Genomic DNA, 288358 nt, shown 5'->3' on the forward strand with positions numbered 1-288358 from the left:
GTAGTTTTTTATCCAGTCTGAATTCACTGTGATCACCCCCAAATTTGACTTCAGAGTTCTAAGTGTAAGGAGCTAATTTCACCGTGCATTCCTTGCCTATTTTAAATTTATATTTTTATATAAATTGGCAATATTTTAAATTTTTTTTAATTGGGAATTTTTCCTGGAACGCGTAGCCTTACGACCTATTTTTTTTTATTTTTTTATTTTATTTTTTTCTGCATGACGGAGCCTGGCAAGCTACTCATGACATATTTAATGTGCCAAAAACAGTAACAACAACATGCTCTTTGAGTTCCTGGAGCGAGCAGACACCATCGGGCTACACTAGCATGCAACAGGGACAAATGAAGACATTACTGGCGTCCGCTTGAGGAAATCGATGAACAACAGGATGACAGTGATACAGTAATAGTGATATAATTCTTAGGGAAGGATTATAAGAGAGGGTAAAGTGGAGGGTTATAGGGGAAGGGTTGTGGGGGATTATAGGAGTAGGTTTGTGGGGGAGGTCTATAGGGGAAAAGTTTGGGGGGAAGGTTACAGAGGAGGGTTATGGGGGAAGTAAAGGGGAGGGCTATAGGGGAGGGGCTGGAGTGATAGCACAGCAGGTAGGGTATTTGCCTTGCACGTGGCTGACCTGGGTTTGATTCCTTCTTCCCTCTCAGAGAGCCCCACAAGCTACTGAGAGTATCCTGCCTGCAAGGCAGACTGGCAAGCTCCCCATGGTGTTTTTAATATGCCAAAAAACAGTAACAAGTCTCACAATGGAGACGTTACTGGTGCCTGCTCAAGCAAATCGATGAACAATGGGACGACAGTGCTATAATTCTTAACTTTATTGACCATTTTATCCTCAATCTCTTGCGAAGACAACTTACTTCTCATCATACTTTGACCATCCTTCTATTTTTTTTTCTTTACTTAATGTAATTTGTAATAGGTAACTTTAAACATAAATACACATATACTCAGCTCAAAATGATTGCTCTGATTTCAAACAATTTTGTCTCACAAAATCTTTTTTTTTTTTTTAAAGTTACAAAGTTCTCAGGTTTATATGTCAGTTATACAATATTCAAACACCCATCCCTTCACCAGTGCCCAAATTCCACCACCAGAAACCCCAGTTTACCCCCCGCCCCCACCCCTTACCCCCTACTGTATAACTAATGAATTTCACTTCATTTTTTCTTTACCTTGATTACATTCCATAATTCAACACAAAACTCACTATAGTTGACATAACTCTCTCTCTCTCTTTTTTTTTTTCTCTTTTTCCTTTTCCATTTTTTTTTTTTTTAATTTTTCCCCCTCATCCCCCTTCCTGCGCCTCATAGTATGGTGTACTCCACGCCACGTTGGCCAGCGTGGGGCTTTTGCTTAGCTCATAGTCCAGAGGTGGCTGTTACATTAAGAACCTTCAATATTTCAACAAAAACTTACTGTTATTATTTGGAGTTTCCCCCCCAAGTCTGACCTGTTTAAATGGAACCCTTTCACATTGATGACAATTATAAATGTTAAGTCGCGCGGAAGCGTCCGCGCGGTTTTGGATTTCTGTATAAAGTCCTGGGAAAATTCTGCCAGAAATTACATATTTCCTCCGTTAGCCGGCGTGGGGCAAAGGCTTAATTCACAGTCTCCATACATGGGTGCAGGCACTTGCTGGAACCCCAATTCCTAAAGCTGTCTCTGGTTCCCGCTTGTTCCACATCCACCGGCTCTGCAGGGGCATGGGCGCCCGGGCCGAAAACCCGGCCGGCCGGAGCCGAGCACGGGCCCGACTAGGGCTGGCTCTGTATCCTGCGGCTGTTTCAAGTTCAAAGCACACATTTTTTTTTTTTTTTTCTGCGCCACCAAGTTCGTACCTTCTCAACGGACCCACAAAATGTCGGACTCCACGCCTTCTCCCGGAGGGGAGAGAGACCAAGAAGGAAGGTTCTTTCTTCCGTTAGCCGGCGTGGGGCAAAGGCTTAATTCACAGTCTCCATACATGGGTGCAGGCACTTGCTGGAACCCCAATTCCTAAAGCTGTCTCTGGTTCCCGCTTGTTCCACATCCACTGGCTCTGCAGGGGCATGGGCGCCCGGGCCGAAAACCCGGCCGGCCGGAGCCGAGCACGGGCCCGACTAGCTTGACCATCCTTCTTGAAAAGAGCATGCTTATTGTCTCACATGGTATTGCCCTTGGATGTGAGAGAGCCCCTGCCATGGAGCTCCTATTTTAAAGGGCCCCACTTTGACCTTCATACTGTACCCTTTTATACAGATGAAGAGTCCCCAGAGTCCAAAATGCATGCAATTGAAGCCTTTACTATCTCACTTCTAAACCACCTTCTAAATTATCAGAAACTCCAAATTTTCAACAGTAATAGCTCCAAGTCTACTTTGAGGGCCTAACTTGACTTCTTTCTTGGATCTTTCCTCTAATAGTGCACTTCGCCAGAGTGCCCCCTCAAGAATGACTAAGAGATGGTGTACATGTGCAGCCAGCCCATGAATAGGGTACCCACATGCATTTCCCCTCTTAAGATGTGTGCTTTTATACCTTCATACTTTTATGCTGGGATGTGTACTGGGGATCTCTCTCCACTCTGGACAGGCCTGCATTTTTTTGTTTCTCTCTCTTTGTCTCCTCTCTCTCTCTCCCTCCCTCTCTCTCTCTCTCTCTCTCTCCCCCTCCCTCCCTTCCTCCCTTCCTCCCTCTCTCCCTCCCTTCCTTCCTTCCTCTTTCCTTTTGGGCATTATGGTTTGCAATAAAAATACTGAAAGGTTGTCATGTATATCCCTTTACCACTCTGTTCTTGTCCAGAGTAATAATTTCTAACGGTTATCATTGTCATAGTGGTCCCTTCTCTCTCCTGTGTTTGGGCATTTTAGACACTGAAAACCTATATGGTGTATTAAGAGATGTGCTGCTTTGTAAAGTGTTCCCTCTAACACATAGATAGAGTAAAGAGATTCTAAAGAGGCAAACTACTCCAGATTGGCACTTAGCAGGTTTAATAAACTAGAGAACTTAATTTACAAGGAGACTTGTCTTGGGGGGCGGAGAGAGAGTTCAATGGGGTGAGCACAAGATTTTCATGTGGGAGGCTCTAACTCGTCCCGCAGCACCATATGTGATGCCAAAACCACCATCATGATTAATCTATAGGTAGAGAATGGCTCCCAAGAAGTTCAAAGTGTGTGTCTCTCTCTCCCATCCCCAAAATGCCTGGCCAGCCACAAGATGAATGTTCTTTTTACCCACTGCCTAACTTTAATTTTGCTGTTTTAAGGCACGCTCCTGACTCTATGCTCAGGGATAAGTCCTGGTGGTGGTCTGGGAACCATATATGGTTCCAGGGATGGCACGAAGATTAGCTGCATGCAAGGCAAATGACTTATCCTCTGCAGTATTATTCTGATCCTGATATTAAATTTTAATTTATTTACTTTTTGGTTTGGGCATTACACCTGGTAGAGCTCAGGGATCATTTCTAGTGGTGCTCAGAGGACTGTATGTGGCGCCAGAGATCAAATCTGGTTGGACCTCATGCAAAGCAAGCACCTTACTGTACTACTCTTTGATTCTCCTTAAAATTGTACATAGAAACTTTAACTGGGTTGTTAGTTTTGGGGAAGAAGGTGGGCACACTGGTAATAGGTGTGGTGTTGGAATTATGTACATGAGAAACCATCATGAACAATACTGAAAATCACTGCACCACAATCAAATTTTAAAAAGTTAAAGTAACTGGGTTGTATAATCTCAGCGTAGCTAGGGAGAGCCCCAGCAGCGCTCCCTCTTGCTGCCCAGGTTTGGTGGTCCCATGCCGCTCCCCGACCCAGGGCAGCCAAGGCCATGAGGTGGACAAGGAGGAATGAGGGCCAAGCCAGTTGATGACCAGTTGCCATTTATTCCATTCTCTCCACGCACCTGTGCCAGTCTCACTAAGCTCCCCATTCTAGTCTCACACTGCCCCTCATTTCCGTCTCCTTCTGTCTCTCCCACTCTTCTCTCTGTGCTCCATCTCGCAGCCTGACCTCTCTCTTTCCATGTGCCTGCTCCTGTATTATTCTATTCTTCTACATTCTTCTTCCTTTTCCCCCCTTGCTAGTCTCTTTGCGCTCCATCTTGCTGCCCTACTCTCTCTCTCATCTCCCTCCAACTCTCTCATCTCTCCCCAACTCCCCAACACTGGGGGCAGACACTACACCCAGACCTGTAGCAAAATCAACATAAGAAAGCCCTTCCTGACCACCCACCATCAGGCTCAAGGCCAGAAATACCACCTAGGGGTGTTCCTCTTCTCCTTAGTCCAATAACTTAATTAACATCTTAATTCTACTTAATATTAGTTATTTTCTATGGATACAGTAAGAGATACATTGAACTTGTAGGGTGGCTCTCCTGGAAACATCTCATCACAGACTCAGACTACAGTGCTCAGATTGGATTAATCTCTCCTAACTCTAACAGGGTCCAAATCTAGTTATTCCTTTTTGGATCTGACAGCATTTGTCCATGACCAAGTTCTTAATTTAAAGGTAAGCATTATGGCACTTTGGCCAGGCCCATTTCGATGCCAGGGTAGCACATAGCTCACAGCTTACCTTGGGTCCATCCAGTCCCTCATCGGGACACTGCTTTTGGGGTGCTAGAAAGTAAGGGCAACTGAGGATAAGGTCGAGATAACAGATGCCCCGGAGGTAATATTACCTGGAATCAATAAACTCCCAAGTTACAAACGCATACCATTAACTGTCTTCTTGTGTCATACAAAAAGAACATTGCTCTGAATTAACTGTGCAAATGACTTAAGGAGAAGAAAAAACAATATTTACAAGTCAACAGCACAAAGAAAGAGGTTACAAATAAACACAGGGATGGGAGCACTGTGATGGGAGTAACCCAATAAACCTAAGCTCCCTGTGGCAAGGCGGAAAGGACAAACAAGTGTTATCCTATAGGTTGTTAGTATACATACCATCTGGATGGTCTCGGCAACACATTATGGTTTCAAGGATGTGTCTTTGGGGCAGCCTCTAATATGGAAAAGGCATATGGAATGTATAGGAGAGTGAAGAATTTCTTAATTTCAGACTATAGCTCATAAGTCAATTGACAATCATGCTTTCTCAATTATCTCCAATAAGGTGCAAAGAATCTCACTAACAGCTATTTACCAAAGTAAGTCTTCATCAAAACACATCAAACAAGTGAATAAACATTCGTTGTTTATTCACTTTTTGGTATAAATAAATTCCACCAGATTTCGCTGGCAAATAAAATTCTCAGTACTTTATGCTCAAATACTGTTGTTGACAGAGTAGTTTAAGGCCATTTACCTTGACCGCAGAAGTCAGTGCAATAAAATTGTTGAACAGAACTGCAACAGCATCAAAATTAATTGATTATTTTTTCTTTTTGGGACACACCTGGTGAAGCACGGGGGTTACTCCTGGCTCATGCACTCAGTAATCACTCCTGACTCATGCACTCAGGAATCACTCCTGGCAGTGCTCAGGGGACCATATGGGATGCTGGGAATCGAATCCAGGTCGGCCGCGTGTAAGGCAAACGCCCTACCTGCTGTGCTATCGCTCCAGCCCCTTAATTGTGATTTTGTGTGTAGGACTGGAGCGACAGCACAGCAGGTAACGTTTTCCTTGCACATGGCTGACCCAGGTTTGATTTCTCTGTCCCTCTTGGAGAGCCTGGCAAGATACCGAAAGTATCCTGACCGCACAGCAGAACCTGTCAAGCTACCCGTGGCTTATTCAATATGCCAAAAACAGTGACAATTCTCACAATGGAGACGTTACTGGTGCCCACTGGAGCAAACCAATAAACAATGGGACAACAATTCTACAGTGCTATGTAAAAAAAATGCCTTGGGGCTGGAGTGATAGCATAGCGGGTAGGGTGTTTGCCTTGCACGCGGCCGACCTGGGTTCTATTCCCAGCATCCCATATGGTCCCCTGAGCACCGCTAAGAGTGATTCCTGAGTGCAAAGCAAGGAGTAACCCCTGTGCATCGCCAGGTGTGACCCAAAAAGAAAAAAAAAAAGAAAAATGCGCTAAAGACCCCTGGCAGTCCATGGAGTTATTAATGAAAAAGGAAACAAAAAATAAATAGCCCACAACAGGGAACAAACAGAAATATATGGAATGCTGGGGACGGAACCTGGATGGACTGCATGCAAAGCAAGCACCTTACTAACTGTACTATCTCTCCAGGCCCCCATTGCTCTTTTTTAATTTTTTTTTCTGCTTCTTTAAGGTTTTTGTTTTTGTTTTTGTTTTCATTGAATCACCATGTGGAAAGTTACAAAGTACTCAGGCTTATGTCTCAGTTATACAACATTCAAACACCCATCCCTTCACCAGTGCTCATATTCCACCACCAAAAACCCCAGTATACCACCCGCACCTGCCCCCCCGCCCCCAACTGCATAACTGATGAATTTCACTTCATTTTCTCTTTACCTTGATTACATTCCATATTTAAACACAAAACTCACTATTGTTGTTGGAGTTTCCCCCCAAGAAGGACAGCCCTACTACCAAGGAAGCATTTGATAATTAGTTTTCCATTGCTTAGAATGAAGAGATATGTAGCCCCACTGCTCCAAGTACATGACTCTTTTTTCCCCCCTTTTTCCTTTTCCTTTTTTTCCCCCTCATCCCCCTTCCCGCCTCATAGTATGGTGGACACCATACCACGTTTCTCCCCAAAAATGGGAAACAACCGGGAAAGAGGGATATTTCCTCTTCTCGGCTGGTGTGGGGCTGTTGCTTAGTTCAGTCTAGAGAAATGGCTGCTAATTTGACTACCTTCAATATTTCAAAAAAAATTCACTGTTATTATTTGGAGTTTCCCCCCAAAGTCAGACCTGCTAAAAAGGAACCGTTTCACATTGCTGACAATTAAGAGATGTTAAGTCGTGCAGACGCGGCCACATCGGCGCGGTTTTGGATTTCTGTATAAAGTCCAGGGAAAATTCTGCCAGAAACTGCATAGCCCATCTCACAGTCCCAGTGCATTGCTGTAAGAAGCTGCGCTAGATGCCAAAATGTGTTAGAAGGTCTCTGGAATCAAAGTCTTTAGGCACAGAGGGTCCATTTTGCTCTCAGCAGCTCCGGATTTATCTGGGCTGAGGGCGTGCCGGTTACACCCACTTCCCATGATTCCCTAGGAGCTCCAAAGTGTAAAAACCGTATACTTCTGGGTTAGGAGTCTTAGAAGATGGCTCTCACCACGTGAATATTGCTGCTGCCGCCATTTTCCGTGCAGAAAAACAGGGTGAAAAGGAAAGATCCATCCCCGGGCAGCGCGGAGTTGTAACCCAGCTCACAGTCCCAGTGCATTGCTGTAAGAAGCTGCACTGGATGCCAAAATGTGTTAGAAGGTCTCTGGAATCCTGCTCTTTTTAAACTGATATAGTTAATATCTTGTTAATTAGTTTCCTTGCATTTACATTCTCTTGTTTTCAAAATAACTTCTTCATTTATTATGATAAATATATCACTACAACACCCTACTATACACACAACTTTATCATTATATCTGACTATTCCTACCCTTCCTTCTCTCTCTCAATATCTCCATAATTTATATGGATTGGTCTCCAGTCTTGGTACATTTACCCCCAAATTTTTACTTATTAAAGCACCATAGAGCAGTCTCGGGCCGGGCCAGAGCCGGCTCGAGCTCTGCTGAGATTCGACCTGGGTGGCCATGCCTTTGCACAGCCGCTTGGCTGCTGAACGAGCAGGATCCAGAGCCAGCTATATGACTTGAAGTTCCAGCGAGTGCTTGCAACCATGTATCCAGACTGTGAACTAAGCTTTTGCTCTATGCTGCTCCAGGAAGGGAAATGATTCAATTTCCAACTTAAATCTTCCTGGACTTAATTACTAAAATATAGAAATCCTAAACCTCGTGGACTTTTTATCTCTTCATTCTCATTAGTGGAAAACTAATTATCAAATATTTCCCTGTCAATAGGGCCGTATTCTTGGGGGATAAATTCCAACAAGAATAGTGAGTTCTGTGTTGAAACTTCAACAACAATAGTGAGTTTTGTGTTGAAATATGGAATGTAATCAAGGTAAAGAGAAAAGGAAGTGGAATTTATCCGTTATGCAGGTGGGGTGCTTGAGGGGTGGGGGGTGGGATGTATACTGGGTTTTTGTTTTTCTTTTGGTGGTGGAATATGGGCACTGGTGAGAGGACGGGTGTTTGAGCATTGTATAACTGAGACATAAGCCTGAGAACTTTGTAACTTTCCATATGGTGATTCAATAAAATAAATTTTAAAAAGAGAAAAAAAGAAAGCACCATAAATTACAACGTTATGCATGGTTGGGTTTTTGGCATACAAGTTTCATCACCAATCCTGCCACCAGTGTTTCCAGATTACCTCTCCTACCATCCCCACCCCCAACCCCAGTTCCAGTCTGCCATCTTGATAGATAGCTTTTAAATTTGGTTATTAAAGTTTGGGTCTTGCAATTTCAGCATTGTTGACTCCATAGCTTGGGTATTTAGTTCTGTCATTCCGTAATACCAACAATGGCGGTGGGGGTGCTGCCCGAGCCGTGCAACCAACTGGGCTCACACAGAGCCGGATTTTAAGCTTAGATCTTCTGGGGATGGGAACTCAGATGGACTGTGCCAATAGCAGCCAACATTCTGGGACCTGCCTATTCTCCCCCTATCCAGGTGCTGGACTGGTGGAACCTCAAGTTATTCTCCCCCTCCATCTCCCACAAGAGCCATAAATTATTCTCTTAGGTGGAACTTTCACTAGTGTAGCTTGATCACCAGAAACACACTAAGCCAGTAAGTCACTAGCCCCACCTCAATTAATATTATACCAAAAATACAGCAGTAACAGTGAGCATGAAAGTCTAAACAACACAGGTCACAATGGTAAAGCAACGCAGAAGCCCAACAAGCTTAGTCAAGAAACTAGCCCAGGAGACCCAACCAGTAATGAAGCACTAGACAACATCTCTGATAAGGAATTTAGAAGGGAGTTACTTAGGATGCATAGGGAGCTAAAAGAAACAATAGAATGCAGTGCCACAAGAGAAATGACATGTGCACCTGTATATGCAGCACTGTTCACAATAGCCAGAATCTGGAAACAACCCAAGTGCCCAAGAACAAATGACTAGTTAAAGAAACTTTAGTATATCTACATAATGGAATACTATGCAGCTGTTAGGAGAGATGAAGTCATGAAATTTGCTTATAAGTGGATGGTCATGGAGAGTATCATGCTACGTGAATAGAGTCAGAAAAAGAGGGAAAGACATAGAAACACTGCACTAATTTATGGAATATAGAACAACATAATATGAGATGGACACCCAAGGACAGGAGACACAAGGACCAGGAATACTGCTCCATAGTTGGAAGCCTGCCTCATGAGCTGGAGGAGAAGGCAGCTGAGACAGAGAAGGGATCCCTAAGTCAATGATGGTTGGAGGATTCGATCAGGATGAGAGATGTGTGCTGAAAGTAGATAAAGGACCAAACATGATAGCTTCTCAGTATCTGTATTGCAAGCCATAATTCCCAAAAAGAGAGAAATAATAAAAAGTAACTTGTCTGCCATAGAGGCTGGGGGTGCGGGGTGGGGGAGGGATACTGGGGACATTGGTGGTGGAAATTGTACACTGGTGGAGGATTGGGTGTTCAATTATTGTATGACTGAAACTCAAACATGAAACTTTGTAATTGTCTTTCATGGTGATTCAATTTAAAAAAAACAACAAAAATAAAACAAACAAAAAAAAAGAATGCAGTGCCAATATAAAATACAAGAGGATTTGAGAGTAGAAATGGGGAAAATGCAAACAAAATTACAAACGGAAATGACGGATCTGAAAAACCTGGTCCACTTCCAACTCTGTGGAAGTCCTCAGCAGCAGAGTAACAGCTTCTGAGGACAGAATCAGTGAGCTCCAAGATGAAAAGATGAAGTACAGAGACTCCAAAACAGAGCAGAAAATTGAAAAGAGACTCACAATGAACCAAAATATGTCAAGAGAAATCAGGATGAAGCCAAGAGGATTAACATAAGAATCACTGGAGTCCCAGAGGGACAGGAAGAAAACCCTGATGAAGAAGAAACTGTCAAAGACATCATTACTAAGACGTTCCCAGAGCTGAAGAGCACATGCGACCAGATTCATGAGCCTGAAGGGTACCAGCTAGGAGAAATTCAAATAAAAATACCCCAGTACACATCCTGATAAAAATGACGAAAACCTTAGACAGAGACAAAATTCTGAAAGCAGCAACATCAAAGAAAGAAATTGCCTATAAAGGATCATCCTTAAGTTTGATAGCCAACTTATCTGATGAAACTCTCAGGGCCCAAAGACAGTGGTGGGATATAGTGAAAAAACTCAGTGAAAAAAAATGCCTCACCAAAAATACTTTACCCAGTTAGATTCTCATTCATATATCAGAAGGAACAACACACAGTTTCAGAGACAACAACTAAGGAATTTTATAGACTCAAAACCATGGTTATAAGAACAACAAACAGACTACTTTAGGACAAGACAAGCCCCTCAAATATACCAAACTTCAGCAGGGATGGGAAAAACCCCATAACAATAATCTCTCTCAATGTCAATGGGCTAAACGCACACAACAATTAAAAGACACACTGGCAGGATGAATCAGAAAATTGAACCCAACATTCTGCTGCCTGAAAGAAACACATCTGAACAGTAAGAGCAAACAGATTCAAAGTCAAAGGTTGGAAAACTATTCTGCAAGCAAACAACTCCCTTAAAAAAGATTGGGTGGTTAGTGTGGTATCAGACCACGTTGATTTCAGACTGGTGAAGATCATTTCTTATTGATCAAGTGATCTGTACAGCAGGAAGAACTTACACTCCTAAATGTATATGCACTTAAGGAGAGACCAGAAAAGTATTTAAAAGAACTACTCATAGACATGAAGAAAGACATTGATAGCAACACAATACTATCATGGTGGGAGATTTAAACACTGCTTTATCACCTCTTGATAGATCAAACAGACTCGAGTTTAGCAAGGATATACTTTATCTGAGGGAAGAAATGGAATAAAGGGGCTTAGTAGATATATACAGGACACTTCATCCTCAAAGGTTGAATACACATTCCACTTAAGAGTGCAGGTGACATTCTTCAAGATAGACCACATACATGCTGGGCCACAAAACACACCTCCATAAAATGAAGAAGATAAAGATTGTATCAATAATCTTCTCAGACTATATGCACTGAAAATAGAAGTGAATCGCACACATAAACAGAAAAACAAGTCAAACACCTGGAAATTAAATAGCTCATTACTGAACAACGAATGGCTTAGAAAGCACATCAAAGAGGAAATCAAAAGATCCCTGGAAACAAATGAAAATGAGGACATGAGTTACCAGACCTTATGGAACACGGCAAAAGTTGGTTGTGTTAAGAGGAAAGTTTGTAGCTCTACAAGCATTCCTCAGGAAGGAAGAGTGAGCCCACATAAGAAACCTAGCCTCACAGCTTAAAAGCTTGAAGAATCACAACAGGAGGGCAGGAGGAAGGAAATAATAAAACCTAGAGCAGAAATTAACAAGATGGAAGCCCAAAAAACAATCCGAAAGATCAATGAAACCAAGAGCTGGTTCTTTAAGAAAATAAACAAGATCAATAAACTTCTAGCAAGACTCAGAAAGAAAGGGAGAGAAAACCCTAATAAACTGAATCAGAAATGAAAAGGGGGACATCACAACAGAAAGTACAGAAATTCAAAGGATCCTCAGAGATTACTTTGAGAAGTTTTGTGGCATGAAAGAAGAAAACCTAGAGGAAATGGATAAATGCCTGGATTCCTATAGTCTTCCGAAGCTGAACTAAGAAGACCTGGAATACCTGAACAGACCTATCAAATCAAGGAAATAAATAAAAAGTTTCCCAAAACATAAAAGTCCTGGCCCAAATGGATTCACTAGTGAATTCTTCCAAATCTTTAGAGAGGACTTACTCCCAATCCTCTTTAAGCTTTTCCAGGAAATTGAAGAATCAAACACTTCGGAATAGTTACTATGAAACAAATATTACCCTAATATCGAAAGCAGAGATACCACAAAGAAAGAGAATTACAGACTGATGCCCGTGATGAACACAGACACAAAGATCCTCAATAAAATCCTAGCAAATAGAATCCAACAAAAAGATCATACACCGTGACCAAGTAGGATTCATCCTGGAGGTGCAAGGATGGTTTAACATTCGCAAGTCAATCAACATAATTCATCATATCAATAAAAGATGATAAAAACCATATGATCATATCAATAGATGCAGAGAAAGCATTTCTTTTTTGCTTTTTTTGGGTCACACCCGGCGATGCACAAGGATTATTCCTGGCTCTGCACTCAGGAATCACTCCTGGCGGTGCTCAGGGGACCATATGGGATGCTGGGAATCGAACCCGGATTGGCCGAGTGCAAGGCAAACGCCCTACCCGCTGTGCTATCACTCCAGCTCCAGAGAAAGCATTTGACAAGATCCAGCACCCATTTATGATGAAAACTCTCAGCAAAATGGGCATTGAAGGAATTTTTCTGAATATAGTCAAAGTCATCTACCACAAGTCTATGGCAAGCATCATTCTCAATGGGTAGAAACTAAGCCTTCTCTCTAAGATCGGGCATAAGACAAGGTTGCCCGCTCTTACTACTCCTATTCAATATAGTACTGGAAGTTCTGGCCACAGCAGTTAGACAAGAAAAAGATATCAAGGACATACAGATAGGAAAGGAAGAGGTCAAGCTATCACTATTTGCAGACAATATGATAGTATACTTAGAAAATCCTAAAGACTCTACAGAAAAGCTCCTAGAAACAATGGGTTTGTCTAGTAAAGTGGCAAGCTACAAAATCAACACCCAAAAGTCCATGGCTTTCCTATATACAAATAATGAAAGAGAAGAAAGAGACATTAAAAAAAAGTGTTCACAATAGTACTTCAGAAAATTAAGTACCTCAGAATCAGTTTAACTAAAGAGGTGAAGGATCTATACAAGGAAAATTTAAAAACACTACTTCAATAAAAAAGGACACTAGGAAATGGAGACTACATCCCCTGCTAATGGATAGGGAGGATTAACATTATAAAAATGGCAATACTCCTCAAAGCACTACGTGGATTTAATGTGTTCCCTATCAGGATACCACAGGATACCAGACATTTTTCGAAGAAATAGACAAAACACTCCTGAAATTCATATGGAACAATAAATCCTCAAGAATAACAAAGGCAATCCTTGGAAAAAAGAAGATGGGTGGCATCACCTTCCCCAACTTTAAACCGTTCTACAAAGCAGTAGTACTTAAAACAGCATGGTATTGGGCTAGAAACAGACCTGCAATCCAGTGGAACAGAGTGAATATTCTGTCACAGACTTTCAAATATATGATCACTTCATCTTTGACAAAGGAGCAAGAAATGAGGTGGAACAAGGAAAGCCTCTTCAAAAAGTGGCTCTGATCTTGCCACATTAAACAGAGAAGAAGCCAGGTGTTCTGTAAGCAACGCGGCCGGAGAATGCTCCGGACCTGAGACCGGGCCAGAAACACCGGGAATCCAGACAGGGGAGGTATGGCCGGTACACCTTCTCCAGATGGAGCCCTGGCGACAATGAGCGGCAACTAGCACGGCTCCGGGATGTGGGACTGGGAAAGCTCCAAACCGTGCGGCCACTAACGTGGCCGCGCGACCTTTTCTGAAAAATTAAAACATACAATCTTTTGATGCCATCCAACATGTCTGACTGTTGGAGGAAAACCTCCAAATAATGATAGTGAGATCCCTGGTGAAAATTGAATGTAATCAAAGTAAGGAAAGAGTAAAGTGAAAAATGTCTGCCACACAGGAAGAGGGGGAGTGGGAGTGGGGGTATGTGGGGATTTGGTGGTGGATCAAATATGAAAACTTTGTAACTGTATCTCAGTGATTCAATAAAAAATAAAATTTAAAAAAAAAGTGGCTCTGGAAAACTCAACAGCTACCTGCAAAAAAAAAATGAACTCTGACCTCTGTCTAATGCCAGGCACAAAAGTCAGATCAAAGTGGATTGAAGACCTCAATATCAGACCTGACTCCATAAGGTTCATGGAAGAAAATAGAGTCTAAATCTATCTATTGTACTGAGTGCTTCAATGAATAACGGTGTGCATACATCCTTTTGAATAAATTTTTTTCTTCCTAAGGATATCCAAAAATGGAACTGCTGGATCACAGGGTGGCTCAATTTTAAGTTTACTGAGAACTCTCCATGCTGTTTTCCATAGGAGCTGAACCAGACAACATTACCACTAGCAGTGAATCAGAGTTTCTTTTTCACCATATCCCCACCAACATAAATTATTCCCATTATTTTTTATGTTTTTCATTCTCACTGCTTTGAGGTGACATCTCATTGTTGTCTTGATTTGGATCTCTAATAATAAATGATGGTGAACACTTTTTCATGTGCCAGTTGGCCATCTCTTGGTCTTTCTCAGAGAACTCCCTGTTCATTTCCTCTCCCTATGTTTTGGATGAGTTTTGTTGTTGCTGCTACTGATCTTTGTGAGTAATTAAATATAACCCGGATGTCAACCCTTTATCTGAATTATTGACTGCAAATATTTTTCCCAGTCAGTTATCTTTTAGTTTTAGCCTGTGTCTTTTTTACTGTGCAGAAACTCTTTAATTTGATGTAGTCCCATTTGTTTATTTTTGATTCTGTTGCCTTTGCCAGTGTCATTGTGTCATTGAAGACATCTTTGAGGTCCGAATCCTAAAGTGTTTAGTCTTTATTTTTCTTGATGTATTCTTTAGAATTGGTTTGATCTCAAGATCTATGATCCACTTTGAAGTCCTAGAAATAGCTATCAGACAAGAAAAGGAAGTCAAATGGGTCAAAATTTGGAAAGGAGTTGAATTATCTCTATTCACATTAGATGCATTATACACAGAAGACCCAAAAGATACCACGAGGAAAACTTGTAGAAGTAATAAACTAATACAGCTAAGTGGCCAACTACAAGCCAATACACAAAAATCAGTTATATTCCTATATACAAATAATGAATAAGAGGAGAAAGATATCAAAAAGTTTATCACATTCAAAATAGTGTCCAATGGGAACAGTATGACAATAATAGCTGGAAATGATCACGTTGGACAAGAACCGTGTTAACAGTAGTAAAGGGATATTCCTGAAAACCTTTATCTGTATTGCAACCACAAAGCCCAAAGGGGGGTAGAAGAGAGGGGGGAGGGAGAGAAAGGGGGGGACGGAGAGAGAGACAGAGAGAGACTGAGAGAGAGAGGGGGGAGGGAAATGCCTACCATAGAGGCAGGCTGGGAGTAGAGGGAAGGAAATGTACACTGGTAGGGATGGGTTAATGTTGGAAAATTGTATGACTGAAACCTAATAATGAACAGCTTTGTAAGGGTCTATCTCACTGTGATTAAAAAAAAAATAAAATACTCAATTTAACAAAAGAGGTGGGAGATCTATACCATGAAAACTTCAAAATGCTTAGAAAATAAAAGACCTTAGAAAATGAAGAAATGCTTTTTAAAAATTCTTACACATATATTGTAATAATCACTGTATCACTGTCATCCTGTTGTTCATCAATTTACTCAAGTGGGCACCAATAATGTCTCTATTCCTCTCACCCCTGAGATTTTAGCAGCCTATCCTTACCTGTATTTCCCAACGATTGGAGGCTCATTCAGGGTCAGGGGAATGAGACCTATCGTTACTGTTTTTGGTATATTAAATATGCCACGGGCAACTTCCCAGGCTCTTCCTGTGTGACTCGGGAGACTCTCGGTAGCTTGATGGGCTTTCCGAGAGGTATGCATATACCGTCATTCCGTTGATCAATGATTTGCTCGAGTGGGCCCAGTAATGTCTCCATTCATCCTAGCCCTGAGATTTTAGTACCTCTCTTTACTCGTCCTTTCCAATGGTGCCACATTAGAGGCTCTTCAGGGTCTGGGAAGTAAGACTCATCATTGTTACTGTATTTGGCATATGAATACACCATGGATAGCTTGCCAGGCTCTCCTGTGTAGGCAGTAAACTCCTGGTAGCTTGCCAGGTTCTCTGAGAGGGAGAACTAGGCTATCAGATGTTGCGCGTCCGCATTGCAGCCACATGCTTCCAAGAGCTTGGTTTTATAGTATCTGGATGTTGGCCATTCATGGGATTACTTGGCACCGGGGCAGTTTCTGGGTGTGACTGCCTAGGTACTGGAAAATGGGGAATCTGGGCGGAAGAGGACCAGTCCCGATCCCAGAGCTTGCCAGGCTCTGCCGTGCAATTAAAATATGTAATACTTAAAAAGTTAAATTATTTTAAAAAAGTTAAATACAGAGGATGATTGTACAAGTTTTACTTTTAACACATTATTTGCTTAATTAATCCATTTTTAGTATTAGTTGCTGCTTTTAACTAGTGTTTTTGTTTTGTTTTTGGGTTACACCTGGCAATATTGGAGCAGGTGACCTTCTGCGGTGCCTGAGGCAGCATGTGGTGTCATCAGTCAAATCTAGGTCTCTTCAAGTAATGCATGTGCTCAGATTGTTGAGCATTTCTCTTGCTCTAACTTATCTTCTTGACATTTTAAGAAATAACATTTGTGCAACATAAAAGAAATGGAAAAATATGGACAGAAAATTAGCATAGTGGATAAGCCCTTCTCTTGCAAGCAGCGAAGCTTAGTTTAATCCTGGCACCTACTCCCTCAAACTTCACTAGGATTGACTCCTGAGCCAGGAGTAATTCTTGAGCACAGCTGTATTTATCACCAAAACAATAAATAAATAAATAACCAGTGGAAGTGTGCCTGACAGGTCCAACTCACACTCCAGTGGTAGAACTTACACAGTATGGAGCAGGGCAAAGATCATAAAGGCCATCTTAGAATTCTGTGTTCTAAGATCTGTGGTTTTCCTATACTCATAGATATATATATATATGTACATATATATAAGAATGTTCATAGTAGCACTGTTTGTTATAACAGCAAAACTATCATTCTATAACTTTTAAATTATGCAGTATAGAAAAATATAATCAGATACATTAATAACATACATAAAAACACATATTTTATGTACTATGATAATGTTTTTGTAAAAGAAATATATATTCATATGTGTGTGTTCTGCTTCAGCAATGGTGTGGTCTGCTGTTGTCTTGAACAATCTTACCACTACCAAGAACTTCACAAAATATTACAAAAACAAAACAGAAAAACATTGATGCTCTACAGAGCAATCCTAGCAGTGAGAATTTGTGGCTCCAGGATCTGAAAGAAAAGGGACACCATGAGAAGTTAACCTGACATTTGACATCACTTGATGCTAAATCTGAAAGCAGTGTTGGAAAATCTGAGCAGAGCTTTTGGCTGTCTCATGGAACCAAGGAGGCTGGCCAATTTCTTAAGAAAGGCCCTAGTAAATATAAATACCAGTCTTTTTATTGAGACCTTTAAGGGATAACCTAGTTAAAAGCAAGGGTGAACTGGAAATAAACTTCATTCCACACAGACTGAAGCCCACTTTGAATAATTTTTGGTCCTAAATAGAAGAAAGAGATCTGACCTCAGTACAGCTGTGGTCAAGTATGTTTAAGTGTCACTCTTAGAACAGCTTTTCTTTCCCTAGACCCTTTGCTGGAATTCAATTCTAACTCTAGTACACATACCAGCAGTGGACAATAAATACACAGCTGAGAGATAGAGGAAAAAGAAAACATGCATGACCAGGATTTAGGTGGTATGGTTCTCTCTCCATTCTTTCCCTTTTCCTCTTCTTTCCACCATGCTTCTTGATGGGTGTTTTATTTTATTTATTCATCTATTTTGTCTTCTTGGGCCACACCTGGCAGTGCTCAGGGGTTATCTCTGGATCTATGCTCAGGGATCATTTCTGCTGAGCTTGAGGGACCACATGGAGTGCTGGGGATTAAATGCAGGCCAGTCGCATGCAAGTCAAATGCCCTACCTGCTGTACTATTTCTTGTGCTTTCATTGATGGTCTTTTAAATTGGTGTGATAAAACTATGCCAACAACATGTGATACTATCTTCAGTGACTTCTGCATGGCCAAGGTCTTTATTCTTTTGAAACCCCTGTTAAAAATGAATGCTCCAAAAAAGAATTTTCAGAAAATTGCCCCGAAAAATCTTCAAAGACAGGTTTGTAGACATAATTTTGCAAGTCAGGCTGAGAAGTATCATCTCGCCGTTCTTCAACCTTAGCCACAAACTGCAAATCATGCTCTCAGCTAGAAACTTCTTTCCATCTTTTTGTTTTTCTATGTGTTTTTTTTTTTTAACTGAATCACGGTGAAATAGTTACAAAGTTGTTCATGATTGTGTTTGTCATACAACTAGAACTTTCTTTCTTAAACAAAAATTCTTCTATTTAATTGAAAATCCCCTGGTTAAATAGTTGTTGACAGTTGGGTTTTAAGCATTCAACACTTCAACACTAATCCAACCACCAGTGTTTATTTCCCTCCACCAGCGTTTCCAGGTCCCTCCCTAGCCACCCCTCACCTGCCACCTTAGACAAGCACATCACAACTTTGGTGTTAGTAGTTTCCATCTCCTGTTGCACTTCTTTTGCGTTTCGGATATCCATGTCATTCTTCCGTATAATGGAGGATGTAATACTCTGCCTTGACCTCGGCATCTAGAGCCTTCTAGATCCTTCCACGCCTCCAGTGTTAGACAAGAGAAAGGGGGGGAGGGAGCGCGAGAAGACTTCATCTCCCGGCAGCCTTTGCAGCGCAGCGACGAAGGGCCGTGCGCATGCGCGCGGGCCGGCTCCCACGCGCAGGCGCGCTGCGCACGCCGGCTGTGCTGGGCTCGCTGCTGGCTGTGCTGTGGCGGAGCGCGAGGCCTGCGGAGCAGCGCTGCGGCGCGGGCCGGCTTCTGGAGCTCGTGCTCGGAAGGGGACTGCCGACGGGCGAGCGGAGAGGCGGCTCACGCCGACTGCGGCACCGGCCCCGGTCGCCTGGAGCCCGGTGAGCGCGCGCGCCGCGACCCCTCCCCCTCCCGCTGTTCGCGCCGGCCGCCCGCGGCGGCACCAGGGAGAGGCCCCGAGCGAGCGCCGGCTGCGGCGCCGGTTGAGCGGCGGGGTGGCTGGGCCCGGGCGGCCGCGGCGCGCGTGCGTGCGTCACAGGCCCGTCCGTCCTAACGGCCGCGAGGAGTGGGGGCGGGGAGGCCGGGGGCGGCGGGCGGGGCGGCGCGGCGTAGCGCGGCGGCGCGCGGGGGGCGGCTCGGCGGGGGCGGCTCGGCGGGGGCGGCGGCCGGTGCCGCGCGCAGGTGTCACAACGCCCGGGCCCCGAGCTCCCGACAGGGTGTGGCGACGCCGGGGTGACCACTCGGTCGGCAGGTGAGGAGCGTCGGCGGAGAGGACGCGGGGGGAGGCCGGCTCGGGCAGTCGTCGTCACGGTTGCGGCGGCCGCGTTGGTCGGCGACCTTTCCACGGAAGACTTGAACATCATCTCTCCTCGGGAAGGGGCGCTAGCCACGCCCGCCGTGCTGCGGGCTAGAGCCGCGAGCGGACCCCCGACGACGCCCCCCGCCCCCGATAATTTGTTTTTGAGGTTTAAACTCCAATAAATACTCTGTTCTCTTACATAGCACTGCCTAGTATGGGTAATTTTGCACCTTATTTTCCCTTAAGAAATAGTTCTCTGAGCCCCCATGTCTTCTCCCACGAGTAGGTTATTCATTCCCCCGCCCCCAAACTTTTTGATTCTGGACTGGATTTAAACATTTACACGGTAATTTTTATTTTTTTGGATTACTCCTAGCAGCCCCTCGGGGATCTTTCCTGGTCGGAAGGTGGTGCAGGGAGTTGAACCCTGTCAGCCACTGCGGGACAAGCGCCTTACCACTGCTTGCTCTCGTCCGTCCGTCCGTCTGTCTGTCTGTCTGTCTGTCTGTCTGTCTGTCTCTCTCTCCCCTCTCTCTCCTCTCTTTTTTAAAAAAATAGTTTTTTTTCTGCCTTATATTTTAAACATTGTTGAGGTGGAGTTTTGTTATTGCCACGGTTGGGGATTAGGGCCACGGCCGGCGATACTGCCTTAACCCCTTTACTGTCTCTAGGTGAGGAGATGGCATTTTTAGTTTTTTTTAAAGGAAAACGAGAATGGAAGCTACTTTATTTTTTACTGACACGATTTTTGGAAGACCCAGCCTCTGTGAAGTGCATGATTTTTAAGATGGAGAGAGGGTAACGTTGAGTTTCACAATTCCAGGTATTGTGCTAAAATGCTTATTCCATCTGTTAAAATATTTAATACTTACAGTAACTGAAGTGGATGTGAAGTTTTCCCATTCACTTATAAAATCACTGAAGATTATAGAGAAGTGAGTTATAACCTTTCAGTTTTTGTTGTAACTAGCCTTTAGAACCCCTAGTCACCGCTATTTTAAAATTTTCTTTCTGGGCTGGAGTTTATTTAGTGGGAGTGTGCATACTTTACATGTGTGAGACCCTGGGTTCCATTCTCAACACTGCAAAAAAATTTGTTTTTTCCCCCTCTCCCTTCATTTCATACTGTTTTTTTCTTGTTTTGCTCCATTAGTTTAGTGAATGAATACTTAGTAGTCTGTGCTCTGAAAGAAGGGATGTAAACATGATTAAGATACTCTGTCTCTGTCTTCATAGATTTTAATGCAGGACAGACTAACAATATAGATATTTATGGTATGGTATTTTATCAGTCCCTGAAGAGGAACTAGAAGTAATTTACCACGTAGTCAGATAAGTTCAAACAGGTATTTTCAGTCTAGTAAGGAAACTAAACATACATTTCTACTTGCATAATGCTGTTTTAGGTCCCTACGAAATTTCTTGAAGGTTAGTTAATATTATGTATCTTGACTTTTGTTTAGGCTGAGAACATAAAAAGACACTGAAAAAAAGATTCCATTGCTGTCTAGAAACAAAAACTTACCTTATTTTAGGATTTGGTTTTGGGTCACACCCATCTGTGTTCAGGGCATCCAGGCTCTGTGCTCAGGAATCACTTGAGGTGCCCTGGGAACCTTATGTGGTGCTGATGGATTGAACCCTTGATGGCAGTGTAACATAGTTGCAAGACATTACCCTTATACTTCCTTTCTGGCCCTTTTATGTTATTGGCCCTTACAGAGACCTTGGGTTCAGTGGCAGAGCATGTTCCTTACATGTGCAAAATCCTGGGTTTCACCCCCAGCACAGTAAGTTAGAGGCAAAATTTTTAATTCTTAGATCCCAGTGACAGACCGGAATATTTTGCTTTAAAGAAAGAACGATTAAATCCCAAATCACTGCTTTTTGTTAGATCACTGTGTTTTGTAAGCCACCCTATTTCATTTTATGCTCTGCCTGTCAAAGGGAGGCTTGGAGGTTCCAAGTTTTGTAATTTTCCTAAGCTTTAACTGTGTTATAAATTATACCAGGTTATATTTTCTTTGGCTGTTTATTTTTCTTGTACTTTTTCAGTTTGAGAGGGGGCTTGTATCTGATTCCTATGTCTTCAGTGTTTTAGCATGGTGCTTGTATAATGATAATGTCCTGATGTAATGTTGTGTGTCAAGTTATTTTTAGAGGTATGTAAAATGAATGCTTTGTCTAAAAGCAATGAAGTATTTTGGCTCTGTAAGATGACTGAGTGGTTATAATTATTTATTACTCTTAAGATTTCTGTACTTAGCAAAGTATTATAAATCAAGCCGTAATAATGAAAGAAAATATTAAAAATTGCAAGCAGTTCAGTTGTTGGGCTGATTTCATTCTATTCTTGCTATAGTAAGCAAGAGGTGACTTTAAACCAAAAGTTGGGAATAGCTATATCCACACTATAAAATTTTGAGGCCTTGCATTGAAGGAGTAGGGCTGAAGATTGAAATATTCAGGGTTATTTAAAATTTAATCTTTTTTCTTTGCTTTTTGGGTCACACCTCGCAATGCACAGGGGTTACTCCTGGCTTTGTACTCAGGAATTACTCCTGGTGGTGCTCAGGGAACCATATGGGATGCTAGGAATGGAACCCGGGTCAGCTGCATGCAAGGCAAACGCCCTACCCGCTGTGCTATTGCTCCAGCCCCTAAATTTTAATTTTTTAAAAATATTATGACCCTACAAAACCAACTTAAGTGATAATTGGAACAATTCTTGAAATCAATTAATGTAATCAATTAACTGGAACAATTCTTGATAGCAGACAATAATCTGGAATGTGGATAATGGGGATAATCTTTCTCACATAACAAGTCTGCTTGCTCACGATGACTGATTTTCTTTTCCATAAGTTCTCTCTACTGTATGACCAACAAGTTGGCTAGGGGGCAAGAATTGGAGGTTTGTAGCTAATGATCAGAAGGGCAGAAGGTATTACTATCTCTTGATGGGTCAAGTACTACATTAGGTGCTTTCACTAATTATTCTTACAAAACCACTTTGAGTAGGTCCTGATAACTATTACAGACAGGTTAGTTAGGTAACATGCTCTACTTCCCAGAGTAAGATTCATATTTGTACCATGTTCACAGCAATTATTAAAGCTTGATTTTAGTCTTCATATGTGATTCTGTCTCTTCAGAACAAATAGCTTAGCATCTTGAAATGATAGTGAAAGTCAAATATAGTATAGGCTAAAAAAGATGTTGGTATTCTTTTATTGCCATTAAACCCACAAAATTTTAGTTAAAGTAATACTTAGGGGAAAAAAGGTCCTTGCTCTTTAAGGCTATCATTTTCTAGCTGTTTCCTTTCATGCTTATAAATAACTTGCTTTTCATACCGTTTCTTGACAGAGCAATTTAGACATTATTGACTTTTCCTCCACATAAACACGCTGCCTCACCCATCCACCCAATATAATTATTACAGGTGTTTGCTAAGTCAGTATACTGTGTGATTGCAATATTATAGAACTATGTAAATATTCACATATGTAATATATTATGATATTATTACCTAGTCATGTTTTGTCTTTCTAAGGGTTAGTAAGTAACCTTTTTAAAAATTTCCTCTGTCATTTCATGAGACAGTTATTAGGGTACCCTCTTTGAATGTAACCCGGACTAGTTATTATCTAGGTTTATTTCATGACCCTGGAAATTATCTTTACACGTTAAAATTCTCTTTGCCCCACTTTTTATATTGAATCTTCTATTTTCTTAGCTTCTTGAAAAAGGATACCTGGACGTAAAAATGTGAGATCCTACATGATTGATCCTTCATTTTACTTTAAAACTTCATTTTGCTGGTTAGAAATCCTAGACTTAAGAAGTTTGTAAAAGTCACAGCTTTATTGTTTTCTGCACTCCACTTTTACTACTGAAGTCCGAAGCCATTTTGATTTTCTTATTTGTCTTTGACCTTCCTACTTTGTCTTTTAGCCTATGGAATCAGGATATTTTTAGCCTGTGGAATTTTATAATAATGTGCCTTGATGTGTGTTTTTAGTTTTTCTTTTTCTTACGCAAAGACACTTACTTGACCCTTCAAGGTGGGAAATTTATGTCCTTTGCTCCTGTAATTCTGGGAACTTATACTTGGACTTATGGTAAAGAGTTTTTAGAACTAATTAATGCTTCTCAGTTCATAATACACTATTTGACCATACAACAGCCTTAATATTTTTTTCATTTCTGAACCTAAATTCCTTTACTCTTTCTATTCCATTGTGGCTGATACCCATAAACCATTGTGAAATATTTAGCGGTCTGTATGTATTTAAATGTATTTAATTTACGTATTGGGTTTTATGTATTTTTATGTAAATTTACATATTTACCTTGTCCTTTTTCTTTCTCTTTTTCTCTTTGTGTTATTTGGAGACCTTTATGATTTATTGTGTAGATGTGTAGTTAACTGTGTATATATGTCAAATTCAAATTCCGTAATGTGCATATATCACATTTAATTTTTTATTCTCCAATAATTGACACCAAGTTGCCTTTCTGGTATCAGAAATACCTGTAGTGGTTACATTCTCACTTGTATATCCTTACATGTACTCTAGTCTGTGTGATACACGGTCGAGGATAAATACCCAGAAATGAGATTTCTGTGACATAGAAGTACTTCATGTGTCCTTGAGTCACTGTCACTGTCATCCCGTTGCTCGTCCATTTGCTCGAGTGGGCACAAGTAATGTCTCCATCCTGAGACTTGTTGTTATTGTGTGGCACATCGAATACGCCTTGGGTAGCTTGCTAGGCTCTGCCATGCCCATGGGTAGCTTGCCAGGCTCTGCCGTGCGGGCGAGATACTCTCAGTAGCTTGCTGGGCTCTCTGAGAGGGACGGAGGAATCAAACCTGGGTCGGCCGCTTACAAAGCAAACTCCCTACCTGTTGTGCTATCGCTCCAGCCCTCTATAGGAGGAAATCATGTTTGCCCATATTTTTACTAGTACTTGGTTTTTCCCTTTTTTTATTTTTTGCTATTCTGATATAAAGTGATACTGTGTTATAGGGTTAATGAATTTAAGCATCTTTTGATCAAAAATTCAGATTTTCTCTTTTGGTGATGTCTGTTTTGACCTCTATCTTTCCTTTGGATTTTCTCTTTGGTTTGCAGGTCTTACGGAGACTCAATTTGAATGCTCTATTGATTTAAATTTAAAAATATAGTCTAAAAATGTCACTTGTCTCATTTTTATCATGTTGTCTTTCAGAGGATGAATAAATAAATATTCTGCTTTTAAAGACTTAAAAATAGGGCTGGAGTGATGTGCACTGTGTAAGGCACATTCCTTGCTTGTGGCCAACCTGTGTTCGATCCCTGGCATTCCATGTGGTCTCTCCCCTGCACTGCCACAAGTAATTCTTGAGTGCAGAGGCGGGAGTAAGCCCTGCACATTGCCAGGAGTGGTCCAAAAATGAAACAAGAAAGTTTTTTAAACTTTTTTTTTTCTGATTGTCAGGGAGATCAAAGTGCATGTTTTGCATGCAATTCCTGGTTTGATCCACAGAGGAATTGATCCTTAAGCATCTCCTGTAGTTGTCCCCAAGCACTGCAGTTATAGCCATTCTCCCTTCTTAGGATCCACCCTCATCCCCACTCCTGTTGTGATAATTGAGGGTCACCCATTCAGTTGTGGTGTTTATATATAGTATTGCTGCTCTGGCACAGTTTGGTTGCAGTGCTCTGTGTAGCGTGAATGCATGGCTCTCCACTTGTGCTTGCACACTCTTGGGAGTGTGGTGTGCTGGAGATCACATACTTGTTACGATTGCACTCACCATGTGGGTCAATGGCAGGGATCAAGCCTCATCCGTCGTCTAGAGAAAGGCGCTCTACCATTGAACTGTCCTCAGGCTCTTAACCAAATAGTGAAAATTTGATGTGTTGTTTCTTTGATTTTATGTTGTCAAATTTTTGTCTTCTCTTTTGGACTTGTAATTTTTCTTAGGGTGTTTTTAAATTTTCTTTCCTTTCTGTAATTTACTATCATTCAGTCTTTTTCTTTCTTCCTCTTGAGAGAAAATCCCCCCCAGAGTAGGGTTATCTTTCTAAGTTTTATATTCAACCCTTAATTTTAAATGTCTGTGCATATTTTTAATTCTTAGGTTTCATTTTTCTGGTATAATTTAACGGAACACATCATTGGCTTTAAAAATACTATAATCCTTCTGAAGGTATTAATGATACTTTTAAAAAGTGTTTTTTTGTTTTAAATGCCCCTCTTTGCTTTGTTACTCCAAGATACTTTGTTTTATTGCTGACTTACTCAGAAGCTTTTCTCTGAAGCAGGGAAGTCTTATGATTTACCATTCATGTTAAAAGATTCTTAGCACCACTTGTTGAAGAGGCTTTCCTTGTTCCACTTTGCATTTCTTGCTCCTTTGTCAAAGATTAAGTGGCCATATATTTGGGGGTCTGTGACAGGATATATCAACTCTGTTCCATTGGTCTGCATGTCTGTTTTTATCCCAATACCATGCTGTTTTAATTACTACTGCTTTGTAGTAGAGTTTGAAGTTGGGGAAGGTGACGCCACCCATCTTCTTTTTCCCAAGGATTGCTTTAGCTATTCGTGGGGGTTTATTGTTCCATATAAATTTCGGGAGTGTTTTGTCTATTTCTTTGAAAAATGTCATCGGTATCTTGATAGGAACTGCATTAAATTTGTATAGTGCTTTGGGTAGTATTGCCATTTTGATAGTGTTAATTCTCCTTATCCATGAGCAGGGGATGTGTCTCTACTTCCTAGTGTCCTCCTTTACTTCTTGAAGTAGTGTTTTGTAATTTTCCTTGTATAGGTCCTTCACCTCTTTGGTTAAGCTGATTCCAAGGTACTTGATTTTCTGAGGTACTATTGTGAATGGGATTGTTTTTTTAATGTCTCTTTCTTCTCTTTCATTATTTGTATATAAGAAAGCCATGGACTTTTGGGTGTTGATTTTGTAGCCTGCCACTTTACTGTATCGACTTACTGTTTCTAGGAGCTTTTCTGTAGAGTCTTTAGGGTTTTCCAAGTATAGTATCATATCATCTGCAAATAGTGATAACTTGATCTCCTCCTTTCCTATCTGTATACCCTTGATATCTTTTTCTTGTCTAGCTATGGCCAGGACTTCCAGTACTCTATTGAATAGGAGTGGTGAAAGCGGGCAACCGTGCCTTGTACCCGATCTTAGAGGGAAGGCTTTCAGTTTTTCCCCATTGAGAATGATACTTGCCGTGGGCTTTTGGTAGATGGCTTTGACTATATTGAGGAAAGTTCCTTCGATGCCCATTCTGCTCAGAGTTTTCATCATAAACGGGTGCTGAATCTTGTCAAATGCTTTCTCTGCATCTATTGATATCATGGTTTTTATTATTTTATTAATATGATGAATTATGTTGGTTGACTTGCGAATGCTAAACCATCCTTGCATCCTTGGGATGAATCCTACTTGGTCATGGTGTATGATCTTTTTGATGAGTCATTGGATTCTGTTTGCTAGTATTTTGTTGAGGATCTTTGCATCTGTGTTCATCAGGGATATCGGTCTGTAATTCTCTTTCTTTGTGGTATCTTTTGCTCCACATCATTAGTCATCAGGGAGATGCAAATCAAAACAAAAACAAAACAACAATATCATCTCACACCACAGAGATGGGCACACATTCAAAAGAACAAAAGCAACCAATGCTGGCGTGGATGTGGGGGAAAAAGGGACGCTCCTTTACTGTTGGTGGGAATGCCGACTGGTCCAGCCTTTCTGGAAAACAATATGGACAGTCCTTCAAAAACTAGAAATTGAGGGGGCTGGAGTGATAGCGCAGAGGGTAGGGCATTTGCCTTGCATGCGGCCTACCTGGGTTCGATTCCCAGCATCCTATATGGTCCCCTGAGCACGGCCAGGGGTAATTCTTGAGTGCAGAGCCAGGAGTGACCCCTGAGCATTGCTGGGTGTGACCCAAAAATAAAAAAAAATACCTAGAAATTGAGCTTCCATATGACCCCGCAATACCACTACTGGGAATATATCCCAAGGATACAAAAGAGCACAGTAGAAATGACATCTGTACCTGTATATTCATTATTCATTGCAGCACTGTTCACAATACCCAAAATATGGAAACAACCCGAGTGCCCTAAAACAGATGACTGGTTAAAGAAACTTTGGTACATCTACACATTGGAATACTGTGCAGCTGTTCGAAGAGATGAAGTCATGAAATTTGCTTATAAATGGATAAGCATGGAGAGTATCATGCTAAGTGAAATGAGTCAGAAAGAGAGGGACAGACATAGAGGGACTGAACTCATTTGTGGAGTGTGGGGTAGCATCACATGAGGCTTACACCCAAGGACAACAATGGCCAGGGGGATTGCCATAGCTGTAAGTCTGCTTGATGAGTGGTGGGGAGAAGGCAGATGGAATAGAGAAGGGATCACTAAGAAAATGATGGCTAGAGGAACCAGTTGGGATGGGAGATGCATGCCGAAAGTAGATAATGGACCAAACATGATGACTTCTCAGTGTCTGTATTGCAACCTATAATGCCCAAAAGTAGAAAGAGAGTATGGGGAATATTGTCTGCCTTAGAGGCAAAGGGAGGGTTGGAAAGGGGGGGTATACCCAGGATATTGGTGGTGGGGAATGTGCACTGGTGGAGGGATGGGTGTTTGATCATTGTGAGATTGTAACCTAAACATGAAAGCTTGTAACTATCTCATGGTGATTCAATAAAATTAAAAAAAATTTTTTTTAAAAGTCAAATTCTTAAAACTGAATTAGAAAATGCCACGAATGTAGCTTGTTATGGTCAGTGGGGGTGGGGGTGGGGATGCTGAGGGTTTTTTCCCCTTGGATTTGTCATTTTCTTTGAGAAAGAATTTTTTGTTTGTTTGTTTGGTGGGGGATAGATGCTGTGTTTCGAGAATTTATCTTAGAAAAGGAGCCTTGGTTCTTAAGATTGTTGATTGTGTTTATGTAAACCTATTTTCTAGATTGTTCTTTGCGTATTCTGTATTTTTAAATTATGATTGATTCCCACTCGTCTGTTTTATTTTTAAATTGCTAATCACCATGAATTGCAAAGTTACAAAATGATTCATTATACAAAGGATATAATACTTGAGCATCAATCAATCCCTTTACTGTTGTCCACTTCCCTCCACCAGTGTCCCTTAGAGGCACTTTTTTTTTTCTCTCTTTTCCTTTTAGGCACTGTAGTTTACAATACTGTTACTGATAGGGTATCATGCATATCACTTTACCTCCTTATAGAACACAGTCCTTTTCCAGACTGACCCCTTCCTCTATCATAGTCTTAGTGGTCACTTTCATGATCTATTCCCCCTGCTCCCCTCCTCCTACACACACAGTGGCAAACTTCCTACTATGAACAGGTCACCTGCCCTTTCTTTTGATTATCTTTAGGCATTAGTTACTTCCCTACTGTGTTTCTTTATTTCTTGATTTTGAATGAGATCATTCTGTGTTTATTCCTCTTTGGCTCATTTCACTCAGCATGATCTATCCTGATCCATCCATGTAAATTTCATAACTTCATCTTATTGTATATATAGGTTCTTTATCCTCTTATTTTCTTGGGCACCTGGGTTGTTTCCAGATTTTGACTCTTGTGAATAGTGCTGCAGAGAACATAGAAGTGTCTTTTTCTGCATTTTTTTTTTTTTTTGTGTGTGTGTGTGTGTGTGTGTGTGTGTGTGTGTGTGTGCGCCCTAGAGTATATTCCCGCAGTGTAATTGCTGGATCATTTGTAAACTCAATTCCTAGTTTTTTGAGGAATGTCAGTTTTGTCTTCCCAAAAAGGCTGGATCAGTCAACATTCCCATCAGCAGTGAAGAAGTGTCCCTCCCCCACATCCCCCTCTTCAGCATCCATGCCTGCATTGGCTATTGTTCTTTGTGATAGGTGTCAGTCTCTGGTGTGAGGTGATATTACTGAGTTGTTTTTCCTTTTTCTATATTCCTTTTGGCCGTTAATTTTTCTTCCTTGAAGTTCCTATTAATCATTCACATGTATTTTTTTGTTCCACTCTAGTGGTTTATTGTTGCAGGAGCATATTATAATTCACCTGGGAGTCTTGAAAGAAAAAAACAGAATTCCAGATAGCTCACATATTCTTCAGATCTATTGATCAGACTCTTTGGGATGATAGTTGAGGCATCTGTTCAAAAAATCTCCTATGTGGGGCTGGAGCGATAGCACAGCGGGTAGGGCATTTGCCTTGCACGCGGCCGACCCGGGTTCTAATCCCAGCATCCCATATGGTCCCCTGAGCACCGCCAGGAGTAACCCCTGTGCATCGCCGGGTGTGACCCAAAAACCAAAAAAAAAAAAAAAATCATATGTAACAAGTATATCTTATTTTACCTCTTGCAGACAGGGGAAACCAACCCTATTTATGAATTCCAGTGAAGAAATTAAAAAGCAAAAAAAAAATTTTTTTGTATTTAAAAAAATGAGAAAAGAAAAATAAAAACACCATCATTGTAGATTGGAAGATTTGGTATTACTAAGATGACAGCATTTCCCCAAATTGACCCATAAATTCAGTATATAATCAATAACAGATTCTCAGCTAACTACATTGTAGAAATAGGCAAACTTATCTTATAGTTCCTTAGGAATTATACAGTATCTAGAAGAACCAAAACAATCTTGAAAAATAATACAAGGGGCTGGAGCAATAGTATAGCGGGTAGGGTGTGATGGGGTTCGATTCCCAGCATCCCATGTAGTCCCCCAAGCACTGCCAGGAGTAATTCCTGAGTGCAGAGCCAGGAGTAACCCCTGAGCATCACTGGGTGTGACCCAAAAAGAAAGGAAGGAAGAAAGAGAGAAAGAGAAAGAAAGAGAGAGAGAGAGAGAGAAATAATATAGGTAACCTTGAACTTCTTAATTTCAAAGCTGGGAGGGGGGCAGCAGGAGATAGTACAGTGTTTAGGGATGTTTAGCTAGCACTGTGTGGTTGCCCAAGCATTGCCTGATGTAACCCAGAGCCCCCAATCACAGATATGACTCTCCAGGCCTCCTAGTACTGTTCTGGTGACCTAGGTATCCCTGGCATCTTAAGACTGGAGCAGCATCATATCCTCTGGCCCTAACACTAAACCCATAACCTAGTTGATCAAGAATCGCCAGTTAAGGCCCTGGACCAACTGAGTATGTTTACCAAAAATGCTACCAAAACATGATAATCAGGGATCAAGTGATTGCTGAAAGGGTATAGAGGGCATGCTTTGGGTCCCCTAATGATCCTGAGTATGGAATCCTTCAATTTGGAAAAAGTAATTGATAGCTCTTCAGTTACATTTGAGTGAGCAATTCCATTTCTGTATGTATAGCCAAGAGAAAGGAAGACATCTTTGCAAAAACTTGTCTACAAATATTTATGAAAGTATTTAATATCTAAAAAGTGGAAAGAACCCAGATTTTTTTAGCGAATGAGTATTTAAATACAATGGAATATATTCATAGAATAGAATGTTAGCCTTCCTTAGGAATAAAGTACTGAGATGTTATGCTAGTATATGCTATGACATTGATGAACTCTGAAGATATTTTTAAGTTAAGTAAAAGAAGCTGTTCATAAGAGATCACACTAGCATAATACTCAGTGGAATGTCCAGAATAGCTAAATAGTATGAATTTTCTTTTTTGAAATCATGAATAGTATTTTGACTGCTGATGGTTACTTATAGCTGTGAATATATTACACTAAAATCTATTGAACTCTTCACTTCATTAAAACTGCTAAAGTAGCCATTTCCTTTGCGGGAGGGATTGATCTGGGTTTGTGTATGTTTAAAAGACTCAAGGTTTTACTCCGGGCCTTCTTGGAGTCAGGATGGACAGCCATACTTTGTAAGCCCTGGCAGCCATGCCCACTAACCACCTTCACCACCATGTAATCTCATCTACTTGCCTTGTTCCAGAGACTTACAAGTAAACTTACAAAGAGATCAACTAGCCACTAAAATTTCTCAGACACCCATTCCCAGCTGAGACCTCTGGGGCAATCTCAGGAGGGGAGGGCTAGCTCTTAAGCCCTGGCAGCTTCCACATCCCAGCCCACCACATATCTCCAGCCTGACTCCACTGCCTCAGGATTGAGCCTCAGAGACTGCCCAATAAAATATTCTGGATTTTTTTGAGCACCTAGCTACATCCAAACTCTACAACACTGACAAACTGTCATATAGCACACTAGATTGAATGGGATGTAACATAGAAGCCAACCAATCTTGACTAACAGAACAACAGCTTATCAAATCCTCAGACAGGGTATAGTGTCCCCATGGTGAGATACAGCTTTTGCAAGTTTTCTTCTATTGAAATTTTTTTAAATCATTCTGTTAACCAGGTAGTGGTAACGAGCAATATATAATTATTGTAGACCTGCTACTACAACAGGCTTGAAGGATGTTGGGAAAATGGAGACATCTAGTGATCAAGGGAAGGTGACAGTGGTGATGGATGATGGGACTGGTGTTGAAATATCATGTTACAAATCACCATGAACAACTTTGTAAACCACAGTATTTAAATAAGATGTGGGGGAGGGGAGAGAGGAAAAAAGACAAGTTTTTAAAAAAGTTTTTTATATTTAAATGCATCTGTTCTTCTCCTCTTTCCACCTCCTCTTAATTTTTGTAGAAATCATGACCACCCCAGGAAAAGAGAACTTCCGCCTGAAAAGTTACAAAAATAAGTCCCTAAATCCTGATGAGATGCGCAGAAGGAGGGAGGAAGAAGGATTACAGTTACGAAAGCAGAAGAGAGAAGAGCAGGTAAGTCCTTTACTTCTTTTTCAAGAACTGATTGTGCTGTCCTAAGCTTAAAGTTACATTCCTTTATTTTAACTTTACAGTGCTTAATGTATTTGTGCATATACTCTCCTCCACTATAAAAAAAAGAACAGGTTTTGGCAACAGAAAATGGAAAGTAGACTATAACAATGAAGAAATAGGTTTCTGTGTTCCCTTTATAACCATTGTTTAATGTTTTTACCTCTGTTAGTGTATCTTTTCTAAAGTTGCAACTTCCTTAAGATTCTGTGTCATGTTAATGAATTCCTAAATAACCACTGATTGTAAAATTTGAAGATTATTATATAAAAATAAAAATTATAATTCATCTTTTTCGTTTAGCAGTTGTCAACAATTTGCTGTACTGGCTTCAGATGCTGCAGATATTTTCTTTCCCTCTTTTTTGGCGGGGTGGCACATCTGGTGGTACTTGGGGCTTACTCCTGGCTCTACACTCAGGAATTACTCTTGGCGGTGATCAGGGTACCATCTGGGGTGCCGGAGATCAAACTCGTTCGACCACATGCAAGGCAAACACTCTACCTGCTGTACTATCACTCCAACCCTAGATAAATATTTTTTTGTTATTATGTGGTAATTTAAAGTAAAATCTCAAGTCTTTTCATCTGTAAGTGTTTTAAGCTTTTTATTTAGACTCCATGATTTACATAGTTATTTACAATGGATTTTCTGGCATCCAGTGTTCTTACTAAGAACTCCACTCCCTCTGTGTCCCTATCCCTTGACTGCTTATCCCAGATTCCCTTTCATTCACACCCCTCCCCACCTGATTCTATGACAGTTAGATTTTTAGGTCTACTTTCTGTAGTTTGGGTCCCATGCTTCTGAGAGTATTGAATCTAGAAGATTACATGTATATAGGTATTTTACCTCTCTACACTGCAGAGAGACCCAAGGCTCCTCACCCTTACTACTATGTTACTTACGGTTCTTCTTTTCTTGCTTTTCCCCATTTCTCTCTTGGCATTATCAGTTCTTTAATTTAGAGCTGTTATCATGTTCACCTCTATTATTTACCATTCAGTAAACATTTTATTGAGTTTGAACACCCTGTTTGGCTAGGGCTTCGATGACTGCTTCAGTCTCAACAGAATCGAAGGCCTTCTTTAAGTCGATGAACGTCAGACAGAGCGGCATCTTGAACTCTCGCGAAACTTCAGTGAGTTTGGTCACTGTGTGGATATGGTCTATCGTGCTGAATTCCCTTCAGAACCCGGCTTGCTTGCATGGTTGTCCTTTGTCTAGTATTCTGCCTGTTCTATTCAGGATGACACGAGTGAACAACTTGTAGATGACAGACAGCAGGCAGAGACAGCAGGCAGATTGGGTGATAGTTGCCGATGTCGTGGATATCTCCCTTCTTGTATAACAGAACGGTCCTATGGTTTTCCACTGAGACAGAACCTTGCATTCAGACAGGTAGCGTGTGAAGAGTCGAGCCAGTGTATTGATGAGTACTGGCAGCAGATTCTTCAGGTGTTCAGGTCTGACCTTGTCCGGACCAGGTGCTGTACGAGTCTTTACCAACGAAATGGTGTGTTGGATTTCAGAAGGGAGGACATTGGGCACGATATATCCATCCTGTGGAATTTGGTGTGTGGGCAGGTGGACATGGCTGTCAAAGAGATCCGAGTAGAAGTCATGAATAATCCTCTCCATGGCCTTTCTAGAAGATGTAATAGATCCATCGGGACGTTGGAGAGCCGTCATCCTGGTCTTGTAGTTGGCGAAGGACTGGCAAACGTTGCGAATACTTTTCCCAGCTTCTGCTGCACTGGTCAACACTGCTGCTCTTCTCTCTGAGGTCTTCCTTTATCGCATCTCTGCACAACTTTGTGAGCTCAAACATTAGCTTATGGTTGCTTGAGGCTCGCGCCAAACCACGTTGACAAATGAGCTCGAGAGTTTTCGAAGACAGGTGTCTGTTTGTGGCTTTCTCACTCTCGGCATTCTTTGCACAGTCATGGAGGTGCTAAACCAGTCGATCGTATTCCTTGTTGATGTTGTCAAGGATGGCATCTTCCCATGTTGCTGCAGTAGTGGCAAAGAGCTCCCAGTTGGTGGTTATTCTGGGAGTTGCCTTCTTAGACTTAAATTTTGCAGACTTTTCTCCCCGCTTCGTGAAGTAGAATTTCGCATGAAGGAGACGGTGGTCGGATCCCGTTTGGAATTTTGGGACAGCAGCGACATTGGTCAGACAAAACCTTCGATTGAATATGATGTGGTCAATTTCATTGTGGAACTGTCCACCGGGAGACTCCCATGTCCAGTGTTTAGATTCAGCCTTCTGGAACTGTGAGTTACAGTATATCAAAATCCTCCGCGAGCTGTATTGTGGATTCACCGCCAGGATCTCATCATTCTACAAGGAAGTGATCATTGTTGTAAAGAGAGGGGTGTGGCAGAGTGATACTATTTCACCGAAACTTCTTCAGTGCCACCCTCGAGAACGTCATGCGACGACTGAAATGGGAAGGAATGGGAGTGAAGATAGACGGTCGGCAATTACACCACTTCCGCTTCGCTGATGACATTGTTCTCATAACACCAAACATTAGCTAAGCGGCACAAATGCTGGCTAACTTCGACCACAAGTGTGGAAAGGTCGGATTGCAGCTGAATCTCAACAAGATGATGTTCATGAAAAACGAACTGGTTCCTAAAGCTCCATTTGCTCTCAATGGAACGAACATCTCCAAATGTAGGAGCTATGTGTACCTGGGTCGAGAAATCAACATGAGGAACAACTTGATGCTTGAACTGCGCAGGAGGAAGAGAGCAGCATGGAATGCCTTCAAGAGTGTCGAAGAAGTGGTTAAGAGAACAAAGAACCTTCGACTCTGGGCACATCTTTTCGATTCCACCATTCTTCCTGCACTAACATATGCCTCAGAGACCTGGGCCCTACGCAGACAGGATGAGAACGCTATTTGGGTATCCCAGCTATTTGGGTATCCCAAAGAGGAATTGAAAAAGAGCTATGCTAGGAGTATCACGTCTCACTCAAGTGAGAGAAGGAATCCAGAGTTCTGACCTCCATCGACGGTCAAGAATCAGGGACACTGTCTCATTTGCCAACAGATGGGCTGGTCATGTAATGCAATTCAGAGACGACCGCTGGACTAGAACTGTTACCGACTTGGATTTCACGGGACGTCAGAAGACTGCGTGGCCGCCCACCAGCTAGATGGTCAGATTTCTTCGTCAAATTCCTGAATGAACAATTTGAGGCTCTTCCTGTTCCTGGAGCAAGCAAATATCATTGGGCTGCACTAGCACGTGACAGGGACAAATGGAGACATTACTGGCACCTGCTTGAGCAAATCAAAGATCAAGGGGATGACAAGTGATAGAAGACATTTTATGTACCACAGATTAGTGAGAACATCTAGTGAGGACTGGTGTTGAAATACTGTAACCCTGAAACTCAATCATGGGTAATTTTGTAACTTTATAATTCACAGTGATTCAATTTTCTTTTAAGTTTGTGATTTTAGTTGAATCTAGCAAGATCAATGCTACCAACTTATTTTTTTTAATTTATTTTTTGTCTTTTTGAGTAACACCTGGTGATACACACCTGGTTACTCTTGACTCTGCACTCAGGAATTACTCCTGGTGATACTCAATGCTTGGAGCACCATATGGGATGCTGGGGATCAAACTCTTAGATTAAATTACATTTGGCATAATCTAATTCATTTGTCATTTGTATAGGCTGTATTTTCTTAACACGTGCATATGCTTGTGCCTCTGTCCAGAACAGACTTAGAAATAGTGAAATACCATATGGTACTGAGGACTCCTAGAAACCTGAATTATTAACAAAAACAATTTTTTTTTCTCATAGGAATAAGCCTTCTTAGACAAATAGTTGGTTTCCCAGTAAAGATAGAAAATACAGGTTCAAGATGAGTTGGTCTGTTTTTATTAACATGAAACTAAGAATTTAACTAAGACCACTGAAGATAAGAGTACTGGAGATAGCTTAAACAGGCTGCCATCACCCAGATATGAGTTATTTGAGCATCACAAAAGGTCGTATGAGGATTGCTGGTTCTAGCCAAAGTAGAGTAACATGTTCAGATTTACCCTTATACCCAAAACAACCACAGATAAAGAGGAAAAAATTACAAGAAGCAGTTCAGGATATCAGGCAATGATCTCTGGAGATGGGAAATAAATGAGGTAAGCCCCTCTTATTGCCTCAATTTATTACTAACTCAGAAGGATACAAGTTGTGACATAGGAGGTGGGATTAGTGCAGACCTTACAGTCTCCTGGAGGCAGGTTAAGAGTCTTACTCAAGAGAATAAGGTCAATAGAGTTTATTGTATGTAATCTCAGAATGAAAAAAAATCTCTATATATTGATGGAGGCCTGGAAATCTTCTGTTTGAATATTCATCAGAAGACTTATCTGCACTTGTATATGAGAAACTGTCTAAGGCTAGAAGAAAACTATCCAAAAGGATTAGAGGGAGTAATGTCTTGCACTTTACACAAGGCTGACAATAGTGTCTTTCCTCCTAGTCATACTAGAAGAACAATTTTATAAAGCATAGGTACAATTTTCAGAAGTTTTGCTTCAGTAGTTTACATTAATTAGCTATAGTATATATATATATATATATATATATATATATGCACACTGCCCCATGCTACCTAACAAATTATCAGACTAAGTCCAACATTAGTTTCTATCTTGTAATTTAAGCCTTTTAACAAAAGCTCAAGATGATTATAGGAATACAGAAATAGCCAGGACCCAAGTCAAATTGATGTCTGACATCAAGACTTAAAATTTTTAGTGGATGAACAAAGAAGCTGAAAATTTTTAACTTTTAATAAGGAGAACTGTGAGTTTCAAAGAAAGGGCGGGGGTGTGTGGGGATGAGAGCATTTATTGGATGGCCCATGCCGATGGACTGAAGGATAGGTCCCAGGCCTCCCCTGTGTAGTCCGATCTCTCCCTTTACAGCACAATTGTTTTCGTTTTGGTCATAATCCCAGTCATCAGAGTTCCATCATCCTAGTCTCCTCATAGACCTCAAAGTCCTCTCTCTTCTAGTCATCATAGTCCCCTCCTACCCCTTATAGCATAGTTATATAGAAAACAGGAATAGTGAGGATACACAAAGGTGGGTTTGAACATTGTCATAACAAAGGTAAAGCCACTCCTTCAGGGGAAGTTCTAGGAGATTAACTCAAGGACAAAATCTCATCTGAGGGTTCAGCACTCCAGATTACTAGGAGATCTGCTCAAAGGTGGGATTCCATCAGGGTGTATTGCTTTCTCCTTTCCTCAAGCTAGTATCTATTTAAACAATCAAGTAAATTTATTTCTTATAATATTTATAGTCATTATGTATGAACACAGTAAGAGAAATATTAAGTCTAAAGGTTGGCTCTTATCTCACTATATATTCCAGTAGTCCTCAGGCCAGGTTAGTCATTCCTAACCCCAGCAGGGTCCTTATTCAGTTGCTTCTTCTTGGATCATGACAGGGTTTGTCCCATGACCATGCTCTTAACTTACTATACATAAGGTGCTTAGCTTGTCTCCTTTCGATGCCATGGTAGCTTACAGCTTGCCCTGGGTTCATCCAATCACTTCGTCTGGACCCTCTTGGGGGTGTTAGGAAGTAAAGACTGAGACTTAAGTCAAGTAAATATGATGGTTGCCAAGGAGTCAGTATTACTTGGAGTCAGTTAACTCCCATGTTATAAAAGCATAGCAGTAAAGGCAGTTGTCTTCCTGTGTCTATACAGAAAGGACATTGCTAAACCATGCAAATGACATATAGGAAAGAGAAAAGCAATATAGGATTATTAGTGCTTAGCTGGAATTGGGTGTGTCTCAGGGGCACTTTTGTGGGAGTAACTCAATAAACCTAAGCTCCCTGCAGAAGGAGCAAGGGCAACCCAGTATTATCCAACAGAAAATAACTGAAACTGACCAGAATTAGCAAATAATGAATTTGAAATAGCATTAAGTATTTTCTGTTCTTAAAGTTGAGGCATAGGAAACAGAGTCAAACTTTTTAGAGATGAAAGCAGAAAAAAAATACATAATAATAAATTAGAAGTAACAATAGTGAATTTCATGATAAGTGAGTACAGTTGATCCAAAATGAAAAAGAGAGATAAAAGAAAGCCCATATGCATGCATGAAGCTGAGAAAAAGAAGAGGAGAAGAAGGAGAGAGAACAAGGAAATGGGGAGTGGGACATCATGAACTATGAGACAACTTCAAGAAACTAAATTCATCAGTAATTTGAATCCCTGGGGTAAAAGTTATTAAATATTGGCTTGAATGTTTTCATAATCATTGAAAGCTGTAAACATATTGATCTAAAAAAGTCTGTGAATTCCACTCTTAAAATACAAATACACAAAGGTGTGCTCCAGTTCGGAGAGATAGTGTAGGAGGTAAGGTGCTTTGCCTTACATATAGCTGACTCTGGTTTGATCCCAGACACCACATATGGCTCCCAGAGCACTTCCAGGACTGACTACTAGCACTGAGCCAGGAATAACTCCTGAATACAGCCAGGTGTGAATCAAATAACTCCACCCCAAAACAGAACTGGTCTGGAAAGAGATGATAGTTCACTAGACTTCAGTGTATGTTTTGCACACAGGAGGACTGGGATCAGTTTCAGATACCTTATGGTTCCCCCAAGCATAGAGCTGTAAGTAGCCCCTAAGTGTGGCCTACTGTGACGCCCAAACAAATAAAAATAACTCACAAAAATCTACCATGGGATGTCATAACCAAACCATTCGAGATCATCATCGAAGAGAATTAAAAAAAAAAAAATGCCAGAGAGAGAACACATTATGTACAGAGGGACAAAGGTAAAGGTGATGACAAATTTCTTATTCGTGAATAATAATGAGCCAGAAAACAGTAGGAAATCATTTTCAAAGAACTCAAATAGTCAGCTTCTAACTAATGTACATGGCAAAGGTGCTTGTCAAAAAATACTGGTAAGGGGGCCTGGAGTGATAGCACAGCGGGTAGAATGTTTTTGCCTTGCACGAGGCCAACCCAGGTTCAATTCCGAGCATCCTGTATGTTCCTCCGAGCACCAACAGGAGTAATTCCTGAGTGCAGAGCCAAGAGTAACCCCTGAGCATCGCCGATGTGACCCAAAAGGAAAAAAAAATACTGGGGAGTTAAAGATATATTTAGGCGTATAAGAAAAAATTACCACCAGACACTACATTACAAGTTAAAGGGTGTCCTTTAGAAATAAAGTAACACATCTCAGACATCCAATTATTTCAATTGTAAATATGTCCATATATATGTTTAAAGAATAGAGACCTAATTATACCTAGTCTTTTATTTTGTCTTGGTACCGCACCCAGCTGTACTCAGGCTTATTCCTGGCTCTGCATTTAGGGATTATGCCTGGCAGGGTTTGGGGAACCATACAGGATGCCAGGCATCAAACTGGGTTGACCCATGTGCAAGGCAAGCTCTGCTGTGCTATTGCTCTGACCCCCAATTTTTTTTTTAACTTGTAACAGGATACCAGATTTACCCCACTATCCATTTTTATGTTTACAGTTCATTCTGTTAATTACATTCCATTTGTTAAGAGTAACAGAGCTCTAGAATTTTTTTTGTTTGTTTTTTGGGTCACACCCGGCGATGCACAGGGGTTACTCCTGGCTCATGCACTCAGGAATTACTCTTGGCGGTTCTTGGGGGACCATATGGGATGCTGGGATTCGAACCTGGGTCTGCCGAGTACAAGGCAAATGCCCTACCCGCTGTGCCCCCTAGAACTTTTTCATCTTGCAAAACTGAAACCTTTTTTTTTCAAATCATTATTTGTTGATTTGCTGTATTGCTTTTATTAATTTGCTTATTTTGATCCATCCCTAGATATTTGCCATTCAGTTTTGATTTGTTGTTGGGTTTTATTAGCCAAAAATTTGTTGAGATTTTTTAAAAATCTATTTTCATCAAGATATTAGTCTATAGATTTATAGTTTTTGTGCTGTACTTTTCTGATTTAAGAGTGAGAGTTATAGAATATGTTTAAGAGTTCCATCCTATCCAATTTTTTTTAAAAGCTTATACTTTCATGTTTATTATTGTAGTTTGGGCAATGTATTTATAAAATGCTAATAGTTATAGTTTTAATGTGCGTTTACCCCAACTTACCACTACCAAAGTGTCCAATATCCTCAACCAAGGTTCTTATGTTACTTTCAGTTTGCATATTCATTACTTCTACCCTCATCCCCCTGCCCATTTGGTCACCTGTTTTGCAATCCAGAGCATAGAGTTTGAAATAATTTGATATTGTCCATTCCCTTCTTTTGTTTCTCTATGTTTCACCATGAGTGAAATTATTTGGTATTGTCATTCTCTTGACATATTTTACTTAACATAATCTATTCCTTTAAAGTTGCAGCAACTATAAAATCTCATCGTTTCTCACAGCTGCATAGAGCAAAACAGTATGAAGAATTCTCAAAAAAAGCCAAAAAGTCTGTCTAGGGGGCTGGAGCGATAGCACAGCGGGTTGGGCATTTGCCTTTACGTAGCCGACACGGGTTCAATTTCCAGTATCCCATATGGTCCCCTGAACACCGCCAGGGGTAATTCCTCAGTGCATGAGCCAGGAGTAACCCCTTTGCATAGCTGGATGTGACCCAAAAAGCAAAAAAAAAAAAATCTGTCTAATGTATTCCATATGACTCAGCTATTCCACTTCTTTGCACCTGCCCACAAACACAAAAATATTATTATAAAATATATTTGCACATCTGTGCTCATTTGATTGCTTAGTATAGTCAGGATATGGAAGCAAAGTAAATGCCCAATGTCAGATAAATGAATAAAGCACCTATTTCAAATATATATATATATATACATATATATATATATATTTCAAATACACTATAAGTTTTCTTTGAATCACCATAAGATAGAGCGTTACAAAATTGTTCATGATTGCATTTCAGTCATACAGTGTTCTAACACCCATCCCTCCACCAGAGTAATTTCCCAGCACCAGTGTCCCCAATTTCCCTTCCTTTAAGTCACCCCCCACCCCAGCCTGCCTCTATGGCACGCACCTCTCTTCTCTCTCTCTCTTTCTCTCTTATTTGGGGCATTATGGTTTGTGATATAGATGCCAAATGGTTATCATGTATATCCCTTTACCTGCTTTCAACATTCAGTTCTTGTCCAAAGTGATCATTTCCAGTTAGTATTGTCCTCTATCTTAACCACCCTCCATCCCCCACAGCCTTGTGGAGATTCACATCCATTGAACCAGTCCCCTTGGCCTATTTTTCCTGGCCTTAGATACTAGTTTCAGTCTATTTTTTTTAATTATCCCACAAATAAATGCAGTCATTCTATATCTGTCCGTCTCCTTCTGACTCAGTTCACTCAGCATGATACTCTCCAAGTCTTTCCATTTATAAGCAAATTTCATGACCTCATTTTTCCTAATAGCTGTGTAGTATTCTGTTTTGTAGATGTACCATAGTTTCTTTATCCATTCGTCTATTCTCAGGCACTCAGGTTGTTTACAGATTCTGGTTATTGTGAATAGCACTGCAATGACCTGAAGCCCCTTTTTTAAAAACTTTATATAAACACTATTGTTTACGAAGTTATTCATAATACAGTTGTTACGGGCTTTTAGTATTCTAATATCAATCCCACCACCAGTGTAACATTCTCCCACCATTATCCCATTCACCCCACAAGCCCGCCACTTTAGAAGGCACAAAATAGGTTATTTTATATTGCTTGTTACAATTAAATGGCTTATGGAATTATCAAAAAATATTTTAGTAAAGCAAATATGTGAAAATTGTTATATCTCACTATAGGTTCATTAAGTCTGAGTATTTACTAAGCTGTCTGTTGCTAGTTCAGCCTTCTATTTGACTATTTTTGTTTATTGAGCCTAGTTTGCTTCTATGTTACTTTCCCATCTAATTTGTTGTGCTCCAAGTACTGGAATGTCAGTATTAGGGAATTTGGAGGTGTCACGTGGCCAAGTGTTTGGAACTCCAGGGTCTGTAGATCTGGGCCGATGAGTGGCTGCAGTACAATGGGTATAATGATTACCTTGCATATGGCAGACTCAGCTTGGATCCCCAATATCCCACATGGTTCCCTGAGCTTCACCAGGAATAATTCCTGATTCCATAGCTAGAAGTAACCCCTGAGCATCTCCAGGTGTGGCCCAAATACCACCCCTTCCAAACAAACAAAAACTGGGCCGGTAGCTTTACATGGTGGCAGCAGTGGAATGTAGGTGTGAGTGCTGGGGGCTTCCAGAAATATGGATGGGGGTGGTGATGGCTTCCTATCTCTACTCCAAGGAGACTCCAGAGTTTTCGAAAAGCCTTGAAAACCAGTGTACCTGGAATTTTCATTGGTTTGGCATTTGTGTAGATCAGCATGAAGTAGTGAAGTTTGACCATTGGCATAGCAGCATCCGAGCGGTGTGAGTATCGCTGCCAGGGCTTTGGCAGGTTGAGTACTTGGACTCCCCTCTCCTGAAGGCACCCCCACAGTTTTCACAGGTAAGACTGGTGTACTTGTTAAAATTTTGGTTTGCATCTCTTCTGATAGTCATGAATCTGTAAAGCTCAGTCCATGAGTTTACATGGTGGTGGCTGTGGGATGTCGAAACTATTATTTTTATTTTTTGGGTCACACCTGACATTACCCAGTGCTTAATCCTGAATCAGTCCTGGTGCTGCTCAGGGAACTGTGGTGTCAGGGATTGAGTCAGGTCAGCTGTGGAAATCAAGTACCTTTTCTGTATCTCCAACCCGCAGAACTGAAGCCCTTATTTATGGGATAGAAACTCCCTCTTTCTCTCTCTCTTACCCTGACAACCTGCACTCTACTCTGATTTCATGATTTTGACTATCCTAAGATATGTGACATGCTGAACCCAATTAGTATTTGTCCTTTTGTGACTGACTTATGTTGTAGTATGTTAACAGTGTTCTGCCTCCTACTCTCTTTCGTTCAGAGGTTCAGTAGTTTCTGTGTGTGTGTGTAATAATAAAATACCATCTATTGACATTTGGGCTTTCATATCTTGGCTGTTACGAATAATGCTCCTAAGCCCATCCTTCTTTCAGTTACTCTACTCAGAAGTAGAGTAACTGGATAATATGGCAATTCTGTTAGTTGTGAGGAAATTCTACATTCTTTTCCATAACAGCTGCACAAACTTTACATTCCTGTCAGTGGTGCATAATTTTTTTATTCTTGCCACGTTTCTTTTTCAATAGATTTCTTTTTTTTTTTAAATATCACATCCTTGGTGTGATTTAATACCTCATTGTGTTTTTAATTTGTGCTTCTATTTCTCTGATAGAGGTGGTGTGCATATTTTTGCACTTGGCCATTTATTTTTCTACTTTATTTGAAATACTCTATTTTTTTTTTTCTTGCTTTTTGGGTCACACCCGGCAATGCACAGGGATTACTCCTGGCTCTGCACTCAGGAATTACCCCTGGCACTGACCATATGGGATACTGGGATTCGAACCCGGGTTGACCGTGTGCAAGGCAAACACCCTACCCGCTGTGCTATCACTCCAGCTCCTGAAATACTCTATTCTGAATTATTTTTTTTTAAGTAGTTCTTTAGTTTTTACCCTTTATATAGTACATGATTTGCAGTTGTTTTCTTCCTTTTTATCTGCTTCGGATATTTCTAATTCTGTGTAGTCCTTTTTGTTTATTTTTGCCTACTTACCTCTAATTTTGGTATCCTAGCCAATAAATCACTTCCAGACCCAATGTCATGAAACTGTTTCCTTCTAGAGTCTTAATGTTTAGATTTTTCATTTCTTTTAAGTGTATTCCGTGTATGGTGTAAGGTAAGGGCCCAGTTTCATTTTTATGCATTTGCTTATCCAACAACTGGCTTCCCTCAACACCATTTATTAAAGACCTTAGCACTGTAGCGCTGTCGTCCTGTTGTTATCGATTTTGCTCGAGCTGTCACCAGTAATGTCTCCATTGTGAGACTTGTTCATGTTTTGGCATATTGAATATGCCATGGGTTGCTTGTCAGGCTCTGCCGTGCAGGCGCGATACTCTCGGTAGCTTTCTGGGCTCTCTGAGCAGACGGAGGAATCGAACTCAGGTCAGCCACATGCAAGGCAAACACCCTACCCACTGTGCTATTGCTCCAGCCCATTACTCTTTTAATCAATTGTTTTTTCCATTTTTCCACTTCATAATTTATTTTCCTCAGAAAAGGTGATGACGAGAGGATTGTGGATGTGGCTCAGTGTTAGGACATGTTCTTTTTTTTTTTTGAATTTATTTTTTGAATTTATTTTTTGTAATGGAGCCCCATAAGGTGCAGTTACAGACTTATTAAATTTCGTGGTTACATTTCAGTCATACAGTGCTCAATACCTGTAAAAAACTAAAGCACGCCGAGGGGGCGAGTGCACTCCCGGGCTCTCTGGGCGGCTCTGTCTCACCGCCCGCGTCCGGTGCCCCAGAACTGCTGTGTGTGCTGTTAGTCGAGGGCAGGCGACGGAAGGAAGAAGGAAGAAGGCCAAACTGGTTGCTTGATCGTTTATTTCATTCTCTCCCTCTGCTTCTCTCCTGCTCTCCTGGATCTCTCCCCGTGGATCTGCCCCGTGGATCTGGCTCGTGGATCTGGCCCCCCAACCCACTCTTACAGCCTAGTTAAATCTCCACAGCATGAGGGGGTTGGGGCATACACATAGGTGTGGTCCCCATCAATAGGGTAAGGTTCCTTTCCCTTAGGGGATGCTTCTCCTAGGACTTAATTCTCTTTCAGCAGGAGGATCCACCCAAGGGCGGAGTCCCATGAATGTGTTTCTCTTCTCCTCAGCCAGCAAACATATAAGAATTCATAATATTAATTATTTTGTATGGACACAATAAGAGATGCATTAAAGCTTATAGAATTGCTCTCCTGGGGCCATCTCAATCTCAGACTACAGTGCTCAGGCCAGATCAGTCTTTCCTATCCCTGGCAGGGTCCCAGTCTCATAATTACTATTGGATCATGACAGCATTTGTCTATGATCAAGCCCTTAACTTATAGTTAAGAATTAGGCACTTTGGCCAGGCCCATCTCGATGCCAGGGTAGCACATAACTCACCGCTTGCCCTGGATCCTTCCTGTCCCACGTCGGGGACCCTACTTTGGGGTGCTAGGAACTGAGGGCAACTGAGGCTTAAGTGGAGAGAGCAGAGGCCCAGGAGGGAATAATATTCGAGGCCAATTAATTCCCAAGTTATAAAAACAGAATATTGTCTTCTTGTGTCTATACAAAACAGTCATAGCTTTAAAGTAAATAATTCAAAAGGCACAAGAAGAGGAGAAAGGCAATATTAACTTATATAATATAAATTCAGTATCCTAGGAAGCTCTGACCTTGCAAATTAGCAGAGTCGGATTAAGGGAAAGCCGAGGATTAACTCTTTTGGGGAAGAGAGCATGGAGAAGTGATTATAGCTAAACAAAGGGATGGGAGAGATTCGGGAACACCTTGATGGGTGTGACTGGGGTAAGCCTAAACTCTGGGTAAAACCGGGACAAGCTACTTGTGGCAAGGAGGGAAAGGGCAAAGTAATGTCATCCTACAAATACCCATCCCTCCATCAGTGCCCATTCTCCACCACCCGTGATCCCATTGTGCCTCCCCGCACCTCCCCTCGTTCCCCCATCCCGCTTCTGTGACAGGGCATTCCTTTTTGCACGCTCTCTCTCTCTCTCTCTCTCTCTCTCTCTCTCTCTCTCTCTCTCTCTCTCTCTCTCTCTCTCTCTCTCTCTCTCTCTCTCTCATTTTGGGTATTGTATTTGCAATAGAGGTATTGAGTGGCCATTGTGTTCAGTCTATAGTCTATTTTCAGGATGCATCTCTAATCCCGAGTGGGTCCTCCAAGCACCCTTTACTTGGTAGTCCCTTATCTATCTGAATTGCCTTTTCCCCCAGCTTGTGCAGCCAGCTTCCAAGCCATGGAGCAAACTTCCTGGTGCTTATCTCTTCTATTCTTGAGTGTTAGTCTCCCTTTCTGTTACTTTACATTCCACAAATGAGTGCGGTCTATGTGTGTCCCTCTCTTTCTGACCCATTTCACTTAACATGATACTCCATGTTGATCCACTTATATACAAATTTCATGACTTCATCTTTTCTAACAGATGCATAGTATTCCATTGTGGAGATATACCAAAGTTTCTTTATCCAGTCATCTGTTTTCAGGCACTTGGGTTTTTCCAGGTTCTAGCTATTGTAAACAGTGCTGCAATGAACATAAGAAGTGCAGATGTCATTTCGACCATACTTTTTTGCCTCTCCGGAATATATTCCCAGGAGTGGTATTGCTGGGTCAAATGAGAGTTCAATTTTTAATATTTTGAGAAGCGTAGGACATGCTCTTTGTATATGTCAGGCACCCGAAACAAAAATCAAAAAAGGTGATAATGAAACTTTCTTTTGAGTAGCCTACCAGTTTTCATTTTGCTAACAGTATCTCTGTGCTACCATTCAGTATGTTTCTCTTGCCCCATACTTTCTGCAGACTAGTTAAATACAAGTTAAGGCTTGATCAGATTCAGGTTTGATTTTTTTTCTAACTATAGTTAATACTTCATGCTTTTTGTATTATATCAGGAGGAACATGTAATTGTATTAATAATTCTTGGGTTCATCTAATTTTATCATCCATCCTTGTGTTCATCTGGTTATATCCAAATAGTCATTGTTAAAAAGCACTCTCGGGGTGGGGAGCTGGGGAGGTGGGGGGGAAGGGGAGAGGTATACTGTGATTCTTGGTGGTGGAATATGTGCACTGGTGAAGGGATGGGTATTCGAGCATTGTATAACTGAGACTTAAACCTGAAACCTTTGTAACTTTCCACATGGTGATTCAATAAAAGAATAAATTAATTTAAAAAAAAAAAGCACTCTCACCTTTTCAGTTTGGTTTGTAGCTGCCTTTGATGGTTATTACCTTGGTCCATTACTAGGAGTAGCAGTGATCATTCTGCTTTTATTAGCTGACAGATAAAGAGGGACTTTTCCATATCAAGTATTTGTTTGTCCTGATTAGAAATCATATAAGAAAGAAAAAATTCTTGTTTTCAAAATAATGAGTTGTTCTGTAGCATCCTGTAAAGCAGATGATCCTAACCTTATTTTGGCTTGCTGCCCTTTTTTTAAAAAAATAATGACTTTGTTTCCCTCCCTCTTGAAAATCTACCTTCTTTACTAAGAGAAAACTCTTCCCTCCTCCCCCTCCCACCCTGTTGCTTCCTGTGCTACTACTGCCCTCCATGGATCCCTGGTGGTCTGCACCTCATTTGGGGAATCACTGCTCTGAAGCATTGGTTTTCATCCTTTCTACTCCTGTAAACACCTGGTCTATAGACTGGTTCATAACAGTTATAACCAATGTGGTAAAATAGTGGTTTCTAACCTGCAGCTGAGGACTGATACCTGCCTACGGACCAGTGGTTGAAGAATGATGCTTTAAAGGAACCAATAAAGCGAGGATGTATCCTAAGATTTTTAGGAATGCAATAAGATTTAATGTGGCCAGTGTATTTCAGGAACTACTCTTACAAAAATTATAGTTTTTTTTTTTTTTTTGCTTTTTGGGTCACACCTGGCGATGCACAAGGGTTACTCCTGGCTTTGCACTCAGGAATTACCCCTGGTGGTGCTAGGGGACCATATGGGATGCTGGGATTCGAACCTGGGTTGGCCGCGTGCAAGGCAAACGCCCTACCTGCTGTGCTATTGCTCCAGCCCCCCCCAAAAAAAATTATAGAATTTTTAATAGCAGTTTATTGGAGTGAGAGATTGTACAGGAGGTAAGGCATTTCCTCGATTGAAGTGGACGCTAGTTTGCGTTTTGGCACCACATAATAACCTCCAAGCACAGCCAGGAGTAGCCCCTGAGCATTGCTGCCTATGATGCAGCAGCCTCCCCCCAAAACAAAACAGCAGAATAGTTGACACACAGTATAGTGTACAGTCTGGTAAATTTTGATGTTATATGTGTGAGATTATCAACTTAATGGAGATAGTAGTGATATTTAATCCCTTACAAGTTTTTTCTGGCCGTGCCTGGGAACCATATGGAATGATGGGGAATTGAACCTGGGTTGGCCACATACAAGTCAACCTCTGTACCCTCTACCCACTGTACTATCTCTCTGGACCTTACCTAGTAAATCTTTATACCTGTTCCCTACCCCTTTCCTCCTATTTCTAAGTAGCTTTCCTCCACTCCTTCATGCCAAGTTATTTGGGTCCTTTTTTTTTTTTTTTGCTTTTTTTGGGTCACACCAGGTGATACACAGGGGTCACTCTTGGCTCTGCACTCAGGAATTACCCCTGGTGGTGCTCAGGGGACCATATGGAATGCTGGGGATCGAACCCGGGTCGGCCGCATGCAAGGCAAATGCCCTACCCGCTGTACTATCTCTCCAGCCCCTGGGTCCGGTTTTTTTGTTCATCACTGATTTGCATAAATGGAATCATTTATGTTTAAAAAAAATTATTTTTTTGGGGGGGGACTAGCAAATCACTTGTGGCAGGATTTGGGGGAATCATATGGGGTGCTGGGAGTTGAACCCAGGTTGGCCGTATTCAAGGTAAGCACCCTACCTACTTTATTATCTCTTCAACCCCCATACAGGTTTTATTTTTAGTATGCCATCCTTTAACTAGCTTAATCATGTTAACATTCCTTTTTGTATTTTTCTGTATTTTGTTTTATTGTTGACTAATAAACAGCAGTTAGTTTGTCCACTCCTCAGTTGCTTATTTGGATTGTTTCCAATTCAGGGAAATAGCAAATAAAGCTGTAATAACATTCATGAGTAGCTCTTTCTGTGAATGCATATTTTCTTTACTCTGGATAGATATCTAGAAATAGAATGGCTGACTCAAAAAAAAATCTGTCCTTTTTAAAAATAGGTTGTGCTTTACTATCTTATCTTCCCACCAGTAGTTACTAGAATTTTACTTGCTTTACATCGTTGTTAACATTTGGTTGGTGAGAATAGAGAGAGTAAGAAGGAAGGTGCCTGCTACAGAGGTGGGGGGTGGGATGGTGGTGGTGGGAGGAATACTGGGGTCATTGACGGTGGAAAATGTGCACTAGTGGAAGGATGGGTGTTTGATCATTGTTTGACTGAAACTCAATCATGAAAGCTTTGTAACTCTCACAGTAATTCAATTTAAAAAAAAACCATTTGGTTTAACAGCCTTTTTTATTTTAGCTATTTGTTTGGCAATGTGCCATTACAGTTTTAATTTCCCCAATAACTTAAGAGATTTGTTTTGGTGCATTTTGTGTGTGTGTTTGGTTTCTGTATTTGGGGGCACAACCAGCTGTGCTCAGGACATAGTTCTTGCTCTTTGCTTAGGGGTCATTCCTGGCAGGCTTGGGGATTATATGGGAATGGCAGGGCTTATTTCTGGCTCCGTGGTCCTAGTGATTATTGGGGATAGTTCTTTATATGATGTATATGGTGCTGGGGATCGAACCCATGTTCCATTGCCCTACCTGCTGGACGACTGCTCTGGTCCACAACCACAACTTTATGTCATATGGTCTCTTAGCTTCTCAGTAACTTTCACTTCGTAAATTTTTTGGTAAAGCATGTAGCGAACTCAGAAATAATTTCTGAATAGTTGAAGGCTATACAAACTATAGAATTTCTTAGATGATTTTTAACAAGCTTCCTCCTAGGGCATATAAAACTCATTGACGAATACCTGCCTTTCAGATGAGACTGTGAATCTGATCTCTGACACAGCCTCTTACTAAATATGACCACTAGCACTACCATAGTGCCTTGCACAGGTATGCAAAAGCTTGGTAACCAAGTGTGGGACTCTCAGACATTGAGACAATGAAAGGAATGAGAAAAACAAAATTCATTGTTCCTTCAGTGTTTGCATGTTGACTTCCATTGTGTTAAAATAGTTTTAGTAATGGTTCGTTCTTTATTTTTTTTTCAGTTATTCAAGCGAAGAAATGTTGCAACAGCAGAAGAAGAAACAGAAGAAGAAGTTATGTCAGATGGAGGTTTCCATGAGGCTCAGATTAATAACATGGAGATGGCACCAGTAAGTAAAATAATGAAATAACACTTGTTTTTCTGATAAAGTTCAGTTCTGTTTAGGAGTTTTAAGACAAAGGTTAGATGATTGCAAAAATTATTTGGCATTTCTTTTTTTGGAGGTGTGAGGATGGGGAGTATCTTTTGAGTAGTGCTTGGTGGGACCCCCTTCACTCTCCTGTAACTCATTGAGTGATTCAGTGCAAGGACCCAAGGCTATGGAGCTTCTTGGGGCCTGTGATACCGAGGATTACCCAGGTTACCCTAGTAGTTCTTGTGGGACTGCACCAAGTAGGTGTTAAAACAATATAAAGCATTTTGTACTCTGTTAATAGCGTATTCCAGAGAAAACAAAATAAGTAGGAGAGAGTCAGATTTTAAGCTTGTGTAGTTGGAGCTGGTAAATTCAAAATCCATAGGGCTGGAAAATCAAGAGTTGATGTAGTATTGAGGCTGAACTTGTTTTAAAGACACTCATTTATTTCTCTTAGTACTGTCAGCTAGTTGGGTAAGGCCTACTACATTTTAGAGGATAATGATATAAATGTTAATTGAATCAAAAAAGAAATGTTGGCTTGTTCTTCAAGCCCATGTTCTCCCTTGAATATAGTTCTTGCTTGCTTGACTCTTTTTTTTGTTGTCTTTTCCACTCTGGAGAAGCCTGTGCTTTTTCTTGAACAAGTACTCTTTCTCTGCTCACATTTTTATAAGTAATTTTCAATAAAAACTATCTCGCTTCACAACGCACACACAAAGTTACATCAACATTTAGACTGATGTTTCTCCAGATGTAACTCGGTTCCATATCCTAAATTGATATATTTTTACCTTCCTAGTTCCTTATCAACTTAGCATCCATACGTAACTCTTTAATTATATTTATCTCACAGATAAAGACAATCACAAAGCATGGTATAATTATCCTTATGCAAATAAAAATAAACGTTCTTTATAGAGGATGCAAAGTTAATGGGTGATGTTTTCTTCTTGGTAACCTGCAAGTTTAAATACTGTGTCAAGCTAATAAGATTTACATATTGTGACTGTAATGTTAACATATTTTATAGTAATAAGGGGGTGAGGAAAGAAAATAGTCATCCTCTTCTCTAGCTTCAGTGCTACATCCATAGATTGAACCAACTCAATTGAAAATCTGTATACTTATATGTGCCCACAGTGGGTGATACTGTACTGCACATACAGTTTTTCTTGGCAAATTTGCTAATACAGTATAGCAGCTATCTACATAGCTTGGTATTAAATATTTTAAATAATCTGAAAATGATTTAAAGTATGCAAGAGGTTCTCATAACTTGCATGGAAACATACCATTATCGAGATTTAAGAAGTTTTAGTTTTTAGTATTTGTGGAAGAATTCTGGATTTAAGCAGATAGATATATTGAGAGTCAGTGAATGTGTGCATCATGCATATATAACAAAACCATAGTCATGCTGGTATGTTTTCTTAATTCAGAAATCAGTCTTGGGGCTGGGGAGATAGCTTAAGTGAGAGAGAATATGCTGAGGCTCTGAGTTCTATTCTTGGCACCTCGGCCTCCTGAGAGCAGTGAGAGTTGTGCTGCTGGACCCTGTACAATCCTTGTGGATGCCATAAAGTGGGGTTAAGTGTTGTAAGTTTCAAGGCAGTTAACCTTTCTGATTTTTAGCAGAGTGCTTTATTTCTGCCCTTACAGATTTGGTTAGGTGTTGCTTATCAAACATCTGTCATTTACAAGTTTTCAGCTTTACTCACAATTCTTTCTTTTTTGTTCACAATTTTATGTACCCCCATTCATGAAATGATTAACGATTGTGAGAAATAATACTGAGAAGAAAATTTGCTATTTATGGAGATGAATTGTATTGGGACATAGCAAAGTTTAAAGGAAATGTTAGGAAAACAGAAAGTGTTAGTAAAGCGAAAAACAAAATTGTAAGTAGACTGTTCAATTTGACATTGTGATTAGAATGTGTTATTTAGGTAAGACCACTCATTAAATAAAACTTGTTGAGCTTGTGCTTTATGCTACTCATCAGTGGTAGGGTAATTAGAAGATATACAGGGATTTGGGCACTCAAGAGCCCAAATAATACTGATAATACTGAAGAAAAATATCTGAAAATGTAAAGGAGTGGGCTTAAGATAAAAGTAGAGTAATATGTGATAGAGATGGAGTATCTGATGAGACTTTGGAGGTCATGAAAGATCTTTTTGACATTTGAAATTTATTATAAATGACAACTGCTAAGCAGTCTTGTGATGAGAAAACAAATAATTATATATGCCTATCTTTTTACTACTAATATTAACTCCGAAGATTACTTTCTTACTGCATAAGGTTTTTTTTTAAATTAAAATTTGTCTTCATTGCCAAATTTTAATTTATATTTATATTTCTTGCCCCCATTTATTTATTTATTCATTCATTCATTCATTCATTCATTGCTTTTTGGGTCACACCTGGCGATGCTCAGGGGTTACTCCTGGTTCTGCACTCAGGAATTACTCCCGGCGTTGCTCAGGGGACCATATGGGATGCTGGGAATCGAACCCGTGTTGGCCATGTGCAAGGCAAACGCCTTACCCACTGTGCTATCGCTCCAGCCCCACCCCCTCCTTATTTAAACACGATGGTTTACAGAGTTGTTCACGATGATTTCTTATAGGCATTCAATATTCAACACCAATCCCACCATCATGTCACCTTTCCTCCACTATTGTCTCCATTTTCTCAACCAGTCCACAAGTCTGCCCTCATAGCAGACCCACAGTAGTTTTATTTTATATTGCTTGTTGCCACTAACTGGCTTGTCACTTGTCACTTTTCATCTCCTTGAGCTTCAGTTTGTTCGAGCGGGCGCCAGTAACGTCTCCATTTGTCCCTGTCAAGTGCTAGTGTAGCCCAATGATACCTGCTCGCTCCTGGAACAGGAAGAACCTCAAATCGTTTATCAGCCTCTCCTTGCTCATCTTGTTAACGCTGCTGTATTGGGGCTCTTTCAGTGTCAGGAAAAGGAGGCCCATTGTTGTGGAAGAAAATTAGTGAAAATTTTTGTGTTTCACCATGGGGACAATTATGTCCTTGTCTGAGTATTTGCTAAACAAGTTAAGCCTTTTGTATTATGTTCTTGTTAGTTGAGATTGGTTTACTTCTGTGTTATATCCCATCCAATCTGGTGTACTACTACTGGGATGTCATTGTTAATAGAGCTTGGAGATGTTGCACCAGAAAATCCAGAATATTTTCCTGGACAGTCTGGCTAGAATGATGGTAGCAGCTTTGGGCGGTGGGAGCTGCTGCTGGGGCTTTGATAGTAAATTTACATTTCTGCATATAAAGAAAATTGTTTTAACTTTTGTGTAACTCTTCTAGAGAGACAAGTTACTTGGCCACGGCTGTTACCTCTGTTTTCTGTTGAATTAATTTAAATTTTTATAATAATTTGCTTTAAAAATATAACATTTGCTTGTTTTGTCATCTCAGGGTGGTGTCATTACTTCTGACATGATCGAAATGATATTTTCCAATAGTCCAGAGCAGCAGCTTTCAGCAACACAGAAATTTAGAAAACTTCTTTCAAAAGGTGAGTTCTGAATGTGCATGGTGTGTTTTAAATTTATTTTAACTTTACTAAAACATTGATTTTTGATCTGGAGAAATGGTAGGGAAGCTATCCAGTTTATCAGGACAGCTTATGTTAAAGCAGACAGAATACTCATATATAGGAAGAGGGGCTGTGTATGGTAAAATAATAACAGTAATTGTTTCTGGATGTTTTGACCTAATTTCTAAGTTTTCTAAAATAGTGCGAGCACTAACTTTAATTTCTGAGAATTTTGTCATCATTCCATATTAAGGTTTATCATTTGTATGAAACCTTGCAAGCTATATTACTAGTTGCTAACATAACTATGTTAGTAATTGCTCACAGTGGCTGAACTGAATTTTACTGTTTTTTTAGATTTTCAGTTTGGATGAGATGTTAAAATGAAGGAAGGGTGTTGTGAAATAATTTTGAACTTTGGAAACCTTACATTGAAATTTTTTTAAAAATTGTTTTTCCCTTTGTTTTTTGGGGAGACAGAACCGAATCCTCCTATTGATGAAGTTATCAATACACCAGGAGTAGTGGCCAGGTTTGTGGAGTTCCTGAAACGAAAAGAGAATTGTACATTGCAGGTGAGAACTATTTTTATTTCTTGCCTCACATTCATTTCTCCATACTTGCATTACTCTAATCTATATGGAGTTTGATTTTTTGATAATTAGGACAAACATATTGTCAGCTGTTTTGGTACCTTCATTAACAACATCCAGGTCTTTGGTTTTACTTTTCAAAATTGCCTTTTGCAGTCATGTAAAAAATATTTATTTTGTTGACAAGTGATAAAATTATCTGATTGGTAATTGTTTTCAGTAGAGAAGCTACTATAAGGCCTGAATATGTGCTACGTAAAATTTGGTTGTAAGGAATTTTTATGTTCTTTCTTAGATCTGTGTGACGCGAGCTAGATTTCAGAGATTCATTAATTTCTAAACCTGTTTCTACTCAGTTCTTCCTCTTTTTTTTTCTTTTTTTTCTTTTTGTGTCACACCCGGTGATGCACAAGGATCACTCCTTGGCTCTGCACTCAGGAATTACCCCTGGCAGTGCTCAGGGGACCATATGGGATGCTGGGAATCGAACCCAGGTTGGCCATGTGCAAGGCAAATGCCCTACCCGCTGTGCTATCTCTCCAGCCCCTCAGTTCTTCTTCTTATCCCAAGAAATTATTGACAATATTATGAGGATCTTATGTGCTTATATATATACTATTTTAGTCAAACAGTACTGATTTAGTCAATAGGTAAAAGTACAATAATGTAGTCTGTTGGACAAGCTAGGGATTCCAAGAGGAAATTGTGCAACTTCTGGGTTGGATACTATTTACAGTAAAGCAAGCAAGCTGTCAACCAACTTTCTAGGATTACCCACAAATGATTTAGGTTCTGTCCCATTTCCCCCCTCCCTCCCAGGTGTTCACCACCCAACTCAGGAAAAGTAGAATTTTGGTAAATGTGAATTTCCAGTAGCTAGTGTTTATTGGTTTTTGTTTTTCCTGTTTTGCTTTTTGGAAAGGAATGGGTGACCACTAAAATGACTTTCCGTAATATATTTTCAGAAAAGATCCATGATCTGTAAAGTCTTTACTTGTAGAATCTGTACTGAAGGAACTAAGACATGCCCCTAAAGTTAGGTGCCAGATAATTCACAGTGGTGTTTTTTTTCCCAAATAAGTATTTGCCAATAACAGTTAACCATAAAGATATGTCACTCCTTTGTTTTCCTTTCAACTAAGGCTGTAGGAACTGGCACGTTACCAGTCAGTGGCACCCTGTGCCCTCAGTTTTCCCTGGCCAGACCAGTATAGGTAATTTATAAAACTTGATGCTTTGTCTTGATATTTTCTCTCCTTTCTTCCCATCCTATCTTTCTCCTTTTATTCTCTTTGTTGCGGTGATGAGTTGCTTCCAGAGGAAAAACAAGAAATCCAGAAAAGGTAGAGTGCTTCAATGGTCCATCAGATTTTCTTCTCCAGTTTGACATTTACTAATTCCCAAGTTCATTTGAATTAAGGTTCTATTTGCTAGCTGCCTTCTGGATCATAATTCTGGTTCCCAGTTGAGACCAGGGTTATCATGCCTGAAAAAATAATCAGGTTTAAATAAGAGAGCAAGGAAAGAGTTTTCTCAGAAAAAAGGAAATCCAGACAAACCAACACTGCAGAAAATAGAGTCTGAGCCCCCAAGCAACCTACCAAGAACCAGAGGGACCAAATGAAGAGCTTACTGCAGTTTATCATTTGAAAAGAGCTTTGTGGAAGTGGGAGATAGGGAAAGTTAGCATTTTGTTTATGTGAAAAACATTTCTGTCCTGTCTCTGACAGTAAAAGCAATTTCGAAATTTTGAATTAACTTCTGGATCCTCTAATTCTAGTAGGCAATTTCAGAGATCCAGTTTCTTACTTAATGTGTTAAAGATGAAAAAGCAAAATTGAGTTTTTTCCCCATCTACTTTTTACAGTATACTTTCCTTTTTTTAAAAAAACTTGAATTATTTATTTATTTATTTATTTATTTTGCTTTGGATCACACCCAGCAATGCACAGGGGTTACTCCTGGCTCTGCACTAAGGAATTACTCCTGGCAGTGCTCGGGGGGACGATATGGGATGCTGGGAAGCGAACCCAGGTTGGCCTTGTGCAAGGCAAATATCATTCCAGCCCCTATAGTACACTTTCTATGTTATGTTCTTAGACAGTGCCCTCTCCTGGCTAACAAATGTAACCTCTACATAATTTTTGATTCTGTAATCCTAGAACATACCCTGAAGATTTAAAGCCTTCAGAGAACTTGTAATTTACTTCTGTCTTAAATCTCAGATTCTACCCTTATACAGACAAATAGTCTAAAACATTCAGAAATGATCTCTGGAAGTGACTACCTCACGATTTACACCTTAGCTGTCCAGAGACTCAGAAATAACTGACCTGTTATCTAAAGGTTCTCATCCCTAGCTAATTTCCCCCTCTGTATATTTAAGCACGGTATGGTATTCTTTCTGTTGTGACTGAATGGTACCCTCTGGTCACCTGGAAGCAGAGGGAAGACATTAAAGCCAGGAGGCTTCGTGTTCAAATAATTAGAGATGCTCCGAGAATACCTGGAAGGTATCCCTTCCTCTCTTTTCAGGGCAAGTACTAAAGTGCAAATTACCCCTCCTTTTTCTTGCTTACTAGAAATGTGAATAATGTATCTCTGCAATGATATTTTTGCCATTTCTCTTTAAGGAAGAGAATCATATAATAATGGCTAAACTCACTAGGAACTAATTCTGTAAGTTAAGAGTCTTGATCTCTTCCTTCCCAAATTAAAATCTGAATCCTAGTGAAGAATTTCTTCCTTTCCTTTCTGGCCTCCCTTATGCTCAAAACAATCAAAGTACCTGGAACCAGAAGGACAGAAGTGCCTCCTATGGCAGATATTCAGATGCTCTCGGAGGAGAGAAATATGTGTAGAATTTAGAGTTTTGGGAAGCAGAGAATGATATTTTGCTAAGTACATTCTCAAACTTAAATGTGATATGTAGACCTCAGACATAATCTTCTCTCTTATATAATATTTGTCTGCCTTATGGTATATTCTATGTGCCCACTTTTTTTTTTCTGAGTTTAGGCCTGACATTACTTTTACTCCTTTGCAGTTATAAGATGTTGTTTTCCCAAACCATCTTAGAAAAACTTATAAAAGGAACTAGAAATAGTCTTCTAGTTTCAAATCATTTGCATAGTACTACCCTTGAAATTGTAAATTTGAATAAAATTGGTTTAATTTCCATATTCTTGTCTTTCTTGTCCCTGATAAAAGCTTAATGTGATAAACTGCAGTAAGCCTTCATTCTCATATCTCTTCCCATCCTTATTGATCCCTCTACTTCTCTTGAAAGGTTGCTCAGATAATTCAGGCACTGTTCTCTACAGAGTTTGATATCTGGCTTTATTTTTTCTGATGTGAGCCTCTCTTTTCACTTGCTCTCCAGGTGAGCCTGGCATTTGCTAGGAAACAGAGTGGACCAGCAAAGTGGCCAGCAAGAGTCCTGATGCAAATGGAGAAAGGGAACCAGGCGTACTTCAACCTGGAGTGGGAAACTTGATAGGAGGTCAGAAGTACTTCAGCTTTGGATTCTCATTTTCCTTATTTAAGGAACTGAGCACCAGAAGGTAGAGACTGAGAAAGGGAAGAGAGAAAATATCAAACCTTTAGTGTTTCCTTCAGAGCTCAGTTATAGCCCTATTTTAGCAAGTTACGGACAGTGAAAAATAATAATGGAATCATAATTTACAAGCAGATAGAGTTGCATAGCAGGTTGATTTTCTTGGAACACCTAAGAATTTGGTGTTTAAAAACACAAAGGAACAGAACTGTAAATATTATAATTTTTTGCCATTTACTACTTCAGATGATCATTTCTTAGATTTTTAAAAAAATGCTACTTAAAATACTTTGACCCATTTAAATATTTATTGTTTTGACTCTGCTGAACCTCCCTCTACTGCCCTGCCAGTCCTGCTGCAGGAGACCACACCCCTAACCCCCCTTGGTCGGCAGCAGCCAACAGCCAGAACTTTCATGTTCAGTTCTAATCCAAAATCCAAGACCCACACCCTAAAAAGCAGACACAACAACCAAAGAAATCAAAACCAAAACGATCACAATATTAAGAGAAAAAGGAATTTTAAATAGTTCAGAGAACATGTAATTTTTAAAACAATATTTTAAAAACTTTTGAAAAATTCTTTTTCAACACTTTAGTAGACTTATACGTGAAAAAATTTCTTCTTCCCGCCCTTTTCATATACATGTAACATACATGGGTACAATAAGTTGCACAAATAGATGGGTTTATACATTACACTAATCACTTCTTCTGTGTTATGTATTATTACAATATTGAGTTTTCAGTGGTCCTTTGCTTATAATTACTTATCTTCTCAGTAATGGCAGTCTGCTACTCTATTTTCCAACCTTCCAAGAAACCAAGTTTCTCTCTTGAGTTTCCCTTGCTTTCAGAAGTTGTCATCATTGTGTTACTTTGGAGAGGGGGCGGGGAGCTATATCTGGCGGTGCTCAGAGGTTATTCCTGGCTCTGTGTTTAGGAATCATTACTACTAGCAGTCCTCAGAGGACCTTATGGAGTACTTAGGTTTTGAACCTGTGTCAGCAGCTTGCAAGACAAGTGCCCTGCCCACTGTTCTATCTCTCTGGCCCCTGTGTTACTCTTTAATCAAAAGCATAAATGTTTCTTGTTTTGCTGAGATGTCTTAATTTTCAGATTTCTTTCATCCTTGTTTAGGCCATTCATTTATTTTTTTCTTAATTCTTATCAATTTTGGTTTGCGTCTATTTTATTCACCTCACATATGGAATTCCCTTCCATTTCCCCTGAGATCTTTGGTGTTAAGAGTCACAGACAGACTAGTTTCAACTGGCAGCAGTTAGTATTCTAATTACTCCTTATTGCTACCTCTTTAATATATTCTTTGTTTCTGCAGAATATTTCTTTTTTATACTAGAATCTTAGCATGAGACCTGAGAGATCACATAGGGATTATGGTGCTTGCTTTTCATGCTTTGGGCCCCAGTTAGTTCCTGTTGCTCCACGAGCACCTGCAGAAATAGCCCTTGAATGTGTGCTGGTTTTACTTATTCTTTAGTACTATTTTTTCTTACAGTTTTCATTTCTTCAACTCAGCATTATGTGACAACATTTGGGGGCTGTTTTCTGATAGAAAAGTTTACTTTTATACCCACAGTATATCTCTTACCAGTTAATTTTCTTGGGAAATAGAAGAAATGACATTTTAGGGAAATAGTTTTCTTTTAACATCCACTAAATAATCTAGTAATTATTAAAAATGGCTTGCCCTTGATACCAAAACTATGAGCAATTAATTAAAAGAGTTTTGTCAGTATTACAGGTGTGTTTCTAAGGCTCAGCTTCAGTGTCATAATTTTACTTGATTAGGTGACTGTAATATGTAGTATTCAGCTGTATGACCATTCAAGTCTGTTAGATTATTGGATCTTTTTCTGCTAGCTTATAAATAATCTCGAAATGCTGTACTATTGCTTCTGGGTTGTTTTGAGGACTGCCTAAATGGTGCTTTAAAAAATAAAAAGTGCAGTATATATGTAAAGTTGTAATTCAGGCATAGTAAAATGAGGTTTTTTTAATCAGTGATTGGTTACTGCAGTGTTATGTGATAAGAATTTGCTTTGTGACATCCAGTGTTTAAGTCTTAAACTTCTCATCACAGAAAAGTATTACAGAAATTGTGTTCTTTCAACCAGGATTTTCCTCCCTACTGCTTAGATATCCACATCCAGTTAATGCACCAAACTGCTTTATCTGGCTTACATTTATCAATTGTTTATTGATGTTTCGTTGGTTAACAGTACTGAAGACCTTGAGGGGGGTATAACTTTTTGTGTGTAGATTTGTATACAAATCATCATACCCACCACCAGAGTCTCTAGGTGCCACTAGGAAAAGATCTGGCTACTTACTCCTCTCACCTCTCTTGCCGTCTCCCTTCAGTAGTCATCGTCATCTGATGAGTTAGTTTTCTTTATGGCAGCTGCCTTTCACAATACATCTTAAAGCTTAGAAGCTTTTCTCTTGGTGCTGGGGGTGGGCTGAAGGTCTGAACCATGTCGAGTGGTTGTGGAGTGCTTTTGGAGGTGCTTAGGTAATATATGCAATGCCAAGGATTGATTGAGCTGGGATCAGCCTCATGCATGTCCCGTGCCTTACCCCCTGGCCCCGTAGCTCCATATGTTGATGACTTTGTTGGGGAGAGAGGAGTGCTACCCCCAATGGCTTTCAAGAACCATGCTTGACTCTGCTCAATGGCCGCCTTGACTATATGTATAGGTTGTGGGTTTTGAACTAGGTTCCAGCTGGAGCCACAGCTTAGCAAGTGCTATAACCTTTGTAGTACTACTCGGCTTCCAGATGATTTTTTTTCCTTGATTTCTTATTAAAGTGGCATATCACTTTAATTTTGTTCTCTCTACATAGTATGCTTTATTAAAGGATAACAGAAAGGAGATGAAAGAAAAACCTAGATTTATTAAGAACTCAACTAGGGATGTAGCTCAGTGGTAGAGTACATGTTTTCCATGTATGAGGTCCTGTGATCAATCCCATATACCACTATGCCCCCCACCCCCATCCCCTAAAAAAAAACCCACTAAATTTAGGGGGAGAATGCTGGAGGTAGGAATTGGGCTACACCTAAGAGTGGTCAGCGGGTACTTTAGCAGTATTGAGGGGCCATATTCAGTGCCAGGGATTGCACCAGTGTTGCTTACATGCAAGGCAAGCATCCTAACTCCTGCCCAAAAAAACTCAACAAAATAAATTAAGAATTTATTCTTAAAATTAAAAAAAAAATTATGAATTCACTCTTGTATTTCTCACTATTAGGCTAAAAAGTCAGGTTTAGTCAAATCTACATTGAAGAGATGTATAGAATTGTTTAATTTTGTTGACAAAAATTTCTTTGTATATTTTGCTTAACAGTTGAACAGCCTTCTTACTGCATTTAAAAAAAAATTTAATGGACTCACTGTGAAATACAGTTACAAAGTTGTTCATGGTTCAGTTTCAGTCATGCTATGTTCCAACACCCATCCATTCACCAGTGCAAAATTCCCACTATCAACATCCCCAGTTTCCCTCCCACCCCTGCAACCTGCCTCTAAGACAGACACTTCTCTCCCACCCACCCCCCCCTTCCTTTTTTTCCTTTTAGGCACTGTAGTTTGCAATACTGCTCCTGAAAGGGTATCATCCATATTGCTTTACGGCCTTTCAGCACTCTGTTTTTGTCAGAGTGATCATTTCCAACTATCATTGTCATAGTGGTCCCTTCTCTCTCCTAGCTGCACTCCCTGCTCCCTTTTTGGCAAGCTTCCTAACAAGGACCAGTCCTCCGGGCCCTCGTTTCTACGATCTTTGGTATTATTCTCGTGTTTTAATTTTAGTCCCTGCAAATAAGTGTAATCATTCTGTTTGTCCCTCTCCCTCTTATTTCACTCAGCATAATGCTCTCCATTTCCATTATGTAGATGCCATAGTTTATTTATCCACTTATCTGTTCTCAGGCACTTAGGTTGGTTCCGTTATTGTGAATCGTACAGCAGAGAACATCAAGGTGCAGATAGCATTTCTGCATTGTGTTTTGGGCATCTAGGATATGTTCCCAAGAGTGATATTGCTGGTCATGTGGAAGCTCAATTTCTAGTTTAGTAAGAAATATTTATGCTATTTACCAGAAAGACTGAACCAGTAGGCATTCCCACCAGCAGTGCATGAGAGTCCCATTCTCTCCACATCTACATCAGCGTGGTTGTTCTTTCTGATGTGTACTAGTTTCTGTGGTGTGAGATGATACTTTGTCATTTTGATTTGTATCTCCCTAATGATTAATGATGTAGAGCAGTTTTTCATGTGCCATTTTTATTTCTTCTTTGAGTAAGTCATCTTTCTGTGCATCTCCTCTCCCCATTTTTTAATAGAGTTGTATGTTTATTGAAAACTTCCACTAGTGCTTTATATATCTTGGATATTAAACCCTAATTCGATGAATGTTGGGTAAATAATTTTTCCCATTCCACGGGCTGTCTTCCTGGTCATCGTTTCCTTTGAAGTGCAAAAGCTTTTTAGTTTAATGTAGTCCCATTTATTTTATCTTTGCTTTCACCTGCACCTGCTTAGTTCATGGTATTTTGTCCTTGAGGATACCTTTAGCTTTGGTGTCATGGAGATTTCTGCCTATGTTTTTTCTCTGTATGAATTCAGGTCTCTGTCAAGGTCTTTAATCCATGTTGTGGAAGGCATTTGTGCAAGTCATTAAAAAGAGGTTTTAACTTATTTTTTTGCAGTTTTCCCAAAACCACTTGTTGAAGAGGCTTTCTTTGAGCCATTTCATATATTTTTTTTTTGCTCCTTTATCTAAGATTAACATATACCTGAGGGTCTCGCTTCATTCCAGTATCCACTGTTTTAATTACTACTGCTTCGTAGTACAATTTGAAGTTGTGGAAAGTACTGCCTCCCATCTTCTTTTTCCCAAGAATTGTGTTAGCTATTTGCAAGAGGTGGGAGTTGGAACATAGATTCTTACATCTGAGTTTCTAGCAACTTTTTTCCCCTTGTTTTTGGGGAAGAGGGATGCCTATTTTTTTGGGGAAAGGGATGCCAAAAATTGAATCTAGGTCATCATATGTGCAGAGCAAATGCTCTTCCATTAAGCTTCAATCCCTGTTTATAATCACTGTCACTGTATCACTGTCATCCCATGTAGGTTGACATGGCTGTGTCCTTCCCCCCTTGACACAAGGAGTTTAGGCTTATCCCAGTCACACCCATCAAGGTGTTCCCAAGTCACTCCCATCCTTTGTTTAGCTGTAATCACTTCTCTATGCTCTCTTCCCCAAAACAGTTTATCACCTTTCCCCCTCTCATCTGACTCTGTTAATTTGTAAGGTCAGACCTTTCTAGGACACTGAACTTATAAGTTATTATTGCCTTTCTCCTCTCCTTGTGTCTTTTGAATAGTTTACTTTAAACCAATGTCCCTTTTGTATAGACACAAGAAGATAGTATTATTCTTTTGTAACTTGGGGTTTAATTGGCTTCGAATATTATTCATTCCCGGGCATCAGCTTTCTCCACTTAAGCCTCAGTTGCCCTCAGTTCCTAGCACCCCAAAAGCAGGGTCCCGACAAGGGACGGGATGGATCCAGGGCAAGTGGTGAGTTATGTGCTACCCTGGCATCGAGATGGGTCTGGCCAAAGTGCCTAATTCTTAACTATAAGTTAAGAGCTTGATCATGGACAAATGCTGTCATGATCCAAAAGTAAAGACGAGACTAGGACCCTGCTAGGGCTAGGAAAGACTAATGTGGCCTGAACACTGTAGTCTGAGATCAAGATGACCCCAGGAGAGCAATTCTATAAGCTTAATGCATTTGTATTGTGTCCATACAAAATGATTAATATTATGAATACTTATATGTTTGCTGGACGAGGAGAGGAGAAACACACTCATGGGACTGCGCCCTGTCCTAAAAGCAGCATCCCCTGAAGGGAAAGAACTTTACCCCTATTGATTGTGACCACACCTATATGTAAGCTCCAACCCCCTCATGCTGGGGTCATTTAACTAGGCTGTAAGAGTAGGTTGGGGGACGAGATCCAGGAGAGATCCAGAGCCGGGAGAGAAGCAGAGGGAGAGACAGGAGAGAATGAAATAAACGACAGCTGATCAAGCAGCCGGTTTGGCCTTAGTTACCTCCTCCGTCTCCCCCATGACCCAGGCCGCTCCGGCTGGGCGAGTGGCCTGGGAGCGACCCCCTCGAACCCGGGGGCGGCCCACGGGGAGAGCTGCCGAGGCTCTCCCCCGGTCATCCCCTGGCAGATGTTTTTTACAATCCCGTTGCTCATGGATTTGCTCGAGCGGGCACCAGTAACGTCTTCATTGTGAGACTTTGTGTTACTGTTTTTGGCATATTGAATACTGCCACAGGTTGCTTGCTAAGCTCTGCCGTGCGGGCCAGATACTCTGATGATAGCTTGCCGGGCTCTTTTCTTGTTAAGCAGCTAACCCCATTTCAATCCCCGATACTGAAGTATTTAATTTCTTTTTCCAGAAGTTTAAGTTTACAGTGGGAAATGTTTTTTCTTTCCTTTTCATACACTCTTGTCTTCAATATAGGTAACAATTTACAATTTATCATGACTCCTAAGGAAACTCCAGTCAATTATTACGTATGTTCTTTTCAAACCCTTTTAGAGAGTGATACCTTTGTGATACCTTATTTGTGTGTGGGGGGAGGGGGAGGTGATGGCCCACACTGGGTGCTCAGAACTTACTCCTGGCTCTGTGCTCAGGGATCACTCCTGGCGGGACTCAGGGACTATATAGGGTGCCTGGGATCAAATCTAGGTCAGCCGTGTGCAAGGCAAGCACCGTATCAGTCTGGCCTTATGTAGTATCTTCTTAATATAAAATTTAAATGTAAAAGTTTATTTCTTGGCTGATCATTGCATATCGGCATATATTCTTTTTCTCGTCTCATGTCAACTCTAATTGCATGTGAGGGTGTAGACATCCTGATTATTTCTGTAGGCGAAAGTAATGTAGCTGAGAATATTTCTTTGAAAAATCAGAGTGTTCAGCTGGTAAATTTTAAGCAAATAATGATAAACTCTTTTATTATGTACAGAAAATCTAATTTTTATAATTAACTAAGCCATTACATTCTAATAAGATAATGAAATTATTTTTATCTTTATAGTTTGAATCAGCTTGGGTACTGACAAATATTGCTTCAGGAAATTCTATTCAGACCCGGATTGTGATTCAGGCAGGAGCTGTGCCTATCTTCATAGAATTGCTCAGCTCAGAGTTTGAAGATGTCCAGGAGCAGGTAAATAAATAAAGAGAATTAAGTGAAAAAGTATAATTTTGACTTTGGGTCACACCCAGCAGTGTTCAAGGGTTACTCATGGTTTTGCATGCAGGAGTCACTCTTGGTAGTGATCAGGAGACCATATGAAGTGCTGGGGATCAAATCCTGGGTCACACATGTGCAAGGCAAAAATGTCCTACATGCTGTCCTATCGATCCAGCCCTGTTTTGGTTTTATATTCGATGTAGACCTAAGCTTTACACTTGGTCATTACAATTACATTGTATATCAGTAGGTATATCTAGGGGGTGTTCTAGAAATCTGGACTTAGCCAAAATAGAAAATTATTATAGAAAATTATATGGTGAATATTGGCAAAATGTCTTCTAAATACAAAACCTTACTTTCCTTGTAATTTGAAACTTTTAAGTTTTACTGATATATGTTTAGACTTATATGAGTAGTTAATGAGGTTTTTTAGTCAGAATATTTTATGTTGATTATAGTATAGCAGGTTTTTGCTAGATTGGAAAAGCAAGTTTTTAACTACTGCAGAGTGTAAATAAAAGTGTAAATAAAAATCACCACTAAATGAGTATCATTTCTTCTATTTTTGAGAAATCTGCCTACAATAATTGTCCTATAATTTCGTGCATATATTTGAAGCGTAAAATTTAAGTTTTAAGATGCATATATGTTAACCCATGTAACCATTATCACAGTCAAAACTTTTTTTATTTCCAAAAATTTAAAAACATTTTTCTACATTTGATTGCACTTAAATTCTTTTTTTTTTGTAAGCAACTTTAATATACATTTTAAATCAGCTGAGTTACTTAAATCTCTTCTCAAAGGACTAAAATAAGGACTTTATGGACTCTTACTTAGGGGTGGGGTTCCCTAAGGTAAAGAATGTTGTTAAAAATTAATTTTTCCCATTAATACAAATTATTACTACGAATGATCACATGTTGACTATACACTATCATCTTTCAAGCCCAGAACTATTTCATTTGCTCCCTAATAGGCTGTTTAAATAAAGGGCCATATTCAATATATTGATAGCTACTATATGATTTCCCGAATGATATCTCATGGAAGCATAAATTATGGGAGAATTAAATTATGTAGTCTGTCATTAATGAATAATTCTTTCACAGGCAGTTTGGGCACTTGGCAACATTGCTGGAGATAGTACCATGTGCAGGGACTATGTCTTAGACTGCAACATTCTTCCCCCTCTTCTGCAGTAAGTTTCTTATTTTGTTTGTTTTTTTAAGTGATACTAATATGGGAAGTTGTGTGAAGTTTTAAATGTTGGAAATAATTTTTAAATTTCTTTGTGGTTTTTGTTTTTAATTACAGATATTTTTACTAACTTTGGTTTTTTCTTCAGGCATCCTGTCTTATTTGTGAATTGTGAATTAGATTAAACTTTTATTGTTCTGGATAAAAAGTTATTTCAAGGCATCTATTTATCAATGGCATGAAAATAATTTAGCTTTTAGGGCTGGAGCAATAGCACAGCAAGTAGGGCGTTTGCCTTGCACGCGGCCGACCCGGGTTCGATTCCCAGCATCCCATATTGTCCCCTGAGCACCGCCAGGAGTGATTCCTGAGTGCAGAGCCAGGTGTGACCCAAAAAGAAAAAAAAGAATTTAGCTTTTATATTATTTCAGTAGGGATTTATTTATGTTTTCTGTAGTTTACCAGTATGTAATCATGCTTCTAGGTTATTTTCAAAGCAAAACCGCCTGACCATGACCCGGAATGCAGTATGGGCTTTGTCTAATCTCTGTAGAGGAAAAAGTCCACCTCCAGAGTTTGCAAAGGTAGGAATTATTCTTGTGGGAAATTGGCAAGAAAAGTACAATGAACTGATTAAACAGTATGGTTAAACAGTATGGGAAGGCACATCAACCAATATTAATGTGACGAGAACATTTTTTTGGTAACATTTAAAAGTTTTAACAACTTTGCTTCTAGGGATAATAAAACTTTTTACTTTAATTTTGTATAATTTTTATTGTCTTTAAAAAGTTGTGAATTATATCTTAAAACCTATCATATTTTATTCATAGTAAAATATCTAAAATACAGAATTTTCAACCGTTAGCCCCCGTGATTGTTCCTTTGGTCGACAAAGAATATTTTGACAAGGAATCTCACTCTGAGCTTTGGTCTCAGGAAGTATTAATTAAGCTTCGCTCTCAGGAACTATTTTCTTTGGCTCTGACTATATCATCAGAGTAATAGCAAGGCCATTGATAGTATATTTCAAAGATGGAAGTGCAGTTTTGGCTCTTATTACCCAACACTGCAAGTATTAATCACCAGATTACTTTCTGGGGTTCTTTGCCTCCCTTCTGGCTTTTATTCTGTAGAATTTCATAATCATATTATCTCCCCTTCATCATAGGTTTCTCCCTGCTTGAATGCGCTTTCCTGGTTGCTGTTCGTTAATGACACTGATGTACTGGCTGATGCATGCTGGGCCCTCTCATACCTGTCTGATGGACCCAATGATAAAATTCAAGCAGTCATTGACTCAGGAGTTTGTAGAAGACTTGTGGAGCTGCTGATGTAAGATACCTTTAAGGGCCTGTTTCTAATGTTTTGAATTGCTGAGAACCAAATACCGATGTACAATCAGTTTACTCTGCTTTACTCTGCTTTATTACTTGTTTATTTTGACCTTATAAATTCGTGTTTTTTGAGGTTCATAAAGGCCCTCTTCTCTATAACTATATTTTCACTGTCACTGTTATCCCGTTCGTTGCTCATCGATTTGTTCAAGCGGGCACCAGTAACGTCTCTCATTGAGAGACTTATTGTTACTGTTTCTGGCATATCCAATACGCACGGGTAGCTTGCCAGGCTCTGCCGCTCGGGCTCCTTACTCTCAGTAGCTTGCCTGTCCCTCCGAGAGGGGCGGAGGAATAAAACACGGGTTGGCCGCGTGAAAGGCGAAAGCCTAACCGCTGTGCTATCGCTCCAGCCCAACTATATATTTTAGTCATTTTAAAAGTCATCAAATCTTGAAGTAAATGTGAGAGGACAGGCAGTTTTTGAGAAGATTGGTTAGTCTCATTTAAGGAGAAAAGATTTTAAAGGAAAGTGAAAGAATATTGACTATTTAGACTGAAATAAAGACTTATTATCTCTTCAGATTTATAGAGTTTATGGAGGGTTGCTTTCTTTTGTTCGAATCTATAAACCAACTGTGGTTTAGTAGAGTTTATTATTTAAAATGTTTTCATTTTTAGGTTCAATTGTTGAGGTGTTTTCTTTTCAGTGTGCACCAGGCTGGTACCAGTAGTTCTTTTGACTGGCCTTAAACTCCATGAAAGAGGTAAAAAGAAATTCCACCATCCTGTTTCAAGAGCCACTGACAAAGTGGGAAGTTAATGGAACTGAAGACTGCTAGGATCTGAATTACCCCATTTATAACTAGCTGTTTGACCTTGGAAAATATTATTACTTTTGATTTCCTCATCTGAAATGAGGCAGATTGTTGAAGTAACCTATTTCAAAGTGCTGTATAAATTGGAAATAAAGGTATGATGTTAAAATGAAGGAGGTTCTTACCATCTTAGAATAGAGAAATTGATTATAAAACCAGCAACACAAGATTAAAAAGTGTTGAGGGCAAATACATATTAATAGCAGGACTGCTGTTAGCACATTTAAAATTAGTCTAACCTGTAATAATTTTTTATCTTGGGCTGGAAAAGTGGTACAGGGGTTAAGGCACTTACTTTGAATGCAGCTGTCTGTGATTCAATCCCTGGTCCTCTGAGTATAGCCAGAAATGGTCCAAAGCCAAGAGTAAGCCCTGCGTTACTGATGGTGGCCCCAAAATTAAAAACAAAGGTCAAGTTTACTATTCTTGTTTTTTAAAAAAATGTATCACAAGTCTAGCATAATTTTAGTAAGTAAGCAAACCGTAGTTCCTAAAAGGGAACAAAATTTGTTTGACATAGAGACACATTTAGGGGCAGGAGGGAAACTGGGACATGGCGGTGGGAAGTGTACACGTGGTGAAGTGATTGGTGCTTGGACATTGTAGAACTGAAACTGAATCCTGAACAAGTTTATAACTTTATATCTCAGTGATTTCGTAAATTAAAAAAAATTTTTAAAAAGGTTGCTAAGGAACATTTCCTAATGTGAAGCTTCTTTTGAAAAACAACCTTTATGTGGATGCATATCTCTGTTCCCCGCCCATTTTTTAGTTAGTCATAAGTCTTAAAATGAGTGAACCTAAAATAGTAAAAGTAGTATCCTCTTACTTTGACTTGCATTATCTCATTAGAAGTTTGGCATTTTTCAAGTATAAATTAAAACTTTATGAGAAGCTATTAAACAGTACCAAATAAAAATTCAAGGACACATATCTTTTTGACTTAGAAGTAATGCATACATATATGTGCATTGAAGCACTGCAGCATTGTTTGAAATAGCAGATGACTGCAAACAATGTAAATAACTATCAGCAGGAGGAGTGAGGAGTTTTCCAGCCATGGAAAGCAGTATAATCATTGACAAAGAATATAGTGGCTCTTTCACATTAAAAAATAAGATGCAAAGTTATGTATAAAGTATAATACCATTCAATTAAAAAATGCAATTAAATTCTGTGCATACAAATATACATACATGATAAGCAGTTATCTTGAGAGTTGTATAACAAAATAGAGAAAGGAAAACAAGTGAAAATGATCGGGATATACTTGTAATTTTGTTGTTAATTTGTTATTTTAATCAGTTTAACAATAATTCACATTTTTTTAACTGGATCGATAGCACAGCGGGTAGGGCATTTGCCTTGCATGCAGCCGACCCGGATTCGATTCCTCTGTCCCTTTCGGAAAGCCCGGCAAGCTACCAAGAGTATCTCGCCTGAATGGCAGAGCCTGGCAAGCTACCCATGGCGGTATTCGATAAGGCAAAAACAGTAACAACAAGTCTCACAGTGGAGACGTTACTGGTGCCTGCTCGAGCAAATCGATGAACAACAGACGACTGTGCTACAGTGCTACAATTAGTATTTTAAAAATCAAACTAGTGAATTTGTATATTAGCTAGTTGCTTAAGAAATGAAGTTAAAAATGATGCTAACTACTAAACTCAAAAAAATGAAAGTGCTTGTAAATGTTAGTTGAGAGTTGATATGGCTCTCCATATCAGCAGCTATAGAGGACCAAGTAACAGTCTTTATTAAAAATCTTTTCTAAATGATGTGAGGGAAACTTAGGCTCCAGGTGATGGAATTTCTGGGAAAGATTGTTACAAAAGAGGTATCTTTATTTTTAATTTTTTTGAATTAGTAGCTAATGGAATGATAGCTATTCTAGACAACACTAATTACTCTATCATTATCATCGTCATCATATGATCCCTGTAATAGCTAACCAACCACCTTAGTTACTTTTCTGTCACATTTTTTAGTGTGGATTTCAACCCTGAGAAAAGGAAAGAATACAGAGAGTAGAACTGTTGGCTATTATATTTCTTTTTTATGGTTACAGGCATAATGATTATAAAGTGGTCTCTCCTGCTTTGCGGGCTGTGGGAAACATTGTCACGGGAGATGATATCCAGACACAGGTACTGTAAATTTATTGGTAGCTGGTAACTTTTCTTTCAAAAACAGTATTTTGAACTTCATGATTATTTTTGTTACAGTACTTCATATTAATGGAAACATTTATATTTTGTTTCATCAATATTTGTGTAAAATGTCAGCTTGGGCAACTACTTTTTAATACCTTCACTGTCTAATATTGAGTCCCCAGTATATAATTGATCTTTTAGTCAGATGGATTTATTTCCCACTACTACATGAATTAATTGTGAGGATCCAAGTGACATTCTTTCTGTTTCTGTCATTTTCATCATATATCTAATAGTTTCCTCATTTTTGTATGGTTGAGTCTCCTCTATAAGGATTCTTACCTCCTCTTCCTATCACTCCATCCCGTTCCATTCACCATATATTTCAAAATACATCACTCACCATGGATTATTCTAATTAATTTCCTGGTTTTCAGGGATACTGGCAGTTGTATTTAAATTATCTTAGGTGTCTAAAGTACTGACATGCTTCTGATCTCTTGCATCAACCCTTAACTAGCTTTTTTTTCTCTACAGTTATTCTCCAAGTAATAATCCTTCAGTCTTATTTATTGTCTTTAGAAAGTTTTTTGTAGTTTAGATTATATAGTTAAAATAGTATTTTTGTTTATAATATTGATGTTCAAAGTTGACTGCACCACATGACCACTGGCCCTCCATTAACTGTCCTTTTTATCATTTCTAATTTGATCTTCATTCTGTTTGTTAATAAGTTACAAAATAAGTTTTGTAATTGGAGGCAAGGAGTTTGTCGTTGTTTGATACTGTTTGTCGTTGTTTGATACTGTTTACTCCCTATTTTTGTCTCTGTACTTCACAGATAACTTGATCTTACTAACTTCACCTGTCAGTTTTGTGCTGAATTAGATTTTTGCCTTAGCTCTGTTTTGTGCCCCATACTTACCTTCACCCACTTTGCCTTTCCCTTCCCCATGGTGTTTGTGATGACCAGGTGTGATTTGACACTCTTGTTTATGAAATTGCTGGGGATCAAACATCATGTTGCAGCAATAACATTCTCTGCCATAGTGCTTACCCAGACTTGCACAGTTCTGCTTTTGTACATTCTGTTGTAATGCCAGTGATTTTTGTGGTGCTTAGATTCCTAGTGGGGGTTCATACTTTAGTGTACATCTGTAATGGCAGTGTGCACTGGAGGTCAGGTACTTTAGTTACAGTCCTTTGAAACGCCTTGCTATAAGATGTGCCTGAAGGAGCTCACTCTATTGCGGCACCAGAGATCCAAACAACAGTACTGCTGAACCATACTCTGCACATGTTGGCAGCATTGGAGATTGAAATGACAAGGCAAGCATATTTTGATTGTCATGCCATCTGCTGGACCCCTTAAGCTCTTTCTGTTGTTGTTCTTCTTTTTAACTTTAGCCATCATGGTTTACTGCTAATAATAAGAGTTTTATGCATGAAACCACACCCTTTTTCAGAGTGTCCACTTGATCATAATTCCACTCCTTCCCACACTCCTAATGCTCCCCTAGAGAGATCTGAAGACCAAATCTCAGTTTCTGTTGCCCTTTGGGCATACTTTTTACTACAACTTTTATTTCTTTATATTTCATGTAAGAGATAATTGTTATAATTGTTGATAACTGTCCCTTTCCTGGTTGTCTTCACTCAGCATAATACTCTCCAGCTCCATTAACTTGACAACAAATTGTAGGATTTTAACTTAGAGTTGTATATTCCATTGTGTATGTGCACCATATTTTTTTTAATTTAGTTATCTGATGTTAGGTGCTTGGATTATTTCCAGATTTTGACTACTGTGATTTGAGCTGCAGTGAACATAGTGCGTATGTCTTTTCTAAATGGCTGTTTTATGATGCTTGGGGAAAATGCCAAGAGGTGGAATTGTTGGGTCACAGGGAGATTCAATTCCTACATTTTTTTGTTTGTTTTTGTTTTTGTCTTTGGGCTACACTTGGCTATTCTCAGGGCTTACTCCTGGTTCTGTGCTCAGGGATCATTCCTGGCAGTGCTTGGGGACCATACAGGGTGCTGGGGATCAAACCTGGGTTGCTGCATGCAAAACAGATATCCTGTTCTGTTCTATATCTCTGGCCCTTCAATTCCTAGATTTTTGAGGAGTGCATATTGTATTACAGAAAGGCTGGACCAGTCAACATTTCCACCAGTAGAGAATGAGGGTCCTTTATTTTCTCATGTCTTTACCAGCAAAAGTGATTTTTGTTCTTTGTCTTATGTTCTAGTTGCACTGGTGTTAAGATACTTCATTGTTGTTTTGATTGTTGTTTCCCTGATAAGTGATGATAGAGCATTTCACATACCTTTGGGCCTTTGTTACGTCTTTGAGGAAGTTTCTTTTGATCTCACACCACCCTCATTTTCAATATGTTGTGGAATTGCATTTTTTTTCTTTTTTGGGTCACACCCAGCGATGCTCAGCAGTTATCCTGGCTCTGCACTCAGGAATTACTCCTGGCGGTGCCTGGGGGACCGTATGGGGTGCTGGAGATCGAACTCGGGTCGGCCGTGTGCAAGGCAAATGCCTTATCCGCTCTGCTATTGCTCTGACCCTGGAATTGCATTTTTATTTTGGTTCTCATTTCTTTAGTGGTACAGAAGCTTCTTAGTTTGTTTGGTTAGTTTGGGGACCACACCTGGTGGGATCACTTCTGGTGGAACATAGCCTGCCAGGGTTCAAACCTGAGTTGACTGCATTCAAAAGAAGCTCCCTGACCACTGTACTAAGCTCTGGCTCCAGCTTTTTAGCTTTAGGTAGTCTCCTTTGTTTATCTTTGCTTCTATTTGCTTTGCCTATGACATTGAGACATTGAAGGTAGTTCTTGGTGGAATGTCTTGGAGTATTCTACCTGTTTTCCTTGATAGGAATTTATGAATTCACGTCTGATAGTAAGGCCTTTAATGCGCCTATTTTGACTTGACTTCTGCACATGGTGTTAGAAACGGGTCCAGACTCATTTCTTACCCCCATGCCATCAGCCAGTGATTACAGTATCATTTGTTGAAGAGGCTTTTCTTGCTCTACTTCATACTTCTTGTTCCTTTATTAGCGATTAGCTGTCCAATATCTGAGTATCTGTCCTTATTCCAGTACCATCCTGTTTCGATAATTACAGTTTTATAGTACTTTGAAGTTGGGGCTAGAGAATCCTCCCACCTTCTTGTTTTCTTGGGATTGCTTTAGCTCTATGAGCGGGGGCTTGAGGTTATGAATTTCAGGAGTGTTTGATCTATGTCTTTTAAAAATGTCATGGGTATTTTAATAAGGAGCATTGAATCTTTATAATGCTCTGGCTAAGATTGTAATGTTGACAGTATTGATCTATCCTATATATCCTATATATGAACAGGGTGTGCGTTTCCATTTCTTCATGTCCTCTTTTATTTCTTTTAGGAGTGATTTATAGTATTCTTTGTATAAGTCACCTCTTACTAAGAAAATTCCCAGGGACTTGATTTTCTGAGGCACATTGTGAATGGGATTGTTTCTTTAATTCCCTCTCTTCATTTCACTGTTTGCATATAGAAAAGCCATGGATTTCTACCCACTGATTTTGTAGCCTACTGCTTTATGTAAAGTCCATTGTTTTCTATTAGTTTCTTTGTAGAGTTATGAGGGTTTTATATGTTTAGTAAAATGTCATCTATAGATAGTGAAAGTTTAACTTCTTTTCAAATGTAAATATCTCTTTCTTCCCTAATTGCTATGTCTCCCAGTTCTGTACTAAATAATATTGTAAGAGTGGGCAGTCTTGTCTTAAGCTGATCTTAGAGAGAAAGCTTTTAGTTTTTCATCATGAGGTATAATGTTTGCTACAGTCTTGTGGTAAGTGGTTTTAACTATGTTGAGGAAAGTTTTTCAACTTGTGTGTTATTGAGAGTTTTATCATGATTAGGTGTTGGATTTTCTTAAAAGCTTTCTGTACATCTTACTGATAGAATCATACAATTTTTTTCTTTTTCCTTGTAATAAGGTGGTGTATTATGTTGATAGGGCTGGAGCGATAGCACAGCAGGTAGGGCATTTGCCTTGCACTCAGCCAACCCAGGTTCAATTCCTCCGCCCCTCTCAGAGAGCCTGGCAGGCTACCGAGTGTATATCGCCCACACGGCAGAGCCTGGCAAGCTACCCGTGGCTTATTCGATATGCCAAAAACAGCAACAAGTCTCACAATGGAGACGTTACTGGTGCCTGCTTGAGCAAATCGATGAGCAACGGGATGACAGTGACAGTGACACTTATGTTGATTGACTTGCCTATATTAAACTATCATTGGTATCCCTAAGATGACTTCTACTTGGCCATGGTGTATGAGCTTTTTGATGTATTGTTGGATTTGGTTTGTTAGTATTTTGTTGAGGATCTTGGCAATGTTTGTTTATCTTGAATATAGGTCTATAGTCTTACTCCCCCCATAATTTACCCCTCCCCTCCCTAAGTCTTAACCACATCTGATTTTCAGCAATACATAGTATATATCTTTTCTAATCTTTGAAATTAGCAGTTGGATTTATTTTCTAAAGTGTTCCAACTCTTAATATGTAAGTTTGTTCTAGCCATAAGGAACTCATTATTTTTCTTTATTTATTTGGATCTGTGGTTTTTCACACCTTTTATATCCCTAGAGCAATGTTAGTCCCTCCAGGGGGCCTGGGAGCCACTCTCAGCAATGCTTAGGTAATCTGTGACAAATTGTTCAATGCTCAGTCCTAGTGGTATGATACTGTTTGGTTTCAGCACTATGGAGAATTGTACTTGGGGCCTTCCACATGCAAAAAGTGCTGTCTAGCCCTTATAGCCAATCCCAGACCCTGGACTTTTGTTTATTTATGTTCCCTGTCTCAGTTTATACCAATAGTTAGTACCAACAGTAGCCCAAGCCAAAAACCTGGGTAATTAGTTTGCTGCTTCTTTCTCCTTAATTTTTCCATACACTGTCCCTACTCTTACAGTACTTATTTCAAACATTTCTGGTCCTGTCCCCATAATCACCAGGAGAAAGATATAAAGTGAAATTTTAATGTTTCTAATTCTTCTGCTTAAACTGTTTATGGCCCCTGTTCTTAAATAGTGTGGAGGATTCTTTAAAGTGTGACACTGTATATAATGAAATTCTATGCAACAGAATGAAGATGTCCTGTGTACTAGTAAGGAAAGATCTTGAGATTTTTCTGCATGATTAGAAAGACACACAGGGAACAGAATAGTGTGTAGAATATGTTGCCATTTGTGCAAAAGATGAGGGCAGATTGGAGGGGGGAAAAAACTATATGTTTTATTTCCTTCACATAAAATTTCTCTGAATAGGGCTGGAGTGATAGCACAGTGCGTAGTGCATTTGCCTTCCACGTGGCCAACCCGGGTTCGATTCCCAGCATCCCATGTGGTCCCCTGAGCACCACCAGGAGTAATTCCTGAGTGGAGTGTAGAGCCAGGAGTAATACCTATGCATCACAAGGCGTGACCAAAAAGCAAAAAATAAATAAATAAATAAAAGTAAAAATAAATTTTCTCTGAAAGAATTCATAGAAATTCATGGAAAACTAATAGCATTGGCTGATTGTGAAAACTAGTTGCTGAAATAAAATTAAAATGGACTTTTGAAATTTAAGAATTTTCAAATTTTAGCAATGTTTGCTATTCAAAAAATGTTTATCATCCTTGTATATCACTCATTTTGTTCTTGCCAATGTCTATTCATTTTTCAGGTTTGGGTATCCTTATTTGCTCCCAGATTCTTTTGGGGAGTGGGGGCAAGAAGGGAATTGGGCCACACCCAGTGGTACTTAGGATGCCATGTCATGCCACAGATTGAGCCCATACCTCCAGCATGCAGAGCATGTGCTGCAACCCTTTGGGATTTCTTTCCAACCTCTGAGCACAGTCTTTATGGGATGGAGGAGTGGGGCAGGGAGTGGTGGCAAAATGTGGACCACACCCAATGGTGCTCAGGGATAACTCTTGGCAGAGCTTGGGGGACCTTAATGCCATGCTGGAGGTCAAACCGGGTTCTGCAGTATGCAGAGCAAGCACCTGACCTCTCTTATTGCAGATTTTTAAGTTAGGTGCTCCTCCTCTTATTTTATCCAGCATAGTTCCTAAGGATACTGGTTACTGACTGGTTACTAAAACCTTTCCTTAATAGCTTCACTATTATATTCCTTTCTCATTTTTGACTTTATTTAACTTATCTCAACATTCTCTATCAATGGTGTGTTCTCTTTGATGTGAAATCCTGTAATTCAAAGTATTCCCACCCTGGGAATGCCGACTGCTCTAATCCCTTTGGAAAACAATATGGACACTTCTCAAAAAATTAGAAATTGAGCTTCCATTTGATCCAGCAATACCACTTCTGGGAATATATCCTGGAGAAACAAAAAGTATAGTCAAAATGACATCTGCACTTATATGTTCATCGCAGCACTGAATCTGGAAAAAATCCGAGTGCCCGAGAACAGATGACTGGTTAAAGAAACTCTGGTACATCTATACAATGGAATACTATGCAGCTGTTATAGAAAGGATGAAGTCATGAACTTTGCATATAAGTGGATCAACATGGAAAGTATCATGCGAAGTGAAATGAGCCAGAAAGAGAGGGACAGACATAGAAAGATTGCACTCATCTGTGGAATATAGAACAACAGAGTAGGAGACTAATACCCAAGAATAGTAGTATATAATACCAGGAGGTTGGCTCCATAGCTTGGAAGCTGGCCTCACACACGCTGGGGGAAAGTCATCCCAGATAGAGAAGGGAACACCAAGTAATGTGTGATTGGAGATCCTGCGCGGGAAGGGAGATGCGTGATGAAAGTAGACTAGAGACTGAACAGGATGACCACTCAATACCCCTATTTCAAACCACAACACCCAAAAGGAAAGAGATATCAAATTGTAATGGGGGGGGATGGGACTGGGGGAGTGGGAGGGATACTGGGTTCATTGGTGGTGGAGAATGGACACTAGTGGAGGGATGGGCTCTTAAACATTGCATGAGGGGAAAAGAAGCATGAAAATGTGTGAATCTGTAACTGTACCCTCACTGTGACTCATTAATTAAAAAATAAATAAATTAAAAAAAAAACAAAGTATTCCCACCCTACTGAGGATTTTTTATTTTTTGATTACTCCCAACTATCTTCTTTTAACTTTTTACATACTTTTCCAGACCATGTCTTTGAAGTTTGAAAGATTGTATAGTGGGCTAGAGATGTAGTACAAGGGTAAGGCACTTGCCTTTCACATGGACAACCCCAGTTTAATCTCTGGCATCACACGTAGTCCCCTAAGTATCACTAGGTGTTGCCAGCCCCTCCCCCAACCAAAAAAAGCATTTGGGTAGAGTGCTAGGCCAAGTGATAGAACACATGCCAAGCATGTATGTTATCCTGCATTTGATCCTGGCCCTTTATTTTATCTGCAAAAGGGTAATTTATTTACTTTATTTTTTGCATAGGGTGAATTTTATATGAAAAAGTATGACAGCCCCAGGGGCGGAGGAGGGGGGCTTACATCAGGCACGCAGGACCTCAGAGGAGAGGGTAAACTTGGAATATAAAGGCTGTATTTCTCAATATTTCTCAATCAAGTGCCATATGACCCCTAGTATACTTCAAGGAGACCAATCAGTGGCACAAGGCACCACAGGAAGAAGATAAAAATTCGAAGGCATTTTGATTGGAAAAGATTGAGAATCACTGCCATAAAGCATCATTTGTACTGTTACCAATGTGTACTGGTTCATTCATTGCCAGTTAGAGATTTATTGGAGGACATAAGAATATTGAAATGATTACAGAATTTCTTCCCAGTTGCTATACTTACCTGTCAAAATGTTTTAATAATTATACTATAAGGATGGAAAGGTGAAAATTTTGCTACAGTGATGAACAGTTTTAGTATTTGTGAATGTGTACAAGTGAAACTATTTTGATAATCTTAGATAATTCTTAAAAACTGAATCTTAAGATACTAAGTGTAAATAACTGTGAATATGGATTTTGCAATATATAGTTATTTGTAGAGGCTGTAGAGATAGGTATAGTAGCTAACGACTGTTGCCTTGCACATGACAGACAGGTTTGGTTTGATCCCAGACACCCAGGTACATGGTCCCCTGCGCCCTGCTAGAAGTCATCCCTGAGTGTAGAGCCAGCAGTAAGCCCTGAGCATTGCTGGGTATGACACCCCCCCAAAAAAAAAATAAAAATGGTTTTTGTAAATTTTAATGGGAGACATTTCTCCGCTTGTGTTTTTTCAATTTGTTTTTTGTTTAGGGGCCACACCTGCCACTGCTTAGCACTTTCTCCTTGTTCTGTGCTCCTGGTGGACTCGGGGACCATAAGGGATACTAGATATCAAATTCCTGTTTGCTGTGTGCAAGGGAAACACCCTCCCTCCCTGCTCTTGTACTATTGCTCCCACTCTTATCTATATCTTTTCTAAATATTTTGGGGTTTAGGTGTATTTTTTTTTAATCAGTACAATAAGTAAAAAAATTCAAACTTTTCCTTTTAGGTAATTTTGAATTGCTCAGCTCTGCAGAGTTTATTGCATTTGCTGAGTAGCCCAAAGGAATCTATCAAAAAGGAAGCATGTTGGACAATATCTAACATCACTGCTGGAAATAGGGCACAGATTCAGGTAATCTTGACATCTGTGTCTTTTCTGTGTTCTTATTGATGCTTTTGCCCTTTCTCCTTTCCTTTCTGCATATATTTTTTTATTACCACGGGGAATACAAACTTCTACCATTGTCACTAGTTGTCTTCTTTTGTCTGCTGCTTACTCTATCCTACTGTAGATAGAGTATAGAAGTCTTTGAAATTTATACCGAGGACTTGGTTTTGTCCGTTGGAAATCAGCAAATACATTATTTGTTGGTTTTCCAAGATCTGAACATTAGTGTTCTGTGGACCTTATGTTAAACAGATTGACTTTACTCTTGGTAAGTAAAATACTCATTTTCTAGTAGATACCCTTATATTGGTTTGCTTCAGTTTTTCTAAACTGTGGACACCTTTTTTTTTTTTGTCTGCACTATATTCTGAGATTGGTAACTTTAGCAAACTTTCTTTAAAATAAAAACCTTTTCAGTCTTCCCAAGTAGTGCTCAGCTTGCCTGTGGGTCATTTCTGATGCTACTCAGCCAATTGGATCAGGTGCTCTAATACTAGGAACTGAGAATGCGAGCTTCTGGCCATGCACTCAGGGTCACTCCAGCAATTTTCATTGATTACCTGATGGTTGACAATTCTAGAATATTGGGACTACAACCTCATACCTTGATGTATTTCTGTCCTACGTCAATTTAAACACTATAATTCTGTTACTATTTACCATAATCAAGCTCACTCCTTTCACACCTCTATTCCTTTTCCTTTGGTAGCTGACAGTTTTCGCTGAGTTCGGGAGTTATTTTTGTTTCATTTTACTGTTTTATCTTTATTATCCATATAAATGAAACCATCTGGTGGTGTTTATTTTCTGATTTAGTTCATTTAACATAATCACTCCAAGTTATTGATAGCATAGATAATTATTTTGAGTGTAGTAGATTTTTCTGCACTACCAAGCTCTTATAAACTTTTCAGCTTCTCAGTTTTGGAATATAAGAATGGGAGCGATAGCACAGCGGGTAGGGCATTTACTTTGCACGTGGCCGACCTGGGTTCGATTCCTCCGTCCCTCTTGGAGAGCCCGGCAAGCTACCTGTGGCATATGTGATATGCCAAAACCAGTAACAAGTCTCACAGTGGAGACGTTACTGGTGCCCACTCGAGCAAATCCATGAGCAACAGGATGACAGTGTTACAGTGATATGAATCCATTATAAGATTTTGGTGTCTGTTGGTGGTTTTTTTTTTTTTTGGTACATTTTTTAAGACTTCATGTCTTACAATGCTGTTAATGAAAGTTTCCACATTACACCCTCATATCCTCCTCAGTGTGTCCCCGCTCTTAAATCCCCACCCCAGCCCTACCCCTATCCATTTCCTCATATTCCTGACATCATAAAGTTCCGTTTTATAGACCAGTTCATTATTCTGCTACATTCTAAAATACAAAGAAAATATTGTAAGGGAATCTATTGTTAGTTATATGAAAAATATTTAGAAAAAGTACTTGTTTAACTGGGTGGGAGGTAGCAATTTGGGAATAAGATGGCAGCACTGTGAAAGGAAATGGGCAGAAAACTTTTTTTTAAAAAAATTTTTCAATTTTATTTTCATAAAGTTGTTTACAGTAATTGATTACATTCAGTATTTCAACATCAATCCCACTACCATTACATCTTCCCACTACCGTTATTTTACATTTTCCTGCCATCACTCAAGGTAGTCCCATAGGCAGATGCTAAATAATTTATTTTGTATTGATTGTTATGAATAGTATGAGATGTCATGCAGCCGCAAAAGCACCCACACCCTCCTGGAATTCTAAAATTTTAAATAATTGGGGTCCAGAAGCATCTCTGTGGCATACTTCTTTCTTCTGCCATTCATTTGTGAATCTCTGGATCATGGTGCCAAGAGGCAGTTCATGGGTGTGACTGCCAGGAAACCAGAAGGGTAGGGAGACCATTACCGACTCCAAGAAGTCTGGGGTTTTCTGTCACTAGTCCTGCATACCCAGGGTCTTTCAGTGAATTCATTCTCACGCTTCCGGGACTTGGGATAAGCCTGTGAAGTTTGACCATTAGCCTGGCAGTGGTTGGGTTCTGGAGGTTTGCGGCTGCCAGGGATCAGTTGGAGCAGGCAGACATACTCGCCTGCCTCTCCCCGCCCTTGAACCCCCCCTGAGCACCAGGCGCCCGGGTGAAATCAGCCTGGTGCCAGATAGAGAGGCATCTCTGCAGTGTGCTGCTCAGGCACAGAAAGAACATTTAAAGTTGGGAATATTTACAATGGGCCAGAGAGATTAATAGGCTTTTTATGTTTTGCATGTTGTAAGTCAAGGTTTTAATACCTGACACTGCATGGCTTTCTGAGCTTGGTGTGTTCCTCAAAGACAAAAAAATAAGTTGAAGACTTAGATATAAAGAAGTAAATTAATTTTGAATAAATACACAAAGAGCTTAGAAAGGAGACTTGATAAAGAAGGTCAGGTGATTTTTTTGTTTTGTTTTTGTGGTAATAAGTAATAGCTAGCCACCCCTGGGCTAGGGCTCTGCAGAAATAAGTTGCAACAGTGTTGCAGTTTTACTTGACAGTTGGGGCATTTCACTGAGGGAAGAAATACACATTTTTGGGGAGGATCACATGACTGTCTCCTAAGGTTTTTGTGCTGTGGCCTGCCGAAGAGCAGCCTGTTCAACCCCCTTTTATTAAGTAGGTTGATATACTAACCAATGATATTCAGCCACATAGGCAGAATATGCAAATTAACTTAGCCAACGGAAACAGTATCAAAGTCAGTTAAAGTAGCAGTAACAAGAAACTGTGTTTACATCCAGGCCTAGCTAGGTCTGAGATTATGGGATGTTGTATACCAACAGAAATAGAAACTGAAAAGTTAACAATAACAAAAATTAGAATGGATGAGGTGAGAGAAATGAGAAGACTGGATGTTAACCTTCATGATTTGTTACTGTGAGAAGAGAGGACTATAGAAGAGAACATTAGATTACAAAGTACTTGTGAGAGGTACTATATCACTAATACCAAATATCCACAAGTAGAGATATAATGAGAAGTTTATTCTAGTTTATGTTTAGTAGGGAGGGAGGGGTGTCATTAATAGAGATAACTTGAAAGTAAGGTATCATGAACATTACTACAAATCTTATAATTTCCTTTTCCATTTGATACTTTAATATCAGACTGTGATAGATGCCAGCATTTTTCCAGCCCTCATTAGTATATTACAAACTGCTGAGTTTCGGACAAGGAAAGAAGCAGCTTGGGCCATCACAAATGCAACTTCTGGAGGATCAGCTGAACAAATCAAGTAAGTATTAATATAAAATCTGGTGTCTAGCAATTAAGAATTCTCAGCTCTGGGTCTCTTTATTGTTCTCAGTTTTATAATTAGACTCAAGTACATATTTCTTTACATTTTTTTTTGTTTTTGTTTTTGCTAAAAATATTTGAGTCATGAGAAGGCACAGTTGAGCTTTGAATCAATCAAAATATGAGACAGTAGTTTTTACCTATTGTAGAGCTACTTGCCAGAAATAATCTTGTGTGGTTTAGAAGGTTACTTACCAGAGTCCAACTTTAATCACTAAACCTTTTTGTTTCTAGTTTAGATGTTTTAATAATAGAATTGAACCAGACTTGAAAGAGCAGTGTGTCTTACAGTAAAGGTATGGCTCAAAATAAAACCACCCCAAACAAAGCAAAACAACAACAAAATACCCCCATCTTCTATAATCTGAGCTGTCTACAAAGAAAGTTACGGCAAGGGCAGGTGATATGTTTCAGCAGCAAAGTATACCTAACATACCACTGACCTCAGTATAACCAGAAAAGAAAAAAAGAAAGCTAAGGCAGGTCAAGAGTCTAAAACCCTTTTCCTTTATCATTGTTCTGTTTTTTCCTATTTGAAATATAAAGTAACTAACTTAGCATTGAGTCTCATGTTCCTGTGAAGAACTGATTGAAGTTTCAAGTACATACAGATTTCTCCTTCACTACATATCATAGACATGTAAACTCTATTGTTTGCTCTTTATTGTAAGACCCAAAGCTCTTTCAAGTCTGAAGCCCTGCCGGGAGTGATTTCTGCGTTCAGTCAGGAGTTAGCCCTGAACACCACTGGGTATGGCCCCTCAAACCAGAAAATTATTAGAAAACTATTGGTTTATATTACTGAAAGTGTGCTATCATTGATAAAAGATGTAGCTTCTGCTCATTTTATTATTATTATTGTTATTGTTGTTGTTGTTATTATTATTGCTCGCATGGTTGTCCTTCATCTAGTGTTCTGCCAATACTATCCAGGATGACACGAGTGAACAACTTGTAGACAACAGACAGCAGGCAGATTGGGCAATAGTTGCCGATGTTGTGGATGTCTCACTTCTTGTACAACAGAATGGTCCTACTGGTTTTCCACTGAGACAGAACCTTGCATTCAGACAGGTAGCGTGTGAAGAGTCGAGCCAGTGTTTGATGAGTACTGGCAGCAGATTCTTCAGGTGTTCAGGTCTGACCTTGTCTGGACCAGGTGCTGTACGAGTCTTTACCAACGAAATGGTGTGTCGGATTTCAGAAGGGAGGACATTGGGCACGACATATCCATCCTGTGGAATTTGGTGTGTGGGCAGGTGGACATGGCTGTCAAAGAGATCCAAGTAGAAGTCATGAATAATCCTCTCCATGGCCTTTCTAGAAGATGTGATAGATCCATCGGGACGTCGGAGAGCCGTCATCCTGGTCTTGTAGTTGGCGAAGGACTGGCGAACGTTGCGAATACTTTTCCCAGCTTCTGCTGCACTGGTCAACACTGCTGCTCTTCTCTCTTTGAGGTCTTCCTTTATCGCATCTCTGCACAGCTTTGTGAGCTCGGACATTAGCTTGTGGTTGCCTGAGGCTCGCGCCACACTACGTTGATGAATGAGCTCGAGAGTTTCCGAAGACAGGTGTCTGTTTGTGACTTTCTCACTCTCAGCATTCTTCGCACAGTCATGGAGGTGCTGAACCAGTCGATCGTATTCCTTGTCGATGTTGTCAAGGACAGCATCTTCCCATGTTGCTGCAGTAGTGGCAAAGAGCTCCCAGTTGGTGGTCATTCTGGGAGTTGCCTTCTTAGACTTAAATTTTGCAGACTTTTCTCCCCGCTCCATAAAGTAGAATTTCACATGAAGGAGACGGTGGTCGGATCCCGTTTGGAATTTTGGGACAACAGCGACATCAGTCAGGCAAAACCTTCGATTGAGTATGATGTGGTCAATTTCATTGTGGAACTGTCCACCGGGAGACTCCCATGTCCAGCGTTTAGATTCGGCCTTCTGGAACTGTGAGTTACCATGGATGGTCTTGGTCGACATGATGAATTCAGACAGTCGCTCACCCTGATCATTCCATTCTAGGCCATGTGACCCAAAGTGGAGTTCTTTGGGCGACCTTCTCGGACCTATCTTGGCATTAAAATCACCAACAGTGATCTTGTAGAAGGTGTGATCTTCTTTATAAAATTTCTCCAGTTCCATGTAGAACCTCTCAATTTCTTCTTCATCATAGTTGGAAGTTGGTGCGTAGACGACAAAGATAGAAACTGCAGGCAGTGAGCCACATCTATTCAAGCGTAATCGTTCAATTTGGGTTGTTAGGCATTCGAATGAATCGATGCTCATGGCCAAGTTTGTGTTGACAAGGATACCAACGCCACCAGCACCTCTGTTGTCGCATGTTCCGAGGAACAATTCTTCTCCAGTGTCGAAATGGCGTGATGTGATTGATGTCTCCTCGTTTCAGTCAGACCAGTGATGTTGTACTAGATCTTCTGTGCTTGCACCATCAGGTCCTCGATGAATGCTTCTGATGCCAGTGTCTGTGCGATGAAAGTACAGACAATCGTTTTTGTCTTTCTTCGTTTTGGCACTCTAGTTTGTCCCTGAGATTTTTTCAGCCTTTCCTCGCTCATCTTTCTTAACACTGCCGTATTGGGGGCTCTTAAGGTAATAGGTGAATGAGACCAATTGTTTTTACTGTTGTTGGCATATCGAATATGCCATGGGTGGCTTGTTAGGCTCTGCCGTGCGGGCGGGATACTTTCGGTAGCTTGCTGGGCTCCCCGAGAGCAAGCTGGGTTTCAAAGGGGATTTAGCACCATCAACCATATCCACACAGTGACCAAACTCATTGAAGTTTCACAAGAGTTCAAGATGCTGCTCTGTCTAACGTTCATCGACTTAAAGAAGGCCTTCGATTCTGTTGAGACTGAGGCGGTCATCGAAGCCCTGGCCAAACAGGGCGTTCAAACTCAGTATATCAAAATCCTCCAAGAGCTGTATTGTGGATTCACCACCAGGATCTCACCATTCTACAAGGAAGTGATCATTGATATAAAGACAGGGGTGCGACAGGGTGATACCATTTCAACGAAACTCTTCAGTGCCGCCCTTGAGAACATCATGCGACAACTGGAATGGGAAGGAATGGGAGTGAAGATAGATGGTTAGCAATTACATCCCACTTCTGCTTCACTGATGACATCGTTCTCTTAACACCAAACATTAACCAAGCGGCACGAATGCTGGCCAACTTCTACCACGAGCGTGGGAAGGTCGGATTGCAGCTGAATCTCAACAAGATGATGTTCATGAAAAACGAAGCTCCATTTGCTCTCAATGGAACGAACATCTCCGAATGCAATAGCTATGTGTACCTGTGTTGAGAAATCAACATGAGGAACGACTTGGTGCCAGAACTGTGCAAGAGGAAGAGAGCAGCGTGGAATGCATTCAAGAGCGTCGAAGAAGTGGTTAAGAGTACGAAGAACCTCCGACTCTGGGCACATCTTTTCGATTCCACCATCTTCCTGCACTAACATATGCCTTAGAGACCTGGGCCCTACGCAAACAGGATGAGAATGCTATTAGGGTATCCCAAAGAGGAATCGAAAGAGCTATGCTAGGAATATCATGTCTCACTCAAGTGAGAGAAGGAATCCGGAGTTCTGACCTCCGTTGACGGTCAAAAATCAGGGACGCTGTCTCGTTTGCCAAGGCATCAAAAATCAGATGGGCTGGTCATGTAATGCGATTCGGAGATGATCACTGGACTAGAGGTGTTACCGACTGGATTCCACGGGATGTCAGAAGACCTCATGGCCACCCACCAACTAGATGGTCAGATTTCTTCGTCAAACCCCTGAGTGAACGATTTGAGGCTCTTCCTGTTCCGGGAGCAAGCAGATATCATTGGGCTGCACTAGCTCGCAACAGGGACAAATGTAGACGTTACTGGCGCCCACTCGAGCAAATCGAAGATCAACAGGACTACAAGTGAAGTGATTATTATTATTGTTGTTTTTGGACCACACCTAGCGATACTCGGGGGTTACTCCTAACTCTGTATTCAGGAATTATTCTTGGCAGACTCAGGGACTATATAGGATGTCAGGAGTCAAACCCAAGTTGCCTGCATATGATGCAAACACCCTACCTGCTGTGCTACCACTGCAGCCCCTGCTCATTATTTTTTAGGAGACAATATTTCGATTCAAAGCCTAATTAAAATACCTTTGGAAATGTCCATAATCCTAGAGATTGTGTGTTCAGTAAATATTATTGGATGATGCAGCTCATTCTAACAGATAATAACCTACTTTCACAAGAATGAGAAATACAGATAACTGATGGACTTCGAACATTGTTTAGAATATTATGAAGACTTGGAGTGTCCTTAATCTTGAAAGTGATGTAAATATAGTGTTGTGAGGAAAAGAGTAGATGAGATGCTGTTGGCAATAATTTCATCAGTATTGACCAGGATTAAGATAATAATAGTTTGGGACATGAGTATTTGGGAAAGTAGGATCTGCATAGGACTTGCTGAAAAGGTACAGATACCAGAGATAGCGAAGGAAATGAAAAAAGTCACTGAGGAAAATTAGGTACCAGTGATTAATAATCAGAAGGAACAAAATTATATTTGAGGGAAATGATTTTAGACTTGGTAATTTATCATCTAAAGAAATCTGACTTGAACAATTTTGTCTCAGAATTTACTTTTCCAAAATGTGATTTCTTGCCCTAAAATTTCTCTAATGAAACTTTTAATTGGGTTTGGTTTTTGGTTTAGAGGCCACAACCAGTGATGTTCAGGGCTTACTCCTGGCTCTGCACCTGTTATTACTACCACAGGACATGAGTTACCATATGAGATGTCGGGGATTGAACCCGGGTCAACTGCATGCAAGGCAGGCTCCATACCTGCTGTACTATCTTCTAGCCTTCCCCTAAAGAAACTCTTACATGTAAAACTACCGATAATTAGTTTTCCCAGATTTAAGATACTTAATTTAAGAAATATAAAATTTAAAAAGTACTCTTCAACCAGTAGTTTTGGGAAAACTTGATAATGATGTGTAAAAAATGAAAGTTTAATCTGTATATTACATCTTATAAAAATGATAGTTCAAAGTGAATTAAAGACCTTGAGATCAAGCCAGAATCTAAAAAGTACATTGAGTAAATAAAGGCTGAGTGTTTCAAGATTTGGACCTCAAAGATGTCTTCAGTAATACAGTGCTATTGGCCAACGAAACAGAATCAAAAGTAAACAAATGAGACTATATCAGAGTTCCTGCAAGGTATACAGCCGTATTACTCTGTACCTGATCTCATATGATCTCAGAAGACTTTCTGTATGGCTTAAAACATCGGCTTGGGGATGGAGCAATAGTACAGCGGGTAGGGCATTTGCCTTGCTCGAGGCTGACCTGGGTTCAATTCCTAGCATTCCATTTGGTCCTCTGAGCACCGCCAGGGGTGCAGAGCCAGGAGTAACCCCTGTGCATTGCCAGGTGTGATCCAAAAAGCAAAAAATAAGAGGGGGGGAGGTGGCTAAAACTAAAAGATGCTAACTGAATGGGATAAAATACTTGCTTTCAGCACATCAGATAGAGGATTGATACACATCAGATAGAGTGCTCACAATGATCAACAACGACAACAGCAACAAAAAACAACCCAAAACCCATCAAAAATGGGAAGTCGAAATGAACTGGACTTCTTTCTCTTTTTTTTTAATTTAAAAAAATTAATTTTAATTTTTAATTTAATTTTTAAATTTTTTATTTTTATAAAGTTGTTCACAATAATTTATTATATTCAGTATTCTGACACCAATCCAACCACGATTTAGAATTTTCCCAAGCATCACCCAAGCCTCCCCCAATAGCAGATCTCACATAATTAATTTCATATTGCTTTTTATGAATACTGCACTAAAAATGATCCAAAAAAGTTCCCTTAGAAAGTGTGTGAAGATTGTGGTATCTCTCCGTGGAGTCATTAAGCCCTTGTATAAGAGATTACTAACAGTTTGAGCCTTGTGTGCTAAAATATATTTTTTTAATCGAGATTGGTTGCCTTCTACATAACATCCCATCTAATGTGGTGTGCTACTCCTGGTACATTAGTGATATACAGTATGAGATGTCACTCCAGGAATTCTAAAATTTTGAATGGGGTGCTGCAGTTAAATTTTTTACTTGATGTTTGACTTTGGGGTCTGGAGGCATCTCTGCAGCTTGTTGATCTCCTCGAGATTTCTTTGTGAGTTTCTGGATCATGGTTGTTTAATGTGTTTATATGACTCCAGAGGCAGTTGTGGGCTACCAGGCTTCCAGAAGAACAGGGAAATGGGAGGAGGTTGCTCATCTCCAACTCCTTGAGACCCTGGAGATTTCGGTCACAAAATCTGCATACTTGAGTTTTTCAATAGATTGTTCATGGATGAGACTCCTTCAGAACTTGTGGAAATGGGCTGTGAGCATGGCAGTTATTTGGTTCTGGAAGTTTTCTACTGCTGGAGTTCCATTTGGGTAGGTGGTGGGCTTACACCCCCCACTCCAGGGTGCCCCAAATAAGACTTGGCCTCCATGGGGTGCACAGGGACTTCTGAGGAAGACCAGTAGGTTGTCAACAGGCACTTGAAAAACTCATCATCACTTATTAAGTCCAAAGTGACCATCTCTCACCATTGAGAATGGCACATATTAAAAATACAGGGAACAATCTGTTTGCAGGGTTGTGGTGAAAAAGGAACTCCCATCTACTGCTGGTGGGGATATTATCTAACGCAACTCCTGAGGAAAAGAGTATGGAGAGTAAACTTAGAATTGAGCTGCTATATGATGGAACAATTCTAGTTCTCATATCTACCCCCAAGACACAAAAACAATCATTCAAAAAGACATGCATGTCACTATTCATTGACGTACTTAGTGCAGTAGATAAATGCGTCATGAATATGTGATAAATATACACAGTGGGAGCTGGAGCAATAGCTCAGCGGCTAGGGTGTTTGCCTTGCACGCAGCTGATGCAGGTTCAATTTATCCATCCCTCGCAGAGAGCCCTGCAAGCTACCAAGAGTATCCCACCCACACAACACAGCCTGGCAAGCTACCCATCGCATATTTGATATGCCAAAAACAGTAACAACAACTGTTAACTGTTAATTGTTACAATTAACAACAACAACAAGCAAATTGATAAATAACAGGACAACAGTGCTACAGTGCAACTATATATGTGACTATAAGGAACAATGGAATCATTCAATTCATTGCAATATAAGTGAAACTAGAGAGAGAATTCTGTTAAATGAAGTAAGCCAAAACAAGGACAACAAATACAGGATGATCCTTATCTGTGGCATGTAGAATAACTGGATGAGGGAATGAAGTATTTGACACCTAACCCCATAGGGTATGGAGGAGAAAGAAAATGAAAGAAATTGAGAAGGCTAGAAGAGATGGATGGGGAGCAGGGATCAAGGAGATCTGAGTACATCAGTTGTGTCGAGAAGTGGAACAGCTAAATATCCAAACCACAGAATCAATAACACTGAAAACAAAGAGATCCAAACTTCAACAACCAAACATAAAAGTGTCCCTATGAAGGGGCAATCTGAGAACGGGGGTGTGGATGGGAGGGAATCTGGGAACCCTGGTGGAAGAAGATACTAGAGGTGGGATAGGTGCTGAGAGTATGTAGGTGCTAGAGTATGTGTCACTGTAGCACTGTCGTCCCGTTCATCAGGTTCATCGTTGTTCATCCAGTCCCTGGTGCTAGAGTATACTGTGTCTAAAATGCAACTATGAATAAATCATGGTGCTTTAATAAAAATTTTAAAAGAAAGATATAAAATCACTTTCCTAGACAAAATAGACAAAATTTCCTTAGGAAATCTTTCTAATCTTAATTTTAATTGAAAAGACTTATACTTGGTTTTTCATGCCTTTTCCAGTAAACTTCTAACTTCTCAAACATATGAGCAAATATGCCTTGTTGGACGCTTTTTCTCAAAATAATCTTTTCCAACTTCTTTAGGGCCTGGGTTCCCTGGTCATCTGTTTTGCAAATTGTTTTCTTTGGTGAAACTTGTATTAATAATAAAATATTGAGCTGGGGAATTGGCTTATTGGTAAAAGTATATGCCTTGTGTGTGTGATGTTGAAGGGAGAAGGGAAGGATAAGTTTATATTTAAATTATATAAACACAATTTCTAGAAGCTTTATAGCGATCTTAAAATTTTGTTAACACATTTTTATTATATAAGGCTCTATAACTAGTGATACAAAACTAAATGAATGTTTAAAAGACAGTGTAGTTTAAGGATTAGAGGTAACTGAACTCAGGTTTTCAGTGGGAAGAAATCCTGTCAAGAATTGACCAAGATCAGATTTGACAACAATATGGAGTCTGAACAAATGTCCTTGAAATACCAGTTGATACTGAATAAATTCACCATTGTATGCTAGTGAAGTTTAATTTTAAGCAAACTTTTAAGTCACCTATTTTGCTGGAATTCGGTAGTCTTATTAATCAGGCATATTAATATGCTGTTGCCGTTTTTCCAGTTGAGTAAAGTGAGGTACAGAAAATAGCTCTAATAGTAGAGAGCTGCAATGTAATAATACGTTATCTCTGGGTACTTGCTAATTTTGTTACTGCTTTCTGTGTTTTCCATATTTAACACAACTGATATAATCATAAAAGAGACATGGTTTTTATTTAAGAAAATGAGTTATATAAATATATTGAAGGATAGAATGGGGAATGGTACAAAGAGGCTTTATGCCTAAAGCATATGACATACTGAAGCCTAAGATTGATACATGATATATGGTCTTAATATTTTGAAATTGTTAAATATTATATTAAACTATTTTTTAAAACAGACATTTTAATAACACTTTTAGTCTTATTTGATATGTCAAAAACAGTAACAAGTCTCACAATGGAGACGTTACTGGTGCCCGCTTGAGCAAATTAGTCTTGTAAGAAAATTGGTATCATAGAACAGATTTCTTTATACTTTTCTTCCCAGCAGTAATTAGTAACATCTTGCTTTAGTCTGGTCATATGTTGTAATTAATTGACCAATATTGGTACATTATTAACTAAAGTCTTTTTTAAAATCCCTTTTGTCACTGTTTTGTTATTGCTTTTATAAAAGTGGCTTTTTTTTTTCAGAGTATAATATAGACTTCGTAAACTGGCTTCTTCCAATTAGTATATTTAAATATATATATATATGTGTATCGATAGCACAGCGGGTAGGGCATTTGCCTTGCACGAGGCCGACCCATGTTTGATTTCTTCCGTCCCTGTCAGAGAGCCTGGCAAGCTACCGATAGTATCCCGCCCGCACAGTAGAGCCTGGCAAGCTACCCGTGGAGTATTCGGTATGCCAAAAATAGGAACAATGGAGACAAATAAAACAAAGTCTCACAATGGAGACAGGACGACAGTGCTATAGTACTACATATAAACTACGTATTTGGTGTTGTCAGGCTTTTTTATGATTTATTATTAGCTTGTTTTCTTTCATCACCCTTGTCTTGATACACTGCAGTTTTCTTCTCCATTCACCTGTTGATGAACTCTTGTTTGCTTCCAGTTTGGGGTATTTATAAGTCAAACCAAATATTTATGTACAGGTTTGTATGTAACCATAACTTTTTATTTGGTTATGGATATCTAGGAGTTTGTGGGATGATACGGAAATCTTCGTTAAAAACTGGTCTATATAACATAACTTTGCTAAGGTAGTGAGACATGGAAAGTGGAGTAGAGATGGAACAGTGGGGGGCACAGGGATCTTGAGACAGTAGTGGAGAGAATTGGGGACTAAGGGAAGTGTCTGATGGAATAATGTATGCATAAAATACTATTTTAAAGCTGCACATCATGGTGGTTAAAATAATGTATATATTATAAAAAGAAAACTGCTAAGTTGTCTTTCAAAGTAGTTTCCCAGTTACACTGCCTCAGCAGCAAAAAATGAGTTTATATTACTCTGCATCCTTTTGTTTGTTTGGGCACCACACCTGGTGGTGCTCAGGGCTCACTCTTGTGCTCAAGGGTCACTCCTGGTGCATGCAGGACCATCTAGGGTGTGGGAGATCAAACCTGGGTCTGCCACATGCAAGGGAAGTGCCTTCCCTTCTGTACTATCTCTCTGGCCCTCTTATTCTTCATCTTTAACAGCTTTTGTATTGTGAGTTTTAGATTTTAGCCATTTTAATAAGTAGAGTGACGTTGTTTGTCAATTTTTTAATCTCCTGATGGAATCTTTTTGTATCCTCTGTGCCACCATAGAGTTTGTATTACCCCTGTCTTTTTTTGTCCATTTTTCAAATTGTCTAGTTTTTCTGTTTTAAAGCTTTAAGAGTTTTGTGTACAAAATAGAATTGGCCTCTTATTCCTGTTCTGGCTTTAGTTCAAGTATGTCTTGTTTCAAAAGTTTGGTTATCTGTAGAAGCAAAGATAAAATTAATTAATTTAAAACTATGCTTAAGGACTTATCCATATTCAAAGAAAAAAAGGATTAACAATTTCCTGGAGTCCAGTATAGTGGAGGGGAAAAAAAGAATGGAGACAATGCTAAACAACTGATTTTATTTGTGTGTACTAAGAGTGCCTATTTCTCAGTTCAGTACACTAGACTTTGACTCACCAATTTTATAATTCTTAAAAATTTAAAAGCTTTGTCTCACTAAATTTTTCTTTGTATTTAGGTACCTCGTAGAGCTCGGTTGTATTAAGCCACTGTGTGATCTACTCACAGTCATGGACTCTAAGATCGTACAGGTTGCCCTAAATGGCTTAGAAAATATTCTGAGGCTTGGGGAACAAGAAGCCAAAAGGAACGGCACTGGCATCAACCCCTACTGTGCTTTGATTGAAGAAGCTTATGGTAAAACAAAGTGTTTAATAGATGTCCTGAAATTATTTCATTTTTTTCTTTATTGGCTGCTCACATAGAAACATTGTGATGAACAATAGTATAGAGTGTAGAATTGGTAATGTAAAGAGAAAGGATTATTATTCAGTTTAGCAGTATTTAAATTGAACCCTAAGGTAGTCCTAGTTCCTGACTTTAACCTTTGTGGTGTTCTCTTCTATTAATAGTTGATTTGAGCCCCCCAGGAACATCTGTATTTGCTGTAGGCAGTGCCTGGCTAGAGTTCTCAGGGCATGGGGATAATTCAGTAGTACAAGTAGACATGTACTCAACTCGTCTGATTCCTGGCATTACATAGTCCCCTAAGCATAGCCAGGTATGGCTCTGAAGTCCCCCCAACACCTGGATAGTCTGAGTAATCCCTGGCACTGCATGGTCTAAATAGCATGGTATCCTTGGCTTTTTCATTGAATTGCCAATCTGGTTGGCTGAGAATCTCTCGTAGGGCTCCTGTCACACTCACAGTCCCTGAAAGGTTTGGAGTTCTCATTTTGAATTGATTCCTCTATTTTTTCTGTCCCTAAAATATTTCTGATCTAACATCTCAGTAATATTCACCTACCGTTTGGTTTCCTCTTTATTTTCAACTAAATTTTAACTGTACATATGGTCATTGGTTTGCTAATGGGTACTTTAAGTTTCATAAATGGTTGTAATACATAAGCAGAGTTAGAAACCACAGTTCTGTTCTAGGGCAACGTTTTTCAATCATACTTGTTGTCCTTCAGTTGAAAACTGCTGTTGTAGGGGCTGGAATAATAGTACAGTGGGTAGGGCATTTGCCTTGCATGTGACCAACCCGGGTTTGATCCCTGGTATCCCATATGGTCCCTTGAGCCCCGCCAGGAGTAATTTCTGAGCATTTCTACAAACAAGGGTAACCTCTGAGCACCACTGGGTGTGACCCAAAAAGCAAAAAATAAAAACAAAACTCCTGCTCTGGTGTTTATTCCTGAGAATGAAATTAAGGTTCTAGTAAGTTCATTTTCAGATTTATCAGATAAGTAAAACTGTTTTCAAAAATGATCTTAACAATTTACCATTTAAAAAAATTAAAGAGAACTAGAGAGAGTACAGCAGGGAAGATGCTGGCCTTGCATGCAGCAGACCTGGGTCCAATCCAGGTACCCCAAATAGTTCCCAAAGCACAGTCAGGAGTGATCCCTGAGTGCAGAGCCAAGATTGGTCCTGAGTACTACTGGGTGTGATCCAAAAACAAAACAAAAAAAAAATTTTTTAAAGATTATAAATGCACTTTCAAATTTTGACTGTTAAGGACATTTTTAAAAGAATGCTCATTGACTTAGCTTTCCAGGGATAAATACTGACCTTTTATTTATTTATTTATTTTTATTATTGAATCACCATGTGGAAAATTACAATGCTTTCAGGCTTAAGTCTCAATTATACAATGCTGAAACACATATTCCACCACCAAAAAAACCCCAGTATACCTTCCACCACTCCTCCCACCCACCTGTGTAACTGATAAATTTCACTTTACTTTCTCTTTACTTTGGTTACATTCAATATTTCAACAAAAAACTCACTGTTATTATTAGGAGTTCCCCACTAGAGACAGACCTGCTGTGGAAAGATATGAGGCCGCAATTGCGGCCACGCGTTTTTGGATTTCTGTATTTTAGCAACTAAGTCCAGGGAAATTTCTTCCAGAAATTGGATCATTGCGAGCTTGTATCTCTCATTAGTAGTCCTCATAATATGGTGGTCGCCACACCCTTCCCCCCCAGCAAGAAAAAGATGAGAGAGAAAAACCTTTCCCCTCCAGGGCAGGCATGGGTCCGTGGCTTAGTTCTCAGTCTGGAGACATTCTGCAAGGAGCTGCCGGTACCAAAAGGATTATAGTTGCCAGCAGCCACTGCGTTCTGAGATTGGTTTCTGTGCCTCTGGGATAATGGATGCCCAGGGGTGGCAGAGCCATTCCTGAGCACACGCGGTTGCGCGGTTTGGAGGTGTCCCATTCTCGCACACTGGAGCCGTGTTAGTAGCTGCTCAGTGTCGCCGTGGCTCCATCAGGAGAAGGCGTGCCAACTGTACCTTCTCCGTCTGGACCCCCAGTGTTGTTGGCCCGGTCTGGGGTCCAGAGCAGTCTCCAGCCCAATGCTGACCTTTTAAACATACATTTCAGTGAGGACATATATACCAGTATTTTTCCTTTGAGAAATATTAACATTCATGATTGTTGACTACAGCAGTTGGATTACTTACGGGCTTTAAGATTTTAAAGAACAAAAACCTTACTTAAATGAGCTTGAAGTTAATAAAGAGAATTTGCTTTCTAATTGTTTTGCCATAATCCTAGTTTTATGCAATAGAAATTGATTCTGGCTGGATTAAGGGTAGCCAGTTTGTTGAAATGATATTGCATGGGGCTAAAGCAATAGCACAGCGGGTAGGGCGTTTGCCTTACCCAGCCGACCCAGGTTCGATTTCCAGCATTCCCTACGGTCCCCTGACCACCGCCAGGGGTAATTCCTGAGTGCAGAGCCAGGAGTAACCCCTGCATTGCCAGGTGTGACACCCCCCCCAAAAAAATAAGTCGTCGAAATGATACTGCAGCTCAGGTAGATAGAAGTAGAGCCAAAAATTAATTAGGTCATAGTAGGAATAGTTGTACTGACACAAGGCACTGATGTGGCTACTTACAGAGTATGCCCCTTCTGTGGACTGGGAATTGCTTGCGTGTGTGTTTAGAATGTCACTGTAGTATAACGAACATGTAATATATTCTTAGTACTAATTTCAATGTTGCTACTAAATACATAATGAAGGAGATAAGTTGAATATAAAATTCAACTGGAAAAAGACACAATGGAAAAATAGTTTTCATTGCAGTTTCAAAGAGATACACAATAGATTTTCCTTTTTTTTCATCTTAGGTTTGGATAAAATTGAGTTCCTTCAGAGTCATGAAAACCAGGAGATCTACCAGAAGGCCTTTGATCTTATTGAGCATTACTTTGGGACCGAGGACGAGGACAGCAGCATCACACCCCAGGTTGACCTGAGCCAGCAGCAGTACATCTTCCAGCAGTGTGAGGCTCCTATGGAAGGGTTCCAGCTTTGAAGCACTGTCTTGCTTTCATGTTCCTGTGTCAAACCAGGCTACCCAGTCAAGTCCTCTTGTGGAGTCCACAGTTCTCATGGAGCTAACTTCTCAAATGTGTTCCATAATACTGTTTGCGCTCATTTGCTTGCCTTGCGCACCTGCTCTTAAACACATCTGGAAAACCTTCTGGCTCTCTGTGATGGAATACCCATCTAATAAATAGGGTAACCAGATCGGCCCACTCTCTTATGGAAAATCCCTAGGCTTTGGAGATTCGCACTTACATAAGTCCTGGGAATATACACATATTAATGTGGCTCCCATTTTTTTGTTGGGGAAGAAAGAGGACTCCTTATTCCCTTTAATGTGGGGAAAAAATACTGACATTTAGGATGAGACCTAACCTTTATCTTGAATTTCACACAACTACTTGCAACAAGAGAGATGTTTAGATGTGTTGTGTATACTTCAGAGTACTTTTCAGGAGTTCTTCCACAGTGAACCTTGGATTACCTGGTGGCTTTTTCTAGCCAGATTTGCATTAATCCTTACTGAGACTGGATGGTCTCTTTCTATTGGCGCAATTCTTCACAGATATTAAAATTAAACCATCCACTCCCTCACCTTCAGCCTTCAGTGAATGTGCTTTCTAGTTGTCAGGAATGCTGAAGAATTAACACTTTGACTCTTAAATGTGATTCTGTTGTGATGATTCCCTTAGAGCAGAAAAGTAAGGAGCGCATATTAATTTGTATGGCTCTTTTGCTTCTCTTTGATCTTATGTGTCTTAGGATTTGGAAGTGGTTCAATTCTAACACTGGTTTGAAGATTAGAATCCTTAGTAATTGAAACCATACCCTGTAATTGAAAAACAAAAACATACAACCAAATCAGGAAGAAAAAACAACCTCCAATTTTCTAAACTCAAATAGTGACTAGAGGCTGTGTTTCTGCACTAAATGTTTCAGGCTTTGTGGTCCTGATCAAGGTCCTCATTAAATTGAAGTTCACCTTAGGTGCTTTCAATCCTCTGGGACTGGCAGATAACACATAATTTTAAAGGTTACTTTGGGAACTATTTCTTAGCCAGGTGCAGCTTGATTCTTGATTTATGCTGCATATATAACCCCTTTAATGTAGCATCTTTATCATAACCTACTCAATATGGCCCACTTAATTCAGATAAGGGCAATAGATCTTTTTTGTCTTAGAACCTCGTTATTACCTATTCATTTCATTTCCTGCTAGTCCTGCCCAGTCAGGTTCCCTTCCCCACCCAAATAAAGTTTCTACCTTCTAGCTCATATAATGACTGCAATCTATACTGCAAATGGCGCTTCCAGTACTGTCTTCTGTGATCTACATTTGTGCTTGGACTGGAATGAAAAAATAAGCTTAATTGCCAAGAGAACTGCAACTGAGTTCAATACGACTTCTTGGTGCTAGTTGGCCATCTTGACTCAATGTTGGAACACTCATATCAGAGAAGATTTTTTGTTGATATGCTGTTTAAAATGAATTCTGAAGGAAAAAGTTGCTCATCTCTGTTTCAGAGAATACCCTTTTAAGCTTCTTTAATCTTGTCATCTTCCAGAATTCATTATAACCCCAAAGTGTAACTATTTGGAAGTTCCCCCTGTCAAGCTATTATACATCTCTGGTAAATCCTGCTGAACGTTAGGGATACTCAGAGCTTTCATACCTCATCATGTTGTTACTTAAGCAGCCAACTTATGTGACCTGATGTAAACTTTTAGAAATCCACTTCAAAGTAGGAAAGATACAAAGACAAAGGACATTTATCAGCCAAGTGTGAAGCATTCTTCGCATCTAGTCTGTAGTTGTGTCTGTGCTCTGGATGGATACCGTCTGATGTCTTTATTGATGGAGCAGCCACTACAAAACTAGTCAACTCCTATCTATAACTGTTACTTTTTCTAGTGCTGCTTTGTGCTGAAAGAACATTTTAGTTTACTGCACTTGACCTGTAAAAGACTGATTCTTTGTAATTATAGGGAAAAATTAGGTGGTTAATTTAAACAAAAACTTTCAATGTTGCCTTTACATCACATTAAAGTAACTTCTTCCAGAAGGGTAATTAGAAGCACTGATTCATAGTAAAAAATTTTGGTTTAACCTTTTTTGGGGGGTTGGGGAGGCAGCTAGTTTTTTTTTTTTTTTTCAATTGTAAATTACTGGTAATCCATGTCATTTCTATGGGCTGTTTAAATTATGTACCTTCTATTGGATAATTAAATTTTTTTCATTTTATTTTGATAAACCAATTTGAATGGAAAGAAGCACACAAAATTGTTTCCCCAAGTTAGGAATAGTGTACATTGGGAATTTTTGCTAGTGATTGTAGGTGTATCAAGAAAGTGATTAAAACAAAGTCCTTTGAACTGATGTGGTCTACTTTGTGTTTAAAACAGAGGAATTTATCTTGACTCTGTCCTAGAAACTTCTGAGCCATGAGAGCTGAACTAAATTTTTATTGTAATAAGTGTTTTTTTAATGTTAAAATTGGAATTGACTAGAAGTCCTAGCATAAATGTTGGAACTGCTAAAGTAGGCTTTTTGGTAATAAAAGTGATATTTTTAGAAGGTAAGTGTAAGTCCTATTTTTAGTTCCCTGGCAGACTTAATTTACATAAAATTGAGTATCACTGAGATGCTCAGTACAAGACAACGTTCTGCACTTTCATATACTGATGGGAGAAGAGGTACTTGATTTTCCTTCTCCCCCTCCTCTAAACTTTAAAAGTATATTCTTTGTAGTGAGAACTTTAATGGGGAAAAGTATATATTCAGAGCATTTGCAATGTAAAGGCACCTTCTCTATTAAATACCAGCAGGTAGATATGGTTATTTGAAGAAGAAAAACCAGGAAAGATAAAAATGATAGGAAGAAAAGTGAGAATTAGGAGACAGGGTTCTTTCTGGAACACTTAATGTTCCTGCCACAAAGTAATTAGGACCCTTTTAAACTTTAAGTTTGTCAACTGTACTGTTGTTAAGAATTATTGCTCTAGGATTATTTCTTCCATATGCCAGATAAGCTGATTGACTTTTGGGTGGTTTTCATTGTTATTGTCACAGATACAAATATTGACAATTATCCTGTAATAAATCTGAATTGTTTGAGATTGTTGCTGATTTTGCCTAAGAAAAAGTATGTAGTCTATTTTAAAAACCAAACTTTTTACATGACCACCTGTAAGGCAACTTTACATTAGTTCTCTACTGCTAAGTATTTCAGTTATTTAATCCCCCAATTGGGGTTCATATTATGAGTTTTTCTTGAATAGAAGAATTTTCTTCCTCTGTGCAGATTAGTTTGGATATTTATATTGATAGGTAAGTTATTTGTTGTAGCTGTTTCAGGGTTTGGGGCTATATTGGGAGTGTGCGTGTGTGTGTGTTTGTGTGTGTGTGTGTGTATTGAAATTGTATCTTAAGGGTCCACTTTTAGGAAAGGATATGGTTGCTTTTCATATATATATGTATATATACGTGTTATATATACATTATATATATGTACACTACCTCCTACATTCCAAAATTTATTTGCAGATAGGTTATACCCTTAAATGGAAACTTAGATCCAAATCTTTTTCCATCTGAAATGAGCAACTATTCCTCCTCTGTGGTGAGTGGATTGACTGCCAAGTTAGGACACAGTAGGGCTACATATTTCTGTCATTTTTAAAAAAGGTACCACAAGGCCAGGTGTGACACTAGTATGTCTGCTCTAATTATCATGAGTATCAGTAATAACAGGTAGCAGGAACATAATTGGGTTAACTATTAGCTAAATTTAAAATACCAAATAGTTACCAGATACTAAATGCATTTAGAAGATTGGTGTAAGAGTTGAGTGTTCAAAGAGAACAAGAGATAGGTACTCGGCTTGCACAGAACCAACCCCATTTTGAATGCTGGCACTCCATACAGACCCCAGAGCACTGCCAGGAGTGATTGAGCACCACCTGGATATTGTGCCCCAAAACTAAAAGAATTGGGTGTAAATTAATTCACAGCCCATTTTATATAGATCAAGCAGAAATTAATAGCCTTTACTCTTGTAGGAGCAATTTGCGGGGGAACTATATGTAGTGCTAGGGATTGAATCAGGATTGGCCACATGCAAGAAGACTACTGTATTGTCTCTCTGACTTCTAATTGTCTGTGTCTCTGTTATGCCAGATTCCTGGCTAAGGGCTTTCATTTTTTCTCACCAAATCCTCCAACTGCTCTTTGAATTGGATAATTGTCATTGTGGTACATATGATAAAGTAAAAAACCCAAAGGAGTTTGCCACTAGGGTCATGATGTTTAGATCTTATTTGCCCATCATGGTTTTGTTTCTTGAAGAAAGCAGCAGAGGAGGGTATCTGTACCAAGAACTCCCAAAACTAAACTTGCACCATTCACAGCCACACCAGCTCTTTGTTGACATTGTTCAGTCTTCCTCATGATCAGTACTTTTAGAAAATGAGATGTGAACTGCTTTTAAGTTACATATTCTGGTGTGTAGAACCTTTTAGACCAAACAGTATTTCCTTGCTCTTTGCTTAAATTCTCTATGGCATGACAAAACAAGTTTTTTAAATGTGAATGATTTTCAGTTTAGTAAAGGCTAAACCAGTATTTCTCCACTGGTGGCCATAAGGCCCCTGATGGCTCCCTGTATTCCAAGGAGGCTGCAGGTGAAAGAAAATCTTGTTAAATGTGTGGGCCATGAATCCTAAGTAGGGGGCTAACTGGTAGTACAGGGAGGCCACAGGAAAAAAAATAAGATGAGAAAAGGACCATGGTCAAAAGGTTGAGAAACACTGGACTAAACTCAGAAATGTTTAAACTCAAAATATATATATATGTATATATACATATAAATATACATATAAAGAGAGAAGGAAAAGCCTTGGAGTGAAGAATACTACACCTTAGAAAATGGTATTACAGATGTCAGTTTAATACAACTTACTTCCTAAAGAAGTATCTTCCCAAGGAGTGTCTAAAGTTAAAAAGATCCTTAATGTTATGTTCTGTTTACCTCATTTTGACCACTCTGGTGTCCTTTTTCAAAGTGTTCTGACACTTTGATTTGGAATGATTAATGGTTTTTTGTACCTGAATGTGCTCTGTCAGGCCATGGGTGACTGCCTTTCAATAAATATTAAATGACTAAAGAAAAATGCATCAATGTTAATTAGTAAAGGGTATGTGGTTACAAAAGAAAATCCAAAGGAATTCCTTTATGCTGCTATTCTGAAACCAGTTCAACAACTCCCAATCGGGGCTGGAGCAGTAGTACAGCGGATCGGGTGTTTGTCTTGCATGCAGCTGATCCAGGTTCGATCCCTGGCTTCCCATATTATCCCCCAAGTACCATCAAGAATAATTCATGAGTGCAAAGCCAGATTTGGGTGTGACCCAAAAAGAAAAAAAACAGCATGTATCCCATCACCTTTCAGGAGATGTAATTTTATGTGAATTTACAAAAGCAAAACACTGTCATAGAAAAGGTTTTTAAATTGTTGAGTTTACTTTGTAGTTCAACTATATAAGTAATATATAGTTGACTTGTGTTTATATATGCTTAAAATAGCTTATCAATCTTTGGTAGTTTCCGCACTCTATTAGAAAATTTTCATGTTTACAAACTCTTGGCTGTATGATGCTTCAGTATCCAGTCTGACATAGTAGAAATGGGCAGGTGGAATATTTTTTCTTTTTTTTTTTTTAACCTTTCTTGAAGTTCCACTGATCAGGTATCTTTTGTTTTGTTGCCACACTCAGTGGTTACTCTTGACTTTGTACTCAGGAATCACTCCTGGAGGACTTGGGACCATATGGGATGTTGGGGATTGAATTTGTGTTGGCTGCATGCCAGGCAAGCGCCTTACCCACTGTACTATCTCTCCTGCTTCCTAATCAGGTCATCTTTTTCTGAAAGCCAAAACTTAAAAGTAAAACATAGGCTTGGTTTCTACAGACTGGTCATATAGCAGTGTCAGTGTTCTTCAACCTTTTTATACCTGCAGACTGGCACCTGTCTTATGTCTGGTCTTATGCATGGTTATGACTGGCTGTAATAACCAGCCTGGTAGACGAGTGGTTTTAAACCTTTCTACACCTGTCAACTGGCATTTGAAGACCACTAATTTAGAATACAAAATTTTTCGTTTACAAGAACGAAAAAACTAGATTGTTTCCCCAGTTTGATTTTGTTGAAAAATTGATTTTTCTATAAGAATGTCATTTCTGTGACCTTTGTCATTGCCAAAAAGAAAATAAAATACTACTCTTTAACTTTATCTAACACACTTAACCTCAGGAATCCAATTGAGTTCAGTAGGTTACCACAATACAGATGACTGTCTTAAACACATAAACAACAATCATCTGAATAACTCTCAACAGCTTGAGCCCAACATTATTTGGTGACAGGCAAGGGAGAAATAGGAAGTCAGAAGACCTTTGGAGAGAGAACAGCGTTGAGTTTGAGATCCATCTGGGAAGACTGAGGTTTACACCACAGTCTGAGAATAGAATTTTTCCAGATTAAGTTGCAGTTACATGAAAAGTCCTGGGTAAACCAAGAGACTGCGCTTGTTTTGCTAGCGATAGCCTTTTTTAAAATTAGTACCTATGAATTAAAAAGCATCTTTATGTCAGAGGTTCCCAGACATAAAAATGTCTTTTATTCCCAGTCTTTTTAAAACCAAAATTACCCCCCTCCCCCAAATGTATGTTTTCTTAAAAGCAGAGAAAGTGCCTCCCAATTGTTCTTGAGGCATCTGTCCGGATTGGATAGTTCAGCACTCCCAAAAGGTGAGATCAAGGGGAGATAAGTATCATCCACTTTTGGAAACACAGGTTCAAATGTTTAGTTATACATCAATCCCATTTACAGCCTAACTAAATTTTCATAGACACTGGTGATCTTAACTCTGTGAACTTAGTTCTATTGTTTTTGTTGACTGATTTTGTTCATTGTTAGGAAATCAAAAACATTCCAAAAACATTGCAGGAGTAACTTCCAAGTCAGTGTCAGATTTGATATGCCCCCAAATTTTCTGACCTTTGGGCCACACCCAGCAGGATTCATGCAAATAATGCTCTAGCCTACTGAGTAATTTCCATGGCCTCTCAAGTTATTTTTAGTTTTTAAAAAACAGCAATTGTATTTCTGTTTTGAATATTTATAAACCTTACTACGAGGCATGAGGAGTAGCAAACAAGATATTTTCAATTCTGAAACAATAGGATGTTTAAGGGAAACAGTTTCTACAAGGAGGGAAATGAAATCATCTATGTGGTGAAGATTAAGGATTACATAGGTTAAGAGGGGGAAAAATCACCTTAGTTTTCTTGAGAAACCCAAGTGCAAATCTTTACGGTTTCTGCTACTATCAATTCTGCATTAGTATTCCCGGCTCCTACACACTACAATCACTGAAGGTCTTCCAAGACGGTAAACCCTAAAATTAGTCTTAAAACTTTAAGACTAGATTACTAGTAGTACATATGACTAATGAATAAGTATTTAACTTATTCATACTTTATATGAATTCCGTTATGTTTTTAAAAATTAGAAGTGGGCTTTAATAGTGGAAATTTCAGTTGAATCCTGGGATATAGTGATAGTGAAAAATTTTAGAAATTCCTATTGGTACGTTGTGTACCCTACTCTCCAGACTTGTATTTCTCATGAGTAAAGTATACTCTAGCAGTACGCCCCATTTGAACCTTCATTGTTAACTTCTTTCTTGCCTAGTACATAAACTGCTGGGAAAATACAGGCTTACAGGCTCTTGCCTTGATGTGGCTAACCTGGGTTCAACCTCTGGCACTGCATATTGTCCCCTAAGCATACATGGGGCATGATCCTTGAGTGCAGCTGGGTGTGGCCCCTTCCACCCCAACCCCATCCCCCAAAATAGTTTTAAATACTTTGAAAGCACATATTGCTCATATTGTGCTCTTTGAGTTAAATTTTTAAAAAAACAACTGGTGCAAAATTTAGAGGATTCTAAAGCCTCACAGTAAAAAATCCTGGGCAGAGTAGGAGACTGACACCCAAGAATAGTGGAAATAGGTACCAGGAGGTTGACTCCATGGCTTGGAGGCTGGCCTCACAGTCTGGGGGGAGAGAGGGCAGCTCAGATAGAGAAGGGAACACCAACTAAAATGTGGTCAGAGGCTATGCGGGGGGGAAGGGTGATGCGTGCAGAATGTAGACTAGAGACTGAACACAATGGCCACTCAACACCTTTATTGCAAACCACAACACCTAAATAGAACAAAAGGGAATACCCTGCCACAGTGGCAGGGTGGGGTGGGGGGAGATGGGATTGGGGAGGGTGGGAGGGATGCTGGGTTTGTTTGTGGAGAATGGGCACTGGTGAAAGGATGGGTTCTCAAACTGTATGAGAGAAACATGAGCACAAAAATGTATAAATTTGTAACTGTACCCTACCCCCACGGTGATTCACTAATTAAAAATAAATTATAAAAGAAATCTAATCCTGGCATTCAGAGGGAAAGGAGAGAGAGGAGGCAGCGTTTAATCATAACTGAGTTTTAAGCTAGAGGGACCAGAGAAGATGGTTTGGGCGCTTGCCTTACGCGGGGATTGATTCCCGGCACCCGCATGCCCCCGAACACCGCCACGGGCCACTTCTGAGCACTACCTCCAAAATATATACAATGTTAAGAGGTCCAGCATGGTCCAACCTTTTCATAAGATATATAAACTGGATGTTCCCAAACTTTTTTTGTTTCAGCTCTTCCTCGTGCTTATAAGTATACTATTAATAGTATACTATTAATTTAGGTTAAAACTAAAGCATTTGTGCAATTCCTTAATTCCAGTTAGCATGAAACCAGTGAGGATTTTACTATCTATATCTTTATGGGATCTAATCGTGCTTTCTAAAGTCTTTCAGTGAATCCTTAAGGCAATATATCAGAAAATGTCAAGAGATACTTCACTTCTGATAGAACTCCGGTCTGAAGATATACATATATTATATTTCTTTTTTAAACCCTTCATGCCAACGGGCGGTTTACCATGGCAATTTAGGCTTAACCCCGCGGCAAAACGTCGGGAAACTCGGTGCTTTCCAGCGGGAAGTATCTACCGGGCACTGTTCTGGCGCAGTCTCGGCGCTCCAGGGCGGAGACGTCCTCTTCAGTGATCCCTACGCCAGGCAGGCGCCAAGAGACCCGGAAGTTCCCGGACCGTGGATCGCGCAAGCGCAGGCGAACTTCTCCCATTGGTCAGTCCGGCCCGGAAGTTACGCGTTTCGCTCTGACACGTGCCGTTTCCCCGGTGGGGTTCGGGACTGGCGCCGAGTGAGTCCGTCGGAGGGGCGGCCGGGCTCGGGCTGCGCCTGCGCGACTGTTACTTCGCGCCCGGGATCCGCTCAGCGCGTCCGTGCCGCTGTGTTCGGGTGTGGGAACTCTCGCTAGGGCGGTCCAGTGCTCTCGGCACTCGGAGTTGGCGGGAAGGGACGGCGAAAAACAAGTCTCTGGAGAGCCGCCCCACTCTGTTTGGGGGAAGCTTTGAACTTTCGTAAAATAACCATTAAAAATATTTAATAGTATGGTAGATATATATTTTTAGCATGTTTTGAAAATCTTGCTGATAACGCTCTAAGACCTTTTAAGAAGTCGTTCTCGTGCTTGTGTCACAAGGAGGGAAAGGAAACATTGGCGTGGTGGAGCCGTGCTCCGAGTCAGTGTGTATTGCCAAGGACCGTGCGGAAATTAAAAGCTGTGGCAGCCAGCTTACGTTGGAGGCGGCTGTTTTTGTCTTGGTTCTGCTGGAGACTGCCCAGGCGCCGACGCCGCCTGACCGAGCGGAGCGCCAGGGCGATGGAGGAGCCGGGGGACGCCCGGGCAGCGCCCCCTCCCCGCGCCTCGGCCAGCCGGGGCCAGCCAGCGGCCGGGACGCCCAACTACGCGCTCAGACTTACTCTCGCGGGACACACGAAAGCCGTCTCCTCGGTGAAGTTTAGCCCTAACGGGGAATGGCTGGCAAGTTCTTCTGCAGATAAACTAATTATCATTTGGGGAGCCTATGATGGAAAACACGAGAAAACACTTTACGGCCACCACCTGGAAATATCAGATGTTGCCTGGTCGTCGGATTCTAGTCGGCTTGTTTCTGCCTCCGATGATACCACTCTAAAGATCTGGGACGTGAAATCTGGAAAGTGTTTGAAAACACTGAAGGGGCACCGTAATTATGTTTTTTGTTGTAACTTCAATCCACCGTCCAACCTCATCATTTCAGGATCTTTTGATGAGAGTGTGAAAATATGGGAGGTGAAAACAGGGAAGTGCCTCAAGACGTTGTCTGTTCATTCTGACCCAGTTTCGGCTGTTCATTTTAATTGTAGTGGGTCCCTGATAGTGTCAGGAAGTTATGATGGTGTCTGTAGAATCTGGGATGCTGCATCAGGTCAGTGTTTGAAAACACTTGCTGATGATGATAACCCTCCTATCTCCTTTGTAAAATTTTCTCCAAATGGTAAATATATCCTCATTGCTACTCTGGATAATAATCTTAAACTATGGGATTATAGCAGAGGCAGATGCCTGAAGACATACAGCGGTCATAAGAATGAGAAATACTGCATATTTGCCAGTTTTTCAGTTACCGGTGGAAAGTGGATTGTGTCTGGCTCAGAAGATAATCTGGTTTACATTTGGAACCTTCAGACTAAAGAGATTGTACAGAAATTGCAAGGTCATACAGATGTTGTAATCTCGGTAGCTTGTCATCCCACAGAAAATATCATTGCATCAGCAGCATTAGAAAGTGACAAAACTGTTAAACTCTGGATGAGTAGCTATTAAACTCTTATTCCAAAATCAAGTGGTAAAGAGCCAGGTTGGCACCAAAAGGAATGAAGTATTTCAAATGATGGTTTCATGTAATTTGGGAACTTTTTTAAATTTTGTAACTTCCTTGGATTATAAAATTTTAAGATATATAACCTATATTTAAGACTTGTCAGTTGGAAAAGCAAGTCTAGGGTTTCAACCTTAACTCTGTTCTTGTGTTTGAGCTATACCCAGTAGTGCTCAGTGGACCAGAGGGTGCCAGGGATCTTGCAGGTCTGCAACGTGCAAGGCAAGGGCCTTACCACTATTCTTTTCTCCCACCCCAAAAGCTTTCTGACTTATCTTTTCTTGGGAAGTAGTGGGGAGATGTGTGTGTGTGTGTGTGTTGGGAGGGGGGGCACAGGAGGATTTAAGGCCACAAGGCAGTGCTTAGGGCTTACTTCTGGTTCTGGGCTCAGGAATCACTTTTGGTTGTTTCTGGGGGCTGTATATGGTGCTTGGGATCAAACCCAGGTTCTGCCCACTGTATTAAGGCTCCAGCCCCTTAATCTTGAGGTCTGTTTGATCTCATGTCTTTCCCTGAACAGATTCCCATTCTGTTCTTCTAATGACTGCTGGAGGATTGACTTATTAGGGAAATATTTTTTAAGGTCTCCAAGACAATGAGAATGAGGATAGTGATGAAGTCTGGAACACCTCTAAGGTTTAAGGTGTTTGTTGTTTTTTGGTTTGAGCAATCAGATGAGTAAGAGCAGATGCCTGGGGTTGTGGGAGAGTTGGATGCCAGGTGATAGCTTACATCTGGAACATGAAATTGTTCATAAAATCAATTATAAATGGGGAATAACAAGTCACTTAAGATTCATTCAGAATAAGCATCTAAATTTTAAACCAAAACCAAAGCATTATAAGTGGCACATTTACTGAATGATCTTTCAGTTTCTTTTAAGGCTGGGATCTCGTTATTTTCAGGTAAATTTAATGTCTAAATGGTGAGGCTGCTGTCTTATGTGTCTGTTTGACTAATTGACCCAGGCCTCAGACACAGCTCAGAAATCACCATGAGGGAACTACAAAAAGAAACTACATTGTGTCAGGCCATGTGTGCCCACCTGACATGGCAAGAGTTGGATTAAGGTTTGTTGCATGGGCTCAGAGCCCATGCAATACCCAAGGCTGAAGATGGGCCTCCAACGTGCAAAGTATATACTCCACTCTTTGAGTTATTTCCTCAGTCTCTCCTGAAGTAGTTTTCTTCTTTCTAGAGTGTCAATTAGGACTTCAAAGTATATTCTTTACTAGTTTGTAATAATTTTATGGTCATTTTTTAAAATTAAATTATAAATTTTGTGGAAAAATATGTTGTATCCGTCTTTGTATTCTTGATTTTTGTCTATAGAAAGAACTCAATGTTTGTTGAATGACAATGAATGATAACATTGCCACTTCATACCTTACCTACTTTCAGTAAGCTTTGGTAACCAATTTCCCAAAAGTATTGGACCACAGTCTCACACATTAACATTATTTAAACTGAGATTACAAAGTGGAAACAAGTTTTTTCCCACTTTTACCTATGAGACATCATACACATGGAAGAAAATCTAGAAATTAAGTCCCAAAGGTACAATAGTCTGCCTTAGCTGAAAGCAAAAGCAAAATTTCTTGCTTCCTTTTTTTACTGTTGTACCTTATGACAGTGCTAATTAAATTTTTTATTTGCTTGACAAGTTCTAAGGAACATATTAGAGTTATTTCTGGTGTACTATGGCTGAGAAGTTGGAATGTAAGAATACTGAAAAATGTGATCAGATAAGAGTAAGTGTAATTCTAACAAATGTAAACAAATGTATATACCCCCGTTAAAAAAGTAGTTATGTTACTAAATAGGATGGCACAAAATAAACATAGATTCTTGGTACATGGTAACTTTTGTTAGCTTTGGTTTAATAAAACATTTTTATTGTAATCTCCAAAATACAAAACTTAAATGTTTCTTCAGTAGCTGAAAATGTGATTTTTCTAGGAAGAAATATTGCTGATCTTTAAAAGAAGTACACAAAAGTTTACTCATTATTAAAAACAGTGGTAGAGTTAAGTAAGTGTTCCAAAATATGACAATGAAACATTAAAAAAATTCTTTTGCTGATAAATTTGAAAGTGATATAATAATCTGATATATCAAAAGAAGTGAAGACCAAACTACTAAAAACTGAAATATACAGATAAGCTAGTAAAGGCTAAGGTGGAAAGATGCATTATATTTTGCCATCTTACTAAATCATATTCCCAAACAGCTATATATGTCACTTTTTAATGCTACAATCCTTTGAGAACTAGTAGGTTGGGATTCCTAAGAGGATTTGTTCATTCACTACTAAACAATGTGAGAGTAAATAAACATTTACAACAAAAATTAAGATGTTTAAATGAAATTTAAAATAAAAACGAACAGCCGGACTAAATATGAGTCAATTTGGCATCCTAAAGTGTAAACACAATACTTACTAGGTGAGAACACTCATCTTTCAACATTAAGAAGATTTTTATAATTGAGAAATTTAGTAGAAAGGCAGCAGGAAAAGCACCGGACAGAAATTCCAAAACATGGGACAGAAATGGTTGTGCAAGCCCACACTGCTGAGACCTCAATATCCTGAAAAACAGAGGGTCCACCACTTTTTCATTACCCAGTAGGAACTTTTTCAATGGCAGCCCAGGAGGGCAAGTGGGGATTGAGAGGGGGGTGGGGTGCTGCTTTCCAGAACTCCCAGAGCTCCAGGCCCTTGAGAAACTGACTTCACTGATGTAGCCGGGCAGTATAATCAGCTGGCTTTCCTTCTCTTAGAAATGAGTACACAGAAGGGGAAAATAAAAAGCTAAATGCTATTTGGCTTTTGGGAAGAAATCACTTTAATATTAAAGTTGAACTATCTCTTTTTCATTCTGATAGCCCAGAGGGTAGGGTGTTCGCCTTGCACGCAGCTGACCTGGGTTTGATTCCTCTGCCCCTTTCGGAGAACCTGGCAAGCTGCAAAGAGGATCTCGCCCGCACGGCAGAGCGTAGCAAGCTACCTGTGGCGTATTCGATATGCCAAAAACAGTAACAAGTCTCACAATGGAGAAGTTACTGGTGCCCGCTCGATCAAATCGATGAGCAATGAAATGACAGTGATAGTGATTCTCTCCAAAAACCTGAGAGATTGCATTGTTCTTGAAGCAAAGCCACAAAATACACACAAGCCCGTCTTTAAAGAACATTTATTTATACCTATAGAGCAGAAATGGAGTATTTGTGTAAGACTGTGAAAACCGTTATTTCCATAAAATGGATCTCGTACCACATTCTTTATAATACAGGCTTGACGCAGCAACGTTATCCTGAACTGTGAAAATCCAGTCGACATAGACACCTCTGCTTACTCGGTTTTGGCCTTCAAAGCTGCTTCCTCTCTCAGACGAGCTTTCTTTTCTAAGTTCAGACTTGTTAAAGTCTCATGTCTTTTGGCAGCCTATGAGAAACAAATTTGAACAGGTAATTCTAGAAGTTTGGGGAAGATGGTGTTTCCTTGGCCTAGGTCAGCAGATTAACTAGGCAATATACACACCCAACAGTCTGCGCTTGCACACTCCAGCTGTCTTTAATGCTTTGCAGTTTGGTGTCAGACCTATATTTCCTTCAAGAACAACAGAAAAATGCCTCTATTTTCTCTTCCTTTCTGGCCTCTAGGGAATGGGAGGAGATGCCAGGGGAGCAATTTATTCTTAGCTATTTAAATACTCAACTAGCAAACCAAGTATATACAAACAATGCATACTGGGCCAGAGAGAGAGCACAGCAGGTAAAGTGCTTGCCTTACATGTGGCTGACCTAAATCCAATCTTTGGAACCTCGTATGGTTCCCAGAGCACTGCTTGGAGTGATCCCTGTGTGCTGAGCAGGGAGTAAGCTCTGAGCCCATCCACATGTGGCCGCAAAACAAAACAACGCATATTTCATGAAATTCTAGAGATCTTTATGTTCTGTTCACAGCTGAATGTTTTACTCTGAAAATAAACTGCATAAGGTCAAAGGATGAGACAAAAGAGAAAATGAAGAGGGGCAGGAACAGAGCTGTTGGGTGACTCCATACATGCCATGGGTCTGCCCAAAGGGGCAGTTTTCCTCAGAGACTAAAGAAAGCTGGAAGCTCACTTGCTTTTTTTCCTGGACCCTCTGGGGAAAACAAATTAGGTCATGATATATTCTAAAAGCACTCAAACAACTCATCAGTAATAACAACAACAAAAGACATTAAAAATGGGCAGGTCAAAAAGAGAGGAGGGGGAGGTTGGAGGGGGAGAAGTGCCTGCCATAGAGACAGGTGTGTGTGTGCGGGGGGTGGACAGAAACTAGGGACATCAGCAATGGAAAATGTGCACTGGTGAAGGGATGAGTGTTGGAACATTGAAATCCAATCATGAACTACTTTGTAACTAAAACACTCATGATGATTCAATGGAAAAAAAAATTGGAGATTTGAATAGCCACTTCAGAGGTTATACAGATGGCCAATAGGCAAATGAAAAGATGTAGGGCTCATTATTACTGATAAGGAAATAAAAAGAAATAAAAAGTAAAACAAAAATGAGGGGGCCAGGGATATGGCTCGAAGAGGTGGAGCACATTCCTTGCATGTGAGACCACATTTAATTTCTAAGGCTGATTCAGGAACTACCGTCCTCCCTGGCCCAACACACACACACACACACACACACACACACACACACACACACACACGAAATAGGGCTGGAGAAATGGAACTACCTACCGTCCTCCCTGGCCCAGCAAAATACACACACACACACACCCGAAATAGGGCTGGAGAAATAGCACAGCGGGTAGGGCGTTTGCCTTGCATGCGGCCGACCCGGGTTCCATTCCCAGTATCCCACATGGTCCCCTGAGCATTGCCAGGGGGTAATTCTTGAGTGCAGAGCCAGGAGTAACCCCTGTGCATCGCCAGGTGTGACCCAAAAAACAAAAAACAAAAAAACAAAAAGAAATATTGAAATAAGTTTGACCACTGTTCCTACATATGAAAATATCTTAATCATAAGTTTGGCAGCTTGCAAACTTAGCTCTTAATTTTTATTTTGCCACTGATGAGGAGCTATGTGGCTTTGGGAAAATTAATTAACACTTCTGTTTTTTGGCAGGGCCATACCCTACAGTATTTAGGGATCATTTCTGAGAGTACTCTAGGGACCATATGTGGTGCTGGGGATCAAACCCAGGTTAGCCGCAAGGCAAGCACCCTACAGCTAGCTGTCCTATTGCGTCAACTCCCAAATTAGGTAATATTTCTAAGCTTTAGTTTCCACTCTGACAAAGGTTTCTAAGCTATATTTTCCTCATCTAAAAATAAATCCTCATGATCCTCTGTATCTTATAATGTTGTCTGAGGTTCAAATGAAATAAGAGTTTACATTCTAGGGGGACAGAGTATTCTGGTGATAAGGGTTAATAATGATCTAAGTTATTAATAATGAACTTATGCTCAAGAGATTGCAGGTCTAAAATTCCTATGTATCTCTTAGGAGGGATGATCCTCAGATATACTGCCAGTTTGGCAGTTTCCAGTAGAGAACAGGTGGTGATATGCAAGATCACCAGACAGAGTGAAGCTAACGAAGCACATGTATGAGTGCTTAGTAGACATGAAAATGGTTATCGTAGAACACTTCATGCCATTTTTGTTTCATGTTATTTATGACATCTTGATAATGCTCCCCCCTTCCATCTTACATAATGCGAATTTAGTTTTTCCCAACACCAAATAACATCCCTCGGCATGCTATTCCAGGTTTGATATCCCATAAGACCTATGCCTTATTTTGTTTCTCATCATTTGTCATGAAGAAAACAGCCTCTTTTTCTAATAAAATAAACACAGTGCACAGCGACTTCTTCTAAGTGCTTTTTGGAAAACAGAGACAGAGAGGAAGTTTGCTCTTACCTTCTTGCCCTCAATAACCATGAAGATGCATCCTACCACTGTCAGGGCTATCATTATATAGCTAATCTTCACTCGCATCCTGTTCTTCGCAGCATCAAGCATCTCAAACCTAATAATACAATGAGATCATGAGAGAAAGTTAACTTTTTCCTTAAGCTTCTGATCTGTGTATCACAAGCCAGAAGTGCAGTGGTGCCTATGAAAAAAAACCAAAAAAACACGTGGTGCCTGGAGGGGCACAACTATGTTTATACACAAAATATGGTAGGGTAACACACATTTAAAATAGGAAAAAGGATGACAAAAGTGTAAAGATAGGCTGCAGATATAGTACAGCAAAGATACAGTGTACATCCTGCACAAAACTGATCTGGGTTTGACTCCTGGCACTGCAAGTGGTCCCCAGGCACTGCTAGGAATGATCCCTGAGCACAGCACCAGAAGTTAAGCCCTGAGCATAGCCAGGTATGACTTAAAAATAAACAAGAAATAAGTGTGAAGTGTGAATATGTTTTATGGGAACTGATAGTGGTTAAGGCACTTGCTTTATAAACTGCCAAATCCAAACTGATCCATGGCACCACATGCTCCCCCAGGCATTGCTGGGGAATGACTCCTGAGTACAAGAGTAGCCCCTGAGTTCTGCCACTGTGGCTCAAACCTCCTCCTGCCGAGAGAAGATACTGTGTGATATAAAAATTGAGCCACATCCTAACAATGAGCTCCATCAATTTCAACACAAAGAACAAGTCAGAAATGAAAGCAGCTACGAGAGAGCTTAACAATCTCTTCTGTATACCTGGCTCATGCTCTTTGCCTTAAGCCAGGAAAAGACAAGCACGTCTGAAGTAGTGGAAAGACCCTTTAAATTATGCTCCCTTGATGTTTATATTTTCACTGATGTCTTGCAAAAACTAAATGACAATGAAACGGAGATTGTATTACTTGGCTAAGTGTCTTCTAACTTTTCTTCTGAATGCAGAACCACATACCTTAACTAAGACTGAATCATTACTGTTCTCTCTCTCTTGTGCCAGGCGGTAGGGGGGTGGAGGGTGGGATGGGATCTGAGGGTCACACCAATGGTACTCAGAGAACCATAGCAAGTATCCTCCCCACTGAACTATCACTCCAGCACAGGGGAAGATATTTTTAAATGCTTGGAAGGAGGCACATAGTTTGGGACAGAGAAAATATATAGGTACAGGACTTTGAAAGCATATAAGAGGCAATAGAAGGGTCTGAGGAGACAATACAGCAGGTAGGGTGCTTTGCCTTGCATCCAGCCAATCAGGGTTCAATGTTCAATATGGTCCCTAAAGCACTGCCAGGACTAATTCCTGAGTGCAGAGCCAGGAGTAACCCCTAAGCATCACCAGGTGTGGTACAAAAACAAAACCAATAAAAAGGCAATGTGAGAAGAAGGACTCTGTGGAGAAGCAGTCAGGCCGGAGATCCTCAGGTACTGATGCTGGGTCTACAGGCAGGGCAGGCCCTGGGACCACTGCTAAGATCAGTAACTTGCTCAGTTGAGATCTGCAATCCCACCCGTCACAAACTTACCACCCACATGGACAATATTTTAGGTAAATTGGTGTTTACATGAAACGTGGCGTTTTACATTTGAGGAAATGTTTTAAAAGAAAGAAAAAAAGTAAAATGCACTGAAATAAGGACATGAGGTTGTCCCACATTCTGCTGGGGATGAGAATGGACAAATGAAACAGAGCCTGGTCAGCTCCTTGGGCCCAGAGGCAAGCTCAGAATGGCCCTGCAGGCAGGACTTGGTGGGGTGAGGGCCTCTTAGAAGCACCTCCCATGCTGACTTGAGGAAAAATTCCCACGGCAAAGTCTACCTGGCATCTATCATGACCCCAGGCATCTACCAACTTGTTTTCTGCTGCAATAGTAAAGAAAACAGTAGGGTACAAGCAAAAACTTTCTGTCATTATTTTTCCAATATGCTCTTATTTTCTCTCTAGTACACTGTCACTTGAGCTATGAAGCAGGACAATCTGAGTGAAACTAATAAGTTATTTGGACGGCGAGAAGCTAAAGGGCTCTCTCTGTTGAATAAAAACAAATAGTTCCTGGGAAAAGAAACCCTGAATGAACCCAAATCTTTCCCAGTCATGACTGGGAACCAGAAGCCAGAAGATTTGCAGGGACAGTTTCTTGCTAGAAGGGAATGTCCAGGAGCGTTGTCCTGAGTTCCAGTCTCTGAGGAGGATGCCCCATGGGAGAGACAGCTTCCATTTCTCACTCTCTTTGGCCCAGATACAAGCCAATTCATCTTAGTATTATACCGAAGCAGGGGTTCTCAACTGGGGAAATTTTGTCCCAAGGGGACATTCGGCATCATCTGAAGACATGTGACAACTGAGCACTGCTGGCCTCTGGGAGGTGGGGACACTAGGGGTGCTACTAAGTATCTTTTTAAAAAAAATTTAAAAAATAATAATTTTCTTTAAGTTGAGGTACTGTGATTTACAATGATGTCCAAAGTAGTGAGGTTCTTCTCTTGCTGTTTTACGGAGGGGCCAGACCCACTGTGCTTGGGGCTTTCTCCTGGCTCTGAGCACAGGGATCACTCCTGGCAGGATCCAAGTGATCCTAGAACTTGGGAAACCATATGGGATGCTGGGGATCGAATCCAGGCTCTGATGCAAGACAAGTGCCTGACCGCTATACTATCTCTCTGGCCCCAAAACATCTTCTAAAGTCAGGGACAGCCACTGTGAACTTCCCACAATATTCATGTGGGGCTGAGATGCCTGGGACGATCATCCCCCACAGTGGCTGGGAAAGTCCTAAGATCCTGGCTGGTGCTGGGACCAAGAGGGGGCGGCGGCAGGATGCACTGTGCCAAACTCAGGCGCAGTCTGCTTTCAGATACTGATGCCTATGCTCGAGCAGTTGGCTAAATTTTTTTAAGGATACACTTATTATTACCAGTTCTGGCTGATTTACGCAGATTTAAAGCAAAGTCAGAACAGTTAGCATCACTATTTGGTGATACTTCTGGAGTTGAAGGAGGAAATCAAACTGCAGCTCCACACAGCACTAGGTAACACACCCAGGATGGGACATAGCGGCCCAGCCCTGTTCTCACTCCTGGTGTTTGCCAAAGAGGAGACAGCGAGAGAAGAGGACGTGGTGGAAAGGTGGTGGAAACAGAGTCAGAGGAGCTGCTTTTCCTTTGAAACAGCTCAGGGAGAAATAAAGCTGCTACAACATTAAGTTCAGCACTCACGAGATCGTCTCTGGGATCTCCTCTTCCTTTTTGAAGCGGCCTGACCAGATGAGGATCTTGCGCTCCCAGTCTGTGGGCTTGTGCAGCGGGACTCGGTGCCTGGGTGCGGCTGCGGGGAGAGGGGACAAGAGACCATATGTCACTCGCATCCTCACTCCTAAATTCCGAAATCAAAAGCTGTCAGTTGTGCTTTTTTCACACCAGAAAGGGAAAGTGGAGAATCAGAACTTCAAGCTAATTAGAATTAGAGCTGAATGGACTCTCTTTAAGATGCCTCATTCCTAAAAGGAAATTCCAATATTCTGTGAGACTGAGGTGAAATAAAAGCATATTTCCTAGTAGAGGACTGAGCTGTAGAAGCTGAAAGCACACCATGAACAAAAATAGGATGGTAAGGATAAATGATGAAGAGAACTGAGAGGAGATTGGTTTGACTTTAGTAGAGGAACAAAAGGACTGTAAAAGGAAAGTAAAATCAGATTATTATAGATCTTAAAGGCCAGGCTAAGGTATTCAGACCTGACTTGGGAACCATTATACAGTTTGAGGGAAGGAAGAAGCTAAAAAGAAAATTTATCTTTGCAACAGGTTGACGAGAAAAAGGAGAGATACCATGGCAAGAAATCAAACAGGGGACTATAATCTAAGGACAACTGGGGATGACACGAACAGCACCAAACTGTTAACACTGGGAAGACAGGTGAAAAATACCCCATCTCAGGGTGCCAAAGAATTTGACAATGATAAAATTAAAGGAGGCCCAGGGGGACAGAACATCGGGGACCCCCGGCAGCACATGCCCCACCAAGCACTGCTGGGGATGGCCCCGGTGGCTCACAGCACTGAGCCAAGTATTGTAGGGAGTGCCCCCCACCACACACCCCCTACTTCTGAATCAAGCATGAATCACAAAGGACCTCAAAAGCACACTGTGAAGCAAAATAAAGAGACTGTGCAAAGAACCAGCAAGAGAAAAAGTATGAAGGTCATTTTTGACTCAGCGGGTCTAACTGAATCCAGTAACATGCCAGGACAAAGGAAGAGCCAGGGAGAAATGAAGCACACAAAGGGATGCCCCCAGGAAGGAGAAGGGAGAAGCAGGCAGAGGGACAAGAATGGTGCAAAACCAGACTGAGAGGAAGGCTCCCCTGAAAAGGGGAATCACCAGAGGAAGAGGAAAAGAAATCCCTCAAGAATCCCATCCAATTCCCATGACCTGCCTTCCTCTCTCCTGCACACAGACCGGCTCTTTCACTGTCCCCCCAGAGTTTGCCTAGGCTGTTCCTTCACTTAATCAGAAAGCAAAAAGCACTCAAGAAATATTCCAAGACTCAGAAGGAAAGGGAGAGAGCTCAAAGGTAGACAGTGCTGTGAATCTGCAAGGCAGAGGCAGATCCCTGGAACCACAAGGACCCCAAACACCACTGGCCCTTGCCCTGCTGGTCCCCAGCTCCACTGCATCGCCAGCCTCATCACTTAACTGTTAAGCCCAGGCTAAGCATGGCCCCCAGCTCCCCAGGTGCCCTTCTGCTCCTCAAAAGAATCAAAGGTAAGTGCTCGAGAGGTAGTACAGGAGGTAAGATCACCTGAGCACCACCGGGGTTTGCTTCTGCACAGGGCCAGGAATAGCCCTGAGCACTGTCACATGTGACACAAAACAAAAGAAATCAGAGGCAAGACGAGGTGTTTAGAAATATAGATAGCACTGCTGCAGGGATTTTTGGCTTTTTATTTAAAATTTATTATTATTATTATTATTATTATTATTATGATTCCTATTGTAGTTTTATCTTGCAAGCTTTCTGGCATATAATTTTCTGAATAAAATCCTCTAGTTGTTTGTTTTTTTAAAGTATAATAATTAATGTTACTGGCACCCGCTCGAGCAAATCAAAGATCAACGGGACTACAAGTGATACAAATGATACAAGTGATGATAATTAAAGACAATTCGGAAAAGTATAGTTGTAAGAAAAGAAAGGAAGATAAAGAAAAAAAGAGGGGCAGGAGAGACAGCTCCAAGGGCTGAACACATGCGTAGCAGGTGGGATCCGGGGCACTCTGGCCCCCAGTACCAAGCCAGGAGGAAGTGGATCTAAACCACCTGCCACCTTGCCCAAGGAAACAGAAAAATCCACCTCCTATTCTCCTGTTAAAGTGTAATTACTGCGCTTTTATCTTGGTGCTTTTCCTAAATCTCTCCATCAGTATATATGTACATGTAATTTACGTGACTCTTTTTGGGGTCATCACAGAATTTGGTATTCTGCATAAGCTCATCAGGATTATGCTTTACTTCTTTCTGGCTCACACTGGCCATGTCTGGGGGCTACTCTCTAGCTTGGTTCTGGGGGTGGGGTGGGGAGCTCCCAATAGTGCTCAGGGCACAGCTGACAGGTGCACAGTCAGACTGGGAGCTCTGAGCTACACAGGTCAGGAAGTAGGAAGCCCTGTTCTCATTTCTTTGATTTCGACGCTGTCCTGATCTTTGGGAGTGGCTTCGTGGGCAACTAGAAAAATAAATGAGAACTTACAGGATGGAGGAACTTTCGTACTTTCCTGTGGTTTGGTGCAAAATCCATTCATTCTCTTCAAATTCGAGTTTCTGGTAAGCTGGAGAGATGAAGAAGCATCTCTTCCAGGTACCCTCAAACAGCTTCCTAGAAAAGAAGAAAATGGGCTCAGAGAAAGAAAACTTGGCACCATAATACCTGTTAAGTACACATTTCATTTTATCAAAATTAACTCATTTGAAAATCATAGTACAGCAGTTAGGGCGCATGCCTGGCATGCACCCAAGCCAAATTCATTTTCCAGCACCACATGGTCTCCCAGGCACTACTGAGATGGTCTGGGTGTCCCCAACCTGGGTTCTAAGCAGCATCACATTTTCAGGTCATTGCTCTGAAGTGATGACCAGGTTAGCCAAGGACTACCACACTCTCGAGCATTTCTTGGGAAGTCTTCTAATAAAACAGTAAATCAATAAACATTTTGCTGATTAAAAAAAAACAGGAATTTACATCAAACAAAAGTTGTAAAGTTTTGTAAAAGTCTAGTTCATGTGTCTTGCTTGTCCTAGGCAAAAATGGTTTTCTGGTAAGACGGTGTCTTATGGCACCTGATGTCTGACTAAAGCTTAGCAGCCACTGAAGTAACACAGCAAGCTGTATCACAACTCCAGCAAATGGGAAGGAATGCAACGGCCACGAAAAAGACCCATTCCTTCCATATCATACATCTCTACTTAAATCCAACCTTAGATATAATCATGAGTTAAGTAAATTCAAATTGATATACATAAATGTGTAAGGCAATTAAATATATAAGAATATATACAGTTGGGGCAGGAGTGATATCACAGCAGCTAAGGTGCTTGCCTTGCACACAGCTGACCTGGACTGGATCCCAGATATGGTCCTCTGAGCACAGCAGGAGTGACCCTGAACACTGCCAAGAGAGGCCCCTTACTAGATATAAAATCAAATTCTAAATTATTTTAAAATATTAAAAAAATTTAATTACTTTAAGATCAAAATTCTAAAAACCCATAGAGATTAATATGACAAATCTCCATGTACTCAGCACCCAGTTTGAACACCTATATATATATATATGTTACATATATATATGATAAATATTCATCTAAATCTACCCATTCCCTGTCCTACCACTAAATTTTCTTTCTTTCCTTTTTTTGGGGGGCTGGCATTCCCGGCAGTGCTCAGGGCTTACTCATGGAATTGAATCTAGATCAGATTTGTGCAAGGTACGCATGTGCAAGGCACTACTGCTGCAGCCCAAGCCCTGAATTTTTTAAAAAAGCAAATCCTAAATACCATATTGTTCATTAAAAAAAAAATCTAGTATGCATTTTTCAAACTCCTCCCCAAAATACCATTACTACAATAAAAACTGAATTTCCATGATACTAACACATAATGATTGAGTATGATTTAACTTCTTGAATAGGCTATAGGGTTTATTTAAAAAAATTTATCCCTAACTGGTACAAATATTGAGAATAAGGTTGACAAACTCTGCGTAGGTTTCTATTCTTAGGCCCCTCCCCCATGTCATTTATTTGTTAAAGCCACTACATCACTTTTAGGACTTCTTGCATTCTGAATTTTGCCTAAAGCATTCCCAAAGTGCTAGCTACTTAACATATTCTTCTAACTCCTTTCACTTAACATATTCTTCTAACTCCTTTTTTCTTTTTAAACTTTTTATTAGTGAATCACCATGAGGTACAGTTACAGACTTCTAAACTTTCGTGCTTGCGTTTCAGTCATACAATGCTCGAGTGTCCATCCCTCCACCAGTGCCTATTTTCCACCACCAATGGTTCCAGCATCCCTCCCTTCACCCCACCCCACCTCTGTGGCAGGGCATTCCCTTTTGCTCTCTCTCTCCTTTTGGGTGTTGTGGTTTGCAGTAGAGGTATTAAGTGGCCATCATGTTCAGTCTATAGTCTACTTTCAGCCTGCCTCTCCCATCCCAAACGGACCCTCCTAGCACCGTTTACTTGGTTGTCCCTTCTCTATCTGAGCTGCCTTTTCCCCCCAGCATGCGAGGCCGGCTTCTAAACTGTGGAGTAATCCTCCTGGTACTTATCTCTCCTGTTCTTGGGTGTTAGTCTCCCATTTTGTTATTTTATATTCCCCATATGAGTGCAATCTTTCTATGTCTGTCCCTCTCTTTCTGACTCATTTCACTTAACATGATACTTTCCATGTTGATCCACTTATATGCAAATTTCATCACTTTATCTTTTCTAACAGCTGCATAGTATTCCATTGTGTAGATGTACCAAAGTTTCTTTAACCAGTCATCTGTTTTCGGGCACTCAGATTTTTTCCAGATTCTGGCTACTGTAACCAATGCTCCAATGAACATATCGGTGCAGATGTCATTTCTACTATACTTTTTTGCATCTCCGGGATATATTTCCAAGAGTGGTATTGCTGGGTCAAATGGGAGCTCAATATCTAATTTTTTGAGAAGCGCCCATACTGTTTTCCAGAAGGACTGAACCAGTCTGCATTCCCACCAGCAGTGAACACTGTTTCTTTCCCCCCACATCCACGCCAACACAGGTTGTTTCTGTTCTTTCAGATGTGGGCCAGTCTCTGTGGTGTGAGATGGTACCTCATTGTTGTTTTGATCTGCATCTCCTTGATGAGAAGCATTTTTTCATGTGCCTTTTGGCCATTTGGATTTCTTCTTTGAGAAAGTTTCTGTTCATTTCATCGCCCCATTTTCTGATGGGGTTGAATGTTTTCTTTTTGTGACTAACTCCTTTTTTCTACAGACAGATTTTTGAGGATGGCTGGATTCAAGTTAGTTTTATTCTTTCCTTTTATTTAGCAATCCTCATATTGGTTTCCAGGCAACCCATACAAATTATCTTTTGTTTAAAGTTCTTTAGGGAACCTTCGGCCAAACGGTCGTATGCTCTGGATCATTCCAGTTATTCTTCCTCATCTTTACACACTGAGAACTCTTCTAAATTGGCACCTGAGTTCTTTAAGCATGTCTGCTCGTCACAGTTTCCTTCCTTTCTGATGCGGTATTCCAGGCTCAGGTTGAAAGCTTCTGCGAGACAGGAAATAATATTTTTGTCCCTGTCTGTCATGCCTCTTCATATATAGAAGAAAAATGGGGGGTGGGTGGGTGGGTGGGTTGTAAAGACAATACAGTGGGTAGGGCAAGTACTCTAACCCAATCCAGGTTAGTTCCTGCCATCAATCACTATGTTCTCCCGGACACCTCCTGGACTATCCCTGGGCAGAGACGGGAGTACACTCTAGCACTGCCATCTGTGTTCCACTCCCTGATGCCAAGTGTTTTTGAGATCCTATCAGTTTCTTGCAAACATGTGTTAGGCTTCAGGCATACAGTTTTATATCTTAACATTTTATAGACTACATTCTGATCACCAACAAGTCCAGTCCCCATCTTAAAACAGAAGTACACTTAAGAGCTTAGTTTTGGGTAAAGGTGAAACCAAAATGCCAAACCTGGAGAACATGTATTCATATCCTCCTGGATACTTGGCCAAGGAGACAGCACGTTTTCAGTCATTCTATCCGTTGACCTTGTCCTGCCCCCATGCCAAACTGTGAACTGAAAAGTCCATCCTGTACCACTAACTCTTGATGCCCTTCAAAATCTGCCTGCCTTTCTGTGCACGCCAGTGACTTAAATTGATGTTTTCAGGAACCAAGAATAAATTTGATGACAGTCCTGGTACTTCTGAAATAAAAAAAGGCATCAGGGTGGAATAATAATATAGCAAGTTAGGGTGTGTGCCTCACAAGTGGCCAAACCGGATTCAGTCCTTGGCACCCCATATAGTCCCTCAAGTCCTACTAGGAGTAACTGATCCCTAAGCCCTCAGCACCACCAGGTGTGGCCCCTCCCCCCACAGAAACAAAGAAAAAAGGAATGCCCAGGACCATTTGTTTTTTCCCTTCATCAGAGATGGATAGCAAACCCTGAGCCTCGCACAAGCCACCAAGTACTCTACCCCTCAGCCCCAACCCGCTCTAGGAGAAGTGTGCCCTCAGAGTTTCAAAGTTCAAGTAATTTTAATAATTTTTTGAGACAAACTGCTTCTTTAAAGTTCCAAACTCTAAAGCGCTACTCCATGAAATAAACGAGGACATGAGGAAATGGAAACATATCCCCTGCTCATGGATAGGGAGAATCAACATTGTCAAAATGGCAATACTCCCCAAAGCATTATACAGATTTAACGCGATCCCTATAAGGATACCCATGACATTCTTCAAAGAAATGGATCAAGCAATGCTGAAATTCATATGGAACAATAAATGCCCATGGATAGCTAAAACAATTCTTGGGAAAAAGATGATGGGAGGCATTACCTTCCCCAACCTTAAACTTTACTACAAAGCGGTAACAATTAAAACAGCATGGTACTGGAACAAAGGCAGAGCCGCAGACCAATGGAACAGAGCGGAATATCCTTACACACAACCGCAAATGTATGATCATCTAATCTTTGATAAGGGGGCAAGAAATGTGAAGTGGAGCAAGGAAAGCCTCTTCAACAAATGATACTGGCATAACTGGACAACCACATGCAAAAGAATGGGCTTAAACCTCGACCTGACACCATGCATAAAAATCAGATCATAATGGATTAAAGATCTCAACATCAGACCACAATCCATAAGGTACATCGAAGACAAGGTCGGCAAAATCCTTCACGATATTGAAGCTAAAGGTATCTTCAAAGATGACACGGAATTAAGCAATCAAGTAGAAACAGATAAACAAACAGGACTATATTAAACCAAAAAGCTTCTGCACTGCAAAAGACAGTGACCAGAATACAAAGGCAATCTACAGAATGGGAAAGGATATCCACCCAATACCCATCCGATAAAGGGTTGATATCAAGGGTATATAGAGCACTGGTTGAACTCTACAAGAAGAAAACATCCAACCCCATCAGAAAATGGGCCAGAGAAATTAACAGAAACTTTTCCAAGGAAGAGATATGAATGGCCAAAAGGCACATGAAAAAATGCTCTGCATCACTAATCATCAGGGAGATGCAAATCAAAACAACCATGAGATACCACCTCACACCACAGAGAATAGCACACATCCAAAAGAACAAAAGCAACCACTGTTGGAGAGGATGTGGGGAGAAAGGGACCCTTCTACACTGCTGGTGGGAATGCCGAATGGTCCAGCCCCTTTGGAAAACAATATGGACACTTCTCAAAAAATTAGAAATTGAGCTTCTATTTGATCCAGCAATACCAATTTTGGGAATATATCTTGGAGAAACAAAAAGTATAGTCAAAATGACATCTGCACTTATATGTTCATCGCAGCACTGTTTACAATAGCCAGAATCTGGAAAAAACTCGAGTGCCTGAGAACAGATGACTGGTTAAAGAAACTTTGGTACATCTATACAGTGGAATACTATGCAGCCGTTAGAAAGGATGAAGTCATGAACTTTGCATATAAGTGGATCAACATGGAAAGTATCATACTAAGTGAAATGAGCCAGAAAGAGGGACAGACATAGAAAGATTGCACTCACCTGTGGAATATAAAATAATAGAGTAGGAGACTAATACCCAAGAATAGTAGTATATAATACCAGGAGGTTGGCTCCATAGCTTGGAAGCTGGCCTCACACGCTGGGGGAAAGTCATCCCAGATAGAGAAGGGAACACCAAGTAATACGTGATTGGAGATCCCGCATGGGAAGGGAGATGCATGCCGAAAGTAGACTAGAGACTGAACAGGGTGACCACTCAATACCCCTATTGCAAACCACAACACCCAAAAGGAAAGAGAGATATCAAATTGGAATGCCCTGCCACAGAGGCGGGGTGGGGTGGGGGGGATGGGACTGGGGAGGGTGGGAGGGATACTGGGTTCATTGGTGGTGGAGAATGGACACTAGTGGAGGGATGGGCTCTCAAACACTGGATGAGGGAAAAACAAGCACGAAAATGTGTGAATCTGTAACTGTACCGTCACTGTGACTCACTAATTAAAAAATAAATAAATTTAAATAAAAAATAAAAATAAAAAAAAATAAAGTTCCAAACTCATACCTGGATGTCATTGAAACTTCACAGCTTGAAGCAATAAGGGAAGGCGAGAGAATAAGAACAAAATATTGGTTATGGAGATGGGCTCCCAAAGTCAGCAAGAAATAGGATGTCCTTACTTTTCTCATGCTATTAAAAAAAAAAAACTTTTAAATATCACAATTTATATTTGTATAAAGATTTTTAAAATAACACTTAGCAATGGGGCTGGAAAGACTACCCAGTTCAATCCCTAGCACCATACATGATCAAAGAGGCCTGGCAGAAGGGATCTCTGAGCACAGAGCCAGGAGTATTAGGTATCATGGTCCTCATGAAAAACAAAATGAAACTTAGTAATGTTAAATAAACCTCATATTTAAATTAAAAAAAAAATAAAATTTAGTATAATCCCATCATAAATTCATCCTTTTCATTTTAGAACCTTTAAAAACAATTCAGTGGCTTATTACTATATTTATAAAGTTGTATATTGATCACCATCTAATTTCAGCAGATTTTTATCACTATCACTACCTATTAGTTCCCTGCCCCCACCCAAGGAAATCACGAACCAACCTTGCTCCATCGATTTGCATAGTATGAATATTTTATATAAATGCCAGCTTGTGACTGACTTTTCCCCTTCGGACAGGCTTTCAATATTCATACAGTTAGTGATTATCAGTATTTTTTCCACTGACAAATTTTACTCCATTGCATAGATACTGCAGTTTTTGTTCATACATCAATCTATGGATAAGTATTTGGGTGATTTCTTTCGTGGGAGGGGGTACAGCCCCTTTTGGCTATCCTTTCTTCTTTCCTTGGGGATTCCCAGTCACACCTGGAGGTGTTGAGGGGAAAGCAACGGTGGGATCATCCTCAGAGCTATGAGAATGGTAGGCAGGTCCTCTACCAGCTGTCTCACCAGCCCTCAGTTTCATTGCTGAGACATCAAACTCTACTCAGTCAAGGAACTGGGAGATTGTTTTCAAGGGAATAAAACATTTTTCTTTTCTACCAACAATGAGAATTCCAATTTCTCTACATCTTGAACCACATCTTTTTCATCTTTAAGGTCATGCTTTAACATTCTGTGAAGTATGCCATTATCTTATTCTTGGCTTGTTGTTCTCCTCTAAGTAACATTATGAATCCTTTGTGTGATTAATGGCTATTTGTAAATTTCTCTAGAGAAACACACATGCTGTTCCTTGCCCATTTTTTAATTATAGAATTTTGCTTTGCTTGTTGGGTGCTGGGAATTGAACCCAGGTCCTCATACATGCAAGGTACGCACTCGGCACTGAGCCACCTTCCTGATGTCCTCTGCTCATTTATTTTTTTTTTCTTTTTGGGTCACACCTGGCAATGCACAGGGGTTACTCCTGGCTCTACACTCAGGAATTACTCCTGGCAGTGCTCAGGGGATCATATGGAATGCTAAAAATCGAACCCAGGTCGGCTGCATGCAAGGCAAACGCCCTACCCGCTATGCTATCGCTCCAGTCCCTCCTCTGCTCATTTTTAACTGCACTGAACTGGAGCGACAGCACAGCAGGTAGGGCGTTTGCCTTGCATATGGCTGACCTGGGTTCAATTCTTCCGTCCCTCTCAGAGAGCCTGGCAAGCTACCGAGAGTATCCCACCCACACAGCAGAGCCTGGCAAGCTACCCATGGCGTATTCGATATGCCAAAAACAATAACAAGTCTCACAATGGAGACGTTACTGGTGCCCACTCGAGCAAATTGATGAACAATGGGATGACAGTGCTACAGCGCAGTGCTTTTATATTCTTGAATAAGAAGAATTCCTTATGTATTCTGTATATAAGTTCCTTGTCTAAGAGCCGATATACAAATATTTTCTCCCATTTCATAGGGCATTCTTTCACTGTACTGATACTCTTCACAAATAAGTCTGAATGAAGTCCAACATTTCCCTTTTCCTTTTGCCACTTGAGCCTATGATCACAGGCTTGATTACCTCTGCCTGGCACAGGGCTTTCCAGGCGGTGCTCGGAGGCACAGGGGTCCCTTCCAGCAATTCTCCACCAACCTGCAGTGATTGAATGCAAGAGCCCAAGGATGTGGTACTGAGGGTTCCCCAGGCCACCCCAGAGGTGCTCAGGGTTGCTCAGGGTCCTCTGAGCTATACCCATCAGTGTTCTGGGAACCATATGAGGTGCAGGGGATGTAAACAAGCTCAGCTGTATGCAAGGCATGTGCTTTAACCTCTGTACCATCTCTCTGCCTCCAACCGAATCATTTTTCTTGGATAAATCTTATTTTTTTTGCTTTGAATGATGACAAAATTTACTATAAATTCAGGATATTGAAGTTTCAGTAAAAATTAGCCTTAGGACACTTATGTAAATTACAAGGAATCTCTTAAGTTCTAATTAACCATTTATCAAAGTTTTATGAGATAATCTATTTCAAATATTTATATCTAGATACACATTGCAAATGCCCCATGCACATGTTCTTCATTTCCCAAATTATTTCAGAACAACATCAGGATCAATGTCATTTTGGTTATGCTTTCACTTGGGGAATGCTGGAATATAATGAAGGGGCCACCTGCTCACTATAACATATTACTAAAGTTTGTTTCTTCAACTTTTAAAGAGTTATAGTTGAAGGAAAGGGCTATCTTTTGCACTGAAGCATTATTTGTTAGATCATAACTAGTGAAATCTCCAGTAGTGGGATTATTTGATTAATATAAGCTAACTTTGCTCTGAAGTGTAGACAAATATGCCAACTTGAGAGCAATTTTCTTTCTTTTTTTTTAATCTTTGGATAAATCTTATTTAGATGTTACCAAGACTCTACCTGCTTATTTTCTAGACCTTTTTTTTTTTTAAAAAAAAAGGCAGACTTAAATTTTTTGGCAATTGCTTAGTTTTTTTTTTTCATATAGAAGTGGTCAGAGGTCCTTACTATAATATACCAATAAAATTGTGGGGTGACCTGAAGTCTGTTTTCTAGGTCTACAATGCCAGTTTTGCATGTTTGGGGAAGTGCACAAACAGTGCCACCTAGTGGCAGCAAATGCTCACTATCAGGAAAGCAGATAAATTATACTCTTATTTCCACATTTTAAATGCAAAATTGTAGTGCTCACCAGTCGGATTTGATGATTTAAATAGGAAAACAAGGGCTAGAGAGGTAAGGGCTGAGCACATGTGCTGCACACAAGAGGCCTCTGTCAATCACAACACCACACGGACCCCAGCAATTCTAGGCGCTGCCAGGAAGTACTTGTTAGGTGTGGTCCCCAATCAAAACCAAGTGGTCTGGAGGATGCTCACCTCGCATGAGCCAGACCTGGGTTTGATTCCCAGCACCACTTATGGCTCCCCGAGTCCACCAAGAGTGATCCATGAGCACTGAGCCAGGGATAAGCCCTAAGCACCTCCAGTGTGGCATTTAAAAAAAAGAAAGAAAGAAAAAGAAAAAATATGAGAGCTTTTGACAAAACCCTTGGAACACAGATCTGGAATTTGTTTTAGTTTGGGGGCCACTTCTGGCAGTGCTCAGGGTCTACTTTGGTTTCTGTGCTCAGGAGTGACCCCTGCAGTGTTCAGGGGACCATGGCAGGGATTCAAATGACGGTCCCAATTCTGTAAGCAGCAGCTGCAATACAAAGCAAGTGATTCTCTTGTACTATCTCTCTGGTCCCATTAAACACTGTTCTGATGTGTTTTTTTTCTTTTCTTCTTCTTTTTTTTTTTTACTGAATCACCATGATAGAGCATTACAAAATTTTCAGTCATACAATGTTCCAACAACATCTCTCCATCAGTGTAATTTCCCAACACCGGTGCCCCCAGTTTCCCTCCCACCCCTTCAAGCCACTCCCCACCCCAAGATGTATTTTTTTCAACATGATAGAAAACACTCATCTTCAAAAATATTTCTTAAGCACTTCTCAACTTTACCTCTAGGATAGTCAGAATTTCTGACAAAGGAAATTATGGAGTTCCCAGAAGGAAGGAAAGCCTTTTAAACTCTTCAAGAGTGTTGCACAGTATTCTAGATGGAAACAATATTACTTAAGGCTGGGATTCTCAAAATCCCTTGGCATCAGAACCAGCCCCACGGGGTGCTCCAACTCTCATTTCAAGTCCCTCAGTGAAAGCGGGGGTCCACATTTCCCTGGGGAACTCTGATTTACAAGTTATTGATAGCTGAGTTTTAAAAATATGATATTTCAATATATATTATATTTCAATAGGGGAGAGCCTGGCAAGCTCCCTGTGGGTATTCATGGGTCTCATTCCCCTGACCCTGAAAGAGCCTCCAATGCAGCACCATTGGGAAGGACAAGCAAAGAGAGGCTGCTAAAATCTCAGGGCTAGGATGAATGGAGACATTACTGAGACTACTCGAAAAAATCAACAATCAACAGGATGATGATGATGATGATGAATATTTCAACATCAATCCCACCACCAGCATCAACCTCCCTCCACCAACGCTCCTATACTCCATCCCCTGACACCGTGTACCACCCCACACCCCGACAGTCAACTTGACAGGAATAATACAAAGTTCAGTGGTTGCAGCTTAGATCTCAGAGTCTGTGTTTTGCTTATAGGCTACACCACTCACCCATATTATTAGTGTAACTGAAGCCCTGATGCCTGTTCACCATTCCTTCCCATTCTCTTCTTCCCCATTTGACTTCTTTCCTTCTTTGTCTGTCTCCTCTCTAAATACAGGGTGATCTAGGCACCCCTCCTTTACTACAATACACTTAAAATACACATAAGACAAGGCTTATCATTCTAACTATTTCTTAAATGCCACTATCACCATCACTCATCTATCTCTGGGGCTTTTCCATCTCCCCCAGAGAACAGTGGTAAGATGTGACCTTCAAGGTCCCAATTTCATACCATCCTATCCCAGCTCTTTCTGCCAGGGGCTAAGACAAAATAGTCAATAGGCAGCCAGATAAGACCCTGATCCTTCAATTCCTTAAATAGGACGGAAAAAAGTAAATCAATAAGAGGGCGCCAGGTCGTACTGCAGGTAAGGTGCCTCCCTTCTACTCAGCTGCCTCGGTTTGATCCCTGGCACCTTCTATGGTTCCTTGAGTCCCTCCAGGACCCACCCCTGAGCACAGAGCCAGGAGTAGGCCCTGAGCACTGCCAGGTGTAGCCCCAAAATAAAACAAAAAAGAAAGTAAATAAAATCATTTCTGTAGGTAGTTTTCCTTCCCTGTTCTCCAGGCAGTTTAGGGGAACAGTTTAGTCCAGAATAGAGAGCTTCAACCAGAAAACAGGGGCCTCTCTTGGGGCTGGAGCGATAGCACAGCGGGTAGGGCTGTGCACGCCTTGCACACGGCTGACCCGGGTTTGATTCCCAGCATCCCATGTGGTCCCCTGAGCACCACAAGGGGTAATTCCTGAATGCAGAGCCAGGAGTGACCCCTGTGCATTGCCAGGTGTGACCCAAAAGGAAAAAAAAAAAAGACAGGGGCCTCTCAGCTCAAGCTGAGTAACAATAAAGCAAAAATGGCAACACATACACCTAATTACAGAAATGCTAGAGAAATGCGTGTTTGAGTATCTACTATATGTCAGCGTTTTACAAAACAAAAACCCTCTATGAACAGAACTTGGTCTATGGAGAGCCAAGTGTGTGGGAGCCTAGTCAGGCACCAAATGCCAGTCAATAATGTAGACAGGAAGTGTCCCTGTGCTCAGAATGGGGATTGTATGAAATTTGAAGGTAAGCAGAGGTGTTATCCTTGAGAGTACCACATCTGAAAAAAGTGAAGGAGATAGCCCAATGAAATGGAACAGAAGAGATAGTGTGGGGGTGAAGGCCCCCTGAGCATCACCCGCAGTGACCCTGAGCAGAATAGGGAGCAGCCCCCATGCATCAAGGGGTGGGGTATCAAGGGGTGCTGTTCAACCCACCCCACCCCACCCACCTCCCAAAATAGTGCAAAGGCCCTCGATAGTTTAAGAGCCGTACACAGGAAGCTGTGTGGCTGCAACAGATGGAATGACGATTGGAAGAGAAGCAGGACCAGGTCACAGATGGACCTGGGCAGCGGCAGAGGCCGGACACTCGAAGGCACCAGAGGGTTACCTCAATCCAAAAATCTTCACACCTTTCCTCACAACTTCATACAGGGTGCCAATAATTTTTACCTTCCTAAAGTATAACTGCTTTATGAATCATTTAAAATTATGACTCGGGGCTGGAGAGATAGCACAGCGGGTAGGGCGTTTGCCTTGCACGCGGCCGACCCGGGTTCAAATCCCAGCATCCCATATGGTCCCCTGAGCACCGCCAGGGGTAATTCCTGAGTGCAGAGCCAGGAGTAACCCCTGTGCAGAGCCAGGTGTGACCCAAAAAGCAAAAAAAAAATAAAATAAAATTATGACTCATTACACACATTAGAAATTAGAGATCAATGTGTGTGTATATATATATATATATATATACACACATAGGTACATACGCATATATATTTGTGTGTATATATATATATACATTGGGCTGGAGCCATAAGACAGCGGGTTGGGATTCGCCTTGCACGCAGCCTACCCGGGTTCGATTCCTCCGTCCCTCTTGGAGAGCCCGGCAAGCTACCCGTGGCATATTCAATATGCCAAAAACAATAACAACAAGTCTCACAATGAAAACGCTACTGGTGCCCTCTCGAGCAAATCGATGAACAATGGGATGACACTGCTACAGTGCTATACATATGTATGTAGAGAGAAAGAAATAGTTTGTTTTGTTTGGGGACCACACCCAGCAGTACATAGGCTGACTCCTGGCTCTGTGCCCAGGGATCACTCTTAGCAGGCTCAGGGCACAATAAGGGGTGCTGAGGATTGAACCCATGCCAACCACGTGCAAGGCAAACACCTTACCTGCTGTATTACTATCACTCCAGCCCCCCAATGTATAATTCTTAAAATTTTATCACTAAAAAACATGAAGTACTTAATGTGATCTGTTTCTATTCTGTGACTACCAAAAATGAAAGCCTAGGAATGTTTCTGTATCATTAAGATCTATCTTCTACTCAAGAGGTAGAATACATTGCATACATTGTGCCAGATATCTAACTCGAAAATGTTCAGGCCTCTCCTGGATCACAATTTAAGGCCCACAAACCAAAAGGAGCCCCGCCCTTGAATCCCTGCTGTGCATGCAGACTGTCCTGGCCCTCTGCATCCCCAGGGTCCTAGCAGGAAGTCAGGATGAAGCCTCACAGCTGCTGCAAAGCTCTGAGCAGCAGAGGTTCTCAACTTGAATGTGCACTAGACAACTTAAAGCCCTAGAATACAGACCCCAATTTCCAGAATGTGAAACATTATTTCCATATTGATTACATATGGATGGAGCTTGAAAATTTGCATTTCTAACATCTTCACAAGTGATGCTTATACTGGTGGTGGGGGAAGGGGCGTTACTATTTGATTTTTTGTGGGGGGCAGGGGTTTGGGCCACACCCAATGGTGGTCAGGGCTTACTCTGGGCTCTGTGCCCAGGGGATCCCTACACAGGCGACGCCAGGGATGGAACTTGGGTCGGCTCACACCTGAAAGCCAGGCCTCAAAGATACAGCTGTTCGCAGGAGGCAGAGCAGCTGGGAGGAGGCCTGTTCAAACTCTGGCTTCAGTACTTCTGTCCAGTACTTTGCATATAAAGTAAAAATCTAACCAATCCCATGATGGCAGAGAGGTGGGGGAATGGGATGACTTATCTCAACCTCTCCATGCCCCAGGGATAACCATCAGTTATATGGCAGGGTGCATAACAATCCAAAGGCCTAATGAATGCTGCAGGAAAAGAGGGTTTTATTAATATCTATCTCTCTAGTTTGTTTGATTTGGAGGTCACATCAGGTGGTGCTCAGGGCTTACTCCTGGCTCTGCACTAAGCAATCACATATGGCAGGTTTGGGGTGGGTTTGGGGGTCTAGCCCAAATTAGTCACATGCAAAACAAGTGCCCTGCCCACTGTACAAAGCTCCCAGGCCCCTAACTTGTATTTCTTAATCTGAGTCAAATCAGTTGTCAACTGTGTGGCAAGTATGTTGCCAGCATGACAGTTTGTTTTAATATAAGCAAAGCTTGTGTCTGAGAGATAATACAGGGACTAAGGTACTTGCTGTACATGTGGCTGATGGCACTTCCATCCCCAACACCTCATGGTCCCCGAGCACTGCCCAAACCTCCTCCCCCAAATATAAACAGACTTTGTTTTATTTTAAGGCCACATCCAGTAGTGCCCAGGTCTGATTTCTGGCTCTGTGCTAAGGGATGACTCCTGGCGGGCTTCAGGGACCACATGGGGTGCTGGGTCAGCTGCGTGCAATGCAAGAGCCCTACCTGCTGTACTACTGCTTCAGCCCCCAGAAGTATATTTTAAAATATCAAACAGGAAAATTACAAAACAATTGCTTAAAGAGGTGGGAAACTTGGGTATTCATCATATCTCAGTTTTACTTTATACATATATCTAATATTTTAAACATGAGATAATTTGAGATTATCAAGATAAGAGTGACTAGAAAAGTGGGCAGAAGTGACAGTCCAGATGTGGTCCACCTGGGTTTGCTCCCCGGCACCCCTAAGCCCTACCAGGAGTGATTTTGAACACCAAGCCATGTGTAAGTAAGCATTAAGCACTGCGGGGAGGGGAGAGGGGAGGGGTCGGACAGGACCCCAAGCAAAAACAAAAGAGTGACAGAGTGACTAGAAAAGAGAGTGACTAAAATTGTCACTTTGATTTCTAAAATATGCTTGATGGATTCATTATACTTGAACGGACTACAAAAATAATGGTGTGGGGTATAGCAGGAAGTATGCTGGCTTCTGGCAGAACAAAGACATGAAGGGAGGCGATCAATTTGAGTTCCTTCGGGCAAATGACTGATGCTGCTCATCTGCTCACATCTCCCACTCACACTGTAGTGACATCATCTGGGAGCTTGTGAGAAATGCAGACTTGGGCCCAGGAGATGTTCCAACTGGAGATGGTGCAAAGGCCCTAAGCTCAACCCCCAGCACCCCTCAGCCTCCACAACCCCAAGCACTACCAGGTGTGACCCGAGAGACCAGTGGAGCCATGTGTCACAGGAGTGATCCCTGGGCCCTCTTAGCTCAGAAGGCACCCCATGCCACCCCAAAAGCATACTCTCTCAGCCCCTGCCCCAGAACTTAAGAATCTGAACTTTCTCCCCACTACTTTCTCTATTCTGTTGTTGTCTCTGTTACAGTGATGGCGTGGTGGGAGGGGGGAGGGAGTTACATACCTGAGGCTTGCTGAGGGTTCAGTTCTGGTTGTAATGCCCCCAAGAACACACAGATCTCAATAGCAGTGCTGCTTGATGGCATGAGATATGGGGGTGGGGCGGGGGGGTTGGGCTCTAACTTTCAGCCTTACACCTGTGCTCCACCACTGGGCCACATCTCTGACCCCAGACTGTGTGTTTTTAGTGAGAACAAGCGATTCACAGGAATATTTAATTCGAGACGCCAACCGCTGCTGAGTACTTACTGTGTAACTGGCACGTGGAAACCAAAAGCAGAGGTTCCTAACTGCATCTGCTCTACCAGCCTCTTTCCAGGGAAAAAATACACACACACACACACACACACACACACACATACACACACACGCCCTTCAAATCTTGAAATGAATAAAAGAAAGTGTTCTCAATTGTACTCAAGTGTACACCCCACTTCTTTCCCATTCCCCTGGTTCCACCACCCTCTCCCAGACCCCAGCAGGAGATATCAGGGAGGTATCATCCACCTTGCAAAATACTGCTCTGAAATCTGAGAGGTTATTCAGTCTCTGCTAGGTGCTTGGGGATCTCAAAGAAATACAAATTCTCAGACTCTACCGTGAACCTTAGACTCTCCTGTGTGGGCCTGGAAAGATAATTTATTTCAAAAGCTGTCCAAGTAGTGCTTGTGCATAAAAAAAGTGAAAAGAATCCAGAAAAGCAGATTTCAAAGTCTATTAGAATCAACAAAGTACCTTAGACAAACAAGCAAAACCAGTGCACAGGCCAACTGAAGCCCCTTATTTTCTAAGGACCCTCAAAGTGCTGCTGGCCATTCAACACAGGCAAGGTGAACTACCTGGGAGTCACTCGAGGTCACTTTTAAAAAAATTTTTAATTGAATCACCATGAGATACAAAGTTGTTCATGATTGGGTTCAGTCATACAATGTCCCAACAAGAATCCCTTTATCAGTGTACATTTCTTGTTACCAATATCCCCAGGTTCCTCCCCCAACCCCAGTTTACTTCTATGACATGGCAGACACTTCTTTTCCTCCCTTTCTCTCTCCCTCCGTCTCCCCCTCCTCCCCCTCCATTTCCCTTTTAGGCACTGTGGTTTACTGAAAGGTTACTGAAAGGATATCATGCATATCGCTTTACCTCCTTTCAGCATTCAGATAAGAGTCCAGAATGATCATTTTCAACTAACATTGTCACAGTGGTCCCTTCTCTCTTCTAAATGCACTCACTTCCCCGCTTTGTGGCCAGTGGACCAATCTTCCTGGCCCTGGTGTCTACTGTCTTCGGGGGGTCTGCTTTCTTCTTAAGGGCTGCATCAGCTCTGTCCCTCAGTACTGAGTACAAAAATAGGAACTCTTCCACAGCTGCCTTTGTCGTGGGAAAAACATTTATTGCACATCCCTTCTGCCTGCATGGTTATACAGCCACCTTAGGTCATGTCACAGCCAATGACCTAAAAGCCCACAGCTCATCCCACACATGCCTGGAGGCTGTTTGCTCAACCCTCTCTCTTTCCTGACTTCCAAAAAGTCAGTTACCATGACCTTGGCTGCAACAGGAAGCTTGTTTTGGCGGCAACAAGCCTTTTTTTGGGTTCCTCTTTGTGTCCCGTGGAAATTTTTATTTTATTTTTTTTATCTAAATACTAAAGCAGTTCTCACATTCACCCACAAATGCCTATTAGAACTGAAACAGAATATTGCTAGTCCTTAAATGAGTGCTGCAAGTCATAGAAAGGAACTCTGAGAGTTTGTTTTGTGAATCAGAATCAATTTGAAGTCAGAGAAGGAAAACAAACAAATGGATGCTAATCCCAAGGAGGGCAAAGTTCACGGACATACTCTCTCATCAATACTGGATTGCATAACATGAAGTTCTATGACAAGTGACTGTGACAACTCAGTAGACTTTGTAGGGAGGATTATTGGGCTATAGTAATGGGGCTCTTCATTCATCCAGAGCTCACTTAGAATGCCTGAAAAGCACATATGTGGTTTCTACTTCACACATGTATCTAGTGCCTTCAAGACTTCCCTTCAAAACAAATGAAGCCACCTCAATACTGACTTGCTCTGATCTTTGTCAAAAGGCCTGAAGAACATGATACTGACCCTTTGCAAGTATTCTGACAAGGCAGGGACTTTCCTCTATCCTGCTCCCTAGGGCTGATTTGGGACAGAGATACAGAATCTGCCTGGGATGGCACGAACACCTGTCACCCCAAAACCTAACCTGTCTTGTTAATGAGGTTCCTGCTGATGTTCTGGACTCAGAATTGAAGTGAAGATGCTGGCCTACCTCCCTGAGGTTGTCGGGGCTCCTGTTCACTCCCCTACAGAGAAAGCCCTCTGTTGGCTGGTACCCCTAAAAGGCTTTGGGAACAGGTAGAGCAGTCATGAAAAGGCAAACAACAAGAAGGTGGATTGGAGGGCAGTGTGTGGGCCAGGCAAGGGGTATGGTGAAGGTGGATGAAGAGAGCAGGAGCGGGAAGATAGGAATGGAGGCTGGGGGATGAGTGGGGTCTCCTTTCAGGTGCCTCCACAACACCATGGCTGAAGTGGGCTGTGTGAACCAAGCAGGACAGAGTACATGCAAAAAGCACACAAGAAAAAACAGGCGAGGCTGAATGACATGAAGAGCATCAGTGTGCTGGCTAAACCCTGTCATTCACTACATTATTTCTATGGGAATAAAAGCTCCAGCTCAAAAACCAGATTTATAAATAAACCCTTGGAATTTGGCCAATTGTTAAGTTAGTGGTGGGATGGGAGGGAGCCTGGGTTCTGGAATTTCAATTCTGTGTATCTGGGGGACAAACTTTGGTGTGATGCGACCCTCCGTGGTGACTTTCCTTCCCACCAACATTTCAGATCACGCCCAACAGTGGTTCTCTGAAACTCTCCGGGTTATATCTGTTGACATAAACCAATTTGGCACAGAAACAGACCCACCAATCTTCCAGCTGTTTTCCCGTCCTTCCCCGTAGGCTCCCAAGAATACCAGACCTTCCTGCTCTTGGAACTGCTAAACTCCATCTGTGATGCTTTTATTGAAGGATGCTATACCAAGCCTATATCAAAACCTCTAGATCCTTCTTTCCACTGCCCTTTCTGACAAATCACCTCTCTGTGCTCTTAAAAGAACAAAGAGGGGCTGGAGTGATAGCACAGCGGGTAGGGCGTTTGCCTTGCACGCGGCCGACCCGGGTTCGAATCCCAGCATCCCATATGTCCCCTGAGCACCGCCAGGGGTGATTCCTGAGTGCATGAGCCAGGAGTGACCCCTGTGCATCGCCGGGTGTGACCCAAAAAGCAAAAAGAAAAGAAAAGAACAAAGAGACAGTCCAGGTATACCCCAGAGATAGTACCCCAGAAAAATAGTACAGGGTAATGGGAGGTAAGTGCCTTGCATATGTTTGACTACGATTTGCTCCCCAGTACCAGATACTATCTCCTGAGCACCACCAGGAGTGATGCCTGAAAACAAGGCCAGGAGTAAGTCCTGAGCAATGCTGGCTGGGTGTGGCTCAAAATTTTTAAAAAAAGAAAAAAAAGACATCAATGCTGTATTATAAAAGCAAGATTTGCTCACTTCAGGAGACCTGGAAGCTATAAAATACACGAGAGTTACAAATGTGGTTCAAGTGGTTGAACATGTGATTGCATGTGTGAGCACATTTACTCCGGTTTGATCCCCAAGACCACATGCTCGCCCCCACCCTCCCTGGCACTGCTAAGGATGGCTTGTACAATAATAAAAAAGATTTTAAAAGTGAAGAGGGGCTGGAGCGATAGCACAGTGGGTAAGACGTTTGCCTTGCACTCGGCCAACCCAGGTTCAATTCCCAGCATCCCATATGGTCACCCTAGCACCACTAGGAGTAATTCCTGAGTGCAGAGCCAGGAGTAACCTCTGAGCATCGCTGTGTGTGACCCCAAAAAGCAAAAAAAAAAAAAAAAAGTTAAGAAAAAATAAAACTGCCCATAACAACCACACCATCCAGGGACAGCAATTTATCTATTTCTTCCCACTTTTTTATGCTTATATACAACATACACATTTTTCATAAGAAAACATCTTGCACATATAACAAACACATTTATAAAATATTAGTTACAATGCTGTACAACACTCTACATGGTACCACATGGATTATCACCAGAATTCAATAATTCCCTATGACCTATTCTCATTTTTTTAATTTTAAAAATACAGTTTGGGGGTGGGTGGTGATGGGAGGGAAACTGGGGACATTTGTCCTAGGAAATGTACACTGGTGGAGGGATGGTTGTTGGAACAATGCATGACTGAAACCTAATCACAAACAGCTTTGCAAGGGTCTATCTCACAGTGATTCAATAAAAAATTATTTTTTAACAATAAGAAAAAACAAAAAAATAGTTTTTAAGAATAGCTTTCTATATTTTTGATGGTTTTCTGATTACTTTTATAAATTCTAGTAGTGAATAACTAATGGGTGTGAGGTCTAGAAGAAACAATCGCTTTAAGGTTCTTTTTTTTTTTTTTTTGCTTTTTGGGTCACACCCGGCGATGCACAGTGGTCACTCCTGGCTCATGCACTCAGGAATCACCCCTGGCGGTGCTCAGGGGACCATATGGGATGCTGGGATTCGAACCCGGGTTGGCCGCGTGCAAGGCAAACGCCCTACCCGCTGTGCTATCGCTCCAGCCCGGCTTTAAGGTTCTTAATATACATTATAAACTGCTTTTCAGGGAGGCCAGATCAATTTACATTTCCACCAGCAGACTGAGAAGACTGTATCTGCACACAACATTCACTCACTCTTAACACAGCCTCTCAATAAAGCAGCTTTATTAAATAAAGGTCTTCCAAAGTGCAAATGACTCAACCAGCGTCTATCCATTACTTTCACCTCACATTTTACATTTTTTCCCCCACAAATGTTTACAATTTCACTAACATTACTGAGCATGTCACACAAACCTATTTTTAGATTCTCAACCATTGTTTGTTGAACTCCACCCAGCTCATCCTTCTGCAAGGACCCAGCTCTTTCTTACATGAAGTCACCACATTCACCCTTCACCTACGCTTTTAATGTCTTTCTTATCCCTCCTTCCTACTCACTGATAGGCATTCAAAGGTCAGTTTTGCTTCTCTGGCACCACCCTCAGGAGGACCCTTGCATCCTGTCTCCGCTGCCTTTTCCTTCCCCTCACTGTTGCTACAGGGATACTGGGTGTGGAACACAGGCCTGGGGAAGGAGGGTCCTCGGCCACACTCCCACTAGAGTATGCCAAGGGCTCAGGTGCTGGTGCTCATTCTGTGGTTGTAGTGTTTGGCCGGGCATATAGCGACGCTCACACAAGTGCTCCAGCAGCTGCACTTCCTGGCCGTGGTGCTCATCTGTCTTTTAGTTGTGGTGATCACGAGGGGAATGGGGGGAACATGTCACATCCATAAGCTGTGGCACTCATACACACCAGGCTGGGGTGGGGCAAGATGGCTTCTGTACCTGTGATCACAGATAGGAGAGCTGCCAGGGCAGGACTTGGGGACAAACACATGACCCCATGCTTGCAGGGCAGCCACTCTAAGCGGCTGAGCTACCCACTGCCCACTCCATTCTGCTTTCCAAGTCCATACACCTGGCTTCTCTGTCTTTCCTGAATTCTACCCCAGCCTTGTCTCCCGGTCTTTGAGTGAGATTCCACCCTTACCTCTACTTCCAACTCTGCTTACAATTCAATAGTCACCAGCCTCTTGGCCACACCAGTATTCCTTCCCTGCTCTCTCCGACAGCAGAGGCACACTCCTCCAGTCCTTCCTGCTCGAAAGGAAGTCTTTAAGCCCTTCCTTAAAACAACCATTGCAGAATCATACTAATAATTTCTCCAACACACTTCCAAGAATATTCCTTTCTGGTAATTTCCACAATCACTTCCCACATGGATGTCCATAGTATTTCACAGGGAGCAACAGTAACAACGATTTTCTGAATTGTCTCTTTAATGACACCTGTTTGACAGCGTCCTTTGTGTTCAAATCCATGAGGTTGAGAATCCTCCTCTTTCCATACTGCCCTTTCTTCCTGCACATCCCCGTAAGACTCATGGCTCCTACTCTGCTCTCCCTGCCTCTTTCAGGAGTCTTCAGTAAGCAGTCCTAATCTACACTACTTTTCCTTATTCTGGAAACTGCGGGGCAGGGTGGGGGGGATGGACAGGTTGAGGCCCCAGCAGTGTTCAGGGCCCCCAATGCCAGGATTGGAGATCCGTGGCCCAGTCACGCCTATCTAACAGTGCAATTTTAGGGCCAGACAATACAGTACTGGGCCACCAGGGCTACATCTGGTCTGCGAGGGATCAAACTTGGGGCCTCATATGCTCAATTACTTGCTATCTGAGATCCTCAAACCCTTTTCTGAATTCTTTTTTTTTTTTAATTTGCTTTTTGGGTCACACCTGGCAATGCCCAGGGGTTACTCCTGGCTCTGCACTCAGGAATTACTCCTGGCGGTGCTTGGGGGACAATATGGGATGCTGGGAATTAAAGCCGGGTCAGCCGCACGCAAGGCAAATGCCCTAACCGCTGTGCTATCTATCACTCCAGTCCCCCTTTTCTGAATTCTTAAAGCCAGAGGTAAGCAGGCTCTCAGGAGGGGTCTGTGGGAAGGGACAGGGTTCATGGGAAGAAGAGTCAGTAACCCTCACCATGGCTGATTTTAAGCTACCAATGTACCATCACTAGTCATGAACTGGTGGGAAGAGATTGCCACAAAATCAGTAGGAATTAGCTCCAGGACACCATGTAGTAGTCCTCCACCAACAATGGGGCAGGGCTGCGGCTGCGAGCCACTCTCGGGTGTTCGCGGTGCGGCGGGACCCCCGTATGCGCGGCCGCGGCGCCCGTTTCCCGCCCTCCCGGCCCGCGCGACGCTCACCCGCCAGCAGGCGCAGGCCACGGACGCTCCCCATGGCCGCCGACTCCGCAGCCCGGCAAGGCGCGTCCCAGGTGACGACACTGCCGGAGCGTTCAATGTCACCGAGAGCCGCGGAACCCCAGGCCCCGGCGCTGCGGGGCGGGGCCTAGGGGACGCGGGGCGGGGCGAGCGGGTGCGCGGCCGAGGCGGGCGGGACGGGCGCGCCGTGTGGGGCGTGTGGGACGTGAGGGACGCGCCCGGGGTGGCCGCGGGGCTGTCTTGCCGGCCTGTGGGTCTCCCGCGCTCGGGCAGGGCCGCCATCCGCGCCCGTGCGAGAAAAGCATTTCCTTGTGGTAGAGTTTGTGTCCCGCGGGCGCCTGAACCCGCGCTGCCCGGAGAGCGGAGCCCCAGCACGCCTGCTGCGTGCCTGGGGGAGGTTCACTGCATGTTGTACGGGGCACTGCCCCGCCGGGTCCCCCACGCGCGCCGCTGACCCCGGCACCGGGGCCCGAGGCATCGCGACCACACCCCTCGGCCTCCCCAGACCCCCCCGTCCTGCCCAAAGTATTTTCTTTCGAGGAAACAAAGGGGCGCCCCCAGACCCCGTTGGGGCCCGGCCTTCCGCCACCCTAGGATGCTCGGCGGCGTGGGCGGGGCCCGAGGGAGGCAGGGGCGGCCGGGGCGCGTTCTGACAGGCGGCGCGGCGGGCACCTCGTCCCGCGCCGATTGGCTCGCGCCGGGGACCTAGCGCTCGTCCAATATGGCGGCGCCCAGTGGCGGTGTGAACTGTGAGGAGTTCGCCGAGTTCCAGGTGATGGGCTTTTCTTCCTGGGGCAGGCTGGTCCTTCTCTCTGCCCCCGGCCGCTGCTCCCGCCTGTGGTGTGGCAGAGAATGCGAACCCGTCGCCGCAGAAGGGGGCCGTCCCGGGCTCCGTTCCTGAGCGACTGGAGGTCATGGGGGCGCGGGCTTGGCCGCGGGGAGCGAGCGCTCCGGGAAGGGGGCGGGGGCCCACGAGCAACCGCTGTGGGGGCCGCCCAGGGCTCGCGCGGTGCCGAGCCGCGCGCGGGGCGGCCGCGGAGGGAGCTGAGCGGTCCCGTAGCCGCCCCTTGCACGCCGCTCCTCACCCTGCGCGACCCTCCTGCCTGAAGCTGAACGTTGGCGGGACGGCAGGAAGTGAAGACGGGCGGGTCGACCTGGTCGACCCAAGGTTTTGGTAGAATTACTGCTATTTTCACGTGGAAGAACGTTCGCCGTCTTGAAGGGGCGCTTCAGCCTGGTTCTGCTGCCCAACGGACCCTCTAAACCTTAGGAAAACGGAACACTTAAGGAGAAGGCTGTTTTATTTATTCAAGCGCCAAAGCTCTGGAGCTAATTATTAACCGATGAATGAAAGAACTGGGAGCTGGAGTTTTGCCAAGTTGCTGTGAAATTTACTTGCTCCAACGCAGTTATAAGCGTGCTGCTGTAAATGAATTTTAAAATGAATTAAATCATGAGCTTGCAAATGTATTCTTAGGGGCCAGAGTAGTTGGACAGAATGTAGGGTGCTGGCCTGCTTGCGACAGAACCAGGTTCAGTCGCCGGCACCGCTTGTGACTCCCCAAGGCCTTCCAGGAGTGAACCCTGAAAGCTCAGAGCCAAAAGTAGGCCTTGAGAACCACCGGGCGTACCCCCTCCCCAATGTCTTAATATATTTTTTAACAGTAGATATTGAAAGGTGGTATTAGGGTGTCATTGACCCATCTGTAGTAAGCTCTGGTCCACTTTTGTGGAGACTGGTTTTATTTTGTGGGACAAGGAGGAGTTTGGGGACTCAGTGCCTCAACAGATGCAGAGCCTATTCTCTTTCACTGAGTTACATTCCTGGCTTGAAGTGATATTCGTGAAGAAAAAAAGCTCAATAGATTCAATTACTTGGCAAACGTATTTCGCCAAAGAAGTTTTATGTGGTGTCTTTGCACCATTAATTGCCTATTTTTCACTATCTTGAGCTCCTCCTTAGGTTATATCAGCACAACAGCTTCAACTGTGATCCAAGTGCCCAGCAAACACATGTACAAATCTTTAAAAAGAAAAACTTGGATGTTTAAGCATATGGGATATTTAAAGCTGACTCATCTTAGTTTGCAGTGATCTCCATCACGTAGTATCATGATTTAACTTGAGTTAATGAGCTATTATAATTGAGCAGTTATAGCCCTAAGGTTTGGGAAAGTGCCTGCTTAAGCAGTTGAACATTCAGGGTTCTAGTTTTAGTTTCTGCCTTTAAGAACTTTGAGATATTGAGCTGTTTGTCTGGTCCTTTTGGGAACTAACAAATCTGTGAAATAAGATTTATGTTATTATGTTATGTCTGGTGGAGAACTTGTACAAGGGTTAAGGCACTTGCCTCGCATGCATAGAACTTGGTCGCATTATCAGCACTGCATATGCACCTAGTCCTCTTGACTCTTGCCACTCTGGTCTCCCAAAAAAGATTTGTTAACAACTCTAAAACTTCTTTCCTGTTTATAATTAACTAGAATTTCTAAAGCTAATTTCAAAATTTTTTTTAAATCATTAAAATATTCAACTCTGCTTTAAAAACTTGGATTTTGCTTTTGAAACATCGAATAAGATCATTTGACTGGATCTGTGGTTAAGCTGTCTTGCAGAACCCTTCCATTTAGAGAAATGATGTAAATAAAAAGATCATAGGGACCAGTGGTAGAGAACATAACTTGCATGTACAGGATTCAGGGTTCTGTTGCCCTGGTATTTCCCCTAGAACCTCGTGGATTCACTTCTCTCCCTCTTCCTTCAAGTACTGCTGGCTCTGGGCTCTGCAACCCTGCAACCACTAATCCACCTTCAAACCCCCAAAAAGACCATAAAATGAATCTTTTGGTTAAACCTAGAGTAATTTTTACATAGTTTTTCTAGGACTTTACCAAATATGTTTTATGGTGGGGGAGACTTTGGATTTAAAGTTACATCTGGTGGGTTTTTTTGTTTGTTTGTTTGTTTGTTTTATTTTTGTGTCACACCCGGCGATGCTCAGGGGTTACTCCTGGCTCTGCACTCAGGAATTACTCCTGGCAGTGCTCAGGGGGCCATATAGGAAGCTGGGAATCAAACCCAGGTCGGCCACGTGCAAGGCAAACGCCCTAACCACTGTGCAATCACTCCAGTCCCCTACATCTGGTTTTCAAGGTTTGCCTTGGCATATCTTTTAATGTAGATGAGTTTGAGAATCTTTCCCTCTTTCAGGCACACAACAGCAGACATAAAGCTGCTGTTAAAAAGAATCCGTTTTCTTTTGTTCTGGGGACCACACCAGACGTGATCAGAGATTATTCCTGGCTCTGTGCTCATGGATCATTTCTGGTGCTGTTCAGGTCACCATCTGGGGTGCTGGGCCAGGGTTGAACATGGGTCTGTCACATGTAAGGCAAGGCAAGTGCTTTACCCACCACATTATCTCCTGCGCCCTCCAAAATATAAAGTTTTATATAACATTTGGATTTAGATGCATTTGTCCAAATTATATGAAAAATAGTTAACTGATAGACTCACACCATGTCATCACAGTTGCTATCATTTAAAGCTATGAAACTAGGCCCTCTGGAGAGAGAGTGTAGTGGGTAGGCACTTTACTTGCATGTGACTGACACAAGCATCCACCTATGATCCCATGAGCCTCACCAGCAGTGATCCCTGAGCAAAGAGCCACGAGTAAGCCCTGAGAACTTCTAGGTGTGGCCCAAAAACCAAAAAAGAAAGAAAAGCAAAAACATGAAGCTAACATTTTATGTGTAGTAACTTGTAGTAAAATGAAAAACACCGCACTGAATACTGAAGAGAAACTGGAATTAATGTATTTTTGCTGTAATGATTAGATTTTTAATTTCTTGTGGTTTGCTGTATTTACTTACACCATCACTCATCATTGAGCCACCCTTTTTATGCGTTTCAAAGTAACCTGCAGCAATGTAATCTTCACCACCAAATTGTGTAGTCATCACAGAATTCATGTGATGAATTAGATTTCAGTATTTATTGACATTATTTTCTTTAAACTTTGCATAGAGTGAAATACATAAATCTGAAGAGTACTATACAATAAGATTTGATACTCATATATACCTTTGGTGCAAACCTCAATATCACCTCACAAAGTTTCCTTATAGCATACTCCTTAAAAAGACAGCCATTCCTTGTCTTACCTTCTTTCTCTTTGCCTTTTGTAATTACTGTTCTTACATAACATTTTTCCATGTAGTTTTATGTTTTAGAATGTAAGCGTTTTTAGGTTTTTGTTTGTGTTTGTAACTCTTGTTTGTTAGAAACTTCATTGAATACTTCCATATAACTTGATTTAATACTCCTGGAAAATCTTTTCTTTATGGACCCAGAGAAATAATACAGGGGTTAAGGCACTTCCCTTGCCATTTGGCCAAAAGCTGGTTCAAACCCCATCACTTCATATGGTCCCCTGACCACTGCCAGAGTAATCCCTGAGTAGAGCCAAGAATAAACTGAGCAACATATATTTAATAATAGATTAATAATAGGAAAAAAAAATCTGTCAATTAAATGAGATAAAATCCATGGGGCCAGAGAGATAGTAGAGGGCAGGGTGATTACCTTGCATGCAGCTGACCTGAGTTTGAACCCTATTATCCCTTATGGTTTCCCAAGCACCACTGGGAGTAATTCCTGGGTGCAGAGCCTTTACTGTCATTGGGTATGGCCCCAAAAATAAGATATAAAATCTGGAAAGTCTTTAATATTATTAAGTGTCTAGAATCCCATTGTAACATTAATTCAATAAACATGACTATTAAAGTCTTAAAAATACTATGGATTGGATAGCTTAAAAAATAAAAAATTAGTTTTTTCACAGATTTAGAGACTTAAAGTCCAAAAAATGCTTGATTTCTTATGGTTGATTTCTGACAAAGCTTCTCTACTTGGCTTATAGATGCACATTATTACTGCATCTTCACATCAGTATTAACACCCCCACCCTTATGGATTAATTTGGCCGGAGCTCCCTAATAGTCCTATCCTGTTCAATCTATAATAGATACCCTTTAAGTATCAGGTGCAGGCAACCTGCTGGTGCATTTAATGTATTGGGAAATCAGTCAAGAGAGTAATTAAACTGGATCTTAGGTAGAACTAGGGGAATTCTAGGTAGAAGGAACAGATAACAGATTTTATGTATCTGTTAGCTGGAGCAAATCACACTGAAATTCTGAATTTACACTGTGTCATGTTGAAATTACTCCTAAAATTGGAATCAGATTAAGGAAGGCCTTGAATGCCAAGTGTACAGTTAGGGAGTCATTTTTTAGCAGAAGGTGTGAAAAGATTCATCTCTGCTCTTTGTTTAGACCTATTTTTTTGTAGTTTGTTTTATAGGTCTTCTCTTTCAGGCCTCACCTTAAATGCAATGACCTTGTTTGATTTGCTTATCTACTCAACCCCACTCTTTTTTTGTCAGTTTATTTTCTCTTTCATAGTACCTCCCTGTACAAAAATTTATCTTATTTACATCTGTATTCCCCACCCCTTAAATTTGCTTCTTAAAAACAAAGACCTTGTCTGTTTCATTCACCCTGGTATTTAGAGTAGGGCCTTATACATACTAAAGAAAGATTGCTAAGGATTTTGAGCCAAGCAAAGTGGTAATTTAAACCTTGGACTTAAAAATGTATATCTTGACCTCGGATTAGTTAGATTTAGAGTGAGGAAAGAAGAGATTTTAAAGGCAACATATATTTAATAATAGGTTGTAGGAGATAAAGTTATCAACAGAGATCTCTGTGCAACTTATTACTGATTTATATAATCCACTATATATAAAAACTTTTTTTTTTTTTTTTTTTTTGCTTTTTAGGTCACACCCAGCAATGCACAGGGGTTACTCCTGGCTCTGCACTCAGAAATTACTTCTGGCGGTGCTCGGGGACCATATGGGATGCCGGGGATTGAACCTGGGCCGGCTGCATGCAATGCAAATGCCCTACCCGCTGTACTATCGCTCCGGCCCTAAAAACATTATTTAAAGTGATGAATTTAAGTTCCTAGTAACTATGTTAAGATGATCCCCTAACAATTTCAGTATAGAGAGAATGATATTGCCAAAAATAGAAAAATACAAGAGAAGAGAAATAAGGAAGTTGTTTTTAAACCTATTTGTTTTGTCTAATGAAATTGAGATCTTGAAAAGGTCACCTCATTGTTGATTAAATATAATGGAAGAGTATTTGCCTTGCATATGTGAGGCCTGGGGTTCAGTTCCTGGCATTGCTAAACAAAGTAATCATCTAATAAGAAGCAAAATCTGTACTACAATTTACTACAGTTGAGTCTGAGTAGCCTAACTTGTCATTTCAGTGGAAACAACAATTAATGGGAGAGTAATTGAATTGATTGTGAACCGTCTAGAGGATAAAATAGTTTTCTTAATTATTGTGGGGGGGGCACATTTGATGATGCTCAAGGCTCACTCCTGGCAGAGTCCAGGGGACCTTATGAAGTGCCGGGGATCAAACCCTGGTCAGCTGTGTACTATCACTCTGACATCTTAAATTTTTAAAAAAATTTTTCTAAAGTTGAATGTGTGATATCTCATCATAACAAGCATGTTTTATTTTAACAAATGGATAGAGAAGGAAATGAAGGAGTTGATTTCAATTGTAAATTTTAAATTTAGCAAAGGAAAATAGTAATTGTGTTCATGGAGACAGAGGTACAAACACAGTGGCTTTTGCACATTTATATGGCTTGCTGTGTATACTTCTATTTTCTTAATGATTTTTCAGTAACCATGGCTTTGTTTTAGGGAGGGGATTTAAGAAATAATTTTAAATGAAGGAGAGACAGCTAGAAACTTTTCTTAGAGTTTATTTAGAGACATTAGCTGGAGTCTGACTTTATTTACTCTGTTTTTTTCTTTTGCTTTTTGGGTCACACCTGTTGATGCACAGGGGTTACTCCTGTCTCTGCACTCAGGAATTACCCCTGGTGCAGCTCAGGGGTAATTGGGAATCAATTGGTAATGGGATGCTGGGAATCAAACCCAGGTCTGCTGGGTGCAAGGCAACCGCCCTACCTGCTATGCTATTGTTCCAGCCCCTCTATTTGCATTTCTAAAGTGAAATGTACCCTAGTCAAAATGAGAAGGGACAATGCTATGTAGGTATTTCCACCGGTGTCTTAGTTTCCCCTCTTGATATAGTTGTTCTTTTAGTTAGTTTTTGAGAACTGGAATTTCTTTCAGTGGTGTCAGTCCTTGAAAAATGTGAGCTAGAATTACTAAAAAAAGGTATAGCTACTTGTTTTTTGAACAAGAAAGATTTGATTTCTTCTCTAGTAGCATGTTTTGTTGTACATATTTTTATTACCAAAAAAAATGCACTCAGTTAAAAAGAGGATATAGATTACTTTCTGCAAGCTAACCACTACTAATAGTTTGTTGGATATCTTTCTAGATACTTTTCTACCTACAACACCTTTTAGAATGATAGACTTATGATCAGTTATGATGGATTTTTCTGGAAATTGATAATCAAACTCAGTAAACTATTGACCATATGCTAGAGAAGGAAAAAGCATAGCTATTTGCTGAACATGGTGCTGGCAAATGAACTTCAGTAATGAGTAAAACAACCTTTGAGCTTGTTAACCCTTCAGTAAGAGAACAATAGAGTTATCCAGCAGTCTGAATTGCATTTGTTTGGAATTACAGAGAATTGCAGTTTAGGCTTCAGAGATTTAAGCAGAAACCTAAAATATTTCCCAACAGAAACCCAGATAGTGTGTGAGTGTGTGGGTGGGGGTAGCAGTGGGGATGAAGTTCATTATAGAGAAAAAGAAGGATGAGGTATCTCTCAGTCCTCTTCAATGGCCTATTCTTGTTCATGGTGGCTTATTAGAATGTTGGTGATTTAGCCCAGTCCAAGGGTCAAATCCAGTTTAAAATGGACAGTAAAGTGGCTTTTTCTGCATCTGCTTTCTTCATCTCTATTTTAATACAAATCTAATATTGCCCTTTTCAGGCCCCTGGGCTGACTACCAACAGTTAGAATGGCTAATGTACCTATCCTTCATAATAAATATTTTGCAGTTATAGAGAAGGCACAGTGGGCTGAGTATACAATCTAACCTAAACCTTGCATGTAAAGGGCCCAGGTTTGATCCCCTGAACCACATGGTCCACAGAGCCAAGAGTGACCAGGTATTGCCTCCCCCCTGAAAAATAATAAGGCATAATAATAAAGATCTTGTTTGGAGCATAGCTCAGTAGTAAAGCATCTGCCTTGCATGTAAGAGGTCCTGGGTTCAATAACTGCCACTGCAAAAAATAAAAATAATATTTCGTGTGCTTATATTTTATTTGGCATGATTTTGCCAATCCTAAATTCCAGAGTTGTCAATTATCCAAGAGCTGTTTTTCTCTTTAAATGCTTTTTTTAATCACAACTTTTCATTGAGAGTATGATTTTTTTTTCAATATGTGTAGGAATTACTCAAGGTGATGAGGACGATTGATGACAGAATAGTACATGAATTAAACACAACGGTTCCAACAGCTTCCTTTGCAGGGAAAATTGATGCCAGCCAAACCTGTAAACAGCTGTATGAGTCTGTAAGTGTATCTTTTAAGTCTTCCTTTTGTGCTTCCTTTATGCCTTCTTTTACAGATAAAATAAGAAATTAGTTGATATGTAATTAAACTGGATAAAAGAAATGATATCTTCATGTTTTCTGGCCCATATCTAGTGGTCTATATAAACTTTGATCTGGTTTTTACAAAGTCAAGAATATGAATGCTTTTGTGCATGAACAAGTCAGTTAAGAAACAGTTTTAAGGAATATAAGCAGTCATTTTTGGGACCCCTCATGGGCAATCATTAGCTTAAGTTTTGCACACAAAGGAATGAAAAAGAAAGTGAGCCAACTATGTAAAACAATTAATGAGAACACAAGCTTTCTATGAATCAGTTCAAAGAGACCAGACAGCTGATAACATAAGAATTTGAAGTCTTCACATTATTTTTTACATTCTACACCTTATTTTTCCTCCTTCTGAAAGAGCAGGGAAGAGAAACTTTTGCCTGTGATGAAGAATGAAAGTCACAAGTAAATCAGCTTTTCCTAAAGGCTTTTATTTCTTAAAGTATATATCTTTCATTGCCTCCTAAAGATTCCTTTAATTTCTCTTTTTCACTTCCCAGAGTGGACAGAGTGGTACAGTTAAGTGTTATTTCTCTGGCCTACCTATTTATTTTTATTAAGTAGCCTGCCTTTTCTAGGATCTGTGACAGGATTATTTAAATTCATATTCCTGTAAAGATGGTAGGAACTAATACCTACTTCAATTTATCACTTGTGAAAGAAAGATTTTTTTTTTTTTTTTTTTGCTTTTCGGGTCACACCCAGCGATGCTCAGGGGTTACTCCTGGCTTTGCACTCAGGAATTACTCCTGGCGGTGCTTGGGGGACCATATGGGATGCCGGGGATCGAACCTGGATCGGCCGCGTGCAAGGCAAACGCCCTACCCGCTGTGCTATTGCTCCGGCCCCAAGAAAGATCAATTTTGTAGACTTCCTCATATCCAAGCATTAACTGCTGATGTTTTTGTTCTGCTTTTATATTAAAGTAGTTGTTTTTTTTTAATAATTAGGTAATTCCAATGTCTGGAGAAAAATAGGAAGGTATGTCTTACTATAATGAGCACTGGAGTAGGGAGCATGGATCTAAATCCTAATTCATTGTGAAGTTGACAGTTTACTTAATTTCTTTGAGTAGATCTTTCTAAGAACTAGAAATTTTTAGTCACTTTAGTGCTTCCTCTTCCTGTTTATAATCTTTGATCCATTTTTTGTTTATAATATTCCTCTTAATTTAATGATGTTAGTGTACATCATGGATTCCAGATCTGGTTTAAATCCCCACCTTTGGGGCTGGAGCAATAGCACAGCGGGTAGGGTGTTTGCCTTGCACGCCGCCAACCCGGGTTCAATTTCCAGCATCCCTTATGGTCCCCCAGCACCTCCAGGAGTAATTTCTGAGTGCAGAGTAATCCCTGAGCATCACTGGATGACCCAAAAAAGAAAAAAACCCACCTTTGTACTTTCTAGCTGAGTGGCATTAAGATAAAGTGTTGGTTGTACTAAATATTTCAGATATTTTTGTACCTGAAATTGGCTTTATCAAGCACACCAAGACTTATGGCTGGAGAACAGGAAGGTTTATTTATACCAGCTACCTGACTTGGTGGACTGAAGTTCAGCAAAAGCACCGGAAGCAATTGCTCATCAGGGTCTCAAGAGCATTTATAGAGTAATCATGCAAGCTCAGCATTCTTTCACACTCACCTATTACACATTAGCTAGGTGGGAGGATTACAACATAGCATTTTATCTCATCATGAGACAGGCAACACAGCTCACAGCAAGGGCAGGGAGTTTCCTGGAACCAGGATCTTATGCTTTGTAAAAATTGCAAAAAACATTTCTCAAATCTAAAATGTTTTTACCCATACAAATAAAATAATAAGTTCAAAGAATACATGTTATGAAACCAAAATTGCATAGCATTAAACTACATTATTATAATTCATACATCACAATATAAATGCTTACTGCATTGGTTACCATTTTTCAGCCCTTTCTTGAATCAGGAAAGCCTTGTATACTACATTTGGAGGCTTTCTATTTGCGAAATGTAGGGGGGCAGGGTGTGTGTGTGTGTGTGTATGTGTTTTGCATTATGTAGTGATAACACTTTTTCATAGAACATGTTCACCTTGTTTCCAGCAGAAGCATAAAAATCAATACCAAACAAAAAGTCAGTAACCTGAGACTATGCTTTACAAATGTGAAACTATTGCTAATTTCAATAATTGATTTAAGGTAGTATCTCCTTGATGCAACAAACATTTGGAACATTTGTTTAAATGTTTGCTTCCCCTTTTATCCTTTCTCAGAAGTTCTAGGAAAGATTAGAATTAAAAAAATCCCATTACAGGAGACTAATACCCAAGAATAGTAGAGATAAGTACCAGGAGGTTAGCTCCATGGTTTGGAAGCTGGCTTCACATGCTGGGGGAGAGGGCAGCTCAGATAGAGAAGGGAACACGGAACACCAGTTAAAGGGTGTTCTGAGAACCTGCTTGGGATGGGAGATATGTGCTGAAAGTAGACTATAGACCAAATATGATAGCCACTCAGTACCTCTATTGCAGACCACAACACCCAAAAGGAGAGAGAGAACACAAGGGAATACCCTGCCACAGGTTGGGTGGGGGGATAGGGTGGGGATTGTGGGAGGGATACTGGGATTATTGGTGGTAGAAAATGGGCACTGATGGAGGGATGGGTACTTGATTATTGTGTGACTGGAATGCAAGCACGAAAGTCTATAACTCTGTAATTGTACCTCATGGTAATCCACTAATAATAAAAAATAAAAATTGAAAAAATATAATAATAATGTGAAAGAGAAGAATAAATAGAACAGCATCTTCCTTTAAAAAGATCCCATTACAAAAATATTTTACAAAGTTTTGTTTTTAATGATTAAGCCAGTATTATTCATTAAGGATCCTAAAATATTTCAAAATTGGGTTTAAATTTAGAGTTAATTTAGAATCGCCCTTTGTTTTGGAAACAGCACCAAAATACTTTTATTGGACAAGATGTTGGCATTGTATTTATCTTAAAGACAAAAAGCATTTTTTAAAGATGATACAGAGGCAGTATGGGAGTTGAAGAGGCAGTCAATAAGGAACTTGCCTTGCACATAGCAGATCCTGTTTCCATCCCCAGCACCTCACATGGGCACCCAGCCTGCCAGGAGTGATCCTTGAATGCAGAGCCAGGAGTAAGCCCTGAGTACTGCCAGGTGTGGCCCAAAAACAAAACAAAAGAAAATATGGGCACACACAGTGGTAGAACACCTACCTTCCATATGTCGTGCCTGGGATTCTTGATCCTGGACAGGGACACACACTCAATCACAAATACACACACAGTGAAAATCTTAGAACAGAAGTTTCTAACGCTCTGGTAAAATAAAACTGGAAAATGTGAAGGTGTCTGTATACTTCCTTTAGATTAGGTTTTGAATCATTCCCCTGTCCAACCCCAAGTGACTTTATTTCAGATTGCTTCCCCCAAATCAAAGAAATTATGGTTATGATATAGGTATTGCTGGTCAGGATTTTTATCCTATGATCAGAGACCTCCTTTTTCACCTTGCCAGGTTTATTAATAAATTTTATCTTAACTTCTTTGATAAATACTTTGTGTAGCAGAAACACTTCTCATGTGACTCACCTCTCAATTAATCTGAATTACTAATGGTAATTTTGGTTTTGTGCTGTAGTTTTCTCCCGTAGACTCATACCATATATTTAATTTTATCAAACATCCTCATTTATTTGGCGTACATGTACAGAAATGCAAGCCTATTTCTTTTGCGTATCCACTGAATTTTACAAAATTTGTTTTATTAATGAACTGTCAGTCCTGAAAAGCAGACTGAAGTAATAATATTCAGTTGAAGATAATTTTCGCAGTATTTTCTGTGCACAAGGCAGGGTTCTTAGTGGGGCCAATGTGAAGGAAAGTAGAATGGTGAGTGTAGGAATGTGGTTTATATGTGCAACTATAGTGTAGCAACAGGAAAATTGCCAAGTGACAATAAAGGTGGGTGAGACTGAAAAGAACATAATGAACATGAAAATAAAATGTACACAGTGTGAGGTTTTTTTAATGCAGATGGGGAAAATGAGAATATTTTTATAAACTTCTAGTTGGTATTAGTTTCAGTTTATCAGTTGCAGGAGGGCTAGACAAAATGTCAAAGTAATTAGCACCTAATATCTAAGCTGTGTGTTAAGTCTCCCTTAAATTTTAGAGGCGATTGCCGGAACTATAGTACAGTGGGTAGGGTATTTACCTTTCATGCAGCCAACCTAGGCTCAATACCCGGTATCCCATATAGTGCCCCAAGTGCCACCAGGAGTAATTCCTAAGTGCAGAGCCAGGAGCAATCCCTGAGCATCATTGGTTAAATTAAAAAAAAAAATTAGAGGTGAGAAGGGATTATCTGATTATAATTTTTCAAAAGAGAAAACTAAAGCCTGAAAATGCTAATTAATTATCCAGTTCATCTCTCTTTCTCTCTCTCTCTCTTCCTCTCTCCCTGCTGATCTCCCTTTTTCCTCTCTTCTGTCTCTTCTGATGGTGCTCAGGGCTTATTTCTAGCTCTATAGTAAGGGATCACTCCTGCTGGGGCTTGAGAGACCAGAAATTGAACCCAGGTTGGTTAGTATGCCAGGCAAGCTCCGCATCCATTGTACTGTGGCTTTGGCCCTGTTTCTTACTCTGTTTTGGGAAGATTTCCCTACCCCAGATGACTCCTTTATTTTCTGTAATTGTACCTGAAGGTGTGAACAGATTATTGAAGTAGCATGGGAGAGTGTCCAGTGGGAGTGGGTCCACCACATCGCCAATGAGAAGAAAAGGTGGGCAGGTGAATAGAGCAGGGTGGTCTGCAGCTTCAAAAGTAGCCAATGAAAAATGCTCTTGGGAACACTGGATGTTACAATGCAAAAGAAGGCCCATGTTAGAGAAATTTACTGTAGGTGGGATTAATGTCTATAAAGCAGTTACTTTCATTCTATTCACTTGGATGAAATTTGTAATTTATGCTCTTTTTTCTAGAAAAAAAGCTTTGTTCTCTCAGTATTAGACCAATAGTTCTTAACCATAGGACCGTAATGTAATAATTTGAGAGATATATTTCAAGTAAATTACAATAAAGAATACTTAAAAATGGTTGATTATCCCTATGTATGTTGAATGTGTAATAATTACATTATTATGATTTCACTAGTGTAATTTATATAGTATTAGGATATTCTGTTTTTTTAAATTGTTTTTTTTTATAAAGAAGTTCACAATATTTGATTACATTTAATATTTGAACACCAATCCCACCACCATTACACCTTTCCACAACCATATTTTGGATATTTCCATTCCCAACCCCAACCCCTGCCCTAGAGCAGAACCAAAATAATTTATTTTGTATTGTTTGTTATGAGGAAAGCGCTGAAAATGCTCCAAAAAACTTTCCTTAGAGGAGAATGTGTGAAAATTACTATCTTTACCCAGGGGCCATTAAGCCCTTTTATAAAAGATTACTAATATATTGCTAAGGGTTGAGCCTTGTCTGCTTAGGATATTCTCTCTTTAACAGGAAAGGGAAATGATATTAAGTGATTACATGGAGCATATTGATACTTAATTAATTTTATTTGGAAATGACAACTCTTTTTGGTGCCACTCAACTCATAATTCAGTTTTTGCCTCACATAGATAAACACAGCACCCTTCATTTCCTGTAACTGAGACTTCTTTGCATTACTAAGTTTATAATTTCTTAGACATGGTGATAACTCAAGGCTGTAAGAGATGTGAAAGGACCACAAAAAGAGTGGGGACAGCAACAGAAACTGGTCCAACAGATGTGTAAGATGCATGTAGGATAGAGGAACACGTGGGTGGAATAATGGGAGTGGTTGATGCAGGCACAGGAAGCTGAAATGAAAGCCCAGTGGCCGAGAAATGGGGAGCGTGGGAGCATGTTGCAGGAAAAGAACCCTCACTTATACCTTTTATCCTCGCTGGTGACTTGGTTTTAGATGATTGAGCCAGTGTAACTCAATATTCTTTTTCCGTAGATTTAACATTTTAAAATTGTTTTCTTTGGCTATATCCAAACACCCTAAGTTAAAAAACTATTTTAATTGGACTAGCCTTTCTCTAGTCAAAAATAAGGTCTTTATTAAGGCATTAAAATGTGATAAATTGATGTGATTTTTTTTTCCCCCTCTTCCTTTTCCTTTGTTCTTTTAGTTGATGGCGGCTCATGCCAGTAGGGACAAAGTCATTAAAAATTGTATAGCTCAAACCTCATCAGTAGTAAAAAGTCTTCGAGAAGAAAGAGAAAAGAATTTGGATAATTTAACGTTATTAAAGCAACTTAGGAAAGAACAGACAAAGGTAAGTCAAGTTGCCTTCAAAATAAAACTAGTTATAAATATGAAAAATTTAAACTGGGATATGATCCAAAAAATGTACAGGAGTCTCTTTTGGTGAACTTAATTCTGTTACATTTAAGTATTGTAAATGGATGTATAGTTGATGAACATACACAGTATACCAGCTTTAGCTAAAATGACCATATAGTCATTTTATTTACATCCTTATTCTGCATTTAGTGCAACTGAACATCACCTCCAGAAATTGAGGGAAATACTACCAATAACTGCATTTTGAGAGTTGATTCGCAAAAAAAAAATGTAGTAAGACATTAGAACCTTCTTTATAATGCTTTTTCTCACTGTGCAGAAGTTGCTGTGCGCCTTTTGTCCTTTTGAGTCCTTTATTTCCATTTTATTTCTTATCCCTGTGTTGTTTTGCTTTTAAGGAAATAGCAAGTGTCCCTGCGGAATATGTTCAGGGAGTCCCTGATTTTCTCAGAGTCATCTGTAGCAGCGTTCTTTAACCTCCTTATACCTGTGGACCAGTCCACAAACCAGTTATAACCAAGGTGATAGGCCAGTGGTTTGAACCTTTTGACATCTACTGACTACATTACACTGATCTTTAATGAGGACCTCACAGCAGATTTAATGAAACAGAATCTCATTTAAATGTGACATATCAAAAAGAGTTGAGCGATAACAGCATATTTTATTATATGGAATACATTACAGGTGTTTTTTTTTAAGTGTGGTCTTAAGGAGTAACTTTTAATTTGGATAATTTAAAATTTGTAGAAAAGTTGTAACAATAAAAGTAGCTCCTATGTCCCCTTTATCTCAGTTTATCTGTTATTTACACTTCAGTGTCTGTTTTGTGATTTTAATTTTAGGGCAACACCTGGCTCTGTGCTCAGGACTAACTCCAGGCGAGGCTGGGGGGCAGGGTTCATCTGTGATGCCTGGGGTGTCAAAGTGAGGTCTGCTGCTTGCAAAGCAGACACTTTACCCCCTGTGCTAACTCTCTGGTTCTTTCACACTTCATTCTCTCCTTCTTCCCTCCTACTCCAGAACTCCATTCTCTCTTTCTCTACTTTGTCTTCCTTTCCCTCCTACCTTGCTCCCTATTTCGTATACCCATTTCCTCTAGGATATTTGGGGCATCTGGTGGGCACATTGTATCTTTTTATCTTTCACGCATTGACTTTTTCCTCAGAACAGGACCTATTTTTTCTTTTGTGACCATTGGACAGTGATCAAAATCAAAGCTGTGGTTTTAGATGGCACAATAGTCAGTAGCTAAAGGTTCAGTGTGGGATAGGAATGTGTTATTTGAAAGAAAATATAACTCCCCCCTCTCCAACAACAACCACAAAAAATAAGAAAACAAAATGTGATGTTTATCCTCAACACTCAATAGTTTTGCCCTTTGTTTATTAGATGTGGCCAGACTTTGAAAGGGTTTTTTCTCTTCAAGCTTTTAACATGTTTGCTTCTTCAGTCCTCAGGTTCATCCTGGATTCCTGCTCTATCTCTGCCACTCTTCTTGTTTCCCTACCATACCTACTCTCGCATTGGCCAGTGCTCGTGGTGGCCTTATTGAGCGAGATTATACCGAATGGTCATCTGGCCCTGCCCGCAATGTTAATGAAGTCATATAGATCATTTAGATTGGTGTTTCCCAAGGTGGACTGTGCTAGATTTCAGGAAGTGGGGAGTAGATGCTGAGTTTTTATTTTTCTGAAAAGAGGGCAGTAGGCCAAATGTGCTTGAGAACATCTAATTTAGATAAAAGTAGTTAAAATCTGGTTAATTTGGGGGGTTGTATTTAACAGATTTGAAGGTATTGACAAAGAAAATTGACAAAGGAAGCCTCAGGGCTGGGCAGGACTGAAAATCACTATTAGCAAGTTGAGTCAGACAGCGAGTAGGGTAACTCCTGTTTGTAGAGAGCAAAGTTCAAAAAATCCTGAACATTTGGGAACAATCCAGTCCTGCCTTTGTATTTGCTCCTGGTTGAGGGAGAGTGGACCAGAATGTCAGCTGCAAATGGGTTTTTAAGAAGTCAGTCAAGTGAGTTAGTTCTGAAAGCCTTTGTAGCCTGATACTGAATGACATGAGCTGGTAACCAGTCAGAATTTGGCAAGGAAGGAAGCTTTTCTTCCTTCCTTGTGAGGGTCATGAAATCAGAAAATGACAGCTGCCAGCTCTGCCTCTTCATTTTCTGTATGAGGGCATTTGGAATTTGGAGATATAGGTAGACACTCCCAGTGTCTTACCCAATTAGTGGGAGGGCTAATGCTTTGACCTATCTCTTGTGACTGTGGATTCAGTTTGTATTTTTGTATTAAATGTGGCTAACAGTCATTTTTACATAGATGCTAGTCCAGTGGGTAAGGCGTTTGTCTCACACGTAACCTGGCTTTGATCCCTGGCATCCCATATGATCCCCTGAGCACAGCCAGGAGTAACTCCTGAGCACTGCTGGATGCAATTCTCAACCAAAATAAAAAACAAAACAAATGAGGAGAGGTTCTAGTTTAAAAGTCTAAGGTTCTCAGAAAAATCACACTCGTGAAATGGAAGATATAGACATATCTTCCATTGTGACATACATACATGTATATACATAAATATGTGTGTGTCACTTATGAGTGACCTTTTTATTGTTTAAGATTCAGAACTTCAAAAATAATTTATTAGAGTTTTGTTAGTGGTACTGAAATTGTATTAGAAGTTGACTGTTTTTTGTTTTGTTTTGTTTTTTACAATTTTTGTACATTTTATTTTCATTAAGTAGTTCACAATAGTTCATTACAGATAGTATTCAAACACCTACCCAACCAGTGAGTATCTTCCCACCACAACAAGAGGGAAGTGTGTGAATGTTGTTGATTTCAGTCTGGGGCCATTTGAAGTTAGCTGTTTTCAAGAATAGAAAAATGGAGATTATAAAAGGAGATACCCCCAAAGAAATCTTATCTACTACTAATCTAGCATGAAAATTGTTTTAAAGCTTCAGATTTTCTTTTTATAAAGTGGAGTTGTTATTTAATTTTGGACCTTTTTGTTTGTTTTTTGTTCTGGTAAGGATTAAAGCTAGCATATTGACTGATGCAAAATAGCATTTTTCTCTTCCTTTTAAGCCAGTGGGGCCCCATCATTTTTACATTAATCTACTTTACAACATTCCCAACCATTCCTTTCTCTTTACTACATAAGGGAATATAAGAGGCTAGATTCATTGTCCTCTCTGAGTGCTTTCTCTAGAGAGGGAATTGTAATTGTTCAGTGATTTTCTTGTATGTTATGAAAATCCGCCTTCCAGTACTTTCCACTCCTTAATCTTTTCTGTGTAGAGGACAAATCTGCACTGATTTCTGCATGACAGCCCTTTAAAAATTGAAGACCTTGTTGGCATGTTATGACACTTTGAGGTTTTTACTTTGGCATTAGAACAATGAAATTTAAGTGATTTCTGGTTTGTAAACTGATTCAGATGAGAAACTGAGATTGCTGGTGTGAGGGAGTCAGCTTCTGTGGTGCTGTCCCACCTGGCAGAAGTGGAATCTCCTTGTTCGGACCTGTGAGCTTTCCTGCACTCAGACACCAGCTCAGTGTCTCAGGGAGTTTACTTACAGGAGCATCAGACCAGTAACAGGTTTCAGTCTTACTAGCTTAATGGCATTCTTTTCCAGACCTGAGCCATATTCCTAATCAGGTTGTTTGGCCTGGTTCCAGATCTTGTCTAGCTTGCTGATGGTTCCTACGCTAGTCTTTTGGCCTAAATCAACTTTACCCTAAGGAAATGGTCCTGATTTTAACCTCTTGTCTGCCTCCAGCTTTTAACTTTTATTTGTGGTAGTAATTGTAATTTTCCTCAGTATCTTTATACCCTCTTCTGGGAACTTGGCTTTTTTACTTTCTGAAAAGTCACTGCATCAGAGGGCTGACCAGGAATCTGATGGGCAGTGGAATTTGCTCCAATCTGATCATTAGTTTGCCATTTTAAAGATAGTTAGAAAAATTTCAGTGTTTTTTGTACTATTTTTTGCTGGGGGGTTGAGCAGGTGCCTTCCAAGCTATGCTTGGCATGGGAACAATCCCAGTGATAGTCAGACAACAGGACCAGGCAATTCAGGGCCCAAAGTATGGAACTGAGAGGGTCCAGCAGTGGTGGGGACAGGGAACTACCACGGGCCACTACATGGTGACCTCCAGGGCTACATCTGGTGGTGCCAGGATTGAAACTGGTTTCCCAGGGCATGCAAAGCTTACACCCCTGATGGATGAGCTGTCTCTCCAGGGCCAAAATCTAAGTATTTTTTTCTCTTTTTGGGTCACACCTGGGGATGCTCAGGGATTACTCCTGGCTCTGCAACTCAGGAATTACTCCTGGCAGTGCTCAGGGGACCATATGGGATGCTGGGAATCGAACCCGGGTGGGCCTGTGCAAGGCAAACGCCCTACCCGCTGTGCTATCACTCCAGCCCCAAATCTAAGTATTTTTAACCTTAGACCTTTGGCCATAGGTCCAGGTGTGGGGAAATCCTGCTTTTCCAAATCATCTGGGCCTGGTATATTCCCCTTTATCTCTGTTTTTTTGTTTTCTTTATCCAAATAAGGTTGCCACCTCTTTGTCATTCCCTCCCTTCCCCCTTTTTTGTTATTCTATAGATTTTTTATTTTAGGATCAGAATCTAGAACCGGATTTACTGAGGTTAAATGTAAATTCACAATGTAATCCTCCGGGGCTGCTGCTGCTGGACACGTGTGTGCGTTCGGTGGCCCTCAGCCATCTCCCCGATCTCCCAACCTCCCCAGGGCTCCCCAACAGAGACAGATACACAGAGAGATGGGGAGACAGGTGTGGGGGGGGGGCTGGGGACCACAGTCTGGTGGTGAAAATGGCCCCTTAAATGCAGAGCTGCTAGCATACTTATAGAACATCTGAAGGGGGGGGTTGAGATTAGGACAGATGTGATTGGTCATTGGTCATTTACATTTGGCAGAGGAAATTCTCTTAGGGAGATCAACTCAGAAGACACTCTGTCTCCCAGGGACAACTACATTGCTTTTATGTTTCCCTCTAATTGTATAAGTTATCAATACTTGCAGTTGTTTGGATAAACAGAGTAAGAGACAAAGATCCCAACACTTAGGTCTCTGGGCTGAGAGCAAGCAAGGCTTTTCTCTTAGTTGTCTGGGCTCTGAGAGTAAGCAAGGCTTTTACCATAAATCCCAGACCAAGTCCTCAGGCCAGTTCAACTAGTCCTTCCCCATGGGGGTCCTGTCTCTTAGGTTGTAACAGTTTGCATCAAGACCATGCATTTATGCTTTCTAGAATGTCCCATTTCGATGTCAGGTAGTTTTGCCACTCGCCCCAGGTCCATCCCAGTCCCACAGCGGGACCTCCCTTTTGGGGTGTTAGGAACTACAGAAACTGAAGCCTTAGTCAAGTAGTTATGACCAAGTAATTATGCTCAGGAGTAGATATATTTCAGCGTCAGTCAACTCCCAAATATTAGGAGCATAGCATTAATGGTCTTTCTGTGCTTAACCAAAGAACATTGCTCAGTAGTAAAATATAAAAAGGCTATAGGGGAAATAAAAAAGCAGGTACAAACATACAACACTTCAAATACAAAGCAATACAAATACAAGTTCAGAATTACCAGAAAGTTTTGGCTTACAAGTAATCAAGACTACCTTGGGGAACTGTGATATTGAGAGGTTAAACAGAGGGAAAAGTTAAAGATAAACTTTAACTAGGTTAGGGATGTCAGCAAGGGCATGTTAAACTTCTCTGGGAGGAAGAAAGGGGGCAATTGACTGATGAAGCCTAAAGCACTTAGGGTTAATATCCAACACAATTAGGGATGTTAGCAAGGGCATGGTAAGCTTTTCTGGGAGGAGGAAGGGGTAATTCACCAGTGAAGCCTAAAACACTTAGGGTTAGTATCCAACAATTAAAGACGTGTGATTTTATAATTTTTATGTCTTAGCAAAATGCCCTCCATAGAGGTTATAGCAATTTATATTGCAACTAAACGTCTTCATTTTAAATAAATTTTGACATGTTGTGCCTTAGTTCTCATTTATACATGAATAAGTACTTTTTGCACTTCAGAAATAAATTTATTGACCATTTCCATGTGTATGTCTTCTGAACTACCTGGGCTTGAGACTAAAAACTTTTAAGTTCTCCAGAAATATTATACCCTTCAAACAAATAATGTTTATACTCATAACCTAAATTTTTTTTAAAAAAATTTTTAATTGGATTTTTAATTTAATGATAATTTAAATAGAATTTACTGAATTTTTTTTAAATCAGTTAAAATAAAAATCCTCAGGGTGATTATAATACACAACAAAACCACAAGGTTATGGAATTTAACAATTGATTAGATATAGGGAGGGAAGACTGTCAAAGTTCTTAAATTCATCAATTCCATTCACAAAGAGTATTGATGCAGCAACTGATTTTTTCAGGAAAACATGATGGTTTGGTTTTCATTCATTTTTCATAGCTTTTATTCTTTTTCCTTGCTTGCAGTTGAAATGGATGCAGTCAGAACTAAATGTTGAAGAAGTGGTAAATGACAGAAGCTGGAAGGTATGAAACAACGGTTCTTGCAGCAAACTAGAAAAGCAACTGAACTAAAACAAAAGGAAAAGGAGAGGAGAGTTAGAACTTTAAGGCTCTAAAAAGACAGTGGAAAGACTTCATTTATAGGCAGGGAAGGTTTTAACTTTGGTGGAAGGTGTTTAGCATCCAAATGGAGGGTTTAACTTGGCTGAAAGAGGGTGCTTAGATTTAATAGAGCCATCTTACCAAGATTAGCTTCACAGTCAGGGAATAGAATCATATCACTCTGATAGAAGAATTGGAGACAATTTGTGTGCCTTCCAATACTAATTATGGGGTTATATGGAGTCTTTACTCAGGTTAATTCAGAACCTTTGTTAATATTATTTGTTGAAATTAGCCTTTCTGAGATTTCCATATATTTCCATGTCATTAGCCACCTGTCAGAGTTGCTTGTATTCTAACATCTAGTTATAAAATTTTTTGTTGTTTCTGTGGCTTGCTGCATCTGATGGTAGGGATTCTTAGAGCGTCTCAATTTACCTGTTGCTTATGCTATATACATAATTAGGAACTAAACTGGGCATCCCGGATTCCAGGAAATCAAATGTAGTGGGAAAAAATAAATTCTGACTGTATTTCTTAAAATATGTGTCTCTAACATCTCTCTAGAAGATCAAATATTTCTGAAACCTAATAAAATGAACTGAAAATTATTTTATCCTTTGAGATTAACTAATGGTATAGGGTCAAAGCCAGTAAGAGATTAACTGAACCAAAATTTCGATTGCTAGTTTTCTCACAGAAAACTGTATTGTTTTGTTTTTTTTGTTTGTATTGTTTTCCAAAAAGGGTGAACCAGTCAGCATTCCCACTAACAGTGAATGAGAATCCTTTCTCCTTGCATTCACACCAGCACTTGTTTCTCTTTGTTCTTTTTGATGTGTGCCAGTCTCTGTGGAATGATGTGTGCCAGTCTCTGTGGAATTTATACATGTAGTTTGAATTCCAAATTCTCTGGGGATTGTACACTGTAGTTATGGTGCTTACATACATTTGTTTAGTGCTCCAGAAATTCAAAGTGGCAATGCTAGGGAGATGGCACTTGGCACATGTGGGTCTGTGCCAGGGGTTGAACTTGACTTTGCTTTTAAGAGAGTCACTGTCACTTAACTCTCCTTGGACTCTAATAAAAAAAATACGTTTCAGACAGAGAGATAGTACAGTGGGTTGAGTGCTTGCATTGCAAGCACTAACTAACCCAGGTTCGATCTTCATTGCCCCCATATGATCCCCCGAGTCCCACCAGGAGTGATACAGAGCCAGGAGTAAGCCCTGAGTAAAGCTGGTGTGACCCAAACTCCAGACCGCCCAAAGCTATGTAGGTAATTCTTAAAGGATATGCGGTTAAAATTCTTCTGACCCTGGGGGATTGCCCCATATCTGGAAGACTGCTTCATGAGCGGAGGGGAGAAGGCAGATGGAATAGAGAAGGGATCACTGAGAAAATGATGGCTGGAGGAACCAGTTGGGATGGGAGATGCAAGCCGAAAGTAGATAATGGACCAAACATGATGACCTCTCATTGTCTGTGTTGCAAGCTATAATGCCCCAAGGTAGAGAGAGTATGGGGAATATTGTCTGCCTTAGAGGCAGGGGGAGGGTGGGAAAGCAGGGGTATACCCGGGATATTGGTGCTGGGGAATGTGCACTGGTGGAGGGATGGGTGTTTGATCATTGTGAGATTGTAACCCAAACATGAAAGCTTGTAACTATCTCACGGTGATTCAATAAAATTTTAAAAAATAATTTAAAAAAATTCTGGGGCTAGAGCAATAGCACAGCGGGTAGGGCATTTGCCTTGCACACGGCCGACCCAGGTTCGATTCCCAGCATCCCATATGGTCTCCTGAGCACCATCAGGGGTAATTCCTGAGTGCAGAGCCAGGAATAACCCCTGTGCATCGACGGGTGTGATCCAAAAAAAGCAAAAAAAAAAAAAAATTTCTTCTGACCCCTTTTTATAGTCACCATCTTTCCCTCCTCTCTAAATGGATGGGATACACTTCAGATGTTTGCACCTTTTCTAACATGATATACTACTCTTACATGTCTTCTCTGTTACACAAATGTACAAATGGAAATGTACTGTCCATACTTAGTTTTTTGCCCCTTACTACATTTTGAAGGTCTTTAATAAAATAGTTTCTTTTGTTATTTGTGGTGTGTTACTTGTTCCCCAACCCCCTTCTTGAGGTAGTTGAGAGGTGGGGGGCATATCCAGTTATGCTCAGAGCTTACTCCCAGCTCTGTGCTTTTTGGGATCATTCCTAGCTGTGTTTGGGGACCATATTTGATGCCAGGGATTGAACCTGGGTTAGTCACATGCAAGGCAAGTATCTTACCCTGTATTATTTCTCTAGCACCTATTTGTTTGTGTTTTGGGGAAGTATGTCAAAAGAATAAATGTATGTAAATTTACTGAGCTTACTAAAACACTCATCTCCCTTCAAGTATGACTACTTGTGAGAAGGATTTGGCACTCACTTAGAAAAGCACAATAGCTGCCTAAATAAAATGCCTTTTAAGGAGTCAAAAATATTTTTTATCTTAAACTTACTGAGATATTTTTGTCTGTTCAGAATATGTCTAGAATATACCTTTGTGCTAAATTGTGATTTTTTTCCCTGTGAATAATTTGAATTTTATTAAAATACTAATATTGTTATTAAATTATGTCAAGGCTTTTTGTTCTCCTGGCACCTGGTAAATCAGTTTGACCTGTTCTGTTCTTAGCTTTGCTGACCTGGGACAAAAGTGACTATATTCTTGTGAACTATGTCTAATTTAATTTAATTTCAGGCCTATTTGGATGAGTCAGTGACTTGTATTTCTGTTTAAATATCGTAGGTGTTTAATGAACGCTGCCGAATTCACTTTAAGCCTCCAAAGAATGACTAGAAAGAAACTTTTTATAAAAGGACCGAGTCATCGCCTAAGAGCTATAAGCATGACCGATATCAACAAGGTGGGCTTCCTAGGATGATTTCTGAGCCAACAGTCCAAGACCTTTTGTTGATTTCAGCCCCACTTAACCAAGACCTCAAGTATAAATAATTCTGAAAATTATGGAGAAATCAACTGCTATTTTATACTGATTCTGTAAAAAAGATGTTTTGTAACTATTAAAATAATTTTCTGACTCAGTGTACATATTTATTTGATTGTTTTCAGGTTGACAAAGTAATTGTAACAATTTGAATGTAATTTAGTATCTGATTTTATTTATATTATTGAGATGGGACTTTTTTTGGTCATTGATGATCTTTTTCATATATGTATGTATTCCTCTTAAATGAAAGTGGTATAGGATGGATATTGTCCAAAGAAACGCTTAGTACTTCATCTTGGTTTTTGTTTTATATGCAAAAATTAATTTGGGGTAGAATTTTTTTTTCCTGCACCAGCATTTTTATAAGCATTGAAAATGAAAACATTCAGAAAAGGGAAAGGAAGAGGAAGTTTTGTGTGGTAGTATTCAAATAAGCCATAAAGAAAGGAAAAAAAGCTGTAGTTGAAAAATCTGGACATTGCTTTTAAAAAGCACTTTCTAGTACAACGTGATTGATTAACTTTTTATTGCTGCTTAACAAATGACCCTAATTTACCAGCTTAAAATTGTATCTATCTATTTTAGTTTTGTCTGTCACAGTCCAAGCAGGCCTGACTGGGTTCTGGCTTGTGCCTCACAGGCTGAGTTACGGCATCGGGGTGGAACTCTGGTCTGGACTCCAGGGGGAGAATCTGCTTGTTGAGTGTGTGTGTAGAATTCTGACGATAGGACTGAACTGCTTGTTCCTTTGCTGGTGTCATGGAACCACTCTAAACTAGATAACTACCACATTTCTTCTTCAAGTGGGCAACAATAATGCATGGAAGCAATAGACTCTTGGAATCTGACTTCCTTTTCTGCATAAAGTCAAACTGCTTCCAAAGGGCTTGTATGACTAGATTAGGACTTGCTTTTGATTAACTCAGAATCTGCTGATTATAACCTCAGTTCTGTCTGCAAGTGTCTTTTGTCAAGAAAGGTAGCATCACGTATCTCACCCACACTTGGGGTTAGGAGTCAGAGATCTCAAAGAGCCACTTCTAGATTCTGCCTCCCATGGTGTAAGCTCCGAGAATATCACACACAGTGACCAATGGGTCTTGGGTAGGCGTGTCTTCAGTATGTTCACCAGATTATGACCTTGGAAGTGAACAATAAAGGTATAAAGTATTCATTATTCAACAAAAATTTTGAGCACTTAATTGAGTCAAGGTACTACTCCAGTTCTTGGACGTATTGATAAGACCTCTTCTGTGAAGATTATTACATCTCAGTTTTCTAGTCCATGAAATTTGTTTTTCTGTAAACTTACCTATTAGTGTTAATTGGGCAAACAATGTTTATCACTAGATGGATGGTGGTATAAAGAATACACTCAAGAATGAAAATACGACTCACCCTACATCTCCTGATACTCAGGAGGGAATTCAGAATTCTTAAGACCCAATAGCTTTTCCAGGGTTTCAGATATGCCAAAATACTACCTAGCTAACCCAGTTACATTAGTAGGATGCCTTTTCATTCCAATGTAATGGAAAAGTTTCACTTATAGCATTGGCGAGTGAGTTGTAGTATGTATAATCGTTCATGACAAATGGCATTGAAAGCCTCAATTGTAAAGAAAAGGATGATAGTGTACCTTTCTTGAAAGTTGATTTCTCAACTGAAACTGTCTTGTGTGTAGCTGTTGCCTTGTAACAGTTTTATAAGGATCTGTAGGATTGAGCCAGAAGAGATTGCACTAATTAGGTTTGAACCTCAGCAGAATGAAAGAAATACCAATGGTAATTGAATTGCAAATTTTTTTTTTTTAGAAAAAAAAAGTTTAGTTTCTGTGGAGGCCACAGCTAGCAGTTTTGTGGGGCTGCTCCCAGTGCAGTGTTGGAGAACTGCAGTGCCGGGAATCAAATCTGGGCTCCTACATGGAATGTTCTCCAGCCTTTTGATCTACCTCCCTGGTCAGTTGCAGGCTTTTTGTTTTTTTTTTCTTTAGAAAGTGCCTGTGTTGTCCACGTTCTATCAGTTTACCCCCTATGAATATCATAAAACAAAATAGGCAGAAATACTTTCTCCTAAGGAATTTCATGTAGTTTGGGGAAATAATAAAGAAGTAAATTGCCCAGTATGCTGAGAGATGATACTGGCCACCTAGCCAAAAGGAATCACATAGAAAGTGGGGAGTGTGTGTCAATTGGTTGCTTCCAGTTTATTAGAAATTATTATAATGCCTTTGTCTTTGAAAAGTCAAGTAGCGACAAATACCATGAGAATAAGAGTTTTCTAATAAGCCACAAACCTTTTTTTTTAAAAAAAAAAAGTTTTATTGAATTACAGTTACAAAGTTAGGCATGGTTTTTAGGTGTATAATGTTCCAAGACCAGTCCCTCTACCAATATTCCCAGCACAAACTTTTTCAAGTTATGCTCCAAACTCAGTGCTGATCTTAATCTCAAAAGAGTGAATTTGAGGGCCATAGTCTCAAGTGCTCTTGAGAATCTCTTGCCGTGCGCCTGGCTGTCTTCTCCGGGGCCGCTCAGAGTGGGTGGGCTTCAGCTTCCCTCCCTGCCCTGAGCAGAGCTCTCTCGGCTGAAGACCTCCGGAGCCTAGCCACAGCCATGCTCAAGGCCCCTCTCCACATGTTCGGATGAGCCTCACGCATGAAGGTGCCGGCAGAAGAACCCAGGTGTGTTGGACCCGGAGCTTAGACCGCCAAGCCTGCTCGGATAGGGACTGTTCCTCATCTGCCCAGATTTCCTGTTTTCCAGCAGCTAGGCAGTCACATCCAGGGACTGCCCCTGGCACCGTGTAATTCCACCAATGGCCAAAATCCAGAGACTTAAAACCAAGCTCCCGGAAGCCCATGGCCGGACATCTTATAACCTACTTCTCCCTCTGGGAGAACCTGGCACGCTACCAAGAGTTTCCTGCCCACATGGGAGAGCCTCACAAATTCCCTATGGTGTATTCATATGCCAAAAACAGTAAAAATGATGGGTCTCATTCCCCTAACCCTGAAAAAGCCTCCAATATGGCATCGTTGGGAAGGATGAGTAAAGAGAGGCTGCTAAAAAGGGCTAGGACGAATGTAGATGTTACTGAGGCCACTCGAGAAATTCAACGATCAACGCGATGATGATGATGATGAATCTCAAGTGCTAAAATTCTGAGTGATTTAAATCTCCAATGTCACATTCTCCAAAGATCAAAATCCAAAGTTGAAATCCTGAAGGTTGGTTTTTATCAATCCCTTCCCCTAACCATCAGAGGTGGAGCTGAACCAGCCACCACTGGGGCCTCCCCTGGCCTGGGCAGTCCCGAAGCTGAGGTAGGTAGTATCTTTCTTCTGCAATGGCTTCCGGGTCCTACTAACTGACTGGCATCTGTGCTGTCTTGCTCTGGACTCTAGAACTGATCCACTGATCCTGCTGCTCAAGGAGTTCCTCTTTGCTTTGCCCTTCACCAGCCTCTCTCTCCCAGAAACTCCTAGGGGCACCAGGTAACCTTATGTTGATCTCTTGCTACTCTGCCTGCCCCCCTCCCTGCCCCATTCCTGCACCTCTCCCTGGACTCCTCCAGTTGGCTCATTGCCTTCAGGATCTCGCTTTCACTTTTCTGATCAAAGAGTCCTGTGTATTCTCCCATCACCTTGTTGCAATTCTTCATTAAGTATATTTTCTTTCTTGATTCCACAAAAGCGCATTATCACAATGTGGAGTTTGTGTGAAAGCGGTGTGTGTGTGTGTGTGTGTGTGTGTGTGTGTGTGTGTGTGTATGTGTGTGTGTGTGTGAGAGAGAGAGAGAGAGAGAGAGAGATGTTGAAACTTTCTTAATAATGACTCGAAAGTGCTTTGTACATCTTCATTTGTGAAAGAACACTTTTCCTGGTAAGCCTGTTCTTTTATGTGACCTATGAAATATTGTCATGTTTATGTTTCTCAAATGAATGTCCCCTTTAAAATGTAAATTGATGTCTCTTTTAAATTTTTTAAATAATTTTTTCCAGGAATACATATTTGGAATTTTGATCTTTCAGGATCTGATTTGGGCGGGTTGTCTTTTTGGATTTCGACACTTAGGATTATGGTGTCTTTCCTGATATGGCTCAAATGCCTTCCAAGATACTTGTTTGGGAAACCGATAATGTGCCCTTTGTTAATAAACCCAGTCAACTCTGCTAATGCATCAATTGCTGTAAATTAAATAAGGTCTTAATGTGCCTTAAGTTAACCTACTTAACATCATCTAGGAATAAGATGTAAACTGGGAGATCAAATTCATTGTCTTATTTCAAGTCAAGGAAAAAAAATTTTTTTAATCAAATGTTTTATAGATTTCTTAGGTTACTCATGACTTCCTGTGAATTCAGCCTTATAGTAGAGGCATGACTGTTTTTAAAAATACATGGTTGAGTGTGAGCACTGAAGAACAGGAAATAGTCCAAAAGTCATTGCTCCCCATGTGGGCAGCATTTCCAGAAGAAACCTGGTTCCCTCCACATCCACCACCCCAAACCCCCAGCATTATGTTTGGAAGGAAACCAAAAGTGCTAAGTTTAGGCAAAGATAGCTTTACCTTCTGAATGCATTGAACCAGGGGGAGCACCCCTGTAAAATGGGGCAAGGGCGTGGTTGGGGTGAATGTGTGGGTTCCCCATAGTACTTCAGGCATCCAAATCTATCAGCACCTAAACAAATTTGCTGTTGGGGCTGGAGAGATAGGACAGTGGGTAGAGAAATTGCTTTGCATGTAGCGGACCCGGGTTTAGTCTCCAGCATCCCATATGGTCCCATGCACACTGCCAGGAGGACAGAGAAAGGAATAAGCAAACAAGCACAGCCATTGTGACATAAACAAAAGAAAGGAAAGAGGAAAAGAAGGAAGGAAGAAGGAAAGAAAGAAAGAAAGAACGAACAAAAAGAAAAAGGAAAGAAAGATTTCTGTAAATGAATGATTTTTTAAATCCAGTTTTAATCTCTTATTTTTATTATTACATTTTTTAATTATTTTGCTTTTGAAAATGTTGGTACCTGATTTACAATAATGCCAAATGTTTCAGGGTACAATGTTGCTATCGCACAGAGTTCCTCTGTCCCCTCCCCCAAATCAACAAAATAGTTCCAAGGGCAGATTCTCAAGGTCTGCTTTTGACGATAAATTACTACCTTACTATGTTTCTCTATACTCCACAAATGTCAGTTCTGTTTTAAAAGGTAACAAACAACATCTTTGTCCTGCCAGAGTTTCCTAGATAGGCTCTGACAATTGAAAATAGTCAATTGGCTGAAGAAATAAAGTACTGGGGGCTGGAGTGATAGCACAGCGGGTAGGGCGTTTGCCTTGCATGTGGCCAACCCAGGTTCGAATCCCAGCATCCCATATGGTCTCCTGAGCACGGCCAGGGGTAATTCCTGAGTGCAGAGCCAGGAGTAACCCCTGAACATCGCTGGGTGCGACCCAAAAAGCAAAAAAAAGAAAAGAAAAACCCAGCAAACTCTCCTGGGCAGGAGCTGTTGAAAATGTGGAGAAAATTTCCTTTACCTCATCCTTTCCCCAAAAGCCTATCACAAGAATAATAAGGTAGGCTAACCCCTCACTCAGAAAGCTTTCTCAATTTGCAGGTGTCTCACAGGACCAGCGTCCACAACTGTGCAAAATCTGCCCCTCTAGAAACAGATTTTCTTTTTTTTTCTATGTAAACTACTCTTGTGACCATCCAGGAAAGAGGGTTCTCTAAGACATGAGTCCACCCTCTTCCAACCTACCCTCTTCTTGTTAATGAAGTTTTCTCCACCATCACCTTCTCTCTCTCAGTTGATTAGCTCCTCAGCAATCATGGAACTGGACCTCCTGACTCTCTATTTCTTGTTTATCTCCAACCTTACCGCTCTCTACAGTGCTCTCTATTTCTCACTGTCAGGAGTTTGCTTCCAGAAAAGACTGTCTCATCTATGAATTTCTATTCGCTCTACCTTGTCCAATTCTTCCCTATGTTCATTTCTCAGCATGCCCTTCAGCTATCAAATTCCAATTAGGTTCCCTTTTATGTGGTCCCATGATAAATACTTTGCTTGATCACGATCATTATCTCACTGTTCAGTTGCTACTTAACCTCTCCTTTGGTGTTATTGACAACTGCTGCCATGGTTCTCAGTGTGGATAAACCTAGCACAGTGCTGTTTTATCCTAGATCCATCTTTCCCCTTTATGATAATAGAAATACTTTTTGTGTGTGTGTCTAGAGTGACAATGTTCCCAGTACTCTTGCAAGCCCAGGTAACTAAGGCAGTTCTGCCCAGCAAACTAGAAGCAGATGCTGGGTGTTTCTGAGAAACATGTTTTCCTGGTCAAGGCATAGGTCCTTACCTCTTCAACCTAGATTGTGGAAAGGGTGAAAAATGGATGATGACAACTTGCCTATGTTGTAGAGGGAAAAAAAAAGATTAAAATCACATGAAAGATGATTGAACAGGAAAATAGGACACTAGATCTTTGACAGCATTGTTGACTGCTAGCCGCAGCTCTCTGTGTCTCTGTCTCCAGTCTTCTTGTATATGTGGAGGAACTTTTATCTGCTAACACAGGGATATGATGGAAATGGTTAACCAATCTCATTACATTACACCTTGCTTCATTGCACTCCACAGACACTGGTTTCTATGCATCGAAGGTGTTTCCCTCTCTTTGCTTGTCTTTGTTGTGATGTCTGGGGAGGTACACACTTGGGGTGCTCCCTGGAAATTGCACACTTTAATGGGGTCCTCACACACTTCAAAAACAGTATTTGCTGGAAGTTAAACACTTGCTTGCAGTGCTCCCACTCTTGGTTGTGGCACCAAGGGTTGTTCTTGGATTTGGGTGGTGACAGTGATGTAACTCAATGGCCGCATGCTTCTAAGGCAAGTGCTCTCTCTCCCACCACACTACAACCCAAGGCTGGTGTAGAGCAAGTCAGCTGGTGCTGTTTTCCCCAATAGCGTGTACTCGTTCTGTGTCTCTGTCACATCTTGATAATTTTCACACTATGTTATCCTTTTTTGGGGAGACTTGGGCACACCTGGGCATAGTCTGGTACCCTGGAGAGCTGGGAATAAAAGTGGGACTGCTTTCTCAGAAGGGAAGTGCCTTTAGCCCTATGTTAATTCTCTGGCCCTTTATTTCAAGCCTTTCCATTAGTATTTAATCTGTTATGGCAATCTATAAGCATCAATGTTATTATTGCCATTGTTTTGAGGGACTATGAACTATGCCCACAGTATATTTCAGACTTAATTTTTTAAAAAATACTCTGTGTGTTCTGGTTCTCCACAGATCACCAGTTTCTGTCATGCCCTCTCTTAGATCTTCCTGTCCCCTGAGACAACGTTGAAACCAAGCAAGCAACGATCCTGCAGTGGTTTCTGTGTGCTCAAGCGAAATGCCTCATGTGTCCCTCTTAAAATAAAAAGCTGAAGGCTGAGAAAGGTCAGGGTGCTGCAGAAGTATGAAGTATGAAGTATGAAGCTAGCACCAAGTGCTGATTACAGTGAAGTTACAGCAGATTATCCAGAAAATCCATTAAGGGGGATGCTTACACCAAACAATGGACTTTCAATGAACAGAAAACAATCTTCTGTTGCAAAAAGAAACCATCAAGAATTTCAGAGCTAGATTAATGGCCATGATCCCAGAGACTCGGAAACAAATCTCGGAACCCAGGGACTTTTGGTAGAAATGCGTCAGGACTTCGCATTAGGTTACAGACGCTGGGCCACCCTAGGTAGGAAAAGGTGCCGTCCCACGGCCTATCCCCCTGTTGGCTCGTGGCCGCCATCTTCCGGAGACCAATGGACATTCAGGTAAGGGCCAGCAGTGACGAGACACGTGGGGGCATCACAGGATGGGGTGGGGCCAGCTCTTTCCTCCCCTGTTCCAACGAGACCCCAAGTTGCTGCTCACGAACGGCCCTTCTGGCTACTGTTCAAGTTGCTTAATGGCCATGATCCCAGAGACTCAGAAACAAATCTCAGAACCCAGCAGCTTTGGACAGAAATCCCTCCAAATTTAGTTATTAAAATTTCAAAAATCCAAAATCGTGCAGCTACTACTGTGTCCACATGACATCATATGCAATAGAAAACAAATTGTCTAATGTTGCCTTTTCAGCAGATCTAAGTTTTGGAGTAAAATCCCAAATAATAATGGTGGGTCTAGCATCGAAATATTGAATATAATCAAAGTAGAGAGAGAACAATGTGGAAATCATCTGCCACACAAGTAGTGGGAGGGTGTGGGATGGGAAGTATACTGGAGTTTTTGGTGGTGGAAAATGTGCACTGGTGAAGTGACGGGTGTTTCATCATTGTATGACCGAGACTTAAACCAGAAAGCTTTGTAACTGCTCTCGTGGTGATTCAATAAATAAATTTATTTAAAAAAAAAACAGTAACAACAATTCTCACAATGGAGACATTCCTGGTGCCCACTCGAGCAACAGGATGACAGTGACAGTGACATTAAAAATTTTTTTTCAGAGCTAATGAGAAATCAATACCTGACTTCAAAATTTCAAAGGAAATTCTGACTATCTTGTTAGGGACACAAAACCTCTTTCAGAACAAAAGGGAATGCCCTGCCATAGAGGCAGGGTTGGATGGGGGAAGGGTGAGGTGCGTGGGAGGGATACTGGGATCATCAGTGGTGAAGAATGGGCACTGGTGGAGGGATGGGTACTTGAGCATTGTATGACTGAAACACAAGTTTGTAAGTTTGTAAGTCTGTAACTGTACCTCACAATGATTCACTAATAAAAAATTAAAATAAAATAAAATACACTTAAATGTTAAAAAAAAAAACCAAAAACCTCTCAGCCTTCATGGAACTCAAGAGATAAAACTTGCTCTGGATAAAACTTTGGCTTAAGATAATGTTGTGAGTGGTTTGATCTTCTATACATACCACTAAAATCTAATATGTATTAACAATAATACATAGTTTCTTTTGGGGGGCTGGGGACTGCCTCAGAGTACTTAAAGCACTTGTGATTTTAAGCTGAAGCCAATCCTAGTGCCTTTAAGAATGAGGCAAAATCTATTCTAAATGGAATAACAAAAACTTGTTGACAGTCCACATTATTTTGTTTGTTTTTATTTGTAGGAGGAAGGGGATGTGTCACTCCTGGCAGTGCTTGGGGGCTAATTCCTAGCTTAGCATTTTGGGGACCCATATACTGTGCCAAGAGTCAAACCTAGACCACCTCATGCATGCAAAGCATGCACTCAGCCTGAGAAGTTATTGCTCCAACTTGGCAGTCCACTGTTCATAATAGGGTTTACCAAATATTTGAAAAACACTGTTGAGACATACTATTTAGGTTTAAAAAACCACTTTTCAAAATATTGCCGATTATTGGGGCTGGAGCAATAGCACAGCGGATAGCAGATAGGGCGTTTGCCTTGCACGCGGCCGACTGATTCCCAGTATCCTATATGGTTCCCTGAGCACCACCAGGGGTGATTCTTGAGTGCAGAGCCAGGAGAAATCCCTGTGCATTGCCAGGTGTGACCCAAAAGAGTGTATATATATATATATATCAACTATATATATGTGTATATATACGTATATATATACACACATATATATAGTCGATATCGACTATATATATGTGTGTATATATATACGTATATATACACAATGTGTGTGTGTATATATATACACACACATATATAGTCGATTATTGACTGTGCGCCAGGTCACCCAAGAGATCCACACAAATGTGCAAGTAGACTATTGCTTTCTTCATGCCCACACACACACATCTGTTCTACATCTAATGAATTAGGAGTTATTTAGACTTTCAGGTCCTATGATTTAAGAAATGTACATTAGACATTTCTAAATTGTATTTTTCTGCCATTGGTAGTGATTCCTCTCATAGATAACTGATCAAAGTCAATTAAAATACTTCTACAAAGGATTAAACATTAAAATTCTATTAAGAACATTCCTGGTTTGTGACTAGAGTGATAGTACAGTGGGAATGGGAATTTGCTTTGCATGCTGCTGACCCAGGTTTGATCCCTGGCACCCCATATGGTCTCCGAGCCCTCAAGGAGTGATCCCTGAGCTCAAAGCCAGGAGTGAAACTTGAGCACTGTTGGGTGTGGCAATAAAAAAGAAAAAGAAGATTCATGAATTGGGAGGAGATAAAAATATCAGCATGAACAGGAATTTGGGAGTTAATTCCAATACTCATAGATGACTTCGAGGGATTAAGACTTATGAGGACAAAGTATTGGAAATGGAAGAGAACTAGAATTATAAGTAGAGCTTAAAGATATGACTGAATTGCTGCAATTGCTGATAAAAGATAATAGTGACAGGTATTACAGATAAAACTGGCAGGTGAGAAGTTGCTTCTTATGGATGAACAAATAAAGTAACTTTTTTTTCTTTTTTGATAACACCCGGCAATGCACAGGGGTCACTCCTGGCTCTGCACTCAAGAATTACCCCTGGTGGTTCTCAGGGGACCATAAAGGATGCTGGGAATCGAACCCGGGTCAGCCGAGTGCAAGGCAAACTCGATACCCGCTGTGCTATCACTCCAGCCCCAATAAAGTAACTTCTTGAGATGAAATCTATTCCAGTGCAGATGCTGTGAATATTGCTGACTCACAAAGGACTTGATTAATGTCAGAGTCGTATTAATGAGAGGCTATTGATGACAGAGCCCTAAAGTGAAAACCTATCCTATAGCTTCTCATGTTTGGATTCCAATTTCTTCTATGAGACCCAGTATTGTGCAGGCTTGGCTTCTTCATGGAATCAGATTGTGTGGCATTTCCTAGATTATTAAGAAGGCACATGTTTATGAAAATACCTGCATAAATTAATTACATTAAAATAAAATATATATTAAAAATAATCCTAGAGAGCCAGGTAGCCAAACAGGATTTCTCTTTTTAAATAATTTATTGGCATTAGGATATTCTTTCCTCATCCAATACATTTTCTAATTATTGTTTAGAGGACCAGCAATGTGCTTGGAATAATTCCTGGGAAAACTCCCCACTGTGACTAAACTTCAAGTTCAAGCAAGCATACTTTGGGAAGCCTCCAGGCATCAGGATGGATCTTTGGCTTTTGAGGAATTAAAAGTTAGGCAGAAAATGATGGATCAATTCCCTCAGGTAAGTGAAGGAACCTGTTTCCCAAGAGAGAACAAAATAGGTATTGTCTACAAGCCTGGACAGAATCCCTCTCTGAATCTTCACTGGGCACAATACCTTTAATATAGGCTACTTTAATATAGGGTATGTATTAGAGGTTGGTGACATTAGTAACATAAGTTTTCATCAAAGGGTAAATGGATTAAAAAGACTGTGGCATATGTATAGGCTGGATCTTTTCTGCATTAGGAGAAATTAGCCACATGTTGGTGAAGGTGTAGATAGAAGGGAGCCCTGTGCACTTGTTGTAAATAGCTACAATAAAACTGTGGAAAATAGTATGGAGAGATTCAAGAAATAAGTAAATAGAAATGCCAAATTTTTTTCTGGGAATAAAATTTATTTTATTTCCAAAGAAATAAAAATACCAATTCAAAAAGATTTCTTTTTCTGAATCACTGGTCAAGCACACACAATCCGTGTGGATTCAATAAGCTTGGATTAAATATCTAACACCACACCTGACACACACACACACACACACACACTCACACCACAAGATATCTGCACCCCTATTTTTATACAACATGATTTACAAAAACTAATCATAGAAGTAACATAAGTTTTCATCAATGAGTAAATGGATTTCAAAAAGTTATGGCACATATATATGTACACACATGTATATATAATGAAAAATTATTGAGGCACTAAAAACAAGAAAATATGAGGCTGGAGCAATAGTACAGTGGGTAGGTCATTTGTCTTGCATGTGGCCGACCCGGGTTTGATTCCCAGCATCCCATATGGTCCTCTGAGCACCATCAGGGTGATTCCTGAGTGTAGAGCCAGGAGTAACCCCTGTGCATTGCCAGGTGTGACCCAAAAAGCAAAAAAACAAAAACCAAGAAAATCCTATCATTTATGACAACATGGGTAGATGTTGAAGGTACTAGGAAAAATTAGTCAAAAAGAGAAATACAAAGACTGCATGATATTTCTTACATGTAGAATCTAAAAGCAAAACTCACAGAAAAAGAGATCTGACCAGTGATCACCAGAGGGGATAATGAATTAGAGGAAGTAAATCCCAAAGTACAAAATTTTAGTTATATGATAGCTAAGTATTTTAGGTGGGTAGGGGCTTGGGGCCAAACCTGGAAGTGCTCAGGGGCTACTCCTAATCTCAGGGGTCATTCCTAGTGGTGTTCATGAAATTTAACCAAGGGGGTTGACCATGTGCAAGACAAGCAACTTAACCTCTATATCATTTTTCTGGCCTCAATAAATATTTGGGACACAATAACTAGAGTTAAATAGATATATGTAAAAGTTGATAATAGATAAATCCTAAGATTTCTCTAACAAAGGGAAATTGATTTTTATATACCTTTTGAAAATTTATGTATGAAACAATGAAAGTTAAAATGAAAGGTAATCATTTAACAATATATGTAATCCAACTCATGATGCAATATGTCTAAACTTATACAGCAATGTAAGCCAATTATTTCTTCATAAAACTTAAAATTTAAATACATAAAACCATGGTCTATGGCAGAGTTCTAGGCATGCCTGACAGAACTGGGGTGGAGTCCCTCATCCTTGCAATCAAAGACTTTATTTCTCCATCTTTATTTTTGATTTGGGCAAAATAATGACCTCAGTAGATTATAGGTTTTTACTTTCAGATTCCACTTTAGATTTGATGGGGGTGATGTTTCAGAAATGTAATGTTCCCTTGAGTCAGAGCTATAGTGCAGTGGATAGGGCACTTGCCTTTCATGTGGCTGATCTGGGTTAGATCCTCAGCCCCCCTATGGTCGCCTGAGCCCGTCAAGAGTGATCCCTGAGCACAGAGCCAAGAGTAAGCACTGAACATTGCTGTGAGTGGCCCCCAAACAAACAAACAAAAACATAATTTTCCCTTTGGCTGCAATGATACTATGGATAATAGATATTTTGGGGGGGGGTGGGGGGAGGGAGGAGTTGGAGGGGTGAAGAGGTCGCACCCAGAGGTGGTAAGGGGCTTTTCGTGGCTCCGTGCTCGGGAGTGACCCCTGGTGGTGCTCAGAGGACCATACTCAATGTCAGGAATCAAAGAGGGCTAGCCGCATGTAAGGTAAGCACCTTAATTCCAAACAGGTCTTGTTTGAGAAGTCCCAGCAGCCACCACCCACACTCAACACCCTCCAAGATAAAAATGGCTCAGCTCCACAACTGAACTTCATCAAGTCTCTAAGCCATCAAGTTGTCCCAGCTCTACAGTTCCCCGGACACCTGCAAATTTCACAGTATAGTAGGAGCACAGCAAATTTGATGGGAAAGTTTCGTAAAGACCACCAAACCCAGTGAGCAAGAAAAAGAAAGAAAGAAAGAAAGAAAGAAAGAAAGAAAGAAAGAAAGAAAGAAAGAAAGAAAGAAAGAAAGAAAGAAAGAAAGAAAGAAAGAAAGAAAGAAAGAAAGAAAGAAAGAAAGAAAGAAAAAAAGAAAGAAAGAAAGAAAGAAAGAAAGAAAGAAAGAAAGAAAGAAAGAAAGAAAGAAAGAAAGAAAGAAAGAAAGAACAGCTCAACAAGCACCAACCAGCTCAGTAAATCCTTAGAAAATGACTTTAATAACACCATTATGAGATATAACAATTCTCACAAATTGAGTTTTCTTGATCTATCTCTTGACAATTCCATTTGCCTTTTTATTGTAACAAGCAATATGAAGTAAATTATTTTGTGCCTGGTAAGTGGGCAGTCTAGAGTGATGTGTGGGAAACTGGGAACATTGGTAGAGGGAAGGTCACACTGGTGGTAGTATTGATATTGTACTATCTTATGAGCATCTTTGTGAATCATGGTATTACAATAAAAAACAAACAAACAACAACAAAAACACTTTCTTCTTTAAAAAGCTTGCAAGAACCAGTGAATCTTTGAACATCCTTGCCACTAATGATGTTTATACAGTTGTGGTCTCTTTTTCTTTCTCCCTCCCTCCCTCCCTCCCTCCCTCCCTCCCTCCCTCCCTCCCTCCCTCCTTCCTTCCTTCCTTCCTTCCTTCCTTCCTTCCTTCCTTCCTTCCTTCCTTCCTTCCTTCCTTCCTTCCTTCCTTCCTTCGGATGCCAACAATTCTTGACTATTAAGTATAATGGTTTAAGTATCACTTCCTTAGATAAGCCATGTTTTAAAACATCTCAGTTAAGATTATTTTTTAACTATTCCATATTTTCACTTTTGGGAGGGGGTGTTTGTTTGGGTTGCACCTAGCTTGCTCAGGAGCTATTCTTGGTGACAACTTCTGGTGATACTTGAGACACTATATATGGGGTCAGCTTTATACCCTACTAGCTTTCTGGACCAGATTTTTGCTTTTTAACTGATTTTTCATTAATTATAGTGTCATGATAGCTGGATACAAAAAACGCTTTTTCCTCTAAAGGTATTTAGAGTATAGGGGTTAAGAGCATTGGCCCTAGAAATAAATGCCCTGGGACTCTACTTGTTCTACTAACCAGCCATGAGGCTTTTGGTAAGTAACTTTAACTGTCTATACTCAGCCATCTCTAAAGAGAGGATAGTACCTCACGGAGTTGTCATAAGATTTAACTGAGTTATATGTGTAATGTTTTTAGAACATACTTTGGCATAAAATGAGCACTTAATGAGACATTTTTGGAATAGGGAATAAGCAGATGGCACTAGTGGAGAGGTGAGCAGAGTACAGTAACCAGAGGGCAGGATTACTTCATGTCTCCTTAACAAAGTTTTCTGTCTGCTCTGCCTCCCTTCATTCTCCTTTCTTTCTACTCCCTGCCCTTTCCTGAACAATTCAGTCCAAAATCCACTGGCTGTAAAATTAATAAGGAAGGAATAATGATAGTTGTTGCTAATAAATTACATAATATAGATGAAACAAATTCCTAGAAAGAATACATACTGTATTCCTTCACAAAGTACTTGTACCTGGCTTTTAAAGAATACTGGCACAATTTTTTAAAAACAAATTTCACCTAATAGTCACATCCACTTCTCAGAGGGAAATGTCATAAAATCGACAGTTGTATGTGATTAAATTTAGAAGCACTTACTAAATGCAACAACAGTAAAAAAAAATGTCTGGGTCAGAAAGATTTCCCAAAGGACTGGAGGACTTACTTTGGGTGCAGGAAGCTCTGGTTTGATATTTAATTTTACCCTGTGAGGATGGAGAAGATGTGCTGAATTTTCCGCAGAGGGCATGGATGGCCCATGATCTAGCCTGCCTGGGGCCAGAGTAGTGGTTTTACTAAGCTGCATTACAACTGACCAATTTTTGTAAGATTTCCAGTTGACTTCAATTTGTATAGGGTTTCTAAAGCAATAGCACTGATTTTTGAAAAAGAAAGGGTCATTACTGTTTAATCCAATATACGAGAAAGTAGTTGAAGAACTAAATTTATTTAAAAACAATTTCCTTTATTATTTTTAGCAGGGGTCAGCAGAAGAAATCAGACCACATTTAAAAGGTGCCACTAAAAACCTGTTATCTCATCATCTTTGCTCTTGTCAGTCTGGTAACCAATGAGTTTCAAAGTCTGATTTTCTTGAGGAAGACTTTTGAATACTTTGATGTGAATATAAACATCTTCACTGACTCGAATCTGAAAGTTAAAAAAAATTCATTTATAAGGATTCAGATTAAACAAAGGAGTCACAGATTTAAAGAGGCTTTAGTGCAGCAGGTTTTCTGGAATAGCATTCTGAGCCCAACTTAGATTTATTGATTAACTAATGCATCAATTTTAAAAACCTACCTTGATTTATTAAAGATACATCAGGCTAAAAGCAGCATATAGGTAGCATATTTTTTTATTTGTATATTTTATTGTAATGTTGACACATGAAGGTCCAGATTGCATTTCATTTTCAAAGATGCACAGAACAAAAAACCCAAACCAGTCTTTCTGAGGAGTCAGGATAGCATTGGGGAATACTTGGCAAAGTTCAGGACTTGCTCTACTCTGGATCACTCTGGGCTGTGCGGGGGGTCAAATGGGGGCTGGATGCATGTAACACAAGTACTTTAACCCCTGTGCTATCTCTCTAGCCAACCAATGACAGTCTTTTTGGTAGTTCTGTCTTTTGACTCTCTAAATTGAAATGCCACTAAATTTAAGAAGGGAGGGAAAAAATCAGAATTGTTAGAGAAATTTTAGGATTTGTGATTCCTATAACCTATTTTTTATTTTATTTTATTTTGCTTTTTGGGTCACACCTGGCGATGCACAGGAGTCACTCCTGGCTCTGCACTCAGGAATTACCCCTGGTAATTCAGGGGACAATGTAGGATGCTGGGAATTGAACCCCAGTCGGCTGTGTGTAAGGTAAACACCCTAGCTGCTGTGCTATCGCTTCAGCCCCTCCTATAACTATAAATTCCCACTAGGTAGCAGGCCTAGTGTGCAAATAACCTAGGCTCCCTTTAAAGTAAAGAGGTTTTCTGGAAACTCACTGGTATGAAGACTAAAATCATAGTTGTTAATAAATCCAGGATCTAGAAATTCAGGGCAAGACTTTCAACTTTTATTCTTAGTTGATAATCTCTGGGTAGCATGAGAATAGATGGCTGATTTCTGATTTGTTTTGGGTGGGGGAGGGCTATTTTTCCCTACTAAGGACTATAAACTCCATTTTTTGTGGATGAGGGTGTTGCCTTTGATAGTTATTTCAGCCCCGCAATTCAGTTTCCTCATGAGTGACATAAGGGAAGTAGTCATAGGTTTTTCATAGATTTGTTGAGAGACTTAAATTTGATCATCTATGTCTTGCTCTCAGAACAGTGCCTAACATTGTAAATACTTTCCTTTATTCCACACAGCATCTGCAAGTAGTTTGCTATTACCTGCATTGAGTAGGAAAGGGAATTTGTATTCAGAGAAGATGAGGAGACGCAATGACACAAGTTTTTGTTTTTGTTTTTGTTTTGCTTTTTGGGTCACACCCGGCAATGCACAAGGGTAACTCCTGGCTCTGCACTCAGGAATTACCCCTGGCGGTGCTCAGGGGACCATATGGGATGCTGGGAATCAAACCCGGGTTGGCCTTGTGCAAGGCAAACAAATGCCCTACCCACTGTGCTATCGCTCCAGCCCCGCAATGACACAAGTTTTGACCAGTAGAACAAGTCAAACAAGGGTTCAAACTTAGACTATCTTACACCAAAATCTGCAATCTTCCCATTCCATTTACTTTTCTGTCATTTGAGAAAGAAGAGAGAAGGTCACAGCAGGACCTTCAATCTAGTCAGTGGCTCAGAGCAGAGGATGAAGCTAGATAGCCATAAAGTTAATCGGAAAATTGTAGTGAGCTGCTGTATTCCAGCAGGTGAAATTTGATAGCTGGAGAGATGAGCAAAGGGGAGGAAGGGGAGAGAGAGAGGAGAGAGAGAAAGAAAGTACTTAAGTTTGTTAAGATGTGAAATGTACATTAATTAATTAGAAATTATGAAAATAAGATGTCAACTTTGATGAAATGTTTATCTTTGAACAAAATCATTTTACCTAAAAAACATTCTTTCCAACCCTGAAGAAAGCAAACTGAGAGATGAAGAAACAAAGGTTCTGCCTTCGAGGGAGAGGCAGGCTTTCATTTAGTAAAGATTATTATTTAATAAATAAGAATGATTTCTTTTTACTATAAAAGAATAAAAATGGTTCCCAAGTATCACCAGTTGAGGATGCTGGCATGATAGTACAGTGGGTAGGGCACTTGCCTTGCATGTAGTGAAATGGGGTTTGATCCCTGGCATCCCATATGATCCCCTGAGCCCCAGGAGTGATCCCTGAGCACTGAGCCAGGAGTCATACCTGAGCACCACAGGGTGTGGCCCCCAAACAAAAACAAACAAACCCACAAATATCCTCAGGTGATTTTTGGAATTGGTTCCCTCTTAGTAAAGTCCACAAGTATTTTCTTCAATTCAGAACTGGGGCATTTGATTTTTGATATAGAGATAAAATTAATCTTAAAAAATTTTAAAGTTCCACTTTTTAAACTGCAGTGACAATGCCACATGGTAAACCTACTTGAGTCCCCAAAATGATTATTTAAATTAAATAAATTAAAAGTATTCTTTAAAAGATAAAGCTGGCATAAGTTATTTTCCCAGCTAGTAACTGAAGTCATTCATTAGATCCATTTAATTTGGGCATACAGAATCACAGGTTTTGGAGGAGAATAAGCTTTTTAAGATATCATCTTGGCCAGCCCTGGCCTTTAGCTGACTGAGATATTATCTTTCTGCTTCACACATGAATAAGCCATGACAACAAATATTAATAAACTTTCATAAAATTCTTTCTTACGATTATTGGGAATTATTTTAAGAATCAACATAAGAGAACTTTCTAAATTCACAGGAAAAAAGGAGTTGTAAATATAACCCAAGCTGCTAACTTTGAAAGTTGGGGAATCTCATGCAAGATAAACATCTTGATTTAGATCAAATTATATGGTGGGGAGACAGGAGACATCACACAAAGTGAGAAATACATATCTTTTTGTAACAAAGTGAAAATTGAGTTCTAACCTTAATGTAGTAATTAACCCCAGCAACCACTTGAGTTTTGTATTCTACAGCTTCAAATTCTTCATACGTCTCATTTGTTTTTTCTTCAAGCTGTGATTTTACCTTAGAAAGAAAAAAAAAAGAGGCAGCAAATGATTAAAGTTATGTTGGGCTACATTTATGTGAGTTGTAAACCTAGACCTTCAAATTCCTAAACATACTCATAGATGCTAATGATAGCTACAAACTATTTACAGTATTGCAACTAGAGAAAAACATCCATCTTTAATAATAAAATCTCACATTTTGTTGCTTTAGTTTGAATAAAATGATGTCAGAAAATATGGCAATGTGGTGACACTTTGACAGATAGAGTATTAAATAGCTCCAATTTTGATTAATTAAAAGGGAGGGCGGCTGGAGCAATAGTATAGCAGTAAATCATTTGCCTTGTGCTTGGTTGACCCAAGTTGGCTCTCCAGCACATCGTATGGCACCCTGAGCCTTCTAGAAGTGATCCCTGGGCACTGAGCCAGAAGTAGGCCCTGAGCACTGCCAGGTATGGCCCAAAACAAAACTGTGGGGGGAGGATAATAATAGTTACTACATTATTTTAATCTTTATGATTCATTTTTATTTATTTTTATTTTAGGCACTGACGTTTACAGAACTGTGATGATAGGGTTTAATGCAAAAAATAAATAAATAAATAAAATCCCAGCACCACACCCTATTTTTTTTAATTTAAAATAATTTCTAAGTTATTTTACAGCTATTTTACCCTATCATTTACAGCTTGCTGTAAAAATTTATAGCGTATTTCAAGATTTTCAATTTATCGCAGCTGCTATTTTAAATATATATATATATTTATTTAATTAATTTTATTTTATTTTTAGGATTTTTGGCCACACCAGGTGGTGATCAGGACTTACTCCATCTCTGCACTCAGGAATCACTTCTGGTGGGCTCAGGAGACCATATATTCGTCTGGAATCGGACCTGGGTTGGCTACATACAAAGCGAGTGCCTTACCCACTATACTGTCACTCCGGACCCTCAGCGCTGCCATTTTAAAAGATCCCATCAGTTTAGAGAATTCAGCGCTTAGGATGTAGACAGATCTGGTGGGCCATACTTATTTCCAGTGTATTTGTTTGTGTTTTGGCCGTACCGGCAGTGCTCAGGGCTTACACCTAGCTCTAGCTGTGTTCAGAGATCACCCTGCTCGGCTTGGGGGACCCTGCAGGTGCTGGGGATGATGTACACTGAAAACGCCTGCAGTCTAGAAGAAGAGTGAGGGAGGAAATGGTCTCACTTTCAATATGCAAATTTCATTGATTTTTGTAGGGGAATGGAAGGACAATCCTGAAGGTGCCTGAGGGTCCAGGGCCAGGGATCAAACCCAGTCTGCCGCCCATAGAGCATTCACACCAGCCTCTGGGCCTTCTCGCAGTCCCTTCGACATGCACGTTTCTCTAGAGTGCTTCGGTGTAGGTAGTTCTTTCCTGCCCTCAGCTCGATCTGGTACGTCTCTCTATTCATCAGTTTCTGCTCAGAATAAACTCTGTACCTCTGTAGGGTAAAGAAGTAGGGTAAAGAATGAGTAGCAACTTGTTTTCCAGGGCAGAGGAGAATGAGAAGGAACGATCTGGGGGAAGTGTAACTGCTCTCTTTCAGATCTTCCATCAGCCCTCCTGTTTTAAACCCTGTGCTCACTCTGTCTTCAGCAGTTCCTGGTGTTCTGAGTGCTCTAGCCTGCTTATAGTTCTGCGGGGTGACCCTGCTTGCTTCCTGCTCAGGCTCATTCTCTGTGGAGAATGCTGTCCAGTCAGTCTCCGTTATCTTTTTTTTTCCATCCTCCAATACTGTGTCCATGTTTCTGAAGTGGTATTTGCCTTTCTTCTGCTCTCTTTGTGCTTTGGGGTTTGTTCCCTTCCCTTCTCTCGCAATCTGTTCCCTATAATCTAGGAAACAAAGGAAATAAACTTAAGTTTCACAGACATTGGTTATTGGGGAAGTACCACCCTGCCTTGCATGGAAGTGTTTTTTGGTGTGTGTACTTCAATTATTCTTCTGCCTGCCGGTTTTCCAGGGACCACTCAAACCTTCCAGCAGTGGGCAAATCTTTTCATCATTTTCTCTTGGTTCTTCAGTTTGGGTATCAGAACTATTTTCAGAAATGTAGATGATTGTACTTTTGAGTTCTCAAACTGCTTTCTAGAGCCAAATGCGCTCAGGTCTACCATCATTTCCCTTCTGAACTACAGAATATGAGTGAAGAATTCATTCTTGAGAAGGAAAATGAAGAATCAAAGTGAAAAAGACAACAGTAAGACCAGCAGCAAAACCAGTAAAAACAAAAACCCAAACCCAAAACAAACACAGAAATGAAAAGAAATAGGGTGTAGGAGAGAGAGAGGAGAAAAGTGGTAAAAGGGTAGAGAAAGACGCTAGGTAAGGAAAGGATTTCTTTTTTTTGTTTTGTTTCTTTTGGGATCGCACCCAGCAATGCACTGTGGTTACTCCTGGCTCATGCACTCAGGAATTACTCCTAGTGGTGCTTGGGGAACTATATGGGGATGCTGGGAATTGAACCCGGTTCGGCCTCGTGCAAGGCAAACGCCCTACCTGCTGTGCTATTGCTCCAGCCCCAGGAAAGGATTTCTTGGCCTTTGCTTCCCTTGACCAAACTCTTCTATATCCAATGACGGTTATTAGTCAAGTCAGAAGCTGATTTAGAGAAGGTTAATCTTTACACTAAATTTAAAGGTATCTATTTATTTGTTTTGCATTGTTGGGATCAAACCCAAGTCATACATGCAAGGCATATGTTTTACCAATGAGTCACAGCTCCATCCCTCCCCTTAAATTTTTTATTGAAACTTCATTTTACAAATGAGGAACTTGAAACTATGAGGAGAATAACTACCTAAGGCTGAAAATTTATTAATTATAGTTCTTTAGAATTAGTAATCTCCTGATTGATAGCATATCTTATTTATCTATTGTAATAATTGACATTCCTTCTGAGTTTCAGTTTTTTTTATTCCTCCAAACATGTAGTCAAAGTTTGGATTTCTGTATGTCTTAAACATATATTAAAATCCGTAACCTTTTCATTTTTTTTCTCTATGGTCCACTAGCCCAGACTTATCCATGAGAGATTTGATTCCAAATGCCCAGGTTTGCTTCTATAAGTGCCTCAGCATATGTCAGATCGTGTGATGTTAGGTTGTAGCGACAACCTGTAGGCTTACTTTCCCTTTCCCTTAACACAAACCTATATTGTTCTAATGTTTAGTGCAACAAACCACCGCTGTGAGATTCAAAGCTGAGAAGAAGGGAAAGGGGCAGAATAGAAAGAAACTAGTCTGAAGGCTGCTGCAATGTTTATTGATTTCTTCAGGAGAGGAGTTGGGGGAGGAGGGAGGGAGGCCAGCTGGGAGTGGTATTCTAGTGCCTGGTGGTTAGACAGACAGAACTGAGCGGAACACATTGGTTTCCGCCTTTCCCAGCCTTGTGGTAGTCAAAGTGTTGAAGAAACAATGGGGATTTCTTGCTTGGGGTCCAGCCAGGGGAAGGATGTTACTGAGAGGTTCCTAGTAAAATACACTGACCACAGAGATAACCACATTTTTATTATGGCTGAAGAGAACAGGTGAATTTAGTACTCTGGAATGTGAAGATTTGAGCCACTGATCTACTCAACTTCCTCTGTCTGTAGACATTCTGCAGAAACATTTGCTTTCTGACTAACTTGGGAATGACTGCATATAAAGATGACAATGGTAACACGAACAGGTCATTCAAAGAAAGCATGATGTGGTTCTGGGGGTTGTACCTGGCAACACTGAGCATTGTGTGGCAGAGATGAGGATCAAATGCAGGCCTCAATCTTGCAAGGCAGGTTCTTTACCTGTGGGCCACATCCCTAAGCCCCAGACAGGTCATATTTTGGGAAGTCTTACAAGATGATTTTATTTTCTTATTTTTTGTTGGTTTGGGGTGTAGGTGGATCTGGACCACACCCCAAGGTGCTCAGAGGCTACTCCTGGCTCCTGTGTTCAGGTGAGTCTCTCAGTGCTACTTAGAAGACCATATGCAGTGCCAAGGATTGAACTAAGATCACAGCTGAGACAGCTGCCCTTGAAGCAAGTGCCTTACATCCTCCACTATCTCTTCATCCCAGTTTACAGAGAGACGAAGGGAAGTGTGGGTAGAACTTAAAAGTACAGTGAGACTGGTGGAAGGTGACTTGTTGACATTTGTCATCTGATGCCTCTGGGAAAAGGAGAAGTATATGGGAAATGATGAGAACTGCTATGAGCAAGGAATGGTTTGCTGAAGAAAGAATCTTAGACTGGAGAGAAAAACGAAATTCAGAAGAGAAAGAATAGTTGGTTATTCCAGCCCCACATGAACACAGTCTTCTAAGAGAAGGAGCTAGAGCCCTGGTGGCATGTGTGAGGTTGGCAGAGAAGAAGAAAGCAAGGAGAGAGAATGTGCAGCCCTAGCTCTGTGGGGTTTCTAGCAGAGGGCTAATAGGAGTGGGGTGTTTTGACAACCTCAGGGCCCTGTTGTGGTTGATTACTGGTCATCATAATGACCTATTAGTGCAAACCTACAGAATCATGCTAGGTGAGCTTTCTGTGGTTCTTCATCTTCCTTGAGCTCAGTTCTCTAGGGTCAGAAGCTGAGCAGGAAGTGGTAAAAGTGGGAGTGATCCCTAATTGAGGGTTTTTATGCAAAGAAGGTCTGGGATCATAACAATCGGGGGTGGAGGAGTATATGAAACCAGCCATCCTGGGTCTGTCGGGCTGAGAGGTCAAGTGAGCTTAGATGCGTTTCTATGAGGAGGGGAAGGTGGGTTCTGGTGTGGCTGTATGGCAGTTTGGCTGGGTGTGGGTCAGTGGGAGAGGTGAATGATAAGGAGGCTGTGGTCAGAGAGGAAGACACAAATTTGTAGGTGTGTGAGAGCCATACCACGCTAAGCTGATGGGTGTGTCATGATGGTATGCAGATGGGTGTTTACGTGGTGCCCTAGCAGACCGAAATCATGATCTGTGGGTGTGACAGGTATGGGTATGTGATCATTCAGGTTTATGATTTAGGGATGCATGTGTACATGCACCCTGATGTGTAATAATAGCAACCCTTATTTAAAAAATATTATTCAACTAACTAAAAAAAAAAATGGCTACACCCAGCAGTGCTCAGAGGCCACACATAAAGGGGCTCATGCTGTGCTGGGGACTAGACCCAGGATACTCACGTGCATTCCTACCCTTTGGGCATGTGGGCATCTCCTTGGCCCTAAAATAACATTCCATTGCCGCACATAAGCATTCAGAATTTGTATCCAGTGCTTTTGTTCATATGAGAAAGGTACATGGATCAATAATAACAATGCTGGTAGGATCATCCATTTTGTCATATTTTTGGTTTGGTTTTCTTGGTTTGGGGTCACATTTGGTGGTACTTAGGGTTTACTCTTGGTTTGCATTCAGGGATCGCTCTTGGCTGTGCTTGGGGACCATATACTGTATTGGCAATCAAATCTGGGTCAACAGGGTACAAGACATGTGCCTTACCTGTTATGCCAAATCTTTGACCCCTCTATTATGTTTTTAATGACACATATTGTGACTTTTTTGGATGGGACCATGTAACTATTTCCTTGTGTTTCTCTTATCTCCAGTCTGTTTTATTTATTTCCCTGAGCACAGAGTCCACCTTTACCTCCCTGTCCCCCTCAGCTTTCACATAATCAACATTTTTTGAATGAAGTGACCAGGGCTATTTTTCTTCAGGGTAACTAGCCTCCCCAAATAGTAAATAGTAAATAGGTTGAAAGGAATGATCCTCAATTGATATAGAGTAGGAGGGGGTTTTCCCCAAGTCTGCTTTGGACCATTAAGGTCCTTGGGTACTAATATCACAATTACCATTCAGTTCACAGCCACTTCAGGACACAGAAACTCCCCTGCCTTCAAAACTGCTCAAGTCTCACCCCCGAGCTCTTTGTTTGGTTTTCTTCCCATTATTTTAATGTTTATATGGTTATTTTTCACTTTAGTTCAAACTATTATTAAAAGGATGTACAATGTAAGTTTTTTCTTTTTCCTGTTTATCCATGTGTTTTTATTTTGTTGTTCTTTTGGGCCACACTTGGCAGTGCTCAGGCTTACTCCTGGCTCTGAGCTTAGGGATCACTCCTGGTGAACAATATGGGATGCTGGAGATCAAATGCGGGTCGACTGCATACAAGGCAATTGCTCTACCTGCTGTACTATTATTGCAGCCTCCCCCTCCTCCCCTTATAAAAAAGATAATTGTCATCATCTCTGTGCAGGGATAAGTTAACCATTTGACTTGTATATATTGTGAAATGATTATTATAAGAGCACAGTGGGTAGGGTGTTCGCCCTGCATGCGGACCATCCAGGTTCAATTCCTCTGTCCTTCTCGAAGAGTAGCCCACCCACACACCAGAGCCTGCAAAGCTACTCAAGGAGTATTCGGTATGCCAAAAACAATAACAAGTCTCACAATGGAGACATTACTGGTGCAGGCTCGAGCAAATCCAGATGAACAATGGGATGACAGTGACAGTGACAGTAACAATTATCTTATGTAGATATAATATTTATATTAGCTTACACAGATTCAATAAAAAAGAAAACTCTTTAGTTACATCCCTAGACCTCCTAAGATTTTTTTTTAATTTAGGTTCCTTACATATATAATATGTAAGCGCATATAATATTTATCTTTTTCTGACTTACTTCATTTAGCATAATGCCTTTTAGGTACAACCATATCTCTTCTTTCTGTCCTTATCCAACATTCCTTTTTCACTTTTGTTGTCACATTCTTGAGCATGTCCTTCCTATATCTATGTGGTGATCTTTCTCTCCTGTCCCTCCCTCCTTCATTGGGTTCTTCCTTCAGTGGCTGTTCCACTAAGAAACTCTGGGAAGGACAGAGAAAGTTGACCAATTTCAGTGCCTCCAAAACCGCCTGCTTTTTAACAGGTGATTTAAAAAATGCAGTTTTTAAAAGCAAATAGAATTCTAAGGTAAATGACAGGTAGTGGACCTCCTCACTGAGACCTTCAGATGAAAACCGTCATATGATCGAAAGCCCTCCCCGCTGTCTGGTCTTTTGAGACAATGTTGATGAATTGTTTTGTTTTTCTTTAAGATTTTTTCCCTGGCTTTGCTCTCAGGGAACACTCCTGGCTGTGCTCTGGGGACCACATGGGATGTTGTAGTTGAAAACTGGGTCAGCTACATGCAAGGCAAATGCCCTCACCACCGTGCATCACTCCATCCCCTGATGAAATTTTCTTTCCCTGAAAAGTGGTTCATAATACTCCCCCCTCTTATTTTTTTAACGAGGGAATGAGTGATATTAATGCAAAAGTGCTCTGTAACCCAGTCATTCATTCCTCTACCTGTCAACACTTACTTAGGACTTTCTCTCTATTGCTATCTTCCTATGAAAGGGAAGATAAATGACAATTGATTATAATGCATGAGGTTCTGAGCTATCACATAGTAATTATTCACCTTTAGTAAGGAGGTTTGACAATCTCTAATGTCCTTGGTGTCAAACCTGTGATTATAAAAACGTACTACATTGGAGATTGTTTTAGATATCTCAATCTCCTTAAATAAATTATAAACTCTGTGAGAACAGGGACCATGTTTTACAGTCCTTGTACTTTTTTTCTACAGCACTTAATACAATGCTGGCCACCCAAGAGATACTTTTTCAAATGACAACACTTACTTAGGACTTTCTCTCTAATACTGTCAACATAAAGAGATACATCTACCATGAAATGCTTCATAGATATTTTTTTCTGAGATTGATTTAAGTTTGCAAGTGTATACTTGCACAGAGAAGGTAAGGTTCTAATTTCATTATATTTCCCTCATCCCTACATACTTCTTGTCCCTACATACAGAGTGTGTGTGTGTGTGTGTGTGTGTGTGTGTTTGTCTGTGTCTGTGTCTGTGTGTGTCTGTGTAGAGGGAAAGTCGGGAGGCTAAAATCTGGAGAAAGGCTAGCTTCTTCATTAAGTAGATATGTAGTCATTGCCTGTTACTATTCTTTGAATGTCAATGTTGTCATTTGAAAAATGGACATGAAACCTTCTCTGCCTGCCCCAGGAGTTATGTAGATCAAATGAGGGCCAGACTTTATTTTGGTTGTGGGGTGGTGGTGGTGGGGTCTTTACCAAGTTGTACTTCAAATGCAAGAACCCAGGACTTGGAGGATTGAGCCCAACCCAAGTTAGGGTCAGCTACAGTCCAGGAATGTGCCTTATCCCTGCACACCCTCTTCAGCCCTGCTTAGGGTTAGATTTTTAAGAGCGAAAAGCACTTTCTGGGGAGAGGAAGCTGTTGCATAGTCCATATCTCTCTAATTCTGCCTCTCTGACAGGGCTAGAGCCTCAACTAAGCAGCAAAAAAATACTTTCCAATTAATTTTGTAATTTAAGTGTGGCCCAAATATGGGTGTTATTAAAAACGCAAAATCTTCCGACTACTTCCTATTAAGAAACAATTAGTCTTGGTAACCAAGTTAGACTTTTAAAAAAAATTACCCAAACTTTCCATTCCTTCTTCATTTTAGAGCTTTTATTCTCCTTCTCTACCACTACTCCCCTCATCCTCGCTTCCCCCAACACCCCTCCCACCTGCCTCATTATGTGGGTTTCTTTCTTGCTCTCAGTCATTTTTTAATGCACAATGATGCATTAAATCTTATAGGTCTGTGATTGGTAAGGAAAGCATATTATCTTATGAAATAGACTTTTGTTGTTGTTGCTATTATTGTTTGCTCTGATTTTAAAAATGTCCTTTTTTAGAGGTCACTTTGAAAATTATGTGTCTCTTGCTCTTGGTGGAGGAGATTGTTAACAACAGTGCAGGCATCTTTGGAGCAGGTCAGAAATGCACTGATCTGATCAATCAGAGCCTGCACTTTACAGCTAATCAGGTGGTTCATATTGCATTCAAACATTTGATAACACTGTCCTGATACAAGGCCAGAAATCAAGGGGAAAATAAGAATATTATGTTCTCTAAGAAAGAGCTTCAAAGGATATATTTCTAAAAAGAGCTCCTGAAAGGGAGATATTTAGCTCAAAGAATGAGCGGTGAAATTCCAGGCATGTGATCTTTCTTGAAGAGTGGGGAATTTTCCAGTGCCCTAACAGAGAATACAGGGGAGAGGGTGTGTGTGTGGGAGAGAGAGAGAGAGAGAGAGAGAGAGAGAGAGAGAGAGAGAGAGAGAGAGAGAGAGAGAGAGAGAGAGAGAGGAGAGAGAGAAAGAGAGAGGAAGAAGAAGAAGAAGAAGAAGAAGAAGAAGAAGAAGAAGAAGAAGAAGAAGAAGAAGAGGAAGAAGAAGTAGAAGAAGAAGAAGAAGTAGAAGAAGAAGAAGAAGAAATTATCCAAGAAAATAAGGCAACATATTATGAATCCCAAATAGTAATTTATATGTTTTCTTCTCATAAAATACATAATACAATAAATGTTTATTACATAGGTGATAGTCAAACAATATTTAGAAGAAGGCATTCACTTGCTATAAACACTGAGTTCTGTTTTCATCATGATCAATTTTTGAATCACCATGGGCAACATCATTAGTCTTCTCTACTATCTTAATCATTTTCTTATCACTAAGTAACTAAAGCATTCTTTTGGTCAAATTAATAGAAAGTTTGTAAATGGATTATCTTTATTATATTGTTTTTCATTCATTATAAAATTATCTCCTGGGGCCAGAGAGATAGTACAGTGGGTAAGGTGCTTACATTGCAAGTCAACCCAGTTTCCCTCCCCGGCATCCCACATGGCCCCCTTAACACTGCCAGGAGTGATTCTGAGCACCACTAGGTGTGGCTCCAAAGCAAACAAATGAAGAAACAAACAAAAATTCCCTTCAGTTCAGGGAAATATAGCTCCCAGAATTGTTAACCACCTTAGACTATAAATATATGTTGATTCCACTTGGTGACAATATAAAGATTCATCAGAAACTGACTTAGTAATCCTAAAATCATGCATTTTAAGAGCTTTAGAGATGATTCAGTACAAATTCTTTGTGTACAATTGGAGAAGCAGACTCAGAGAAGGGATGTGATTTCCACAGAAAGCTCTTAAAATGGGGATTACTTAGAGAGACTATCTGAAAAGATATTTAATTTTAGGAGATCCAGACAAAAGTCATTTTATTTCCCAACACTCTTGTTTTCTTATTCACCCACACCATCCACCATAGGATCAAGCTAAGAACCAACATTTTGCATCAAAAAAATTTATAGGAAGTTACCACTCACCTTCTCAGCAATCTCCTGGATTTCTGGAGTGGCAGGTTTGGCTTCAGTTAAGCCTCCAGGTATCATTTTGGCTAATTGCTTCTGCACTGAGCAGGATTCTTGAGCAGGGTGCTAGAACAGAAATGATCAGGTAGGCGTGGAGACTGGGTTTTAAAAGAGGGTGGTGTTTAAAGGCCCCGCCCACGGGATAACCACTAACCAACCAAATACACACACACACACACACACACACACACACACACACACACACACATACACCACAAGAAGATGAGTCTGTTTGGAAGCAATTCTTCTTTCTCAACAGAGCATGCTAACAAGAACTGGCAAGAATGAGTGATAGGGAAAGTCAGTGTATCTCCAGAGTCACACCCAGTATTTTGATGTTGGTTCCATCAGTTGCTTCTGACATATAAACTCTGAAGTCACAACCAGATATTTTAAAATATCAGATATTCCTGATTTTTTAAAACATCTCACAAAATTTTGCTTTTTTAAAAGAAATATTAATGTCAGTCCTGATTTGTTTACAGTGTAAACCTTAAACTATCTGGAGACCTTGACTGGTTATTTATACTTACTTTACTTTTTGGTGTTTGGACCACATTTCATGTTGCTTGAGGGCTGCCACCAATTATGAGCGCAAGGGTCACTCCCAGTGGACCATGTAGTACCTAGAATCAAACTGGGGTCTGTTGTCTGCAAGAAAACACTTTAACCCTGAATCATCTCTTCAGCCCTAAACTTTATATTTATTTAAATTTCTAGAACAGTTTTACATAAAGTTTTGCATACAGAAAACTATAAATATGGAAGTGACAAACACCTATATTCTATTAGTCAAAATGAAAAATTTGAACATTTTATTGTATTTAGTTTTTATACTGGAGCGATAGCACAGTGGGTAGGGAGTTTGCCTTGCACGCGGCCGACCCAGGTTTGATTCCTCTGTCCCTCTCTGAGAGCCAGGCAAGCTACCGAGAGTATCCCACATGCATAGCAGAGCCTGGCAAGCTACCCATGGCGTATTCGATATGCCAAAAACAGGTAACAACAAGTCTCACAATGGAGACGTTACTAGTGCCCACTTGAGCAAATTGATAAACAATGGGATGACAGTGCTTTAGTGCTTTTCTTTTGATGATAACCTGAACTCAGGGCCTCCAAATGCAAGTGAGTGATCTATCACGGAGCTACATTCCCAGTCCAATTTTTTATACTTTTTTAAAAATTTGCTTTTTGTTTTTGTGATACACCAGGGCTTACTCCTGCCTCTGTGCTTAGGGATCACTCCTGCCAGGGTACAGGGGACCATATGTGGTGTCTAGTATCTAACCTAGATCAGCCACATGCAAGGCAAGAGCCCTATTCACTACACTATCACTCCAGTCTCCTTTGTATCTGCTTAAATAGCTCTTTAATAGCTGTTTTTTAAGAAACACAAATTTATAGACTCCTTTACCCTCCTTTCCACTCCCTTTGGTCTACACAGGAGTAAACTACATTGAGTTTGACCCCTTCTAGCACTTTTAATACCTTTACTTTGTTTTAAAAAATTACTTAATGAATGTCATAGACTTTGGCTCTGCCCCAGGGAATTCTTTTTTTTTTTTTTTTTTTTTTGCTCTTTGAGTCACACCCGGTGATGTACAGGACACTCCTGGCTTTGCACTCAGGAATTACCACTGGTGGTGCTCAGGGGACCATATGGGATGCTGGGAATTGAACCCGGGTCGGCTACGTGCAAGGTGAACGCCCTACCCGCTGTGCTATCACCCCTCCCCCTGCCCCCAGGGAATTCTTGATGTCTTGCCTAGTCTGTCTTCTCATATTCCAGCATCCAACATTATTTCAAAGCCCATTTCTATCTCTCTGTTCCCCAAATAGCCCAGGTGCTCCTTATCTAATCTCACCTGTGGTGGAACAGAGGGTCAGCAGCATGCCTCTCTTGTCTAACTGGAATTACACCCGATTACTTTCCATATTCCTTCTCAATTCTCAATAGTTTATTTTAGAAGTTAAAACTGTACCAAAGCAGATAATTCTCTTATCATTGGATTCTTACTGCATTGTCTGAGTTCTTAATGACGTATGGATTTCTCTGAGCCGTAGGGGAGGAGTCGTCTAGGGAGGAAAAGAAAAGCACAAAAGTGAATACTTCTATTAGTTGAATGGCCATTGATTTCTAATGTAACTTTAAGATATCTCAAATTGGTTTTATTGGGGGGGGGAATTATTCGGGTGATATTTATAAAAGCAGATATTTTCACATGTAACTCATCTTCACAGGGATGCTTCCTTCCTTCCTTCCTTCCTTCCTTCCTTCCTTCCTTCCTTCCTTCCTTCCTTCCTTCCTTCCTTCCTTCCTTCCTCCCTCCCTCCCTCCCTCCCTCCCTCCCTCCCTCCCTCCCTCCCTCCCTTCCTTTCTTCCTTCCTTCCTTCCTTCTTTCCTTCCTTCCTTCCTTCCTTCCTTCCTTCCTTCCTTCCTTCCTTCCTTCCTTCCTTCCTTCCTTCCTTCCTTCCTTCCTTCCTTCCTTCTTTCCTTCCTTCCTTCCTTCTTTCCTTCAATCAAATTGAGTTACATCCCTGGTTCACAGAAATTTCTTTATAGGAAAGTTCTCTGTTGTAGGATTGGGTTGTTTGCTCCCTATTGTGTGTTTTTTCCTACTAGGTTCTAGATGTTTCAAGAAGCTTAAACCCAGGTTTTACTATATTGTAAAGTGAAGGCTCTTGAATCATAAAAATAATGAAGACTTTTGTGTTCAGCTTTTGGTGCCAGTGTGGGTTCTGCGATAAATATATGAATATACTTTCTGTATATCCCAGCATTTCCACTCTTAAATATCTGCTTGTGAGAAGTGAAAACATTTACACAGACTTATGTACATATGTTGTGTTGTTCTTAATAGCCCAAACTTGAAATAGAATCAAACATTCATTCAACTGATAAATAAAATTTAAAAATAGTTGTATACCCAGATTATTGACAAGTGTTTCTCAATAAGAGCCATATGACCCTCTGTGGGCCCCCAAGATGCTCCAACCCAACAGGTGAAGATCACATAAGTAGACCATGGAACATGATTAAGGACCTAACTGATAGTATGGAAGATCACAGGAAGGAAGCAAGGTTGGAGGTGGCCAGAGCCAGGAAAAACATCAAGAAACACTGCCATAGACAACTATGAAAAGAAACAAGACACAAACACATTCATTAACATAGGTGAGCTTCAAAAACAAATCACAACATGACAGAAGTCAAACACTAAACATTATATAGTATATTAACCCGCTGATTTGAAATTTTAGAAAAAGACAATGACAAAGTTTGCCTGGACTGTGGGGGTGAAAGAATGGAAAGTGGGGGCTGGAGTGATAGCACAGCGGGTAAGGCGTTTGCCTTGCACGCTGCCAACCAGGTTCGATTCCCAGCATCCCATATGGTCCCCTGAGCACCGCCAGGGGTGATTCCTGAGTGCAGAGCCAGGAGTACCCCTTGTGTATCACCAGGTGTGACCCAAAAAGCCAAAAAAAAAATGGAAAGGGGATGGAAAGGAAAGGAAATGAAGCTCTTTAATGGTTATGATGGTGATTATAAACAGTATATAAGTGCCTACATCCTTCCAATTGTACACTCAAAATGCATACAAAAAAGTGTATACTCAAAAATTCTTTACTCTCGGGGCTGGAGAGATAGCACAGCAGGTAGGGAATTTGCCTTGCATGCGGCCCACCCGGGTTTGACCCCCAGCACTTCATATGGTCCCCTGAGCACCGCCAGAGGTAATTCCTGAGTGCAGAGCCAGAAGTCACCCCAGGTATGACCCAAAAAGCAAAAAAAAAAAAAATGCCTACATAAAATGATTCAAATTGGTTCAGAGTATGGTTCAATGGTCAACAGTACTTACCTTGTATACATGAGGTCCTAAATTTGAACCCATTAAAGTTACAGTTTTTAGTGATGCAGAAGGTGCAGTAACTTTGTATATCAGTATAAATGTCGATACATTGTAACCACATTATTTAAATTACAAAAAAAAAATACCACCCCCAAACAGCCCCCTCACACACACACACACACACACACACACACACACACACACACACACACACACCCCAAATCAAGCTGTAAGGAAACCATTTGAGCTTTAGGAAACTAAATCTAGAAGGCTGGGCTGTAGCTCAGAAGTAGAGCACTAGCCTTACATGTGTGAGACCTTTGATCCCAAGCAGCACTGCAACAAAAAGAAGTTTTAGGCAGGATTGAAGGGACGGTCCGAGAGAGAGAGAGAGAGAGAGAGAGAGAGAGAGAGAGAGAGAGAGAGAGAGAGAGAGATTTATTCAGAAATTTTCACAATTGATCAAGAAAAAGTTAATCCTGACCTGATGTTATGGCAAATAGACAGAGAGGAATGAAACAGGCATGACAACCTACAAAAATAATTTTAAGAGGGAGGGAGGGACAAGGAAAAGGGAGTCAGGTGTTTTATTCTGATGACAAAGAAGATAATTATTCTATTAATAGAATATGGGAGCACAAGAGGAAGAGCATGCTTAAGAATATGGGAGCACAAGAGGAAGAGCATGCTTAAGCAAGAAGGTCTATGCTGAAGATGTAAATATATTGGAAAAAGAATTAACTTTCTTCTTCCAGAAAAATTCTGGGTGAACAAAGACCACAGAAAAAGAATTAAATCAAGACCTTACAAATATAATGTGGAAATCAGAAATTATAGACCTTGTTATTTAAGGGGCATTAAGGAGACTATGTTAATTTTTATTCATTTAATTGAGAAGATTATGAAATTAAAAAATGTTAACTTGGGACTGGAGTGGTGGTACAGTGGGGAGGGCATTTGCCTTGCACATGACCAATCCTGGTTCAATCCCTGGTATCCCATGTGGTCCCCCAAACACTGTTAGGAGAAATTCTTCAGTGCAGATCCAGGAGTATCATTGGGTGTAACTGAAAAAGCCCAAAAAAAATAGTTAACTTGGTCATTACCATTAGGATGTGGAAGAAGAAAAACTTAACACTAACATACTGAGGATCCTCCTTGGGGAACCCGAACAAAAAGCAGTACAGGGCAGATGAAAGGTGGTTTAATTAGACTTAATTCCATCCAAGTATGTCATCAATAATTTAACTTTTTATATGACATAGTTCATAATCTCTTTCTGAGAAAAAAAATTTAGCTTTCCTGGCAATTTTTCAATGAACTTTTTTAGGGAGTGGAGGGGGTGGGGGATGGGCACACCTGGACAAGCTCCTGGTTTTGCACTCAGGAATTACTATTACTCCTGGCGGTGCTGAAGAGACCATATGGGATGCTAGAGATTGAACCCTGGTTGTCTGTGTGCAAGGCAAAAGACCTACTTGCTGTACTATTGCTCCAGCCTTCCAATGAGCTTATTTTTTTTTAATTGAATCACCATGTGGAAAGTTACAAAGATTTCAGGCTTAAGTCTCAGTTACACAATGCTCAAACACCCATCCCTTCACCAATACACATATTCCACCACCAAGAACCCAGTATACCTCCCCCCCACTCCCCAGCCCCCCAGCCCACTACCCCGATGTATAGCTGATAAATTTCACTTTGCTTTCACTTTACTTTGATTACATTTAATATTATAATCAAATTTCATGACTTCATCTCTCCTAACAGCTCCATAGTATTCCATTGTGTAGATGTACCAAAGTTTCTTTAACCAGTCATCTGTTTTAGGGCACTCGGACTGTTTCCAGATTTTGGCTATTGTGAACAGTGCTGCAATGAATATATAGGTACAGATATCATTTCTACTGTGCTCTTTTGCATCCTCGGGATATATTCCCAGAAGTGGTATTGCAAGGTTATATGGAAGCTCAATTTCTAGTTTTTGAAGAACTGTCCATATTGTTTTCCAGAAAGGCTGGACCAGTCAGCATTCCCACCAACAGTGAAGGAGCGTCCCTTTTCCCCACATCCACGCCAGCAAAAAACTTTTTTTTTTTTTTTGCTTTTTGGGTCACACCCAGCGATGCACAGGGATTACTCCTGGCTCTGCACTCAGGAATTAACCCTCGCGGTGCTCAGGGGACCATATGGGATGCTGGGAATCAAACCTGAGTCGGCTGCGTGCAAGGAAAACACCCTACCCGCTGTGCTATTGCTCCAGCCCCTCCAATGACCTTTTATAGAAAGAAAACTTGTCTGAACACCTAGTTATTTTCTCATAAACCTGATTTTCTGATAAAAACCCACATTAATGTGAACTTCTTAAATTTTCTACATTAGCTATGTATGCTAATGTAGTTTTTATTGCAGTTTCAATAGCGTTTAAAATTATAGAAAAATTAAGTAATTTAAATTTTAATAACTCTTATTTTAAAAAAATTGTTTTGTAAACTTTCTTGCTATAAATAATAAAGATTTAGCAATTTTATCTTATCATTTCATTACATTGTCTGGATAAAAGTTTTAAGTATCTTTTTGACAAACCTTCATTACTATCTTTGTTTTTCTGTAGCTGTCATACAAAGATTAGAATCAGTAGATGGAGTAAGGCATGGTTTTTTCTTCTAAGATTGGCAGGGGGAGGAGACGAGATTGAGGGTAAACATTTTTTGAAAAATCATGGGATGGGGTGTGGTCAGCTGTAAGGCACTTGCTTTGTATGTGTGAAGCCCTGGGTTTGATCCCCAGCCCCGTGTTTCCCTGAGGACTACCAGGAGTGATCCCTGAAGCCCAAGATGGGAGAACCCTTGTCCACCACTAATCATGACCCCCAAAACCAAACTACTGAACTGTGCTCTCAAAATGATTGTGATGATTTATTCTATGTGAAATATGTTTTATTATAATAAAAAAAAATCTTAGCGCTCCTGGTGGGGAGACTCAGAGTGCAAGGTAGTGAGTTCTGTATCAGGAGACTCCTAAGTGATTTATATCCGAGGTCATCAAGACCTAGGTCAGAAACAGTCACTTTTTTTTTTGCTTTTTTTTGGGGTCACACCTGGTGATGCTCAGGGGTTACTCCTGGCTCTGCACTCAGAATTACCCCTGGCGGTGCTCAGGGGACCATATGGGATGCTGGGAATCGAACCTGGGTCAGCCACATGCAAGGCAAACCTCCTACCTGCCGTGCTATCGCTCCAGCCCCAGAAACAGTGACTTTTAATGAATCATGCTTGCATGTGTCATAGCTGTAGTGTAAGCATCACTCTGTATTATATGCGAATTCTTCTGGAATCCCCCACATCCAGTAAGGGGACAGACTCCTCTCACCCCCAACTGCTTCTTTGCATAGATTTTCTTTCCTTACCTTCCAGTTCTCAAAAAAAAATTGATTGCAAAATATTTCTAGTACACAATGTACCATTTGCTATTCTTCACACAACAATTAGAATGATCTTTTGTAAATAAAAATTAGATGGTGTTACTTTCCGTATAAAGTCCTTTAATCTCTTCACAACCAATTAAGATAAAAATTCAACTTCCTCCCATGGACTACTAGGCCTTGTATCATTCAATCTTAGCCTAACTCTCCAACATTGAACCAAAATACCTCTGTGGCTTTTGTATGCACTGATTTCATCTAGTTTTTGGAACTAGATCTCATCTAGTTTTTGGAAGGTGACAAGCTTTTTCTTAATGAGGCACTTGGTAATCTTAGAGGTAGAAATGTGCTCTCTCAGAGCCTGGAACCATGCTTGGAAGATAGTAGGCATTCAATAGCAATTAAATTGAAAGGATAAACACTAGACTGTTTTTTTGTTCTTCTCCTCCATCAGACTATAAATACTGAGATTGGGAGGGGACAGTTTACTGCCTTTAGGTACTAACGTACCAAAAGCAGCACACATGTGTTGATTTTAACATACTTGCTTGTATTCTCTTATATACATTCTCTGTTCCTCTCAGATTGCCCAGCAAGCTACTGAGAGTATCCCGTGTGCACAGTGGAGCCTGGCAAGCTCACCGTGGCATATTTGATATGCCAAATACAGTATTCCCCTGACCCTGAAAGAGCCTCCAATACTGCACCATTTGGGAGAACGAGTAAGGAGAGGCTGCTAAAATCTCAGGGCTGGGGTGAATAGAGACATTACTGGTGCCCGCTTGAGCGAATCGATGAACAATGGGATGACAGTGGTACAGTGATCCTTGTCATCCTGGTACTTAGTTGAATGCCCAAGAGATAGTAAAGGCTCAGTAAGTCTTAGTAATGCATGCACATACTCAACTCTTGATATGAATTGCACCATAAATCCATTCAATTTATCTTTGTTTAATACAGAAAACGGAAACAGGATATTATTGGTCCTACTCCCCTCCATCATCCCAGGATGTCAGTGAAGCAGAGAGACAGAAATGGGACTCTGATTCCCCATGCCTGTTTCAGCTGAAATAGTTCTTTCTAATTCCTTTTGTGGGGGAGGAGCACCCTGAGAAGTACCATTCACCCATTCCCTTGCAGTTATGGGAATGGCTCCCACAGCAATTATTTTTAAAAGTTTACTACTAAGAAAATAAGTAGGGGTTGGAGAAAATGGTTCAATGATGGAGAACTTGGCTTACATGTATGAGGTCCTGAGTTCAATCCCTAGCATTACTCCAAAACACAAAAGAAAAAAAACACAAGAGCCAGGAGATGTGCTCTACCTGATTTTGATCCCAAGCATCATACTGGTCCCCTGAGCATTACTGAGTGCAGCTCTAAAGGGCGTTAAGCACTTCTCAGGTGTCCCCAGTGATTCCTGGCATTTCAGGGCCCAAACAGCACCCCATTCTCTGGTCCTTGCATTGAACCACCTACTAGTTGGCTCAGAATTACCAGTGGGGACCCTCATGCCTCCTGAGTACTGCTTGGGAATCCCCCCAAAGGAAGGAAACAAATATCTCCCTCCAAAATGGATAATACTTAAATATGACAGTAATTAAAGATTCACGAATGGCAAAGATTAATTAACACTTGAGGCAATTCAGAAAAAGAAGAATTCATCCTTAGTCTCCAAAGACTTGCTCGAGTTTCATTTTTCTGAAACCCTCCTTTTTTGCAGTGTCCTGGTCAAACCCAGGTTCCCTACACATCCTTCTTCCAAGTATGTCTCAATTAAGGCCTTGTTAGTACAATAATAAAATAATATTTTTCATGAGTTTATCTTACTTTCTATCAGATTCATCCAGAATAGAGTGAAGAAAATAACGATGATGAAGAGCTGGAGTGATATCACAGTGGGTAGGGCATTTGCCTTGCACGTGGCCGACCTGGATTTGATTCCCAGGATCCCATATTCGTCCCCTGAGCACCGCCAGGAGTAGTTCCTGAGTGCATGAGCCAAGAGTAACCCCTGTGCATCTCTGGATGTGACCCAAAAAAGCAAATAATAATAATAATAATAATAATAATAATAACAATGATGAAATTTCCCTGTACAAGGTAGATTCAATGTGCATTGATTTTGACAGACCAGCCTCTAGGTTACCATGCAAATGGCATTTCTGAGGGAACTGTCAAGTTTCCACCAATTTAAAAGCAAACTTTGTCACAAGGTGATAGCAATCTTTTTGTTAAACATATTTGTCAACCCCCTGCGTTACACAGAGCAAACAGAGCTGCTCATCATTCTCTTATCAAAGAATTCCTCAGCAGGAGCCTATCTACAAGACTGATAACCATTACCCTTCCCTTCCAGCCCAGCATGGTTGGCTTTTACAGTTTACCTGACACATACAGTGGAGAGTCCCAAAAAGCAGGAGACAGCAGCAGCTCAGCTCTATCATAGGAGGTTTCCAATTTACCATGTTGGTTTATTGACCAAGAAGTGGTTCAGAGTTCACTGTGAGTCTATCTCTTCAGAAGCATCACTCCAAGAGAACAAATCCTTCACACAGCACTCACAAAATCGGACCTTGTCCCAGCCTACCTCCCAAGGTCATTGCAAGTAACCCTCAGGACAGAACAAAAATCACCTGGGGAGGTGACACAGTCCAGCTAAAAGTCAGTTGACCTGGTCTCTAACCCAGCTCTCCCTGAATGTGACCTTTAGCAGAACACTGCCTCTCTCAGCCTTTGTGAGAAAAGAAGCACTTGGATCAAAACCAAAAATTTAAACACTACTGTAACTATGTAATCTAAATGATAATAGAAGCTAAACACTAATAAAAGATGAACTCTAAAGTATTAGTCTTCTATCTTTAAAAAGGTGTGTAAGGGCTGGAGAAATAGCTCAATGGATTGAGTTCATGCCTTGCATGCAGATGGCCCAGGTTCAAACTGGCACCACATGGTCCCATAAGCAGCTCTAGGAGTAACCACACACTAATTGTGGAATATTCCTTTGGCCACCACTGGGTGTGACCCAAAATCAGTAGTTTTATAAAAACAAAAAAAACAGAGGAGGGCTACTGATTTCCTGACTAATTTTTATATAGTACCATGATTTATAAGACAAGTAAGAACTATTTCAGTGTACTGAAGGGATGGGGTTAGGCACTTGTCTGGCATATGGCTGACCCTGGTTGGCTCCCCAGCACTGAAAATAGTCCCTGAGTACTGCCAGAGTGGTCCCTTAGTACAGACCAGGGATTGACTCTGAGTTCAGTTGAGGGCTCACACATTCAAGGGATCTCTTGATCCTTGGGATCTCTCACTCGAGCCACATCCTAGCAGCTTTAGTAGTGAATTCTGAGAGTTCTTTATATATACTGAATACAAATCATTCACTAGATACAAGCTTTGTAAATATTTTCTTCTAGTCTATGACTTTTCTTTCCATTCTCTTGTGATTTTTGAAGGATAGGCATCTTTAAATTTTGGTTAGTGTTAACTGATCAATTTTTTTTTAATGTACCATGTCTTTGGTGTCAAAATGAAGAACTCTGACTGACTCAATTACAAAGGCATTCCCTCTATGATCTCAATTTAAGTCTATTAAGTGGTGTTGCTGGGTCATGCTGGGTCTCCATATTGCTTTCTGTAGAGGTTGAACTAGATGACATTCTCAGAAATACTGTATGAGGGTTCCTTTTCCAACCCAACCCACCAATACTGACTATTTCCAGACTTGAGAAAAGCAGTTTGAGTTCTGTATTCAGAGGAAGAACAGGCAGTTCAACCAGCTTATAATCCATGATATGATTCCATCCTGAAGTTGAATCCGAAAAAGGTTGGTCAGACAAGAAAATATTGGTGTGAGTAGATTTAAACCTCATTTTAGTGGGGAAGGGCAGGCATTGGGACTACTCCAGGTTCAGTGCTTGGGGATCATGCCAGGTTAGGCTCAGGAGACAATGTGGTGCCAGGAATTGATCCTGGCCTTCCTTTAGGCAAACCATGTGCTCCAGCCTGTTGCGCTATCTGTCTGGTCCAAGTTTACACTTTTTTACCATCCTTTTCCTTTTCCTCCCATTACCAGTCCTTGGCAACTACCATCCTACTCTCAGTTTCTATGTTTTTGATCTAAATTTATATATATATATATCCTACATATAATTGATGTCATTAAGTATTTATCTTTCTCTATCAGACTTATTTCATTTTGTTTAATGCCTTCCAGGTCAATAAAGGTCACAAGTGGCAGATTTTTTTTTCATTTTTAAAGATATTAAAAATGAATAATATTCTGTGGTTTATGGCTGGTGATGATTTCCAGAATCAAAGGTCACCCTGCCCCCAGTGTGGAAGACAGGACTTATGGCCCACCTGGCAACAAGAAGCCGCCAGGCTGCATTCCAAGCTTTCTCACATCAAACCCGCACAGATAACAAGGCCAGACCAAATGCACCAGTCCCACCAGTCTCTGTACCCTTTACCTGCCAAAGACAATTTAAAAAATCCCACTAGTCTCTCCCAGGGCGGCTCTACCCAAGCTTCACCTGAGGTGAACATAGATTTCCATCCAGGAATGTACCCCAATAAACTCCTATTTCCTTCACTTTTACTTATCTCTGTCTCTCTGTCTCTGTGTCTGTGCTGGCTGAGGTCAGTGATCTCTCAGGTAGTAAGTGATGGACATGTACTGAGGGGAGGGACAACTGGAACTGGGATGGGAAGTAACTGTTTAATCCTAATTTACTTTGATGCCGTAAATTTAGCCAATTCAGTGATGCCTGTACATATTTGCTGGTGTGAAGGTGAGATTAAAGTAGCTAGAGCCAACAAATCTGGTACCACGTCTGTCCCAGATGCCTGTCTGGGTGGCAGAACATTAAGGATCAGGATAGATGTATAGTTTGGGCTGTAGAAAAACAATTTTGCCAAACTGTACTGTTTGGACCTGTAGCCCTGTTGTTCATCAAGTCTCACAATGGAGAAGTTAGTGGTGCCTTCTTTTTTTTTTTTTTTTTTTTTTTTTGCTTTTTGGGTCACACCCAGCGATGCTCAGGGGTTACTCCTGGCTTTGCACTCAGGAATTGCTCCTGGCAGTGCTTGGGGGACCATATGGGATGCCGGGGATCGAACCCGGGTCATCGCATGCAAGGCAAATGCCCTACCCGCTGTGCTATCGCTCCGTCCCAGTGGTGCCTTCTTGAGCAAATCTATTTGCCAAACATTATTCAAAAATCTGCCAGGAACCTCAGAAAAGAGTGTAAAGGGGCCAGAGAGATACTATAGTGGTTAAAGTCCTTATCTTGCATGCAGCTGACCTGGCTTCAGTCCCTACCAACACATCTGGTCCCCCCCAGGAGTGAACTTTTAGCTCAGAACCTGGAGTAAACCCTGAGCATAGCTGAGTGTGGCCCGAAAACAAACAAAAAAAGTAAATGTAGGGATCTAAGAGGTAGTGTAAGAGGTGGGACCCTTGCTGAGTTTGGTTTGATCTCCAGCACAGCATATGTTCTTCAAGCAACTCTAGGTGTCATTTTTGAGCACATATCTATGACTAACCCTTGAACACCACGAGGTGTGGCCCCAATCCCTCAAAACTCCCCAAAAGTGAGTGTGGCAGTGTGGCTGTGATTATATGATGATCATAATAGGAAGGAATTGGTTATCTCAATAAAATGTTTTTATATGAAAAATTGGTTATCTCAATAATGTTTGGGATATTATTTGAGCAAAAAAGAAAACTTTATGTGACCTCTAGGATCATTCAAACCTTTGTTCAGTATCCTGATTTGTGAGCTGAGTTGTCCTTTTGCTCTTATGAAGGAACAGGAAAAGAAATTGTGGGGGGTCTAACATCCCCTCTTCCAGGCATTTAAGTAACCGGAAACTCTGGCATTGACTCAGACAATTTTTATGACTATTAATAAAATCCAGGGTGGAGTGATATTATGTAATCAATATTACTGTACCTCTCCTAGGGACATAATTCTACCCCTGCCTGAAACATGTATTGGAATCACAGGCGTCTCCCAACATGACTTTGTGTTAGCTCATACATAGCCTGGGAAAAATAAACTCATGCATAAGCATGGAGACATGATTCAAAGGCTTTTTGATAAATTCTAATGTATGAGTTTTGCCCCTGGTATAAACTAATTGTGTTCTGGATTCAGCTTAACAGTGTTTCCCAGCCTCTGGTCTGGGACCATGTACACAAGAATCCCCAGGGATTTCCAAACCACTTGCCACATTCTATATAGCTAGAGTTCTATAAGAATAAATTCTACACACCCAAGTTTGATCAAAGCACTTGCGGTGATTCTTGTATATATTAACTTCAGAGCATTGGAAAGTTATAATGTTTGTATCCTGAGCTTACAGATATAGTAGGGAGGTGAAAAGGTGGGAATCTGGAAGGGAAGTCCATTCTGGGGATGAAACCATTCTTACAGAGAAAACTAATGCAAAGAATCCAAGGAAAGAGTAAAAGCAAATTTTACTGTGGGATATTCATATTGTGTTAGTTGAAAGTTGATCCTGGGTTCATGCGATTACTCAGCAGCTGGGGGCATGTATAAATTTGTAAGGTGTTTATCCCATCCCAATGGCTATGTCCCCAGTCCTAGGCTGGTGGAACTCTCTAAGCAGCTCTTTATTTCTTTTTAAGGTGTGGCCACATCCAGTAGTATTCAAGGATTACTTCTGACAGTGTTTGGGAGACCATACATGGTGCTAGGGATTGAACCCATCTTAGCCGTGTTCAAGGCAAGAAAGTGCCCTACTGACAAACTACAATGGTCACAGCAACACTACACAATCAACAGCCGAGATGATTACTATTTCTTCATAACCTGTGGCCTCTTTGTGTCCTTCTCACTTCAATCTTTCCAGTGTTCCTTTGTCCCTGCACTGATCCAACAACACTAGAAAAGAGGGGGCTGCAGAGTTAAATATTCATCTATTATTTTATAGCCACTGGTGTTTAAAAATACTGTATTTTTATTGAGAGTCTAATTAGTCTCCAAACTGAAGAAACAAGGTCTTAGAACAGTACTTTTAAGGTGCTGAAACCTCCAATGAGTTTGACACATAACCCATGGGAAATTTTGTTAGGAATTACTTAGATACATTAAGAGTTGCAACTTTATATTGTTTCTCAAATTTAATCTTTATTGCTGTTTTCACATGCATTTCCCCATCAAAGCTTTCATCACTCTGACACTGAATTTTTGCTGACACTTTCTGTGTGGTTTATACCCTTCTTGTTCCTCCTGAAAATAAATTCTTCATTATGCATTTTAAGAAAAATTGTTCCATCATTTGGGATCTTCCCCTGATCTACTGAATCCATTCTAGAAAGAATTGCACACAGAGAGAGAGAGAGAGAGAGAGAGAGAGAGAGAGAGAGAGAGAGAGAGAGAGGGAGAGAGAGAGAGAGAGAGCAGGGAGGAAGAGAGGGAAGGAGAAGGAAAGTGCGAAAGTGCTTCCCATAAGACAGGCTGGGATTGTGGGTGAAGGGAGAGAAACTGGGGACATTGGTGGTGAGAAATGTGCACTGGTGGAGGGATAGATGCTGGAAGATTTTTTGATTGAAACCTGACTGTGAACAGCTTTGGAACTATCTTATGGTGAGTAGATTTAAAAAAAAAATTGCACTCAAAACTCTTCTTGAATCATCCATCTGCCTTAGAACGCCAATCCAGCTGACAGAGTTTTAGTGTCTTCACATCTTATCCTTATTCTCACTTCTGCTTTTTATAGAGGACACTGTCACAGTGTTGGGGGGTCTGGAAGCCACTGCTGGTGTGGGCAGACCACCCAGTGCTCAGGGCACCCAGAGAGAGCCCAGGCTTGTACATGCAGGGCATGTGCTCTGCTGTTCTATTTGCCTCCATGCCTCTTGACAGGAGTGTTTGTCCTTCTCTTTTCCACCAAATTATATTTAGCATTGCTTCCCTAAACCACACCGCTTACAGCATTTGGTGTCCCTCTATGCCCTTGATTAGCACTTGTTATTTCAGCTATTGTACTCACATTCTATTTCTCTTTTCTATGATCTGAGAGTAATCTCTTTCATGGGAAAGACTGTTGTATTTCCTGTTACCTATTCTATTTCCTAGATGATTAAACACAGTATCTTTCCTATAAATATGTGAACAAGTTGTAGGTTTCAGTTTGTTCTTACTGGTTGGAGAAGGCCACCTATGCAACAGAGACTTTTAGAGTCCTTGAAGGTCATAGGCTGAATGTGTCTTGGTCACAATCACTCATTTGTAATCAAACATTTGTGATCAAAAATCAAAGTTTGTTACCAAAAAGTTGAAGTCAAGTTAAGGCAATAAGACCAAATCCAGGATTCTACTAAGGCAGGGTTAGTAGCCATCAGCAAGCCACAGATTTGGCTTTTCATGTCCGTGGTGCTAAAGCAAAGAAGAAAACGAGATCAACCACATAATTCATGGATAAGAGAAAATAAGAAATAAGAACAAACTGAATTCTAATAGTCAAAGCTATTTCCTATGGATATGGTACTAGAAAGAAGTGGTAAAGTAAAGAAATGAGGGCCATCTTAAACACATTCCATGGCCAATTCTAGCTCTACAGGATTTGGAATTCTGTTTCTGATATAAGGACCAAAGGCTAATTCAGAAATTTAGTGATTTTTATTAGCAAAATGATCAGTATAAAATTTCTTGGACTAACTTTTTCTAAAAAATTATTGAATTTCCTTTAGAAAATCTTCTGTATATGCTAGTTTTTGTCTTTGAGAAAGAGGAAGCCAGGAGTTCAAGGATATACCCTCTGACAATCAGCAGACTTTTGGATCCTTCTGGTAGTCTGGATGAGCATTGGTCTGGATGGTTTGACAGTTTAATCAGACATTCATCTCACCTGTTCTTATGAATAAATGAGTTGCAATTTACAGATGAACTTACACATAAGTTTAATGCAGGCTAGTGCAGTTATGAGGATGCTATATTGCATAATTCTCAGCAATATTCATTCTGTATTCTAACCTGGGCTTCAAGTTTGTGTGATATGCTTGCTATGCATATTTTTTGGGGGGGATTGGCACACCCAGGGGAACTCAAAGTTTATGCCTGTTAGTTCAGACTCTGCACTCAGAGCCTCTGCACTCACTTTTTTCTTTTTTTTCTTATTTTTATTGAATCACTGTGAGATAGTTACAAAGCTTTCATGTTTGAGTTTCAGTCATACAATGATTGAACACCCATCTGTCCACCAGTGCACATTAACCACCACCAACATACCCAGTATCTCCCCTCCCATCTCACCTCTCCCCTATCTCTACAACAGACAATTTTCCCCATACTCTCTCTCTCTCTCTCTCTCTCTCTACTTTAGGGTATTATGGTTTGCAATACAGAAATTGAGAGGCTATCACATTTGATCCTTTATCTACTTTCAGCACACATCTCCCATCCCAAACAACTCCTCCAACCATCATTGACTGAGTGTTCCATTCTCTATTCTAGCTGCCTTCTCCCCCAGCTCAGAAGGCAGGCTTCCAACTATGGAGCAATATTTCTGGTCCTCTCTCTACTGTCTTTGGGTGGCAGTCTCATATTAAGTTATCTTATATTCCACAAATGAGTGCAGTCCCCCTTTATGTCTGTCCCTCTCTTTTCCCTCTCTTTCTGACTCATTTAACTTAGCATGATACTATCCATGACCATCCACTTATAAGCAAATTTCATGACTTAATCTTTCCTAACAGTTGCATAGTATTCATTGTGTAGATGTACCAAAGTTTCTTTAACCATTTGTCTGTTCTCGGGCACTTGGGTTGTTTCCAGATTCTAGCTATTTATTGTGAACAGTGCTGCGATGAACATACAGGTGCAGATGTCATTTCTACTGTGCTTTTTTGTGCCCTCAGGATATATTCCCAGAAGTAATATTGTGGGGTCATTTGGAAACACAATTTCTAATTTTTGAAGGAATGCCCATATTGTTTTCCAAAAAGGCTGGACCAGTCAGCATTCCCACCAACAATGAAAGAGAGTCCCTTTTTCCCCATATCCACCAGCAGTGGTTGTTCTTGTTCTTTTTGATGTGTACCAATCTCTGTGGTTTGAGATGACATCTCATTGTTGTTTTGATTCATGATGATGATTAGTGATCTAGAGCATGTGCCTTTTAACCATTTGTATTTCTTTTTTTGAGGAAGCTTCTGTTCATTTCTTCTCCCCAGTTTTTGATGGGGTTGGAGATTTCTTTCTTGTACAATTCTACTAGTGTCTTGTATATCCTGGATATTAACCTCTTATGAAATGGGTACTGGATAAATATTCTTTCATTAGGGATCACTTTTGGTGTGACACAGGGAACAATATGTGGTGCCAGAGATTAAACTTAGGTTGACTCTATGCAAGGCAAATGCCCTATAGGCAGTATATTGCTCCAGCCCTATACTTTCTTATTTTTATAAAAATATGTGTAATGGATTTCAATTCATCTTAGTTCTCAAAGGAGTATTCATTGGAGGTATTTTAGTACATTGACTAATATAATAGGGTTTGAAGTTAAAGTTTATATAATAGGTTTGGGATCAAATATCTGTGCAGCTCTATAACTGTGGGCTAATAACTTCACCCTTATGGTTTCACCTATCAGTTCCTAATTTCTAAAGTGTAAATGATATTTACCTCACAGGACTGTGGCAGTTAATGAGAAAACATATGTACAGTATTTTACTCTGTGTCTAGTTAGAGTTGTATGTAAGATCATTACATATGCTTTTTTGATGTCCTAGAAACCATCATTCCATTAAAATTTTTTATAATTTATTTTATATTGAGTCACCATGAGATACATAGTTGTAAAGCTTTTCATGATAGGGTTTCAGTCATATAATATTTCAACATCCATTTCCACCTGCCTCTATGGCAGGTACTTTCTCTCTCTCTCTCTCTCTCTCTCTCTCTCTCTCTCTCTCTCTCTCTCTCTCGCTCCCCTCCCTTTCGGACATTATGGTTTGCAATGCAGATACTGGGAGGTTATCATGTTTGCTCCTTTACCTACTTTCAGCACAAAGTTCTTATCCAGAGTGATCATTTCCAAATATCATCGCCAAGGGGCTCCTTCTCTATCCCAAATGCCTTGTCCCCCAGCGCCTGAGGCAGGCATCTAACCATAGACCAATTTTACATATGCAGATATCCTTGGGTCAGCCCAGGTGGCTTAGGGGAGAAGGACACCTCGAAACCTGCATACACGTGTATCACTTGTCCTCCCATTGATCTTCGATTTGCTCAAGTGGGCGCCAGTAACGTCTCCATTCGTCCCTGTCACGTGCTAGTGTAGCCCAGTGGTATCTGCTGGCTCCAGGAACACGAAGAGCCTCAAACCATTTGTTCAGGGTTTTGATGAATAAGTCTAACCATCTCGTAGGTGGGCGGCAATGTGGTCTTTTGACATCCTGCGGAATCCAGTCAGTAACAGCTCTAGTTCAGCGGTCATCTCTAAATCGCATAACATGTCCGGCCCATCTGATTTTCGATGCCTTGGCAAACAAAACAGCATCCCTGATTCTCAATTGTCGATGGAGGTTGAAACTCCAGATTCCTTCTCTCACTTGAGTGAAATGTGATATTCCAAGCAGAGCTCTTTCGATTCCTCTTTGGGATACCCGAATAACGTTCTCGTCCTCTTGTCCTGTTTTCGTAGGGCCCAGGTCTCTGAGGCATATGTTAGTGTGGAAAGAATGGTGGAGTCGAAAAGATGTGCCTGGAGCCGGAGGTTCTTTGTCCTCTTAACCACTTCTTCGAAGCTCTTGAAGGCTTTCCACGCTGTTCTCTTCCTCCTGCGCAGTTTTGGTGCCAAGTCGTTCCTCATGTTGAGTTCTCGACCCAGGTACACATAGATGCTGCATTCGGAGATGTTCGTTTTGTTGAGAGCAAATGGAATGATGCAGCTACCTGTGCTGTATTCTATATGCCAAAAACAGTAACAACAATGAGCCTCATTCGCCTGACACTGAAAGAGCCCCAAATACAGCAGCGTTAAGAAGGACGAGCAAGGAGAGGCTGATAAAAAACTGATAAAAATCTTAGGGAAAAACGAAGAAGGACTAAAATGACTCTTTGTACTTTCAACACACGTACACTGGCATCGGAAGCATCCATTGAGGACCTGATGGTGCAAGCACAGAAGATCAAGTACAACATCATTGGTCTGACTGAAACAAGAAGGCATCCATCACATCACGCCCTTTTCGACACTGGAGAAGAACTGTTCCTCGGAACATTTGACAACAGAAGCGGCAGTGGTGTCGGTGTCCTTGTCAACATGAACTTGACCATGAGCATTGATTCATTTGAATGCCTAACAATCCAAATAGGATGATTATGCTTGAATAGATGAATAGATGTGGCTCACTGCTGGGAGTTTTTTGTTTTTTTTTTCATGAAGCATTTATTGATGATACTTAAGATAATAATAATTGAATGCAATATTTATATATTTTTAATTAATTAATTAATTAATTTTTTCTTTGTAGTGAGCAGGTCTGAATTTTATTTTTTTTTAAATAACTTATTTGTTTTTTAATTAGTGAGTCACAGTGAAGGTACAGTTACAGATTCACACCTTTTCGTGCTTGTTTTTCCCTCATGCAATATTCGAGAGCCCATTCTTCCACCAGTGTCCATTCTCCACCGCCAATGAACCCAGTATCCCTCCCACCCCCGATCCCATCCCCCCCACCCCACCCCACCTCTGTGGCAGGGCATTCCAATTTGTTCTCTCTCTCTCCTTTTGGGTGTTGTGCTTTGCAACAGGGGTATTGAGTGACCATCGTGTTCAGTCTCTACTCTACTTTCTGCATGTATCTCCCTCCCCACGCAGGATCTCCAATCGTATTTTACTTGGTGTTCCCTTCTCTATCTGGGATGACTTTCCCCCAACATGTGAGGCCACTGCTGGCAGTTTCTATCTTCGTCATCTACACACCAACATCCAACTACGATGAAGAAGAAATTGAGAAGAAACCTGCATATGCAATTTGTAAAACCACTGACCTGGGGATCTTATCTCTGGAATTCCTGGGACACACAACAAAGACCCCTTACCTGACAGACCCGGGTGCCAGCCACCCAACCCTCAGCAGATAGCAACAGGGTCTGGTTCTGAGCTAACCACTATTCTCCCCTGCCCCAGACCTCATTTACATCCTATGAATATACCCTAAAATGTGGGTGGGGCTTGACTCCACTGGCTTCTTCAGAGGCTTGTGTTCAGTTCCCCTCACGCTTTCTATAAATCCCTTTTGGGCTTATTCTTTTCTTAGTCTCTGTTTCTTCCTTTCTGCATGACCATTCCTGGACCTTTCAAATATATTTTGAGAGATCTAGCAACATAGAAAGTAAAAAGCAAAATAGAATGGGATAGGTGGAGATAGTCACGACTACACTCATGAGGATGATAGCAAGAAAGAAGAATGTACTTGGCCTCTGGGATGAATTTTCAATATTTTAAAAGATTAGATAAGGTGTCATCATTATACCTAAACCAGGTTGAGTACCTAACTACTTTTTATGTTTTTCTATTTCTATAAAGTATGGTCCATAGTGAGGTATTGGGTAGGTTATGCAGGATGGTTTGAAGTTTTGTGTCTACTGTTAAATAACCCCTTCATCTGACCATTCTCTTTCCATGTTTATGGTTTGGTTCATTTCCCAAGTCATAAAGACAGCTGCTATCTTCCCCTTTTCACTTATTCATCTCTTAATCCAGCACTCACGAGCGCCTGTCGGTTACACTGGGCTCCAGCCACTGCTGTCCGTCTGGCCTGCCCTTCTCTCAGGTTGCAAGTGCATTGCCTATATGAACACATTTCTCCTCTTTTTCCCTTTTGACCATGCTCCTCTCCAGTCCATTCTTGATGTACACCTCATTATTTATTCTAAAAAGAAAATCTGTTTTTGTTAGATTTATTGACTTCATGTTTTTCCATTTTTCCTTTTTTTTTTTTTTTCATTTTGCCAGAGATTCTTTTGCCCCTACACCTGGCTGTCTTCCCCGGGGCCCCTCGGAGGGGGTGGGTTCCAGCTTCCCTCTCCCTGCCCTGAGCAGAGCTCCCACGGCCAAAGACCTCTGGAGCCTGGTCACAGCCATGCTCAAGACCCTTCTCCACACATTCGGATGAGCCTCACGCATGAAGGTACTGGCAGAGAAATCCAGGTGTGTGGTACTGGGGCTGAGACCCAAGGGTGCTCATATCGGGACTGGGCCTCTTCTGCCCAGATTTTCCATTTTCCAGTAGCTAGACAGTCACACCCAGGAACTGTCCCCAGCGCCATGTAATCCCACCAACGGCCAACATCCAGAGACTATAAAACCAAGCTCCTGGACATCTTATAGCCCAGTTCTTCCTCTGGGAGAACCTGGCAAGCTACCAAGAGTTTCTTCCCTACATGGGAGAGCCTCCCAAACTCCCCATGGTGCACTTATATGCCAAAAGCAGTAACAATGCTGGGTCTCATTCCCCTGGCCCTGAAAGAGCCTCTAATGCGGCATTGTTGGAAAGGATGAGTAAAGAGAGCTTCTAAAATCTCAGGGCTAGGATGAATGGAGACGTTACTGAGACTGCTTGAGAAATTCAACGATTAACAGGATGATGATGATGATGATGATGATGATGATGATGATGATTTTTCTCCATATTTGGAGCAAATTCTCAGGATCAAGTCATTTTGAAATAGTTGACCTGGTTTTTATTTAATTAGAATGTAAAGATTATAATCTGTAACTGGCTGGATCCGTTAATTGTAAACACCACTGCACTTGAACCAGCGGGTAGGGTGTTTGCCTTGCATGTGGCCGAACCAGGTTCGATTCCTCTGTCCCTCTTAAAGAGCCCGGCAAGCTACCAAGAGTATCCCTCCCACACGGTAGAGCCTGGCAAGCTACTGTAGCATATTCAATATGCCAAAAACAGTAATAACAAGTCTCACAATGGAGATGTTACTGGTTCCTGATTGAGCAAATCAATGAACAACAGGATGACAATGCTATGACAGTGCTATATAAAGAATATAATAACATGTAATAACATGACAAAATTGTATATAATTGCAGGTATAAATAACTGGTACTTTTTTTTAAAAAAGTCTGTTTTTATTATTAGGACCCTTCAATAATGTTTCTTTGTCCGCAGGATGCAGTTCTCATCTAACAATGCTCATCAAGCCATTTGGTGCTTGGTTGCTGCTAAGGCCTCTCTGGGTGCCTTTCCCTGCCTCTTTTTGTATGTTAGCAGACTTTCTCTGTATTTCCATTTGCCTGCTGATTCTCTTTATTCACTGGGCCTGTTAGGGTCTGGACTGTGTTCCGTTAATATCCATGTGGTAAAATCCTAGCTTCCAGTAACTCAAAATGTGGCTGTATTTGAGGTAAGTTCCTTAAAGAAGTTAGTGAAGGGAAGTCGCTAGAGTCAGCTCTAGTCTACTCAGGGCTGAAGTCTTACAAGAAGAGGAAGCTAGGACAAAAGCTACAGGTAAGGTACCTAAGAAGGCAAAGGGAGAAAATGGCCAAGAGCAGCTTTGCTAACATAGTTATCTCAAACTTCAAGCCTCCAGAATTGTGAGAAAACAAATTTCCACCCCTTATGCTACCTGATGTGATGTGATGTTATGTTATGTTATGTTATGTTATGTTATGTTATGTTATGTTATGTTATGTTATCCCTAGCAAACTAATAGACAGAGCTTCTTAAACTTTTCTCACTTGCTACCTCTTTTATCTCTTTTGGCTTGAGAACTGTAACCTGGGCAAGTTCTGCCAGAAACACCTCAGATTCATTATATGTTGGAGTTTGAATTAAATTTTTGCTCCTTGAGAAAACTTTTAGTGTTTTCAAATTTTTATGAGCACCCCCCACCCCCCACTTAGGTGTGAACTACAAATCAGAAAGCTAAACCTAAACCCCAGTGTGTATGCTCCTCTGTTATGTATTCTTAGGCATGATAGCTCCATGACCTCAGCCAACACAGAGATAAGTAGAGTGAAGGAACTAGAAATTTTTTGATGGTGGTCCCAGGGGTAGAGCTGTGCCCTGGGAGAGACAGGGGGTATTTTTAAGTTGTCTTGGGCAAGAAAAGGGAACCAAGACCAGTGGAATTGTGAGAAGCAGAAGATTCCTCAGTATGACCATAGGAAAGGGGGGAATGTGAGAAGCAGTTAGCTCATCTCTTCTCACCCTGGTCATAAAGATTGTAGGGGGGCAGCTCTGGCCAGGAAGGATATATGATTTAACTGAGCTAATTGGTTGACAGTACCACTTGGTGGGAAGCAGCCCTGGTCATGAAGGATATATGACTGAGTTAATGGACTAAAAGAACTACCTGGTGTTTATACAGACACGGAGTTGGAGAGTCAGGAGCCGGTATACCCATGTCTTGTATCCTGTGTCTAACTGATAAGATGCTTTCTTGATGTATCGGAATGCCTTGCTTTCTTGATGTATGGGAATTGGGAATGTCTTCCTAATTGTGGATGTTTTCTTGATATATTGTTCTTGTATGCTTTTGTTCATTTATGAAATGTTTGAAAATATTTCTGCCTTTGGAATTGTTTATCTTTGAGCTTGCTCCTGAGGCCTGTGTGTCCAGAATGGCTATATAAACCCTTGACTGTAAGCCCTCTGGTCGGTCGAGCTCTGACCTACTGCTTAAGCAGGACAGCTTGGCCCCAGCTAGATGGAATAATAAAGTCTCAGTGTGTGTTTTGCAATCCTGCTGGACTCTTTGTCTCTCTGAATACTGAGGGGAGGTCTCTATTCTAACAGAATCTGTAGGGAGCCACTTTACAGAGCCTGGCTCTTATCTTCTGATCAAAGGCTTACTTAAATTCCCTGTAACAAGGTTGCCACTACTGATCTTACTGATCTTACCGCCATTTTTTTCTCACTAGCCCATGCCTGATCTGCATTTTACTACTGTTTGTATTGGGGGTCCAGACACACATACCATACCACCTCCTCGAAGCAGAGAGGTATAAATACTGTAACTGCCAGTAGAACAAGCTCTCTCTTTCTTCCTCCTTCTTGCTCTGTCCATTCGGCCGCTTCCCTTACTCAGCCCCACGAAGGGTCCTCCCTGCTGGACAGGATGGGACCCCCACAAGAATCAGTGTGCTTGGTCTGGCTCCTGTTATCTGTAAGGGGTCCATGGTGAGGAAGTATGGAGGTGGCCATCAGTCCTGTCTTCCGTGCTGGGGGCAAAGTGACCTCTGGTTCCAGGAATGCTGCTGTTTGATCAGCTGGTCATCATTTTGTCCAGGTGGCCATTTTGTCTGAGCAAGACTCACATTATCATTGTAAATTCTCCATCAGTGCTCTTATAAGTGTGTATGGGAACTGCTTTTTTAAAAGATCGCTAATTTTATTTTTGTTTGTTCACCTGTAGTCCTTCTGAAGCTGGCGGGGGTTGGCAGGTGAGTTATGTGAAATGGGAAGAGGGGGAATACAGGTGGCAGGGAGTGGGCAGACCCAACAACAGGTGTGCTGGACAGCAGAGAGCTCAGGCAGCACATGCACCTTAATACATGGGCATGACAGGCAGTCTCTCCATTCAACTGGCTTTATATACACTTCTCCCAAAGTGCCCCAGACCACTCCTATACTAGGTGGCTGCCAAGAGGTAGAGCTGGAGCAGTGGGTGGTCTTCTTTTGATATTCTTTGCCTGGCCTTTGTTCTAGTGACCCTCATAAGGGTTGCCTCTCCTCTCAGGCTACCTTTTCTCTCAGGAAACCTCAAGCAGCTGGCCTGGAATTCTGCATCTCAATGGCTATCCCCTGCTCCCAGCGGCAAAGGTCCTTTGTGTCAAAGGCCTGCCTCCATATCTTCAGGCTGGTTCTGTTTTCAGACTCTGTTTCTCCAAACTGTGCATTCCCAGGACCCTCCTACTCCCCAGGAAGCATCACTATCTGAATCATAAACTTCACTGACAGAACCAATGTCTGCTTTGCTCTGTTTTGGGTACCTCACATAGTCTCACATGTGTCAGGGATTCAATAAATAAATAGCACTGTAGCACTGTCCTCCCATTGTTAATCGATTTGTTCAAGCGGGCACCAGTAACGTCTCCATTGTGATACTTGTTATCACTGTTTTTGGCATATCAAATACGCCACAGGTAGCTTGCCAGGCTCTTGCAGGATACTCTCGGTAGCTTGCTGGGCTCTCTGAAAGGGATGGAGGAATCGAACTTGGATCAGCTGCGTGCAAGGTAAATGCCCTACCCGCTGTGCTATCACTCCAGTCCTGTTGAATTAATAAGGATAATTAAAATCCTAGAAGTTAAACTAATGTTAATGAAAAGTCTCCTAGATCTAGAGGGCCAGGACATAGTTGTAAGGCTTTCTCTGAAGAGTCAGTGTCAGAGACCAGTTAAAGGAACAATGCAGAGGCTGCTGGAGTAGCAGCCATGGGTCAATGTTTCCTGGCATTGTTCTTCGTTGTTTGTTGTTCCTTTGCATTGTTTCTTCTCAGGTTCTTCAATATTTTCTTCAATATTGAAGACTATAGATGCTTAGACTTAGAGTTACAGTAGAATAGTTTATTGGAAAGTAGAAGAGAAAAGAAAAAAACTTATGCTAAGTTCCAAGTAGGGAGGAACTTAGTATAGGACTAAGTTAACTGTGGCTCTTTTTTTGTGGGAATTTTATAGGAAAACTGGGTCTTTGTGTTACATGGAATGCAGGGAAATTAAAGATAAGGGCTTTTCTGTAGAGACTTTTAAATGAAAATTGGGCTCTTGGCAAGTGTTACAGAGAATGCAAGGATCTAACAGATCCTTATCTGGCCATTTGCCTTAGGTATTTCCCATTATCTTAGCCTCCTTGGGAGCCTAAACTCTGGGGAGGAATTTTATGACAGACAATTGTTAACTCCCTGTTTATCAGGAAAAGCCCAGGAATTTGCCAGAAGTCAAAAACAAACACAATATAAAAAAACAACTGCTCCTAGCAGCTAGCAAGGGTAAACTGAGGCTCCTTCTTTCAAGAACATTACCTGGGTTTTGGTTCTCATATAAAAAAAGCTCCTGGAAGAGAGCGATGCAGAATCTCTCAAGGCAGAGACAGGTAAGCTACCCGTGGCGTATTCGATATGCCAAAAACAGTAACAATAAATGGCCTCATTTCCCCGACTCTGAACATGGCAGGAACAAATGGAAACGTAACTGGAGCCCGCTCGAGCAAATTGATGAGCAATGATACAGTGATACCGTGATGGTTCTCAGCACGAATCAAGGAAATGATCTCTTTTCCTCTGCTCTGGTTATACACCTAACCTAAAACCAAACCCAAGAGAGCAGCAGAAGATGACCTTTCTGTTGAATCAACAACTTCAAATGAAGCTAATGTAACTGATTCAGATATAAGAAACAAAACAAAGTGGTTGTAGATTAAGTCAGGTTCAGACCCAGAAGCAATACATGAGTTCTATAGATAGATAGATATAGGGACCACACCCATTGTTGCTGGGTGAGTGTGGAGTGGGTCCACTCCCTGAGACGCTTATACAGAAGGTATGTGCTGCTGTAGACCTATGGTACTTGAAGGACCCCAGGACTGTACCCAGTAGTGATGGGGATTGAACTCAGGAACTTGCTCCTTTTAGGCATGTGCTCACAGCTGGAGTCATATCCCTTGATCAACAAAGGGACTGTAAACTTGCAATTATGCAGGAACCATCTTGCTAGAATAGGAGATTCCTATGACTTCAGTGCTATACAGTTAAGGTGCTCCTGAAGGCTTATCACAGTTAGGGACATAGCTGTGTAAATATCCCAACCTTTGTTAAATTGTAAAGAATTAGTGCTGTCAAACTAATAAACAAACCAAAGCTGTCCCTTTTTGAGGGGCCGCCTTACTAGTTTGCTGCTGGTCAGGCACTGTGGCTGTTTTATTCTGTGGGACTGAATCTTCTTTTTTTAAATTTATTTTATTGAATCACCATGTGGAAAGTTACAAAGTTCTCAGGCTTATGTCTCAGTTATACAATGCTCAAACACCTGTCCTTTCACCAGTGCCCATATTCCACCACCAAAAAGAAAAAAAAAAAACAAACCAGTATACCTCCCACTCCCCCTACGCCCCAGCCCCCCAGCCCCACCTGCATAACTGATAAATTTCACTTCATTTTCTCTTTACCTTGATTGCATTCCATATTTCAACACAAAACTCACTATTGTTGTTGGAGTTTCAACACAGAACTCACTATTCTTGTTGGAGTTTATCCCCCAAGAATACGGCCCTATTGACAAGGAAACATTTGATAATTAGTTTTCCACTGATGAGAATGAAGAGATACAAAGTCTCGAGGCTGCCGTAAGCGGCTCCCGGTTTAGGATTTCTGTATTTTAGTAATTAAGTCCAGGGAGATTTAAGTTGGAAATTGCATCATTTCCCTTCCTGGGGCAGCATGGAGCAAAAGCTTAGTTCACAGTCTGGAGACATGGCTGCAAGCACTTGCTGGGACCAGAAGTAATATAGCTGGCTCTGAATCCTGGTCGTTCAGCAGCAAAGCGGCTATGCAAAGGCATGGCCACCTGGGTCGAATCTTGGCGGAGCGCGAGTCGGTACTGGCCCCGGCCCGAGATTGCCCAAGCGTGTGGGACTGAATCTTGATTTGACTGGTTTTATAGTGGTGATTTTCAACAAATCTTTACATTTATATTTCTTTGCTAGACTATCCTTTCTGAGCACATTGCTCTTCTATCTGGTCTTTAAGGCTAGCTAAGAAGTTGAGTCTGTCAGTCAAAGAACCTGAAGAAAGAGGGTGGAGTCAAGCATTATGAAGGCCAGGACAAGTGGTCAGACTAGATTCCTCTCCAACAGGTTCCTGATGACTCACTTCCCCTATGTGACAGATTCAGGTTACTTCCCAGTTCTGGCGTCAAATGTGGGGAAATAAAACAATTTAACATAATCTCTTTTATGAACCAGCAGTTAGTGTGTATATCACTTACAAATTCTTTTTTGAGAGTATTTTTCTTTAAGCACACTTCCCATAAGATAGGCAAGTGCTGAGAATGTCTCAGGTGATATTTCTTTACTTTTTCTTATTCTTATCTTTGAAGATTGCTGCTCCTATTTGTATCAATAATTTTTCTGATGCTGATAGAACTTATGCATGATACATCAGTCATAAACTCAAGTTTTCAGCTTCTCAAATAACATTAGTTTCTTTGATTATGAAATATTATAGAAATATTAGAAATATGAAAATAGAATCATTATAGTGACAAACCCATTCATAATATTTTTCTTCAAAATCTTCAATACCTTGTTGCTTTTTTTAGTTAAAAATATTTTTAATTGATGGGGCTGGAGGAATAGCACAGCGGGTAGGGCGTTTGCCTTGCACGCGGCCAACCCAGGTTCGAATTCCAGCATCCCATATGGTCCCCTGAGCACCGCCAGGGGTGATTCCTGAGTGCAGAGCCAGGAGTAACCCCTGTACATCGCCGGGTGTGACCAAAACAAGCAATATATATATATATGTATATATATATTTTTAATTGAATCTCCATGAATCACAAAGTCACAACGTTATTCGTTTTGATTTTCAGGCATACAATGTTCCAATACTAGTCCCTTCAACAGTGACCACTTCCCTCCACCAATTTTCCCATCCTTCCATTTTACCCCATTGCCCATCTGTCTGCTTCTATGATAGACACTTTTTCCTTATTCTTTTGTTGTGGGGTCATGATCAAAAGACCACCAGAGACCAAGATATAGAATTTAGAGGAGTCTCTATTGACACCAGCTGGTGGGCTGTCCTGCTAGTAAAAAGCTGCAGCCTTCCAGCAGAAGCACTGGTCTCTTATTAGGAAAAACCTCATCCTGGTTCCATGAGTACTTTCATAAGCAACTGCAAAATTTGTTTTGCCCACCGGGTCCACATCCTGATGCCTGGTAAGTTCATGCAAGCACAGTAAAGCAAGCATTGTTACAGAAATGAAAAAAAGTGGTTATAGCAGGAGTCCATGAAGCAAACACTCATCTTAAACCAATTTTATGACTTTTCAAGAACTCATTGCCATGGGAACCCTTTTCCCTATCTGCATGCCTGCCTGATTCACTGTCATCAACCCTAAAATTCCCAGGCACTTCCCTGAATGACAGGTGGGGGAGAAAAAGAGATAAATTTCCTTCTTGAAGCTGCTACCTCTCACCTCCTCACCTCACAAAAGCACCTGGGGGACCTCCACCAACAATGTAAATAGTGTTGTATAAATAGTTTTCTACATAAAGTTCTACTAACACACATTATTGGTTAGAAAAATACTGCTATATTTAAATTTCTTTAGCAAAGATAAAATCACATGCACTGATTTATATTTTCAAGATTTTGGAACCCTTGGATTTATGCAAGCATGAGGACAAAGTAGAAAGAAATGTGGGGTTAGAAGTAGAGAGTATTCCACCATGGATGACAATACAGTATCATGTTGAGTGAAATGAATCAGGAAAGGGACAGATATAGAATGACGGCATTCATTTGTGGGACTTGAAAAAAATAGGAGACTAATATCCAAGGCCAGGGAAAACATGGAGCAGAAGGACTGGTCAATGGTTGGAAATGACCACAAGTGTGAATGGGGTGGATGCTAGTAAAGATAGAGTAGGGTCACTCTACAGTAATGATAACTCTGGACAAGAACTGAGTGTTACAACTAAAGGGATATATGTGATAACCTTTCATTATCTGTATTGCAAACCATAATGCCTAAAATGAGAGAGAGATAGACAGAAAGACAAAATCAGAGAGAGAATCAAAGAGAGAATCAGAGAGAGAGAGAGAGAGAGAGAGAGAGAGAGAAGAGAGAGAGAGAGAGAGAGAGAATAGAGATGCCTGCCATAGAGGCAGGCTGGGGTCGGAGGAATGGAGGGAAACTGGGGACATTGGTGCTGGGAAATTACACTGGTGGAGGAATGGGTGTTGGAACATTGTATGACTGAATCCCAATCATGAACAACTTTGTAATGCTCTATCTCATGGTGATTCAATAAAAACATTTTTTAAAGAAAAATGTTTTTAAAAACATTTAAAAAAATGTTTCAATAAAAACATTTTTTAAAGAAAAAACTGATGTAAATACTGAAAGAGATATAAATGAACTGAAAATGAAAATGCAACTAGATAGTATTTCAGATTTTTTTTTTTATTTGTTTGTTTGGTTGTGTTTTGGGCCACGATGAGCTACTCTTGGGATGGTACTCTCCGTGGTACTCAGGAGTTCATGCAGTGTTAGGGTTTGAATGTCCTCTACATGCAAAGCATATATTTAATTTGGGTTTTCTCCTTGGAATCTCTAACTTTTGTACTTTTAAATTTTATTTTATTTTTGGTATTGGTGCCACACCTGAGGTGCTCAGGAGTACTATCCTCTCAGGTTTTGGGGGTCATTCCTGGTGGTGTGTGGGGGACTATGTAGTGCCAGAGAATCAAATTTACAGTCCCTCTTTTGGCCCATTTATATTTTTATTCTTCCTATGTTTCCCTTCCCCAATCAAGTCCCTCGTTATTCTGATCTAATTGTCTGAAGGGAGAGAGGCTGCCTGTCGGAAAACAGGTCTGCAAGACTTTCTGACTTTTCTGAGAGATTAGATTCTAGAATGAGGATAGAAAGAACAAGATGTCTGTAACCGAAGTGAAATTTGAAAACATTGTCTTGGCTTAGAGGAAGAGATGTGATGAATAAACAGAAATCTTGGGGCTTGCAGCAGCAAAGGAGAGCAGAAAAACCCTTAAGAGAAGTAGTTCCAGGTGTACCTAGGCATAGGGGCTGCCAGATCATCTTGTTAAGTTTTCTGTTTTTGAGCATAAGGCTGGAGCAGAGGGGCATGCTGACGGAATGATGAACATATCCACTTGCAAAGTGGATGTGTTAAGATGTGGAACCATATTGTGACCCATAGTCCCCTATCTCTGACACCCTATAAGGTTCTGAAATATTGGCACCACCCAATTGGACCTAGGAAACCTACCCTACCAAATTAAAGCTGTTTCACCGTGAGCTGAGAGATCAAAATTAAATATAGGAATAAAGTTATATTTCTTTTATATTTAAATTTATGACTGGAATTTATATCTGTTATAGTTCATTTTATTATTTATGTAGAAATTAATGAAATCTTTAAAAATCTTAATAAGAGAGCTAGTAGGAATTAGGTTCATTTTTTGCTATGTATTATTTCTTAATCATATTTTTATGACTTATATAACTTTATGGGGCAGATTATGCCCATAGCCCATGCAAATACTGCTAATATTATGGTGCTACAAAAATTTTTGACTATAGGACTAGAGAGATTGGACAGCAGGACACTTGCCTTGCACATGGCCGACCTGGATTTGACCCTCAGTATGACATTTGTTCCCAAGGCCTGCCAGGAATGATCCCTGAGTGCACAGCAAGGAGTAAGCCAGAGCATTGCCATGTGTGGCCCTAAATGAAAACAAGCAAAAGGTATGACATTTACTTCGTATAATTTCAAAGGAATAAATTAGTACTTGAAGAAATAATTAAAAATATTTGAAAACTATATAATTAGCTTTACAACTGTAAAAAGCATATGTTAGTTGCTTCTATGGAGTCACTTAATTTTAGTACTGGGAGTACAACCCAGGTCCTTATACATGTGAAACATGTACTCTACAATGAACTGCAAACTCAGCTTTCAATTTTGTGGAGCTTGAGGGAGGCTCCAAAGTGATACTCATGAGGTCCAAGGGTCTCTCACCAGTGATTATCAGCCAACATCCTATTGGCTCAGTGCAAGGGTCTTAGCCTAGCAGTGCTGGGGGCCTCCAGGGTCACTCCTGGTGATGCTTGATACTTGGAATACCATGTAGTGTTGAGAATCAAACCAGGTTGGATATATGCCAGGCATGTGTATTAATCACTGTACTATATCCCAGATTCCCAATTACAGCTTTTATATTAACTCTTAATTTAATGATGTCAAATTTCACAATTACCGAAAATCAGAGCGGCTACTCCAAGTCTCTAATGTTCTGGGTTGATTTAAGTGTCAAACTTAAGAGTCTGACTATTTAGATAATAAATTCTCATGTCTTTGACTATCCTACAGAAATAACATTTCTCATAACTGGATTTATGATAAGGATTGGACAGAGAACATTGACAATTATATTATCTGGTAATTTTCTAGTGGGCAACTTCCTCTGGGGTCTTTCAATCTGGGTTGATTGATGAAGTGACATCCAGGAAATTTTAGTTATTTCAATATAAGTGATCTAATGCTTTGCAGGGATATATGAAAATGAGATGGATAGATGATATATATGGTAGGGGATACAACAGATGAGCACATAAAATGGTTAAGTAATTGCTATCCTAGGAAGGACCAAATTACAGGTTATAGAACATCTAGGCTTCTCTGTTCAGCAGGTGCCATCGATTCAGAGGTTATAACAGATAAGGAGCTAGAGATGTCATTCTCAGAACTCTGCTTTCCCAGACATATAGTTCAGAGAGATATTTACATTCTCTAGAGATGCAGAAGCTGGGGTAGTGGTGTTGAACTTTAATGGGGAGAAGTTTAACTATGCAGCCATGTTAACTAGTCATGCATTTTCACATATTGTTCATCCAGAAAATTCTTAGCATGCTCTTTGGGGGAATTTTATTTATTTATTTGTTTTTATTTTTTTTAAATTTTATTTTATCACCATGTGGAAAGTTACAAAGTTCTCAGGTTTATGTCTCAATTATACCATATTCAAACACCATCCCTTCACCAGTGCCCATATTCCACCACCAAAATCCCCGGTATATCCCCCGCCCCCCACCACAACTGTATAACTGATGAATTTCACTTCATTTTCTCTTCACCTTGATTACTTTCCATATTTCAACACAAAACTCACTATTGTTGTGGGAGTTATACCCCCAAACAAGATAACCCTATTAAGGAAGCATTTGATAATTAGTTTTCCATTAAAAGATTGTATGTTTTCGGGTTTTAGAAAAGGTGCCCCATACTTGGGATGACACACCTTTTCTAGCTTATAGTATTTATTTGACCTGGATAAGTAGATTATCCATCCCACATGGGCTGAGCCTGGCAAGCTATGCGTGGCATATTCGATATGCCAAAAACAGTAATGATAGGTCTCATTCCCCTGGCCCTGAAAGAGCCTCCAATCGTTGGGAAAGACAGTAAGGAGAGGCTACTAAAATCTCAGGGCTGAGAGGAATAGAGACGTTACTGGTGCCCGTTCGAGTAAATAGATGAACAACCAACGGGATGACAGTGATACAGTGAAGTAGATTAAAACCTGAAGATAAATGCACCCCTGATTCCTCATGTGCCTCAATGGTGCTAATAGTCTTCACTGACTGCACAGTGTGTTGGAGAGATGATGTGACCAAATGCTTTAGGGACACTGGCTTGTGTGCTGGTCACTCACTGGATCTTTCATTTTTTTCTGATGAGGCTCCTTAATAAAGAAAGAATAATTGTGGAGATAGGCTCTTTTACAATCCCTCTTTTATAACTGTCACCAGGTCTGGGCCTAAAAGCAGTTAATTTCTCTCTCTTCTCTACAATTTAGGCATTTGTACAGACTTACCATAAATGCTATTCCCTACATTTTGTTCCAGTAGCAGTTAAACCCTGTTATAGTCCTCAAAGTGATAAAATTTTGTTTCAAAGTCTTAGGGGAACAGTGGAGAAGGGCAGGTAAAAGGGTTGTTGTTCCCTCTTACACTTCAGACCTTGTAGAAGAAAGGACAGAGAAGTCAAGGAGATTCTTACCTAGAACTCACCGTTCCATCAATGAGATTAAAGTTAGCTATTCTCATTTGCTGCGTTGCTTGTGGAAAACTTTCTGTTCTCTTACTCTCAAAAGGAGAAATGACTTTTTATTTTTATTAATTTTATTTTATTTTTGGTGGTTTTTATTTGGGGGGGCGGCCACACCTAGAGGTGCTCAGGGTTTACCCCAGCTCTGGTGTGGTTTGGAAATCATATGGGGTGTGTGCAAGGCTAGTACCTACCTGTTGTTGTGTATCTTCAGCCCTGAGAAATTATTTTAAAAACGGAGGTGTGGAAAGATGGTTTAGGCTTCACTCAGTGATATTTAGGGCTTATTCTTGGCTCTGTGCTCAGGGGTCACTCCCGATGATACTTGGGGGACTGACCAGATGTGGCACCAAGGATTAAGCTGGGTAAAGTTTGAAAATCCTTATTTTGCATGTATGCATTTGAAGATCAAAGAGAACTACTTTCAAAAATAATATGACCCACCTATGATGTGACAACTCTATGATTGTATCTAATAGAAATGTGAGTCACTTAAACTTGAAAACTGCCTTTGGTTAAGGAGGTGCACTGAGCTGCATCCCAGTGTTTGCTAATAAGGAATCAATTGCAGTGTAAATTGCAGACCCAGCAGGAAGAATCCCAACAGCCACAGGGGCTGGCAAGTAGTGTTGACCCAACTACCTCTGACTCTAGCGAAACTGGTTCTCACATCTTCAGCTGGTTGAAAAAGTCAAGAGGTGAATAACAATTCTGAAATGTTATTCATATTTTCATGTGAAAAATATGTAAAATTCAAATTTCACTAGCCATTAAGCTTTATTTGTACACAGCCAAGCTTTCTTGTTTGTTAATTATCTATTATTACTTTGATACTAAATGGATAGAGTAGTTGTGGGCCATACATGGCCCATAAAACAAAAAATTTATTATTTGAAAAAATTAACAAATATTAATTTTCTGTAGTTATTTGCAGACCCCTCGCACCCAGGATAGCTTAGAATTCAGGCAAAGAAATTGAAGTACTAAGGGGTTAATAGGCTTTATCAAGTTTAGATAGAGAAACAGGAAGTTCTCCATCAAATTTTTAATTTCGATCATATTTTTTCATTCTTTTTAGTTATTAGTATATCTAATACCTTGAACATTTTCAATTTCCTGTTTTTGACAAGATTGTTTTGGTTCAAAAGCCCTTTTAAAAAATTAAAAAACCTTTTTTATTATTGAGGTTTACCTTTGTAAACCTCTTATTATTGAGGTTTACAAACGTTTTAGTAATTATACTCATGCTTTTTTGAAGGATAGTCAATATTTTGATCTTTTCAGCAAAAGCATGATGTGGTCTGCTTGAAATGTCTTTATAAATTAGTTTCCAACTTCATTAGCAGCCTGTTTGAAGAACTTTGAAGAATCTTTGAAGAACTTTATAGACAATTAAGGTATATTGCCACCAAGTGGTCAGAGGTACTTGTTTAACTGCCCTATCTTACGGTTATAGTGTCATAGGGTCTCATGGTTGGAATGGAGCTATAAACTCAAATGACAAGTTCTTCTTAAGCTTCATTGTGGAATTTAAAAAAATATTATGGGAGGTTGGAACAACAACAACAATAATAATAATACAATAATACAGCTTCCCCAGGTTTTATCCCTGATACCCCATATGCTTCCCCAAATTCCCCTCAGGGATCAGGAGTGATCCCTGAGCACAGAACCAGAAGTAACCTCTGGTTACAACAATACCTCTTGTTGCCCCCACAAAAACAAAATTTATGACTTACTTATTGAAATATTGGTTCCTACTGAGAAGTGTTCAGCCATCAAAGAGTTGAAAATACATTTTCCACTAATTTACATATGTGAATTCATATTTAAAAGCTAATTGGTAATTTCTGATTTCATAAAGCCATACAAGCAGAGGGTGAGTGTATATTTAAAAACAAAAAGCTTTCTTGGTTGTGTTGACAGGCTCCCTTCTCACCTCTTTATTCTGGGCAGGAGAGGCTCACTGGGCCACACTGGGTAGTGCTCAGGGATTTCTCCTGGCAGTGTTCAGAAAATCATATGTGATGCTGGGGGCCAAATGGGCCTTGGCCACAAGCAAGCCAAGCATAGAGGCACCTTAGATTTAAAGGCATATTTTATGTGAATGGCTATTTCTTTTGTAGCTTATTATTTTGTTTGTATTTGGTTTTGTTATTAGTTTGTGAGAGAACGAGGATTAAAAATTTTGAAATTAATTCTTCCTCATTTGTCCATCTCAGACTTTTACTGTAATTCAGTTCTGCTCCACTAAGTGGTGGCATATGTCTTGACTATAATAAGCTACAAAAGAAATAGCCATTCACATAAAATATGCCTTTAAATCATAAACAACTACTTTTTATACCACTATGCAAATGCAAAAAACAAAATTCAAAGATATGAACATCTTAGACTATGTCTCTGGTCCCACCCATCATAGATTTTTAACTCTATTTTTCCAAATATAGTTCACAAAAACTCAAATGTATTTTTGTTTTTTGCTAAGCCCAATTGCTGGTGTTTGGGGGTTCAGGTCACTTCCAGTTGTGCTCAAACATGAAGCCTCACACATGTAAGGAAATGATCATATCCCAGGTCCAAAAACTTTAAATTATTAAGAATTGCTTTAATATAGCTGAAATTTGCTATTGACCTATCATATGTGTTTTAAAATTCTACCGGGCAAGTTACACAAAACTACTTTTTATCCTTGCTGTGGCCATCCTGTTCCTGTTTTTTGGACTGACCAGGGCATCATTCGTGATACCCTCCGCTGACTCTTTTATGTCTAGAGGAAGTGGCTAGTGCAGCTCTAGGATTTCAGTTAAACTGGACAACACAAATTTCTTAGAATTTCCTTCTGTTACTGTTTTTAGATATTGGGACTAGGGAATAATTTTTATTAATCCATTTACTCATTTTAAAGTTTTATTATATTAGAGCACTGTGAATTACAAAGTTAATCATAGTTGGGTTTTTGACATATAATGTTCCATCACCAATTCTACCACTAGTGACAACTTCCCTCCACCAGTGTCCCCAGGTTCCCTCTCCAATCCCCCCAGCCTCCCAGCCCCAGCCTGCCATCTTGACAGGTACCTTTTAAGTTTGGTTGTTAAAGTTTGGGTTGCTCAATTTCAGTGTTATTAACTCTGGTTTGAATATTTAGCACTATCATTATTTTACACCAATAATGTACCCTTGACCCTTGACCCATACCCCCATTGTTTCTCATTTATTCTCCCCCTTTCCTTCACTTTATGTCTTTCTTTCTCTTCTTAGGGAATTTTTTTTCTGTCTACCTATTTTGCTTTCCATAAGTTTCCATTTCTTGTTTTTCAGAACTTCTCTTTCATCTTTGCTTTTGGCAAAATCAAGAAATGAAAATATCTGACCTGCTGAGACCAAAAATCCCCATTGCACCAACTTATTTTCTTCAATTAGAGAGCAGTAATTTTCCACTGATTCATAGAATGACATCAGCTTTTTTTCCCATCTGCTTTCTAACTGGAAACTCATTTAGATTAATTTACATATAATATATACAGGGTAACTTGCCACATTCTAGCCACAAACTGAGCTGCTGCAACTAATTTTAGGAAGTTTTATGTACAAAAAGCATTTAAGCTAAAATACAATTTCTGACAGGTCATTTATAAACATTAAAAAATAAATTTCCCAACTTTTATTACAAGACTTCTAAACATGTACAAAAGTAGTCCAATAAATACCCATGCCACAAGTCATTTTAGTCACCAACTTGGCATTATAAGTTGGAAAATTAAATCTATGTAATTTTATAAAATTTTAAAATAAAGTTGCAGATACTGGAGCATTTAACCCTAATAGTTTAGTCAGTACCATTTTAAAAAAGAAAATTTTGGGGGCTGGAGTGATAGCACAGCGGGTAGGGCGCTTGCCTTGCACGCAGCCGACCCAAGTTCGATTCCCAGCATCCCATATGGTCCCCTGAGCACCACCAGGGGTGATTCCTGAGTGCAGAGCCAGGAATAACCCCTGTGCATCACCAGCTGTGACCCAAAAAGCAAAAGAAAGAAGGAAAGAAGGAAAGAAGGAAAGAAAGAAAGAAAAGAAAGAAAGAAAAATTTTTTCCAGACGAGATCCGAAGCAGCCACATACAAAATGGCTCCTTTGCTCCTTAAAGACTATGATCCTGGAAGTCTACTAACTACTTTTGGCACCCAGTGGCTTCTTATAGAAATGCATCGAGACTGTGAACTGAGCTACAACCCCATGCTGCCCTGAGGGGGGAAAGGTTTTTCTCTCTCGACCTTTTCTTTTGGCGGGGGTGGCGACTGCCATCTTCTAGAACCCACTACTCAGAGATACAAGCTTGCAGTGATGTGGTGCACAGGAGATCTTGGGATGGACACGCTCTCTGCCCAGACGAGATCCGGAGTGGCTGCACACGAAATTGTGAACTTAACTAAAATATCAGAAATTCAAAAATCCGCTCACATATTCTTCATTCTCGGCACTTGAAAACAAATTATCAAATGATGCCTTTTCAGCAGCTTTGATTGTTGGAGGAAAATTCTAAATAATAATAATTTTCTGTTGAACTATTGAATGTATTCAAAGTATAGAGAGAATAAAGTGAAGATCATTAGCCACACAGATTGGGAGGTGGGAGGGGGTATACTGGCGTTCTTGGTAGTGGAACATGTGCACTGGTGAAGGAATGGGGGTCTGATCATTGAGTGACTGAGTCTTGAACATGAAAGCTTTGTAACTTTTTTTCATGGTGATTCAACAAAAAAAATGTAAAAAAATAAATAAAAAAGAAAAAAAGAAAATTTTGATGTGTGCCAGTTTCTGAGGTGTGAGATGATATTTCATTGTTTTGATTGGCATCTTCTTGATGATTAATGATGTAGAACATTTTTTCATGTGCCTTTAGTCATTTGTATTTCATGGATTTGGGGAGAAAGGGACTCTCTTCCATTGTTAGTGGGATTGATGTTTGGTTCAGCCTTTTTGGAAAACAATATGGGCATTCTTTCAAAAACTAGAAATTGAAGCTCCAAATGACCCAGCAATACTACTTCTGGGAATATATCCCGAGGGTACAAAAAAGCGCAGTAGAACATTTGCACCTGTATGTTCATTGCAGCACTGTTCACAATAGCCAGAATCTGGAAACAATCCAAGAGCTCGAGAACAGACAACTAGCTAAAGAAACTTGGATACATCTACACAATGGAATACTAAGCAGCTGTTAGGAAAGATGAAGTCATGAAATTTGCTTATAAGTGGATGGTCATGAAGAGTATAGTGCTAAATGAAATGAGTCAGAAAGAGGGGGACAGACATAGAAGGACTGTACTCATTTGTGGAATATAAATTACTTAATATGAGACTGACACCAAGGACAGTAGAGACAAGGGCCAGGAAGATTGCTCCATGGTTGGCAGCCTGCTGAGGGAGAAGGCAGCTGGAATACTAAGTCAATGATGGCTAGAGGGATTGTTTGGGATGGGAGATGTGTGCTGAAAGTAGATAAAGGACCAACATAATAGCCTCTCAGTATTTGTACTGAAAACCATAATGCCCCAAAGTAGAGAGAGAGTATAGGGAAAATTGTCCTGGAGGCAGAGGGAGGGGTGGTGGGAGGGATCCTGGGGACATTGGTGGTGGACAATGTACACTGCTGAAGGGATGGGTGTTAGATCATTGTATGACTGAAACTCAAACATGGAAGCTTTGCAACAGTGATTCAATAAAACTATAAATAAATAAATAAGGAAAATTTTAGGAGCTGGAGAGATAGTATAGGAGTGAAGGTGATTGCTTTAGACACAGCCAACCCTGGTTTGATTCTTAGCACCACATATGGTCTCCTGAGCATGGCCAGGGGTAAGCTTTGAGTGTTATCCACTGTGGGTCTCTTCCCACCCCACCAAAAAGAAAGAAATGTTAGCTCCCTTAAAATAATACTTATTTAAAAATTAAAAATTTGATCATTGTGAATTAGAGTTATAAAGTTATTCATGATAAAGTTTCAGGCAGATGATGTTTCAACACCAATCCCTTAAACAGTGTCCACTACCCTCCACCAATGTCCTGCCTCCTGCCCTACACTCTAGAGCAGGCACTTTTCCCTTCCAGCATTGTCCTACTGTTCCCTTTCTTAATTTGTCCTCCCCGTTCTCATTTCAGTGGCAAGCCTCCTACGGAAATAGTTCTTCCGCTTGGAAAAAAAATCTTCTGCTTGTCGTTCCTATTGTCTTTGGGGCTAAAATAATAATTTTTAACAATAGTTTCTTAATTTCATCTAATACCTTCACAATCTAAAAGGCCTTTAAAAATGTAGGTTTAGAAAGATAACTTAAGAGCTGGAGTGTATGCTTTGCTGCAGGAGACCTGGGTTTGATCCCTGGCTCCACACTGCTCCCCAGGTGTCTCCGAGAGTGACTCCGGAACTCCAAGCTGGTAGTAGCCCCTCAACATCCTAGGTGTGGACGCAAACACAAAACAAACAAAAAAGTGATTTCTTTTTCAACAGTCTGGAGCATCTATTTTTTTCCTCCTAGTGTCTTTCAGTTGTTCCATTCCCCCACCCTCTTGGGCCACACACTGTGGTGCTCAGGGTCTACTCCCAGCTCTGTGATCAGGGGTCACTCCTGGCGGACCCTGGGAACCATATGGGGTGCTGTGTGTAAAGCAAGCACCATCTCTGCTATGCTATCGCTCTGGTGCCACGTGTCTTTGAGAAGCACGCTGTCAAATTAATTTTATGACAATCAATTACTTACCCTGTGAAAGTTTTCAGAAGTTGTGGTTTGAAGTCTCAAAATCATTTGGTCTAACTGATTTTTGTTTTGGGAAGACTTAAACCACTGAATGTCAGTACTGAAAGCCCACTCCTAAATGACACATCAGAAAAGGGTAATTTGAAGTTTCCAATGACTGCTGTAATGATTTGTTCCAGTTATAATGGCTTAGAATAACACATTTGATTGCCTTATAGTTCTATGGGGGCAGAATTAAGTGGGTCAACTCTAGATGTTGCCAAGTCTGCACTCCTTTCTGTAGATTCTCAAGAAAACATTCTTCCTTGTTTTTCCAGTTTCAAAGGGTCACTTACCCTCTCTAATTATGGACTCTTCCTCCGTCTTCAAAGACATAATCAAATCAGATTCCTATCTTTCATCCTTACTTTCCTGTTTCCCTTTTCCAGTTGAAAGTGTCCTTGTGATTACATGGGATCCACTGGACTAAAATAGTTTATTTTCTCTATCTTTAGCCAGCTAATTAACAATCTTAATTATGTAATTAACCTAATTATCCCTTGTTATATAGCCTAACGCATTTGTAGTTTCTGGACATTAGGGCACAGACATCATTGGTAAGGTATTTTATTTTTTGCTTTTTTATTTGGCAGTGCTCAGGGCTTATTTTATTTTATTTTATTTTTTGCTTTTTTATCTGGCAGTGCTCAGGGCTTATTCCTGGCTCTGTGCTCAGGGGTAATTCCTGATGGGGCTCAGGGGCCCAAGTAGGGTGTTGGGATATAACCCAAGCCAGTCATGTATAAAGCAGACACCTTATCCATCAGATATATCTCTCCAGGCCCACAAGAATCCTTTTAATGAATTTTCAACTTTCATATGTTGAGAGATTAATAAAAGAGGCATTTGAATATTTTATAATATTTTATATAAAATTATATGCTCATAACCAAGTAGATTCATAATTTGATTCTTGAACACAGTACTGGTTTGTGTATCTGATCTGTTTGGTAAGGTGATTTCATTGGCTTACTTTGATTTTTTTTTTATAAGAAGCTAGTGTTTGCCTAAAGAAAGAAACATTTTATCTTAAATTATTGTGGAGTGAGCTATTACTCAAGAAGTCTTGAGAGAGCATTTTTCTTAAGAGCACTTTTAGCCAAATTGAAGAGCCTTTATTTTTTTTTATTTTTTTTTTGGTACTTATATGTTCTTTATTTCTTATTCATCTTGTGATCTCTCAACCAAGTCATTAGCTAGTTGCGATTTCTCTGCCTGGAAATGTAAACCAAAACTCTTCACTGGTTGTACCTGTTCAAGCTTTCTGTTTTTCATTACCTTTTGCTGTTGGACCTGGCCACTTAGAGGTACCCAAAGCATGGCCTGGGTTCCAGAAGGAATTCTCTTTACCCCTGGAAAATTAGAGATCCCAGTTTCCTGATACTCAGAATCAATCAGTCCAGCAGCACAATCCTTTTCTCTCCCTTTGCTTCAGTGGCATCAGGAACCTAAAATGCCAGGTTGGAGTCTTAATTACTGATCTATCTGTACCATCATGACACTCTCTGGTGTATGCATTCCTCTCTTGGGTACCAAGACCTTTTTTTTTAAATTTTTTTTATTTAATAATACATTTATTTATTTTTAATTAATGAATCACCATGAGGGTACAGTTACGGATTTATACACATTTGTGCTTATGCTTCCCCCATACAAAGTTCGGGAACCCATCCCTTCACCAGTGCCCATACTCCACCACCAGTAAACCCAGCATCCCTCCCATCCTCCCCAATCCCATCTCCCCCCACCCCACCCTGTCACTGTGGCAAGGCATTCCCTTCTGTTCTCTCCCTCTAATTAGCTGTTGTGGTTTGCAATAAAGGTGTTGAGTGGCCACTGTGCTCAGTCTCTAGCCCTCATTCAGCCCGCAGCTCCCTTCTCCCACATGGCCTTCGACTATATTATAGTTGGTGATCCCTTCTCTGAGTTGTCCTTTCCCCAGAATGTGAGGCCAGCCTCTAGCCATGGAGTCAACCTCCTGGTAGTTGTTTCTACAATTCTTGGGTGTTAGTCTCCCACTCTGTTATTTTATATGCCATAGATGAGTGCAATCTTTCTATGTCTGTCTCTCTCTTTCTGACTCATTTCACTTAGCATGAAACTTTTCATGCCGATCCACTTAAATAAAAAATTCGTGACCTCCTTTTTTCTAACAGCTGCATAGTATTCCATTGTATAGATGTACCAAAGTTTCCTCAACCAGTCATCCGTTCTAGGGCATTCGGGTTTTTTCCAGATTCTGGCTATTGTAAACAGTGCTGTGATGAACATACATGTGCAGATGCCATTTCGATTATACTTTTTTGCCTCTCTGGGATATATTCCCAGCAGTGGTATTGCTGGGTCAAATGGGAGCTCAATTTTTAATTTTTTGAGAATCGTCCATATTGTTTTCCAGAAGGGCTGAACCAGTCGGCATTCCCACCAGCAGTGTAGAAGGGTCCCTTTCTCCCCACATCCTCTCCAACAGCGGTTGCTTTTGTTCTTTTGGATGTGCGCTAGTCTCTGTGGTGTGAGGTGGTATCTTGTGGTTGTTTTGATCTGCATCTCTCTGATGATTAGTGATGTAGAGCACTTTTTCATGTGCCTTTTGGCCATTCGTATTTCTTCCTTGGTAAAGTTTCTGTTCATTTCTTCGCCCCATTTTTTGATGGGGTTGGATGTTTTCTTCTTGTAGAATTCAACCAGTGCTTTATATACCATTGATATCAACCCCTTATCTGATGGGTATTGTGTAAATATCCTTTCCCATTCTGTGGATAGTCTTTGTATTCTGGTCACTGTATCTTTTGCGGTGCAGAAGTTTTTAGTTTAATGTAGTCCCATTTGTTGATCTCTGTTTTTACTAGATTGCTTAGTTCTGTGTCACCTTTGAAGATACCTTTATCTTCAATATCGTGGAGGGTTTTGCCGACCTTGTCTTCAATGTACCTTATGGTTTGTGGTCTAATGTTGAGGTCTTTAATCCATTTTGATCTGACTTTTGTGCATGGTGTCAGGTCAAGGTCTAAACCCATTTTTTTGCATGTGGTTGTCCAGTTGTGCCAGCACCATTTGTTAAAGAGGCTTTCCTTGCTCCACTTCACATCTCTTGCTCCCTTATCAAAGATTTGATGATCATACATTTGGGGTTGTGTGTAGGGATATTCCACCCTGTTCCATTGGTCTACGGCTCTGCCTTTGTTCCAGTACCATGCTGTTTTAATTGTTACTGCTTTGTAGTAAAGATTGAGATTGGGGAGGGTGATGCCTCCCATCGTCTTTTTTCCAAGAATTGTTTTAGCTATCCTTGGACGTTTGTTGTTCCATATGAATTTTAAGATTGCTTGATCCATTTCTTTGAAGAATGTCATGGGTATACTTACAGGGATCGCGTTGAATCTGTATAATGCTTTGGGGAGTATTGCCATTTTGACAACATTGATTCTCCCTATCCACGAGCAGGGTATATGTTTCCATTTCCTCATGTCCTCTTTGATTTCATGGAGTAGCGTTTTGTAGTTTTCTTTGTCTTTTACTTCCTTGGTTAAGCTGATTCCGAGGTACTTGATTTTCTGGGGCATGATTGTGAATGGGATTGCTTTTTTTATGTCCCTTTCCTCTGCCTCATTGTTTGCATATATGAAGGCCATGGATTTTTGGGTATTGATTTTGTAGCCTGCAACTTTACTGTATAAGTCTATTGTTTCTAAGAGTTTCTTAGTAGAGGTTTTAGGCTTCTCTAGATATAGTATCATATTGTCTGCAAATAGTGAGAGTTTGATTTCTTCCTTTCCTATCTGGATGCCCTTAATCTCTTTTTCTTGTCTAATAGCTATCGCAAGTACTTCCAGTACTATATTGAAGAAGAGTGGTGAGAGTGGGCATCCTTGTCTTGTGCCTGATCTCAGAGGAAAGGCCCTTAGTTTTTCCCCGTTGAGGATAATGCTTGCCGTAGGCTTGTGATAGATGGCTTCGACTATCTTGAGGAAAGTTCCTCCAAACCCCATTTTGGCAAGGGTTTTCATCATGAAAGGATGTTGGATCTTGTCAAATGCTTTCTCTGCATCTACTGATATGATCATATGGTTTTTATCTTTGCTTTTATTGATATGGTGGATTATGTTGATTGATTTCCGAATGTTAAACCATCCTTGCATCCCCGGGATGAATCCCACTTGGTCATGATGTATGATCTTTTTGATGAGTTGTTGGATCCTATTTGCCAGTATTTTGTTGAGGATCTTCGCATCGGTGTTCATCAGGGATATTGGTCTGTAATTTTCTTTCTTAGTGGTGTCTTTGTTTGGTTTTGGTATTAGGGCGATGTGTGCTTCATAGAAACTGTTTGGGAGATTTCCTGTTTTTTCAATTTCCTGTAAAATTTGAGGAAAACAGGCAGCAGGTCTTCTTTAAATGTTTGGAAGAATTCGCCAGTGAAACCATCTGGGCCTGGGCTTTTGTTTTTGGGGAGGTTTTTGATCACAGTTTCAATTTCCTTAACATTGATGGGTCTATTCAGGTATTCCAAGTCTTCTTTGTTCAGTCTTGGGAGAGTGTAGGAATGGAGGAATCCATCCATTTCTTTTAGGTTCTCCTGTTTTGTGGCATATAGCCTTTCGAAGTAGTCTCTAATGATCTTTTGAATCTCACTGGTTTCTGTTATGATGTCCCCCTTTTCATTTCTGATTCGATTTATTCGGGTTCTTTCTCTTTCTTTCTTTGTGAGTCTTGCTAGCGGTTTATCAATCTTGTTTATTTTCTCGAAGAACCAGCTCTTTGTTTCATTGATCTTTTGGATTGTCTTTTTGGTTTCCATGTCATTAATTTCTGCTCTAATTTTTATTATTTCTTTCCTTCGATCTGGTTTGGGTTCCTTTTTCTGGTCCTTTTCTAAGGTCTTGAGTCGTGAAGTCAGGCTGTCTATGTGGGCCCTTCCTTCCTTCCTGAGGAATGCTTGGAGAGCTATAAATTTTCCCCTTAACACGGCTTTAGCTGCGTCCCATAGGTTTTGGCAGCTTGTGTCTTCATTCTCATTTGTTTCTAAGTATTTTTTGATTTTTTCCTTGATTTCCTTCCTGACCCACTCATTGTTCAACATTGAATTGTTTAATTTCCAAGTGTTTGACTTGATTCTCCGTGTCAGTGAGTGGTTAGCTTCTATCTTCAGCGCATCGTGGTCTGAAAAGATGGTTGATACAATTTCTATTTTTCCGATTCTATTGAGGTATGTTCTGGGGCCCAGTACATGGTCTATTTTAGAAAATGTTCCGTGTGCACTGGAAAAGAATGTGTATTCTTTCTTTTGGGGGTGTAAGGCCCTGTATAGGTCTATTAGGCCTCTCTCTTCCATTTCTTCTTTCAGAGTCAGTGTTTCCTTGTTGAGTTTTGTTCTTGTCGATCTATCTAGAGGCGATAAGGCCATATTGAAGTCTCCGACTACTATTGTGCTGTTAGTTATGTCCTCTTTGAAGTCTGCTAGGAGTTGTTTTAAATATTTAGCTGGTCGCTCATTAGGTGCATATATGTTTAAGAGTGTGATTTCTTCCTGTTGTACATATCCCTTGATAAACAGAAAATGACCTTCGCTCTCCCTTTTCATCTTTTTCAACCTGAAATCTATGTTGTCGGATATTAGGATGGCCACTCCAGCTTTTTTGAGGGGGTTGTTTGCTTGCAGGATTGTTTTCCATCCTTTGACTTTGAGTCTATGTTTGCTCTGTTTGTTCAGGTGTGTTTCTTGCAGGCAGCAGAATGTTGGGTTTAATTTCTGGATCCACTTTGCCTCTCTGTGTCTCTTTATGGGTGCATTTAGGCCGTTGACATTGAGAGAGATTATTGTGATAGGATTTTGTGTCATATTTCTGTGGTATTTGTTGTTTTTATGTGGCTCCACCTTGTCTTACAGTAGCCCCTTTAGACCTTCTTTCAAGTTTGGTTTTGAGTCTATGAAGGACCTGAGCTGTTGTTTATCCGAGAAGTAGTGTATGGTTCCTTCGAGTTTGAGTGAGAGTTTAGCCGGATAAAGTATTCTTGGTGAGGCATTCATTTCGTTGAGTCTTTTCACTATGTCCCACCATTGTCTTCGGGCTCAGAGGGTTTCCTCTGACAGGTCTGCTGTAAATATGAGGGGTGCTCCTTTGTATGTAATTTCCTTCTTTGACCTTGCTGCTTGCAGAATTGTGTCTCTATCCATAGCATCCGTCATTCTGACTATGATATGCCTTGGAGTCTTTTTATTCGGGTCTCTTTTTGCTGGTACTCTTCGGACTCCTTGTATCTGGATGCCTGCCTTCTCCAGCTCTGGGAATTTCTTAGCAATGATGTCTTTGACTGTGTTTTTTAAATTGGGATTACTTCCCTGTGGTTCTGGTACTCCAATGATTCTTATGTTGTTTCTCTTGAAGTCATCCCCCAGGGCTCTGATTCACTCTATAGCCATTTTGAGGTCTTTGGCCATGATTTGTTGTTGTCTATAAGCTTTCTGCAGCTCATCTTCCAGGTCGCTGATTCTTTCTTCAGCTGTAGTCATTCTACTGTTGAGGGCATCTAGAGAGATTTTTAATTCGTCTACCAATTCCTTTATTTGTGTGACTTCCGTTCGTAGGTTTGAGATTTTTGTTCTCATTTCTTCCTGTATTTTCTTGGTGGACCGTTCCAGTGCTTCATTCATCTCCTCCCTTAGTTTATTGGATGTCTGTTCCATGGTTGCTTGGAGTAGGTCGACTCTCCTCCAGATCTCCTCTCTGAATTGTTTATCTGAGAGGTCGTAGATGTGAGTAGCCCCCACTGATGTTTCTGGAATTTTTTCTTCTCCCTCTCTTGGTGGAGGGGATTTTCGCTGCTTCCTCATATTGTTACGGAAGTATAGAGTTGGAACTTTGTAGTTATTTATTTCTTTTTCTTCTTGTGGAAAGAGGGTTTTTTGATCGTGCTAAACTTCCCTTATTAACTGATAGCTTTTATAGTGTCAGACTAAGCTAATGGCTATTTTGCGTGTTTGAGATCGCAAAAGTGAATTTTCAAAAAAATACAAGTACCGATTGAGCTGAGGTAATAAAGAATAACTGCGGCCGCGTTAGCGGCCGCCGCTCTGAGAGGAGGCCACGCCCACTTCAGACCATGCCCATTAAGATACGGGACACGCCCCCAGTGTCTTCCTGCGAGGGCGGGCCGCAGTTAGGGAGCCAGGTCAGGAGACGGGGCGCGGAGGACACGGGGTGGGGCGGCGGCAGGGTCTCGGGGAGTCCAGGCGGCGGGAAGCGGAGCGCAGGAGGGCGTGGCCTAGCCTTTATATTTTTTTATGTAGTAGAACTACTATTTATTCAGCCATTGATTAAATTTATTGAATTGGGATGAACTCCACATTACTTTTTTTAAAATTCAGAATGTTAATTTAATTTTATTATTATTACCATTATTATTTTTTTAATCATTGTGAGATACAGTTACAAAGCTTTCTTTTTGAGTTTCAGTCATACAATGATCGATCACCCAACCCTCCACCAGTGAACATCTTCCACCACCAAGGTTCCCAGCATCCCCTCATCCCACCCCTACCCCTCCCTCTGTCACAGACAATCTCCCCCACACTCTCTTTTGTATTGCTAGTTATGAATAGCATAAGATTTTGTGCAGCCATGAGAGTGGCCACTGCTCCTGGAATTCTAAAATTTTAGATAATTAGGGTCTGGAGAAATCTCTACATCGAGCTGCTTGGTTTGGAGATTCTTTTGTATGACTCTGGATCATGGCTATTAAGGAGCTTATGTAGCAGCTGGAGGCAGTTTGTGAGCATGACCTTTGGGGTCCCATGAGAGGGACCGGCCTATCCCCTATCTTTTGAGGCCTGGAGTTTGTTGTCACTGAACCCATGTACCTGCACTTCTCATTGAGTTCTGGATGTTGGTGGCCGCTGGGATGTTTAGGGGGCAGGTAGAGGGATGACACCTGCCAATGTCAAAGAGCCTTTATTAACCTACAGGCACTGCCGAGCCTGAGAACAAGGTTCTCACACAATGAACAGCCCTGAACTTAAGTCCAGGCAAAATTTTTATACATGCTTATCACATTCTCTTTAGCAACATCAATTGAATTTCTTCTAACTAAGCCAGCAAGTAAGCCAGCCAGCCAGCATAATTTCAGTACAGAGGCCATATTGTCTTAGCCTAGCTTTAATTTTAAGTTTTAAACTTTAGGCTTTAACTGCTTGAGTTAAAACCTTTTCTACTTAGCAGCTGAACAGAGCAATATGTGACAGCTGCTTTATCTATAAATCAGGTTAGATTCTTGGGGCATTTCTCAGGGGTTATTCTTGGGTGTTATTCTCAGAGCTTATTCTTGGGTTTATCCTGTCTCCACATCCCTATGTATTTGGAGGGTCTCATGCTGTTTCTCTGCTATTCTTTTGACCAAGCTGCTTTCTCTGCTAACTTTAGGTTGCCTCATCACAAAATCTTTTATTCATTTATTTATTTATAAATTATTTTATTTTATTTTATTTTTTTACAAGATCTTTTAATCCCAGCAACTGAACATTCTAAAAATTTTTTTTCTCTTATTATTTCAGGAAGGGAGTTCAAAATGCAAGTGGAGGATCATATAACACCTCCTCCTGCACTTCTGTTCAAATCAGGTTTAAGGAGGATCATCCTGATGCTAAACCCCGTTCTTGCTATGTGTCAAGACTTAACTAACGTGTCACAAAAGATGAGGTTCTGAAGTGGTTTTATGTCCACTCAATGTCTGTTAAGCCCCCCAAGGGCCAACCTCTTGTGATAATAATTTTTACAATTACTAATGCAATAATAAATATCAAGGGAAAAGTTGCACCCATTGCTATTTTATTAAATACAATAAAATTTGCCCCAGTAATGTCTTTTTAAAAAGTATATGGCAAATAAAAGGTTGTTTTGCTGTTGTTGTTATTTGTTTGTTTTGGGGCCACACCTGGCAATGCTCAGGGAATACTCCTGGCTCTGCACTCAGGAATTATTCCTGGTGGTGCTCAGGGACCATATGGGATGCCGGGGATCGAATCCTGGTTGGCCATGTTCAAGGAAAGCACCCTACCCGCTGTCCTATTGTACTATTGCTCTGGCCCCGAAAATAAAAAGTTTGAGGTCTTATTGGTCAGGTAGAGAAAATAGTTTAATGAGAAATTTATAGGACAATTTTATTTATAGGACAATTTAAATTAAAGACAATTTATAGGATTTTGGTTAATGGAAGTGACCTATGAGAAGTTAGTGAATGTAAAGGTGAAACTAGCTCTAATTCTGAGGTGGAGTAAATGTTAAAACTTGTTGAAATCATCTAGGCATAGGTTCTTGAGAATATAAAAAATGTTTTATATTTTTTAAAGTATTTGCAACACTCGCCTATCCTTTGCCAACTACAAGACCAAGATGACTGCCCTCCGACGTCCTGACAGATTTATCACATCTTCCAGAAGGGCAATGGAGAGGATTATTCACGACTTCTACTCAGATCTCTTCCATAACCACATCCACCTGCCCACATACCAAATTCCACAGGATGAATATGTCGTCCCAACGTCCTCCCTTCCAAAATCCGACATGCCATTTCGTCGGTAAACACATGAACAGCACCCAGTCCAGACAAGGTTAAACCCGAACACCTGAAGAATCTGCTGCCGGTATTCATCAATACACTGGCTCGGCTCTTCACACACTACCTGTCCATATGCAAGGTTTCGTCCCAATGGAAAACCAGCAGGACCATTCTATTGTACCAGAAGGGAGACATCCACGACATCGGCAACTATTGCCCAATCTGCCTGTTGTCTGTCATCTACAAGTTGTTTACTCGATTCATCCTGAATAGAATAGGCAGAACACTAGACAAAGGACAACCATGTGAGCAAACTGGGCTCTGAAAAGGATCCAGCACAATCGACCATATCCACACAGTGACCAAGCTCATTGAAATTTCACGAGAGTTCAAGATGCCACTTTGTCTAATGTTCATCGATTTACAGAAGGCCTTTGATTCTGTTGATACTGAAGCGGTCATCGAAGCCCTAGCCAAACAGGGCATTCAAACCCAGTACATCAAGATTCTCTGTAAGCTGTATCATGGATTCACCACCAGGATCTCACCAGTCTACAAGGAAGTGATCATTGATGTAAAGAGAGGGGTTTGGCAGGGTGATACCATTTCACTGAAACTCTTCAGTGCCACCCTCGAGAACGTCATGCAATGACTGGAATGGGAAGAAATGGGAGTGAAGATAGATGGTTGGCAATTAACCACCTCTACTTCACTGATGACATCGTTCTAATAACACCAAAAATGAGCCAAGTAGCACAAATGCTGGCTGACTTCGACTGCGAGTGTGGAAAGGTCGGACTGCTGTTGAATCTCACCAAAATAATGTTCATGAAAAACGAACTAGTCCCTGACGTTCCATTTGCTCTCAATGGAACGAACACCTCTGAATGCAGCATCTATGTGTACCTGGGTCGAGAGCTCAACATGAGGGATGACTTGGCACCAGAACTGTGCAGAGGAAGATAGCAGTGTGGAATACCTTCAAGAGTGTCGAAGAAGTGGTTAAGAGGACAAAGAACCTCCGGCTCCAGGCACATCTTTTCGATTCCACCATTCTTCCTGCACTAACATATGCCTCAGAGACCTGGGCCCTACGAAAACAGGATGAGAACACTATTTGGCTCTATGAAAACAGGATGAGAACACTAATTTCCAAATTGGAATTGAAAGGGCTATGCTTGGAGTATCACGTTTCACTCAAGTGAGAGAAGGAATCCCGAGTTCCGACCTCCGTCAACTATCAAGAATCAGGGACACTGTCTCATTTGCCAAGGCGTCGAAAATCAGATGAGCTGGACACATAGTGCAATTCAGAGACGACCGCTGGACTAGAGCCATTACTGACTGGATTCCACGGGAAGTCAAAAGACCGCATGGCCATCCACCAATGAGATGGTCAGACTTCTTCATCAAAACCCTGAACAAACGGTTTGAGACTCTTTGTGTTCCTGGAACCAGCAGATACCATTGGGCTACACTAGCACGTAACAGGGATGAATGGAGACGTTACTGGCGCCCGCTCAAGCAAATTGAAGATCAAGATCAAGGGGATGACAAGTGATACAAGTGATACAAGTTTTCTTTCAACTGTTAGTTCAAGAAAATGACATATAAGTTGAGCCTTATGCCCTATGCCCCAGAGGACCAGCTCATTAGAAATTTGACCACCCAAGTACCCACAAATCTGTAACTTGTCCTTTCTGAAAATAAACTTTTCCATCTATTGAAACTACTTCTGAGTGTGCAGGAGAGATTGTTTTCTAGTACCTGAGTCTACCATCTTTCAGCTTCCTAGCTTTTTGCTAATAAAACTCTTTGTGAATCTGTTTTCTTTTCTTTTTTTTTAAATTTTTTTAAATTTTATTAAATCACCGTGTGGAAGATTACAATACTTTCAGGCTTAGGTCTCAGTTATACAATGCTAAAACAACCATCCCTTCACCAGTGCCCATATACCACCACCAAAAAAAAAAAAACCCACACAGTACACCTCCCATCCCGCCCCCCCACCTTGTAACTGATAAGTTTCATTTTACATTCTGTTTACTTGGGTTACATTCAATATTTCAACACAAACCTCACTATTGTTGTTAGGAGTACCCCACTAGATTCAGACCTACTGTGAAGACAAATAACGTCGCGCGGCCGCTGCGGCCTCGCGGTTTTGAATTTCTGTACTTTAACAAGAAGTCCAGGGAGATTTCTTCCAGATATTAGATAATTGCAGGCTTGGAAAGCCAATCTGTGGTCGTCTTAATATGGCGGCCACCGCGCCCTTCATCCCCGGAGAGAAAGAGGCGAGAGAGAGAAATACCTTTCCCCTCCTGGGCGGGCACGGGGCCGAGGCTTAGTTCTCAGGCTGGAGACATTCTGCGAGGAGTTGCCCACGCCGAAAGAGGTTTTGCTGGGTCTGGATTCACGCTTGTGCAGCTGCGGAGAGGCCGCACATGCGTGCGGCCCCCGGGATCACATCTCGGCGGTCTATATCTGTGAATCTGTTTTCTTATCGCTCTCCATCATGCCTCTCCAGACACAGCAGAACTAGACTTTCAAGATCACAGAGTTATTTGGAGAGAAGAAGGAGGAGAAAGAGGAGGAGAAATAGGAGGAGGAAGAAGAGGAGGAGGAGGAGGAGGAGGAGGAGGAGGAGGAGGAGGAGGAGGAGGAGGAGGAAAGAAGAAGGAGGAGAAGGGGGGAGGAGGAGGAGGAGGAGAAGGGGAAAAGGAGGAGGAGGGGAAAAGAAGGAGGAGGAGGAGGAGGAAGAAGAAGAAGAAGAAGAAGAAGAAGAAGAAGAAGAAGAAGAAGAAGAAGAAGAAGAAGAAGAAGAAGAAGAAGAAGAGGAGGAGGAAGAAAAGAAGAGGAAGAGGAGGAGGAGGAAGAGGAGGAAGAAAATTACAAGACTGGAGTGTCAGGGTGGGCTGGCTCTTGGAGTGAGTATTCTCCAATGTATTTGTAAATAAAAAAAAAAGACTTCTAATGAAGGACTCAGCCTGCAAATTATTTTTCTTGTAATAAATTTTTGGGAGAAGGATAAGTAAAGAGAAATAATCTTTTTATTTTCAACAGTTGTTTTCCAAAAGAGTTTGCTTGTTTTTGAATTTTTGAATCCAGTTCTTCTTTTGGGTCAGTTTCAGTCTTGCCTTGACTTGTAGTTAAAATATCTCCAGGAAGGCTGCCTTTCTTTCTGTTTCCCTTCTTTCCTCATTTCAATCAAGTTTTATAGTTTTATTAAGGAAACTAGAGAATGACTTTCCCGTATTCCCTCGTCTTCTTAGTGGAAGTTTATTGCTGTTATTCTGGGCCTCCTCATCTCTGTCCTGCCCTCCCCTTAACATTACTTCTAAATTAGATTGTGCTTGACATATCACACACACTTATCATAGCTAGTGTTCCTGGCTCTCTCACAATGGGATTAAAGCTTCATTTCCTTCGGCCTTACTGGGAGCTGGGCCTCTGCAGTCCACCGTGCACAGCCCTGGACTTCCGAAGTGCATCAGCACTTCCTGGCTCAGGCTCCCTGGAGGGCCCTCCCAGGGGCCCAGGGCGCTGAAACATATTGACACTAATTAATTTATTGCCACTTGGGAGTGTATACATGAAAGAGAAATTACTGGGGAAAAAGTGCTAAGAAGGGTCTATTAAAGACTTTGAAAGCCTTTGTCCTTTGCAACTAAAATTTTAGCTTGTGGAATTTCACCTTTATGTTTATGTGTGTCTGGAGGGGAGTAGAGGGTCAGTTGTCACTGAAATAATTTTGTGTGATTCTTATGGGGGCCACCCAAGCAATATTTAGGGGATCTGAAGGCCACTCCCAGTAATATTTACTCTGACTGTGTGGACCTGAAGATTCAGTGCTCAGGCCAGCAATATAGTCTGCTCACATTCTGTAGTGTAGGGGACCTTTAGGGCCACTGCAACAGCACTCTGGGGCCATCAAGGCCACACTTAGTGGTGTTCAATGTAATGTAGGCAGTCAGGCAGATAGTGAAGGCCCCTTCCCAGGCAATAGCAGTTCCCTCTTGAGATGTGAACTTTCATGCTTTCCTGTCCTAATGCTGGGATGTGTGTAGGGCTCTCTCTGCCCTTGGAGAAACATAGGTTCTCTCTTATCTCTCTTAAGCAAGTTATTCTCTCTCTCTCTCTCTCTCTCTCTCTCTCTCTCTCTCCACACACCTTCAAAAACCTTTCAAATAAATCTGTTTTACTTCACTGCTTGTCTACTCCTGAAACTCTTTTCTTCGAGGTGAGACAAGAACCCAGTAACCCTGGCTCCTGGGTGGCAGAGGCAGATGGGGAGAAAGTGACAATCTTTCTCCTCCACACTTCACATAAGTCACCAGTGGGGCACACCGACATCAAATGGCTCATATAGTTAGGCCTCTGCTTACCAGGTATTCACTCCAACCTTTTTGAGAGATTTTCTCAGCCTTTTGTGTGACTTTTTTTTTTCTTTTTGGGTCACACCCAACGATGCTCAGGGGTTACTCCTGGCTTTTGCATTCAGGAATTACTCCTGGCGGTGCTTGGGGGACCATATGGGATGCTGGGGAATTGAACCCGTGTCAGCAACGTGCAAGGCAAACGCCCTACCCACTGTGCTATCACTCCAGCCCCACCACAAATGACTTTTCATTGCACTGTATCAGGTGTGTGAGAGCACAGCAAAAAGAAGTGCTACCAAACATCATAACCTGCAAGTGTGACATTTGGCAAGTGTGTGTGGTTATCCCAGCAACCACTTGTGGTCAAAACTATAACATATGTACCTCAACCAAAAGCGTGAGCCCCGGGGAGCAGGTGAGCAAACACAGCCATGAAAGGGTCTCAAACCCCAGCGAGCACCATGGTTGAGCATGTGGAGCACCACAACCTAAGTTGGGACCCCCAGCAAGTATTATAGACCTGGGGATGTGCAACCCTTGGTCATTACAGCAACAACAATGAAGGAAAGGTGGAATAGGGAGGGAATACATTAAAAAAAAACAGACAAATATGAATATCATTGAAAAACTCCAGTGAAGTTAGTGGATTCCAAACAAATCTTGGCTCTTCGTCCTCCTCTCCCCTGCAGTGCTCGCTTCTGCTGCTCTTATCTCCCGCAGCCCAAATTGCCAGCTGCAGCTGTTTGCTGCACAGTGTCTTTGATCTACCCGAGTTTCCAACATGAAAGGGAATAAGATTTTGTTTGTTAGTTTTTTTTCCCTCAGAAGAGTGTGTTTGTGTTTGATCTTGAAAAAATACTTTGTGGGTGGTGGGTACTGCAGATCGGCCCATTCATCACATGGTGTGCCCTCCTTAGCACGTCCTCCTACACTGAAGAGTATGGAAAACAAAAACCAGGGCTCTAGACTTCCTTGGAGCTAGTGTTCAGCTTAGGGCCAATGTGAAACTTGAAATACTGATGTGAGTAGACCCAAGCCAGATGGCAGAGGGGTTGGGTTCTTTTACTCTGCAACGAACAGTGTACTGTTCGTCATTGTGTGTGCTAAATGGTGAGGCTTTTGCCAGAATGCTTTTATGAAGGGATTAGATGTTCATTCTGGTTGCATTGATCCTGATTATGGAATTTCCAAGCTTGGATCAGCAGAGATTTATGCTTCTTAATATTTTATAATAAATTCTTTTCTGCTTAAATGAGCTAGAATCCATCCTATTGTTTTTAACTAAGAAATTCAATATAAGAACTCATTGAACTTGATGTAACTTCTTGAGCATACAAAGAAACCCTTTAATCTTAAGTCATAGGTAGTTTTAAGGATTCTACATTTTTTCCTATATGCTTCTGATGGTGGTATTTTCACATGAATGATTTTATTTGGTAAATATCCACAGCTGGCAATTATGGCAGGTAATATATCCACTTTATGTAAGATATGGCAACTATGAAAGATTAAGTATTTCATACAAGAACTTAGTTTATCTACTATGCTTCTTAGAATCCCACTCCTGATTTTTCACCATTTCATGTTTTCAGTTTGTTCACAGATAAACAAAAAATAGTTTGACAAAAAGCTTGACAAATTTGTGCTCTAATGAAACTTTATAGGAGGGGCAACTGACCTAATCTAACAAGTGGTCTTATCTAATAAGATCTGCGTATCTATTTAAACTTTATTATGTTGTATTTACTTTAGATTCTTTCATTTTTTAATGACATAATTTTGTGCTTAATAGATGAAAATTGGGAAATAAATATAGTTCTAAAGAAGCAGATTATTCTAAAACCAAAGAACAATATCTGTTAATAGTAATTTCAGAGATCAGATAGAAACAAATGTTTAAAGAAAATCATGAGATTTTGAGCAACAAGCATAATAGAATGAAGACTGGACTTTGCCCTTCAGTCCACCAACAATCCCAACCTATAACTTGTGCAGAGAAATTTTTGTAAGGCAAAATATCTCCCAGTCAATAAATCCTTTAGGGAGAGCTAATTAGACTTTCTGATGATGTGCCCTCCCCTGAAAAGGAGGGCAGAATTCTTTTTTTTTTAAAATTAATTAATTTATTTTTTAATAAGTGAATCACCGTGAAGGTAGTTACAGATTTATACATTTTTGTGCTCATGTTTCTCTCATACAAAGTTTGAGAACCCATCCCTTCACCAGTGCCCATTCTCCACCACAAATAAACCCAGCATCCCTCCCACCCTCCCCAATCCCATCTCCCCCCACCCCACCCTGTCACTGTGGCAGGGTATTCCCTTTTGTTCTTTCTCTCTAATTAGGTGTTGTGGTTTGCAATAAAGATGTTGAGTGGTCATTGTGTTCAGTTTCTAGTCTACATTCAGCACGCATCATCCTTCCCCTGCATGGCTTCCAACCACATTTTACTTGGTGTTCCCTTCTCGGTGTTGCCCTCTCCTCAGAATGTGAGGTTAGCTTCCAAGCCATGAAGTCAACCTCCTGGTACTTATTTCTACTATTCTTGGGTGTTAGTCTCCTACTCTGTTATTCTATATTCCACAGATGAGTGCAATCTTTCTATGTCTGTCTCTCTCTTTCTGACTCATTTCACTTAGCATGATACTTTCCATGCCGATCCACTTATATGCAAAGTTCATGACCTCATTTTTTCTTTTTTTAAATTTTCTTTTCTTTTTTTATTTTATTTTGTTTTGCTTTTTGGGTCACACCCGGCGATGCACAGAAGTTACTCCTGGCTCTGCACTCAGGAATCACCCCTGGCAGTGCTCAGGGGACCATATGGGATGCTGGGAATCGAACCCTGGTTGGCCACGTGCAAGGCAAACGCCCTACCCGCTGTGCTATTGCTCCAGCCCCATAACCTCATTTTTTCTAACAGCTGCATAGTATTCCACTGTATAGATGTACCAAAGTTTCTTCAACCAGTCATCTGTTCTAGGGCACTCGGGTTTTTTCCAGATTCTGGCTATTGTAAATAGTCCTGCGATGAACATATAAATGCAGATGTCATTTTGACTATACTTTTTTGCTTCTCTGGGATATATTCCCAGCAGTGGTATTGCTGGGTCAAATGGGAGCTCAATTTTTAATTTTTTGAGAAGAGTCCATATTGTTTTCCAAAAGGGATGAACCAGTTGGCATTCCCACCAGCAGTGTAGAAGGGTCCCTTTCTCCCCACATCCTCTCCAACAGTGGTTGCTTTTGTTCTTTTGGGTGTGTGCTATTCTCTGTGGTGTGAGAATAAGTAATTTTTGAGGGCTGGGGTAGAAAGTTCTCAGAGTTCATAGGAAATGTTGATGTTCAAGGAACATCTTCTGTATACCACAAAGACTCTCCTCCAAGAAAGAAGAAATTTCTGAACTCACTCCCCAAATACAAATTCATTCAGAAAACTCTGAAGTTACTTAGAAAACCCTAACTTACTGACATGATGTTATTGTGGAATTTGAAACATAAACTAGGTTATTATAGAAGAAAAACAAAAGATTGTTTTAAAACCCCAGATTTTGTACAGAAACTTTCCCCATGATGTTGAATCTATCTTCTGACAAAAATTATCAGGAGAGATTCTTTGCAAATACATTGAAATGAAACTCAGTGTAAATATGTTTTCATAGATGGTCTCCTCCAGATGAGCTATAGGGATGCATCTTTTTTTTTCACAATAATTATACTGTAGACTATTCCACACAGTTATTTTGGCATAGGGAAATCAAGCTATCAAACTTTCAGCTTTGTGTTTGTCTCTCTTTGTGTGTTTTAAGATCAAGTGAAATGTTAACTATTAAACATAAGACTTCCCTCAGATCTGTTACTTGTTCAGAAGTATGAGAGGGGTGGGCACAATAGGCTGGTGCAGGTGGGTGCCACCCTCGCCCCCTTCTGGCTGGGTGAATAGATACCCCACCAGGGTTTTTCTGAGTGAGTTGTTCTCTTAGTTATAGTCTCCCATGGCACCTTCCAATGTCTTTAGTTGATGGTGGTTGTGGGGTATGGTGATCAAGCTGAGGGCCTTTTGTATATGTAGAACTTATTTTCTATTATAGTCTATGTCCCGAGACCCTCCTCCAATGCCTTTTCACACAAATTAATAGCCTTCATTATCAGCAGGTTTCTGTAAACACTGTGGAAAGGAAGCCCTCTAGAAGAAAGTGGTCACAGGAAGACATTATCAGGAGCTTTGATGCCTCACCCAGACCTACCAGCACAAAGAGCAGCATTTAGAGTGCCCTGAAAAACTTCTACCAGGTGGGCAAATCTTCTTTGGTGTTGGAAATCTGGGTGCCAGAACCAGAGGTGGAGCAATAATAGCCTTTTGGTGAACTAGCTTCTTCAGTATGAGCAACGTTATTAGGGCAGACTCCTTGAACTGGACCCCAGAAATCTTGAGTTTCTTATGAGAAATTTGTTGTGATCAGTGGGTTTGTCTTAGAATCTTCATAGTAAACTAAAAAATTTTTCTATGTGAAACAAGTGAAAAAAGTAATTACAACGTTAGGCATCATATTAGCTAATATTTATTTAGTGCTTACTATGTGATAGGCACTATGCTAAAGTACTTTACATACATTATCCTATTTAATCCACGTAAGAGTTCTGAAGGCAAAGAATGATAATTATCCCCAGTTTAAGACAAAGAAGCTGAGGCTTTAGCGAGGTTTAGTTTTCTGCCCATGGGTCATCCAATCTGTGAGTGACCAACCCAAGGCTTCAATCCAGGGGTCTCTCTGCCTTTCCAGCCCTGGATGATCCCTACGCAGACTCCCAGTGCTGGAGAGAATATAGAATGGCAGTTGGAGAAACCAGAGTATGGTGGTGCACCAGCCTAGTATCCCATGAGCTTTCTTGAGACCAAATATAGTGTCCCACAACTGATATGGGACAAGGACTGGAAACTTTTTTCTCTTTCGAGGCAAGTATATGTCTAGTTTCAGGAAGCCTCTGGTACAGGGATGGGGGAGTTTCTGGTCTTCTGGGGGCCACATGAAGATTAGTTCAAGGGGATGAGGACAGTGAGTGGGCAAGAAAAATGGAACTCCATAATACTGCCTTATATAAACCAGACTGTGAGTTTTTTTTTTTAGCTTATGTTGTCCATGGGCTGCTACAAAAGAATAATTTTCTTAAGAATAAAGCAACATAGAGCAATGTTAATTACAGATACAGCTCATTGGTATGATGCAGTCCTGTTCCAACAATTTGAGGCAATTCTTGTGATCATGCAATCTAAACGCAGGGTCAAGATCACATCCTAGAAAACATCAGAAAGATGGGTACAGAAGGGACACTAACTTTCTAGATGTCACATGATAGTAGCAGCAGCAGCAGCAGCAGCAAGAGAACAATATTTTATGGTTTTCATAAATAGGAGGGGGACACAATCACCTTATGATTTAGAACATTTAAAGTTCTTCCCACTGTCGAGGTGTTGGGGGAACATTCTGTCTTTCAGACTTTGTAGTGGTGTCAGATCTGATGTCCTATCTTTCTGTACACTCTTGCTTCTGGACCAGGCTATCCATAAAGTTCTGGGAAGATACTTGTATGTCTGTGTACATGTATACACATATATTGTCTATATATGAAAGGAAAGCCTTGGTTTCATCTTTGGGCTCTTGGGTGGGATGGAACAGAGGAAGAGACTAGAACAATACATCTGACTAAGGCTCTCAGTGTGACAGATACAACCACAGAAGCATGTGACTCTCTCTCTTTTGTTTTCTTTTTAAAGGGAACAGGAGCCGATTCACTGTCATTGGAGACAGTGCAACTAAACCAGAGAGAGTTGGTTTATCTATTATATTTCTTTCCTTAAAGGAAGGAGACTAGGGTTCTCCTTCTCCCTTTCTGAGAGCATGATGCTGGGAAACCTCTCTGAATTCTCCCCGACTGGCCTCCTTGCATTTTATGAATGCATTATGTTTTCTGTGACAGTGCTGCCTGCCCCGCTGATGACAAAGCTCCGGGAACTGGACACTACCAGCGCTGGGGACATCTCTTCACGACCCTCCATCTCTGGCTGGTGCTCCCCACCCACAGGTCCTGGCAGTCCTGCTTCCTGTGGGCTCAGTTCCAAGTCAGCCTCCTCGCCCTGCAGCGGGGGTAACGCCTGGTGTCTGGTCAGGGCATCGTTGCTTTTCTGCGTCTCCAAGGAGTTCTGGTGCGTGGAATTTCTGGGAGTCAGGGCGCTCTTCTGAGGCTCATCGAAGCTCAGTGAGAAGGTGACTGTGCCGCTGCCAAAGATTACTTTCTGCTTGCACCTGGGTGGTTGCTGGGACTGCGGCGTTGGCGGCTGCTGCTGCAGCTGCGGTGGCTGCTCCTGTGGGGCCAGGGCCAGTGGCTGCTGCTGCTTCTGCCTCTCGGGCGGCGGGAAGGGGTCTTCGCTGTTGCTCTTGCTGCTGATGGAGGAGGAGGGGGTGGAGCCCGTGGAGCCCCCGAGGCTGCTGGAGCGCTTGCGGGAGACGTTGCTGCGGCGCAGGGTGGCCCGCGCGGCCACTTTGAAAGCGTGAGCCGCGGTACTGCAGCGCACCTCCTCGATGGTGTTGCGGGAGGGCTTGAAGAGGATGATGTACACCTTATTGAAGAAGATGCAGGCCAGCAGGCCGAAGCTGGCAGCTAGGATGGCGATGACCTCCACGGCGGAGACAAACTTGCCATAGGTGCTGGCGTAGGCTGGGATGAAGGAGATCCAGACGATGAAGAAGATGAGCATGCTGAAGGTGATGAACTTGGCCTCGTTGAAATTCTCGGGCAGCTTTCGGGATTTGAAGGCGAAGAAGAAACAGATGGCAGCCAGCAGACAGGTGTAGCCAATCAGGAAGCCCAGCGCCATGAGCGAGCCCTCGTGGCACGTGATGAAGATGATCTCATCCTCCAGCTCGTGGTTGCGGTAGCTGGACGGGGGAGCGGTGTACAGCCAGATCACACAGATGACAATCTGCATGAAGGTGCAGAGGAAAACGAGCAGGAACTGCAGGTTGAGCCCCCACCACTTCCGGTGAAAGCTGGTGGGGATCTTGGCCTCAAACACCAGGAGGACACGGTTGGTTTTCACCAGGATGCAGGAGATACACAGCACGAAGCTGATGCCGAAGGCTGGCTGACGGAGGCGGCAGGTCCAGTCCTGGGGCTCCCCAATGAAGAACAGGGAGCTGGAGAAACAGCAGAGAAGGGAGAAGAGGAGGAGGTAGGACAGCTCTCGGTTTGTGGCCTTGACGATGGGTGTGTTGCGGAACTTGATGAAGACACCCAGTACGAAGGCGGTCAGAAAAATGCCCAGCACCGCAAACAATGTGAGGGCTATTCCAAAGGGTTCTGTCCAGGACAGAAACTCAATCTCCTTGGCAATGCAGGAAGTGTGGTTCTCATTGGACCAGAAGTCATCTGGGCACTTGTCACAGGCACTTGCATCTGTAAAATGGCCCAGGGAAGACTTAGTTACTGTATAGTCCCGATGAAATGTGTGAATTTAATATGTGTGATGGGAAGGGCACAAAAAGGTTACCTGATGCAATCAATTAAAATTTTCCTCATTGTTGAATTAATTGAAACTTCTTACATCATCAAATAATATATTGAGTTCTAAACTATGTTTACTACTATACTTAATTTTATATGTCTGGTATTTTTCTATACACATGGTGGTGGTGGTGGTGGTGGTGGTGTGTGTGTGTGTGTGCTACATCTTCTTTCAGCAGCTACTGCTGATACTTGTAGCAGAGAATAATCAATTTTTTCTAGACAGGAGGTCTGTCTACACACCACAGAGCTGACATAGCCCATCAACCCATCAAACACTGACAGAGTCCATCTCAGACTTATTTTAGGTATATTCAGGAGTTTTATGGGCTTGTCATAGATTTCCTCTTGGTCAATGGTCTGTCACCCCTGGTCCACAGACTGGTGCTGGTCTACAGGTGTAGAATGATTGAAAACAACTGGTCTACTGCTCAGTCATAACTGCCTGTTTATGGTCTAGTGTGCAGGACTGGTGCTACTCTGAAGTTGTAAAAAAGTTAAAGAAAACTTCTGCAGACCAATAGAAAGAATTAATATGTCTGACCTATGCCTTCCTCACACAGCACACATGGTTTTTCAATAAGAATCTGTAGACTCTTATTATAGTTCTGCGACTGAGAGTCAAGCGATGGATGTTTCTTATCTCTGCTATATCCTAGGCAGAGTAATATGGTGAGTCAAAGGAGCCTGGGCTTTGATAGGAATTCGGATTCTGCCATTGCTAACTAGCTCCATGACTGTGTTAGTTTCCTCAGTACATCTTCCCTGTACCTAAATTTCCTCATATGCAAAATGGAAGCAAAAATGATTTCATCATTATGGTGATAAAATGTCAATTATCATTAACTTTTATAGAGTATTTCCAATATTCCCAGTAAAGGTTTTATTTTACAAGCATTTATCTAGATGTAACAGGTGTGCTGATGGTATTACAAAGAGATATACTATTGATTTTTTGATTCCCTATCTCCTCCCCATGTAATATTTGAACATACCCTGTTAGATGAGAAACTGTGCTAAATACCTCCTCAAGGATTCCAGGCCCCAAAGTGAACTAAACTCTAAACTGTGTCCCTCAGGGGCTGTTTTTTTACCTGTCTCATCACTGTACTCTCCATCAGGACACTCCACGCATTCAAAGCAGCAAGTAGGCTCCCCTTCGATGATGCCTTTCCTGGTCCCTGCCAGGCAGTCTCTACTGCAGTTGGAAAAAGGTACCTACAGGATGGAGATCACAAAAGTGAGTCAGTGGTCTAGCTCCTGTGACATTTGCAGGAATGGGACCAATAATCAGAGCCAAAGATCCAGCCTCATTTCAGGCAAAGGTAAATGAGGAAATGAGAGGTCTTTGTTCCTCTTATGTTCAAAAAAGAGAGATGGTTAAGGAAAAGAGAAAGATGATGTGTTTGTGTATGCGTGCTCACACACACACACACACACACACACACAATAAACCATCAGTACCAAGGGTGAAATTTTGGTTCTGTATTCTGTCCTTTCACTGGTGTACCCTTTGACAGGTAGCTATGCTGTGCAAACTGTCTTTCAGAACAGGAACTGCTAGAGTGGGAAAAGTTTCTCTGTCCTTCGTGGTTTGTTCCTGTATAGAGACTGGTTCCCTATCTGTCCCTGCCTATCCATCCACTGCCCCTGTTTTTCTTCTAATGGAAGCACACACACACAAACTCACACACAAGCAAACACCATACATACACACACACACAATGGAACGCAAGGAAGATTAATTCCTGGTGTTCCACACATTAACCGAAAATCCTCCTTAAATAATCTCCCTTTCCATCTCTTTTACTCATATTTATTCTTCCTGGGAGTAAAAATTCCAGAAAAAAAGTATGGACAGACCTACACACAGAGGACAGTCATAAGGGGAGATGCAGGGAGGGATGAAGGGACATTTGTATGGAAGGGACACTCAATTTTACAGTGAATTGCAATTCTGCAATAAATTTAATTAATTAATTTGATTTTTGGGTCACACCCAGTGATACACAGGGGTTACTTCTGGCTCTGCACTTAGGAATTACTCCTGGTGGTGCTCAGGGAACCATATGGGATGCTGGGAATCAAACCCAGGTCGGCCATGTGTAAGGCTAATGCCCCATCCACTGTGCTATCGCTCCAGCTCCCAATTCTGTAGTTTTAAGACTCTGAGGGTGATATTGGAGATTCTTCCAACAACTCATAGAGTCAGGCAAGATAGGCACAAAAAGGTCAAAAGGAATCTCAGAGTCCATGTGAGTGTTACTGGGAATGGCTGAGATCCCTTGAGTACTGCTTGAGAGAACCCCCTCCCCTAAGAAAGAACCCAAATAAAATGGATCAGAAATCTATATTTGTTAATTACTAATAAAAAGAAAGCTGCAATAGTTACTTTAATTTCAGATAAATAGGTTTTAATTATTTCCTTAATGGGCTTAAAGTTAATTTGATTAATTCTAATCTTTTTTCCTAATCATTAGATGTTCATATTTGAATTACTTTTGGTTATTTTTAATAAATACTGTCCAAAGCAAAAGCTGGAACAATATTCTCACATCTAATTAAATGTTTCCTTTACCACTTACTTCTCCCTTTGCCGCAAAGACCTACCCTAGATAACTATTATCCTGTGCTGATCAGAAGCAAAGTATATAAAGTTTCTGGTAATAGAGCATCCTAATCCTATATAAATTCTGTAAGAGATTCAGAAAATTTAAGATAGAAACACTTTCCAACTCATTGTAAAAGTTTTTGCTATGGTCACGACAGCAATATTTGTCTGTGAATATATTGGCCTATAATTATCTTATATTGTTCTTGTCTTGGTGTAACGATGATACTGTATTTATTAAATGAGTTAGTAACATTTCCTTTTGGTTTCTGTAAGGTTGTGGATGGCAAAATAATGGGTCAACATATGCCATTAGAGACAATCAATTCTTCACATTAATTGGAGTAAAATGTAAATGAATTATTTAATAGTGGGGGCAGGTAATAGTATAGCTGAAATATCTAGGTCCTATACCATTTGAATCTGATAATTTAGACAGAATTAATGGAAAGAGGAGTATATCTATGGAACTCCCAAATCTTAGTCTGAAAAATGTCATAGCATTTATCATTGTGAATATTTCTTCTGAGGTAGAAGCTAGTAAAGACTTGTACAGTGTGGACGAGCATCATAGAAGTTTATTATAGATATTCCCCAGGATAAATCTACCCTGCATCTTGAGAGACTTCAGAGATTACAGCATCTCATGAACCTAAAGTTTTTGGCAAAAGGATGGAGTTGGATGTGGTCATATTATATAATAAGTGGTCTAAGATCATCAAGAGTGATAACTGAAAAGCAAATTCAAGGAGAAATGTATTAGGTCTCATTCCGTTTTCTTGAAAGAGTTAAAGAGAATTCCCTGTTCAGGGTCTGTTTTGATAGAAGTGGGTCCTCAGTGGCCTGCTGCTTTCAGGAACCAATCATCATAAAATCATCTTTATCTCAGCATAACATTTATCTTTTATAAAGTGCACATTTATTGGGTGGTGAGATTCTGGTTATTAAGTTTCTGGATGCAGTATTTAAAATTTCTTTTGGGGGAGGCATACATGGCAATACTCAGGGGCTATTTCTGGCTCAATGTTTGAGTAATCCCTGATGGTACTAAGGATTGAACTAAGGTCAGCTGCATGAAAATAAGCTCCTTACTTCCTGCACCATCTCTCTAGTCCCAATACATTGAGGTTTAGGGACAGGAATGAGCCTGATTTAAGCACCTTATTTATTGACTGGATTTTTGGACCACAACCCTAGCTCTGAACTCTTGGCAGTACTCAAGGGATCTAACCAGTGTTGGATGCATGCAAGGCAAGTACTTCAATCTCTGAAACATCTCTCCCGCTCATGAGAGAAAATAAAAAAATAAACAAACAGCAAACTACCATTGAAAAGGGTGAGATTTTGGTTATGGATTAGTCCTTTCATGGTGCCCTTTGATGGATAGATGTGCTGTGCAGACTGTCTTTTACAGCAGAAAACTGCTGGAGGGAAGGACAGTTCCTAGGTCCTCTGTGGTTTGTTCCTTTGCAGACTCTGGTTCCTTATCTGTCCCTGCTTATCCACTCACTGTCCCAGCTTTCATTCTGCTAGAAGCACATACCTCCCTGGAGAACCCGCTCCACAGAATTTTCTCCTCGTTGATGAAGAGCCTTTCTCCCTTCTTGGCATAGACGTTGTAATATCCAACCTCCTTAAACACAATGGAACCATCCTCTGGGGAGAGATGCCAGTTGATGATGGAGTAGTTTCCCACCAGGTCACCACATTCATCAAAAGTCACCTGCTCCCCCATGTTGTTGGTAAAATTAATATGTCGTAAATGCTTCAGGACCTAAAGAGAAATAGAGATGAATGTTTTCAACACAAGTCACAGAATTGCTATGTATGGATATGTAGATTGAACACTATACAGGACAATAAGTTATTTGTTTTTACTAAGTGGAAAACTAAGTTTTACTAACTTGAAGATAAAGTGCTTTCTTATAATGTACCCTGAAGTAGTTGCATGTGGTAGAGCAGCCTCAGTAAACTATGGGCTTTATTTGATACTCAAATTATAGCTGTGACTTAAAGTACTTGAATTCAGGAAAGGAAATAAGTGAGAAGGGAGTGGAAAAAAAAAGATAGGAGGCATTGGGGAGAGTCCAGAGCATCCTGTTGTAATAGTAATGTCCAGTCCTCTGATATGTATAAGCTTTATCAGTCACAAAGCTCTTCTACAAAAAAATTTAGTAAAAATAATTATGAAATCCTACTAGCTATTTTACTGCCTCTAAGGTACATACATCATTGACTACATTCATTTTATTCAATATTTATCTATCTATAATCCTCACCACAAATAGTACTATTACTCCCATTTCATTTTTTGCCTTTTATTTATTAATTTATTTGTTTATTTATTTGTTTATTGACATTTTGGGTCACACCTAGCTGTGATCAGGGATTACTCCTGGCTCTGTGCTCAGGAATCACTCCTGACAGTGCTCTGGGGACCATAAGCAATGCCAGGGAATGAACTTGGGTCAGCTGTATGCAAGGCAAGTATCTTAGCTCCTATATGATTTCTCTGGTGTCAACTCCGATTTTATTGACAGGGAAACTGAAGCATAGAAAAGTGAATTATCTTTTCTTCTCTCCCTGACTTTGTTTAATGTGACCCCAGCTTACCATCTAAATTGTAGCAAAAGGCAAGATTTCACCTTTTTTTATAGATGAACAGAATTCCAAAAGCATGAAGATGAATATTGTTGTAAAGTATGTTATTATCATCATCATCATAACAACAACAACAACAAAAATAATAGAGCTAGGGAGATATTATAAGGATAAAAGCACATGCCTTGGGTCAGTCCTAGCCTAGGGTTCTAGCCTAGTCAGTCCCCTAGGACCATATGGTCCTGCATGCATTGCCACATCAGACCTGAAGGCCCCAGAGTACCTCTGGGGTGGCCTTGGTGGGCCAGACCACACATCTCAAGGGTCAGTACTCTTTCAGTCCTTGATTTGAACACTAGCCCTTTTGGTTGAAAGTTACTGAAAGGGGCCTTGGACTTCCTGGTCATTGCTTGGAAGGTACCTCCAAAATTAAAAAAAAGTTTTTTTTAATTACAGGAAGGAGAAAAATATGTTTTTAAAAAATAAATTAAGGGGCCAGGCATGTAACTTGGTGGCAGAGAACTTGCCTTGAGTGTATAAGGTTTGCCCTATGGCCAAAAAGAAAAAGAAAAAAATGTATACATTTTAAAGGAAAAGAGAAGTATCTTGTCTGCGGTCACACACCAGTGCCTCAAAGCCAGCACCCTTAATGACTATTCTTGTTGCTATGTTAGTAATCTGTCTCTGCTTTCTACATGCTCCATATACAGGCTAAGAATGGCTTGTCTTTTATTCAGAACCCAACCAGTAAGAGGAGTCATACAGAGTGTGAAATGGGGTTTACTCTGTGAACTCACTTCTATAACAGCGCATTCTCATGGGGCTTTTCCCTCTCTTTGTTCTGAGAGCTTTTCCTTACCCAGCTAAAGAGAGTTAGCCAGGGGCTAGAAGATGCTTCCCTCTGCTCTGTGGTTTTGTTCATTTAGAGCAGTGGTGGTTTTCAACCTTTTAACACCTAAGGGTCAGTGAAAATAGGAGATATATTTCACAGACTACTAAGGCAGAAGTAAAAATCATTATAGTAAGTATATTCACACAACAATGGTTAAAAAATACTCTCATTTGATCAGGTACATCATGTCTAAGGATAAATGCAATAACCTTTTCCAAAGACTGGAAAGGAAATTTTGTGGACTGGCACTGGTTTGAGGACTGGAGGTTGAAAAATGGTGATTTAGAGGCACCTTTCCCTTTTATCATTATGATGATGATGATGATGATGATGATGATGATGATGGTGGTGGTGGTGGTGGTGATGGTGAGGGGATCATAAATGTGAAGCCTGTACTTTATGACTGAGTTATATTCCCAGTCAACCATTTCTCCCTCATGATTTTTTTTTTTTTGCTTTTTGGGTCACACCTGGCAATGCACAGGGGTTATTCCTGGCTCATGCACTCAGGAATTACTCCTGGTGGTGCTTGGGGGACCATTGGGATGCTGGGAATCGAACCCAGGTCAGCCGCGTGCAAGGCAAATGCCCTACCTGCTGTACTACCGATCCAGCCCCTCTCCCTCATGTTTTAGTCACACTTATTGTTACTTGGGGGACTATGAGGTTCCACTGATTGAACCTGAAATTCCTGCATACAACCATTTTGCCCCAACCATTATACTTAATGTTCTGAAAAATCAACATCTAATTGGGTTGGACTCCATCTAATGGATGACCGTATTTAATCTTTTGGTGGTTCAGACCCAGGACCTAACATCCACATGGATCTGAAAACACAACCTTTCTCCCTCCCTCCTTCCTTTCACACATTATTTTGCATGTGTGAGACCCAGGATTTCACACATGGAAAATAAATACTGCTATGCTCCATCTCTGGCCACATTCCTTTGTTTATATATCAACTCTTCTTCCTTACCTTCCTCAGGAAGAAAAGACCTTATCTCCTCCTGAATAAAGTGGTGCTGTAATCTTGTTTTTACCCTAATATTCCCCTATCTTGACACTCCTATTCACTTAAAGCAATTATCCTTGAAGTCGGTGATACCATCTGCAGTTATGTATGTCAATTACTATATTAACATTTACAATACTCACTCATTTGGTTCTCATAGTAATTCTATGGATAGTAACTATTATTTATTGCATTTTATATATGAGAAAGTAAAGATATAGGGAGGTCCAAAGCTTGCCAAAATCATAGAACTAGTTAATGCTGGAGCTGTCATTTAGACTTAAACTTAGCTTTTCTGTTATATAATACCGCCTCCAAAATAGTGTATGGTGTTTATAGCAAGTACTTGTCAGAGCTAAGTAAACAATCCTTATCCTTATTATATCACTGTATCACTGTCATCCTGTTGCTCATCAATTTGCTCAAGCAGGCACCAGTTACATCTCTATTGTGAGACTTGTTACTGTTTTTGGCATACCAAATATGCCACAGGTAGCTTGCCAGGCTCTGCCATTGGGTGAGATACTCTTGGTAGCTTGCCAGGCTCTGTGAGGGGGTGGAGGAATAAAACCCAGGTCGGCTGTGTGCAAGGCAGTAAATACCTCAAATACCCTACCCGCTGTACTATCGCTCCAGCCCATCCTTATTATATATATTCACATAATATATATTTTGACATGTATATTTTAAAATTTGAATTTTGAAAATGAATTGTTCTTATTTGAAAAATACTTTTAAAAGTACACTTAGTGGTAAGTTTGAGTTAACCTAAATTTCCTTCTTTCAATTCTAGCCCTTTGAATCATTGCTCTGGTCCCAGATTCTTGGCACTCGTTGTGCCAGGCAAGAAACTCTCATTCTGTCCTCAGCTTTCTGCAGTGAAGCTCTCCACTCACTGACAGGTGAACACAGAGAGGAACTGAGCAAGAGCATTTAGGTAGTCATCTTCCACATTGGTCATACTATATAGACAGACCAGTGACTCAAAGATCATGGCTGGGGGCCGGAGAGAGAGTACAGCATGTCTCATTCTCTTTCTTTAGTTGTTCATTCAGCATTTTTTAACTAAACAAGAAGGACCGAGTATACATGCTTTAGGGAGAAAAGATAAACTGAGTGACTGACATACTTCATGCATGGACTGCTCCTTTCCGCACAGGGAATGAAGAGGGGCACTGTAAAGGGAAAGAGTTATTCCCTATCAACTCTCAGGGGTCACATACTATAGTTCTAGTAAGTGATGCTGAACATAGAATCCAGGATTCCCCCATGCAAATTTTGTGCTTTAGTTTTTTAAGGTATTTCCCAGCCCTGTTCTTATTTTTTTTTCTTTTTAGCTTTTTTGGGTCACGCCCAGCAATGCTCAGGGGTTACTCTTGGCTCTGCACTCAGGAATTCCTCCTGGCGGTGCTCGAGGGACCATATGGGATGCTGGGAATCAAACCTGCGTCGGCCGAGTGCAAGGCAAATGCTCCACCTGCAGTTCTATTGCTCCAGCCCCTGTTCTTATTCATAATTAACTTTTTTTAAGTTTTTTTTTTTTTTTGCTTTGTGGGTCACACCTGGCGTTACACAGGGGTTACTCCTGGCTCATGCACTCAGGAATTACTCCTGCCAGTATATGGGGAACCATATGGGATGCTGGGAATTGAACCCGGGTTGGCCGTGTGCAAAGCAAACACCATACCCACTGTGTTATAGCTTTAGCCTATAATTAACTAAAAAGTTAATCATAATTAAATTTTTTGAGGTGCAGTTTACATAGGGTTAAGGGTACCCATCTAAATAGTGTAGTTCTGAATTTTGGCTAATGTAAATACCAGTACCATCAAACCCCAAAGGATCCCTGATGTCCCTTCCAATTTTATCCCCCACTTGCAGAAACTTCTTTGTTTATCTATTGTTAAAGATAAAATATCCTATTAATGGAATTATATAGCAGGTACTGTATCACTGTCATCCTGTTGCTCATCGATTTGCTCAACTGGGCACCAGTAATGTCTCCATTGTGAGACTTGTTGTTACTGCTTTTGGCATATCGAATACACCATGGTAGCTTGCCAGGCTCTGCTGGATGGGCGAGATACTCTCGGTAGCTTGCCAGGCTCTCCGAGAGGGGCAAAGGACTCGGACCCAGATCGGCCATGTGCAAGGCAAATGCCCTACCCTCTGTGCTATAGCTCCAGCCCCTTGTTATGAATAATCCTCTAAAAATGGTCCACAAAAAGTTTCCTTAGAGGGAAGTGTGTTGTATCTCACCCTGGAGACATTAAGCTCTTGAATATGAGATTACTAACATGTTCTTTAGGGCTGAGACTCATGTACTTCTTGTAGTTGATTAATGCAGGACCACATCGGGGGTCAAACTCACAGCCTCTCACATATAAGGCTGGCACCTGATCACTGAGCCACGCTTAGTCCCCCCACCCCCTCCTCGAGAATCTAGATTTGGAGCCTAAGTCTTCACTTATCATCTTACATCACCTTGAACAAGCCACCTGATGTTTCTGTGCCAGATTCCTCCTGAATCCTGACCTGGCCACAGTTGCAGCAACCACCACCTCCCTGCGGAAACTTGCAGCTGCCCCAGTAGGTAGGTACTTACATTTTTCAGTAGGTACTTAAACTTTTAAATTTTTTTGTTTTTGGACCATAGCCGGAGGTTCTTGGGGCTTATGCCTCTTACTTAGGGATCACTTCTGGTTGGACTTAGATGAATCATATGTGATTCTGGGGATCAAATTGGGTTGGTAGTATGCAAGACAAGTGCCTTATCCACTGTACTATCACTCCAGTCCTACAGTAGGTCCTACTAAAATTTACCTGGATTTGTTTTTGTTTTCATTTAGCATTGTGTTTTATGATTTACCCATATTGTTGTGTGTGTGTTTGCCTTTGAGTTTGACAATTTCCACGAAGTTGTCCTTTTCACAAATATTAGATATCCTTCAAGAAACATCAAAAAATTAAAAATTTTCCACAATTATGCCTCAGAAAATCAAGTACCTATGAATCAGCTTAACTAAGGAGGTAAAGGACCTGTACAAAGAAAACTACAAAACGCTACTTTAAGAAATAAAAGAGGTTGGAGGAAATGGGAAGATATCCCCTGCTCATGGATTGGGAGAATTAACATTGTCAAAATGGCAATACTCCCCACAGCATTGTACAAATTCAATGTGATCCCTATAAGGAACCCATGACATTCTTCAAAGAAATGGAGCGAACACTCCTGAAATTCATATGGAACAATAAGGCCCCACAAATAGCTAAAGCAATTCTTGGGAAAAATAAGATGGGAGGCATCACCTTCCCCAACCTCAAACTATACTACAAAGCAGAAATAATTAAAACAGCATGGTACTGGAAAAAAGGCAGAGCTGAAGACCAATGGAATAGGGTTGAATATTCTAACACACACCCTCAAATATATGATCATCTAATCTTTGATAAGGGAGCAAGATATGAGAAGTGGAACAAGGAAAGCCTCTTTAACAAATGGTGCTGGCAAAACTGGACAGCTACATGCAAAAAATGGGCTCAGACCTCTACCTAACACCATGCACAAAAGTCAGATCAAAATGGATTAAAGGCCTGAACATCAGACCAGAATCCATCAGATACACTGAAGACAAGGTCGACAGAACCCTCCATGACATTGAAGCTAAAGGTATCTTTAAAGGTGACACACCATTGGCCAAGAAAATGGAAACAGAGATAAACAAATGGGACTACCTTAAATTGAGAAGCTTCTGCACCTCAAAAGATAGAGTGACCATAATACAAAGACAGTCTACAGAATGGGAAAGAATATTCACCCAATATCCATCTGACAAGGAGTTGATATCATGGATTTAAAAGGCACTGGTTGAACTCCACAAGAAGAAATCATCCATCCCATCAGAAAATAGGGCGATGAAATGAACAGAAACTTCCTCAAAGAAGAAATCCAAATGACCAAAAGACACATGAAAAAATGTTCCTCATCACTAATCAAGGAGATGCAGATCAAAACAATAATGAGATACCATCTCACACCACAGAGACTGGCCCATATCAAAAGAACAAAAGCAACTGGTGTTGGCGCAGATGTGGGGAGAAAGGGACTCTCCTTCACTGCTGGTGGGAATGCCAACTGGTTCAGCCCTTTTGGAAAGCTGTATGGACGCTTCTCAAAAAATTAGAAATTGAGCTCCCATTTGACCCAGCAATACCACTTCTGGGAATATATCCCAGAGGTGCAAAAAAGTATAGTTGAAATGACATCAGCACTTATATGTTCATTGCAGCACTGTTTACAATAGCCAGAATATGGAAAAAACCCAAGTGCCCGAGAATAGATGACTGGTTAAAGAAACTTTGGTACATCTACACAATGACATACTATGCAGCTGCTAGAAAAGATGAAGTCATGAAATTTGCATGTAGGTGGATCAACATGGAAAATATCATGATAAGTGAAACGAGTCAGAGAGAGAGGGACAGACAAAGAGAGATTGCACTCATTTGTGGAATATAAAGTAACAGAACAGGAGACTAACACCCAAGAACAGTAGAGATAAGTACCAGGAGGATTACCCCACAGCTTAGAAGCTGGCCTCACATGATGGAGGAAAAGGCAGCTCAGATAGAGAAGGGACCACCAAGTAAAGGGTGCTAGAGGGCCCACTTGGGATGGGAGATGTGGGCTGAAAGTAGACTATAGACCGAACATGATGGCCACTTAATACTTCTATTGCAAACCACAGCACCCCAAAGGAGAGAGAGAGCAAAAGGGAATGCCCTGTCACAGAGGCAGAGTGGGATGGAGGGAACAGGGTGGGGGTGGTGGGAGGGATGGTGGGAGGGATCATTGGTGGTGGAAAATGGGCACTGGTGGAGGGATAGGTACTCCAGCATTGTATGACTGAAACACAAGCATGAAAATTTGCAAGTCTGTAACGGTGATTCACTAATAAAAAAAATTTAAAAGTTTTAAAAAATTTTCTTCTTTCCTTCCTTAGGATATCATCCTCACTGTAGTTGTCTAAATGAAATAACTACATTTTTTTTCTAGTGAATATTTTTTCCTTGTAAATAAATAGTTATCTACTAAGTCATATCAGTATGTCATTTTTTAGACATCTTTAATAGTTTTTGGGATGATAATATATCATAAACTTTGATATATAAGATATGTAAGCCTTGGGGCTGGAGCGATAGCACAGCAGGTAGGGCATTTGCCTTGCACGTGGCTGACCCGGGTTCGATTCTCAACATCCCATATGGTCCCCTGAGCACCGCCAGGAGTAATTCCTGAGTGTATGAGCCAGGAGTAACCCCTGTGCATCATTGGGTATGACCCTCCCCCCCAAAAAAATAAGCAGAAAAAAAAGATATGTAAGCCTTGATATCTTGGAATGGTAACATGTAATGATAATATTCATTTGATCACTTAATTTAATTTTATGCACAATGTTTTGCAGCCTAGAGAAGAAATGGAAACCATAGGTGGGAGCTATGGGACAGCATGTAGGGCATTTACCTTGCACATGGTCCACCTAGGTTCAATCCCTGGCACCAAATAAGGTCCTACAAGGCTGCCAGGAGTGATCCTTGAGTACAGAATCTGGAAGAAGCCCTGAGCACTACTGGGTATGGCCCCCCCCAAAAAAAAAACAGAAAGAAGGAAGGAAGAAAGACAGACGAGTGTGTGGTGCCATAAGCAGGTCAACCTGTACCTGTGGGGTGAGTGCATCAGCTTCACGCTTCCTGATATTCAAAATTGCTTCTGTGCCTGTGACCAGATCCCAACAACTCAGGACCAGGTTTCCAGAGAAATTAAATGGCCAAAAGTTAGTTATGTGAGTGCCATGCCCACAAAACACCTCCAGCTTAGCTATACAAGCTTGTTTATTGGCCTTGCTTCAGAGACCCATAAATAAATCTTGAAAGAGATAAGATGCCACAATTAATCTCAGACTCATGCAAGGCTGAACGAATCAGGGTAAATTGGAGGTGGATGAGTTAGCCTGGTGCTGCTTGCTTCCACAGTCCGAAATTGCTGCAATGGCCCTGGCCTGACTCCACCATCTCAGAATGGACTTCACAGAGTTATAGTCTGCTGAAAATTTGGGTATTGGGATTTTGTTACTGAAATCTCCAGGCTTTCTCGAGGTTGGGATGGGCTACCTTCCCTCACTTCCCTGTACTTCCGGAAGCCTCAGCAGCCATGTTCACAACCCAAAGCTGCCAAGTAGATAAAAAGCTATTCCAGCCTTACCATCTTGATAAAAATACTGAATGCCCTGAACAAACATGATAACCTCATAACACCTATGTTGCAAACCATAATGCACAAAAGGAAAAGGAGAGAAATAGAAAGAAGAAAAGTGACTGCCGTAGAGTGAGGCTGTGGCTGGGGGGTGGGTGTTGGGGGATGGTGGGAGGGAAGCAGGGGACATTGGTGGTGGGAAATGTACACTGATGGAGGGATGGGTGATGGATCATTGTATGACAGAAACCCAATTATGAACAGCTTTTTAATGGTCTATCTCATGCATATTCAATAAAAAATTTAAAAAATGTGGAGTTCATGTCTGCTTCGGTCAGCTTAATCAGTGGCTGAATAAATAGCAGTACTCCTACATTAAAAAAAAAGAAAAGAAAGGAAGGAAGAAAGAAAAAGAAAAAAGAAAGAAAAGAAAAAAGGAAGAAAAGACAGAAAAGGAAGGAAGGAAGGAAGGAAGGAAGGAAGGAAGGAAGGAAGGAAGGAAGGAAGGAAAGAAGGAAGGAAGGAAGGAAGGAAGGAAGGAAGGAAGGAAGGAAGGAAGGAAGGAAGGAGGATCTGGAAATCATTCTACCTTAAAAACAATGATAGGGAGGGGGTGAATCGATAGTACATCAGGTAGGGTGTTTGCCTTGCACGTGGTCGACCCGGGTTCAATTCCCAGCATCCCATATGGTCCCCTGAGCACCACCAGGAGTAATTCCTGAGTGCATGATCCAGTAGTAACCCCTGAGCATTGCCAGGTGTGACGCAAAAAAAAAAAAAACCCAAAACCAAACCAAATCAAAACAAAAAACAATGATAGGGAATCTTCCACTAATAATCATTGACCCATAGAACAGCAAAATGGGTTACAAAATAATTTAGATATTTACCTTAGGGCTTTATTCCTCTTTTAGAATTTTCAAATAAGGAATTAAAGGTTGAATTTAAAAAAGAAAATATAACTCCAAATTATTTATCTTATTTGGGAAGGAATGTATGGGAAAAGACAAAATAAATAGAGGGAAAATAAAAAAGCTAATTAAAAGACAATGAAGATAATATGCAGACAGACTGATGATAATCACATATTACCTTTTATTTGGTAATATTTCCATCTTGTGGCCTTTGATGGTACTTCCTCAAAGGATTTTAAAGCCAAATTGTTGTTTAAGCATAAATGAGAATTACCTTTCAGTTCTCACTTTAGAGGCCAACTGACTGCCATTCATTAATTCTTTATATATATATATATGTATATATATATACATATATATATACACTCAGGTGTTAGGTATCTGAACACAGTACTAACTAATACAGCCATAGTTCCTTAGAGAACAATGGAACCTTATAGAACAATGGAAGAGATAGAGTTACAAGGACAAAGAAATAGGGTAGGAGACCTTGAGTTTCTATAAAGTTTAGAAGGCTGTGTGTGCATAAATTTGCTGTTAGTGTTACTTTTAAGGCTGTTAGTTTACTGATATTTAAAGAGGAAAGTCAACTAAAGAAAAGTCAGCTAAAAATAAACAGAAGCTGAAGCAATAGTACAGTGGGTAGGGTGATTGCCTTGTACAAGGCTAACATGGATTCAGTCCCCAGCACCCCATATGGTCCTCTGAGCCTACCAGGAGTAATTCCTGAGCATGGAGCCAGAATTCAGCCCTGAGTAATACCAGGTGTGGTCCAAAAACTAAAGAAAAAAGAAAAACAACAACAATGTGATTTACCTTCATTTAATATATATTTAATCTGAATCAGTTTCAATGGACTAAAGGGTTAAGGAAACTTAAACTTGGTATATAAATGGTGAAAACGATGAAGAAATAGAAAATACATGTGTGGTAGACTGGGAGAGTGTAGTTTGAAAAGACTTCCAGGAAAAAGTGAATTTAGAAGGATTTAAAAGTTTGGGCTTGGCAATAAGAGAAGACAAAAAAATTGATGGTCTTCCAAGTGTGGGATAAAATCTACAATACTTTGTCAAAAATTAGTAAACTGGTTTATGGAAAGGTACCTGGCAGTTTAGCTTATATGACTGGAACTAAGAGAAGATGAGAAGAGAGAAGAGGAGATAATATACCTCTTGAATTCAAGCCAAGGTACATTAATTAGATTGCTTGGCAGATAGGTTTCTGTGTAAGTCTTAATTATGAACGTGAATAGTTGATGATCCATTTCCTGGCCATCAGAGGAGACATAGGCAGAGACTTAGCTAGAATGCTCCCTTCACCCAGAATACTCACCAAACTTGATTTCTGAGACTCAGAGAAAAATTAGGACAAACACACAGATCAATTTTCTCCTCTATTAGGAGATTAATCTCTATTATTTCTTTTTAGATCCCTAACCATTTTATCCTATCAGCTTTTTTACCCCCTTAGGTGAATTGTGCCAGCCAAGGTGTACAAAGAGGAAATGACTGTACTTCAGTGGGTCAGCTGAGGGGTCTGTGTTGTGGACAATTTTTATTTTATCTGTATTGATTATATTTTCTCTTCCTGTTGGTGATAGCACCCTGATTTCACTGTGGGGATTCAGCCCCTCTCTTACTTGAAGTTTATATGATTTGGGAAGAATTTACTCTTAGCATCAGGGATGTATCTGTGATTCTAGTCTAGCCTGTCAATATTGTTTCTGGAACAGCAAGAGATCCTGAGAAAAAAGGAATGCTTAGCGGTAAGAACTTTATTAACTTGAAGAAGACAGAGGTTAAAAACTTAATCCTGAAGGATTAGAAAAAAATAAATGAGATGAACATATCTCATAGAACCTGAGATACTTCTGGTATTTTTAATATTATGAGCTACTGATACTATACCTTCTTCTGTTTGGCCAGTTTCATCTACAGTAAGCAATTAAAAGTCCCAAACTTGACTATAACCTAATTTTGGACTTTTTTCCCCCCTCATGCCAAAGCTTTGTTCTTGGCCATCTAGATCTTACTTCCTCATCTCAGAGAGGAATCAATGAAGACCAGAAGTGTCAAAATATCTATTGGAAATCACGTTTTCCTTCAACTTTATTGAAGAAAATGGAGTTGAAGGAAACTGATACTTCAGGTTTCATAAGATCCAGGATTCTTGAATACATGGAAAGGAAGAGAGAAATACTAAAGTATCTACTTTTAAGATTTTCTCTTTAATTCTCCAGCTTCACTATCACTTAGCATCAATGATCCTGAAGTCTTTCTGGTCTTTAACTTTTTATTGTCACTGTCACTATCACTGTCATCCCATTGTTCATCAATTTGCTTGAGCAGGCACCAGTAACGTCTCCATTGTGAGACTTGTTGTTACTGTTTTTGGCATATCGAATATGCCACGGGTAGCTTGCCAGGCTCTGCCATGCAGGTGGGATACTCTCAGTAGCTTGCCCGGCTCTCCAAGAGGGATGGAGGAATCGAATCCGGATCAGCAGCTGTGTGCAAGGCAATAACTTTTATTATTATTGTTATTATTATTGTTATTATTATTGTTATTATTATTGTTATTATTATTATTATTATTTTGCATCATACCCGGCGATGCACAGAGGTTACTCCTGGCTCATGCACTCAGGAATTACTCCTGGCGGTGCTGGGGGGACCATGTGAAATGCTGGGAATCAAACCTAGGTCGGCCTTGTGCAAGGCAAAGGCCCTGCCCGCTGTGCTTTCGCTCTAGCCCCGGTCTTTAACTTTTATCAGAGCTCCTTTTTCTGTGCCAGAGTGGAGGGGTGTGTAGTGTCAGGAAGGAAACTCCAATACATCTCATATAGAACGGAAACTTTAGCCAACAACACCATGTTTAAGAGAGTTCCCCCCAACACAAAATGGCCAAATATTTGCAGGTCATTATTGTTCATTCTATAATGCTAGACTGTTACACCTTATTCTGTAAGAATCTCTGAAATAATTGATCTGGATTGTATCCTCCTTGTTCCTTATCTTAGAAGCATGTATCAGTTGGGTTCTTAAAAAGTTGAAAACTTGTTTTAGTTAACTTTCCTCCCTAATTGATTAATTAGAGGACTATTGAAATCCTAGTATAACAATCACCATCTGTTTAGAGATTGAAAATTTATAAGTTTCTTTCATACATATCATCATAATTTATTTACAAAAGATACTAGGGACATTTTACAGATATTGACTGTAACATAGAGCAGTGTTTTTTTCTTAAATGATTCTGTTCATAAATAGGGGGTACTAGAGCTAAAACCAGTAGATATATAATTTGATTCAATTTCAAAGACAACCTCCACTATCAAGAATTCTTTCCAAAAGGTCATTCTAGAATTGTAGAAAGTATAAAAGGAATGTAGAACATGGCCTGATTGAAAAATTAAGGTGTGTATGCAAAACATGCAGGATATAAATCAAACCAGACTTTAATCTTCAGTTCTATGAAATGAAAGTGATTGATGTCTCTCTTGTGAATAATTCAAACTTAAAAAACAAAACTAAGCCAAGTAATAAGAATTTCATTTCAACTTATTATGTTCTGTAACTATTTCAGTGCCTTTTTTTTGGAAATATGTAACATTTAAATCCTTTTTAGATTTTTCAGTGCCTTTTATTTTCTTGTATCCTAAGCTTAGTTGGTTGGTTTGTTGATCCAGCAGAGGCTATGAATAAAATAAAGGCAAAAGTGGTAGTTAAACACAGTTTTATGAACCTTTGCACAGTAGCACAAAAGAAGTACTCAGTAAATATTTTTTTTACTGACAAGGAAATATTTTAAATTTAAGCATTAAAGAAGCATATTTCAGTCAGTACTAAATCTCTTCAAGGGGACTTAAGAACATTTAGTGGCCATTCTTTAGTTATTCTGAACTATAGGACTAAAGAAGAATTGGTCAAGACTTGCAACAGATGATTAAATTAAATAACTATTTTGCAGAAACCAGTTACTTACATAGTGAAAAGACAATCTGAACCTAAACCTACATTTTTTTTCCTTTTTGGGTCACATTCGGCAATGTACAGGGGTTACTCCTGGTTCATGCACTCAGGAATTTTTTTTTCTTTTTTTGGAGGAGGGGGTCACACCTGGCAATGCACAGGGGTCACTCCTGACTCTGCACTTAGGAATTACCCCTGGTGCTCTGGGGACCATATGGGATGCTGGGAACTGAACACAGGTTGGCTGCATGCAAGGCAAATGCCCTACCTGCTGTGCTATCTCTCCAGCTCCTAAACCTACATTTGATGACCATATTTTGATGTTGCCTTTTCTGAGGGATCTAGTACACCTGTCTTGCCTGAATTAGTCCAACTCTGACTTATTATATAATGAACTATTTTCTATGTTAAGGATGTACCTGCCAAGCTTCAACTTTCTTGATGTCTGCACAGGAGCCATTGGTGAAGAGCCCTCTCCCAGGTAAGCACGTATATATATCTTGCAGGGCATGAGCAATGGAATAGACTGCTAAGTAGACATTGTAGGATATCCGCAAATGTGTATAATCCATGTAAGGGGTCTCAACACTGCTAATGTTCTCATCCCCAGTACAGAGAGGTCGGAAGGCCGTGGAGCTGTTGCTTATTCTGCTAACACCTTCTTCGTTACCTTTTAGGAAGGTTTCCATGGGAAAAGGTCCTTTTGCACCTTCTTGGAGGTGACAGTTAAATGTTTCCTCCCAAAACTCCTTGGCAAAACCATTGTGAATAGACTTTCTGGGATGGACTTTCTGCAGGAATTCCCTGAAACCTGGGATCTGCCCAGCTTTCAGACCAAATCCAATGGTGCCTCCGACCACATGGAAATACTCAGGCATAGCTATCAGAGAAGAGCTGGCCCAAGCCTCACTGGCCAGCCAGATCCTGCCGGTAATATTGCGCCGGACTATCTCCTTGATGAGTGGTTCAAGGTCTGGCCCACTGGAGAAAACGACAATGACCTTGGCTGTGGAATTCTGGATCACTTCCACCACCTGTTGGATCTCTTCTTCGTCAGAGTATTGAGAGATGAGTTCACTGAAGTCAATGCAGATATCCCTCTCCTCAGCTTCTTCTCGGAACTTCTCGATCCCTGGCCGGCCATAATCATCATCAGCTGCAATTGTGCCCACCCAGTTCCAGCGGAAATATTCAACAATGTCTGCCATTGCAGTGGCCTGGTGTTCATCATTGGGAATAGTACGCAGGAAGGACTTAAACTGATTCTTATTGCTGAGGAGTCTACTGGAGGAGGCATAGCTGACCTGTAAAGAGCCAAGAGCACAATTTGAATGGTGGCCTCATTCAGGCTGCACAGAGGCGGGTTTTTGAGTATTCATTAATCTCATTGCTCTAACATGCTGGACAATGCAGACAGGATAAAAGGGTGAGGTTAATCAAGATGAGTTCCTCTCCACCCAAGCACCTGTCAGTCAATCAGGAAGCATTATGATTCCCAGTGGGTGATTGTTCATCTGATACCTTCAAAAATGAGTTTGTATGGGCCAGGTATATGGCTCAGTGACAGAGAACTTGCCTTGCATGTGTGGGTCTTTGTTTCAATCCCAGATGCCTCAAAATTAGAAAAACAAAAACCAAAATTAAGTCTGGCCATAATATCAACCCAACAGTGAAAAAATATGTCTAGACTCTTCAAAGAGTCTAAGCATTGTTCCACACACCTCCCAAGTTTCCCCAGTGTTGTGTCATTGGTTGTTTTACATCCACATATACATTTTCTGCATGTTGAATCAAGGTGTCTGAGCTTTCCTTTTACTGTAACAAATACTTCATTAACAGTTCACTTCTAGAAGCTATTAGGTTTCATATGGGCTATAAACCTAAGGCTTTTCCAAGATGCTTCAAGAGGTTCCCTTTTCCTATTACACCTAGTTTCTCTGCCTCTTAGCTATTTTTTCCATGCCTTTCTCAATTCCCCCTTCCCTAAAGGTGCCCTCCATTAGTTATTTCTCTTGTGAGGCCACACCTGATCATGCTGTGCCCAGGATGGAACCAAGGACTCTGACATCATGGCATGTGATCTAGCCCTTTGAGCCACCTTCAGGCCCTCTACTGCAGTCATTTCTCAGAAATAGTCATCATTTAGCTCAACTAGCCATGTAGATTCATCAGGTTAAATTCCTCTGTACCACAAAAACCAACTATGTACATTACATGTACAAACTGAAGAAGAACCCTGAAGAAGTTTCCTTAATGTACTTCCACTTTCTCAGACAGTTTCTGTGGCAGTAAAAGAAGTACTTCAACATCTTGTAAAGGTTTAGAAGTTTAGAAGTCCCTAACATTAAACATTATGGCAAATATAGAAGATGAGATTAGTGAGGAGGCTAACCAACCCTGTGCATGTGTGTGTGTGTGTGTGTGTGTGTGTGTAGGAGGCATGTGCTTTGACCATCTCAGTACCCTCTAGCCTCCCCAAAGCATGAGGGAATCCATATTTTGACAGCTTTAATCTACCTACATCATTCTTTTGTGTCCCAGCTCAGCAGTTAGGAAATGCAAGTTATTCCACCATTTTTTCCCCCCTGAAGTATAATACTTGATGGGATTTCTTCTTGGTAAAAGATCTTCAAAAGATCAATCAGTAACAAATGGATTTACATAAAGCCCACCCAAGAGCTTAATATTTCTTGTTTCTTACAGTTTTCAGGGAGATTTTAAATCAAATTGAAGAAGCTTGAGGAATGCCTTTTTATTATTTTTCTATTTTTCACCAATCAAAACATTTAGTTTTTATGTTCACTGTTTTAAAACATATAATTTTCCAATATGTTACTTTTTATTAGGGAGTACTTTCACCAGTAAAAACATAAAGGGTATATGAAAGGACTGGATCTACTTTACTAAAGAGTAAGCCTAGTTCTTTTGAAAAGAGCCTTTATGAAACTGACAATTTATTTTTCTACACTAGAGTAATATCACTACAACTGCTCTTCTTTCTCTAGTGTGGGAAGTTATGCAGTAAGTAGTTAATAAATTTATTGAGATACGATTGTTTTTGGAGAACTCTATTTGTAGATCAAAACAATACATTTCTGAATCAGGATTTTATAAATAAAAAGCCTTGGTGGGATTTATGTAAGTCCATTTGTTACTACTTACTAGTTGATATTTTGAAAAACAAGCGGAAAAAGATTTAAAGGAATGAAAAAATGAAAAGACATATATCCCCCATGACATTTCTCTTGAAGAAAGTATTTATAATATTTTCCCAGGTTTTCAAAAGCAAACTAGAAAAGTGGGGGTAAGTACCACTTTGTGCCCACCACCTCTACAGAAAAAACCCTTAAAACACACAAAACTTTTTTATTGCAAGAGGGGAGAATTTCATGAATGATTCAGAAAATCTGTTTTAACCACAACTTGCTCAACTGCTCTTCTTCAACTCCATCCACTTGGTGGCTTTAATTATTCCATCCACTGGGTGGCATCAGCCTCCTGAAAAAATATTAAGGCTGCAGTTCTCAACCCAGTACCCTGGAGGATGGTTCCAGGGACTCTGGATGCCAGCTCCATCACCTATCAATTTAAGCCAGAATTTCTGGCAGGAGGAAATGTCTGACACCGCATATCAGACTGTAAAGCTTCCCAAATGGTTCCCACATGCAGACACGACAAAGCCACAGCCTGTCAATACTTTAGCCTGACTGGTAATCATTATAGTCTCCTCAGCAAGTTTATAACCAAAATTCAACCTAATTTTATTTATAGAGAATTAAAAATCTTCCCCTTCATGTTCCTCATTATTTTGGTGGTCATGATTTTTTTTGCCTGTTGGCTGAGACCAATTATTTTAAAACAATTCTGTGTTTAAAATACATGTGTCAAATATTTTTCAGGTTGCCCAATATGTTTATTGATGTGGACATTGTTAGATTTTGTTGGCAAAAAAGTTATAGTCAGGGCTTCCCCAATGAAAAACACCTCTAATTCCCTGAAATCTTATTTCAGGAAGTGATGACAAGACTTTCATAGTTGTCACACATATGGAAAGGAATAACTGAGGAAATGAGCCCCCCAACCTAGCAATGTAAACTTAAAAAAACACTTTTAAAAAATTTAAATTCTTTAAAAATACATAGTATAATTTATAATTAAAATTAAAATTTTTATAAGGAATGTAACATAACTGAACTGATTCTCCTATTCATGGGCATTTAGGTTGTTTCCACAGAGCTATAAATATTAACATGAAAAAATGATTTGTTCTATAGAATTTGCTGTTTTTTTTTCTTTTGCTTCAGTGGAAAAAAAAAACATTTGTGTGTCACCTTAAACAAATGTTTATACCACATAGTTTTTTTTTTATACCACGTCGTTTTGAGAGAATTCTTGGTATTTGAAAATGCATATATCTTCTCATCAAGTCTGTTTTGCAGGGTGAAGTCTGCTTATTCATAAATATTTTATAAAAATATTTTTTAATGAAATAGATAATTTGTTTCTGAACCTTGCAAGATAACTACTAAGTTCCTAATTTGTGAAATTTATACTCTGCTTTCATTGAGCTAAGTTTTCTTTTTGTTCTCTCTCTCTCTCTCTCTCTCTCTCTCTCTCTCTCTGCGTGTGTGTGTGTGTGTGTGTCGGGTAACAATACCTGACAGTGCTTAGGGGTTATCCTGTTCTGGATGACTCCTGGCAGTCCTTGGGGGACCATATGATATCTGATGCCAGGGATCAAAAAGGGGTCAGCCCTATGCATGGCAAGTGCCTTAACTTCTGTACTATCTCTTTGGTCCCAGAGCTAAACCTGCAACCAGATAGCAGACTTTAAGAGAACAGGATTAGGGACAGGTATTTTGTCACCCAGAAACTTTGAGAACTGATACCCCACAGTTCTGCTCATATCAATGAAAGCAGAATTTCTCGGAGGACAGGGTGTGTGAAACCCTGGTACCAGTATTTGGAGGATAATGGAGGGAAAAGTTGAGATCTATAGCTTAGTGAACATTTTTGTTTTTATTTTTTATAACTCTCCTCTCTCCAAAAATGGTTATAAAGGAATGGAGCGGGAAAGAAATAACAAGAAATAACTGAGTACTTTGAGAAAAACTTGGTCTTTTTTTGGTCCTTCCTTCCTTCCTTCCTTCCTTCCTTCCTTCCTTCCTTCCTTCCTTCCTTCCTTCCTTCCTTCCTTCCTTCCTTCCTTCCTTCCTTCCTTCCTTCCTCCTTTCCTTCCCCTCTCTTACTCCCTCCCTTCCTTGCTTTCTTCATTTTGTTTTTGGACCACACCAAGTGGTAGAACATTGAATGCCTGAAACAACTGTATTATGAACAGCGGTGTAAACCATAGTATTTTAATAAAGTGAAAAAAAAAGTAAAAGAATTTCAGAAGAGTCATGAAACAACTAGACATGAACATTTGACATGAAACTAAAGAAAAGTTTAGTTATCCTGACTAAAGGAAAGGTGTTTTATGCCATTGCAAAGTAGAGCTGGAAGCTAGCCAGATGTTTGGGCAGGGTCATAGCACTCTTCAGAGCCCACTTCTCCCCATCTGCCCTCGGGGCTGCAGCTAAGGCAGATGTACCTGGGGAATGTAGAAGAGCCCAAGCAGGTTTGCTACGGCTGTAGAGATGCCCGAACCAGTTGCTCCTACCACGGCTATGGTGGAGGGGATATGCTCTGAGCAGTTGCAGAATTCATCAAGGTTCAAAGAATCAATTTTGTTCTGTGCCACAAAACTTAGGGTGGCCTCCAAGGCTTTTGAAACGGTATTGCAAGTGTCAAATATCCTGTAGCCCAGTGTCATGTTGGGGAGAAGGACTGGGCTGCTGTTTATTTCCTCGATGGCAAATATCATCGCTTGTAACCAACGGAATCCACGGAAGTTATATCTGGAGGAGATAAGAAATGGGAGAAAATGAAAAGCTTTCTGGTCAGCAGTTTCAGAGTAAGGCTGAGGCAAAGCTGGGTTTGAGTTGTGATACTCTTAGTCTTCAGCTTGGGGGTCTTGTGTTCTTTGAGACTCCAGGGCCTCTGGAAACAGGGGACAACAACTACAGTGGTGGTGAACTGTAGACAGTTAAGCATGATTCTTAGCACGATGCTTCGATAGAATAAGGGAGACATAATAATAGATTGTTATTAGTAAGAGAATGAGTTGTGTGAGTCTGACTCACCCAGTAAAGAATTCTAAGTCATCGATGTGAGATGTGAGGCACTTCACTGAAAGTAATATAGAGATTTTAAAAGAAAAAAACAACACCAGTTATGAAGTTAATATGTGAAAACCCAAAAAAAGAAAGCCTTAGATTTGCAGTAAAAATTTTAGATTATGAAATTCCTGGAGACCGAAGGGAAATGAATGATTTTATTTTCATAAACAATAAAGATCAAGCATAGAGTCTTGGGCCAGGGCCGATACTGGCTCGCGCTCCACTGAGATTTGACCCAGGTGGCCACATTTTTGTGCGGCCGCTTTGCTGCTGATCGACCAAGATCTGGATGCCAGCTAGACTACTTTTGGTCCCAGCAAGTGCTTGCAGCCATGGCTCTAGACTGTGAACTAAGCCATAGACCCACGCCGGCCAAGGAGGGGAAATATCCTTCTTTGTCGGTTTTTTTCCCCTTTTCGGGGAGAAGCGTCGTGGCGTCTGCTATATTATGAGGACTACTAAGCAGGTATGAACTTGGTGGCTCGGAAAGGAGGAAAAAAATGTGTTATGAACTTGAAACAGTGGGACGCTTGGGCAGTCTCGGGCCGGGGCTGATACTGGCTCGCGCTCCACTGAGATTTGGCCCTGGTGGCCACGCTTTTGTGCGGCCGCTTTGCTGCTGATCAACCAAGATCCGGAGACCAGCTAGACTACTTTTGGTCCCAGCAAGTGCTTGCAGCCATGTCTTTAGACTATGAACTAAGCCATTGCCCCATGCTGCCCCAGGAAGGGAAATGATGCTATTTCTAACATAAATCTCCCTGGACTTAATTACTAAAATACTAAAATACAGAAATCCTAAACCGCGCAGCTGCAGTAGCATATCTCTTCATTCTCAGCAATGGAAAACTAATTATCAAGTGCTTCCTTCTCTGTAGGGCTTTTTTTTTGGGGGGGGGAACTCCAACAACAATAGTGAGTTTTGTGTTGAAATATGGAATGTAATCAAGGTAAAGAGAAAATTAAGTGAAATTTATCAGTTACACAGGCGGGAGTGGGGGTTGGGGGGGCGGGAGGTATACTGGGGTTTTTGGTGGTGGAATATGGGCACTGGTGAAAGGACGGGTGTTTGAGCATTGTATAACTGAGACATAAACCTGAGAACTTTGTAACTTTCCACATGGTGATTCAATAAAATTAAAAAACCAAAAACAAAACCCAAAAACAAAAAAAACAAAAAAATAAATATCAAGCATAAAAAGATCATATATAAACAGTGACAACAATTTTGGGGTGGTGAAATGGTGAATTTTATTAGAATTGTTGTGTGTTAATTATTTGCACTTTCTACTTTATTTAATTAAAATTTTTTAAAGGAACATGATAGGAGTCCAGTAAAGAAAAGAAATTGGTACATCTAGAGTACAGATGTGGAAAATTCTAGAGTGGAGTGGCACAACGTAAAGGAAGAAATGCATATTTAAAGAAGGGGAATGTGGGTGACTCCAGAATTGAGTGCTATATAATTTTTATTAAAAAGATTGCCATCTATTTGCCTTGTATGTGTGATGCCCTGAGTTCAAATCCTGGCACCAAAAAGAAAAATTAAGTTAAAATTCACTTGCTTTTCAAAGAAGGACAGTAGTTTTTGGGAGTAGCAGGTGAATCATATCCAGTAGTGCTCAAGATTTACTTTTGGATCTGTGCTCAGGGATCACTCCTGGAGGGCTACAGTGACCACATGGGGTACCAAGGGTCATACCACTTGCACAAGGCAAGTGGTCTATCTGCTTCTGCTATGTTATCTCTCCAACTCCCTCCCAACCCTAGTATTTTAAATAAATATTAAAGAAATTGAGAAAAATAAATAGTGCCAATGACATGATTTTCACTCTCCCAGAATTTGGCTCAGAACAAGGGTTCCCTAAACATGTTGCATTTGTATTTCAGTGCCCAAAGGAGAAAATACAACTCCATAGATTTTCTCTGAAGATATTGGGTGTTAATATTGATGCTCAAAGACAGGTGGTGAGAACTGCAACTTGTTACAGTGCATGGTTTTATTTATGTTTCTAAATATCCTGCTCTAATTTTTTAGGGGAGCGGTACACATGGCAGTACTCAGTGACTACTCATGGTGTAGTGCTTGGGGCCACTCCTGGTAACATTTGGTACCAGGTATGTCATGTGAGGTATTAATTCTGGAGTTTCTACATACAAAGTATGACTTCCAGCCCTTTGAGATATCTCCCTGGCCCTGGTCCTGTTTTAATTTTTATTTTAATTTTTAATGTGACTATTTCTCTTAGTTAATTTCTTTATTTTTTTTCATGATTCATTTAAAACTTACAAAGTTATTGAGATAGAATTTCTCTCTTATAAAACATCTCTATAGCTAAACCCATTTTATTTGCTTTCCCTCATACAATAAAAAGTGTACATCACTTCAGGACAACTTCAGGACAACCTTTTTGCTTGATTGTGTAGGTACATACATGACCCATCACACAACTCAGTCCAGGCGAGTACTTTAAAGAAGATATATATATTTTTTACATTTGCAGAGCAGGCACCAGTAATGTCTCCATTGTGAGACTTTGACCCGGGTTGATTCCTTCATTCCTCTCAGAGATCCCGGCAAGCTACTGAGAGTGACCCACCTGCAAGGCAGTCTGGCAAGCTCCCCATGGCCGTATTCAATATTATTTTTACATATGCTATCAAAAAGTTAAAAATCAGCACTAGTGAAATTCTGCAATTCTATTTTGCTTTTGTAAGAGACATGTGAAAACTTGTCTAATTTGTGTACTAGAATATGAACAGAAAATTTAAAAAATTTAGTTATTTTTTTCATTTTCCAATTATTGGGAAGACCAAGGAAAATTGCTGTATCTTCTGGAAATTGCAAGTGTCAGGGAGAAGCACCTTTCTAGATCAGAAGATGGGGTGTGGTGATAATCTTTGCTGTCCAGATTAAGGAAGGAGATGAACTGCAGAACAAAAAGTGCAGAAGTCAGACCCTATGAGAAGGAATGGCATCTAATTTTAGATGCCATATTCAAGACTTGTGATCATTAAGGGTGCATCAGATGTCAAATAATTGAGGTGACAAAGGTTCTAGAAATCATGTCTTGGAGGAATTGGTGAGAATTCAGACTGCCTGACATGGAAAAGAAATGATTTAAGGCAGTGATTTCCAACCTTCTTAAACCTGTGGATTAGTGAAAATAAAGAAATATTTTTCATGCTGCTATCACAGAAATGAAAAATAGCACAAAAGCATCTTTTGTTTTCATTTTTAAAATTAAATACCATAAAATGAAACTTTTCTTGGTATTTAATTTTGTGGTGCCAAGAATTGACCCAGGACCTCACACATACCAAGCTAGTGCTCTACCACTGAGATATATCCCAAGCATTTTTAGTATTAAAATTTAAAAATAAATCAGGCTAACAGAAAGTTCTGCAGACCAATACAACTGTACAGACCCGTATCTGAAAATCATTAATATATGGGGACGTACTAGCTGTTGGCAAATGATTAAATGCCTGTGATTGGGCTTGATGGAATTTATGTTTCTCCATTTATATATTCTGCTTTAGCAGAGATAAATTAGATAAATTCAGTTTTCTATAGAAAGAGTTTCTGGTGGGAGTGATTTCAAAATCATTGCTACTAAGTTTTTTTTTTCCAACTTTAAAGTCCTCTTTATAGATGAGACAGCTAATGCTCAGTTTTTATAAACTGCTGTAGGGACCAGTCAAGTCAGAGGGTCAGGGATTATTCCTGACTGCACTCAGAAATCATTTCTTGAGGACTTGGAGAACCACATGGGGTGCTGGGGATCAAACCAAGGTCAGCTGTGTGCAAGGCAAGCATCCTACTCTCTGTACTATTGCTCCTGCCCCTACAGAATATATTTTTTGAGGTACTTCTATTCAGCAAAACTGCCAGAACAGTGATGATCAGCTATCAAGTCACTGGGCATATGATATTACAGTTCTCTAACCAGTACTGTTAATTTTTTTTTTGGGGGGGGGATTTATTTTAAAATGAAGAATAAAAAGCTTTACTGTGAATGCCATTTTTGAAAAGTGAGAAAAAGGTTTGGGAAAATATAGTTTGGGTTCAGTATAGTTTTTCTTCAACTGCCCAGAAGAGAAAGGCTGACTGGCCCCTTCCCTTACCTGATACACTCCACAGACTCTGGCCTCGATTTTAGGTCTTGATCTTTGGCTGCGACTCCAAAATGAATAGGAAAGAGCCCCCCAAGGATGATGTCACCTTTTTTCTGAGCTCTTTGGTCAGGCCCATAGGCAGAAGTGTTCCAGGTAAATGCCAAGAGAAGCAAATAGCAGCTATAAAATGCCATTATTCTGCTTTCTCTCCAGAGCAGAGACAAGAATGCTGGTGGTTTGGGGCTCCTGAGAACTTTCGCCCTGGGTGTAGTTCACTCCCTGTGGAGGGGGCACATCTTTACAGAGAGACTAAGAGCAGAGTGGAAGCTGTGGTGTTTGAAGTTCCATTTCTGCCTTCTCCACTACAGATTTCTAAGTTCGGTGGTCCTTGATTCTTTTGAAGCCACGTCATGTAGAGACCATCTGTGATGCATTCTGAAAGGGAAGAGAGAGAAACTGAGTTCAGCTGAACCTAAGTCCTTACTCCCTCTGGTGAAGACAACAGAGAATTTCAAAATTTTCATTAAGAGTCTCAGGGAGGAGTCCCAGTAAGTTGAGGAGGCACAGTACGGAGCCACTTTTTAAAAAAAAAAAATTGAATCGCCATGAGTTACACTTATAAAGGTTTCATGTTTGTATTTCAGTCATCCAATGATTGAACACCCATCCCTGCACCAGTGCACATTTTCCACCACCAATATCCCCAGTATCCCTCACCCCTCTCCCGCCTGTCTATGCGGGACATCTTCCTGCCTCTATGCAGACATTTTCCTGCCTCTATGCAGACATTTTCCCTCTTTCTCTCTGCTTATGGGGAGCCATATATTTATAGCTCATTATGTAAGATAGAGAAAACTTCAGTTGTCCATATTGGAGAAGGACTACTCAGTCCTTTAGCTGCGAGAAATCACATTTTTTTCTTTCTTTCTTTTAATTTTTTTGTGTGTGCCTAACACAATCTCACATGACACCCATCACCAGAGTGTCTATTTCCCTCCATCATTGTGTTAGTTGATTTCTTTGTTTTTCTGTCTATTTGTGTCTCTGTACTTCTGTCTCTATCTGGCTTTCTCATTCAATTTCTCTTTTCTTAAGTTGTTTTAGTCATCATGGTTTACAGAGTTACAAGTTATTCATTATCAAACTTCAGACACATAATGGTCCAACTCCAATCCCTTCATCAGTGTTAATTTTCACCAGTGTCTCCAGTTTTCTTCCTGCCCCCAGTCTGCCTCTGGAGCACGCATTTCCCCCCTCCACAATTGTCATAGTGTTCCAGTCCCTAACATCCCCCTCTACCTTCTTCCCAGTGGCAAGCTTCCTATTGAAGAACAGTTCTCATGCTCTTTGTTTCTATTGCCTTTGGGGCTCTGTTGTTTCCTTAAGAGAAGTTCCTTTATATTCCACAT

The 288358-nt window shown here is 40.6% G+C and overlaps 6 protein-coding genes across 6 annotated transcripts; 3 read left to right on the plus strand and 3 right to left on the minus strand.

Annotated features, from left to right (window-relative positions):
• Positions 1-18908: 18908 nt before the first annotated feature.
• On the plus strand, positions 18909-100325 carry KPNA1 (karyopherin subunit alpha 1). Its single transcript, XM_055125469.1, has 14 exons — positions 18909-19088; positions 32193-32326; positions 50404-50511; positions 53992-54091; positions 54593-54687; positions 65416-65547; positions 66690-66778; positions 67262-67361; positions 67949-68112; positions 71061-71139; positions 79697-79822; positions 83001-83128; positions 93885-94063; positions 97012-100325. The coding sequence occupies exons 2-14, from the start codon at positions 32198-32200 to the stop codon at positions 97197-97199; spliced, it is 1617 nt and encodes a 538-aa protein (XP_054981444.1). The 5' UTR covers positions 18909-19088; positions 32193-32197; the 3' UTR covers positions 97200-100325.
• Positions 100326-105588: 5263 nt separating this feature from the next.
• Positions 105589-111146, plus strand: WDR5B (WD repeat domain 5B). Its single transcript, XM_055127186.1, has one exon. It carries the CDS (start codon positions 107067-107069, stop codon positions 108051-108053), a length of 987 nt encoding a protein of 328 aa, XP_054983161.1. The 5' UTR covers positions 105589-107066; the 3' UTR covers positions 108054-111146.
• A 138-nt stretch (positions 111147-111284) lies between these two features.
• Positions 111285-142266, minus strand: FAM162A (family with sequence similarity 162 member A). The gene is made up of 5 exons (XM_055127187.1): positions 142109-142266; positions 119828-119953; positions 117294-117402; positions 114041-114149; positions 111285-111553 (listed from the first exon to the last, which is right to left on the minus strand). Exons 1-5 carry the CDS (start codon positions 142140-142142, stop codon positions 111461-111463), a joined length of 471 nt encoding a protein of 156 aa, XP_054983162.1. The 5' UTR covers positions 142143-142266; the 3' UTR covers positions 111285-111460.
• A 441-nt stretch (positions 142267-142707) lies between these two features.
• On the plus strand, positions 142708-166940 carry MIX23 (mitochondrial matrix import factor 23). The gene is made up of 5 exons (XM_004606676.3): positions 142708-142898; positions 150600-150725; positions 157010-157156; positions 163697-163756; positions 166640-166940. Exons 1-5 carry the CDS (start codon positions 142848-142850, stop codon positions 166688-166690), a joined length of 435 nt encoding a protein of 144 aa, XP_004606733.1. The 5' UTR covers positions 142708-142847; the 3' UTR covers positions 166691-166940.
• A 15549-nt stretch (positions 166941-182489) lies between these two features.
• Positions 182490-195947, minus strand: CSTA (cystatin A). Its single transcript, XM_004606677.2, has 3 exons — positions 195882-195947; positions 185546-185647; positions 182490-182618 (listed from the first exon to the last, which is right to left on the minus strand). The coding sequence occupies exons 1-3, from the start codon at positions 195945-195947 to the stop codon at positions 182490-182492; spliced, it is 297 nt and encodes a 98-aa protein (XP_004606734.1).
• Positions 195948-256742: 60795 nt separating this feature from the next.
• Positions 256743-287143, minus strand: CASR (calcium sensing receptor). The gene is made up of 6 exons (XM_004606678.2): positions 286959-287143; positions 282203-282509; positions 277032-277916; positions 262510-262740; positions 259450-259573; positions 256743-258247 (listed from the first exon to the last, which is right to left on the minus strand). The coding sequence occupies exons 1-6, from the start codon at positions 287141-287143 to the stop codon at positions 256743-256745; spliced, it is 3237 nt and encodes a 1078-aa protein (XP_004606735.2).
• Between the last annotated feature and the right edge of the window lie 1215 nt (positions 287144-288358).

This window comes from Sorex araneus, chromosome 2 (genome assembly GCF_027595985.1).
Source record: "Sorex araneus isolate mSorAra2 chromosome 2, mSorAra2.pri, whole genome shotgun sequence".
Lineage (NCBI taxonomy): Eukaryota > Metazoa > Chordata > Mammalia > Eulipotyphla > Soricidae > Sorex > Sorex araneus.

Excerpts from the sequence above, each read along its gene's own strand:
- KPNA1 (XM_055125469.1), top strand. The coding sequence starts at position 32,198 with ATGACCACCCCAGGAAAAGAGAACTTCCGCCTGAAAAGTTACAAAAAT. Across the intron at positions 54,688-65,415 it reads AAGAGAATTGTACATTGCAG|TTTGAATCAGCTTGGGTACT; the intron begins GTGAGAACTATT and ends TTATCTTTATAG. Across the intron at positions 68,113-71,060 it reads AGACTTGTGGAGCTGCTGAT|GCATAATGATTATAAAGTGG; the intron begins GTAAGATACCTT and ends TTATGGTTACAG.
- MIX23 (XM_004606676.3), top strand. The coding sequence starts at position 142,848 with ATGGCGGCGCCCAGTGGCGGTGTGAACTGTGAGGAGTTCGCCGAGTTC. Across the intron at positions 150,726-157,009 it reads GTAAACAGCTGTATGAGTCT|TTGATGGCGGCTCATGCCAG; the intron begins GTAAGTGTATCT and ends TTGTTCTTTTAG. Across the intron at positions 157,157-163,696 it reads TTAGGAAAGAACAGACAAAG|TTGAAATGGATGCAGTCAGA; the intron begins GTAAGTCAAGTT and ends CCTTGCTTGCAG.
- CASR (XM_004606678.2), bottom strand. The coding sequence starts at position 287,143 with ATGGCATTTTATAGCTGCTATTTGCTTCTCTTGGCATTTACCTGGAAC. Across the intron at positions 259,574-262,509 it reads GGAGCGGGTTCTCCAGGGAG|GTACCTTTTTCCAACTGCAG; the intron begins GTATGTGCTTCT and ends TCCATCCTGTAG. Across the intron at positions 258,248-259,449 it reads AGAGTACAGTGATGAGACAG|ATGCAAGTGCCTGTGACAAG; the intron begins GTAAAAAAACAG and ends GCCATTTTACAG.
- CSTA (XM_004606677.2), bottom strand. The coding sequence starts at position 195,947 with ATGATACCTGGAGGCTTAACTGAAGCCAAACCTGCCACTCCAGAAATC. Across the intron at positions 185,648-195,881 it reads TCCAGGAGATTGCTGAGAAG|GTAAAATCACAGCTTGAAGA; the intron begins GTGAGTGGTAAC and ends TTTCTTTCTAAG. Across the intron at positions 182,619-185,545 it reads GGGTTAATTACTACATTAAG|ATTCGAGTCAGTGAAGATGT; the intron begins GTTAGAACTCAA and ends TTTAACTTTCAG.
- FAM162A (XM_055127187.1), bottom strand. The coding sequence starts at position 142,142 with ATGGGGAGCGTCCGTGGCCTGCGCCTGCTGGCGG. Across the intron at positions 114,150-117,293 it reads GAGATCCCAGAGACGATCTC|GTTTGAGATGCTTGATGCTG; the intron begins GTGAGTGCTGAA and ends TTGTATTATTAG. Across the intron at positions 111,554-114,040 it reads TGGTTATTGAGGGCAAGAAG|GCTGCCAAAAGACATGAGAC; the intron begins GTAAGAGCAAAC and ends TGTTTCTCATAG.
- WDR5B (XM_055127186.1), top strand. The coding sequence starts at position 107,067 with ATGGAGGAGCCGGGGGACGCCCGGGCAGCGCCCCCTCCCCGCGCCTCG.